This window comes from Leucoraja erinacea, chromosome 1 (genome assembly GCF_028641065.1).
Source record: "Leucoraja erinacea ecotype New England chromosome 1, Leri_hhj_1, whole genome shotgun sequence".
NCBI classification, from domain to species: Eukaryota; Metazoa; Chordata; class Chondrichthyes; order Rajiformes; family Rajidae; genus Leucoraja; species Leucoraja erinaceus.
The window spans coordinates 95,976,930-96,259,122 of NC_073377.1; the positions used below are offsets into that span (position 1 = coordinate 95,976,930).

At 43.1% G+C, this 282,193-nt stretch overlaps 5 protein-coding genes across 16 annotated transcripts in view; 2 read left to right on the top strand and 3 right to left on the bottom strand.

Moving 5' to 3' along the window:
• The window catches only part of shroom3 (shroom family member 3), a 426,943-nt gene extending 381,526 nt beyond the window's left edge, over positions 1–45,417 (bottom strand). For 2 of the 4 annotated variants that reach the window (XM_055639569.1, XM_055639560.1), the window contains exon 1: positions 44,467–45,415. In XM_055639569.1, the coding sequence (XP_055495544.1) occupies positions 44,467–44,616 (150 nt within the window). In that variant the 5' untranslated portion in view covers positions 44,617–45,415. Of the gene's footprint in view, positions 1–44,466 lie in introns of all 4 variants that reach the window. The other 2 variants (XM_055639577.1, XM_055639552.1) reach the window with 2 other exon arrangements.
• A 19,330-nt stretch (positions 45,418–64,747) lies between these two features.
• LOC129699694 (coiled-coil domain-containing protein 158-like) lies at positions 64,748–165,430 on the top strand. Of its 7 annotated transcripts, none has more exons than XM_055639694.1 (27): positions 64,754–65,382; positions 87,506–87,607; positions 90,306–90,410; positions 91,294–91,339; positions 92,465–92,628; positions 94,503–94,696; positions 96,853–96,962; positions 102,124–102,451; positions 109,179–109,255; positions 118,046–118,156; positions 120,675–120,789; positions 121,889–122,008; positions 126,249–126,446; positions 128,552–129,067; positions 130,877–131,066; positions 132,653–132,805; positions 133,397–133,509; positions 140,313–140,471; positions 143,523–143,615; positions 148,101–148,220; positions 149,607–149,690; positions 153,516–153,676; positions 154,501–154,557; positions 155,941–156,005; positions 163,790–164,002; positions 164,840–164,941; positions 165,161–165,427. In XM_055639694.1, the coding sequence occupies exons 1-27, from the start codon at positions 65,259–65,261 to the stop codon at positions 165,235–165,237; spliced, it is 3,897 nt and encodes a 1,298-aa protein (XP_055495669.1). In that variant the 5' UTR covers positions 64,754–65,258; the 3' UTR covers positions 165,238–165,427. The 7 variants fall into 7 exon arrangements, 6 of the variants coding, with proteins under 6 accessions (XP_055495701.1, XP_055495669.1, XP_055495677.1 ...); XM_055639702.1 differs by having other exon boundaries at positions 163,793–164,002; XM_055639712.1 differs by having other exon boundaries at positions 64,755–65,322.
• Positions 165,431–171,049: 5,619 nt separating this feature from the next.
• Positions 171,050–178,339, bottom strand: stbd1 (starch binding domain 1). The gene is made up of 2 exons (XM_055639750.1): positions 178,010–178,339; positions 171,050–172,470 (listed from the first exon to the last, which is right to left on the bottom strand). Exon 2 carries the CDS (start codon positions 172,340–172,342, stop codon positions 171,539–171,541), a length of 804 nt encoding a protein of 267 aa, XP_055495725.1. The 5' UTR covers positions 172,343–172,470; positions 178,010–178,339; the 3' UTR covers positions 171,050–171,538.
• Positions 178,340–190,395: 12,056 nt separating this feature from the next.
• zgc:158260 (uncharacterized protein LOC571389 homolog) lies at positions 190,396–220,586 on the bottom strand. Of its 3 annotated transcripts, none has more exons than XM_055639769.1 (8): positions 213,211–213,274; positions 209,910–210,288; positions 208,919–209,079; positions 200,992–201,151; positions 195,356–195,544; positions 193,241–193,393; positions 192,172–192,249; positions 190,397–190,742 (listed from the first exon to the last, which is right to left on the bottom strand). In XM_055639769.1, exons 1-8 carry the CDS (start codon positions 213,243–213,245, stop codon positions 190,683–190,685), a joined length of 1,215 nt encoding a protein of 404 aa, XP_055495744.1. In that variant the 5' UTR covers positions 213,246–213,274; the 3' UTR covers positions 190,397–190,682. The 3 variants fall into 3 exon arrangements, with proteins under 3 accessions (XP_055495752.1, XP_055495744.1, XP_055495738.1); XM_055639763.1 differs by lacking the exon at positions 213,211–213,274 and adding an exon at positions 220,439–220,586 and having other exon boundaries at positions 190,398–190,742; XM_055639777.1 differs by lacking the exons at positions 195,356–195,544; positions 213,211–213,274 and adding an exon at positions 220,439–220,586 and having other exon boundaries at positions 190,396–190,742.
• Positions 220,587–236,533: 15,947 nt separating this feature from the next.
• Positions 236,534–279,373, top strand: LOC129699746 (lysosome membrane protein 2-like). Its single transcript, XM_055639789.1, has 12 exons — positions 236,534–236,786; positions 245,102–245,259; positions 252,351–252,498; positions 253,980–254,171; positions 255,325–255,416; positions 255,677–255,796; positions 256,511–256,689; positions 262,143–262,261; positions 265,802–265,875; positions 268,283–268,334; positions 275,060–275,206; positions 277,710–279,373. Exons 1-12 carry the CDS (start codon positions 236,664–236,666, stop codon positions 277,749–277,751), a joined length of 1,446 nt encoding a protein of 481 aa, XP_055495764.1. The 5' UTR covers positions 236,534–236,663; the 3' UTR covers positions 277,752–279,373.
• Positions 279,374–282,193: the final 2,820 nt, after the last annotated feature.

The window sequence follows — 282,193 nt, forward strand, 5'->3', positions numbered from 1 at the left end:
CGATGCTGCTGCTGAGTCGGAGGCTGCAACTGCGGGGTCTGTGGACGGTGGCACCGGGAGCCCGCGGATCCCTGGAGGGAGACCGCTTTTCGGGGCTCCTGCAACGGCGAATTCTCCCGCCCATGTTGCGGGGTTGAAGAGCTCCTGGAGCGGGGCCTGACACCACTGCCCCGCGCGGCTGGAATGGCCGCGGGACTTTGCGAGCGCACACCGGGGGCTCCAACACCAAGACCCGGTGTGCGACCTCGCACCACCCAGCGTGGCTTCAATGGCCGCGGGACAATCGCCATCGCCAGCCGGGGGCTTTGACTTTGACTCTGACATCGGGGGGGGGAGAGTGCAGTGGAGAGATAAGTTTTTTTGGCCTTCCATCACAGCTATGTGATGGATGTTTATGTAAAATGTAATTATGTTGTGTCTGGGGTCTATTTGTGTGTAATGTATGGCTGCAGAAACGGCATTTCGTTTGGACCTCCAGGGGTCCAAATGACAATTAAATTGACTCTTGACTCTTAACTTCACTCTCAGCCGATTGGAAGTATTTGTAAATGATCATTCTGCACTGTACGAGGAGGGCAAACATGATCACCGCAAGGCTACACCAGATACAGAGAAACATCCAAAATAAGTGGAAGCTCAGTTCAATCAAACGGATGCCATGTCTATGGCTGGGCCCCGCATACCAAAACAGGCTACAAACTCATTTCTACTGGATGTTTAATGTCTTTTTATGCCCATAATCAACAGGCAAAGTTTCACCAAGGCACGACCTCCTTCCACCCACTGTCTCTGTTCCATATATTCTAGTGGCAGGTCAGATCTGCTTTCATGAGGATAAACTCTCCACAGTCTCCACAGACCACAGTCTTCACCGGCATCTTCAAAATCTCCTTTCAACATCTGCTTCAAGCAAACTTCTAGCATTCCAGTCCTCAAGAAACGTAATGTGAAGTGATGACCTCGATCAATGACTTCCGCCCAATAGCTCTGACATCAACCATAATAAAGTGCTTTGAAAGATTGGTCACGGCAAACATTTGCACCAGTCCTTTGGACAATCTGGACCCAGGAAAAATAGGTCTATGAAAGTTGCCATTTCGCTTGTACTGCATTCAGCTCTAGATCATGTTGACAATAAGAACACCTATGCCAGGATGCTATTCATTGACTACAACTCAGCCTTTAACCTATAAACACTGAATAAGTTCATCCCTGAACTTCTGAACCTTGTCCTTGGGGCTTCCATCTGCAGCTACTTCCTGACTGGCAGGCCCCAATTGGTTAGAATTGGTCATAACATTTGCTCCACCCTGATCCTTAACACTGGTACCCCTCTGGGTTGCATGCTCAGTCTCTTGTTCAACTCCCTGTACACCCATGACTGTACAGCCACATGCAGTGCCAACATGATCTTTAAATGCCCCACTGTGGTCCAATGATGCCACTGTTGTCAGCCAGATCAACAACAATGGGAAGCACAGGGAGGAGGTCGAGAATCTTGTGTCATGGTGACAGAACAAAAACCTAACCCTAAACAAGAAGGGGAGACATTGGATGTTGACCTAAGGAAGCCAGGGGCTGAACATTACCCTGAGCTGAGCTGCTGGAGAGATGGTCAACAGCTCAAATTCCTAGGAATCCTTATCACAAGCAACTGAACCTAGTTCACTTCACACTAATGCAATGTAGCACATCAGTGTATTTGGAGACAGCCCAGTCCCTCATCACAACCTTCAATCCAGCCCATCTTAAATATGTTACATAAGGAGAGCTGGAAGTAATGTCAGGGATGCCCATCATCCTGGCCGTTCTCTATTCTGGGAGAAGATAAAGAAGCTTGAAAGCAAAACATTCAGATTGAAGAACAGCTTCTTCCCTACTATCAGAATAATAAACCCATCATCACCTCTCTCACACCTGCTTCCCAATCATTGGTTCAATGGTACTTCATTGTCACGTGCATCGGAGTACAAGGAAATTCTTTTTTGCATATAGTTCAGTGCATACAATCCTACTATTCATCAAGTATAATCATACTACCACAAGAGTGTAAGATGGTAGATCGCAGTCAGTGCACAAGTGTAGCCATGTTTCAGGCGTACTATTTTAACTTAAGTCCAAAGTTTAAATAAAATGTCAGTCTTAACTTGTCCATGAAGGCCCATTGTCCTCCAGCACTGGATCAGAATTGCATATGTCAGCCTGGTCAGATGACGTGTCGGTGTCCTCTACTGCTGATCCGTGTCTCTGCACGTCGCTTCTGTTCCGCACGGGAGGTACCTTGGAGCAGCGCTCGATCTAATAGAGCCACAGGCTGCAGCCGGGTCTCCAGAGGCCCACTCCGCCAACTCACCCACTCCAGAAGCATCGATACTGGCCCGTAAACGCATCGCCTTCTTGTCTCTGACGGCCATCGCTCAGCCTCCGTGCCCTGGGGCCTCTCCCTCAGCCGACCCAGGGCTCCTCCAAACACGTTCAAGAGCACAGGAGGCAATCTCCCAGCCTGCTCATCAGCATCCATCTTTACCTCCATCCACCACAACCTTGAAGAACACCTTCCCAGAGGGTGCTCTTAATCTTTACTCTTACTTATTCGTACATTCCATTATTCTACTTCAATTAGTATTTTCACTACTCCGATTCAAACTATAATCTACACTATTCAGCTATTTTACACTCCTCTTTATTGTTGCATTTATCATTATTATATCTATACAGTTTACTCCGCAAGCTTCATGTGAAATTGAAATGTCATTGCACTCTGGTGTGGCAATTGACTTATTTGTGTTTGAAACAATTTACAAAACTAACCCTCAATCAAAAATAATAAATACATATAACCTAGCTCAGTTTAATAAAATGTCCTCCAGTGCAGGCTCAGTTGGTAGATTTCCCAGCTTGAGATGTAGGCAGATTGCTGAAGTTTACTCTGCCTGGCAAGAGCAGCCTAGAAGCAGGGGCTGCATAGTGGAGGATACCAGGCCAGTCAGTTACTCCAAATAATTTTATTGAATTGAACAAATAAATTAAAAATTAAAATTTCTGTGAATTGAAAACAAATTTAAAAGAAAATTCATCTGAACTTTAATTTTCAATAAAGATTGCTCGGCCTTGCAACATCATCTCTCGCTGCCCCCCCCCCCCCCCCCCCCCCCCTGTGATTTCTCCTCCTTTCCGACTCTACGACCACGTTTTAACACAGCCACACTAGAGTCCGAAAAAGGGTCTCGACCCGAAATGTCAACTATTCCTTTTCTCCAGAGATGTTGTCTGACCCGCTGAGTTGCTCCAGCATTTTGTGTCTGTCTTTGGTAAAAACAGAGATGGAGTGTGAAGTTCACTCTAGAATCAGTGGTGAAGCCAACAGTGAAATACAAAGGCAGATGTTCTGGCATATACTTCGTCCTTTCAAATGCCACATTATCTTCAGGTTTACTACTGCAGAGGGAATGCTGCTCATGTGCAAATTTGATCTTCCAATAAAACAGGCAAGTCTACAAAACTTTCCTTTTATCGTCTACATTGGAATTTTCCTTTTGAAAATAACCAATTCAACCACTAAATTCTGGCAATCTGCATAATTTATTTAATATTATTAATTATACATCATTCCAAAAAATTTGATTGCTGAGATTAAGAGACTTTTGTCCCAAGGCTGATCTGGGGTAGGTTGCATTTCTAATCTGAAATTCTATCTTGCTAGGCAAGTGAACTAGATACTGCATATTCATCTTTTGACTTCATTCCATATTTCCCACAGTCATTAAATAACATTCTTCATGCTGCACACACTTAGGGCAGTCCAGATTCCACAGGCATGCAACTTACCAGAACCATATGCATATAACCATTTTCACGAGGTTCAATTCATAGGGCCAACAACGAGACTAAAACACAAATTATTTCTAACTATTGTGTAATAAAATGGGAAAGTGAATTGATAGAAGGGGCAGATTCTCTAAATGATTCCGCTCAATCATTCAGTACAAACAGACCCAAGACTTGTTGAGCCAATGTACTAATCCAGTAAAATGAAAATGGTGTCTAAAGAACTAATTTACTTCCTATCTGATGTTACTCTTGAACACGTGGGGAGGTGTTCATCAATTATGGATGATCACCCTGCTAATTACTTAATCATCAACAAGAAATCAAATCATCAACAAGAAATCAAATCAACACTGGCTAAGTAGCATCAATTACAATCTCTCCAATAAAACAAAGAATATTCCTCCTGTGAAAACATGTTCAAGAAGTATTATGTATTCTGTGTTTTTGTCGCCAGATCAATTTCCCGCCGTTGATCAATAAAGTTCTATCGTATCGTTTGGACCGAATAGCCTAATTCTGCTCCTATCACTTATGAACTTATAGTCTAACCATAGTTCTATAGAGCTTCATTGTGACTTCCTGACTTTTATATATTCAATGTCTCTAGCAACGAAGGCAAGTATACATACACCTTCTTCACCACCCTTCCTTCAGGAGATAGACAAAAACAAATCATACCTGCACATGGCTATGGAAGAGAGTTTAAAACTAAAATACAAGGGAGAAACCAGAGCACAACTTAGGAGAGTAAGTTTCAAAAAAAGAGATAAAACATTAAAATAGTTCATAATAAAACAGTTTACACCAAATATTTTTTCCACAGTATACAGACAACCCTCCAATCATGATTTAAGAAGCCCAAGAGTGCTGCAGAGGGTTAAGGAAGGCATGCCAAATTGCCAACCAATTTAAACTAAAATACACAAGTGTGCAAGAAATTAGGGAGGGAAATCCAAACTATTGCTTAAAGAGGAAAGTCAGGAAAATAACTAATTAAAGTACAGCTTTGCCTCCTAACACATTAATGTCAATAATATTGGATATAAAATTTGAAGGCAAATTGAAAGGAAGTAAAGATACACGACTCACTTCCCACTCTACTTTGTCCATTCACATACTTTCTGAAATCAATTTCCCCGTGGAGAGATGGCCTGAAGAATGGAAAAATACAGGAATGGAAAAGACAACCAGGTCCCATCTGAGCTATCTTTTACAACCTCATATATGGATATGAAACACATGCGAGTTTTCACTATAGTCGTAAAGAAACTGCCTAGAGTCAGGGCTATACAGCATCTAAACTGCCCTTCAGCCCACCTTGTCCATGCCGACCAACTTGGCTATTTGCCATTTTGCCTGCATTTATACCACAGCCCTCCTAACTCTTCATATGAATCCTTATAAATGCAATAACCATTTCTCCCCCCACAGGGAAATGAAACCCTCTATTTCTACAGGTAACTAAACACAATTTCTGATGGTTTTATTTGAGAGAGCGAGAGAAGGCTCTACCTTCCCTAAATGTTTGTAAACCTACTGCCCTGAGGCTTCTGTCACACCACCACAGGGTTTTCTCTGAGACGATGGTAGAGTTGACTGATAAGATAACTTACTCTTTGAAGTATTCTTGATGTGGTATCGGATTCATTCAACATAAGAAACTGGTACTGACTACCACATACCTACCAGTTAAGTCAACCCACAAGCCTCTGTGGGTCCGCGGGACAGATGCCACTGGAGGATAGAGCTCCAGTAAATTGTACATTGCCTGCAACGCAATGATTCCTCATGTTCCAGTGCCCAAACAGTGAAAATATGCAAAGATGCGTTTCCTCAGTGATCTCCGCAGTGATATAAAAGGAGATACTAGCAGATGTGCTGGGAATTGGTGTTAAACTTTCAACACTTTTATAATGCATACATTTTAAATCATGAACACACTAACGTTGTGGCAACATACAACAAATGTTGTAATGGAAGGAAGAGATAAAATTTCTCTGGTTTAGTAAATGAAAACATTGAGGTTATTTTTCTCAGAAAATAATATTACATGAAGCAGTTTCTGCACAGCTTCATGTGGCACTAATACATGCAGATCTTTCAGACGAGGATAAATGAGCAATTAAGGAAATAAAACAGTTACATATAAACTCAACTCTTCAACTTGATTGACGAAGTCTATAATGGTATTACTCCTTCCATGAGTAGAAGTTTAGTTTAGTGTCACATATACCAAGGTACAGTGAAAAGAGTGCTATCCAGTCAGTGGAAAGACTGTACACGATTACAATCAAACCATTTACAATGTATGGATACATGATAATAGAATAACATTTAGCGCAAGGTTAATCAAGCAAACTCCGAACAAGGTCCGAGGGTCACCAATGATGCTCTCTGGGTATGGTAGAATGATTCAGTTGCATGTTATTCCATATGTCACTGTTTGCTTACACCTTTAATTCTCATTGCTTCAAATATCAGTGCTACATGTGTAAGAAAGAACTGCAGGTGCTGGTTTAATATTGAAGGTAGACACAAAATGCTGAAGTAACTCAGCGGGACAGGCAGCATCTCTGGAGAGAAGGAACGGGTGACGCTTCGGGTCGAGACCCTTCAGACTGATGAATCAGTCTTACATATTTGATAAAGACTCTATTTAAATTATATCTCAACTTCAACTCAATACAAGTTGTTCAGAGGCAGAGACAACCCATACAAAATAGAGCTGGCTATGGCCAAAATGTTCTACAGCAGTAAGCATAATACTTAGATTGATCCAAGAGTTGACTATTTTGAATGCTCACAATAAATCTCATTGTGTTACAGAATAATATCTTGACAAAAAGGATACATCTACAAAATTAATAAACCATTTAATGTATTATAAAATTGCCCTATTTATTTTGAATGCCCACAAAAAGAATCTCATCATGCATTACAGAATAACTGCAGTACAAGCAGGGTACAGCAACCAAACTAATAAACTATTTCATGTTTCTAAAAATTGCCCAGCTCTCTTTCCAAACATGCAATTGCTCTCACTGAAATCTTTGGCTCTAATTGCAACAATCATCTGTAACATAACTCCAGCTGGCACTGTCTAGACTGGTCCATAATGTCACATGACCCGAGAACTGCAGCCAAAAAACAATTAACAATAGAAATGGAATTCTTCTTTGTGTGATATACAAAATGACCTAACCATACCATAAATGGGAAGGCATTAGAGATACAAAATAACCCAACGATAGTATGAGTAAAAAAATGTGAACATGATTTCCTCCCACACTATGTAAGCAAGTGCAGTTAAATGAACTGCATGTGTGCCCGAGAAGCACTAGGATTGTAGAATTTGTTGGCAGTGAATTGAGATCTTCAATGTACGATACTTTAGTCATTCACATTGAGAATTATTACAAGCCACATTAGTTTTGTCAGGATTTTACTATGTTTTGTCAAAATGATCACATATTTCAAGCAGCATCATACAGCACACTTCTATAATAACAAGGGAATCACTGTTGTGCTATAAATTACACAAATGCTTACACTGCAACCTTACTCCAATCCATCATGGAAACAATTCTAAAATCCTCCGGCACCTATTGATCTTGCATTCCATCTACTGATGTTGCAGAAGAGATCTACCACCATCAGTAGCAACATGTGCGTACATTTATGCAGTTCTTTCAAGCTCGTGGATTTTTTTCCAGTTAGGCAGAATCATAAAGCCTAGAAAATGAAGATAGTAAAATGACTGTATGTATTCTATGAGCATGCAATGTGATCTCTGGGCCATTCTTTGAATTTCTATCTTACTGAAGGATATGCCAACAGTAGACTGGATGGTCACAAAACATCCATCCATAACCAAATGATGAACTGGATCTGTCTGACTAAAAACAGATCTTTTCAGAACTAACATAACTAAAAATATGCCTCAGAGTTAATTTATGTGGTTAATTTTGAATTACAGCATATTGATAACTCATTAGGTACTTACCACCAAATATTACTTTTACCATAAAATAACAGTGGGCTCCATATGCCATTTTCTCTCATAAACCTAAAACACAACCTTACTTCATTCACATCGTATTCAAAACAAAATAGAAAAGACAGGCATATAAACTAACTTCAGATGAGATTGTTGAAAATGTAACTACCCATTGATTCAATAGGCAAGTTTTCCAGATTCTTCCGATTGCAAGTATTAAGTGGAAGGGAGTGAGGGCATTTCCATGTCTTAATTCCATGCAAAGTTGAGAGAATACTCCAGTTGGAATGAAAATACAAGGACTCAAGTAATTTGGTTTCACTTTACTCAACTGAGACCCAGGATGCCAGATCCCTGGGTTCCTCAAGTGAACAGTAAATCACGCTGTAATCTGTTCTCCCCCAGTGAGGGTGTCCTTACCTGGCAGGCGTCAGTCCACCACACCCTATACCTGCCTGCCACCTGCTGGAGTAACTCTTAGTGCAAGGTGTGATTGTGGTGTAACTTGTATCTTTTTCAAATTTTAAAGGAAGATAAACATGAGTGAAAAATATCAAGGGGGACCGACAGTGCTTATTTTCTTAATTAAGGTAAAATAAGCTGTTACAGCTTTGCAATTCCCAGCCAGAAATGTTGGAGTCATAGGGTCAAGTCAAGTCAAGTTTATTTGTCACATACACATACGAGAAGTGCAGTGAAATGAAAGTGGCAATGCTCGTGGACTTTTGTGCAAAAGACAAACAACAAAACAACCAAACAAATTATAAACACAATCATAGAAACATAGAAACATAGAAATTAGGTGCATGAGTAGGCCATTCGGCCCTTCGAGACTGCACCGCCATTCAATATGATCATGGCTGATCATCCAACTCAGTATCCCGTACCTGCCTTCTCTCCATACCCTCTGATCCCCTTAGCCACAAGGGCCACATCTAACTCCCTCTTAAATATAGCCAATGAACTGGCCTCGACTACCCTCTGTGGCAGAGAGTTCCAGAGATTCACCACTCTCTGTGTGAAAAATGTTCTTCTCATCTCAGTTTTAAAGGATTTCCCCCTTATCCTTAAGCTGTGACCCGTTGTCCTGGACTTCCCCAACATCGGGAACAATCTTCCTGCATCTAGCCTGTCCAACCCTTAAGAATTTTGTAAGTTTCTATAAGATCCCCTCTCAATCTCCTAAATTCTAGAGAGTATAAACCAAGTCTATCCAGTCTTTCTTCATAAGACAGTCCTGACATCCCAGGAATCAGTCTGGTGACCTTCTCTGCACTCCCTCTATGGCAAGAATGTCCTTCCTCAGATTTGGAGACCAAAACTGTACGCAATACTCCAGGTGTGGTCTCACCAAGACCCTGTACAACTGCAGTAGAACCTCCCTGCTCCTATACTCAAATCCTTTTGCAATGAAAGCTAACATACCATTCACTTTCTTCACTGCCTGCTGCACCTGCATGCCTACTTTCAATGACTGGTGTACCATGACACCCAGGTCTCGCTACATCTCCCCTTTTCCTAGTCGGCCACCATTTAGATAATAGTCTGCTTTCCTGTTTTTGCCACCAAAATGCATAACCTCACACTTATCCACATTATACTGCATCTGCCATGCATTTGCCCACTCACCCAGCCTATCCAAGTCACCTTGTAGTCTCCTAGCATCCTCCTCACAGCTAACACTGCCCCCCAGCTTAGTGTCATCCGCAAACTTAGAGATATTGCCTTCAATTCCCTCATCCAGATCATTAATATATATTGTAAATAGCTGGGGTCCTAGCACTGAGCCTTGCGGTACCCCACTAGTCACTGCCTGCCATTGTGAAAAGGACCCATTTACTCCCACTCTTTGCTTCCTGTTTGCCAGCCAGTTCTCTATCCACATCAATACTGAACCCCCAATGCCGTGTGCTTTAAGTTCGCGTACTAATCTCTTATGTGGGACCTTGTCGAAAGCCTTCTGGAAGTCAAGATACACCACATCCACTGGTTCTCCCCTATCCACGCTACTAGTTACATCCTCGAAAAATTCTATAAGATTCGTCAGACATGATTTACCTTTTATAAATCCATGCTGACTTTGTCCAATGATTTCACCACTTTCCAAATGTGCTGCTATCCCATCTTTAATAACTGACTCTAGCAGTTTCCCCACTACCGATGTTAGACTAACTGGTCTGTAATTCCCCGTTTTCTCTCTCCCTCCCTTCTTAAAAAGTGGGGTTACGTTTGCTACCCGCCAATCCTCAGGAACTACTCCAGAATCTAAAGAGTTTTGAAAGATTATTACTAATGCATCCACTATTTCTGGAGCTACTTCCTTAAGTACTCTGGGATGCAGCCCATCTGGCCCTGGGAATTTATCGGCCTTTACTCCATTCAATTTACCCAACACCACTTCCCTGCCTTAGCAGCTGCGGCTCACCTGCAGTCTGTCCGTTTTTTGTTTTTGGTTTTTTGTGTTGTTCTTTTGTCCTGTTTAGTTGATTTTTGGTTTATTATGTTTTGTATTTGGGGGGGGGGGGGGGAGAAACACGTTTTTGGTCTCTTCCTTCGAGGGATGCGACTTCTTTTGTTGTATCCCCAGTCTCCGCCTGCGCCGAGGCCTAATGGCGGAGCTGGCAGCCTCGGAGCTGGGGCAGCGGCAGCGGCGGCTGGGGCAGCGGCAGCTGGGACAGTGGCAGCGGCGACCAGAACTCGGAGCGGGGCAGCGGTAGCGGCGGCTTTGACAGCGGCAGCGCGGCATCGGAGCTGGGACGGTGGGGGCAGCGGCCGGGATGGCGGCAGCAGCGGCCTGACCTCGGAGCTGGGGCGACGGCAGCTGCGACCTGGCCTCAGAGCGGGGGCAGCGGCCACACGGCATCGGAGCTGGAGCAGCCGCAGCGGCGACCTGGCCTTGGAGCTGGGACAGCGGCGACCAGAACTCAGAGCTGGGGCACGTTCCGGCGGCAGCGGCCACTCGACCCGACCGCGGGCCCAATGGACGACAGCGGCGGCTGGGACAGCGGCGGCTGGGACAGCGGCCGCGGCCTCGGCGCAGAGATCGCTGGTTGGTTAAAATTGTTGGATACATTTTTAGGGGCGCAAAAAAATTGTTGGATACATTTTTTTATAAAATGGCCAAAAAATTTTATTACAATAATTCAGGGGAAGGCTGCCAAAGAGGTGCAGCGTGCCTTTATAAAATGGCAAAAAAATTTGTTCTAATTTTATTTTATCCAACAATTTTTTTGCGCCCCTAAAAATTTAGCGCCCGGGGCAACCGCCGCTCCCCCCCACACGCTACGCCACTGGAGACAGGCCTTCAGCCCACCAAGTTAGCACCAACCATCAAGCATCTATTGATGGCCATCTATATTTATTTTATTCCCCCCAAATCCACCTCAACTTTATCACCCATCAACACCTAGGTTACATTCACTAACCTGTCAACTCACACATCTTAGGGATGAGGGATGAAATTGGAGCATGTGAAGAACACGCCAACTCCACATACAACATCATGGTCAGTGAGGCAGCAGCATTATAAGCTGTGAAGTGTTTTGTTAATGCATTTCCTTTAAATACAGAGATTATTAAAATAGTGTGAACATTTTTTTTAAAGGAATTGCTGCTCACTTAGTACTGGAATGCCATTTCTATGTTGTATGACTTAGTATTATAAATAAAAAAAACTTATAACCAATAGCAAGCAGTTAATACATGGTAAATAAATTGAAAGCAGGTGTAGTTGAAAAGTAGAAGTAGGTCTGAGTTTAATTTTAAATCAGAGAGAAACTTTTTTTTTTTTTTTTTTTTTTTTTTTTTTTTTTTTTTTAAGTACAGGTAAGCTCAAGATTGAGAAATTCATCCACTCACCAAAAGTGGAACACATCTAGTTGAGTCCAATATCAAAGGACAGTTAATTATCTGTACTCCTATAGCAATAAACCTTTACTCCTCTCAATGAGTTTTTGCTCTTTTGACTTAGTTCACTGTTGCAACGATAGGCAGCTGGTGCTAATGTTTCTCACCCCAATTACAAGACAAGAAACGGAAAAAGTAACTTGCATTCATTTAACACCTTTCATCCACTGAAGGGCTTCACAATCAATATGGTATTACTGAAAGGCTGTCACTGCAGGAAATGCAGCATAAGGTCACAAAAACAGTAATAAAATGGTAGGGTTCTTTATTTGTCGCATGTACCGAGGTACAGTGAAATTCATTTTTGTATTCAATTCAGTACAAGTATCATTACACATAAGCACTTAGATAACTCTTGGATAAGTATCTCACAGAGTCTGAAGAAGTGTCTCAATCCAAAACACCATGCATTCCTTCTCTCCAGAGATGGTGCCTGTCCCGCTGAGTTACTCCAGCTTTGTGTGTCTATCTTCGGTTTAGACCAGCATCTGCAGTTCCTTCTTACACAGTATACAGAGTCGCCAGTTTGGCACCACTTTTAAGCCCCAGTAGGTAAGTGCAGGGTTCTTGGCCTGACCATGAAGGCCCGTTGCCTTGGCAGCATTGTGGGGTCAGCCCAGCCAAGAGACTACAGCCACTCCATGCCCCTTAAAGGGTCATAATAACCTCACTCCTACAGTTTCAATGCAGCCACTAGCTGTGCAATAGCTGTCCCAGATAACAATTCCACCAGGAGATGGATTCAAAATACGTCACCTCCCCACACACCACCACGACAATAACACTTCAGTCAGCCAAAGAGACGAGAATGTAATCTTAATGAGGACAAGCTTCGTCCCAGTTCATGTCCCGTTATCTCTATATAACTAAAGGTCTTCGTATTGTTTGTGCCCACGATGTGTTAATCTGGTTTTCCTATCTTCTTCCAAATGCTAGGCCACAGCCTTCCCATTTTCACACACCCTACTCATATTTTTCCCATTATGGCAATAAACATCTTCTCGCCGCATTCCCACCTAAATTCTGAAGTTATTAATCCTTTAAATTTTAAAAACAGCCTCAAAACCCAACCCATTTCAAAAATAAATAAATCAGAGTGACATCACAATGCACTCGCAAGGGAGGATGTGACACTCTGGGAGTGAGAGGCACTCAGCACTCGCGGTGAACGAGAAGTGGCAGCGGCGGCCACGCCCAACCGGTGTGGGGAGGGTGGTGCCGCAGGCCGAGTACGGGGACTGGGCTTGGGCTGGAGCCGAGCCTGGTGCTGGAGCTGGAGTGAGGGCCGAGCCCGGAGCTTGGGATGGGTCCGTGACCGGGCCGAGAAAGAAGCCGCCGCTGGAACTAAGGACAAGCTCAACTCGGCCTGTCTCGCTGGGTTAACCTACAGCCCTGCCTGGACTGACAGAACACCAGTCCAGAGCCGTGGAGCTAGCGCTGTTTCTCTGTGCTGGCTGTAAACCAGGGCTGTCGTTCCCGTAAGTCCAGGTAGGGCTGGTAGGTCAACAGGGAGATGGGGTGGGGAGTGTGGTGGAGAGGGGAAAGATCCTGGGGGAGGCGAGGAAGGATGGTGGGGGGGGGGGGGGGGGGGAGATTGAGGAGAGGAGGAGGGGGTAGGGAGGGTAGTTGCCACATTTACACTCCCTCTCTACCCTCTCCCCCCCCCCCCCCCCCTTTAGGGATTAGTGCTGGTGAAGAGGAGGAGGAAATGGTGATGAGGAGGAGAAATGCCGCGCCTGCGCAGTTGTGTGCTAAGCTCGAGTGGTGCAATATTACATTGGGGGAACGGCTTGCCTTGGGGGAACGGGTGTGTGGTGGAATCTTGTGTTGGGTGAGCAGTACCAACGGGTCTGCACTTGGTCTAGTAATGTTTCAATCCCTCTTCCTCGTAATTTACGTAAATCCCATTTTGCTGATCCTAACAGTTTGCAGTGTTCCAATTAAAGCAACCTCTCCAAGAATAGGTTTCGAAACTTTGTCCTGAACCTTGCCCCATCGTCCAAGTGCTGACCCTCTCTCCTTCCATCTTCAAAATGAATGACAGATACATGGCCAGGAGAGGTCAATCTGTGGAATTCATTGTCACTGACTGCAGTGGAGGCCAAGACATTGGTATCTTCAAGGCAGAGATTGATAGGTTGTTGATTAGGAAGAGCGTCAAAGGTTACAGGGGAGAGGACAGGAGAATGGGGTTGACAGGGAAAAATAGATCAGCCATGATTGAATGGTGAAATTGACACGATGGGCCAAATGGCCTAATTCTGCTCCTATGTCTTACGGCACTGTGAACTTCTCTGATCTCATTTGAATTCGTCCTTATGTGGAGCTCGGAGAAGCAACAAGCAGAAGCAGAGAGAAGAGACTATTGGCTTGAAAGTCCGTGAGAAAGAAGGTGAGTGACAGGGAAAGACAGTTTAAAAAGAGCCAAGACCCGGTCCTAGTCGGCAGCGGAGCGGCAGGTGAAGGAGTGCGGGGATTGGCTGAGGAATTTAATTTGCAAATTGGCAAATTAGGCAATTAATCAGCCAATATAAGCAAGATTTTTGTCGGGGAGTGGCCTTGTCGAGGGAAGTGCCTTGTGAGAAAAGTGCGAGTCTTTGGCTCGAGTGTCTTGGTGAGTGAAGTGCAAGTCTTTGGCTCAAGAGTCTTCGGCGCTGAGGCAAGAAGGCTACACTTGATAGAAATTTGTGATTTTTGTCCACTGAAGAAATGGCAGGCATGTTGGTGCAGTGTTTCCTGCAGGATGTGGGAAGTCAGGGACACAACTGGAGCTTCTGGAAACTGTGTCCAGGTGCAGCTCCTGAATGAACATGTTGGGGAACTGGAGAAGCAACTGGATGATCTCCGGGCCATCTGGGAGAACGAGAGTTTCGTGGACAGGACCTACAGTGAGGTTGTCATGCCAAGGATACAGGAAGAGTGAAGGTGGGTGACTGGGAGAAAGGGGAGTAACCATGGAGTGCAGGAGACCCCAGTGGCTGTGCCAAATGAAAACAGGTACATCCTTTTGGGAGCAGTCGGGGCAGACGACACTTCCAGTCTAAGCGGCGGACAGGTCGGCGGCTCCAATTCTAGCGATGAGACTTGACTGGCAAGACCGACGTCGGGCAGAGCTATAGTGGTGGGTGACTCCATTGTCTGAGGTACGGACTGGAGATTCTGTGGTGGCAGCAAGACTCGTTGATGGTCTGTTGCCTCCCTGGTGCCAGGGTTCAAGATATCACAAATTTTGTGCCTTCCACCACAGCATTTATCACTGTGGTGGAAGGCACAAAATTTGGCCAGTCCTCCTCCATTTTTCCCCGTGGTCAGGACCTCAACTGTCCGCAGCCACTGCTGCGGGCGTCCAGATTAGACAATGTAAAAAGTCCACGTAAGTCCTGAATTGGTGCTTCCCTACCGGAGACCGCGGCTTCAGGTTGGTGTAGGCCGCAGGCCGGCGGTCGAAGATTTAAAGTTCCCGCCACGCCGCAGCCGGTAGCACCGCAGACCGCAGGGCCGGTGGTCGAAGCTCTCCTCCAGGGATCCCCGGCGAGGGACCCCGCTCCTGATGGTAAGTCCCCGCCACACCCGCGGTAGAAGTAGGCCGCGGGCCGGCAGTCGCGCTCTTCTCCTCCCGGGTCACCAACGAGGGATCCCAGGCCCAGGACGCCACGCCGGCTGGAGCTCTGCAGACCGCGGCTTCAGGCTGTTGCGGGCCAGCGAACGGAGCGCTTCCCTCCGGCCAGCCCCGGCTAGGGCTTGCCCGCTCCACGCCAAGAGTCCACGCTGCGCCCGCCGCTGAAGCCCCAGGTGCGTCTCCGGGAAAGCCCGCACCGATCCTCGATATTAAGGGGAGGCGACATTTTCCCCTCGCCTCTCCCCCCCCCCCCCCCCTTCCCCCCCCCCACACCACCCCCCCACACAAGACAAACAGAGAAACATTAAAAACATACATTTAAACACACAAAAAAAACCAACAAAGTAGCCCCCACCGACCGAATAAGGGGTAAGTTATTTAGAACGGAGATGAGGAAAATCTTTTTCACAGAGAGGGTTGTGAATCTGTGGAAGGCAGTGGGGGCCAATTCACTGGACGCTTTCAAGAGAGGTAGTTAGACTTGGCCCATCAAGTCCACTCTGCCATTCAATCATGGCTGATCTATCTCTCCCTCCTAACACCGTTCTCCTGCCTTCTCCCCATAACCTCAGACACCCATATTAATCAAGAATCTATCTACCTCTGCTTGAAATATATCCACTGACTTTGTCTCAACAGCCTTATGTGGCAAAGAATTCCACAGATTTACCAACTAAAGAACATCCTCCTTATCTCCTTCCTAAAAAAACTTCCAATGGTTCCTCTATGGGAAAGCCAGTGATCCCATTGCACAGAACAATCCTCACCCCAATGGTCATCAATGTTTCTTACTCCTTTAGGAGAAACACAGTTTAATGGCTTGCTGCTGAGCAGCCAGCTTTTCAAAACCAATTAATAGTCTGGACTGCAAATTGACTCCTAATTCATCGCAGAGTAATAGCAATCAAACTGCACAGCAAGTCTGGTGCAATTAATATATTACTAACCCTTAAATGCAGCATCAATCCATATTAGTAGTTATGAGGATTCCTCTTTTGCACCTGGCAAAAAATCGAATTTATGGATTTTCACTCTGCCTCATGGCAATATATCCATCTATTATTTGCCAGGCTTTGTCCTATCCCTCCTCTCTATCCGCTTTCTTCCTCTCTCCCCCAACACAATCAGTCTGAAGAAGAGTCTCAGCCCAAAACATAATGCATTCAGAAAGTATTCAGACCACTTTTTCCACATTTTGTTATGTTACAGCCTTATTCTAAAATGGATTAAAAAAAAAAAATTTTTTTATATCATCAATTTACACACAATCCCCAAAATGAAGAAGCAAAATGAGGTGTTTAGAATTTTTTGCAAAGTAATTGAAAATAAATAACTGAAATATCACATTTACATAAGTATTCAGACCCTTTGCTATGGCATTTAAAATTGTCCGTTGACCTCCGAGACACGATTGTGTCGAAGCACAGAGCTGGGGAGGGTATAAAACAATTTCTGCAGCATTGCAAGGCCCGAAGAGCACAGTGGCCTTCGTCATTCTTAAATGGAAGAACTTTGGAACCACCAGGACTCGTGATAGTGACCAATCGGAGGAGAAGGGCTGTGGTCAGGGAGGTGACCAAGAACCCGATGGTCACTCTGACAGAGCAGAGTTCGTCTGTGGAGATGGGAGAACCCTCCAGAAGGACAACTATATCTGCAAGACTCCTCCAGGCCTTTATGTTAGAGTGGCCAGACGGAAGCCACTCCTCAGTAAAAGGCAGCCCGCTTGGAGTCTTTGCCATGTGGGGATGTTTTTCAGCGGCAGGAACTGGGAGACTAGTCAGGATCAAGGGAAAAATGAATGGAGCAAAGTACAGAGAGATCTTTGATGAAAACCTGCTCCAGAATATTCTGGACCACAGACTGAGGTGGAGGTTCACCTTCCAACAGGACAACGACCTTAAGCACACAGCCAAGACAACGCAGGAGTGGCTTTGTGACAAGTCTGTGAATGTCCTTGAGTGGCCCAGCCAGAGCCCAGACTTGAACCCAATCGAACATCTCTGGAGGGACCTGAAAATAGCTGTGCATTGATGCTCCCCATCCAACCTGACAGAGCTTGAGAGGATCTGCAAAGAAGAATGGGAGAAATTACCCAAGTACTGGTCTCTCAAGCTTGTAGCGTTGTACCCAAGAAGACTTGAGGCTGTCATCGCTACCAAGGGTGCCTCAACAAAGTACTGAGTAAAGGGTCTGAATACTTACGTAAATGTGATATTTCAGTTATTTATTTTTAATTACTTTGCAAACATTTCTAAACACCTGTTTTTACTTTTTTATTATGGGGTATTGTGATAAAAATAAAAAAATAAACTTAATCCATTTTAGAATAAGGCTGTAACGTAACAAAATGTGGAAAAAGTGAAGGCGTCTGAATACTTTCTGAATGCGCTGTAACCTATCCGTAAGATAAACATAAACATCACCTATCCATGTTCGCCAGAGATGTTGCCTGACCCACTGAGTTATTCTGGCACATTGTGTCATTTTTCGTCTCATCCGGTAGTTTCTTGAAAGGCAAGGGGGAGGGAGGAGGCAGAATTCTTGTGAGCTTTTTAAACTAACAAACCTAGGAATTCAAGTGCTTCATTTTTTTAAATTCTCAGGAAAGTAAGTTCTTTAGTAAATAAGACTTCAGTAATACAAGCTTATCTGAGCTTAGCACAGAACCAATGCCAAACTGCTAATCAACAGTCACCAAGAATGATGGACATTCTGGTAATAATATCCATCCAATATGAATAAAATCTGCACATCGGAAACAAACAGATGAGCACTTAGATCTTTAAGCTGCAATTTTTGTACCCTCCCTCGCTCACATCTACACCATTCCTTTGCTTTAAATACAATTGTCAGTTGCTGGAGGCTAATGCACAATTACGTTTGATAATCTTCCTCAATACTCGTTACTGTGTACTGAATGTCTAGCACTAGCCGACATGCCACTCCCAGCTTACGAACGCCTGACGTATGTACACCCCGTGCACACGAGTGAGCATTTGGGAGGTTGGTGGGATGGATATACTGGCTACTGCGGGACTGCAGGCGACTGTTCTTGACACTAGCTGGAATTTTGCCCCATCACACCCAGGAAGAACACATTCCAGTTAACAGGTTGATGCCCATCTGGAGAATCCTGTGCAGACAAGCCAGCAGCAATGCCCTTTCTAAAAGCACCAATAGTATTCAAAACCTCAGCCGCAGCAAAACTTTAAAAAAGAGAATCATTATTTGCCCGAAATAGGATCGGGATGACTTTAATAATATCAGCCTTATTGTTAAGAAAGGGAAAATATTATTTAAAATGCTTCTCCAGACTACTGATCCCTATGGCACATGCCATCTCCACTGGAATCGTATGGGAGGACTGTTTATAACATTTCCGACTTGCAACATGATCACATCCATTTCTAAGGAAGAAACCTCTGGCAGAACCCAGGGAGGGAGGATTGGTATACCCGACAACATCTGCCTGTACAACATCTCCTCCCAAGTTGCAAAATCCATGATAAAATATACTAATTCCAAACCTTGTCTGCAATTATTTTTTTCTTCTTCTCTCTATTGCATAGGAGTCAATAAGCACAGAAAAGCACATTGGCAGCATGGCAATCGACTAGCCAGCCGGCAGTATTCTTAATCTGCCACTGTGGCAGTCAAATGTTTGGATCTCATTAAAGTTAATGGAACCACTTGATGTTGCAGGCAGTTTCACCTTTCTCAACTACAACTGGTTTCACCTGGTTTTACATAATTTCCCACTTTTCACGTTGATAATAGTTGCCAATAATCTAGCCGGTCGGTGGCTGTAACTCCCAAATGTAGCCACAGAATCCAGTCCTGGGATTCTACGTGCAATCCCGGGACTGCATAGAGAAGCTGTGAAATTCTACAACATAGTACATTGAAGTGGTTCACCCAGCACATGAAGGAATGCGTTCAAAGCTCACTTGAAGCAAGATTGAGAGCTCCTGCCCTCATTTTTTTTCCACAAAAGTGACAGATCCTCCTGGATGGCATGGAACCAGGCTCTTCGGCACAACACGCCCATGCTGGCCAAGATTCCCATCTACACTAGACCCACATTTGGCCCTTCCAAACCTTTCCTATCCATGTACTGTCAAAATGTCTTTTAAATGTTGCAGTAGTATCTGAACTACCTCTCCTTGGCAGCTCGTTCCATATACCCACTACCATCCGTGTGAAAATGTTGCCCCTCAGGTTCCTATCACATTTTTTCTTTCACTTTAAACCTATGTTTTCTGTTTCTTGATTCCCCTACTCTGGTTAGAAGACTGTGCATTCTCCCCTACCGATACTCCTCATGATTTTATACTCCTCATCCTCCTGCGCGCCAAGGAATAAAGTCCTGGACTGCCTAATCTCTCCCTGGGGGGGGGGGGGGGGGGGTTGGGGGGAATAAATTAGATCAGCCATGATCGAATGTCAGAGCAGACTCGATGGGCTGAATGGCCTAATTCTGCTCCTGTGTCTTAAGGTCTAAAATAATTGGTCTTTAACTGAAGTTCTCAGTTGGAAACTTAAGAATTTGAGTAAAAAACTAGTCATATATTTTAAATTGAATTTCCTCCTTCCTTTTAACCATTGCTTTGCAGATGGCTTAGATTTACTAATCTTGTTGTTAAAACTTCCACACCATTACTCACAGAATCGTTGACATACGTCATGTTACAAATATTTAATAGCATTGATGAGTTATGATGACAGTAATAACATTGCAATTTGACCTATTCAAAACAGTTGAAGAACATTAGCTACATTTACTTGTTCAATTATGTAATTATCACTCAGCTATTAGAGATCAGCTGCTGTTAATTTAAACTAGATTGGAACAAGTGAGTGCCCAGAGCAGAAAGGGGGTAGATTGGAAGTTGGGGGACAACTTGTGATCTTGAAAAACAGCACAGGAAGCGAGAGGAAAGACCGTGTGTAAACTGTTTAATACAATGCTGGAGGCTTAGCAGGAAGAGCAGACCAACTCTGGCTGTGGGTTGACTCGGAGAACTGGATATTACAGCCATTACATAAGATGGCAGAGAGAAAAGTGCAGGACAGGCAGCTCAGCTTTCCAAGGTGTGGCAGGGGTGTAGGTTGGAGAGGAGGGGGGCAGGGAGGATATTCCTGGTCAGGAAAATGGCAGCATCCATCAAGTTTAGGCATTTGGGATCAAATGAATCCCTCTGAGAGTATAAATGTAGGAGGACACTTAAGAAGGCAATCAGGTGGGACAAAAGGCACAAAATGGAGCTGGCAGGTGAGATAACAGGAAAGCCTAAAGATTCTACAGGTTTAGTAAGAATAGGTCCCCTTAAAGATCAGCATAGCTGGCATGGTACGGAGTCAAGAGATAAGGAATGAAATGAATAGTCAATAATAAATGAGAATTTCTCATCCATTTTTACTGAAGATCAAAAGCGATGTGAATGCAGCATAAGAATAGTGACATATGAATTATCAAAGACGAGGTATTGGTGGTTTTAAAGCACATCGAGGTGATAAATCATTGAAACATGGAACTGCAGATGCTGGTTTAGGAGAGAAAAGAAAGAGGAGGTGCTGGAGGAACTCAGCAGGTCAGGCAGCATCCCCAGATAACATGGAAAGTTGTAAAGAGAACTGCTATGTGAGCGTGAATCCAATGGGGAATGATGCCCAGGGGTGGCACCAGTCTGGAGGGACTGATAAAATGATTGTCTAATTGGATTCCGATCCTGGAAGCACTCCGCGGAGTATTATTTTGATAATAGCAGCAGAATGACGTTCGCTTTCTCGGTTACATCTGTTACCAGGAGGAACAAAGGACAGAGATGAAAGGCAAAGTTACGAGGACAAGGTGAGGTAAAAACAGGGGAAAGGAGAATAAAAGAGAATTAAGACCTTTACCCACTGAAAGTTCTATAAATGGGTTTCCCCAGCAGGTACTGTACATAGATATAGACAATAGGTGCAGGAGTTAGGCCAATCGGCCCTTCCAGCCAGCCTTATGTTTCTATAAGATCCCCTCTCCTTCTAAATTCCATTGAATACAAGCCCAGTCGTAGGACTGTCCCACCATCCCGAGAATTAACCTCGTGAACCAACGCTGCACTCCCTCAATACCAAGAATGTCCGTCCTCAAATTAGGAGACCAAAACTGCACACAACACTACAGGTGTTGTCTCACCAGGGCCCTGTACAACTGCAGAAGGACCTCTTTGCTCCTATACTCAACTCCTCTTGTTATGAAGGTCAATATGCCATTAGCTTTCGTCACTGCCTGTTGTACCTGTATGCTTACTTTCAGTGACTGATGTACTGGGGCACTCAAGTCTCGTTTTACTTCCCCTTTTCCTAATCTGACACAATAGATAATAACCTGCCTTCCTGGTCTTGCCACCAAAGTGGATAACCTCACATTTATCTACATTATACTGCATCTGCCATGCATCTGCCCACTCACCCAACCTATCAAGTCACCCTGCATCCTCATAGCATCCTCTTCACAGTTCACACTGCCACCCAGCTTTGTGTCATCTGCAAATTTACTAATGTTACTTTTAATTCCTTCATCCAAATCATTTATGTATATTGTAAATAGCTGCGGTCCCAGCACCGTGCCTTGCGGCACCCCACTAATCACTGCCTTCCATTCTGAAAGGGACCCGTTAAATCCCTGATCTGTTTCTTGTCTGCCAACCAATTTTCTATCCATGTCAATACCCTACACCCAATACCATGTGCTCTAATTTTGCCCACTAATCCCATTAGCTACCCTCCAATCCACAGGAAGTGATCCAGAATCTATAGTACATTGGAAAATGATCTGGGATTTGGGAAACATGGGTTTTATAAAATACTTTTTTGCAGCAGCAGCAGCAGCACATAATCCAATTGTTAATTATGTGCCAGCAATTACTGTGCAACCAGAGAATGTAATTTAGATACTCTAACAGTGGTCTACTTAGACTTACCCCACGAGAAAATCCCAAGAGCTATGTTGCTGGCCACGACTCAAAATATTTTTAAAGAGGTCATGTTTTAAAAAACTTTTTTAAAAAAACTAAAAAAACTGTAATGAAAGAGAAACTCAAGGTAGAAACAGAAAAACTGGAGTGTTATTAGAAGAAAGGGCTAAGGTAATGGACTGAATGAAAGTTCATTATGTACCCCTTGGGTACATAATTTTCCTTGGTAGTAGAATAAATAATTTTGGAAATTTGCTCAATTTATCATATGGGCAGAGAAAGCCCCCAATCCCCTTGAAGGTGATAAAATAGTCTAACAAACATCGTAATAATATGTTTCAAGAGATTGATTATGGCACAAATCAACCCCTGCCCCAGGAATGACTTGGATCCGCTTCAATTTGCTTATCACCATGACAGGTCAATGCAGATGCTATCTCACTGGCTCTCCGCTCTGGATCATGTGGATAAAAGGAATGGGGCTCAATGTTTGACATTGTCATCCCAGCCAAACATCAACAAACGTCAGGATCTGGCCAGAGGGAGCAGCCTCAGCACTGCAGGATTGCTTCCTGCACACTGACTGGGATGTGTTCAGGACAGCAGCATCCTATGATGACCTCATCAACATCGAGGAGTACGCAGAGACTGTAACCAGCTACATTGCCAAGTGCACCGAGGATGTCACTATCATGAAAACCTTCACTGCACGTGGAAACGAAAAGCCATGGATGACAGCAGAGGTGCGCTCGCTGCTGAGGGCTCGTGATGCAGCCTACAGAGCCGGTAACACAGCCGCGCTTCGATCTACCAGGACTGCACTGGAAAAAGGAATCAGGGCAGCGAAACGTGCCTACGCGGGGAAAATCCAGGGACACCTCTGTGACACCAGTAGGATGTAGAAAGGAATCCAAACACTGACGGGGTACAAGGCAAGGCAGCAGGTAACCGACACGGACACTTCTCTCCCAGATGAACTGAACAACTTCTTTGCACGTTTTGATGCAGCAAACACCACACCCAAGGGGAGAGCCAGCCCCTGCTTACAAACCGACCAGCCAGTCCTGACCATAGACTCAATGGACACACGGTGAATCCTGTCTAAGGTCAACCCGTGGAAAGCAGTCGGACCCGACAACATCCCAGGACGTGTGCTCAAGGAATGTGCTGAGGAGTTAGCAGATGTGCTAACAGACATCTTTAACATCTCCCTTAGTCAAGCCATTGTCCCCACATGCCTCAAAACGTCCACGATAATCCCCATAGCGAAGAAACCAGTGGTTGCCTGCCTAAATGACTACCATCCTGTCGCCCTGACCCCAATAATAATGAAGTGTTTTGAACGCCTGGTGAAACCCCACATTACTGCCAGCCTCCCCTCATCGTTAGACCCCCTCCAGTTTGCCTATCGCCCCAACCGTTCTACAGAGGGTGCCATCTCTACCACGCTGCACACAGTACTCACGCATCTGGAAAACAAAAACACATACACCAGAATCCTGTACATTGACTTCAGCTCAGCGTTTAACACCATCATCCCACAGAGACTTGTGGAGAAACTAACCCTGCTGGGCCTCAACACCACCCTGTGTCACTGGATCTTGGACTCCGTGTTGGCAAGAACACTTCAGGCTCGATCACGCTGAGCACCAGCTCCCCTCAAGGCTGTGTGCTCAGCCCGCTGTTGTTCACATTGCTCACACATGACTGTGCTGCCAGGTTTCAGGGACAGTAAGATCATAAAATTCATGGATGACACAACAGTGGTGGGACTCATCAGCGGAGATGATGAATCAATGTACAGGGAGGAAGTAAAACAACTAGTGGCCTGGTGCGGCAAAAATAATCTAGAATTAAATGTCGACAAAACGAAGGAGATGGTTCTCGACTTCAGGAGGGCGCAGCCAAAGCATACACCCCTCAACATCAGTGGCACTGCAGTGGAGAGTGGAGAGCATAAAGTTCCTCAGTGTGCAGATTACAGACAGCCTCACCTGGTCTAGGAACAACACTGGGATTGTCAAACGGGCCCATCAGCGACTGCACTTCCTGAGGAAACTAAAACAGGCCTCACTCCCCACCAACATCCTCGGGACTTTCTACAGGGGTACGGTGGAGTCTGTACTCACGTACTGCATAAATACGTGGTACTCCACCTGCAACTGCTCGGACAGGAAGGCTCTGCAGAGGGTAGTGAGGGGAGCAGAGAGGATCATTGGCGTCTCCCTACCCTCGGTACAAGAACTGTTCCAGAGCCGCTGTCTGAAAAAAGCTCAGAGAATTGCTAAGGACAAACTGCACCCCCTCCACATACACCTGGATCTCCTGCCATCAGGCAAGAGATATTGAAGCATCAAAGCCCGGACTACAAGACTGTTAAACAGCTTCCTACCACAGGCTGAGGCTGCTAAACTGTACTCAGTCACCTGATACTGCAGCTGGCACGGCCACTTTAATAACTGGCACTGGCCACTCAAATCAGCTGCCCCGGACATTTTTATGATTGGTTTATTGTATTTTAACGTTGTGTTTTACCTGCTTTTAACTATTTATTTATACTGTTCCATCAGGGACTGGATTGTTTTTAGTGTTATGTGTGAAACGTTTTAAATTTCATGTGCGATGCTCCGCTATTCCCTGGGAAACGTCTTTTTATTTTGCACTGTACAACTGTTGCTTGCAAGATGACAATAAAGGTTGATTGATTGATTGATTGACATGGGCTTCTACCTTTTCAAGTGGACCTTCAACATCCTTATTGACAGACCTCAATCTGTGTAGATTGCCCTACTCTCTGAATACCCAATACTTTGTGATTAAGGACAACTCCAAAGCCATCTATACATTCTCTGACAACTCTACTGTTGTTGGACGAGTTGCAAGCAGTGAATTAGCGTAGAGGAGATATAGAACATCCGGTTGAGTCGAGAGACAACCACCTCTCACTCAACATCAACAAAATCAAGGAACTAATAATTAACTTCCAAAAGGAGAAGTCAAAGACCATTTACAGTTTTCATTGGTGCGTGGGTAGTGGTTATCATCATAAGTGATAGGATCAGAATTAGGCCACTCGGTCCATCAAGTCTACTCCGCCATTCAATCATGGTTGATCTATCTTTCCATCAACCCCATTCTCCTGCCTTCTCCCCATAATCCCTGAAACCTGCATTGTTCAAGCCTCAGCATTACATTCCTGGTTTTGTATTGTAGTCCTCTTGAAATAAATACTAGCATTGCGTTTGCTTTCCTTACTACCGATTCAACTTGCAAATAAACTTTTTATGAATCCTGCACCAGCATTCCCAAGTCCATTTGCACCTCCAATTTCTGGATTCTTTCCCCATTTAGAAAACAGTCTAAGCCTTTATTCCTACTTTTCCACACGTTGCTACGCTGTATTCCATCTGCCACTTCCCTGCCCACTCTTCCAACCTGTCAAAGTTCTTCTGCAGAATCCCATCTTCCTCTACACTACCTGCCCCTCAACCTATCTTTGTATCATCTGCAAACTTGGCCACAAAGCCTTCAATCCCCTCATCCAAATTATTAATATACAACGTGAAGAGGAGCGGCCCCAAGCACCGACCCCTGCGGAACTCCGCTGGTCACTGTCAACCAAACAGGACAAGCCCCCTTTATTATCACTCTTTGCCATCCAGCCAACCTGATATCCATGCTAGTATCTTCCCTTTGATACCATGGGCTCATCTTCTTTAGCAGCCTCATGTGCAGGACCTTATCAAAGGCTTTCTGAAAATATAGTTAAACAACATCCACCGAATTCCCTTTGCCTGTACTGCTATTTACTTTCTCAAAGAATTCCAACAAATTTGTCGGGCAACATCACCCATTCACAAAACCATACTGACTTCAGCCCATTTTATCATGAACTTCTAAGTACTATGTAATCTCATCCTTTATAATGGACTAAAATCTTACCAACCACTGAAGTCAGGCTAGCCGGCTTATAGTTTTCACATATTTGCAATTTTTCCAATCGTCTGGATCCACTACCGACTAGTAAATCTTGAAAGATCACGATTAAGTTTGCAGAGCACGGTGGACTTGGCCCAGTCCATCACGGGTATAGCCTTGCCCTCCATTGAACATATCGACATCGAAGGTGGCGCCAGCTATCCGCAAGGATCCCCACCATCCAGGCCACATCCACCTCTGACTGCTCCATCGGGCAGGGTGGACAGAAGCCTCAAGGTCACACATCACCAGGTTTAGGAACAACTGTTTCCTACAACCATCCTGTTCTTGAGCAAACCCACATGACCATAACCCTGCCTAGCCATTGAAACTACATTTTTTTGTAAAACCCACATCAATGACTTCATTTTTCTTTCTTACCAACCTGCGAGTGTATTTGCTAATGTTGGTTGCACTACATTTGCGTTTTTTTTACGTGACAATGACTTGCTTTGCATCAAAAATCAACATCAACTTCATTTTTCTTTCTTACAGGCTAGATGCAGGCATTGTTCCCGATGTTAGGGAAGTCCAGGACAAGGGTATTAAGGATAATGGAAATCCTTTAATGTGAGAAGAACTTTTTTCACACAGAGAGTGGTGAATCTCTGGCCTGTCTGCCACTTGGGTCATTGGCATATTTAAGAGGGAGTTAGATGTGGCCCTTGTGGCTAAAGGGATCAGGGGGTTATGGAGAGAAGGCAGGTACAGGATACTGAGTTGGATGATCAGCCATGATCATACGTGCGAGTCGTGAATGGCCTACTCCTGCACCTAATTTCTATGTTGCTATCATTTACGCGTCACGACGTGCGAGTCGTGACATGTGCATGGTGCGTGGTGGCGTAGGTAGTGACGCGCGGTAGCGAGCAGCGCCCCAGGATTTGGGGATTCTCAAAATCTTAATGCGCCACCTGCGTAACGTGTAATTGATGCCCAAGTGGGACAGGCCCTTTATGCAAGGACATGTGCCTATTATGTTGCTCTCCAAGTATATTTTCATTGTACCTGTATCTCACCGTTCTTGGGGACATGAAAATAAACTTGACTTGATGCACACAATTATAACATTTTTATTTCATTTCTTTCCCATTTTGCTGGGAAGGAAATAAAAATGTTGAAACAAGTGAACATGTTCCCTTTGTTCCAATGTTATTCCATAATGAATTTCAAAAATATATAACCAAGTCCTTCCTCTTAGACAGACCCTTGAGATTGTGGAAACAAGGACTCAAGGTTCTCAACAGCATACCGAATGCTCCTTCTCCACTTTGCGCAGTTACATGCCAGGGGTTCCCACAAATTAATGACAATGTTGCATTTCTTAAAGAAGGCTTTAAATACATTGTTTGAACCTATTCATTGTTTGAATGTTATAGCAACACTACCCGTTTACATCCATAAAACATTTATGAAGGCTAAATTTCTCAATTCCATTTCTGTACATTGCACATAGAAATATTTTTTAAATGCTGCATAGCTCAGGGCAGCAGAAATCTTTTTATCTGTCGTAACATAGAATGCTTGCTGATTAGAGCATTAGATGCACAAAAGTCACAATAGCTTAAATCCAGCCAAGGGATATATTGAACTTTAACACAAACTCAACAAGCCAATTCCACAAATCATTCCCGCATCCTTTGACACAAGGGAAATGAAATACAATTTCTTGCATCTTTCTATTGTTTAAACATGCCTGATTCATTGGCCTGCTGCCTTCCTAATGTACACTTTGCAGCTCACTCAAAGGCAAGCATAGCAAGGGAAAGGAAGATACATTTAGATAAAAATAAAAAACAAAAATACATTGTATTTCAACATAGACTTCGGTGTTCCAAGATCACAATCAGGCTTTTCCTGTAAACGCCAGTTTCTCGCTGTATTTTTCCTGCAGCTCTTTCATTTTCCTGTGTATTTCCTGTACACACCCATAAATGAAAGCGCACCAGAAATTGCTTTGCTCTTTGCTTCAGAGTGAACAGAGTAATAGAAATATAAAACATTAGTCTTGAATTGCAATGAATGTAGTTTGAACTGACTGGAAAGGAGTGGTTTTATAAGGTGTTAAAATCAAAGGAAGGATTGACTCGTACAGAAAATAAAAATCAGGGGATTCCAACGTAACAGCTTAGACAGCATTAAAGGGAAACAGTATAGGAAAAGGCATCAGCCAGGGATATTCCAAAGAAGTCACATTGTTCAATATTTGAATGAACAAGATAAAGAAATAACAGAATAATTAGGGTTTACGTTTGAGTCTGAAGTAGGGTTTCGACTCAAAACGTTGCCCATTTCTTTCGCTCCATGGATGCTGCCTCATCCGCTGAGTTTCTCCAGCATTTTTGTCTACCTAGGGTTTACGCAAATCAGGCAGTTTAAAAACACGACACCTGTTTGGAACTTCCCAGTTTACTCGTAGGATAGGGCAGACTGAAGAGACAATTAATTAGTCCGAATCAGAATTTTTTTTTAATTTTTTTTTTTTAAGAACAGATGAGGTCAATTAGTTGATTCATCCAAAAGAAATAACTCTTTCACATTCTGAGGACAGTCACCGTCAAACGGCATAGTCTGTGTCTTCTCAGATCCTCATGAAATTTTAGCGGGCCTCACCAGAGCCATCCTTTCCAACTGTATCACAGGGTACCACTCCCCAAGCTCTGTCGCCCGACGTCAAAGGGCATTGCAGAGGTTGGTGGTGAAAAATGCCCAAACGCTTATCACCGGTGGCCTCGCTCCCCCTCCATGAGTCTGTCCAAAGCAAAGCGTTGTCTGCTGGGAGGGACCGGCGCGCTCAGCATCGCCAAGGACTGCTCTCACCAACAGCCATGGACTGTTTACCTCCTACCATCCCGGGAGGCGCTACAGGTCAGTCTCGTTGCCGGACCAGCAGGTCCAGGAAACAGCTTCTCCCGGCGGCGGTCACTTACTCAAACAAGTAACTCGATGACTGTCAATCACCCCCCACCCCCCCCCCGGAACACTTCTCCCACAGGAAAAAACATGTTCCTATGTCTGTATATATTGCTAATGTAAAATATTTATTCAAATCATATGCTATGTTCGCTCTTCCAGGGAGATGCTATAAAATGCATTTCGCCTTTTTTGTCTCTGTACTGTACACTGACAATGACAATCCTTAAAGTTGAATCTGAATCTGATTTTTACGAATTTAATTTTATGGTTCCGTAACCAAGGTACACCCCTTTTTTGTGCAAAAAAGCTTTTGTCCTGCGTGCTAACCTACTGTCCAGTCAGCGGCAAGATAAAAACCGACTACAATCGGGCCGACCACACAGGTATTCACATATATATGTTTGAAAGGGAAGTCTTTTTTAATAACATGAATAAAACGTGTTTAGTGCAAGAACATGAATATCAACATTTTAGTACAACGCGGCAGAATAAGGTGAATAATTATAAGGGAAATAATTACAGGACAGTAGATGACAGCAAGAACTGATCATAATCCAAGGCTCATCTTCAATTTAGCCACCATGAAAACATAAATAGGGAAGATAGTTATTTGCTCTTTCAACACTTTCACATTTGTCTCAGAAAAGAGAATATGGTGGTTATGCTCCTAAACTTGGACTGGCTTAAAGACCCCTGAGCAAGTGCTAAAATACGTGCCACATTATCCAAAGATCAGGCACGTACAAGGAGAATTCATTTCATGCAACTCTGCAGCATAGACATTTCTTGTACAAATGTAAAGCTACTGTCAGCCACATCCTGACAGCCATCCTCTCCGTAGATGCAGAGGCTTTTACCAACCTTCCCCTCCAACAGTAAAGATTCACGGTGGGGTGGGAGATTGCAACCTTCACGTGGTCCGCCTGGTTTCAACTAATGCAATCAACCTGGCATGCACAATCGAATAAAATCAAATAGAACAAGTTGTCCTACAACTTTAGGATGTGCACGCCATACGCAAGAAGAAGAAATAAATTATGGACTACTCTCCATATTTTCCAGCCATCTCTTTGAAATCCTCCATTGAGAGCCGACTTTGGTTGGTAGATATTTTTTAAGGATATTTAAAGTTTAAGACTTCAGACCAGTTACAAAACACATGGTCTACTTGACAGCACCGATCCCTGACCAGAACACTTCAGAGACCCGACCAACTGCAGCAGCCACCTCAAAGCTCTAACAAGGTACCATCAATATTGTCTTGACCAAATGTGAGCAGGAGAAGTAAACAAACATTTTCTCCTCCCAGGCCAACATTCCCAATGTTGAGATGCAAACAAATAATCAGTTGGCTCCAGGGGTAGGATACATTTGCATGCCAGGCAGATTCCTGCAAAATACATTCTATTCCTGGTTGCTGTCATGGCGGAAGAGATCACCATGAGGACAAGAGGAAAAAGATAATGTACCCCTCCTGCTTGAAACAAGCAACATTGCTGCTGACTCCCTGGAATCCTTGGCTCTTGATTGTTTCTTAAAAACCAGTACGAGAAGAAGGATTTCAGGATGGGTCTTTGAGCCTTCTCCTCCAGACTTTTTGTTTTTTGTTCATCAGAAACATTAGAGGGGAGCACACCCATTTTTTTTCTTGTGGCCAATCTAGCCATCTGCCCACCCCTGGGGCTCTTGTGGACCGTGGTTTGTTGGGCCCCAACAACGGTCTGTGTGTGAACACCTAAAAATGCTGCATTAACATGTCATCCTTACCCAAAGGAGGGTGCAGGCGTGCCCATGTCCCCCTCCTTTTGTGTCTTCCTGGCTTTGAGCTTGCAGTCTCGTATTTGGGTTTCTTTTACCAGCCCCAATTTTCTTCTGGCTTTCGGTATGCTGCGGGGGCTTTACCAGGACCCTTTTTTCATCCTTGGCTTGGGGTTATAATTATAGAGTCATAGGGGATCTTGCTCAACAATACCCACATGCTGTATTCTAAATACATTTATACGTTAAAGATGATCCAAACAGAGAGTGGCAGCTGCCAGCAACTCTCACAGCAACATAGAAACTGTCAAGTGAATGGTTTGGAATGCTGTAACTACATCTCTGGGGCCCCACACAGTAGTGGGGAAGTCACTGTGGAATATTTGAAATCATTAACAGCAAGATCGTTAAATTATTTGGCATTGAGAGCAAAGCAGAATTATTAACTACAATCTCAAAAGTATCGTTCAGTTACAGCTAACACTAAACTAAACGTTTACACTAAATTTAGACTGTTATCACTAAATTAAAGTGTTGACATTAGAAGAGGAAGGTCGAGGAACCACATACCTGTCTTCATCGACATGTCGGTGGTGGAGAGTCAACAGCATCATTCCATGGCTTAGGTACCTCTGAAGATCTGTCCTGGACCCAGCACATTGATGCAATTACAAAAAAAAACCCCATCAACACCTCCACTTTCGTAGAAGATTGTGGAGATTCGGTTACTGTCGACAAAATTACTCTGCCGGTAGAGCGCAACTTGACTGGTTGCAGCGCGGCCTGCTTCGGGAACATGATCACCCAGGAACAAGGGAGATGGTTACAAAAAGTGGTGCCTCTGGGCCTCCAGTAGTGGGAAACATCAAAGGGATTCTGAAGGAGATGCTGCCTGAGACGCAAGGCAGAATATACTACAATCCAGTATCATCAGCGACACTAAACACAGCCTGCCCATGCACTCGAAATTTCGTTCCGCCATCGAAGGTAGAGGGGAAAAACCCGGGTATAGGAGCCTGGAAACTAAACATCCAGGTTTCAGAAACAGCTCTTCCCCACCAACCATCAGGATATTGAATGCTACACTTTACTCTAACTAAACTTGAAGAATCGATCAAGGGCTGCGCTGGTTGCAACTCGGGGCTGTGTTTTTTTTGCAATCATTGATGGAACATTTTACACAGAATATGAATTTTATGGATGTGGAAACAATTCTGTGTGCTGGCAGAGGGTAACAGAGCATTGTGAATCACTCGCATTATTTCTATTTTTGTACATACAAAAGAGAACTCTAATTTGTGGCCCATGTTTGACAGTGTTTATAACAGCAAAACCAGAAGGCATTATCGAAAGAAACAGTATTTTTGAGATTTCTACACCTACACTGCTCTCATCCATAATCTTACAGTTGCTGCCAGTGAGTCACCTTTTCTCCACAGGTTATCCACAATTATGAATGATATTTACAATTTGTTTTATTGCAAAATACCCTGAAAATGTGCATTGCTGCATGAAATTTGAGTTTGTGAAATGCTGTCTGTCACATGTATTTTTTAACAATCTGTTTGTTTTAAATCTGTTTTGTATCATAATCCTCTCAAATGTTTATTTCAAAATGTAATGGATTTGTCTTTTGTTTGTAGTTTAGTTTCTCCCACAACAATTCCATTCTTTACTTGCCCCTCTGTAAGATGTATAAAACATTTTTTATGCAATTTCTTCCTGGTTTGTTGTGTGGGAATGATTGGATGCTTTGCCAACACAGAACTGAAAAATAATAATTTTTTCTAGAGTATGTAATTGCATCAGGTTACGTTGCACATCAAAATTGTTGATACAATGTCTTCAGATAAGGGCGGCACAGCAGTAGAGTTGCTGCCCGGAGACCAGGGTTCCATTCTGACTACGGGTGCTGCCTGTACAGAGTTTGTACATTCGCCCCGTGGGTTTTCTCAAATAAATTCGGTTTCCTCGGACACTCCAAAGACGTGCAGGTTTGTGGGTTAATTGGCTTGGTGCAAGTGTAAATTGTCCCTAGTGTTTGTGTAGGATAGTGTTAATGTGCAGGGATCCCTGATCAGTGCGGACTCGGCGGGCGAAGGGCCTGTTTCCACGCTGTATCTCTAAACTAAACTAATGCCATTTAGGTGCATGCTCTCATTACTCAAGAATCATTTAAGATGATAGTTCCTAATATGAACCACAGAGCAATTAACACAACCGTAATTCATAGTATGCAGTTTACTCCTTAAAAAGTAATTCTACAGCAAGTGGCCTCAACTCTCCTGGCTCACAAATGGCGCAAGAGGCTGGGCAAGTCCTCCTCCCCACATTCCCCAAGGAAAGTTAAACCCTTCAACTAAGGCCTGCCAACAAAATGAGGTCAGTAAAGGGATCTTTGTGTTATTGAGGTCACTGGATCATTATGGGCACCTTCCCTTAACATGAGCAAATAGAGACAATGCTTTATCATTTACTGCAAATTCTGAGCTAACAATTTGTCTATACTTTGCATTAATTAATGTTCAATATATCCAGTAATAAAAACGTCCCCAAGTTTTCATATGTATTATTTTGCAAATTGCCATATTCAATCGGAGATAAGAAGTAGGCTAAATACAAGTGTCCACAGCAAGCAATAATCCTGCAGTCCAAAATATATAGCTATTTGTTCCTTATTTTTAAATTAGGGCATTTAATAAGCCATCAACTATTTTTAAAACTTGAGGAATTTCTTAGCTTGTATTTTGTAGCAGTGAGAAACCCACCGTGGGGGATTGTCTGCTGATGGAGGAACAGCTGTGAACAATTTATCTTAGTGCTTTTCATTCACTTGCTGGTCCCTTACAGCGAGTTAAATATGAACCTGGAATACATCAAGTTATAAAAAGAATGTGGTCTGCACCCAAAAAACAAGTCTACTGCATGTAACAAATGCAAATACTTAAATAACCATAATTTGCTCTCCAGCATAGTGAAGAATTACAAATAAATACCTTAAAGGTTGATCAACTCATTCAAGTTTCATTCTGGTTTTCCAGTGAAGACCGTTCAAAATAATCTATTAAATGAAGCCGGATATACGTGCAAGAGGAAAGATACGCTGATAAGTTAAAAAAAAGATTTCTTCTAGGTGAAGAATAAATTTGCATCTAATATTACGTATTAACTTAAATCACCCCACGCCAGCTAACGTAATTTGATTAGATGCAAGTTTAGAAAAACCTCTTACATCTATAAAGTGGAGGAGTCCAGTTGGGGCACAAACCCTCACCACATTTAAATACCACCTGAATGAGCACCTGATGCAATGTACAATGTTGCAGACCGAGAGCGGTGAAGTGGCACGAGTCCAACCAGGCTTGTATCAGCTGGCATGAATACAATGGGCCGAATAGCCTCCTTCAGAACATTTTGTTGGCAGGCCTTAGTTCAAGGGTTTAACTTTCCTTGGGGAATGTGGGGAGGAGGACTTGCCCAGCCTCTTGTGCCATTTGTGAGCCAGGAGAGTTGAGGCCACTTGCTGTACACTTTTTAAGGAGCAAACTGCATACTATGAATTACAGTTGTGTTAATTGCTCTGTGGTTCATATTGGGAACTCTCATCTTAAGTGATTCTTGAGTAATGAGAGCATGCACCTAAATGGCATTAGTGATCCAATGACCTCAGTGACTGTGGAATTAGAATTTGTTATAAAATACACCACATGCTAGTTTTTTTTAAACTACGTGTAGTCCAATGATCAAAAGCATTTATGAATTTACAAACAAAATTACACAGAATAGAAAAAGACTGACCGTACACTTTATCCACACCCCTCACGATCTTGACTCAATAAGGTCATCCTTCAGCCTCCTACACTCAAAATAAAAAAGTCCCAGCATATACTACTCCCTATACCCGCGAGTCCAGTAAGAGATCCTGGTGAATCTCTTCCTTACCCTCTCTAACTTAATGATATCTTTCCTATAGCTGGGCGACCTTAGCTGCACACAGTACTTCAAGTGTGGTCTCACCAATGACTTGTACAGTTGCATCATGATATGCCAACCTTCATACTCACTTCCCAATGAAGGCAAACGTGTCGAACACCTTCTTCACCACTGTGTCCGCCTGACCCACCACTTTGTGAGAATCATGTACCTGTGCCCCTTGTGTTGTAACAGTGTATTGCACGACACAAAAAAAAGACTCAAACCACACAACTCAGTCAATGACCAGGATTACACATCTCAGTCCCACAATATTACCTCACCTTAAACTTTTCCATGATCCACACTCATTACTAAACCTTCACTTTGCAAACATCCATCTTGATGCTTTAAATTCAAAGCACTTGCCAACATTTGCTAATTGTTTGAAACTATCACACACATTATGTCATCACCAGCCCTAATGACTCCAATACTTGAATTTCAAAATAATTATCTCCAATTACAATTAACTTCATCATCTTGATCCACCAGCTCTTGAGCAAAAAACAAACTACTGGACAAGCAGCATCTGTGAAAGAAACGGGCAGATGGTATTTTAGATCAGGTTTCTTCCTCAGACTTGCATCTCTTGTGTTTCCTACTCCAGTTTCTAGCCTATGTATTCTCCATTCCTCGAATAACATTGAAATAGTTTGCTGAAGAGATCCTAACAGTTGTTATCAGATCCCTAAGCTTCAGAATACCCTTGCTTTATTACATCTAGGCTGGATTACTGTAACGCGCTCTATTTTGGTGTTGCTCGTTCTTCACTGGCTCGTCTCCAGTTGGTTCAGAATGCTGCTGCTCGCCTTTTAACAGGGACTCGAAAGAGGGAGCACATATCGCCAATTCTGGCCTCCCTACACTGGCTCCTGGTGCACTTGCGAGTTCATTTTAAGATACTATTATTTGTTTTTAAATCTCTTAATGGACTCGCCCCGCCTTACCTCTCTGAGCTGCTCCACCCATACGCTCCTGCCCGGTCCCTCAGGTCAGCTGGTCAGCTCCTCCTGGAGGTACCGAGGTCTAGTCGGAGGCTCAGAGGGGATAGAGCCTTCCCTGTTGCTGCTCCGGCACTCTGGAACACCCTGCCGTTGCACATCAGACAGGCCCCCTCACTGTCCATCTTCAAATCCAGTGTTAAAACACATTTGTACTCCCTGGCTTTTGACCATGCCTGAGGCTTTGCTTCTGTTTGTGGTGTTTTTGATGTTTCTTTATTTTACATGTCTTTTCCTACTATTTATTTTGATTGTTAGTTTTGGTGTGTATTAACTTTTTTGTCAATGATTAGTGATGTACAGCACTTTGTTGCAGCTATGTTTGTTTTTAAAGTGCTCTATAAATAAAATTATTATTATTATTATTATTATAAAATAAATCTAAAAAAGCCATACTTTTGGTTCATTCCCTTGTATCTTTAAATGATAATTTAATCTTTCTGAGATTAATATCCCTGCAATGCTTTATTATGCAGAATGCATCGTACTGAGCAAGGTGGTCTCAGGTCGCAGTAGCAATTTGCACCTAAACGTGCCCTTAGCACAAAATAACATCCCAAGTATAGTACCGTAGCATAATTTGATAAATCACGTGACAAATGAGAATCACGTGACAAATGGTCTTGACTTGAACTTGAAGCTTGAAAAAAAAAAAATGCTGAAACAAAAACCTGATTTGACAAATACTCAATGCCCTGCTGGTTATTTCTTGGTTAAAACCGTGACTATTTTCCCAATCAGCAAATCATATTTGCAAACCCTTTGCACCGGTGAAAAATTCACAGGAATACTCATTTTACAGTATAATTAACAACGTGGATTTAGTTTTCAACATCAATATTTTCTGCACTTGTCTCATGAAATAACATTTTCACCTTTACACAATTCCACCAGAAAATTCAGCTATTAGAGATTATTTTAAAAAGATGTTATGCAACAAAATGTGACAGCAATTATATACCAGGAAGGCTCACCCACCCGACCTCCATCCCTTTGCTTATTTATTCCTGCAAATTTACTTATTATTGTGACTCAGTGGTGACAATTGACCTTGAAGACTGACTGCCAAGGTCATCTTGTGAGGTCATCTTGTGAGGTCCAGCTGGCCATGTGTGATATTTAGGCCTCAACAGGGAATCCCGAGGCCCAATGCCCGGAAACCCTCCAATGGCCTATTGACAGCTTCATGCTCGTAAAAATGCAACTTTTTTTTTTTTTTTTAAATGTCCAAGTCATCTGAAGCATTTAAAAACTCAGGCGTATTTAACTTGACAAATAAAATATTAAATACATCCAAATACGAATTGAACTAAAAAAATAAATGAAAATAACAAGCCACCTACCTTTTTATACGAGAGATACCAAATGGTGCTGTGCTACTTATGGCCCAGCTGGCATAAAGCCGAGGGATTGTAGACAAGATACACCCAATTTGAGTTTAGTTTATTATCACATGCAGAGGTACAGTGGAAAGCTTTTGTTACATGCTAACCAGTCAGCGGTAGGACAATACATTATTACAATCAAGTCATCCATATTGTACAGATGCATGATGAAGGGCATAATGTTTAGTGTAAGATATAGTCCAGTAAAGCTCAATCAATGATAGTCAGAGCGTCTCGAGTGAAGTAGATCATAACTCAGGGTTGCTTTCTAGTTGTAGGTAGAATGGGTCAGTTACCCGATAACAGCTGGGAAGAAACTGTCCCTGGATCTGGAGGTGTGCATTTTCACACTTCTATACCTCGTACCTGCTAGGAGAGGGGAGAAGAGGGAGTGGCCAGGGTGTGACGTTCTTGATTACGTTGGTGGCCTAGTGTAACAATCAGCTAGAGATAAGTCCACGGAACAATCAAACAGTCAACCGTCCCTCTAACTTCCACGTTTCAATGAACAAGTTTAGAGATCAAAGGCAAGCAGACTTCCAGGAAGGATGGCATCAGTGATTCCCCATGGATGTATGTTCCAGCCCAGTGTCAAGCTTCAAACTTGCATTAGGGGGGGATGCAGTACAGGTTCACAAGCAAGTCACAGGGGTGGGAATGGTTATACAACAAGGATAAACTGGGAGGATTAAATAAAGGGGCAATTTGACTGAGCAAGTGGCAATTTGAGGGAGTTAATAAGAGACACAAATTTCTGCTGATAGGGGCGCCTTCAACAAAATGAAATACTTAAAACCACAGAGGAGAAAAATACATTTTTTTCCCCACACTTAAGAATGAACGCGACATGGAATTCATGCAAAGGTGGAGTAAATCATTTCAATATACAGTCAATAGAAATTTGCAAACCAAGGGCACAAATGAATATAGATCAAAGGCAATTGGTAGGTTTTAAGCTGCAGGTCTGATCTTACTGAATTCCGGAACAGATCAATGGCATTGAATGGTTTTCTCCTCATCTTGTTGCCATGACAACAAATTCAGAACACCTATGAAGTAGCAGTGTTAACCTTCCCATGGAAGATGAGCAGTCTTATTCCAGCTCCTCAAGTGCATATTAAAGATCAGAACTGACGTCAATACAATCTTTCAGCGAGCTATTGGAGAATGTTCTAAAAGAATGGAAGTGTTACAGTGTAACAATGTAGATATACGCCTGAAATTGAAAAGCAAAATAACATGTAATCTGCATTTCTGATTCGTTATTTATATTTCATCCACAAACCCACCTGATAACACAAGCAACTTAAAATACCGAATCTTGGAAATCCCACTAAGAATCCACTTAGAACACTAATCCACATCTTCAAAATGTATCTGACTTGTGATGGCAGCATTTTTGTGTTATTTTTTTAATCAGTTTAATGTTATATTTGGCTTAAAATATAATGCCAATACCTCTGAGCTCAATTCCTTTGGCAAAATAGTTTGTTCATGAACATTTCCCTCATCCTTCCTTAGGATGAAGTAACATCTTCATGAAACGAGAAATTAGTCAGTAAATATTTCAGTACTTTATATTGATAAAGTCAATTTCACAGAAATATTCCAATATAAGCAAGCAAGTCGCTAATCACTCTTGAATTTCATTATAATCAAATTATATACGAAGGAATTTATGCCTAAATAATTTATACATATACACATGTATAAATGTATGCATTCAACATAATATACAAGGAGTCACAAGTGAATTCACTCTCTCCACACCCAGGACTAATAGTTTTTCATTATGAAATGGTTTCAATGCAACTCAGAGCATCAATGTGAACAACAGTGACTGTGATTTGGAGACCAAACAATCCAGTTGATTTGAAGGTTCATTCCAATCTTCAGTTTGATTATTATGAGTCCCAAGTGTCAAAAGAGCCAAACTGAGAACGCCTGCACAAAATGGTCAAATTTCATCAATAAAATAAAAGTAAAAGTTCAAATTATATGACTTGCATCTGCTTTGTACTTTATCCCAAAACTTTAAAAGGTTTAATGCATGGGTACTTACCTGGAAAAATACATTTTACTATCTGTGTGATGTGAACACATTAAAAAAAAAAATGCAAACCCATAAATAAGTTTCTCGCATTCATTATTAATAAAAATCTACATCACAAGTCTCTTAACCTTACACACAGTCATTTTCCCAAGGTAGGGGAATCAAGAACTAGAAGGCACAAGTTTAATGAGAGGGGAGAAACATTTCACACGGTGGGAGTGGGAGGAGTACCATGGACAAGCTATCAGAGGAAGTAGTTGAAGCAGATATATATTATTAATTAAAACAAATTTGGGAAAGTACATGCGTAGGACGGTTTAGAGGGATGTGGGCCAGAGACGGTCGAGCTTCGATGGGACACTCTGGTCAGCATGGACAAATTGGGCCAAGGGGCTTGTTTCCATGCTGTACAACTCTAAGAGTCACCATTACTTGAAGCTTTAAACAACATCTCCTCTTATTTCCAGTACTGAATATCTTCCAATTAAATAGTTTGCTTTGAAAACATTTTTCATACAAGCTCTTAAAGTAAAATTGGCTGTGAGGATGTCTGGAATAGTTGTTTAAAAATATTCCCCTTTTACAGTTTAAACAAAGTAGGCTGGCTATGCTTTCTTGGCATTTCTTTGCCCATTCTGGACCACAGCCAGGATTCCAGCTGCATTCCGTATGTTCACTTCCCAGCTTCCATGAGACTGCTTCTTAAACATGGACCTTCATATCATTCTGGATGGAAGCCTCATGCACTCTCTTTTATTCTCCTTTTACAAAACGTTTCTCACTGGGCAAATAAAAAGTGCGTTCTCTGGCATGAATGACCGACTTCAGACAACTTTCACGAATTGTAAATTTGTACGTTATTATGAAAGAGACTGCCATAGGTTCAGACTTTTACAAGTTCACTAAAGGGAGACAGACTCTTTTTGGCTCCAAGTCGTCCATTCCCGAGCATTTCAATTCTAATCTTTGAGTGGAAAATACACCATGTTGCTTGACACAAATGTGACCCACTGTACCCTCAAAAGCAAGGAAGAGAAGGAGAGACTTGCAATTATATTGTGCATTTCATGTCCCTTTCAGATCATGACAAAATGCTTCAGATGCATTGAAGTAGTTCAGCCACTGTTGTTAAATAACGTCTTTGCCATCTTTCAAACGAGACATAAAACCGAGGATCTATCTGCTTTCCCTCATGAATATCAAAGATCCCATTGCATTATTTTGAAGAGAACTGGAGTGTCTCTCTCCCCCCCCCCCCCAATCCCCAATCTCTGGCCAACATTCATCCCACAATCAACATCACAAACAGATTATCTGTTCATTGTTGCGTTGCTGCAAACAAACAGGATGTCATGCTTCCTTCACTACAATAGTGGCCATACTTCAACAATACTGGCCTTAAAACTTTTTGGCACATTTTGAGATCAGAAAATCTCTAGCATAAATATAATGCTGGAATAAGAAGAAAATAATAAATTGCTTGAAGAACTCAGTAGGTCAAGCAGCATCTGTGGAGCCAAATGGTGGTCGATGTTTCAGTTCAGACACCTGCATCAGTGTCTTTAAACGTCCACCATGCCTCTGCCTCCACATCTCCCTCTTGAACCATTGAGTTCTTGCAGCAGTTTGTTTTTGGCTTCTTTCATTGTCGACCACCTTACACTGCTGGAAATGGACAGCAAACAATGATCTTATTATCACAGCAGGAACGCAGGACAAAATAAATTTTGATGGTCGTAGAATTTTCTATCAGTGATAACTAAATGCAAAAAAAATGAAAACCTTTCAATGGTTTTATCTGTGAAGCCAACTGCAAGACCCTGACAAATAAATGTAACACACCCAGAAGCAGTGGGAGGCACAGTGGCCCAGCTGCCTTACAGCACCAGAGACTTGGGTTTGATCTTGACTACACAGTTCAGTTCAGAGTTTGTACATTCTCCATGAGTGTTCTGTAAGTGCTCTGGTTTCCTCCCACACTCCAAAGACATGTAGGTTTGTAGGTTAATTGTCTTCTGTAAATTGTCCCTATTTTGTGTAGGATAGAAAACATAGAAACATAGAAATTAGGTGCAGGAGTAGGCCATTCGGCCCTTCGAGCCTGCACCACCATTCAATATGATCATGGCTGATGTATTGAACTAGTGTACGGGTGATCACTGATTGGCCTGTTTTCACATTGAATCTCAAAATAAAACTGATTTTGAGCTTAAGATTATAATAGATACAAATGTTGGAAAAAAAGTGTATAAAATTTGTATTTGTACAATGAACTAGAAAATAGTGTAGACTGGAGTGAGGGGTTAATAATCATGTTTTTCGAGGAAATATAATTCAACCTCTTAATGTTCTGTAATTCTACCTGGATAGGGTACCCAAAAGTTTATAGATTCTAAAATTACTCTATTCAAAATATAATTGTGAAATTCGAAATTCACAAGGTTCCCTGTACTGAAACACATTTATTGCTCATTGTTTAAAACGTCATTAGTGTATCTGTCAATACGTGGAAACAAGCAAATGCCTCCAAAGACCAGGGTCCGAACAGTAGAAATCTGAAGACAAGTGATTAGCAGATTTACTCATCGCATTAACTGTGCACAGCAATTTGGAAAGAGAATTAGGGAATTGAATAAACACAGGCTTGCATTTTCCCTATCCAAAGCTACGAGTTTGATCTGTGCTTTGGTCACTTGTTCCCTTTTGGGACTTAGAATTAAACTGTTTAGATCCATGATTGACATAAACATTCATGAGTTTTCTTGCACCATTAGGGCAACATTACAAATCATGTATATCAGGGAAGCAGTGGATCTTATGTTAGGTTAGGTTGGAAACCGAGCTTAAGTTTTCCAAAACAGCAAATGTTACTTTATAAAAATCAGAGCTTTATAATAACTATTGTATTATTTGTTTCAGTGTATGTCCATAGACATGCCATACATAGCCCATCTCCTAACGCAAGCTACTATGAAAGAGTTAGCTCTCAACACTGATTATCACAGCCTGATAAATAGTTTAAAGATAGCACAATTGCCTTATGCACCAGTGCTTAGTTCATTTTCTAATGAAAAGTAATATGTAGTTCTATATTTAGAAATAAAATGACACTGCATTGAATCTAAATATTGATGGATACACCAAGTCAAATGCCAAACTTCAGCTTCATTTGAGAAGCTTACTCATTAACACATCCATCCCTCTCTCATTATCAAGGTGCTGCTACAATTCCAACCTATTCCTGGATAAGTCTGTCTGAAGAAAGGTCCTGACCCGAAACATCACCTATTCATGTTCTCCAAGGACTCAGTTCTGCCTGACCTGTTGTGTTGTTACTCCGACATCTTGTGTCTTTCGTTGGTAAACCAGCATCTGCAGTTCCTTGTTTCTCCATTCTATTCTTCCTTTCTCAAGATGCTGACAGTCCATTCTATACTATCCAAGTGGGTATATTTTAGCCAACACCCAGATATAGTCGAGGCATGGTAATGTCATTCTGCTGTTGCTCATTGATGGGAAAATGAACAAAATGACCTCTATTCCATAAGCACGAAACATACCTCTAACATTCACTTGGGCAAAGACGTGCCCTTTAAATAGGAGCATGATTTATCTAGTTTCTAAACCTATTTACACAGGGTTCTTAAAGACAAAGTTGCCTCACAACACATTGTGGCAGTGAAATTATATATTTTTAATTTCCATGCATAAAACAAAACTAAGAGAAAACTAATTGTGCATCATAATACGATTATTGTCTGTCAGACAATCTCCATTAGAAAACTGCTGCAACTATGCAGCAAAGTATCCTCAGGTGAATAATCGGTTGGCACTGAAGATAGGCACAAAATGCTGAAGTAACTCAGTGAGTCAGGCAGTATCGCTGAAGAAAAGGAATAGGTGACGTTTTAAATCGAGACCCGTCTTCAGAATGAGAATCAGGGGAGAGGGAAATTAGAGATGTGGATCTGAGGAAGAGTCTCAACCTAAAACGTCACCTATTCCTTTTCTCTAGAGATGCTGCCTGGCCCGCTGAGTTACTCCAGCATTTTGTGTCTATCTTTGGTGTAAACCAGCATCTGTAGTTCCTTCCTACACACTCTGTTGGCACTATTCTGACAGATGTTGAAGCAGACAGGGATGACAGATAGATTTTCTCCTCTCTACCAAAAACAACTAAAGTCAGGAGAACACAAAGGACTGCAGATGTTAGAAACCGGAGCAAGAACAAAAACTGCTGGAGCAACAGCAGCTTGATTTCTGCTTTTAGGATCAGTTAATTTTGCACCTGTTCTACTCGTCCTGACAAAACTCAAAAAGGTGAAGACAAATGGGGAAATCATGAAAGTAGTGCAACCTCTTAATCCATCGAGCCAGCAATCAACATATTGAAGAAATAACCTGATCTATTCAGACAACTGCTGTTCTAACGAAGTAGTCAGCAAAATGCTGCAATTCGGTATTGCAGGTATTTTCAACACTGCTGCTGTTTCTGCACTTTTGTCAACCGACCTGTTGGGTGACCCTGAGCGGAGGTTCGGGTGCCACAATGTGCTGGTATGCGAGTGCATCCAAGTGATGCAGCTCCCAGTGGCAAGACTCTCACTCACACACACACGGCGTGTTTGCCATTAAAGCAGTGGGTTGTTGTGGAAACCGGATCCATTCTACCCATTAATTCATCACAGAGTTCCATCTCCCTTCCTTGCTCTTTATTCCAAAGGAAAGACGTGCTCCGGTAAGGATAACCCCGCCTCCAATCAATCTCATCTCATTCATTTAGCTCCCTTCCCCAACATGAACACGACAGTCAGGTAACACCCGCCAACAGACATGTCAGTGTACTGAGACTAAACCCCACTCAAAGTCGGCGTTTTAACATTTGTTTTCACCAATTCCAATGCTAAATGGAAATGGAAGTGACAATAAATGGCATATCTATATCTATCTATATCTATATCTAAATGTTTTTCTAAATGCCACGTTCCTGTGTACGAAATCCTGCAAGTGATTGAAAATAAGCGGGACCAGACCAAAGTGGGATGCACGTTTCTCTTTCGGCAAATGTGCGAATGGCCTTACCTTCGATATGATGAGCGGCTCCCCATGTTCAAGGCCACCTTTCAGCGTGAATCCCCACGGCGCGCCGCCCCGCAGGATCACTTCCACGCTCAAACATCCGCGCCTCCCCTTCTGCTTCTCGGCTCTCGCTCTGTAGATAGCCGAGTGCATCCTTCCCTCCACTCTGCAAACCCAGGTGACAATCCGTCGGCAGAGGCAGGCGTCCCAAAACGCAGCTACTGTTCGCAGCCAAATGTGTCCGCGGGCAAAATTAAATCTCGATCAGATGGGTTTACGGGACCCTTGTTGCAGCCGGCGAGCGGGCGGGCTTCAGTCAAAACCATTCCTCTGACCCCATCAGCTGCACCACGCCGGTACATTCCTGGATGCTCGCAGACATTTCCACAATATCTTCTCCCCCTCTCTCAACTTGGGAAAGTTAATGCACCGAATACTGCTTTGAATTATATATTTTTTACACGGTTGGTTTTAACAGCGAAATGTGATAGAGCAGAGAACCAGCAACTAACTGCCCCCGGCCGAGCTATATAAACTTTTCACTCTTGACCGCCTCGCCTCCATTCGGTTCACATCGTTACAGCAATGGGGCTTCTTGAGGAGGTAAAAGGCGCTTTCCTGACACCGCTCCTGATGTTCTCCAGCTACTGTCAAATAAAATGGAGCAGAGGTATTGCAGTCACCTGCGCCTTGTTTGTCCCCTACACCAGATCCCTTCCCCAACAATTGGACTGATTAAAGAGTCGGTGTTGTGGACGGGTGCAGTCTGTGGACAGGGCGCTGCGTGCGAGTTCGCTCTGCGGCTGGGGAGCCGGTGCATCCCTGGACTCGACGCTCCGCTCCTTCGCCGCCTGTCTGCCCTCAGCCGCTGCAGCGCCTCCCCCTTCGGCTGTTCCTGAGCTGCAGCTTGCCAACAGCGCCTCTCTCAGCTCTCTCTCTCTCTCTCTCCTGCTTTCCTCCCTTCTTTCCCGGGCGTCCTTCTGCTCAGCCACAGCGCCCTCTTGCTCTTTCCCACCCAGCGCCCTGGCCGGCTGCAGCAAGCCGCCCACTTCCCCCTCTGCACCGCTGCTGCTCCTGCCGCCGGCCAGGAAGTTTGGACGCGGACCGCCGAATGCGCCCGCCCCTTCTCCCACCTCGGTAAGAACCGCTGGAGACGCTGCCAATCCAAGTCCAACACCTGAGACGAGGTGTGGACCAACCTCACTAAATGAGGTGTCTGTGTTCAAGAAGGAACTGCAGATGCTGGAAAATCGAAGGTACACAAAAATGCTGGAGAAACTCAGCGGGTGCAGCAGCATCTATAGAGCGAAGGAAATAGGTGACGTTTCGGGCCGAAACCCTTCTTCAGACTGATCACTGAATGAGGTGTCTGCCTGCTTTGTTGAAATATCACAACACTGACCAATTAACAGTGGGAATTGTACACGCTGCAGTTGCACTAAATAAAATGCTGGAGGGACCTGCAAAATATAAACACATTGTTCTTAAATATTTTAAGTCTGAAGAAAGGTTCCGACCCGAAAAACGTTGCCTGTTCATTTCCCCCCCATACATTCTTTCTGACCTGAGTTACTCCAACAGTCGGTGTTTTGCTCAAGATTCCAGCATCTGCATTCTCTTGTGTCTCGTTCTGAAATATTCTATCAGAATGCACAATAATGCCTGCATCCCTGAATCTGATGAACAGATGAACGAGTTTGGCATAGATTCTATATTCCATTAATTTTTAGTTTAGTTTAGAAATGCAGCAAGGAAACAAGCCCTCCGAATCCGCTCCGACCATCCATCGCCAAGTACACTTGTTCTATGACATCACACTTTCGCATCCCACACACCAGGGGCAATTTACAAAGGCCAATTAACCTTCAAACCTGCACATCTTTGAAATGTGGTAGGAAACCAGAGAACCCGGAGAAACCCCTTGCGGTCTCAGGGAGAATGTACAAACTCTGCACAGACAGCACCCGTAGACAGGATCAAATCTGGGTCTCCAGCCTCCTGAGGCAGCAGCTCTACCGCTGTGCCACTCTTCTGGCATCAGGTCAAACGTGAGCAAGAAACTTGCTACTGATTGTCAACTACCGTCCCCCCCCACAGGTGGGAATCAGTACTCTTCTATTTTGAGCAACACATGTCAAGAGAATTGCGAGCATTTAATTGTCATATTATACCAACAACGGAGAAATGAAATTGATACTTGCAGCAGCATAACAAGCCTGTAGGCACAGTACTAGTAGATAACATACAATAAACAAAAATCAATGTTAATACCCCTAATACTAGTACATGGAAGAAGTACTGAGAGTTTCAGGGACACAATATATATGTTGTGTGGACATCAAAAACTACCACCTAGAGTGACCAAATAGCAATATGAATAACCAATATGGCTGAGTTCTGACACGAATCACTCCTCCAAAGGCTTCCCAAACCCTTTCCCTTATCTACAAGACACATATCAGAACCACGTAGGAATACTTTCCACTTGTCTGAATGATTGCAGCTCCAAGAAACTCAAGAAATTCACATCATCCACAACAAACCAGTACACTTGAATGACAACCCATCCAATAATTTAAACACTCATTCCATCACTGGTGCAACATGGTTACAGTATGTACTGTAACCGCCCGAGTTGCTGGGTTGAAGAGCTCCTGGAGCGGGGCCTACATCACTGCCCCGCGCGGCTTGGAATGGCCGCGGGACTCTGCGAGCGCACGCCGGGGGCTCTAACACCAAGACCCGGTGTGCGACCTTGCATCACCCGGCGTGGCTTTAATGGCCGCGGGACAATCGCCATCGCCAGCCGGGGGCTTTGACTTTGACTCTGACATGGGGGGGGAGAGTGCAGTGGAGAGATAAGTTTATTTGGCCTTCCATCACAGCGATGTGATGGATGTTTATGTAAATTATGTTGTGTCTTGGGTCTATGTGTTTGTAATGTATGGCTGCAGAAACGGCATTTCGTTTGGACCTCAAAGGGTCCAAATGACAATTAAATGTATCTTGTACCTTGTATCTTGTATGTACCATCAACAGAATTGAACCATCATTGTTCACCAAACTACTTTGAAAACTCTTGCAAAACCCATGAACTGAAGGACAAGGGAAAACTGCTGGGGGGCAGTGTTAGCTGTGAGGAGGATGCTAGGAGACTGCAAGGTGACTTGGATAGGCTGGGTGAGTGGGCAAATGTTTGGCAGATGCAGTATAATGTGGATAAATGTGAGGTTATCCATTTGGTGGCAAAAACAGGAAAGCAGCCTATTATCTAAATGGTGGCCGACTAGGAAAAGGGGAGATGCAGCAAGACCTGGGTGTCATGGTACACCAGTCATTGAAAGTAGGCATGCAGGTGCAGCAGGCAGTGAAGAAAGCGAATGGTATGTTAGCTTTCATAGCAAAAGGATTTGAGTATAGGAGCAGGGAGGTTCTACTGCAGTTGTACAGGGTCTTGGTGAGACCACACCTGGAGTATTACGTACAGTTTTGGTCTCCAAATCTGAGGAAGGACATTATTGCCATAGAGGAAGTGCAGAGAAGGTTCACCAGACTGATTCCTGGGATGTCAGGACTGTCTTATGAAGAAAGACTGGATAGACTTGGTCTATACTCTCTAGAATTTAGGAGATTGAGAGGGGATCTTATAGAAACTTACAAAATTCTTAGGGGGTTGGACAGGCTAGATGCAGGAAGATTGCTCCCGATGTTGGGGAGGTCCAGGACAAGGGGTCACAGCTTGAGGATAAGGGGGAAATCCTTTAAAACTGAGATGAGAGGAACTTTTTTCACACAGAGAGTGGTGAATCCCTGGAACTCTCTGCCACAGAGGGTAGTCGAGGCCAGTTCATTGGCTATATTTAAGAGGGAGTTAGATGTGGCCCTTGTGGCTAAGGGGATCAGGGGGTATGGAGAGAAGGCAGGTACGTCTGTTACGAAACTGAGTTGGATGATCAGCCATGATCATATTAAATGGCGGTGCAGGCTCGAAGGGCCGAATGGCCTACTCCTGCACCTAATTTCTATTTCTATGTTTCTATTCTTCTGCAAGTCACACTCTTTCCTGATTGGAAATAAGTCATCATTCCTTCATGATTGCTTGTCCAAAGCCTGGAATGGCCTATCCATCAGCACTGTGCAATGATGTTCACCATAAAAATCTAACAGTGAGAAAGGAACGCACCATCACTTCTTGAAGGTCAGTTAGAGATTAGCAATAAGTGATAACCTTGCCAATGTTGTCCACGTCTGATAAATAAACAAATTTGCGTAGGAAATTATTAGAACACATTCAGTGTTGATATCAGTTTTGGTCTGTTACGAAATTGATAAAGGAGCATGGAAAAGCTGCATAGAAGATTTATGAGGATGATGCCAGGCTGCCAGTTGTTGGCAAGTGGGGACTCTTTTCTCAAGGAAACAGAAAATAAGGTAGTGAACTGGTAGATATTTTTAATATTCCGCAATAAACTTTTAGGGTGTGTAAAGAAATTATGTTTACTTTTGGGGAGAACATACTTGTGCACATGGTATAAGATGGTCATTAATACATTCAGCAAGAACAGTTTCTTTCCTGGGTTATCAGACTCTTGAAATCTTCTCTCATATACTATGAGATGTATCCCCTATCGTACAATCTATCTCCTTGCGGCACTGAACGTTTTTCTTTATCCGTGGAGAAACTAATTTACCAAAACGTTGGAATATAAAATGCAAAGAATAGCCGAGGCAATTTTCTATTAAAGGCAAATACAGAGAATTGGATAAAGCTGAGGTAGAAAGGAATGGAGTGATGTTTTTGAAAGGATCAATGAGCAATGAGAGGAAATGAGCAACAATCAATCTGCTGGAGGAACTTAGTGGGTTGAGCATCAGGCCTGAGAATGGAGAGAAAGAATAACCAGTACAAAGAGGAGAGATGTAGTGGAGAAACAGGAGCCTGTGGGTGGTTGGTAGATTGAGGAAAATGTAACATTATATGCAGATAGAGTCCAGGGTCGGATTTAAAGATGAAGAGAGGCCCTAAGCTGTTCCATTTGTGAGGCCCCTCCCAATTCCCCAATCCCACGACTAGAGGAAGATGGTCCACCAGATTGACACCGATTTGCAGCCGAGCGTGGCCAATGAGATAAGGGGCTGGAAAGCTGCGCTTTTTTATTTATTTATTTATTGCCAGTGCTAGTGTCGAGTTATTGGCTTAAAACACTATTATTCTGAAATGGAGGGCAAGGAAAATTACTGAAGGGTTGTTTTGAGCCTACAGTGCATTGTGACAGCATATGTAAGAAAGGCCAATGACAGTGTCAAAAATATTATACACCTTGCAGGGCTCTCACTTAATTTTCTTTCTCTGTTGTCAGCCGGGCAACATTGGTAGCTTTTTAAGGTGCCAAATGACAGTTTAGGTGGTCATTTAAGACGGCTTACATGACGCGTGCGATTATGTGCTCGGACGAAATGCGTAATTACCAGTCGGAATTATGTTCAATGAAGCATTCACATATTATTTCTGCTTCAAATAAAGTAACAAACTAAACATATTCACCAATCAAGTCATGATATATACCACAATGCCAAGCAGCAAAATTATTATACAGTATCTCAACTCTTTAAAACATTGCAATTAATGCAATTTCTATTATTTCTTTCCACTTCCAAACAAAAATGTGGTTGGATTATTCAGGGTATGATCAACCTCGGTGAGATCAAGCGCAGGCTTGACGATCGCTTCGCACAACACCTCCACTCAGTTCGCAATAACCAACCTGATCTCCCTGTGGCTCAACACTTCAACTCCCCTTCCCATTCCGAATCCGACCTTTCTGTCCTGGGCCTTCTCCATGGACAGAGTGAGGCCCACCGCATATTGGAGGAGCAGCACCTCATTATTGCTTGGGTGGTTTACACCCCAGCGGTATAAACATTAGCTTCTCTAATTTCAGGTAGTCCTTGCTTTCTCCCTCCTTCCAATCCCATTCCCAGCTCTCCCACAGCCTACTGTCTCCGCCTCTTCCTTTCTTTTTCGAGTCCCCCCCCCCCCCCCCCCCCGACATCAATCTGAAGAAGGGACTCGACCCGAAACGTCGTCTATTCCTTCGCTCCATAGATGCTGCCTTACCCGCTGATTTTCTCCAGCTTTTTTGTCTACCAATGGGATCCCACCACTGGCCACATCATCCCATCTCCTCCCCTGGGCTTTCCACAGAGACCTCTCCCTCCGTAGCTCCCTGGTCAAATAGTCTCTTCCCACCCAAACCACCCCCTCATCTGGCACTTTCCTTTGCAACCGCAGGAAATGCTACACTTGTCACTTTACCTCCCTCCTTGACTCCATTCAAGGACCCAAGCCGTCTTTCCAGGTGCGGCAGAGGTTCACCTGCACCTCCTCCAACCTCATCTATTGCATCCACTGCTCTAGATGTCAGCTGCCCTACATCGGTGAGACCAAGCGTAGACTTGCCGATCGCTTCGCCCAACACCTCCGCTCGGTCTGCAATAACCAACCTGATCTCCCGATGGCTCAGCACTTCAACTCCTCCTCCCATTCCGAATCCGACCTTTCTGTCAGGGGCCTCTTCCATGGCCAGAGTGAGGCCCACCATAAATTGGAGGAGCAGCACCTCATATTTCGCTTGGGCAGTTTACACCCCAGCGGTATGAACATTGACTTCTTCAATTTCAGGTAGTCCCTGCTTTCTCCTCCCCTTCCCAGCTCTCCCTCAGCCCACCGTCTCCGCCTCTTCCTTTCTTCTTCCCGTCTCCCCCACCCTCACATCAGTCCGAAGAAGGGTTTCGACCCGAAACGTCATCTATTTCCTTCGCTCCATAGATGCTGCCTCACCCCTGCTGAGTTCCTCCAGCATTTTTGCCTACCCATTCACACAAGTTCTGTTATCCCACTTTCCTCACCCACTCCCTACACATTAGGGGCAATTTTACAGAGACAAGTTAACCTACAAAGCCAATGCATCTTTGGGATGTGGGTGGAACACACACGCTTGCAGGGAGAATGTGCAAATTCAACACAGACAGATCGAACACAGATCTCTGGCGTGTGAGGCAGCAAGTCTACCAGCTGTGCCACCATATTTTGTTTTCCAACACACAAAAAATTATACGTTGGTAACTTTGGTTACTAAAAAAAATCAAAATATCCATTTTCAGTTTTAAATCTCCAAGTGACGCTATGTCCCCCTTTACAGCTACTGTATGTTTTAATTAAGTTCAAGACTATGGGGCAGTACATTGGCCATAAAGTAGCTGCCTAAAAGTGCAAGAGACCCGGAATTGATCCTGAATATGGGTGCTGTCTGTATGGAGTTTGCTCCTTTTCCCTTTGATCGCATGGGTTTTCTCCGGGTGCTCTTGTTTCCTTCCACATTCCAACTTTAACCATTTTCTGCAATATTTAAACCCTTGCCACACAAGGAGCTGAAGAAGGATTCTGACACAAAATGTCACCCATCCATTTTCTCCAGAGATGCTGCTTGACTTGCTGAATTACTCCAGCACCTTGTATCTATCCACACAAGAATCAGTTGGGTTTCTCCAGTGGACCGCACATTTTGAGATTCTGTGTCAGTGTCTTGGAAGTCAAGTCAAGTTTATTCATCACATACACATACGAGATGTACAGTGAAATGAAAAGTGGCAATGCTCGCGGACTTTGTGCAAAAAAAACAAACAAACAAACAAACAAACTACAAACAGAATGGAACAGAATCACATATTCTTTTACATATTACATATTGTGGGAGGAAGGAAAAAGGAAAAAAAAACAGCAATTTAAAAAAAACAGTAGAATGGTACAGTAAAGTTAGTCCCTGGTGAGTTAGGAGTTTACAGTCCTAATGGCCTCTGGGTAGAAACTCCTTCTCAACCTCTCCGTTCTCAAAGCATGGCAACGGAGGCGTTTGCCTGACTGTAGCTGCACAGGAGTTGCACAGTGAGAGGTGCAGTTTTCTTTATGTACCTGTGAGAGTATAGTATCCTAAATACATTCACTACAAGCTGCACAAGTTGAATCAACGAGAATGTTAACAAAAACAAGTTGAATATCCCCAAATCAACATTCCAATTTCCTATTTTTCAGTAATTTACACAGCTTGATGCAAACAAATATACAATCTTATATTCAGAGATTGGTCAGTGGGATTTTTCCTTTCAGGATTACAAAAAGAATGTTTATCACGGCAATTTGATACTGAGCTTAGTCGATGTGACATGTCAATCAGCCGACTGCAAGCTAAGGTGAATTACTTCCTGTTCCACTTCAACACTCCACAGAGCGAAAATCACCTGTCGCACTAATGACAGTGCTAGATAATGACATTAGAAATATTGCTTCTGAAATATTGCAACACAAAGAAGATTGTCAGCTTATTCCAGAATGGAAGTTGGATGTAATTTTAAAATCAATGTGATGGAAGAAATTGATATGGTTGTTGTCACTGAGATGGAAGGTCTAGTGCTGTTCCATAAATTTGAATGTAAAATCTATGTCCACTCTCCAGTGCTGTCGAGGTGACCCCTATTTTATGACTGTTTCGATAGCAGAAATTCAATCTTATGGAATTCCCAAATCACTACCCAAATATCTGAGATTTGGGATAAAATTAGCTCACAGAATTGTATGCCATGTGGTGGTTGAAAAGGCTTTTGGCACATTGCCCTTCTTCAGTCAGAGTATTTAGAATAAAAGTTGGGAGATCATGTTGCAATTATATAGGACGTTGGTGAGGTCGGGTTTAGAGTATTGTGTTCAGTTCTGGGCACCATGTTAGAGGAAAGCTGTTGTCAAGTTGGAAGAGAAATCTTACAGGGTTGTTGCCAGGGTTCGATGGTCTGAGATATTCCGGCGCTTCTTATTTTAACAAAAACATTGTGAAGAAGGCAGGAGTGAAACATTTTAACATAATTACATTTACCATTAAAGTGTGACCACAGGTTGTTCATACAAGGGATGCGGAGTGTATAATTATTGCCTTGTTATATTATTGAATTATATAATACAATTTCTAAAGCTGAGTGAAGAATGCCTCAGCAGCAATTGAAGCAAATGTCAAAGATTAACCTCAGGCCCGCTATTTTATACCACTGGTCTCCTATTTTTATGCATGCTGCAGTAAAAGATAAGTGACGTCAGCAAATTCAATGTCCATTTCCGATTAAGGAAATGCCGTAATGTAACATTCATTGTTTTTCTTAACTGGCACTTTTAAAAAGAGAATTAGCATTGTTTGAAAATCCCAGAAGCAATAAAATGTATTTTAGAAACATCACAAAGCAGAACAATGTTAATTATAATGCCATTTATTTCTTTGAATACACTGCTTGACTGGAATAAATGTCATTGCAAAAAACAACAAAAGGAATGAATGTATCTGAGTTCTCTTGTACGGTAAAATAACACAAAATTCTTCACATGAGCAGAATCAAGCAGCATGTGACCTTGTGCTGTGATGTGATTAAGGGGCAAAAACCTGTCAAAGGAGCTTGTCAAAGACTTTGGGGGTGGTTTAAGGGAGGAGTGGCAGAGAGATTCCAGAGCCAATTGATTCAGCAGCTGAAGGCGCAAGACACCCAGGGCCGGATTTACGTTTAAGCTTCACAAGCTTAAGCTTAGGGCCTCAAGATGTAGGGGGGCCTCGGCAGGGCCGGATTTACCCATAGTCTTCATAGGCTAAAGCCTAGGGCCTCAAATCTAGGGGGCCTCCGGCCAAGGTGTTTGTTCCCCAGATTTTAAAAAATCCAGACAAAAAAAAAGGTGTGCTATCAGCATTAACGCTTTGACGGAAATTACCTGAAATTCTGGTTCCGGACCGCTGGAAGTTTTGGGGGAAATAATTGCGACCATGCGCAGTTGGGGGGGAGCCAGTGATGCAGTAGCGACGCAAAATGACGCTGTCTCTGCGCGCGTGCGCAGTGGGCCCGGGCGGGTTCAGATTTCCATTTGCACTCCACACAATCACCTTGATGCCTCGTGTCTACTCCAGGTAAGTAGTGGAATATTGCATTGCGGGAGTGCCCGTTTCTCGGGGCCGGGGGGTGCGGTGTGCGCGCGCGGAGTCGGAGCCTCGCTGCGTGGGAGAGGGGGGGATGTGAGAGGGGGAAAGGGGGGATTGAGACAGAGGGGGGAGAGAGACAGAGGGGAGAGGGAGGGGGAGAGAAAGAGTGGAAGGGGGGAGAGAGGTGTAGGAAGGAGAGGGAAGGAGGGGGGAGAGGGAAAGGGGGATTATCTTTAGTGTGATTGCAAAATTAAGGTGGGTTTTAGAGTAATTATATTTTCCCCTCAATATGAATAATATCAAACAATTGGAACTGCTTTCTTTTCCTTGATAACAATACTGAAAAATATGAATTCCATAGTTTGCGACTTTCATTTTGCATCATAATGTAATGTGCACACACTAACACAGTCGAACAGTAACAGGCAAACAAATCAACACACAAAATATTTTCTAAAAAATGGTTTTATTTACTGCAAAAACTTACAGTATTTTATTTGCAGTGTTTGCATGCTCCTTTATAACATTTTACAGTACAACTTGATTATAAAAAAAAGGACAGCTTCAATTCTTGATTGAAAAAAATGTATACAACAAAGACCCCAATCATCCCATTCCAACCACTCTTTACTCTTGACAACCAAATTTTTTTCTGAAATATTGGTCATAAATTTGGTGCAGAATTGCTGCAAAATAAGGCTCAGAATGCACCAAAGAGCATCTAAAACCCCAGAGCTTCCAGGGCCCTTAAGCGGGTCCTGGACCCCGGCTACAAGGGCCTTTCAGCTTCGCGCTTGTGATATGCGCTGCATGCACTTATTTCACATAATTTTTTTGTAATCCTGCCTTGCCAACCCCCTTTTTGAAAAGCTTTGAACAGGCCTGGTGTATAATATTTTTGACACTGTCAAAGGCCTTTCTTACATATGCTGTCACAACGCACTGTAGTCTTTAAAGAACACTTCAGTAATTATCTTTGCCCTCCATTTCAGAATAAGTGTTTTAAGCTGATAACTCAACATTTCTTCTTCTTTCGTATGATGTGCACAGCCTAAAATTGTAGGACAACTTGTTCTATTTGATCTTCCATTTGGGCAAGTCCTGTTGATTGCATTAGTCGAAACAGGGCGGACCATGTGAAGGTTGTAATCTTCCACCCCATAACTCGACACTAGCACTGGCAATAAATAAAAAGTGCAGCTTTCCAGCCCTTATCTCATTGGCCACGCTCGGCTGCACATCGGTGTCAATCTGGTGGACTCTTCCATCTTCCTCTAGTCGTGGGGGTGGGGGATTGGGAGGGGCCTCACAAGTGGAATAACCTAGGGCCTCTCTTCATCTAAATCTGGCCCTGAAGACACCCATTGAAGTGCTTTGAAAATTAAAGTGTCATGCAGGCCAGAAAGGTTAAAAAAAAAAGGCTAAGTAGGAACAGTTGATTTTGGTCACAATTATAAAAGAAAAGCATATTTTACAAGTTTAGTTGGGTACTGTTGTAGAAATACCTGATTGAAGGGATTCAGGCATGAAGGAAAGATAGAGCATAAGATAAAGTGCAGGAGGAACTCACCAGTTTAAGCAGCATCTGTGGAGGGAAATGGTCAAACAACGTATCAGGATGGGACCGTTGCTCAAACCAGAAATGTCATCTGCCCATTCCCTTCCACAGATGCTGCATGACCCACTGAGTTCCTCCAGCATTCTGTTTTTTGCTCAGAATACCTGCATCTGCAGTTTCTTGCGTCTTCAGGAAAGATGGACTTAGATTTAAAAGAAAGATAGCTTGGATATAATGTAACTTAGGATTGAGAGATTGAGAAAAAGGGGAAGATGGTGGATCAGCACCCGAGGAGCTGTAACTTAATAATCTCAGCTAACTTTGAAGCTCGGAGAAGAAGTTGAAAAAAACCCAGAAACAAATCCTTTGGTCCAATTCGGCCATGGCTACCAAGATGCCCCATCTAAACTGGAGCTATTAGCCTGTGTTTGGGCCACATCCCTCAAAACCTTTCTTGTTCATGTACTTGACCAAGTGTCTTGTATTGATGTTGTAGTCTTTGTCTCAAAAAAGTGCTGGAGTAAATCAGCAGGTCATGCAGCATCTTTGGAGAACATGGATGGGTGACATTTCAGGTCAGGACCATTCTTCAGAGTGATGGTGGGGGGGGGGGGGGGGGGGGGGGGGGGGGGGGGGGGGGGGGGGGGGGGGGGGGGGAGAAAGAAAGCTGGAAGAGAGGTGGGGCAGGACTAAGCCTGGCAGGTAATAGCTGGATACAGGTGATTTTGATTAGCAGATGGTTGGAAAAAGGCAAAAATGGAAAGATGGCTTGTAAATGGCTTAGATTAGTGGGGATCTAGAGGATTTGGAAGAATTTTAAACCAACAGAAGGCAACTATAAAAGCAATGAGGAAAGAAAAGATGAAATACAAAGGTAATCTAAAAAAAAAATGGGGATACCAAATGCTTTTTTCAAATATACAGTGAATAAAAGAGGGGCAGGAGTGGGGATCTCACTGAAACCCATTGAATAATGAAACCCTGGATAGAGTGAATGTGGAGAGATGTTTCCAGTAGTGGGAGGACATAGGACCAGAGGGCATAGCATCAGAATAAAAGGACGCACCTTTAGAATGGAGATGAGGAGAAATATCTTTAGCCAGAAGGTTTGCAGAATTCATTGCCACAGACTGTGGTGGAGGCCAAGTCATTGGGTATTTTTAAAATGGAGATTAATATGTTCTAAATTAGTAAGGGGTTCAAAGGGTTTGGAGAGAAGGCATGATAATTGGGTTGAGATGGAAAAATAGATCAGCCATGATCAAATGGCAGAGCAGACGATGGGCCGAGTGGCCTAATTCTGCTTCTGTGTCTTATAGGATAGCGCCTTTGCAAGAGGCAGGGTGGAAGAAAGTGCAGTCAAGATAACTGCGGCAGTTGGTAGGTTTGTAGTTGACGTCAGTCAATAGAATGTCCCCTGTCTTGGAGACAGCAATCTAGAAAGAGTTGTTAGAGATAGTCCAAACGAATTTACAATACAATACAATACAATATTCTTTATTGTCATTCAAACAATTAAAGTTTGAACGAAATTGCGTACCTTGCAGTCATGACAAAAAAAGCAACAATGCACACAATTAACACAGTTTAACAGAAACATCCATCACAGTGAGTCTCCAGTTACCTCCTCGCTGTGTGTTGAGGCCCCGCCGTGTGATGGTAAGTCCCGCGGCCGATTCCAAGCTCCGCGAACGGGCCGATTCAAACTCCGCGACCCAGAGCGGATGAAACTGCCACCCTCCAGTCCAGCGGACAAAGGTGTAGTTGCGGGAGCTCACGAGAATCGGTCACCAACCTGGGACCTGCGAGCTCCCGATGTTACCGTCCACTGGGCCCGCGGCCGAAGCCTCCGAAGCTGCAAAGTCGGGTCGCAGCCACAGCGCCACCACAGCCTGCGAAGTCAGACAGCTCTGCGATGGTAAGTCCACGGGCTCCGCCAACGGAGCCTCAAGGTCGATTGCAGTTGGAGGCCGCCAGCTCCTCGATATTAGGCCTCAGCGCAGACGGAGACGGAGAAGGACAGGGAAAAGGTCGCATCCGCCGTTGAAAAAAGAGGCTTAAAAAAAGTTTCCCCCCACCCCCCACAGATACGCAACTAAACATAAACTAAAACATATTTAACAAGACAAAAGAAAACAAAAAAAAGGAAAAGACATACGGACTGCAGGCAAGCCGCAGCTGCTTAGCAGCGCCGACACTTCTGGAATTTGAGGGCATGGTAGAAATTAGTGGTTGAGTTAATGATATCAACACTTTCGGCACGGGTGTAGGAGGCTGTCATGATGCAGTCGTCTATATGTCGAAGAAAGAGTTGGGGCATGATGCCTGCGTACATTTGGAACTGTTTGACGTAACCGACAAAAAGGCAGGCATAGCTGGGGACCCAGCGAGGGCCCGTGTCTGCCTTTAACTTGGAGATAGTGAGAGAGTCAAAAGAGAAGTTATTGTTGAGTGTGAGACAAGTTCCACCAGGCAGAGGAACTGACAGAAAATAGGGGTTGGAGTGGCTGGAGGAATATGGGTGGAATGAGATCCAAAGTAAAACTCAAAGATGGTTGGTTTTATCTGTGATTTATTGTCTTCAATGTAGATTACATCAAAATGAATTGGTTACCCTCGTGCTCCCAAAGTTTTTCATCCTCAGCTGAAGATGTTGTGAACATCCAAAACCAGAAAACTATAATCACTTTTTTAAAACTTGTGATTGAGATTTACTTGTGATCAACTCTGGCACAGGTGAAACTTATGTCTCTCAGTGAGAAGGGTACAAGTTTCATGCCAGAAACTTGAGCTAAATGATCATTACTTGACCACAATGAGCTGGTACATCTGTAAAGGAGTTCTGCACTCCTGGTGTTGTCCTCTTCGAGAAGAAGTACTAAATTAAAGTCCTGTCTGCACTTTCTCTTTGTAGAGCATAAAAGGTCTCAGGAGGCGGTATCAAACAAAATCAGTAGTACCTGTGGTCTCAAAAATAGATTATTTGTTATTTTGTTGACATTGAGGGAGCTTTCCTCACACAGATTGACTATTTTGTTCAGTCAGTCTATGGCCCCATAGCAGAAGCGTCCACGTCGCGGGGCTGGAAATTGGAAGTATCCCGAGCTAATTCTGGTACCACCATCATCTATTAGGATCTTATAGAAACGTACAAAATTCTTAAGGGGTTGGAGAGGCTAGATGCAAGAAGATTGTTCCCGATGTTGGGGAAGTCCAGAACAGGGGGGTCACAGTTTACGGATAAGGGGGAAATCTTTTAGGACCGAGATGAGAATTTCTTTTTTCACACAGAGAGCGGTGAATCTGTGGAATTCTCTGCCACAGAAAGTAGCTGAGGCCAGTTCCTTGGCTATATTTAAGAGGGAGTTAGATGTGGCCCTTGTGGCTAAAGGGATCAGGGGGTATGGAGAGAAGGCAGATACATGATACTGATTTGGATGATCAGCCATGATCATATTGAATGGCGGTGCAGGCTCGAAGGACCGAATGGCCTACTCCTGCACCTATCTTCTATGTTTCTATTGCAACAAGTGATGGGTCCGACTGATTGTCGCCGGAGCTTGCGTCCTTTTCAGGACGGACGATGACAGCGATGTCAACATTTGCAACATGGAAGATGGACACGAAAGAAGAAGTCAGTCCATATTTTCTTCTATGGACCATAAAGTGTTTAGTGCATGGATAACGTTTCCATCTGTTCTAGATAACGTTCTAGATAACGTTCTAGATAACAGATGGAAAAGTTCTGTTTTTCCAGAGGATTTGGTTTCCTAAAATTAGGTTTTAGAGGATAGGATTTCTTAAAACTATCACAGAATTGAATCTTCAGTTACAACGATTATTGATGCATTATATATATTGAAAATATGTGATTTCCCAAGTTAATGGTATTTATCAAGCTACGGGGTGGGAGATTGCAACCTTCATGTGGTCCGCCCTGTTTCGACGAATGCAATCAACCTGGCATGCACAATCAAATAAGATCAAATGAAACAAGTTGTCCTGCAACTTTAGGCTGTGCATACCATACGCAAGAAGAAGATCAAGCTATTTTGTCAAATAATGTGAAAGATTATATTTTAAAAGATTGGAATGGATGGAATCAGCTATTCTGAAAATAAATATAAAAGCCTGCAAAATAAACAAATAAAGTGGAGAAAAGAGAAATCCTTCCTTAGAAGGCTTAGGAAGTTTGGCATGTCCCCTACAACTCTCCCCGATTTCTACAGATGCACCATAGAGAGCATTTTATCAGGATGTTGGTTGGAAACAGCTCCATCCAGAACCACAAGGAATTGCAGCGAATTGTGGATGCAGCCCAGGCCATCACACAACCAACCTCCTTTCTATTGACTTAATTTATACCTCACGCTGCCTCGGCAAGGCCAGCAGCATAACCAAGGATTAGTTGCACCCTGGCCACATTTTCCTCTCCCCTCTCCCATCAGGCAAAAGGTATGGATGTGTGAAAATGCACACTACCAGATTCAGGGACAGTTTCTTCCTCACTGCTATCAGGCAACTGAATCATCCTACCACATCCTGAGAGCAGTGTTGAACTACTATCTACCTCTTTGATGACTCTTGGATTATCCTTGATCGGACCTTGCTGACTTTACCTTGCACTAAACGTTATTCCCTTACACTGTAAATGGATCAATTGTAATCATGTATTGTCTTGCTGCTGACTGGTTCGCATGCAACAAAAGCTTTTCACTGTACATCGGTATACGTGACAATAAACTAAACTGAAACTGAAAAATAATATGTGGAGATGGGTGTGGTGTGGGATGGGGATGGAGGAATAGAAGATTTTTCAAAATAAATCTTCTCTGTAATTAATATGAGATTATTAATTTTAACTTTGTAGAGAGCCAAATTTTAGATTCCTGTAATTGTATCAGCAGGTTCAGTAATTATGTCTCTTAGTCTTTATAATTAACGACCTACTGACACAACTGCAGGAACTGGAAACATGTGCATCCTGAAAGTGAAAATTAATTACTAGGTCATTCGATAACATATTTTACTCCCAATTTCCTTTCTTGGAAAGGAAGAATTTCAGATCTATGCATTGTATTTTTGTACCAGACAATTTATGTTGCCATTGCACACAGGACATTTTAAAAATGTTTCAAGGTTTCAAGGTCAGTTTATTGTCACATGTACCAATTAAGGTACAGTGAAATTCGACAGAACATGTGACTTATCTCTAACATAGTGAAATGGCAAATTACACAATCGAACCAGTGCACATAGATTTAATTCAATTGTCTTTAAAGTCATCTATAAAACCAAATTTGAAAGTTACTTGGTAATTTGGGAAGATGAGAGATGTAAATCTAAGACAATGAAATATCAGTACTTGCAGGATATAATTAAGTGTAATATTTAAATACGCTCTGCAAAAGGTGAGCATAAAGCGGGGAAGATGGAGCTATTCAATTGAGAAAGGCTCCAACTAAACGAAAATAGAATCAATACTCTGGCGGACGAAATAATTATTACAGCAGATTAAGATGAATAAATAAAGGAAAATTAAATTTGTAGGGCAGTTCAATGATTTTGATAATATAGAATGATCTGCATTAAGGAACCTGCAAAGATATAATAATATGTCTGACCCTCACCCTGAACACCGGCGTTCCACAGGGCTGCGTGCTGAGCCCCCTCCTCTACTCCCTCTTCACCTATGACTGCACACCTGTACATGGTACTAACACCATCATCAAGTATGCAGATGATACAACGGTGATTGGCCTCATCAGCAACAACGATGAGTCGGCCTACAGGGAGGAGGTCCAGCACTTAGCAGCATGGTGCGCTGACAACAACCTGGCCCTTAACTCCAAGAAGACCATGGAGCTCATTGTAGACTTCAGGAAGTCCAGGGGCGGCACGCACACCCCCATCCACATTAACGGGACGGAGGTGGAACGTGTTTCTTGCTTCAGGTTCCTGGGTGTTAACATCTCCGATGACCTCTCTTGGACCCACAATACCTCAACTCTGATCAAGAAGGCTCACCAGCATCTCTTCTTCCTGAGGAGACTGAAGAAGGTCCACCTGTCTCCTCAGATCCTGGTGAACTTCTACCGCTGCACCATCGAGAGCATCCTTACCAACTGTATCACAGTATGGTATGGCAACTGCTCTGTCTCCGACCGGAAGGCCTTGCAGAAGGTGGTGAAAATTGCCCAACGCATCACCGGTTCCTCGCTCCCCTCCATTGAGTCTGTCCAAAGCAAGCGTTGTCTGCGGAGGGCGCTCAGCATCGCCAAGGACTGCTCTAACCCCAACCATGGACTGTTTACCCTCCTACCATCTGGGAGGCGCTACAGGTCTCCCCGATGCCGGACCAGCAGGTCCAGGAACAGCTTCTTCCCGGTGGCTGTCACTCTACTGAACAACATACCTTGGTGACTGCCAATCACCCCCCCCCCCCCTGGACACTCCTCCCACAGGAAAAACACTATGTCTGTATATATGCTAATGTAAATATTTATTCAAATCATATGCTATGTCGCTCTTCCAGGGAGATGCTAAATGCATTTGTTGTCTCTGTACTGTACACTGACAATGACAATTAAAGTTGAATCTGAATCTGAATCTGAATGTTGTGATCAAAGCTACATCAGGTAAACATAATAAAATGTTTTGATTAAAGTTTCTCCATATGAATGCACATGATTTATGCACCATGATTAGTGAGTTGATGCCATGAATTTGTGATAAATAACTTCATCCATGTTTCCAGGTTGACCAGAGTGGGAAGCAAAATCTCTCCTGCATCCTCTCCAAAGCAATCACATCTTTCTTTATGTGTGACATTCAGAAATGATTACAATACTTATGTTATGGTTGAAATAGTGCTTTATAAAGGTCTATCATACTCTTATACTCTAGACCTTTTGTTTAATTGTCCTATCTGGGACACATGACAATAAACTCTCTTGTTTAAGAAGGAACTGCAGATGCTGGAAAATCGAAGGTACACAAAAAAGCTGGAGGTCTGAAGACTGGTCTGAAGAAGGGTTTCGGCCCGAAACGTTGCCTATTTCCTTCGCTCCATAGATGCTGCTGCACCCGCTGAGTTTCAATAAACTCTGACTTGACTTGACTTGACTAATGGACAGGGTTCTGTGTACATTTATTACGTTTCTCACAGTGCACTGCCTCTTTCAATAAACTATGTACATATATCCCAGTTGCACTGATCCTACATCTCTTTTATAATCTTGTTATATTATCATTCCTCATTAGTCTATCTGAATGTAACCATTCTCCTTTCCAGAGAACGGTGGCACAGTGGTAGAGCTACTGCCTTATAGCACCAGAGACCTGGGTTCGATCCTGTACAGGTGTTGTCTGTACGGAGTTTGTATGTTCTCGCCATGACCTATGTGGGTTTTGTCCGAGATCTTCAGTTTCCTCTTACACTCCAAAAATGTAGATTTATAGGTTAATTGGCTTGGTAAAATTGTCCCTAATGTGTTGGGTAGTATTCATATGTGGGGATCACTGGTCGATGTGGACTCGGTGGGCCGAAGGGCCTGTTTCCACGCTATATCTCTAAACTAAACTGAATTATATTACATCTGCCACCATTTCCACCATCCTGTATGTACCTCCTTGAAGATTATTAACACTCTTCTCCTCGTTCGCTGTGCCCCCAAGTTTTGTGTAATCTACACAAAAGCCTAAATTATGTTAATATATTATTATTCATTAAATAATGAATCATTAAAGCCCAAATTATGCTAATATATTAATATATGTATAACGAAACAAAATTGGTTACCAGTGTTATCGAGGATACTCAACGGAGGTGATGCTCATAATATGAAAACAGTTCAAGTTCCATTTAAAAGAGATGTGCTTGTCAAAAACTTGGGTTGAAAATGTAAGAAAATCCAATCACGCTATGAGTGATTAACCAGCTAAGAAATTAGTTTAAAATAGTTTGACGGGGCAAACATTTAAAGCCACAACTTTAATTAATAAATGTACAATCCTTTCAATTGTGGTGATTTTAGATGTCAGACCAATATGAATTTAAAGAGGCTCGTGAATCTGTTGAAATAGTAAGGTGCCGTCCCCATCACCTGCTACAATAGGAAAGTGAAGAGTCATCCCTACTACCTGCTGCTGAAGTTGATTTTTAAACACCAAATTAATTCAGGATACCAAAATTATAGATATCAACTGGTTTACAATGAATTGACCAATTTATTAAATGGTGGTGCACGCTCGAGGTGTGGAAAGGCCTACTCCTGCTCCTGATTCCAAAACAACAACCAAGAATATGGTGCTCTAATAATTACCGCCGCCGCCTGGTTGGGATGGTTTCATACAGTTCCCCCAAAACTATAGCTGACCCAAAACATGCTGCGTTATGCGATGCCGCGTGGAAAAACACTAGTGTCGGAAGGAAGTGCAGATGCTGGGTTTCACCCAAAGATAGACACAAAATGCTGGACTCAGCGGGTCAGGCAGCATCACTGGAGAGAAGGAATATGTGACTTTTCGGGTCGAGACCCTCACCCGTTCCTTCTCTACAAAGATGCTGCTAGTCCCGCTGAGTTACTCCAGCATTCTGTGTGACACATCTTCAGAGTAGCTTGCCTGGGTTGAGACCAAAGATAGTGGAATCTTTGGTTGACACCAGACTACAAGCCCCAGCAACGCTCGCAGTAAACAAGCACCATGGGGACGGCCCTGGTTTGAAAGGGCCGGCGGCGAGTGGCCCGGGAATCGTCACAAGCAGAGAGCGCGGCCGATTGTGAGCTCACAAAGCCGATGCGAAAGGATACAGCGTTGTCCGGGGAGCAGACGGCGACCACCGTGTCTCCACGTTCTCAGCCGCCGCTCCTTCCCCCCTTGCTCCAGCTCAGCTCGTCCCCACGTCCCCCACCTGCAGCGATGAACTGCGGCTCCCCACTCATCGCAGAAAGCCAAAGAAAAGCCTTCGGCAGTAACCAAGGCGACAGGTGTCTTGTTGAAACCAACCGCTCAGGCACCTCGATGTGCGCAGTGGGCAGACAAGAATTCATGAATAGTTATATTTTTCTTTGAGATTTTTGATTTTTTATTTAGGGTAACTTTAAAAATATATATTTAACGTCGTATATTTAATGTAAATATTTATTTTCAAGTAAAAAAATATCGTTGACGAACTACTAAGCCTTTAAAAAAAATAACAACGTCGATCGGGTTTCTAAGCTTTAAAAATGTCCACCGCTTTTGAAACTGACGCCAAGAGAAGGACGGAGATGTGCTGGAGCTTCGCGAAAGGTGAACCACTGACCAGAACATCGTCCTTTGATATTTTGGAAGCCAACCGATCACGAGAGAGTGAGTGTCTCGGTGAACTTCCCTCCAGAGGCAGCGATTTACGTTGTGTAAGGTGTAAAGCAGACAAAGGCGAGGTGATGCGAATAACGTTGTCAGACTAAAGCTGAACAATGCCGAGGCGGCAGGGAAAGGAAGCACTTTGTTCCCAAATCAGGCCCCGTCTCCTCCCGCAAAGAGGAGGGGTGTGGGATGCAACTCAGTGAAAGTGTCGCTATTATGTTGGAATATGTTGATAGTGTGGAGCTCGGGTCTCTGCAAGGTAGCTCTAGACTTACTTTGTGTAGGAAGGAACTGTAGATGGTGGTTTACACCGAAGATAGACACGAAATGCTGGAGTAACTCAGTTGGACAGACAGCAACTCTGGAGAAAAGGAATGGGTGACGTTACAGGTTGAGACCCGTCTTAGTGTCAGGGCAGAGGGAAATTAAAGGTATAGGGAGGTTGCAGGCAGTCGGGTCACGACCCGTGAACCATACTGTTGCCACGCTCCGCCAACTGGAGTACACGCGATGAACTGCAGGTAAGCGCTGACGATTGTTTCCAGCGTAGGTACACAAAAAAGCTGGAGAAACTCAGCGGGTGCAGCAGCATCTATGGAGCGAAGGAAATAGGCAACGTTTCGGGCCGAAACCCTTATTCAGACCCGTTTCGGCCCGAAACGTTGCCTATTTCCTTCGCTCCATAGATGCTGCTGCACCCGCTGAGTTTCTCCAGCTTTTTTGTGTACTTTCGATTTTCCAGCATCTGCAGTTCCTTCTTAAACATTGTTTCCAGCGTAGCGGGCCCGTTAAAACCCGCCGAAATGGTCAGTTTTTTCACTGTAAATAATTATGAAAATCAGGATAAGCGTGAGAGACATTTAGCCTACTTCAGAATTCCAAAAGTGAAGAGAAATGACGGTAGATAGAACCGAGAGCTCAAGGGACAACAACAGCCAAAGTGTTTGGCGAACATTGGCCGTTTGCCCACTGCCTTTCATCAACAGTAAGGCATTATTTGTGTTTTTTCTTGATTCCTTTGGCATCTAAAAAGTTTCAGAAGTGATAAATCTGGCTGTAAAATTTAAAAATCGCCCATGGTTCTCAAGTTCTTTTACATACAAAAAGAAAACGCCTCTGAAGCAAAATTTACAGCCAGATTTATCACTTCTGAGACTTTTTAGATACCAAAGGAATCAAGAAAAAACACAAATAATGCCTTACTGTTGATGAAATGCAGTGAGCAAACGCGATAATTCCCAATATTTTCAATTTTGACATCTGCACGGCCAATCTTCGTCAAGCACTTTAGCTGTTGTTGTCCCTTCAGCTCTCGCTTCTCTTTACCTTAATTTTGCTTCACTTTTGGAATTCTGAAGTTGGGTACATGTCTTTCCACAATTTTTTCAGCGCAAAACTTCAACATTTTGGCGGTTTTTAACAGGTAGGAAAGTATGCGTTTCGTGTATTAACAACATATACCGGAAGCTGCGATGTCCTCCAGATGGATTGAGCGGCTCCGTGCTTCAAGCTCTATGACCCAGTGACCTTACGTGGGTCTGAAGAACGTTCTTGTCCCAAAACATCACCTATTCCTTTTCTGCAGAGATGCTACCTGGCCTGCTGAGTTACTCCAGCATTGTGTGTCTATCTTCTGTCTACTTTTTAGTTTCTTGCTTTGGACCAGTTAATGTATGAAGGGACTCTGGGGACTACAGAGGCAATTCCTGGGCACTGTAACAAGCGATGTGCAATCTTCGTCGAATCTGCTGCACACTCGCATCTGGGGTATCGATTGCACTATGTGCCGAGGTGGACCCCGTGGTCTGAGCTCAGCTATGGTGGCCCAAATCTTATCTTGTTTAGCTTTTCCCGGGTGATTGGTAGGGATCGCGACTTCCTCACTACAACTTGGGCTGTGCGAGGACTTTAAGGTGCTAGGAATCAGATGTGGGCACGCCTGACTTATTCTGGCTGCGGTTCCGTGCCGGTCTGAGTGGGCCAGCTGGGTGGTGGGGGCTAGTATGCTGCTGGATATAGCAGAAACCCATTTGAGTGAGATGGCTGACTCAGAGGTAACTTCAGTTTTTGCTTTGAGGTTTCGGCCCGAAACGTTACCTATCTCCTTCGCTCCATAGATGCTGCTGTACCCGCTGAGTTTCTCCAGCATTTTTGTGTACCTTCAGTTTTTACTTTGTTGTGTGTTTTTAATCATTTACATGAGATACAACCGTTTTAATTTACAAAAGGACGCAAAGTGCTGGAGTAATTCAGCAGGTCAGGCAGCATCTCTGTACAACATGGATGGGTGATGTGTTGTGTCAAGATCCTTCTTCAGGCTGATTATAGGGGTGGGGAGGTTGGGCGGATGGTTGGAACAAATGTCAAAGACAAAAGCTGAAGCTGTGAGACTGGGTTTGAAGGGGGGGGGGGGGTGTTGGTAGATAAATAGGTGGGGAGTCCAGATGTGGCACAGATGGGGGGGGGGGGGGGGGGGGGGAGGAGAGTTTGCAGGCAGTTACCTAAATTTGAACAATTGAAGGTTCATACCATTCGGTTGTAAGCTACCCAAGTGGAATATGAGCTGGTGTTCCTCCATTTTGTATGCAGCCTCACTCTGGCAATGGTGAAGGCCCAGGACAGAAAGGTCAGAGTTGGAATAGGAAGGGGAATAATGATTAGCAAACGGGAGGGAGTTCCAGTAGTGTTCAGAGGAACGGCTGTGAGTCTGTGCTTGGTCTTGCCTATGTTCAGGTGGCCACTTTTGGAACACCAGATGCAGTCGATGAGGTTGGAGGAGGTGCACATGAACCTCTGTCTCACCTGGAAGGACTGCAGGCGTTTCTGATTAAAGGTGAGGGAGGAGGCATATTCCTATACCAGACTAAGGCCACATGCAAACTCGAGGAACAGCACCTCAAAGTTAATTTTGGTTGTGTAATACACAACAGTCACGGTGGCGGAGCGGTAGAGTTGCTGCCTTACAGCAAAATGCAGCGCCGGAGACCCAGGTTCGATCCCGACTACGGGTGCTGTCCGTACGGAGTTTGTATGTTCTCCCCGTGATGTGCGTGGGTTTTCTCCGAGATCTTCGGTTTCCTCCCACATTCCAAAGACGTACAGATTTAGATAATAGACAATAGGTGCAGCAGTAGGTCATTCGGCCCTTCGAGCCAGCACCGCGATTCAATGTGATCATGGCTGATCATCCCCAATCAGTACCCCGTTCCTGCCTTCTCCCCATATCCCCTGACTCCGCTATTTTTAAGAGCCCTATCTAGCTCTCTCTTGAAAGCATCCAGAGAACCCGCCTCCACCGCCCTCTGAGGCAGAGAATTCCGCAGACTAACCACTCTCTGTGAGAAAAAGTGTTTCCTCGTCTCCGTTCTAAATGGCTTACTCCTTATTCTTAAACTGTGGCCACTGGTTCTGGACTCCCCCAACATTGGGAACATGTTTCCTGCCTCTAGTGTGTCCAAACCCTTAACAATCTTATATGTTTCAATGAGATACTGTCTCATCCTTCTAAACTCCAGAGTGTACAAGCCCAGCTGCTCCATTCTCTCAGCATATGACAGTCCCGCCATCCCGGGAATTAACCTTGTAAACCTATGCTGCACTCTCTCAACAGCAAGAATGTCCTTCCTCAAATTAGGGGACCAAAACTGTACACAATACTCCAGGTATGGTCTCACTAGGGCTCTGTACAACTGCAGAAGGACCTCTTTGCTCCTATATTCGATTCCTCTTGTTATAAAGGCCAACATGCATTCGCTTTCTTCACTGCCTGCTGTACCTGCATGCTTACTTTCATAGACTGATGTACAAGGACCCCCAGATCCCGTTGTACTTCCCCTTTTCCCAACTTGACACCATTTAGATAGTAATCTGCCTTATTTTTGCTACCAAAGTGGATAACCTCACATTTATCCACATTAAACTTCATCTGCCATGTATCTGCCTACTCCCCCAACTTGTCCAAGTTACCCTGCACTCTCATAGCATCCTCCTCACAGTTCACACTGCCACCCAGCGTTGTGTCATCTGCAAATTTGCTAATGTTACTTTGAATCCCTTCATCCAAATCATTGATGTATATTGTAAATAGCTGCGGTCCCAGCACCGAGCCTTGCGGTACCCCACTATTCACTGCCTGCCATTCTGAAAGGGACCCGTTAATCCCTACTCTTTGTTTCCTGTCTGCCAACCACTTCTCTGTCAGCACTCTACCCCAATACCATGTGCCCTAATTTTGCCCACTAATCTCCTTTTCAAATGCGGTTAATTTGTAGGTTAATTGGCTCGATTAATTGGCTTGATAAATGTAAAAAATTGTTGAGTATAAAATAATTGTCCACTATAAAAAAATTGTTCATCTTCCAGTCTAGTCCCTGGTGGACTCTTCGGAAGGTGCAAGGTACAGTATGCTCCAATTGAATGCTCCAATTTTAGGTAACCTCCTGCAATATCCCTCCACCTCCCATAACTCTCTTGTTCTCCTCCACACCTCCCCCTTTATCTTCTCTTCCTCTTCTCCCGGTGCCGCACGTAGGCTCCCACCTATTTCTTCCCCCCCCCTCCTCCCCCCACTCTTCTCCCACGAGCTTCGCAATGCGCAACTCCTCAACCCTGTCTCACACCTTCTGCTTTTATTGGGGGCCTTTGCACCAAACACCTGCCCATTAACACCCCCCCCCCCCCCCTCACAAGCATGCACGAATTACTTACCATGTTTTGTCCTGCTTCTTCCTTTTTGTCGATCTCCCTTCCCCCACCACACCCCCGCAATCAGTCTGAAGAAGGGTCTTGAAAAATCACCTATCCATGTTCTCCAGAGATGCTGCCTGACCCGCTGAGTTACCCCAGCACTTTGTGTCCTTTTACCAGCAACTGCAATTTCTTGTTTCTGCATTTTATATTACTTCATTTTTAATTTTTTTCAGTTTTTAAATGATGTAACTCAGTTGGAATATCTCTGATCATCATTTAAAAATGGTGGACACGCTTTACCAATGCTACCTATGAGGGTGAATGGTGGACGGACGGGACCTTGAGTTCCAGCATATGAGACGCACCAGTTGCTTGTGAACAATGTTTGCACAGGCTTTGAGATTATTGAGAGTCATACAGCTGCAAGAGATTAATGCAGGAAAGGAAATTGTGTTCAGTTTTTTGGCACCATGTTATTGGAAAGATATTGTCAAGCTTGAAAGGGCTCAGAAAATATTTTTACGAGGATGTTGTCAGGTAGAGCAAGGGGGTTCCCAGCCTTTTTCATCCTGTTTACCCCTGGCAACTTTAATAGCACATAACAATGTTATTTCATTTATTTATGAACAGCTAATGATGAACAGAACCAAACACATTCAGTCAATGAAAAGAAATATGTACAAATCCAGAATTACCACTGGAGGTAAATTTACCTCAGGTTGGGAACCCTTGAGGTAGAGGGTGTGAGCTATAGGGAGAGGTTGAGTAGGCTGGGTCTCTAATCCATGGAGCGCAGGAGGAGGAGGGGGGATCTTATTGAGATATACAAAATCATGAGAGGAATAGCAGGTAGATGCACACTCTTGCCCATAATAGGGGAATCGAGGACCAGAGGACATAGGTTCAAGGTGAAGGGGAAAAGATTTAATAGGAATCCGTGGGGTATATTTTTCACACAAAGGGTGGTGCGCGTATAGAACAAGCTGCCAAAGGAGGTAGTTGAGGCTGGGACTATCCCATCGTTTAAGAAATAGTTACACAGGTACATGGATAGGAAAGGTTTGGAGGGATATGGACCAAGTGCAGGCAAGTGGGACTAGTGCAGCTGGGACATTGTTGGCCAGTGTGGGCAAGTTTGGCCGAAGGGCCTGTTTCCACACTGTATCACTCTATGACTCCATGCCTCTATGAAATGGTGTAGGGAAGGGGGAGGGACTATAAAACCCAGAAGTGTGGGCGTGGCTCAATCTGTCCGCAAGATGGCGAGGGAGAGGTCACGACTCTCTGTCTGAGCTGGGAAACCACAGAACTGTAAGTATGCAATGTACTTGAATGAATGATTTATTAGCCCTTAATGAAAATGAAATTAGTTGTTTGGCCTGCCCTGTGCTTGAAACTGCAATGGCAATGAAAATGAAGTGAAAATGCAATGAGCTGTTTGGCTTGAGCCTGCCCTGTGCTTAAAAGTGCAATGGCAATGGAAATGAAGTAAAATGCAATCAGCTGTTTGGCTTGAGCCTGCCCTGTGCTTGAAAGTGCAATGGCAATGGAAATTAAGTGAAAATGCAATCAGCTGTTTGGCTTGAGCCTGCCCTGTGCTTGAAAGTGCAATGGCAATGGAAGTGAAGTGAAAATGCAATGAGCTGTTTGTCTTGGCATGGCCTGTGCTTGAAACTGCAATGGCAATGGAAGTGAAATCAAAATGCAACGAGCTATTTGGCCTGCCCACATGAAATGAAATGAGTTGTTTGGCCTGCCTGAAACCATTAATTATGTCCTACAAGGCCCCTATTAGCCTGAAACCAGTCCCTTTTGCCCAAAATGCCCCTATTAGCCCTGGAGGAGCATTTTGGCCCAAAGGGCCCATGCCAGGCCAGAAAAAGTCCAGAAAAAGTGCCTTTCATTGATATCACACTCAGATTTTTTTTTAAAGCCCCTTCGGCCCATCAGGCCTGTGCTAGCCCAGGAGTCCCTTCGGCCCATCAGTAAGTATTCCCTCTGCAAGTATTAAACCTCACTCCAATATTTTTCTCCCTCTCTTCATTTGCTCCCTGTGAGATCCAGGCCAGGATAGACTTTCCTCCTTCATTGCTGTGATCTGCAAAAAAAATATGAACATTTTCTGAAATTGATTCTCCTCCCTCTCCCCCTTCTCTCTCACAGAATCTCTCATTTGTTTTGGGTAGAATTTCTGAGCTGCTAGCCCACCAGGCCTGAATGACTGAGCTGCCAGCCTGCCAGTCCTGAGTGAGTGAGCTGCCAGCCCACCAGGCCTGAGGGTCTGAGCTGCCAGCCCAAGAATCCATTCAGCCCACAATGTCCATACTAGCCCTCTGGAAACCAGTCCCTTTGGCCCACAACATCCATATTAGCGCTCCAGAAAGCCCCCCCCCCCACCCCACTGGCAAGCAGTATTGGAATTGGTGGAGAGGCAGAATATTGCGTTGGTGACTAGCCCTCCCGTGTGATGCTGGGACCCGAAGGGTCCCACTTAGTCTAGTATATATAGTTGGGTCCCATGTTCACACGGGAGGGCTGGTCAACAAAGCAATATTCCACCTCTCCACCAATTCCAATACTGCTCACCAGTTGGGGGGGGGGGGGGGGGGGGGGGGGGTAGGGGGCTGTCTGTTGCGCCAGTATGGGTGTTGCGGGCCGAAGGTACTGGTTTCCAGAGGGCTAGTATAGACATTGTGGGCCGTATGGATGCTTGGGCAGGCATCCAACTGTTGCAATGATTTTAAAAGCCAAGCCAAGGCAAAAATAGAAAACATAGAAAATAGATGCAGGAGTAGGCCATTCGGCCCTTCGAGCCTGCACCGCCATTCAATATGATCATGGTTGATCATCCAACTCAGTATCCTGTACCTGCCTTCTCTCCATACCTCCTGATCCCTTTAGCCACAAGGGCCACATCTAATTCCCTCTTAAATATAGCCAATGAACTGGCCTCAACTACCTTCTGTGGCAGAGAATTCCAGAGATTCATCACTGTGAAAAATGTTTTCCTCATCTCGGTCCTAAAATATTTTCCCCTTGTCCTTAAACTGTGACCAAACAATTGGGCTGCAGACATCAACAACCAAAATTCATTTTGTGATCACAAACTTATTAAAAAAGAAGGCGAGGCAAACAATTGGGCTGCAGACACCTGACAACCAAAATTCATTTTGTGAACACAAACTTGTTAAAAAGGGCTGCAGCCGCTTTACAGCCGCATCGGGGGGACTCACCGTGGAGTAGACGTGCGTTCAGTGTTATTCGCAGCTCAGTCTCTGCCAGACCCTCTCGCTTCCTGGGTCTGGCAGAGACTGAGTGAGGCATGACACTTCCTGGGTCTGGCAGAGACTGAGTGAGGCACGACATTTCCTGGTTTTATAGTCCCTCCCCCTGCCACCAGCGGCTGCAGCAGATAGAATGGGGAATTTTGTAAAAATATTAATATCTCTCTCATTTTTCATTGACGGAAAAAATCCTCCGCACTCATATGGCGGAGGGGGGCTCTGAGCGAGGTGGCCAAAAATGACAGCTGTAGGTGGCGGCGTTCTCTCGGAAGTCGCAGCACAGTCGGCCAAAAGCAGTCAAGATCAGAGATTTAGTAATATAGATATATATATATATATATACATACTGAACTTTTTTTTCTCTTTCGTTTATTATCTTGTTTGCAGTGTACTAAGTTTACATATTCTATTGTGCTGCAGCAAGTAAGAATTTCATTGTTCTATCTGGGATACATGACAATAAAACACTCTTGAGTCTTGACTCTTGAGAAATACTTTTTTTAATTGGAGAGAAGAATCCAATAGTCCTGGTAAATTTGGACCATTGCTTTTTGAGTGATATATGAATATCTTTGATAGGTTTAGAAAGTTAACTTTTGAAATTTTCAGCTAATGAAGATATAGTAGTACAGTGTGAAACAGGCCTTTCAGCCCAATTTGTCCACACCGGCCAACATGTTCCAGCCACAGTAGTCCCACCTGCCAGTATTTGGTCCATACCACTCCAAACCTGTTCCATCCATGTTCCCTTCTAACTGTTTCTTAAATGTTGGAATAGTCCCTGCCTCAACTACCTCTTCTGGCAGCTTGTTCCATACATCCACCCTTTGTGAGAAACAGTTACCTCTCAGATGCCTATTAAATCTTTTTCCCTTCACCTTAAACCTATGTCCTCTGGTCCTCGATCACCTACTCTGGGCAAGATAAGGTGCATCTACCCAATCTGTTCCTCTCATGATTTTGTACACCTCTATAAGATCTCCCCTCATCCTCCTGCGATCCAAGGAATAGAGTCCCAACCAACTCAACCTCTCCCTATAGCCCAGATCCTCTAGTCCTGGCAACATTCTCGTAAATCTTCTCTGTACCCTTTCCAGCTTGACAACATCTATCCTATAACACGGTGCCCAGAACTGAACACAATACTCTAAATGCGGTCTCACCAACGTCTTATACAACTGCAATATGACCTCCCAACTTCTATACTCAACACTCTGGCTGATGACGGTCATGGTGCCAAAAGCCTTTTTGACCACGTAATTTATCTGCGACCCCACCTTCAGTGGAGGTTGCAGAGATCCCTCTACTCTACAACATTACCCAGAGCCCTACCATTCACTGTGTAGGTTCTGCTCATGTTAGACTTCCCAAAATGCAGCACCTCACATTTATCTACATTAAATTCCATCAACCATTCCTCAGCCCACTTGGCCAATTGATCACGATCCTACTGCAATTTTTCACAAACATCTCAAAAATTGTAAATGGTTAGAGAGTGAAGAAGGAATATGCGCAATGGTAACAAGGGCAGATATGTGTCAGATGTGGTTTATGGTGAAAAGGTCTGAAGTGGTCTGGGGAAACAACCAATAAACACAGTATTCTTGTAGATGAAGAATTCACAGTAACTCACAGTAATCACAGTAGACCAAGAATTCACCAAACTCCAGCATTTTGTGTCTATCTTTGGTGTAAACCAGCATCTACAGTTGCTTCCTACACCTCTCTGCTTGTTGATCTTCATTGTTTCTCAATTAAGCAGTGGACCACATCCTTGTTTCTTGGCCACTTCCCAATCTCAATCGCTGTTATGGGATCCAGCCTTATAACCTTCAGTTATCTAAGGTACCTCTGTCATCCCTGAATTCAATGTTCTACCATTGGTTGCCCTGCCTCCAGCTGACAAACCCTAAACTTAGGAATTCCCTCCCTGGCCTTTTCTGTCTCTCTATTTGTATTTAAGACAATCCTCAAGACCACCTTCTTCGGCTAAGCTTTGAACGCTTGCCTTAATATTTCTTAATATTGCAAAGCATGAATATTTGTTTTATCATACACCTGCAAAGTACCTTGAGATGTTTTTTGTTTTATTAGAAGTTGCTTAATGAATGCAAATAATTTTGTTGTTAATCTTTGGGTTCATTTTCATTTATATTTGAAGGTAGCAGAGCCACTTAAGAAGGAGATTGAGAAAGCATAAACTATTGATTTTGTTGAAAACAGCACTAAATACAACTGCAAAAAAAATTGATTCGTCCTCAAGCAGATAATGATGTATATTTTTGGGCAAAACACATTAAGGTTCACATCAGGACCTCAGGAGTCAAGAGTGTTTTATTGTCATTTGTCCCAGATAGAACAATAAAATTCTTACTTGCTGCAGCACAACAGAACAGGTAAACATAGTACACTGTAAACAATATAAATGCGAGGAAAAAAAAAGTTCAGTGTATATATTTATATATACACTCACACGTACATACACACATACTCAAAAAACAAACAAACAGAGGATAAGAGGAGATTTATCAGGATAGCACCTAGGAACAGGGCCAACTGGTTTGCATTTGAAATGCATGATTGTGATTAATATCCCATGACTTTATGTAAAGAGTAGTTTTAACCATAAGTATTACTATGTCATCTATCACCACAAAGTAATGTGGAATGCTGATGGGTCAAAAAAAAGCAGTATTTTCTGAAGAAAAGTCACTGCATTTTGAAGATAAAGTGTGTCGCATGATATCTAGTATAAATGCAGGTATAACTACTAATAATTCACGATGAATTCTACCTAATTTATTTGAGCAGAATTCATCATGTATTCTTTGCAAGGTCACAGTTGTGAAGTGATATAGTAAGAGATGGTCAGGCATCACTTCTCTTCAGATTTGGATTTGATCTTTGTTAACGTTGCTCCTTATTGTTAAAACAATCACAACGTTAAAACTGTACTCCAAATGTCTCCATAAATAGCTGTGCAGGATTTCACCATCTCCCAAATCTGAACAAGTAGAATATCTATTCTACGATTACATTTTATCCTCAATTATATTTTATTTCTGTGTGCTTTGTTGTCACCTTCTCGTTTGATGTCTTGTTTTCACACACTACCCTTCCTTATCTCTGTGTTTCCCTCTCCCCTGACTCTCAGTCTGAAGAAGTGTCTGGAACCGAAACGTCACCCATTCCTTCTCTCCAGAGATGCTGCCTGTCCCGCTGAGTTACTCCAGCATTTTGTGTCTTATCTTCGGTGTAAACCAACGTCTGCAGTTCCTTCCTACACAGTATATTTATCTCAATGGTTTTTCCATCTCTGATCAAATGCTACCTTGCAATGACATTTCCTGAATCAAACAGTTTAAGAATTAACATTCTCTATTGAATATTTGATTTCAGCTTTTGTTCTGCATTTATTCTTTTGGTTCTCTAAAAATGATGATGATCATCAACATGTTTTGAGTGTTTATTCATACATCAGTGAATACTTTGACCAAGAATTTGTTCAATAAATCACAAACAGGGGAACACTTTTTTATTTTGTTCTGGAATGTTCTTATTTAATCCCAACCTCAGCCTCATTTAAACACAGTGGGGTAGAAATTGTATTTTATTGGCATGAGAGCAGTGTTATAGATCGTCCTAATTACTATACCTATTTCAGTCTATACCGGTATATATACCAAAATATTTTTTTAAAAAATTAGACTCTAACATTACAAATTATATTTGGGACTATAAATCACATAGAATCACAAAAAAACACTTATGTAAACCAAAAGAGGTCGGGGGACTTTCACTTCCGAATTTTATGTATTATTACTGGGCAGTGCATATTAAGAATATGATTTATTGGTTGGATAGTTCTACACAACAGACAGAATGGATAAAAATGGAGAAGGAGGATTGTCATCCTTGTAATATAGGAACGATCCTCTTTTCCCCCAAAAAACTGAATAACACAATATATAAGAAGAACCCAATTATATATGGTACAATAAGAATTTGGAAACAAATAAAATTATCTTTAAAATTAAGAAATCTATCACTGTTAATGCCAATTGCGAATAACCCTTTATTTAAACCATCTCTTTTTTATAAGGCATATAACCAATGGGAAAGTCTCGGAATTAGAAGGATCAGGGATATGTACGAAACAGGAAACCTACTATCATTCCAACAACTACAATTAAAATTTAAATTGAAAAAACAACCAATATTTTAAATATCTTCAGATTTGCGACTTTGTGAAAAAATATATACAAGGATATCAAAAAGTAACTCCTGACTTATTGGAAGAAGCAATGAATATTGAAGCTGACTCACAAAAATTAATATCCTATTTATATAATAGTATTCTAAATATAGACCTACCATCGACAGAGGTACTTAGAGAAGAGTGGGAACGGGAATTAATGATAAAAATTACGAAGGTTAAATGGGAAAAATACCTGATATATATTCACAAATGTTCAATTAATGTAAGACATAATCTAATACAATTTAAAATTGTACATAGATTATATTATTCAAAAACAAGATTGAACAAATTTTATCCAAATATATCCGCCACTTGTGATAAATGTCTAGCCCAAAAGGCAACTATAACACACTCCTTAGTTTCCTGCATAAAACTTTATAGATTTTGGAATGATATTTTTGAAATACTTACAAAATTATTCAAGACAAGAATGGAACCTAATACTGAAATGATTATATTTGGTGTAATGGAAGATGGGAATAAATTGAACCCGTCTCAAAATCTATTCCTTAATTATGGTTTAATAATAGCAAAAAAATTAATACTTAAATTTTGGAAGGGTACATCAATACCAACGCTTAAAATGTGGATTGCAAGTATGTTGGACACCGCTCATCTTGAGGAAATGCGATTCCTCCTAATGGATAAATCAGACCAATTCATAACGAGTTGGTCTCCATTCGTCGTTTTTTTGGAATCATATGGTGCAACACAATTGTAAAAAATAACTGTTTCAGGACTGGACGAGGGTTGGTCAAGACTATAAATAATGATCTCCTTTTCTTTTCACTATTTTCTCTCTCAACTTTCTTCATTTACTCGTTTTCTTTCTTCACACACTATATATTTCACATTTTTCTATCCTTTACTATCTAACCTCTTTTTCTTATTCTCATCTTTTTTCAATGTAACAAAAAATAAAGAAGTTGTACATAAAATGTATTATGAAAATATATATTAGGCACTTTGGTGCCATATGACTGTGCTTACTTCTAATAAAATAAAATTAAAAAAAAAAAAAAAAAAAAAAAAAAAAAAAAAAAAAAAAAAAAAAAAAAAAAAAAAAAAAAAAAAAAGCAGTATTTTCTGAAGAAAAGTCACTGCATTTTGAAGATAAAGTGTGTCGCATGATATCTAGTATAAATGCAGGTATAACTACTAATAATTCACGATGAATTCTACCTAATTTATTTGAGCAGAATTCATCATGTATTCTTTGCAAGGTCACAGTTGTGAAGTGATATAGTAAGAGATGGTCAGGCATCACTTCTCTTCAGATTTGGATTTGATCTTTGTTAACGTTGCTCCTTATTGTTAAAACAATCACAACGTTAAAACTGTACTCCAAATGTCTCCATGAATAGCTGTGCAGGATTTCACCATCTCCCAAATCTGAACCAGTAGAATATCTATTCTACGATTACATTTTATCCTCGATTATATTTTATTTCTGTGTGCTTTGTTGTCACCTTCTCGTTTGATGTCTTGTTTTCACACACTACCCTTCCTTATCTCTGTGTTTCCCTCTCCCCTGACTCTCAGTCTGAAGAAGGGTCTGGAACCGAAACATCACCCATTCCGTCTCTCCAGAGATGCTGCCTGTCCCGCTGAGTTACTCCAGCATTTTGTGTCTTATCTTCGGTGCAAACCAACATCTGCAGTTCCTTCCTACACAATATATTTATCTCAATGGTTTTTCCATCTCTGATCAAATGCTACCTTGCAATGACATTTCCTGAATCAAACAGTTTAAGAATTAACATTCTCTATTGAATATTTGATTTCAGCTTTTTGTTCTGCATTTTTTCCTCTGGTTCTCTAAAAATGATGATGATCATCAACATGTTTTGAGTGTTTATTGATACATCAGTGAATACTTTGACCAAGAATTTGTTCAATAAATCACAAACAGGGGAACACTTTTTTATTTTGTTCTGGAATGTTCTTATTTAATCCCAACCTCAGCCTCATTTAAACACAGTGGGGTAGAAATTGTATTACTTGCTTTTATTGGCATGAGAGCAGTGTTATAGATCGTCCTAATTCTAGAAAAAATCACATATTGATCAAGAACTTTAACTGTGATATTCACAGAAAACTGTATTGGTTCCCCCTGTCGGCACTGTGTTCCCTTTTAATGTACCAAAAGTTTTTGCTGCTGTCAACATTCAGCCCAGCAATCTTTGAAGCTAGGTCTGAAAAAGCCTTACCACCTCTAGCTGCTATGGAGTGTTGCTCCTAAATGAATACAAGCTGCAGTGATGAGGGTGTGGGAAAATTCTCTCGGGATCAGAGGGACCCGGACAAGCTGATGAATAACATTGCTTGCAGGAAGTATTACTTTGCACAAGAGAGCTCTGTAGTCATTCTAGAGCTAAGTACAACTACAACTTCTTGGACAGAAGTTGTAAGCATGGAGGTCTTTGCGAGCACACGTGTCCTATATGAGTAGCTGGACTTTGGGGATGCCTGCAATGCAGGCAAATACTCTGCCTGCTCTGTGGACTTAAGGTAAAGTAGATAAAGTCTCTGGTTGAGTATGGAGTTTGCATGATGAGGAAAAACTTCATCACCCAGAGAGTTTGAATTCTGTGGAATTCTCTGCCACAGAAGGCAGTGGAGGCCAATTCACTGGATATTTTCAGGAGACAGTTAATTTAGCTCTTAGGGCTAAAGGAATCGAGGGATATGGGGAAAAAGAAGGAACGGGATACTGAATTTAGATCATCAGCCATAGATGGCGGTGCTGACTCGAAATGCCGAACGGCCTACTCCTGCACCTATTTTTCTATGTTTCTATGATCTCTCTTGAACAGGATGGAGCAGAAAACCATGAGCCGTGGCAGCGATCAGCAGCCTGAAATGATCTCGAGGATAGGAAGCTGAGAGTGAACATGGCATTCATTGACTTCCATGGGCACGAGTCAGTGGATTTTGCGTGTTGTACTATGGTTGACCATTTGGGGGAGTCTTACACCAGAGAAAAGGCTATTACCTGTACTGCAAATGAAAGATTGGGAGTCAAATGTCTTGATAAATGTTATGATACCCAGAAATATGCACAATGTGACTCTTCTCCAGTTAAGTAGCTTTTTCAACTGCTCAGCATTTTTTTGAGGAATTGTGAATGAACGTCTTGTCCAGTGTTTGTGAGGAATCATGATCTTCTATAAGACTTCGACAATGATGCACTCTATTCTCTGGACATTCCCTCTGTGGCTCATCTGAAGCCTCCAATTAGTTTCACATAGGGGCTGTTAATTTCCTGTTTCTTCTTGTTCTGGAGTATCTTGAATAAACCAAAGTAGCCTTTTCCTTCTTCTTTTCCTGACATTTGAGATTTACTTACAGTCATAACCAGTGAATTGCAAGAAGCCAATTAGTTTTCTTTCCCTACCAATTCTCCTTTAAGATTTTCCTTCAATTGTTGCCATTGTGTTGTGTTAACTGCCTGTTAACATTTGCATGTTAAATTTCTCCAGTTTAGTATAGTGTTTTAATTGGGAATTACATGAGCTTCCTTGATTGGGCTGCACTTCAATTTCACAAATTGATAAGTTATAGGAGCAGAATTAGGCCATTCGGCCCATCATGTCTACTTTGCCATTCAATCATGGCTGATCTATCTTTCCCTCTCAACACCATTCTCATGCCTTCTCCCCATAATCCCTTACATCCATACTAATTATAAATCTGTCAATCTCTGCTTTAGAAATATCCATCGACTTGCCCCCACATCCTTCTGTGGCAATGAATTCAATAGATAACAGGTGCAGGAGTAGGTCATTCGCCCCTTCGAGCCAGCACCGCCATTCAATGTGATAATGGCTGATCATCCATAATCAGTACCCCATTCCTGCCTTCTCCCCATGTCCCATGACTTCACTATCTTTAAGAGCTCTATCTAGCTCTCTCTTGAACGTTTCCAGAGAACCGACCTCCACTGCCCTCTGTGGCAGAGAATTCCACAGACACAAAACTCTCTGTGTGAAAAAATGTTTCCTCATCTCCGTTCTAAATGGCTTACCCCTTATTCATAAACTGTGGCCCCTGGTTCTGGACTCCCCCAAAATCGGGAACATGCTTCCTGCCTCTAGCATGTCCAAACCCTTAATAATCTTATATGTTTCAATAAGATATCCTCTCATCCTTCTAAATTCCAGAGTACACAAGCCCAGCCGTTCCATTCTCTCAGCATATGACAGTCCCGCCATCCTGGGAATTAACCTTGTGAACCTACGCTGCACTCCCTCAATAGCAAGAATGTACTTCCTCAAATTTGGAGACCAAAACCGCACACAATACTCCAGGTGCGATCTCACTAGGGCCCTGTACAACTGCAGGAGGATCTCTTTGCTCCTATACTCAACTCAAATTCTACAGATTCATCACCATGGCAAAATAAATTCCTCCTCATCTCCATTCTAAAGGTTTTTTAATTTTATTCTGAGGCTGTGGCCTCTGGTCCTAGACTCTCCCACTAGTGGAAATATCCTCTCCACATCCATTTGGCCCAAACAGTTGTAGGATTGAAACACCATGCAGAAATAAGAACATAAGAAATAGCAGGAGCATGTAATTCAGTTTGTCGTGCCTGCTCTATCAGGCAGTAAGGTCATTGCTCATTATCATTTCCCCATATCCCATGATTTATTTTGTATCCAAAAATTGATCTATCTGTCTTGAATACACTGAGTGATTGAACCTTAACCCCTTTGTGTGGAAAACACTGGAAGAAATGTATTTTCAAACTCAGTCTTGAATGGGTGACCACTGATTCCAGACAGCTCAGTTACTGGGAAGCATAATTCCTGCACCTGCCCCGTCAAGCTGATGGGAATTTTGTATATTTCAATGATTTTTGCACGTGACAATAAAAGCAACATTAAACCACTAAGATTCCCCCTCATTCCTGCAACATTAAACAGACTGTATTAAAATGCTCTAATCTCTGCTCATGGTTTAATTGCCCCCTGCAATCCATCTATCATAAGCATATTCTTCCATTAAGAGAACAGACCTCCAGACACTATTTCAGTACAGGCTAATTATGACCCTGTATAAATGCACCAATACTTTTTTGGACTTGACCCCAGTCCTGCTGTGATGAAGGACAACAAGTATTTTACCTCTCAACTCCTTACTGTATCAATAGTTTAGCTTTCAGTGATTTGTGTAAAAGGACACAAGACTCATGGCATACTGGGAGTGGAAAAAGTTGCCTCTGAGGTCCCTATTAAATCTCTCCCCTTTCACGTGAAGTTTCTGCTATCTCAACGTAGAATTCTTCCACCCTGAGAAAATATCTGTAAGCATTCAGTTTATCCATGCCTCTCATGATCTTGCAAATCCTCAATAGGTTACTTCTCAGCCACCTATGGTCCAAAGTAAACAGTCCCAGCCCACCCAACTCGCTCTATAACTCAAGCCCAGGTAATATCATGGTGAATCTCTTCTGTACCCTTTCAAGCTTAATGGCAACCTTCCTATAGCTAGCTGGGTGACTAGAACTGCACATAATACTCCAAATGTGGTCTGACCCACAACTTGGACGGTGGCATCATGATGGGCCAATTTTTTAATTCAAATTTTGAAAAACACTTGAATTGCCAAAGCCTAGTAGGTTATGGACAAAGTGCTGGTAAATGAGATTAGTATAGATAGATACATAACTGATGATCAGCCTAGACACGGAGGCCGAAGGGCCTATTTCTGTGCTGTATTCTGTGCTGACTTGGATAAATCCAAAACTGTTAGATTATTTGAAAAACGGAGCCTGAAATCAGTGTGGAGATTAAAAAGACATGCCAATGAATAATGTTTTCAGCCTACACAACCTCACCTTATAACTCAGACCCTATGTCTGGCAACATCCTTGTAAATATTTTCTGCACTTTTTCCCACTTCTTGGCATCTTGTAGCAGGAGATTCCTCCAGGAACTGAACGCAATACTCCAAGTGCGACCTGCACAATGTCTTGTACAACTGCAACACATCGCCCCAACCTCTCCACTCAGCATCCTTACCGATGAAGGCCAGCATGCAAAAGGCCTTCTTCAACACTTTATCCACATGTGACACCACTTTCAGGGAATTACGTACTTCTATTCCAAGGTCCCTCTGTTCGAACCAGGAAGGTTTAACGTTCTGAAAGTTTCTTTCCTACTTTTTTATGGTTTACATTCCATAATCTATTCCCTGCAAATTCTCATGATGATTTGGTTCCAAATCACTTGTCATTCTTTAGCTGTCCATGGGATGTTCATGATTAGGCAAGGAATGTGGATGGAGTGGAGGGGTGGTTTGCAGTCGGATTTACATTCACATTCCATGTCCTCTTTCTCTGGTTGTGGTCGTGACAGCCGGGTTTGTGGGGAGGTGGCTGGGCATTTTGGATTTCAGGGTGCTTTTATTTTATGCTGCAGCAGAGATCAGTACCTCAAGATATGGGGAAACAGAAACCCAAACCCACATTCTTCCACTGCCACTGCTGATTGGAGATGTGACGAGTGATATTTAGAGGCTATGAATAGAGATGAAGGCAAGAAATGAATGTTATACATAGGGGAAGAACAGTGAAAGATAAGATAAGAATAAGAATAAGATAAGAATAAAGGGGAGGTCATTTAAGACTGAGGTGAGAAAAAAACTTTTCACCCAGAGAGTTGTGAATTTATGGAATTCCCTGCCACAGAGGGCAGTGGAGGCCAAGTCACTGGATGGATTTAAGAGAGAGTTAGATAGCGCTTTAGGGGCTAGTGGAGTCAAGGGATATGGGGAGAAGGCAGGCACAGGTTATTGATCGGGGATGATCAGCCATGATCACAATGAATGGCGGTGCTGGCTCGAAGGGCCGAATGGCCTCCCCCTGCACCTATTTTCTATGTTTCTATCTTTCTAAGATCAATCAGCAGTATAATTTAAAATAATTTCTTTAATTTGGTAGTAAATCATGAATTCCCAAGTTAATAATTTAATGTCATATGTTGCTGTGATCACAGACTGATTATTCTTTGTTAACTATGTCACAATACCCCATTACAACACAGTCGTTGCACCATTTTCTTCGGCTTTTGCCACTGTCGTCCGGCAGTGACGGTAAGAATGTCTTCACTCGTTTCTTAATCTTATTACTATCAACATGTCCACAAAGAAGTAAAATTACTAGTTAGCAATTGCCAACAAATGTCAATTGAAGTTATTGATTTTTAAAATTACACATTTTCTGTTCTCTGCTCATGTACATATGTGTTTTGTAATTTAAATACTTTTTACTTAAAGTTTAAATTGGGACGTTTGTGTAGACTTATCTATTAAAGTCTATCTAGCTTAACTGGGTTCACTGATAATGCACTATGTGTTATGGAATCACACTAGAAGTCAGCTAACAAAAGAGCATATTGTTTTGTAGCTTATTTATTAAAAAAAATAATGTGGAAGGGGTTTAATACTTAATAGAAAATGATTGTTCATGAGGTGATCACTTGCAGATTTTTGTCATGTAAAAACATTATATGTAGACTGCAGAAAAAAAATTGTCTTTATTGGAAAAATGATTTGTACTGCTTGACAATTGGTGAGGATGCATTTCTGATTAAAAAAAACAAACCCAATTGCATTAGGTTCATCAAGAATTATTGTGGATAGAAAATAACAGCACATCACACACCTGTGTTTTTTCCTGTAAACACCCAGTCAGCACCATTCAAAATCTCCAAATTATGTTCCATGCTGTCTGAAATCACGGAATAATTGAAACCTAATTTACCAATTATGCGAATGACTCCAGTTTATTTTGTCCCTCCAGTTAGATGCAGAGCTTGTATCTACTGCTTCTCATTTTTCCTAAATGCAACCAAGGCCCTCTCTCCTCACCACTTTCTTTTGCTTTCACCCACCCACCTTCTTTGCCTTCTCCCCGGCTTTCTTTGCCTCCCCTCGCTCCTTTTCTCTCACTATTTATTTCTCGCCACTTTTTCTCCTTGTCCCTCCCTTTTTCTTTTCTCTCTTCCTTTTTTCAGCCCTCCACTCTCACTCCCCCTCCTCTCTATTTTCTCCTCCCTACTCTCTCTTTGTCTCTCTTTTTGCTACTTGCAACCTCTCCCTACCTCCTTTCTCCCACTCTTCCCACCTATTTTCTCTCTCCCATCTCTCTCCCTCTCCCTTCCCACTTTCTTCCTCAATTTTCTCTCTCTGCTTCTCCCCTCTCTCCTCCCCCTCCCATCTCCTCTCCACTCTCCTCTCTCTTCCTCCCCTCTCTCCTCCTCCCCACTCTCTCCTCTCTCTCCTCCTCTCCCCCCCTCTCTCTCCCCCCCCCTCTCTCTCTCCTCCTCCCCTCTCTCTCTCCTCCCCCCTCTCTCTCCTCCCCTCTCTCCTCCTCCCCTATGTCTTCCCCTCCCCTCTCTCCCTCCCTCCCCTCTATCTCCCCTCACCTCTGTGCTTCCTCTCTCCTCTCCCCTGCTATCTCGCCCCACTCCACAAGGAGCTGTGGGTATTCTGCATCTGCCAACTGTATTCCAGATTGCTGCAGGTACAAGACAAGCTGAGTGACTGATGTCAATCCAGGCATTGGATCAGAATTCCCATTTGTTTGAATGAAAGTTCCTGACCCCTGGGAAAGAGAAAGAAAAGGACAAGTTCAGACAAAATGTGTCGGAAGGTAATGCAGGTGCTGGTTTATGCCGAAGATAGACACAAAATGCTGGAGTAATTCAGCGGGTCAGGCAGCATCTTTGGAGAAACGGAATAGATGACGTTTTGGGTCAGAACTCTTCTTCAGACTCTGTTCAGACTCACTGAATGAAGAAGGGTCCCGACCTGAAACGTTACCTAATCCCTTTCTATAGAATTGTTGCCTGACCAGCTGAATTACTCCAGCATTTTATGTCTATCTTCAGGATCAACAGGTCCATTAAAAAATTGTACTTTATTTAAATTTGTGTTACATAGAAAATAGGTGCAGGAGTAGGCCATTCGGCCCTTCGAGCCTGCACCGCCATTCAATATGATCATGGCTGATCATCCAACTCAGTATCCCATACCTGCCTTCTCTCCATACCCCCTGATCCCTTTAGCCACAAGGGCCACATCTAACTCCCTCTTAAATATAGCCAATGAACTGGCCTCAACTACCCTCTGTGGCAGAGAGTTTCAGAGATTCACCACTCTCTGTGTGAAAAATGTTACAATCCATTTGTGTTAATATATTTTTAAAGTATTTTTTAAAGTAATTTTAATAGCTTATCAATGCCTCGGTACATTGGAGATGTTTAACATAACATCTCTGACCAAGAGATGATCAGCTGACAATTTTGATAGGTGTAAAGATTGTCAGTGTGTCCTGGGCTGAGCCTCAGTGCATATTGGCTGAAGCCCGGTTGAGGAGCGGGGTGAGGGGAATGTGAGCCCAGGCTGAAGCAAGCACGATGTAGCCCAACATGATTATGGATGAATACCAGTTGCAAGGTTGCTGCTTTTGGATGAATACATTTTGTGTAGGACAGATTTCCAACTTACGAATTTTCAGTGTAATGTTACCGACTTTTTCAGGATTATGTGTCTTTGATTACTGAAGCTATCATTTTTGCTGTAACTGATAAATGTTACCGCTCTCTGCACAATGAAATACAGCATATCACAATGCACTTCACGAAAACTTGCCCAAGGAGAAATTTTCCAGAAATGTATTGAGAAATATCTGGTATTTTGCTGCTTTGCACATTTCCATTCGTGTTTAATCATTGTAACTTTCTTTTGCAATGGGGCAATTAATATAATGTCAGATAAAGCTATGTGCAAGGAGCAATGGCATCCACACAGGCTACAAGTGGGAGGGAGTACCAGTGTGAGTTATTTTCCATGCTGTGATTATAATGTTGATTGATTCCAGGGGCTCGTGGACATTTGTCATCTGCTGACTGTCGGTCTTGTCAGTCAAGTCTGCTTGCCTCAGAAGCTGGAAACAAAGCATTTACATCATATCAAAATAAAAGTAAGTGCAAGGATTATTCATGTCCTTAGGATATTTTAACTGCTATTTGAGTATTTTATCACAACACCAATTGAATCTTTGCAAAAAAAGACAGTAATGCAGGATGTAGAAAAAGGATAAGGCACAGTGAGTTAGTATTTATTCAATGTCGCTAACATTATTCAATGTCTAACCCATAGCTGACTTTTTTAGATGAAGAACTAGAAGTATGCCCAATCATTTTATAATTGGATTTCTTTTTTGCACCAGAATTATTAAGTTTTGGTTAGCTGTCATGGAATATTACCATACTTTCAGCATACATTTTTGTGAGAGTGTTATTATTTGATAAAAAGTTACAGCATGGAAATAGGTTCTTCAGCCCACTGAGTCCATGCCAACCATCGATCACCCATTGTTCACACTAATTCGATGTTTTCAAACCTTTGCATTCACTCCTTACACACTTGGGGTAATTTACAGAGGCCAATTAGCCTACAAGCCCGCATGTCTTTGGGATGTGGCACTTGGAGGAAACCCACATGGTCCCAGGGAGAACGGGCGAACTCCACACTGACAGCACCTGAGGTCAGGAACGAACTTGAGTCTGTAGCGCTGTGAGGCAGCAGCTTTATCAGTGGCACCGCTGTGAAGCTCGTGTCTCCTATTTTGCCACAGTTTCCCAACAATAACAGAAGAAATGTAAGGTAGAAGAAACACAAGGTAGTGTGCCTGAATGACTACTGTCCAGAGGCTCTGACATTCTATACTTCTATAATTCTCTGACACAATATAATACAGTATATTCAGTGGAATTTAGAAGGATGAGGGGATCTTATAGAAATATAAAAATCTTAAGGGATTAGATAGGCTAGATGCAGGACAAATGTTCCTGATGTCGGGGGAGTCCAGAACTAGGGGGGTCACAGTTTAAGAATAAGGGGAAGGCCATTTAGGACTGAGATGAGGAAAAACCTTTTGACCCAGAGAGTTGTGAATCTGTGGAATTCTCTGCCACAGAAGGCAGTGGAGGCCAATTCACTGGATGTATTCAAGAGAGAGTTAAATATAGCTCTTGGGGCTAACGGAATCAAGGGATATGGAGAAAAAGCAGGAACGGGGTACTGATTCTGGATGATCAGCCATGATCATTTTGAATGGCGGTGCTGGCTTGAATGCCGAATGGCCTACTCCTGCACCTATTTTCTATGTTTCTATGAGAGACTGGTAATGGTGCACATTAACTCCAGCCTCACAGCCGGCCTTGATCCATTACAGTTTGCTTATTGTCGTAATACGTCCATGGCAGAAGCTATCTCTGGGCCTAAACTCATCTCCGGAACACCTGGACAACAAAGACTCCCACATTTGACTCCTATTTATCGCCGTTATCTCTGCCTCCAACACCATCCAAACTCATCTCCAAACTCCAGTATCTATGAATCAGCTCCTCCTTCTGCCCCTGGATCCTTGCCATGGACCAATCACACTGATGCGCCAGCCAACAAGACACACCAACGCCTCTGGTTCCAGAGAAGACTGAGGAAATTCAGCATGGCTCCAGTGACTCTTACAAACTAATGCACCATAGAAAGCATAATGTTGGTTTGGGAATAGCTCAGGCCTAGACTATAAGAAAGTGCAGAGAGTTGTTGATATAGCCCGGTTCATCACACAGACCAGATTTCCCACCATTCTACACCATTCCATCTACACCATGTTGCCTCTGAAAAACAGACAAAATAGTCAAGGACTTCTCCTACCCAGCCATTCCTCCTTCTCCCTGCTCCCGTTCGGCAGAAGGTACAGTGGAAGCGGGCTCTGCCAGACTCAGGAACAGCTTCCTTCCCTCCTTTATCAGACTTCTGAACAGTCTGTCCATAGGCTAGGGTACTGACCGAATCACCCCTACCCCATTGAGGACGTTGGATGTTCTCTAATGAACTGATGAGCTTCAATGCTGAGTATTATATTCTGCACTCTGCACCTTCCCCTTTGTACTCTCTATTGTACTTGAGTTTGAACTGATTGTGTGTATATATGGTATATTTCATCTGTTTGGATAGCATGCAAAAAAAAGCTTTTCACTGTACCTTGGTACATGTGGCAATAATAAGCCTAAACATAGAACACAAACTAACAACAAAATGGTGCACTTTAGCAGGCACCTGAATAGTATCCAAGACCATCTTCTCCAAGAGGGCTCTATGAAGGGCAAGGATAGGTAGCTGGGATGAACCTGCTTTCCTGCCATCTTCCCCTCTCTCCCACTCCGCAATAATTATTAAGTATATTAAAGGAACAGCTTTATAAAATATCCCTGTGAAAGCAGTCAAAATTAAATGACTGTACGTGGCCTGTGCTCAAGTGTCATCAAGTTTGCATGACAAGAGATTATAAATGTTCTCTTAAAAGTCTGCTTGCGCCTGCAGAAAGTATACACACTTCATGTTTCTGTTTGCTTTAGCTCCTTCTCTGGGGTTCTTCTCTGATCAGTCGAGTTGCTACACTCCATCCATACTTAACTGATGACAGGCAAGTCAGGAAGCGATTCTGTGAATGTAACGCCTTTGAAAACTTCTTCCATATGAACCTAACTTATTATTGGATCGAGTTAAGTTGTGCCAAGTTGTCCCTGGTTGCTGACAAAATTGTGTGTCATGCCATGGTATGATAATGCTACATGTAAAATATAATGTGTACTTCTTTTGGGTGGCAGGAGCAGGGATTGGGCATAGGGTGAACGATGGTTCCATGAGTGAAGTAGGTTGGACGATATTGGAGAGCTCAGTGCCACATTTGGAAAATGCCTATGGAATTAATGGTAAGTAAGGGACGACCTATCGAGGTCCAGAAGACCCCCTGTTGTACCCAGAAGTGGTTGTGTGCAGGACAACTTCATCTAATTTCCCTGCAATGCTCTAAGGGGAATGTTGCTGGGGAAATTACATTGTCATATCTGCAACTGATACAGAAATCACTGCAGATGTGCAACGTTGAGACACATTGGGAAGTGGCTGCCAGATTTTCTGATTGGCTTGATTCAACTCCGAAATAGTCACAATCAAATTCGGCTCGAGAATTAAATTAATTTTCAATGGGTATAGTACATAAAAACAATGCTGTCTGAACATCTAAATCCATATGAGATAGATTCTGTAGCAGCACAGATATCCACAATTGAGTCTCAGAAGTGGGCTGACCTGTGCTTTCATACCTCTGGAACACCACCACTTTAAATCCTTTTCCTTTATGTATTTCTTTGCACAGAAGGAAAGCACTGATGAAAGTCTGGTTATGCCCATATGGTGGGAAACTGTAGATATGGTCAGATGGGATAGAAGATAGATCTGATGTCAAAGATTTGGGTTGCAGTGCAACATCAGGCCTGCAAGTCCTAGTTTCTTCTGTTTTGTTGCCTTGAGGTTTCTGATGTTGAGCATTTCTTGTGACAAAATTAATGGCTTTTAAGTTCATTGGAACTTTAATACTGTACCAATAGTGGATTTTATAATATTCAAGTTACAAACTATGAACATTATGCAAATGATTTTTCAGTGTAGTTCCATTAAGCTCTATGATCTGCTCCGTGTATATTCAGAGACGTAGGAAGCATTAGTATTTTCAAATTCTTGGTTAAATTAATTTCAATTATAATTCCGTTGATGTTAAGCAACAAATGTGTAAGTGTTAGATTTTCCTTTCAGGTAATTCTGCAAGTAAAAGACCGAGCAAGAACTTGGAGGAATTAAGGTTAGTTTACTAAATGTTAATAAGATTGAACCTACTCTGTAATATGATAAATTGTATGAACTGTATACAATGCATTATTTTTTTTCATCCACACATGGAAAAGTTAAGCTTTGATTTTTGCATTAGTTTAGAGATACAGCGTGGAAACAGGCCATGTGACCCTCCGAACCCACACCATCCATCGATCATCCATTCACAGAAGTTCTATGCCATCCCACTTTCGCATCCATTCCCCTTACACTTTGGACAATTAACCTACAAACCCGCACATTGTCGAAAGCAGATGTGGCAATGGTGTTTACAAGGCTTTTAGATAGGCACAGGAATGTGTATGAATGAAGGGATATGGATCATGTTTGTGTCAGAAGGGATTAGTTTAATTTGCCATCATGTTCAGCACAGACATTGTGGAACAAAGGGCCTATTCCTGTGCTGTACGATTCTGTGTAGGAAGGAACAGCAGATGCTGGTTTAAACTGAAGGTAGACACAAAAAGCTGGAGTAACTCAGCAGGACAGGCAGCATCTCTGGAGGGAATGAATGGGTGACGTTTCAGGTCAAGACCTTTCTTCAAGTCTGAGCACTGTCAGAGCAGTGTCAGACCGCCAGAGATGCTGCCTGTCCCGCTGAGTTACTCCAGCTTTATGTGTCTATCGTCTGTACTATTCTGTGTTCTATTCTTCATTGTGGACAGCTGACAAACACGCTTGAATAATGGCATTCATCATGCTTTGTTCAGACTTTTTGGGTGGGAGGTTAATATGGGGTGGATTTCAGCAGTCTTATAGTTATACCTTTTGTGTCCTTTGGAGTTTGTTAGCATGATCTCAAAAACTTTTTTGGAACTTTTTTTGAAACAATGAAAACATATTTTGGATACATATATGGAAGTATGATATTTTCACAATTGCAATTGCAATTCACAAATGAAATTACAATTCCATTGTAGATGAAATATTTAAAAGATCCCATTATTCATAATTATCAATGGGATAAGAAGAAGAAGAATTTTACAAGTTTTACTTCTTTAAATAGTTATTTACATCGTGCATTAGTGGACAACTACATTATGATGATTTTTTAAATGAAGAAAGAAATATAATTCAATTTGTTACTTATCTGCAGGAAAGAACTGGAAAGACAAACAAAAGAAACAAGGAAACTTCAGGAAGAGGTGGAGCTTGCGACCAAGTTAACAATGGACAAATTTAGTTGGACATTTAATGATGGTAAAAGTTGCAACCAGGATCAAACGTCAACTAGTCACAGTGACAAGCCAAAAACCGACCGTAAGTAAAGGCCCATGCAAACCTTTGTCAAAAGGTCGTCCTGATGATGAAACTGCTTTTATACATTGGTCATACAAGTGTCACTTTTGTGCAAGGGCCTCACCTGACAGATTACATGAACTTTAAAAAAGACATTGGTGGAGTTCACGGTTTGCATATACATGTTTCATCTTCCATAAACTTGAGGTTCAGAATATGCAAACTATTCCTTCTTTGGTTTTCTCTCTATTGAAATGGATCTTGACTTTAAATGGATTGCTTGTGTAAACTTTATCCTGTCATCTTTCCACAAGAGTTATACCATAAAACCAACACATATTAGCACTGACCTCAATAACATTACATAACTAACATTTTCAAGCTTTTGCAAGGAGGTTGTAGATACTCCACAGCAACTTCATTCAACAGTATACCATCAGTTTCTGTGTGTTTACTGAAACAATAAACAAATCTGAATCTGTGTGTGAGCAGGGATAAGACAGGACTAATGTTTTCACTTTTCTATAGTACCCGGACGTGGCGCTGATGGACGAGAAGCCGAAGCAACGAAATGGAAGCCAAATAACCGAATGGAAACAAAGCCTAAATGCCAACTAACGAAAGGGTGGGACGCCTAAATGCAAAGTAATCGGAAGGCTGCGTCGCCTAAAAGCCAACTCACCGAATGGCCGCTCTGCCGAAATGCCACCTACCCGAAAGGCCTACAAGCCAATGGACCGAATGCCGTTCAACGGACATGACGTTGCCGGGGGGGGCGGGACATGTCAGCGATTGGTCCAGACCCCCGCATCCATCACATCACTGTGGAGGGATGAACATTGTCTCAAACCTATGATCCACCAGACCCACAGCCCGCGAAGGGTGGCCGTGGGAGAGTGGGGGCTGTCCCGAGGGATGCACACTTTCAGCCGCTTACAACTTGGTGCTTGGGTTCAGATTGCCCAGTCACCTTTGGCTTGTGTGGGAAAATGGCCCCCAACCTCCCGCTGGTGGAGATGGGAATGTGGGGGTCATTTTCCCACACAAGCCATTAGTGACTGGGCAATCTGAATCCGAGCACCAAGTTGTAAGCGGCCGAAGGAGCGCAACCCTCAGGACAGCCCCCACTCTCCCACGGCCACGGTCGCCCTCTGCCTCATCTCTCCTGTGCGGTCGCACTGTGACGGGCTGTGGGTCGGGTGGAGCCGAGGTGTGGGACAGGCTGGTCCCTCCGCCTACCCAGAGTCACAGACCGTGATGCCATGCCATTGGACCCCAACCCCCACACCATGGCGATTTCGCCCTGGGTTCAGATTGCTAAGTCCCCATGTTTTAAAAGCCTCGCCCCACCCCGGCAACGTCATGTGCGATATTTGACTTTTCTGTTGAGCGGCATTCTGTTCATTGGCTTGTAGGCGACGCCGCCTTTCGGGTAGGTGGCGTTTCGGCAGAGCGGCCATTCAGTGAGTTTGCTTTTAGGCGATGCAGCCTTTCGGTTAGTTTCCACTTAGGCATCCCACCCTTTCAGTTAGTAGGCATTTCGGCTTCGTTTCCATTTGGTTATTTGGCGTTTTGGCTTCGTTTCCATTCAGTTATTTGGCTTCCATTACTTTGCTTCGGCTTCTCGTCCGTCGGCGCCATGTCCGTACACGTTTCTGTACAACTTATTCATCGATGGCACACATGCACAGTGCTTACACCAGTATTGGATGCAGTAGACCTGTGGAGATGACACATTCTAGACATCACTTCAATGTCTGCATCCTCACGGTGCGAGCAAACATAGTGTTGTGTTTGTGATATTAGCACTGTGATATAATTTTGGATTCTGTGTTCTGATAATAAGTAAAGTAAATTTTTTTTTTTGTTAAAATGCTTTAAAATCATTGTTTCAGGATCTCTTACTACAAACTTCCCAAATGTACGATCGCCTATTCGTAGCTCAGTTCTTCAGGCTTCCATCTCAAAATCCCCTCGTCACAGATCTCCACAGACTACTAAATATGATGTGGATTTAGTGGTATCCAGGAAGACCAGTGCTTTTGGAACGCTTGGTGGCGAGAGGTCACTGGACGACTGTGTAAATGAGGTAAACAGTTCTGCATTAGTGATGGATTGACACAATGTTGAAGAGCCATGAACTGACTGAATGTTGAAGAGCCAAATAGCCTTATATTTTTATGTAAAATGAAGTGAAAAATGCAAATTGTAGATACCTAGTGTCACCTACGCCTAGCGCAATTCCCTATTCCATGGTTGAATATATGGATAGATTATAGTTTAAGACCATTCCTACCTATGAGCTGACCACATGTAGTCATCGTTCGATAGTACCCTGGGATTTATAGGAAAACATTTTCCCTTCTGCCTTCTGGTCAGGTCTGTGGATATGCGTTTGGAATAGCTGTTCATGTGATCCCGATGTTTTCCCTTTCTATATGATTTAGTTTAGTTTAGAGATACAGTGCGGAAACTGGCCCTTAGGCCCACCGAGTCTGCACCGACCAGCGATCCCACACATTAACACTATCCTACAAACAATTTACACATATGACAAGCCAATTAACCTACAAACCCGTACATCTTTGGAGTGTGGGAGGAAACTAAAGATCTCGGAGAAAACCCACGCTGTCACAGGGAGAACGTACAAACTCCGTACGGACAGCACCCGTAGACAGGCTCGAACCCGGGGCTCTGGCACTGCAAGCGCTGTAAGGCAGTAACTCTACTGCTGCGCAACAGTGCCACCCCAAGAAAGAATTAGAAACATAGAAAACAGGTGCAGGAGGAGGCCATTCGGCCCTTCGAGCCAGCACCGCCATTCATTGTGAGCATGTCTGATCGTTCCCAATCAATAACCCGTGCCTGCCTTCTCCCCATATCCCTTGACTCCACTAGCCCCTAGAGCTCTATCTAACTCTCTCTTAAATCCATCCAGTGATTTGGCCTCCTCTGCCCTCTGTGGATTTTCTCACCTCAATCTTAAATTACCTCCCCTTTATTCTAACACTGTGGCCCCTGGTTCTGGACTCACCCAACATTGGGAACATTTTTCCTGCATCTAGCTTGTCCAGTCCTTTTATAATTTTATATGTTTCTATAAGAACCCCCTCATCCTTCTAAACTCCAGTGAATACAAGCCTAGTCTTTTCAATCTCTCCTCATATGACAGTCCCGCCATCCCAGGGATCAATCTTGTCAACCTCCGCTGCACTGCCTCAATCACAAGGCTGTCCTTCCTCAAACTAGTTGTATTGTATACAGTTTTAGGAGACCAAAACTGTATACAATACTCCAGATGTGGTCTCACCAGAGCCCTATACAACTGCAGAAGAACCTCTTTACTCCTATACTGAAATCCTCTTGTTATGAAGGCCAACATTCCATTAGCTTTCTTCACTACCTGCTGTACCTGCACGCCAACTTTCAGTGACTGGTGTACAAGGACACCCCAGGTCTCGCTGTACCTCCCCCTTATCTAACCTAACTCCATTGAGATAATAATCTGCCCCCTTGTTTTTGCCGCCAAAGTGGATAACCTCACATTTATTTATATTATACTGCATCTGCCACGCATCTGCCCACTCACTCAACCTGTCCAGGTCACCCTGCAAACTCCAAACATCCTCTTCACAGTTCACACTGCCAGTTCTACAAAGAATTATTATTGGTGGGTCAATATTGTGGAATTATCTATTTTTGCCATTTGTGGGAGCAAATTACGGTGTACACTGGGATCATGAAGGATCATTCCCACCACAAACCCCCGGAAAAAGCAATAAAATGTGACCTCTGGAGAAGGGTCTGGAGAAGGGTCTCGACCCGAAACGTTGTCTATTTCCTTCGCTCCATAGATGCTGCCTCACCCGCTGAGTTTCTCCAGCATTTTTGTCTACCTTCCATTTTCCAGCATCTGCAGTTCCTTCTTAAACAAAATGTGACCTCAGTGCATTCTCCAAATTTGTCTTCATAGTTCTATATACCGGTAGATAATTTTAATTAAACGGACATGAATTCAAAGCACATAAAACTTAATGCCTCGTATCCACTATTCATATGCAAGAATTTAATACTGGGTAAATCCAGGAATAGAATTAATGACGTTTTGAATTGTATGGCTTCATATATACTTCAATTACAGTATTTTTCATTTAACATTGCTATTTTTTTATACTGGAGCATACTGAAATTTACGGAAAATGTGAAATAATGTAAAGACAAAAATCATTTTCTTTCTCAATGCAGGGAGAACAAAGCCATGAGCAATCAAAGTTTAATGTTCGGCGGTCTATGATGGATCTGCAATCTAAATTACAAGAATTACAGGAAGAAAGAGATAGCTTGATGGATCTCAGGTAAGTACTGGCACAAATTAAATGTAATTTGCCATTTCCAGGTTTTATATAATTACATTTATTTTTTAATGCTAATCTGTTCATTGTGGCCAATGCTTAATGGCCTCTTCCATTCAAGAGCAATCATTGTAGGTTAATTACCAGTGTCATCCGCATTCGATGAATGGATTTATTAAAAATAAAATATATCAGTGTGACATATCTGTGTGAATAAACAAATCAAAATATGTCTGTGTGTAAATCTGCACTATATTGGGTGCTTTGACCATTGTAACTGCTCAGGCAAATTAACCTATATAACCGTGTAGGAAAAAAAATTTGAAGAGAAAGTCCAAATTATTCTGGTGTCAACCATCAATAATTAAATGAAAATTTACTGCTGCGTTTTATCCGTCCCTTTGTACATGTATCCATGTGGGTGTTACTGACAGGCCAGCATTTCTTGTCATTGGGTAGGTGATCAGGATAGTGTTTAACAGAGTAAAACACGCAGATAGTGGTGTACCCAAGTACCTGAAGCCCATGTCTTATCGTGAGAAAGGCTACAGGCTGTCTGCATCACTCTACAGAGTAATTGAGGTGTATTTTGTAGATGGCACCCATTGCAATCACCGGCATAAGTCGTGGAGGGAATGAACATTTAGTGTGATGCTAGGTCAAGCAGGCTGGCATTTTTCAAGTTTAGTTTAGTTTAGAGATACAGCACAGAACGAGGCCCTTCGGCCCACCGACTCCGCACCGAACTGCGATCCCTGCGCATTAACACTATCCTACACACTCTACGGACAATTTACACTTATACCAAGCCAATTTACCTACATAGCTGTACGTCTTTGTAGTGTGGGAGGAAACCGAAGATCTCAGAGGAAACCCACGCAGGTCAGGGGCAGAATGAACAAACTCCGTACAGCCAACATTCATAGTTGGGATCAAACTCGGGTCGATCCCAACTTTTTGTTGGGACCCAGCTGGCATTTTTTAAGTTTAGTTTAGAGAAACAGGCCCTTTGGCCCACCGAGTCCGCGGTGACCAGCAATTCCCGCACATTAACATTACCTTACACATGCTTAGGACAATTTTAATTTTTTTTTAAATACCAAGCCAATTAACTGACAAACCTGTAGGTCTTTGGAGTGTGGGAGGAAACCGTAGATCTCGGAGAAAACCCCCGCAGGTCATGGGCAGCATGTACAAACTCTGTATAGACCAGCAACCGTGGTCTCTGACGCTGTAAGGCAGTAGCTCTACCGCTACGCCACCGTGCCACCCCCAGTTTGTTCCTAACATCTGGTTGCCTTGATGACTGTGTACATAAGGATTCACGATCTTGATACAGTGGTGCACATGATGTCATGGAAGCTGCTTTAAAATTATGATGATGCTCGTGTCAGGACCCGCAAGGATCATAATTTAGTGCACCTTTTGCAGTGGAAAATATTCCAATGTTGTTACAAAGCTTGTTTGTGGAAAATTCTTGTAATCTTTCAGAGGACCTTATTTCGCACTAGGTCATGTTTTAATGCACCAAGAAAAAAATCTGTAATTCAATATATTGACTTTTCTATTCAAGATCTGAAAACAGGTAAAATCATAAACTGTTCAAACAAAGATATAATAATTTGAAGATATTTTTTGTCATTTGGACATGATTTGGTTTGTGGCAGTATTTGACTGCATCTGAACATATGAATTGTTACCTTCAGGAATCCAGTATTTCCCCTCAAAAATCCAATGATTGTAATACCATATCTGTAGATTTATGTAAGATATTCTTATGTAAAGGAGGACGGGACTAGCCGAGTTAGAGTTAATGCAAAGAATCCTTCACCTAAAACCTTCAACTTAGGTATAGGGACACTCAACAATTTTCTCCCCATTTCTTCTGAAGGTACCAGCCTCGTGTTGGTGGTCACTAGTCCATTGTCCATTCAGCCATCCATTCTGCCAGGCCATTTAACAAGAGTGATGATCTGGAAAAGTATCCTTTATCCTCCCCTGAGGTTTGTGCATTCTAGTGTATTGCAACCCATTGAATGTACAAAATCCAGTGGATATTTGTATTATTTTCCCTTATTCTTTTCTTACCCAAATCAGTATATAGAACACTCAGAATTGGTTGATTGGATTGACCAGGGATTGTAACTGAAGAATTTATTAACCTTGTGGCTTGGGTAGTGTATCAAGTTCTGTATGTTTCTGGTGAGGATAAAAGGTGGAAAAAATTATCCTTTGTTACACCCTTTAATATGCAGTAGAGCCTGTGCCTTTTACTCCTGAAATGTAGTTTCATAAGACTTTATAAACTTAGTTTCAATACATTACAAAATTCATCTAGATAGGTCTGTTGCCAAAACACAGACAAATCCACTTTATCAATTCCCACCCAATCTGCTTAGTCTCACTCATCAACAAAATCATGGAAAGCGTTACTGACAGATCTTCCAATTCCCACTTACTCTCAATGTACTTGTTCGGCAATGCTTAGTTTTGAATTCACTTGACTCAAGGATCAAGTGTGGCATTGCATCAACAAGCCTAATAAAACTAGTTATTCACGTCAGAGAGAAAAAAGATTCAATGGATATGGTCTGAAGTAGGGCCTCGACCCAAAACGTCACCTATTCCTTCGCTCCATAGATGCTGCATCACACGCTGAGTTTCTCCAGCATTTTTGTCTACCTTCGATTCTTCCAGCATCTGCAGTTCCTTCTTAAACAATGGATATGGTGATATCTCACACAGAGGAACATGATTATGGTTGTTGTATTCACTCTGAACATCACTACAGACGGCTGTCAGTGTCCATGGTCCTGAGTCCAACCCTCTTCAGCTGCTTCATCCATTATCTTCTTTTCCTTCATCATGTTATTAATTGGGAACGAACAATGCGGATAATGGCCAAATTAGGCCGAAGTGCCTGTTTCCGTACTTATGACTCTATAACTGCATAATGTTCACTTCCATTTATAACTAACAAATTGAGCAATCCTAACCTGCTTGCACAAAATTTTGATTTGGTAATTAATCTGGTGAGTAATGTTCATGCCACGACATGCCAGGCAATGCCAATATCCAATACAAGAGAGTTTAGTTTGTCAATGCAGTCTTGATACTCAATGGTATCACCATAAATCTGCACATATGACTGACCAGAAACTCAACTAAACGAGCCACATATGAAATGGTACCACAAAATCAGATCAAAGGCTGAGTATCCTGTGGTGAGTGACTCACCTTCTCACCTTCTAGCATCCAAATCCTTCACACTGTGGCGGCTCCCAAGGGTTGTGCCATCATACTGTCGAACCCCTCGGCACGGGAGTGGTTCAGTCCGGAGGCGGCCCTTAGCCAGAGGGTTTAAAGGCAGGGGTTTGGGTGCCATCTTTCTCTTGTTTGGTCTTCCCTACAACCGGGAGGAACATAATAAAAGGTGCCTCTCAAAACACTGGACTTTGTGCTTCCTTTTGAGACCCACGCACTACATTGGTGACCCCCGACGCTCCATTGGCGTCATGATGGAGAGAAGAGAAAGCCCTACCTCCTCACAGGCCGGCCCGGCCCTGTCTCGGGACGCGGTCTCGGTGAAACTGCCCAACTTCTGGACCACCCGGCCGCTCATCTGGCTCCAGCAGGCGGAGGCCCAGTTCAACCTGCGGGCCCCCACGGCTTACCACCCGCAAGCTAACGGTCTGGTGGAGAGGTTCCACCGGCAGCTAAAGGCAGCACTGAAGGCACGACTCTCCGGCCCGGACTGGATGGACGAGTTGCCGTGGGTCATGCTGGGCATTCGGACTGCTCCCAAAGAGGACTTGGCCTCATCATCGGCGGAGCTCGCGTACGGGTTGCCACTCACGGTGCCCGAGAAGTTCGTGCCGTCGGCGCCGGGGCAGCAGGGAACGCCCTCATCCACCTTAAAGCGCCTTCGCGAGCGAGTTGGCAGGCTCGCACCCGTCCCGACGTCCCGCCATGGGACATTTCGCCCACACGTGCCAATGGCCCTCACGGACTGCCCATACGTCTTCCTGCGCCGTGATGCCCACCGGACGCCACTCCAGAGGCCGTACGAGGGCCCGTTCCGGGTGCTGGAACACGGGCAGTCGACTTTTGTCCTGGACATGGGGGGCCGGCCGGAGGCCGTGTCGATTGACCGTTTAAAGCCGGCGCACCTGGACATTGACCAGCCGGTGCTAGTTGCACAACCTCAGCCTCGAGGGCGCCCCCCTTCACGGCTCCCTCCGCCTGTCACTCCACCTGTCCTCCCGCCGGTCCCTCGACCTGTCCCTCCACCTGTGCCTCCGCCAGCCCCACGATCGGCTGACTTCCACACGCGGGCTGGCCGGGTCGCGCGCCCACCGGTGCATTTCGTGCCTCGGCTTCTGGGGGGGGTCCTGTGGCGGCTCCCAAGGGTCATGCCATCATACTGTTGAACCCCTCGGCACGGGAGTGGTTCAGTCCGGAGGCGGCCCTTAGCCGGAGGGTTTAAAGGCAGGGGTTTGGGTGCCATCTTTCTCTTGTTTGGTCTTCCCTACAACCGGGAGGAACATAATAAAAGGTGCCTCTCAAAACACTGGACTTCGTGCTTCATTTTGAGACCCATGCACTACAACACTGTCTAAAATACATAATTCAAAGGTGTAATGGAATACTCCCCATTTGTCTGAATAATTATAACTCCACATCTCCCAGGGCAAAGCAGCCTTTTTAATTGGTGCTCCATCCAGGACCACAATAATTAATCTTCTCCACCACAATATATCCACCTTGTTCTTTATCTGTGAACATCACAATTATTCATCTGCACTACTCAAACTGGTGACTGAACCACCAAGAGACAAGAGCTTCAGACACATGGGAACACCACTGCCTGCAGGTTCTCCTTTAAGGTGCACATCATCTTGTCTTGAAAATATATTGCTGTTCCATCATCATCATTGGTTCTAAAGCCTGCAACTTCATCCCAATCAAATTGTAGGAATATCTTCACCAGAAGGACGGCAGTGGTTCAAGGGGACAAAACAGCTCCTCATCTTATCAAGGGCAGCTAATAAATGCAGGCCTGCCAACAGGCTCAGATACTGAAAAATGAATTAAAAATAGTCTGAGAAAGAATGTAGCCTTGCAAAGCTATTGTTTAAATCAATCAATATATCTTATGTTTCAGATTAAAGGAGAGCCAAGACCAAGGAGCATTGATAACCAAGCTGCATAGCACAGTGCAACAGCTGGAAACAGTCAACCGCATGCAAGATGAGACTGTTCGAGATGCTAATACTCAGATCGAGCAACTCAGGAAAAAGACACAGGTTTATGATTCCGTGCTAAATGAAATCCATCAAGCATTGATACATTATGAGGACCGTACTGGCAATAAAATATATGAACATGAAACTGCCTCCAGCTCTCACATCCAGAATATGGGCACAGCTGTGGATAAAGTTCTGAAGGACATGGATGCTGAAATTGCTTATCTCAAAGAAAGACTTGGTCCAGTAAGTTATTGCCTTTTTATCATTGTTTCACAGAGAACTGACAGAACCGTAAGGCCATAAGACATAGGAGCAGAATTAGGCCATTCGATCCATTGAGTCTGCTCTGCCATTCGATCATGGCTGATCTATTTTTCTCCTTCCCCCCATCCTCCTTTCTCCCTGTAACCTTTAACACCCTTACTAATCAAGAACCTATCAATCTCCGTTTTAAAAATACTCAGTGTAATGGCCTCCACAGTCATCTGTGACAATGAATTCCACATATTTACCACCTTCTGACTAAAGAAATTCCTACTCATCTCCATTCTAAAGCTAAGTCCTTTTACTGTGAATGTACCCGCTGGTCCTAGACTGTTGTACTGCTGGTATCATTACCAATTCTAGTTGGAACACAATGAAAGTGGGGTCCTGACTTTCACCACGTCCCATTGTTTACCTTAATTAATGCATTGACTGCATTAATGGTTCAACTCTTACTATTTCCTTCACAGCTGAAACATTTCCAGCAGTGGATTGTTTTCCTGCCCCTGCAACATAACTCTAGTCTCTCCCCCAAGAACATATGCCAAAACAACACAAATGTTCATAGCTGCTGCCCCTTGATAATGAAACATGGAGATCAGGTTCCACACTTCCACTGATACTTCACTTCCACTCATCTGTTCTGTGTCATGGTTTTGCGCTCCACAAAGCCACCTTCACTCCCCGGTGCCCCATGTATACACTGGAGGATGGATGATGGGACTGTTGGATGCCAGTGCCCAGAGACATGATGTCAAATGTCTGAACTCCTGCTGCACCAACTACGTGTTGGGTGGCTTCCGCTGTGTTGCTGTGGAACCAATGGCAACAATTGCTTTATGAGGTACTCTAGTGTATACTTTGTCCCTTCCTCTTCCATGCTTGATTGGATGTTCAGAGCTCTGTAATTTTGGTGCCAAATTATTTTGCATGCATGGATGTGAATGGGCATGGTAAATGCTTTAGGTGCCCATGTACATAAATCTTCTTCTTGCGTATGGCGTACACAGCCTAAAGTTGTAGGTCAACTTGATCTTTCATCTATTTGTTTGTGCACGTCGGGTTGATTGCATAAGTCGAAACAGGGTGGAACACGTGAAGGTTGCAAGCTCCCACCCCTGTACATAAATGATAGGATCTTTGTAGAAAGGCATTTATTGCATGAATGTTTTAGTATAAAAGTATGAAAGTCTTGCTTAATTCATCCAGGGGTTTGGTAAGAGCAAACCTTTCACTGAACTTGCCTCGTTGAAGTTCTCAACGCGTTCTTAGTGCTGGAGTTTGTGTTGGACTTCACTAACTCATGGGCCCGACTCGAAGCAGCAGATTACTATCTAAATGGCGTCAAGTTGGGAAAAGGGCAAGTACAATGGGATCTGAAGGTCCTTGTTCATCAGTCAATGAAAGTAAGCATGTAAGTACAGCAGGCAGTGATGAAAGAGAATGGCATGTTTGTTGGCTTTTATAACACGAGTGGTTGAGTATAGGAGCAAAGAGGTCCTTCTGCAGTTGTACAGGGCTCTAGTGAGACCATACCTGGAGTATTGTGTGCCGTTTGGGTCCCCTAATTTGAGGAAGGGCATTCTTGCTGTTCAGGAAGTGCAGCGTAGGTTTACAAGGTTAATTCCCGGGATGGCGGGACTGTCATATGCTGAGAGAATGGGGAGCGGCTGCGCTTGTATACTCTGCAGTTTAGAAGGATGAGAGGGGATCTTATTGAAACATATAAGATTATTAAGGGTCTGGACACGCTGAGGCAGGAAACATGTTCTCGATGTTGGGGGAGTCCAGAACCAGGGGCCACAGTTTCAGAATAATGGGTAAGCCATTTAGAACGGAGACGAGGAAACACTTTTTCTTACAGAGAGTTGTGAGTCTGTGGAATTCTCTGCCTCAGAGGGCGGTAGAGGCCAGTTCTCTGGATACTTTCAAGAGAGCTAGATAGTGGAGTCTGGGGATATGGGGTGAAGGCAGGAACGGGGTACTGATTGGGGAAGATCAGCCATGATCACATTAAATGGCGATGCTGGCTCGAGGGGCCAAATGACCTACTCCTGCACCTATTGTCTATTGTCTATTGTCAAACATACCTAGAAAATGGGAGACAAGCTGGACTGCGTGGTTTCAAGTCCCCCCTCCCCAGCATACTGCTAGCAAACATCCAAGCTATAGAAAACTAGCTGAATGAGCGTAAAGCTACTTTTATTGGGGAACTGAGAAACTGCGATGTGCTCTAATTTATGGAGACATGGCTCACCCCACATTCACCCGACTCTACCAAACAACCTGAGGGCTTCTGCCTTCACTCAGGCTAGGTCAGAGGTGGAGGGGTCTGCAACCTAATCAACTCTGTGTGGTTCTTGGACATGGCAGTCCTGGCAAACTCCTGCTCCATTAGCCTGGAACATCTAATGGTGAAGTGCTGTTCCCACTACCTGCCGCTATCCCACCCCATGCTAATGCCAACCTTGGACTTCTATCAGGCCAGCCTCAAGAGTGTGCTATCAAAATACTATCAGTACATCTTCTGTCCAACCAGAGGCTCAAACACTCCTGAGCACTGCTACACGACCACCAAAGACGCCTACCGCTCCATCCCGAATGCACTTTGGAGAATCTGACCCCACATTGCTGTACTTCTACTCTTTGCTTACAAGCAAACTGGAGCATCTGGTACAATCCTGGTGTGAGGAAACAGATGAGATCCTTTGCGACTGCTTTGAGTCGGTGGACTGGTCTACATTCAAGGACTCTGCGGCCAACCTCAATGAGTATGCCACTGCTATGTCAGACTGTCATCAGTAAGTGCGTAGAGGAATATGTGCCAAAGAAAACAATACAAGTGTTCCCCAACTGGAAGCCATGGATGAGGTCCACTCCAGGTGAGGTCCAAGTCTGCAGCATTCATGTCAAATGATACCGAGGAGTACAGAAGTCAAAGTCAACCTCGGCAAAGTCTCAAGGATGCTAAGAGGGAATTCCAGGTCAAATTAAAGTGTAGATTGTAGTAAAGCTTGCATGTTATAACAGGTTACAAAGTGAAGTTGGGCTGTATCACCAGCAACAACTGGACTCTTCACAACAAGAATGCATCTGAGTGGCATCTCAAGGGCACAATCCATTTTACGCTCGCTTTGAATAGAGGATGAGTGAAATTACATCATCTACCCCGACAGCCTCTGGTGTGCCAGTACCCACGGTCACAGTTGCATATGTCATATCAGCCTTCCTGAAAGTAAACTGTGGGGGAAAGCAACTGGCTGACGTTGAGTCCCCCGCCGTGTCCTCAGGATCCTTGAGGACCTGCTGGCGGACCTCCTGCGGACCAGATGTTCACAGGTATCTTTAACCTCTCGCTTCTCCATTCTGAGATCCCCCAACTGCTTCAAGAAGACCCCTATCATCCCGATGCCAAAGAAAAGCAGGGTGGTGTGCTTTAATCCAGTGGTTCTGACATCCATCATCATCAAGTGTTTCATGAAGCTGGTCATGGTGCACATTAACTCCAGCCTCACAGGCACCCTTTATCCTCTGCCTACTGTCTCAACAAGTCAATGGCAGATGACATCTCTCTGGCCCTACAACCATCTCTGGAACAGATAGATACTGTACATCGGACTCTTATTTATTGGCTACGGACCTGCCTTCAACATCATAATCCCAACCAAATTCAATCTCCAAACTCCTGGAACTAGGAACCAGCCAAAAGATCTATGAATTTATGACACATAGACCACAACTAGTGAGGATAGTTGACAACACCCTCTCCACAATAATTCCCAACACCAGTGCCCTATAAGAATGCATTCTCAGCCCCTTATTATATTAATCATAATCATAATCGTAATTTATTAGCCAAGTATATTTTGAAACATACACGAGGATTTTGGTTTGCCATAGTCATACCAAAAAAGCAACAAGACACACAACTACATAAAAATTGACATAAACACCCACTGCAGCAGCTCCTCCACTTCCCCACTGTGATGGAAAGCAATAGAGTCTTATTTTCTTTCCTCCTTTCCTACCGCGGTCGGGGGAGTCGAACCACCCGCAGCCGGCGATCAAGCTCCCTCGTCGGGGCAGTCTAAGCTTCCACATTGGGGCGGTAGAAACTCCTGCGGCTTGGAGTACCCAAAATCGGTCTCTAACCAGGGACAGCGAGCTTCACGATGTTAAAGTCTACAGCTCCAGCAGGTTGGAGCACCAAAGGCTGACCCCTGGCAAAGGGATTGCCTGCTCCGAGATGTTAAAGTCCGCAGGCTCCACCGTTTTGGCGGACTCTTGTTTGGCACTTCTGGAGCTCTAGAAGTCACAAACTAGAGGCCGCCAACACGATTTTAGGCCACAGTGTGGTCGGAGATACGATACGGAAAAAGTCACATCTCCGTCGAAGAAAGAGATAAGAAAAGTTTCCCCCCCCCCTACATAATACAAAACAGCATATAATCCTCCAACATTATCGCCACCTCCAACGGGATCCCACTACTGGCCACATCTTCCCATCTCCACCCCTTTCTGCTTTCCGCTGAGACCCTCTGAAACTCCCTTGTCAACTCGTCCTTCCCATCAAAGCCACCCCCTCCCCAGATACTTTCCCCTGCAACCGCAGGAGATGCAACACCTGTCCCTTTACCTCCACCCTCAACTCCATCCAAGGACCCAAACAGATTTTCCAGGTGAGGCAGAGGTTCACTTGTGCCTCCTCCAACGTCAACTATTCAAGGTGCCAACTTCTTTACATTGGTGAGACCAAGTGCAGGTTCGGCGATCGTTTTGCTGAACACCTCCGCTCAGTCCGTCTTAACCTACCTGATCTCCCTGTTGCCCTGCACTTTACCCCCTCCTTCCATTCCCAATCTGACCTTTCTGTCCTGGGCCTTCTCCATTGTCAGATTGAGGCCCAACTTAAATTGGAGGAACAGCACCTCATATTTCACTTGGATAGCTTACACCACAGCGGTATGAACATTGACTTCCCTAACTTCAGATAGCTCTTGCTTTCCCTCTCCATCCCCTCCCCCTTCCCAGTTCTCCCACTGGTCTTACTGTCTCCGACTACATTCTATCTTTGTCCCGCCACCTCTCCTGACATGAGTCTGAAGAAGGGTCTCGACCCGAAACGTCACCTATCCCTTCTCTCCAGAGATGCTGCCGTTCCTGCTGAGTTACTCCAGCATTTTGTGTCTACCTTCGATTTAAACCAGCATCTGCAGTTCTTTCCTACATAAAACTAAAGATAAACTAAAAGATACATTTTACAACATACTAAAACAACAAGGAAGGAAAAGACAGACCGTTGGCAAGGCAGCCATCATGAGGCACCCTATGGTGGTATTTCCTGCACACTCACAACCTAGCGACCAAATTCTACTCTAAATTCATTTACGAGTTTGCAGATGACACCACTGTAGTGGGCCACTTTACAAGCAATGACGAGATGGATTATAGGAAACGGATAGAGCTAAGTAACATGGTGTCAAGACAACAGTCTCTCCCTCAATGTCTGGAAGATGATAGAAACGTGGTGGAGTATATGCGCTAATCAGCACTAATGGTGTTGAAGTGGAAATGGTTGAGAAGTTTATTTTCCTACATCTACAGTAAATATCATCAACAATTTGTCCTGGACTGACTACATTGAAGCTAGGGCCAAGAAAGCACCTCAACACCTCTACTTCCTCAAAGTTAGATATGTCTCCAACAACTCTTATGAAAAGCATACTCTCGAGGTGCAGTCCAGCTTGGTTTGGGAACAGCTCTGTTCAAGACCGCAAGAAATTGCAGAGAATTGTGAATATTTTTCAGTCCATCACACAGCTTCCTCATCGCCACACTCCACGCAGCTTCGGAAATGCAGCGAATATTCTTAAGGACAATGTGGTCTGACCTGCTATTATAGGGTTCCAGCATTTCCTGCTTTATTTCAGTTGATTTAACTGGCATTTCACCTTTGGAGTCCGGAATGTCAATGCAGCCCCTATGGGTGGGATGTTGGTTTCCTTAGTATGCTGAGAAAGTATAAAGGTGTTGGGTGAAATGAGTTTGCTTCACAGTTGGTCTGAGCTTGTCATCCCGACTGTTTGGCCAATTGTTTGAGAGAGGCAATCGTGGCAGGTGTGGACGTTGAGATATGTCACTGCTACCATCGGAAGCAGGCGTGGTTGGGAGACAGACTCTTGGTGATTGGACTCCATATTGTCTGTGGAATTCCTGATGCCAAAAGTGGAGAAGGCAGCAGCGTCCCATCTCTCAGCGTATGTGCTTTTTTTGGTTAAAAAAAATGAAATTATATGCATATATTGAAAAAAATTATTGAAGATTGACGATACATACAAGCAGGCAAAGTTGACAGACTGATTTATAAAAAGGAGAATATAATAAAGAGAAGTAGACAAACTGGCAGAGAGAAAACAGTGAAAGTAAGTAACAGGCGGAGGGACAATGAGTGGAAGATGAACAAAACCGATAAGAGGCTGGGTGATAGAGAAACAAGCACCATCACACACAGGAGTGACTGTTTTTTCACATTTTGGTGAGGAGTGTAGTTCCAGGAATATTACTGGAATATTTCAACTTTAAGTAAAAAAATTAATCATATCCTGCCATAGAGGCTGTATAATATTTTTTAGAAACAATTCTGAATTGATATCTGGTTAAATTAAATAATTATAATAACATATTGATCCATGCTCTTTGGGTTTAGATTGAAGAAGAACTGAGCTGCCTGAGAACTGAATCGCAGAGCAAAACTGAGCAATTACTTAAACAACAAGAAGACCGGTAATTCACTTTGTCTTTTAGTAGCTATTGGTATCTTTCTGTTCTTCCATCCTCCTCTATCTTCCTCTTTCTGGGTGAGTGATCTCAGCTCGACTCTGAGTTTCCCTGCAACACGTGGACAGTTTTCAGGTACATTGTAGACTGCACTGGAATAAAGAAAGTACTGGGAAATTGCACCTAATTTAACATACATATTTCTGTTGAACGTATCTGAAGTATTGGTGTCTACAGCTAGAGATTCAGTTTCTGACTTTTACTCTCATTGCTAAAAATCCATGTTTAACCTAATTTATATCTTCTATCCCTGATCTATTGGATATTTTCATTTTTACCGTAATTTTACTTTTCATATTGCATCATTATTTGTGTTTTGAAGTCAGGATCCACAGAAGCATATTTTGTGGATGCCTTTTGTTTCCTCTTGCCTCTGAATTGTGGAAATTCTTACCCATCCAAAGATTTTCATGTACTTGTATATTATGCACATTTCACATGATGTAGAAGGACTATGTGGACTTTTTCAACATTTTCAGCAATTTCATTTCCTGGCATATTTCTTTGTAATTTATTCTCTCAAATATCAGTCAGCGCTCTGTGATTTTCCTACTACCCACCTATATTTAGTGGTAATTTACAGCACGCAACTCGCATCCAACTTCACGTCTTTGGAATATTGGAGGAAACCAGAGCACCCAAGAGATACTAACACCATCTCAGGAGAAATGGGTAAACTCTACATTGGCAACACCTGAGTTCAATTAAAAGAGATCCTTGGAGTTTAGAAGCATGAAGGTGACCTTAATGAAACGTGAGATTCACAAGGTGCTTGACAGGGTTGAAATGTTTTCACACGTGGGAGATTCACGAACAAGAGGAAATAAGTGGCCAGTCATTTATAATCGATGTGCGTGAGTGGAGATTTCTTCTTTCAGAGGATAGGGAATTCCTGGAATTCACTCCAGAGGATGGTGGAGGCCAATTCAATAAATATAGTTCAGTTGGAGATAGATAAATAAATATTTGATAGATCATGGAATTGGGGGCATTGGAGAAGTAGTACAGAAGAGTTATTGAGTCCAGCATAGATCATCCATGATTAAATTGAATGGCAGGTCAGGCTAGAGTGGCCTAGTGACCTACTCTTACTCCTGTTATCTTATGTTCTTGTATCTCCTGTGTTGGAGCAATGTTAACTTCACTTCTGAAATATGCAATTGAATTTTGGAACGGTGCTTGGCTTGGCTTTGATTCTGTTTATGCCCAAGGTTCATGGGCTAGAGAATGTATTTAGTATTTTTCTTTTTCACTTTCTGCAGGCTGAATTACTGAAAATCAGCGCAAGAAACTTTTGTCTAGAAGTTCCAGCCCATCCAAACGGATTTGCTGGATGTGGTGGAATAATAACTGTTTTGATTGCTGTTCACGGATTCCAAATTAATCTGCAGCCTAGTTCAGTGTCTGGGGTTCTGATTACGGCACTGGGTGTGGAAAGGAATGAGTTACAGTCAGAGTTATAAATCATACAGCACGGAGACAGGTCCTTCAGCCCACCTCACCCATGCCAACCAAGAGCCCCCATCTAAGTGCCACTTGTCTGCATTCACTCCATATCCCTCCGACCTTTCTTACCCATGTACCTGTCCAAATATCTTTTAAACACCCACAATCAGTCTGAAGAAGGGTTTCGGCCCAAAACGTCGCCTATTTCCTTCACTCCATAGATGCTGCTGCACCCGCTGAGTTTCTCCAGCATTTTTGTGTACCTTCCAAATATCTTTTAAATCCTGTCACCTGCTTCAACTCCCTCCTCTGCAGCTAGTTCTGTATACCCACTATCTTCCAAGTGAAAATGTGTCTTGTGTTTAATCTTGACCCTCCCAGCTTAAACATCTGCCCTCTTGTTTTTGATTCCCCTACCCTGGATATGGACCCACTTAAGGACAATGCAGGATGGGGGAAATAAATCCTTCTCTGTGGAAGAAACTGGCACTCTGCTTGTGCATTGAGGTGGGCGAAGGTGGGATTCAAGTTGGAATTCAGATGGGGGGGTTGAGGAGAAGGAATCTCAGTGCAATGCTGGAGTAGAATCTAAGGATGGAGTTCTTACCCAGCAGGCTTCCAGTTGAGCATAACAGACTTAAGACCAGATTGTTGTCCTGGGAGTGTCTGATAATGGGTCACCATGGACAAAATAATCCAACCATATTGATCCGTGAAGAGCATTGTAGGAGAATCAATGTCATCTCATGTGGCCCTGAGATAGAAATCGCATCAATACTGTGCAAGGGTGAATTGTGTCGCAAAGTGACCAGTCCAATTTCACCAATGTCATGCTCTAACTGGGAATGGCTGCAAATGTTCGATTAACTCAGTGTTCAGTTTTCGATTTTCAAAGACAACTCTGCTGTAGGATCTGATTTCCAGATGGGTGTGGAAGAAGAAGAAAATGGGAGGGTCAGTAAACAAATATTTTGCACCTATCTTCACAGTGGAGGACACCGAAATAATGGAAATTTGTGAGTGGATTGGATTGAATAAGAGTGAATGCTTTAAAGTGATTAATATTAAAAGTATTAAATAAATTAATGAGACAGTGAGCTGACAAATCCCCTCAACATATTGTCTACCTCCTCATGTTTTACAAGTGGAGGCTGAAGTATAGGAGGTGTTTTGGATTTGCCACATCTATATTTTGGAATGATTTCCCTAGATTGAATGGTTGTGATTTTGTTCCGTATAATTCACTTAATCAGTTACTTGAAGGGTCTGGGGACAATTCAAGTTTTCATACTTACTGCAAAGCAAGATGCGAAAGTAGACAGCAAACAAATGTGAGATTAGTCACACGAAAAAGAAAAAATATATATTTTAAGGTAAGAGCTAACAAGTGTCAATACTCAGTGAGATCTTATGTGCCACGGTGGTGCAGCATAGAGTTGCTGCCTTCCAGCGCTTGCAGTGCCGGAGACCCTGGTTCAATCCCCATTACGGGTGCTGTCTGTACGGAGTTTGTACCAGGCACGTGCCGTCAGGATAGGCAAGGTAGGCAGTGCCTACGCTGAATAAAATTATAAAATGGTAATTATTAAATATAAATAGTAACGGCACGGGAGAATTATGCTTACCTAAGACATCGATCTCTTAGGTATGCATAATTCTCCCGTGCCTATCATCCGGAGTACATGTAACACGTGGAAGTATGTGGTACTCATGTGCCTTCAACGGTGCTTCAAGCCATCAGTGGCAAACATGTATAAAGGCAGCTGAAATTCTGCCTTTACACCGTGGACTGCGTGCATATGCTGCGCAGCGCACTGCGTATGCACAGCAGCCTACTGCGCCTGCGCAGCGCATGTCTCTTGGCGGGTTTTTCAAAGATGGATAGTGATTATCTTAAGAGTCTCTCTAAGCAATCTTATGAGGAAAATACCAAAATAATTTAAAATGGCAGACCAATTCCGGAACTTAAAGAACTTCAACAGCACAAAGGAACAAAAATAATTAGAACATTTAAAACAGGTTTGTACAACAGGAAAGAGTGGCTATGCGGTTGTATTTGAACAAATAGAATGTGGCAAGTACATTTCTTTGAGCTATATGTTTTTAAATACTTTAGAAGACAAATTACATTATAAAAGTCGAGAGAACAATCTGCGCATGCGCGGTTTTCAAGATTTTTTTTAAACGCCGGCTGGCCAAAGATACTGACTGCCTACCCTGACTAATTATTCATGGCACGTGCCTGGTTTGTACGTTCTCCCCGTGACCGCATGGGTTTTCTCCGAGATCTTCGGTTTCCTCCCACACTCCAAAGACGTACAGGTATGTAGGTTAATTGGCTTGGTGTACTTGTAAAAATTGTCCCTAGTGGGTGTAGGATAGTGTTAATGTGGGGGATCTCTGGTCGGTGCAGACTCGGTGGGCCGAGGGGCCTGTTTCCACGCTGTATCTCTAAAATAACTTAACTAAACATAAATTACATGCAGAACCACAAAAATAATTGGGAAAGTGATATTTTTAGGTTTATTGCAGGAATTTAGGACCAAAACAATAAAAACCTGCTGAAATGATCATCTCAGCTCTTGGTGAGTTTTGAAATAAAACATACATTTTTGGTCCCTTTGATATACTTACCTGGGAAGATGCGCAAAAAAGATTCACTTTTATTATTTGTGAAATGGGAGAATTGTCTTATGGTGGAAGACTAAATAAACTAAGTAAATATTCCCCAAAGTTTGGAGAATAAAAATTGGCATTTTTGAAATTTATAACGTTTATGACAGTGGATGCAGAGAGATTATTTCCCCCGATAGTTTGGAGGGAACGTAATTGCTCATTTAGAACTCAGATGATGAGGAAACGACTTCACTCAGAGGATTGGGAATCGATTGAATTCTTTGTAAAGCACTGGATGCTCAGCTGTTGGGGCATTTCAGATAAAGATCTGTTGATTTTTGGACACTGAGGAAATCAATTGATTTGGTCTAATGGTGGGAAATGGTGGAACGGATGTAGAATCTTGGCCACAATCTCAGTAATTGGCAAAGTAGACTTGATTACGCCTGCTCCTATTCTTGCGTTCTTATGACCTACCTCTGATATTCAATGTTTGGCATCGAGGTTACTCAATAGTCAGCATGATGAAGCGTTGACAATATATTTACACTTTCCCTGCGGTAAACCTCGTAATTTTGGGCAAACCAATTACATGTAAAGCCACTAATAACGTATCAATGCTAGCTGGCAAATCTTCTTGCTTGCTTTGTGTAGTGGTGTCGACTGAGCAACTGGTACCTTCCTTGTATCAAGAGTTTGTCTGTTTTGCTTAGATAGAAGATGGCTGTTGAGTTCCACGCATAGTCGGTGAAGCAGAACATGGGATGACATTTCATGAAAACCTTCCTGTAGGAGAAGTACTCCCATAATGACAACTTGAAAGTTTCACCTGCTTTGGGAGAGACTTGACATTTGTAAGCATGCAAATCTGTGGAGCAAGATAATTGAACTGCATCACTACCAGCATGAGTGAGGTCATCAATTGTGGATTGTTGCAGTAGCAGAGCAGTTTTGTGCACTGACCTGGTAAATCAGCCATCCCTGACAATGATTTGAGGTTAGTTAACTTTGTCATAATTTTGAGTCACTTGTTGGTAAATAAAGTTACCATGTGAGTGTCATGGGCACTTGCATTCATAATCCAGGAAATCAAATCTTCAAATTTTTTTTTTTCCCCCCATATTCTTCAGAAGAAACCTTCAACATTTTGAGGGTTCGATTCTTGGGACACTCAACCTATTGAGGTTTTGGCTGCAGAGGTAAAGAATGAGTGGTTATTCTTCTGAGTGAAGGGAAACTCCAGTGGTATCACACATAGATCGGGGCTAGGACAGGAGTTAAACGGTTACTTATTTGGATTTGGGCCATACATGACATCATGAAACTCAAAACTGTGGTAAATATTGTCAAGGAACGTTTCAAACAAAAGGCACAAAATCTGGCATCTGAAATTTGACACAGTGCTGCAATGTGATTAATGTTGGTGGCAAGAACACGTAGAGGCAGGCGATACAAAATAAGCTTCCATAAGCGGCAGGAACATTTGAGTAAATGGTTTGATTCGTTAAAATGGGGCTTCTTGCATATTTGGATTAATTGGAACAAAAATAATCCTTTTGTACTAGTTTGTACTAATATGGTAGATATCACCCAGCTGGATTATTATGGTTGATTAATAAAGATGGTGACGGCTGCAGAGGACGCGGTGGAGATTTGTTTTGTGTGGTACCAGGAGTAAGTATTTTAATGTGTGTGGGGGATGAGAGAAGCTGGGCTGTTAAGCAAGAGCAGAGAAGGTTATGAGGATATGTTCCGAATCTCGAAGGTTTTGACAGTATATCAGCATAAATTGTTTACAATGACAGAAGGGTCAGTAACTAGAGTATTGCCCTTTAATTAAGGTAATTAAGGACAAAGGTAGTAAAATAGCCTTGTGTGCTTAGCACTTGTTTTGCTATTTTATAATGCAATGTCCAAACAAAGTCTAATGAAGAAGGAAACTGAACTAGACATGGATGGACATTTTCAGGAAGGAATTCAAAATTTTGGACGTTGTGAACTGAAGATATGTTTGCACGTGGAGGTCTAAAATTGGGAATGGTCAAATGGCAGAATTGGGAGCATGTATCTTTGAGAGTCGTAAGGTTGGAGGAGTTAGGAAGTATGGTGTTAGTGCAGGGATTTGAAGCGGGGCTGAGAATTCTAAAATAACATGCTGTAGGTTAGCAAGAGCAGAGAGAATGTCAGAAACATGACATGGCTTATTTGCAATACTGGAATGAAGCTGGCAGATTCATTGGTAAATTTCATATGAACTCGGGGATGTGTAGAATTCTTGTAAAGCGAAGATTTAAAGGACTCTGTGACTTACATGGTACTATTTCATTGAGCAGATGTACAGTAGTTACAATGGTCCAAATGCCATCACTCTGTGCCACGTTGAATTTAGTTGTAACACTATATTAGCACAAATAGGGAACATCTTCTGGTCTGCGAAATTGAAGTATATGCTCTTGTTACAGTCTAATAATTTTTTTTAAATCAGAGGTTTTTGAAGGCTAATTTCTTAATGCACAGTGTAAGGACAGGAACTGCTCTTTCAAACAGAGCCTGGGTACTCTTTTGAATGGCCATTTCTTTTACGACTTTCAGAAATAATTTTCATTCAGAAAACTGTTTCTCTCATGTGTCAATTATTTAACAACCAGAAAAAATCCATAAAAAATTGAAAAGTAATTTGACCCCATAAATCCCAATATCCAGCGATCTCAGTTATGTTTGGACCATTTGCTAGATGTTGGTATTTACATTTACAGGGTCATGTGAAACTGGTGAAACTTTAGTTTTTGTTTTGTCTCGATACATTTATCTTGGCCCATAAGCCTTGTCCTGTGCAAGTTCTTGCCCGATCTGCTTCAATTTTTGCTTCTATAATATTTTTCACTTTAGAATTGGTGAGTTTTGTGAGTTAGCCTTCATTCTGTTTAGTTAGGACATTCCTACTGTTGTCTCTGAAATATTGCCAGCAATCACATCTTTCCTCTAAAGTTAGAAAGATAATTTTGTTTGGGGTTTTGCATTCTTCAAGAAACAAATGAGCATATCCAGTACCAGCAATAGCAAAACATTTAAGAAAGGAATTCCTAATTCATAACGTATGATAAATAAGAATCCCATAAAATAAGTGATCCAGCTATACCAAACTGAAACGTTGTGTTAGATGATAGCAAGTGGATTTTGATGTTGACAAGAGCATTAAACCTGCAGAAGTTAGAAGTCAACAAAAGGCAATCAAGAAAATGATAAAGACGGAGAAGATAGAATGTGTCTATCTGCAAATGTTTTTACAGATATATAAAAAGTAATCGACTACTGATAGGAAGAGGAGACATTTTAAAGAAGTTAACTAAATAGACAATATTATACTTTATCTTCACAGCAGAAGTCAGAGAAAACATTCTGGAAGTTGTTTTTAAGCAGGTGTACAGTTAGAATGAGAAACCTGAATTAGAAATGGAGAGAGTTATATTCCTGGTCTCAACAAATTACAACCTCGTATTTTAACAGAGATAGTGAAAGCATTGTTTTGGACTGGACTGGACTGGACTGGACTGGACCAGCTAGATGCAGAAAAAGATGCAGATGCAAAAAGGACTGGACCAGCTAGATGCAGGAAAAAATTCCCAATGATGGAGGAGTCCAGAAGCAGGGACCACAGTCTAAGAATAAAGGGGAGGCCATTTAAAACTATGATGAGAAAATACTTTTTCACCCAGAGAATTGTGAATTTGTGGAATTCTCTGCCACAGAAGGCAGCAGAGGCCAATTCACTGGATTAATTTAAAATAGAGTTAGAGAGAACTCTAGGAGCTAGCGGAATCAAGGGATATGAGGAGAAGGCAGGCACGGGTTACTGATTGTGGATGATCAACCATGATCACAATGAATGGCGGTGCAGGCTCGAAGGGCCAAATGGCCTCCTCCTGCACCTATTTTCTATGTTTCTATGATCTTCCAGGAATCCCTGTTTTAGAATGGCCTTCATGGAAAGGAAGTTGCATCCACTCGTGCTCCTCTATCTTGACATAATATGGAGCTTAGACCGACACTGAAGTCTGTTAGAAAGCACAATTCGACATGATAGGTGATAGATTATGTCTGTTTGCTTACACTTAACCTTGAACTGCAAGATTTTATTCTACTTTACCTCCTGCAATATCATGAACTAGAATGCATGTACTTCATTGTTTATCTTCCTGAGGTTTGCTTAAAAATAGTCCTGAAAATTCACTTCTCCATTTCCTTGCTTGCGTTGGCTCAATAATAAAGTTATTAAATTACTTCTGCAAAGAATAAATGATGTGGAGGAATTAATTGTAATCATTAACTTTATTGACTAATGGGTGGTAACAACTAATTATAATAGTAAGTTATTCTTTAACTTTGAATATTATTGATTCTAACGTGGTTATTAACTGTGCAATTAATGAAAATTAAGTTATTAAATCAGTTTAATTGGAATTTATGGACAGCTTAGATGTGATCACAGCATAAGCACTAAATGCAATACACTAGATTGGAGGAAATGCCTAAACATTAATGAGAAAAAAGTTTTTAAAATGATGTTGAGATTCACAAAAAATATACATATTATTGTCAAGTACAGAAAAGTACTGTGGTTGACTACTGTCAACAAGCTGACTGCAGGTTAACCACTAACCATTTATTTTACAGAATAGTGCAGCTGAAACATGAACATAAACAAGAACTGTCATTACTAACAGGAAAAGTAAACCGTTCTCGCAGCTTTGCCTCAAGTTTCCAAAACCAAGTGGAGACCGTACAGTAAGTATGGATTTCCACCGAGCAACATTGGAAGACCTAAGGTTGTACAAAATAGTTTGTACTAAGTATTCTTTCAATTGATCTGTGGAATCCATGATATGTTATTGAAAACCATACAAGACACGCACAACCTATGTTTGGATTATATCATTATGTGCTTAACTTTGGATGTGTTTATTAACAAAAAAAGTATAATTAAGTGATTAGCAAGGTGTTAGTTGAGGCAATGCATATGTTTACAGAATGCTGCCATGTGTCCTTATGGCACACATTTACCGAACAGTGAAAGGCCTGGATAGAGTGGATGTGGAGAGGATGTCTCCACCAGTGGAAGAGTCTAGGATCAGAGACCATAGCCTCAGAATAAAAGGTGGTGCGGAGGAATTTCTTTAGTCAGAGTGGGTGGTGAATCTGTGGAATTAATTGCCACAAAAGGCTGTGGAAGCCAAGTTAATGGATATTTTTAAGGAGGAAATTGAAAGATTCTTGACTAGAAAGGGTGTCGGGGGTAATGGGGAGAAGGAAGGAGAATGGGGTTGAGAGGGAAAGATAGATCAGCCATGATTGAATGGTGGAGTAGACTTGATGGGCCAAATGACCTAATTCTGCTCCTATAACTTATGAAGCTTTGGTCACAGGCCTTCAGCCTGAAAAACATCCTCCACTTCCTTGTCTGACTCCATGCACAAGGCCCAATTTTGTATCCAATTGGCTAGTTATACGACATACCATGTGGTCTAACCTTATCAACCAGTCTACAAGGTGGGACCTTGTCAATGGCCTTGCGAGAATCCACATAGATAACATCCACATCCTAACCTCAGTAATCCTCTTTGTAACTTTTTCAAAAATATATAGTCAATCATGCATACCATCCCTAATCAGTTCTTGCTTTTCCAAATGCTGGTAGATCATGCAGTTCCCTGACTTGTCCTGCACGCCTTCCTAAACTAACGTACAACATTACCCTCCCTCCACTCCTCTGGTCCTTCACCTGTAGCTTAAAATGATGCAAATACCTCTGCCAGGTCCCCTGAGATTTCATCACTAGCTTCCTTCAGTGTCCTAGGATAGACTTGATCAGGTCCTAGGATATGCTTAATGTGATTTAAGCCCACGGTGGAGCAGCGGTAGAGCCTTGCATCACCAGAGACCCAGGTTCGATGCTTGGCTGTACGGAGTTTGTACATCCTCCCTGTGACCTGCATAGGTTTTCTCCAGGATCTCAGGTTTCCTACCACACTCCAAAGACATGCAGGTTTGTAGGTTAATTGACTTGGTGCAATTGAAAATTGTCCCTAGTGTTCATGATACTGTTAGTGTGCGGGGATTGCTGGTTGGCGTGGACTTGGTGGGCTGAAGTGCCTGTTTCTCCGCTGTATCACTAAACTAAACTAAATTAAACTAAACCCATGAAAGTCTTCTGTTCATTTATATCTGTTTATTTAGCTTTCTCAACTATGCCTATGCATATTGCCTTAACTCCTTGTGGTAATGAGCTCAACTTTCTCATCATTCTGGGAAAACATTGATTTATTCATTATTGTATTGGCTAATTCTTGTCATCTCCTGCAATCCAATACGTTTTTTTGTCTGTCCTATCAAAACTTCTGAACATTTTGTAACCCCCTCACCATGCAGTCACCCCTCAGCTCAATCTTCTCTTTTCTCATCAATCTCTCCTTCAGCAATAACTTTCCAATTCTGGTTTAACATTGCACCCTGTCCAGTTCCTCTATTTCTTTTTTACAATACAAGCAACAATTGTAACTGCAGGGTGACAAGACATCGTGTTAAAAGAAAGTTTGAAAGGTTTGTTTCGTTACGGTGCAGGTTTTTGAGGTTTTCAACTGAAATAATCAACTTGGTTGGAAGCTCAAATCCCAATTGACAGCAAATAAATATTACTAAACTAAGGAAAAGTAAAGGCCTTAATAAGGTGTAATAGAAAGGAAATGGAAAATAAAGTCAAGAAACTGAATTAATTGATTGAAAAGATTTACGATGCATTTCCAGATTGAGAAAGAACAGGAGAAAATTCTGAAAAGCTCAGTAGGTGCTGTTTGTTTGTTTGTTTGGCTTGGCTTAGCATTTTATGTTGGTAACTTGTATGTAAAACAATGGAGAGAGTTCATCTTAAAACAGGGTATTCATCCTCCAGACAGCAGCCTCTTCCAATGTTCAATAACAAGATACAATTCTAGGAACCTTGCTTGTTATTTTATTGCTTCACTTCAAGTGAAAGTTAATCAAATTGTCTCAGAGCTGACAATTAAAAAGGGAAGTGTTTCATTGGTTCTCTAATGACTTGGGGAATGTGGTATTAATGATAACATTCCACAAAGCAGGAGACCTTGGCCAGATACGTCATGGGCAACTACAGCACATTCTGCCCCATTGAAATTGTCACTAGGTGGTTAATTGTATTCACAATGTGAGAAGATATTTTAAATTCTCACAACATTTATTGCTGATATATAGAAGAAACAAATTAAACGAGAATGTTTCATGTATCTAGAGAACAAGCAAGGAATCAAAGCATAATGTACTCAAGACAGCTTACAGACCTAGAGTCCACCGTCTGCCACCTACGGACTGAATTACGGGAAGCTAGAAGGATGTACGAAGACAAGGTCAGTTGCACATTTGCCTGAAAACAATTCCTTTTATTTGCTTCGGACCAGAAAAAAATTTGTGAATTGAAACAGAAGAAGTTGAACTCTTGTTTGACAAACTATACTCCATTTTCCTGTCATGTCATTTAAAATTCAAAAGAGTAATGTAACAAAGGTGTAAGAGCACTTTGTCAATGTTGCATTTTGTTCTTCAAGCACCATCTGAAGTTGGCCTATTTCCTTCCAAGTAAATAAACTTGGGTAAGGTTCATAGAGCTTCCCAGCTGTCAATGTCTTCTATAGATATAATATTTATCATATAATTTGTGTAAAATAATGTAACATACACAGTATAGTGTGTGGCATAACAGTAGCTGCACTGTGCTTGCAACTAATGTTGATAAGGCTGCATTTATAGTATTGTGTTCAGTTCTGGGCACCATGTTATGGGAAAAATGTTGTCAAGAGTGAAAGGATGGTACAGAGAAGATTTACAATGATGTTGCCAGGACTAGAGGATCTGAGCTATAGGGAGTTGTTGAGTAGGCTGGGGCTCTATTCCTTGAAGTGCAGGACCTTATAGTGGTGTATAAAATCATGAGAGGAATAGATCAGGTAGATGCACAGTCTCTTTGTCCAGAGTAGGTGAATCGAGGACCAGATGGCATAAGTTTAATGTGAAGGGGAAAAGATGTAATAGGAATTTAAGGGGTAACCTTTTCACACAAAGGGTGATGGGTGAATGGAACAAGCTGTTAGAGGAGGTAATTGAGGCAGGGACTATCCCAACGTTTAAGAAACAGTTAGATAGGTACATGGATAGGACAGGTTTGGATGGATATGGGCCAAACACGGGCAGGTGGGACTAGTGTAGCTGGGGCATGTTGGGCGGTGTGGCCAAGTATCACGGTATCACTCTATGCCTCTATAACTCTATGAACTGACACAAATTAAAATGACTAGTTTAGGTGTATCACGGCAAATGTGGTTATATGCATATAGCTGCACACAATGGGAGACTAGAATACGACTTCAACAATGTACAACAATGTCTGTGTTTCAGACGTTTTGTTTAAACTTATGTCTAGTTTCTTTGCACTTTGTGCTGTTTCATCAGATAGAGAAGTTGGAAAATATATTAGAACAATCTCAGTCTGAAGTTTGTATCACCAAGAAAGAAAGAGATGAATTCAGGCAAGAGGTCGAAACCTTGAGTGGTCGAATCCAACAATTAATGGTAAGTCCAGCAGAGGTTTCACTTCCAAACTTATGTTTAATACATTAAAGAGGAGAGGCCTTTCATCTTTAATTAAAAATTGTAAAGATGGAAGAGACCACTGATAATTACATTTACATACGTCTTCCCCTTTTAAGGTCATAAGGAATAGGAGTAGAATTAGGCCATTCAGCCCATGAAGTCTACTCCGTCATTCAATCATGGCTGGTCTATCTCTCCCTCCTAACCCCATTCTCCTGCCCTTCTCCCCATAACCTCTGACACCAGAGATTTGTCAGTTTGTGAACAAAATTAAGAATTGCTGTCATCCCACAGGAGGAAATTGACCCAAAGAGATTGTTATAATTCAAACCATGTATAATTCTACTTTAGCTACCGTTTGATAATGTCTTAAGCAAGGTATGCTCCTGCTTCTTTCATTACTCACAGCTGGGTTTTACGATGTTCTACTTATATTTAAGTGTGTGTCCTGCATTTGATTTTATTAAGTCATGAAGATTTTGCAGTAAATTGCTTTTGTGAAATTTCATGAAGTCTTTGCAAGGTAAAGTGCTGTTACTCTTAATGGTATTGAAAATGTAGGCATATCAAAATTCCCACTTCAATCCTAGTTTCTGTCAGCACCTTGTTTGAGAATTGTAGCTAAAGTTGTGTGAAATCCAACTCACAAACATCTAAAGTTAAACACAAAATGCTGGAGTAACTCAGTAGGTCAAGCAGCATCTCTGGAGAAACGGTGTAGCCATTGGCACTTGCAGGTGCCCCAGCAATGCTTGTCTTTTTGTTGGTTATGTCGAACAGTTCTTGGTTATGTCGAATAGTTCTTGAATCAGGAATACACTAGTCCAATCCCCAACCTCTTTCTCCACTCCGTCGATGGCAGCGTGGGCTCATGGACTTTATTAACTTCACCACTGACTTCCACCCAGCCCTCACATTTACCTGGTCTATCTCTGACATCTCTCTCCCCTTTCTTGTCTGTCTGTCTCCAGTACAGGAGACAGACTATCACCTCATTGTAACCTACCGAATAATGAAAGGCCTGGATAGAGTGAATGTGGAGAGGATGTTTCCACTGGTGGGTGAGTCTAGGACCAGAGGCTTTTGCCTCAGAATAAAAGGGCGCACCTTTAGAAAGGAGATGAGAAGGAATTTCTTTAGTCAGAGATTGGTTATTCCGTGCTATTCAGACAGCTGTGGAGGCCAAGTCAATGGATATTTTTAAGGCAGTGATTGACAGATTCTTGATTTACTAAGTGTGTCAGGGGTTACGGGGCAAAAGCATGAGAATGGGGTTAGGAGGGAGCGAAATATCAGCCATGATCGAATGGCGGAGTGCACTTGATGGTCCGAATGGAATAAATCTGCTCCTAGAACGTATGAACTTATGACCTTTCTGGCCTGGGCCTTCCCCATTGTCAGAGTGAGGCCACACACAAACTGGAGAAACAGCACTTCATGTTTTGCTTGGGCAGCTGACAACCCAATGGTATGAACACTGAATTCTCCAATTTTAGGTAACTTCTACAAACACCTCCTCCCCCCACCCCACTCTCCTCAGAAAAGTTTATTAACCAGCTCCAGAGTTCAGAACTAAGTATCCCCCTTGAGCTCATACCTGTCTTTATCCAACACTCAGCCTATCAGGAAAACCCCTTGCCTGAGTTATCAATTACCGGCCTTATTTATCCTGTTACTTTTGTTTTCATTTTTTTCTGCGCTCTTCCTACTACAGGTGCACAACCTTTTATCCGAAAGCCTTGGGACCAGACACTTTTCGTAATTCAGAATTTGTCGGTCTTCGGAATGGAAATTTTTTAGCGTAGATTTTAATGGCTGGCTAAATGGTAGAGTGCTCGGCTCATATCCGCAAGGTCGCGAGTTTGCGCCTTGATCCCGGCAGTTACTCGGTCGCGAGTTTGAGTCTTCAATGTAGTTTTTTTCTTGCAGAATAAATGTTTGTATGAAATGCAGTGTAGGAGAGGTGTACTGACTGTGTGGGCAGAACTTTGGAAGTGATTGCCCACCAGTCTAAAACGCCGCTGTGTCTCCCTGTCCCTGGGATAGTAGGGGGCGATCAAACAGCACAATACCCCCCTCCCCCTCTAACTCCAGAGGAATCCTCTCCGCGATGGGCCGCTACGGCGACAAGTGGCAGTTTGCCCACAGCCCGAGCTGCGCCACCCCAAGAAGAAGACGTACCTTGCACACCATCAGCTTCTGCCCCTACGTGTTCCCCTGGAGTTGGAGCGGGGCTGGGCTGGAGTTGCTGCTGGCTGTGGGTCTCTGGGATCTCCGTGCTTGCAGTGGGCCTGGGGGTCGCTGTCCCGTTGGTCCTGACGTCTCTGGCCACCCCCCTGGACTGGAGCTGAGACTGGGAACTGTACCGCCCTTGCCCCCTCCCTCTGCAACTGCAAACAACCCCACTCTCCTGCAAGGGCGGTACAGTTCCCGGAGGGTAGCAGGTGGCCAGAGACGTCAGGACCAACAGGAACCCGCTCCCCGATGGGCCCCTACGACGCCCCGAGCTGCGCCCCGTCATCCGCAACCCAGGTTCCTCTGTAGTTGGAGCGGGGCTGGGCTGGGCTGCTGTTGGCTGTGGGTCTCTGGGTTCTCTGTGCTTGCGGTGGGCCTGGTGGTCGACGTCCAATTGGTCCCGACGTCTCCGGTGACTGCACTGTATGCTACCATCGCCGACATGAAGACAGTGCAAAGCCCCCGCGCCGGTGCAATGAGCGGGGAGCTGGAGAGGGGAGGGATGGGGTCACACACATGGCCAGGAAGCAGAGGGGTGTAGGTGGGGTGAAATTGAAGGGAGCGACAATCTGCTGCTGCCTGCACGCTGAGTTGAGAAGTTCCCACGCAAGACTCATGATACACTGTGTATCGTGAGTCTACCGTGGGAACGTTTTAACTCAGCGGGCAGGTAGCAGCAGATTGTCAATTATTAACCCTCCCGCGCAATATACCCTCACCTTCTCTTTTATGAATGGGGATTTAGTTCCCTTTTCTTTGAGGACCGACCGGAGGTTGCGCTGTCACCTCTGCGGGCCGCCCTCGGTGAACGTTTTCAAGGACCTTTCTTCAAGGACCGAAAAAATGTCGCTATTCGGAGGTTTTCGTTATTTGGATCTTCGGATAAAAGGTTGTGCACCTGTATAATCAGTCCGAATAAGGGTCCTGAACCAAATCATCAGCTATTCATTCTCTCCAGAGATGCTGCCTGACTCGCTGATTTACTCCAGCATTTTGTGTGTATCTTTGGTCTAAACCAGCATTACATTTTATTATTATATCAAGTTAGCTTGCTGCCAAAGGCAGGAGACAAATTGAATCTCTTGCATTACCTGCATGTTGTCTATAATCAAAAAGGATAAGTCTATCATCTCCATTATTTATTATGAGTGTCATTTACTACAGTGTTTTACAGAAATATCAAGCATAGTTTGACACAGCCAAAAGATACTAGGACATGTTTAAATACTTGATCAAAAAGTATATTTGAAAGGTTAACTTGTAGAAAGGAATGTGGCATGGCGGTGGAGGGAGATAACCAGAGTCTGCATCCTATGCAGCTGATTGCACTTGTGCCGATTGTGGAGAAATGGAAGTTGTCAATGTGCAGGAATCCAAACTCAAAGTAGCAGACTGTCTTTGAAGATAATAGGGCTGGAGGAGGTTATGGAGATAGGGAGAGGCAAGACAGGAAATACAGGATTGATAAGTGAATGGTACCACTGACATTTTTAGGAGATGGTTAACATTTTTAGAAAATGTACAATTCAGCAAGAAAATATTGCCATAGTCTCTACCCATAGGGAATCTTGTTCTTTTTCTCTTTTTATTTGTTTGCCAAATGAAAAATTATAATGGTTCTTCAGTTACCTTTGCCTGCAGAATGTAAATGAGGCAGGAAAGTCTGGGCTGACCATGGAAGGAGCACTAATGGGAGAGAGTTTTGCTGGTAGAATGCTAGATAGGGCTCTTAAAGAGAGTGGAGTCAGGGGATATGGGTAGAAGGCAGGAACGGGGTACTGATTGGGGATGATCAGCCATGATCACACTGAAGGTTGGTGCTGGCTCGAAGGGTCGAATGGCCTACTCCTGCACCTATTGTCTATTGTCTATAATGCCTTGCCACCGGAATGTTTTTGTGTGTGGGACCAGAATGCCCCATCTCCTTCTGTTCCTGTGGCTAGTTTCTTTAAATTCTGGTCTGCTTTATTTGTTTGACTTTTAGGCTGACAATTGTAAAGTTGAAGAAGACCTCAAAGTGGCAAATGAACAAAACCAGAAGCTGTGGGATCGGGGCACAACTAACAGCATTTCAGTTGAAAACATGCAGCATGAACTCGATTGCAAAAATCTGGAAATTCAACGACTAGATGGCGTGATAAACAGCCTTAAAGAACAATACCAGCATCACTTGCAATATCAGGTTAGTTAATGCTAAGCAAATAATGATGAATTATATCCCAGTTTAGCAGATGAATTAGTCTAACTTAAACAAAGTCACTTTGGTAGAGTAAAATACGTTGTTCTGTTTATGAAGGAAAAATAACATTTGGGTTCTCTGTCTGTCTGAGTTGTTGGTACTGTGCAAATGGAAACAAATTAATATTCCTCTAAATCACAATTTAAATTTATGTAATACATTTTGGGGAGAATTTCACATCTTTACCAAGGTGATCATTTGATCGCACCTTTCTCTCAGTGGCAGAGGATCAAGCTAGGAACTCTGGCTGTGTCAAAGAAGTAAATTATATATGTACTTCAATGTCTTTGCATGAAGCACTCATTGAACACGAGCCTTCAGTGCTACAAATTATGAAATGATCACATGCAATATAAAAGCTGAAAACTGTTCTTAATCAATAGTTTATCGAGATAAGATTTTGTGCGAGTATTATTTTATTGCTGAGGCCCTCATATGGTTTGATGCTGATGGTCAGGAGCTGCTACAATTGTTAACAGCAGATGGATCTTGTTGGATCCTGGAGAACCAATACAAATGACTGATTAAATGCACCATCGAATGCTATGCAATAAATTAGATTGTCAACTAATTTAACAGCCTAGTTTTTGTAATTTGCCTTACTATACCCAGTCGGCATGATTTGTGATTTATTCACTAGATCAATAGTTTCACTCCCATTCTGCTAACCAAATAGTTTCCAGTTATTCCTGTTCATTAGCTCCTTCTTGAAAGGCAGTCAATTCTGTCCCTCTCAAGACGGGACGGCAGATAATTCTGCCTTTTGTGGCCAGAGATACATTTATGACAAGATATCTGTACTGGTAAGAAATGTAAGCTACTTACGCCTCTTGTTGCAATGTTCTCGAAAATTGGGCCCAGTGGGTTTGTCAATTGATTGACAAGTTGTTTTAGCTAATTATTTTATTAGTATATATTTTTTCCCATCTAAACCTTGTTCCAAGTTCTTGATGTTGTGACCCCACTTTCTACCTCAGATATATCTTATGAATATAAGTTGCTGTAATCTTCGCAGCAGTCATTTTTATATGGCTTTCTGTGTTCATTTAAGATTATGATTCTTAGAATAAGATTCTTACAATAAAGGGGAGGTCATTTAAGACTGAGGTGAGAAAAAAACTTTTTCACCCAGAGAGTTGTGAATTTATGGAATTCCCTGCCACAGAGGGCAGTGGAGGCCAAGTCACTGGATGGATTTAAGAGAGAGTTAGATTGAGCTGTAGGGGCTAGTGGAGTCGAGGGATATGGGGAGAAGGCAGGCACGGGTTATTGATAGGGGAACGATCAGCCATGATCACAATGAATGGCGGTGCTGGCTCGAAGGGCCGAATGGTACCTCCTGCACCTATTTTCTATGTTTCTATTATTAAGGGTTTGGACACGCTAGGTGCAGGAAACATGTTCCCGATATTGGGGGAGTCCAGAACCAGGGTCCACAGTTTAAGAATAAGGGGTAAGCCATTTGGAACGGAGATGAGGAAAAGCTTTTTCACACAGAGGGTTGTGAATCTGTGGAATTATCTGCCTCAGAAGGCAGTGGAAGCCAATTATCTGTATGCTTTAAGAATTGGATAGAGCTCTTAAAGATAGGGGATACGGGGAGAAGGCAGGAACGGGGTACTGATTGTGGATGATCAGCCATGATCACAGAGAATGGCGGTGCTGACTCGAAGGGCCAAATGGCCTACTCCTTGATTATTGTCTATTTTAAAGTAAGAAATCTTGTAACATGGGTGTCTGGGGCACATTCCTCCATTTTCCATTGAGACCTAAACGAGGACTTTAGTTTCTTCCAAATGTTAGATATTGACCCAATTGTTCAGAGAGAACATATCAGTCTCTTGTACACATTGGTAGTTTTTTTCTACGTTTGCTGCTTATAGTTGGCAATGCTAAGAATGGTTTATTTATGGATGTTGCCAGAGTATTTGCTTAAATTTATATTTTTTAATGAATTGAGAACGACCATGATCTATACGTTGTCATTGAACTTAGCGGAGAAAAATGTTTAAGAAGTGGTCTTGATATGTTTCCGTGCTCTGTGCTAGGCATCTGCAGACGAGCAAAGGAATGAAGACCAAGAAAAAATAACAAGTTTAGTCAATCAATACGAGAACTGCAGAGAACAGCTTTGTAAAACTGGAGAGGAGCTTAATAAGAGGAAACAGCAACTCGACAAAACTGAGGGAAATACATGTCAGTTGAGAGAATGGCTAAAAGAAAAGGAAAGATGTCTGGAAAGTGAAGCAACGGAAAAAACCAAATTGCAACTTGAAATTGAAGATAAAAATCAGAAAATCCATAGAATGAAAATAGCAGAAGAGAGCATCTGTGATCAGTTTGAAGAAGCTGTTGCACACTTAAAGAAAATGCAGAATGAGAATGATTCACTGAAAATGGAGCTGAGTGAAAAAGCCAACATGCTGACCGTTTTGCGACAAGAAATGGAGAACATTGCGGATATGACATCCCAACAGAGTTCTGCATCTGAGGCGCTGCAAGCGGAGAGAAAACAACTGCAGAAGGACGTTGATTGCCAGAAGCAGAAGATTCAAGAGTTAAAGGTCAGATAACATTTATGTAGGGCCAACAATGACACCCTTTTATTCCCTTGTTCAACTCGCCCCATAAACTCGTTCTTTGTTTACTTAACATTTATTTACAATTCACCTGAATATTCCAGATGCCGCAAGTTTCATTTTCTAACCATTCACTGAAGTTCCTCAAATTATTTATTTAAATACTTTATATTTATCAACCCTGAGGTTTGAACTTTTAGTGAAATGTTTTGCCAGTACATTCCTCAACTAACCATTTCACAATCTTCAACTCCTCTTTGCAGTCTTCTTTTTCTTAGACAAATGCATGCCCGTCAATTCAGTATTGCCTAAACAGTACAACCTCTTCATTCTGGGTCTGGCTGTAGAATGGTCCTCAATCTACCAAATGTTTGATACATCTTTGATATAACTTCTCTTCAGTTCTATCCCAAGAGAAACAAATTCCTATTGGTTTGTTTTATTCATAGCCCAAAACCTGCATCACCACATTCAGTGATTTACAAATCTGGAGCCTTTGTTACCCATGCTCATTTAGTGTGTAGAGGTAAATGGGAAGTGATCAAAAGCCTCCTGTTGCTTTTTTGTGAGGCTTAAGACCAAGTTTAGAGTTAAAGTTTAGAGTTTAGAGTGAGCAATATTTGTCTTTATGAAGAATCAGTTCAGTAATTTTCAGGAATATATCAGTCATTTATTTTGTACATTTAGATTTCTGAGAGGATGTTGTATAGAAGATCGAGTAAAAGGATGTGATGCAAAGTCAGGGAAAGTTAGTGTTGGACCGAGGGTCATAGTCGACGAGGGCCTTGAATAATTGAAACACGTGGTAAATAGGAACTGGTAGTTAAGAGCAACTGCTGTCTGGTTGTCTGATAGTGGGCATTTCGAGGGAGAGTGGGTGGTTGGGAACTGGACAGTCAGGAGATGGAGTGGAGGGATATGGACCTAAATGTCGGTAAATGGGATGAGTGTAGACAGGCATCATGATTGGCATGGACGAGGTAGACTATACGTGCCTGACTCCACTGTTCATTTCTATGGTTCTATACAACTAAAGAAGAATGAATGGGGTCGAGGAGAAACAAAAAAAAATTGAGAGGACTGAATGGAACTGGAATAAATATTCACAATTAGAAGGTAGTGGGGTTGGGTGAACAAGGAGGCAATTTATTCAACTTAATATAGTCGGTATTTAAAGAGAGAAATTGGGAGAAACCAATCCAAGGTTTGACTTGCATGGATGTAATCGTTTTCTTCTGGCCAGGTGATGATGGGGTGGGAGGTGAGGTATATAGACTGGGTCCAGTGCAATATACTGTAGAAGGGAAGCTATCTTCACATGTTAGATCTGGTCAATGTCTGGAACAAATGTGTTATATGTTATATGGTTAAATGTACACTTGTGAGCGGTTTGAAGAAATGCTAAAAAGATGTCGAGAAAAGCATAGAGAAAAAAATCACAGAATCATTGGTAAGTAAGAGAGTGTGAACTAATAGTATATATGTTATCACTAATACGTGTGCTATTCTATCAATTAAACATATCAATATTTGTTGTTGCTTTTATGTTTGAATTTAAACAACTGAGTGGAAAAATGTACATCTGTGTTGGATGCTCGTAAATTGCTTGCTTTGCAATAAATGTGGCCTTGGGCATATCTTCTAAAAGCAGTTGCTGGAAATGTGATGACTTTATCTCATTTACTGTTCGCATGTTAAAATATAGATGGAAGTGTGCACACACCTCCACGGTCGTTTGATAATGCATGTCACTTTGCATGAATCTAATTTATCAGTGGCTGCCGTTTGTACTAGACTGAATTGGAGCACAAAGATATAAAAATGCAAGAGCTGCAGGCACATCTCAGTGAGTTGGAACGGGAGAAAATCAAGATGGTAAATTCTGCAACTGACCAAATGTCAGAGCTGGGAGAATTGTTGCAGGAAAAGGAAGAGCTTGCAACTGACCTAAAACACATCCAGGACCAGATGAGTTGTCTGAAAGGTATGAGAACACTCTTCTAACAAGACAGGTTCAAGGCTCATTTTCATTTTTAGGCTTCCTTTGTTTTCCAGTTAACACTGTAAATCAACGTTATTCTATCTCGTTTGCAAATGCATGTTTACAAATTTTGATAGCTTTATATCTGTGAGACGACCAATGAGCTCCAAAATGCCATCATTGAAATGCAGTTCCTGAGTATCTCACTTGAAGTTGTTAACCAATAAATACTCACAGCCCAAACAACATCTATTCAGAAGATAGAGACAAAATGCTGGAGTAACTAAGCGGGACAGGCAGCATCTCTGGAGGGAAGGAAGGGGTGACTGATTAGCATCTATTCAAATTGAGTTAAGGAATGGCAAGGTATTGGTCAAATTACTTGAGATGATTTTATAAATTGACAGACAGTGAAAAATTAATTAAGAATGAATTTCTCAGCTGTATTAGGAGTTTTTGCAGATGCTCACTCAAACTGATCCTCTTTCCCTACCCCCATAAGAAAACCTGGAACAGGGCACAAGAGACAATATTTTTGGAGTGCAGATGTTTTTATATCCAATGCGCTGCAAAAAAAGCTGGTTGCTTTTACTGGATCTGTGAAATAAAGCAGAACGTGAAGGCTCCCTAAAAACAGGAATTATCTCATACAATGACTGCAGCAAAGCCAGAGTCGGTTGTGGGTGCCATGTTTTGTGGGTTAACAAGGGTTTTTTTTTTAATCGCATAGAGGGGGATATTGGTAAATAGATCAACAATCACAATGGAACACAATTAAACAAGAGCATGGAATGACACAAATCAACTATATTCCAGCATAAGAAATGGGTCCAAAAAAAATTAATGACTAAATTAGATATCTGGAGAAAATTTGAAGATAAAACACTTGAAGTCAGTAAAAAGTTAGTAAAAACAAAGAACATGTAAAGATTTGAACTGATAATTAAAAAGACTGAGTGGAAGGGTGAGAGAAATAAAAATCAAAACCAAGACTTAAAATATATTGAAAAAGCCTGTAATACAAAACAAAATTGCAACAGTTGCAATAACAGGAAAAAGGCTAAAACAGATCAATGAAGGTGGTAGATTATAAAAGGGGGAAAAAGTTATTATTGAATTTCTATTATTGAATTATAGAAGAGTATTTGGAATATCCTAGTGTTAAAGAAATAATAATAATAGTATGGGTACACAAAAATGCTGGAGAAACTCAGCGGGTGCAGCAGCATCTATTGAGGGAAGGAAATAGGCGACGTTTCGGGCCGAAACCCTTCTTCAGACTGATGGGGGGTATAATAGTATGTTACAGTAGAGTTGGTAAATTTGAGAAGCTGGTACGTGTGATAGATAAGATATTTATGAAGAGATGTGCTGGAGTTAAGGATCAATCATTTCTTCTATTAGCCGATATAATTGTGCAAAAGAATGTCCTTGTAAAAGATGTGCAATTATGTGGAGAGTAGTTGGGCAATGGTCGATGATGGTGTTGCAACAGTTAGATTCAATGCTTTGTTATATAAATGTAGGTTGTACAATAACTGTCATTAAATGAATTTTTTTATTCAGTTCCCTTTTTTTGTTGATTATAGAGGAGTATAATAATTTGCAGAGGACCTATGCTTCTAAAACCAAAGAATATGAATGGTCTACAAACAAACTTAGAGCTCAGCTGAAATCAGCCCAAAATGACCTGGATCAAAACAGAGAGGCAATGAAAGTTCTCGAAGGAGCTGACTCCCACGGTACCAATTTTCAGTCCATTTTTACTAGACTATTGGCATTGGAAGTTACTTTGTTACTTTAGCTTTCTCCATCAAAATCTTGTTTATTTTTAACATGTTGTTGATTTTTTGAAAAAGTAGATTGGTGTGTATCTGCAAGATTTCATTTTAGGGAGTCACTATTCTAACATGCCCCTTCAGTTATCATTATGCTTTGCATTTCCTGGGAATTCTTTCCAATTTTCTTCTATAATAATTTTGGTTCCTTAATTTGTAGAGAAGTGATGGGTTGGGATTTTTTTGGCATGCTCAGTTATTACTTCAGTGAGAGATTGCTGGCGGACATGGAGAAATGAATGGAAAATTTCTACCATTTCCAACAATCTTCCACAGCATTTATGGCCATGAAATGTGAAAAACCCTTGGTTTTAACAAAAAACATGTTATTCGCCTTTAGAAAGGGCTGCAAAAGACCTTGTAGGACACTAATGAAAATATTCCTTTTTTAGATCGGGGTAGGGATTCAACTTTGAATTTTCCTATCCTACCTGCTTTGCAATCAATGTATGACCACATTTGTTTTATTAAAATATAAAATGTTATTCTTTACAGCAATGAAAGTTGCCATGGGAATGCAAAAGCAAATCACAGCTAAGCGGGGGCAGATTGATGCATTACAGAGCAAAATTCAGTTCCTGGAAGAAGCTTTAGAAAACTCTGAGAGGGTATGTTAGATAGCATTAATATTCGAGTTATATTCAAAAACTAGTTATTGATTTTCACAACATTGTTCTATAATAATGATAATTCATTATTTGTTTGGTTGTTAGAAAAGGAAACACATCATGCATGATTCCTTTTAATACCTTTACATCATCTCAGAGACCATTCTTTAACCTCTTGGGTTTAATGCCACATTTGGAAATTCCTACCAGTTATATTTTTGATGGTTTTGCCCTTTCACACCTTGCATGTCACAACAAATTAGTTGTAAATTGAACTAATTGAACTTTAAAAGTTTTTTCCATTGTTACTTTGAACATAGAACAATACAGCACAAGAACAGGCCCTTCAGCCAACAATTTAGTTTAGTTTGGTATGGAGATACAGCGGGGAAATAGACCCTTCGGCCCACTGAGCCTGCGCCGAAGAGCGATCCTCGCACATTAACACTATCCTACACGTACTAGGGACAATTTACACTTATACTGTGGCGCCACCTGGTGGTCAAGCCATTTACTGATCGAACCCTCGTCACCAGAACTGGAACAGTCACGTGACTGTGTTTGGCGGGAATAGAACGTCATCAGTCAACGGGTGTGTCGTACAGCAACAGCAGGGACCTTGCTTGAGATCTCACTTAGCGCGCGTGGGTTTAAGAGTTGTATTTGCCAATAGAGATCGTTTAATTGGTGACCTGATGTTCCCAAACAATATTTTGGATTTCTCGCTATGTCTGCAGCCGACAACCCAGCTCTACAGTGATTTCGTGCTATGGATACAGCGTCAACTCCGTGCTGCAACAAGATGCCGCCGACGACAGCCTCAATGCGCTCCTCTAACTTACCTTTGCGGCTCTGCCGCCGTGATCGGGCCGCTTGACTCCTGCCTATGACTGGTCTCGGTGGCCGCAGGACATCCGGGTCGACGGGCACGATCCAGGCCTTGATTGATGGCCGCCGGCCCTGCCTCCCGATCGAGCAGGTTTACCTGGGGCGGAAGCCCGATGACGTCCGCCTGCTCCTCGCTGGTGTGGATTTCGATAATCCCTGGCCACTGGCTGCACATACAGTCGAGCTGTTGCTGGCCCAGCTACAGGGTGGAGCCTCGGTCAGTCATGAGTCGGCGGTACCGCGATGGATTCCACGGCCCACGGCCGGGACGGCCCACAACCGAGTGCGCCCGCAGCCGCCAGGGTCCCGACCCACGGTTCCTGTTTTCACTGAGGGCGCGGCAGTGCATCTGGTGGGGTTTCCGAGGCCCGTCGAGCCGACCGACCTGCAAGCATCCAGGAAATGCCTCGGCCTGCCACCAGTAATGGCTTCTGCGGCCAGCCAGCAACATCGCCTCTACGTTGGTGACCGGCATTACGAGAGGCGTTCCTTTGTCGACATGGCAGCAGCTGTGAGCATGTTGCCCTGTCTGGGGGTGTCAACACTCGTTCCGGGCCACCGGGCCTTGCTCTGACCGCCGTCAATGGCAGCCCCTTCCAGACATCCGGTGTCTGCACTGTTTTTATTCGTTTTTGACTGCTGTTGTTTTTCCTTCTTCTTTCGTTATTGCTGCCATCTCCCAGCCGCTGCTGGGCGCTGATTTTTTAATTTTTTATTTCCTGGCACACCACCTGCTGGCGATGAGAAGGAACAGCGTCTCGCCCCTTCTGCGGCTTTTGCCTGGGTCTCCTTGCACCCCACGGCCCACAGCCGGAGCGCTGACTGCGCCCACGGGTCCCACAGTGTCGACCCAGGGCCGGGGTGCCCACGGACACACAGCAGGAGCCACCCTCTAACATGCTGGCGCACCTTCCGGATGAAACTCTCTTCTCTTTCGCCGTCCCGCCCGCTTCCGCCCTCAAGGACTGCCTGTGTGTCTACCTAACGTGACTTTTGTGCTCGACATGGGTGGCCCATCTTCAGCCCGCTCATTTGGGACATTGGTCAGCCCGTACAGGTGGCCCAGCCTCGTGGCTTTCATCCACAAACATGGTTGTGTTTCCGGGCGCGGGTGTTGTATTTATGAGTTCAGGCCGCCGCGTTTCGTCTGTCTGCTCGTTTTCAATCCTCCAGTTCTGGGGGTTCATGTGGCACCACCTGGTGGTCAAGCCACTTACTGATCAAACCCTCGTCACCAGAACTGGAACAGTAACGTGACTGCGTTTGGCGGGAAGAGAACGTCATCAGTCAACGGGTGTGTCCTACAGCAACAGCAGGGAACTTGCTTGAGATCTCACTTAACGCACATGTGTTTAAGAGTTGTATTTGTCAATAAAGATCGTTTTATTCACAACGCGTGAATTACTATAATACCAAGTATACAAACCCAGGCCAAATAACCTACAAACCTGTACGTCTTTGGAGTGTGGGAGGAAACCGAAGATATCGGAGAAAGCCCACGCAGTTACGAAGAGAACGTACAAACTCCATACAGACAGCATCCATAGTCGGGATCGAACCCTCATCTCTGGCACTGTAAGTGCTGTAAGGCAGCATCTCGACCACTGCGCCATCGTGCCACAATACCTATGCTGAACATGATGCCAAGACCATCTCTTATCTCCTTGTACATAATTAATATCCCTCCATTCTCTGCATATCCATAGGCCTGTCCAAAAGTCTCTTAAATGCCACTATCGTATCTCCCTCAACCACAAACCCTGGCAGTGCATTCTTGGCATTCATCACCCTCTGCGTAAAAAAAAAAAGTTGCCCCACACATCTTTAAACGGGACCACATTAACCTCCATTGTTACCTCTTATGAGGTGCGTAATGACTAGGGCAGAAATATATATTACTTGATATTACCTTTCCTAATATTTGTGGAGTTTGCTAGCGATGTATGACTTGAAGGAGATAGAAACAAATCTTGAAATTTGTGGTGGAAAAGCCCTGGCCCACAACATGAGTTTATGCTAACAGCTAAAATATTCGACAAGTTAGCAGGCAAGAAATCCCTGTGTGGTATTGGACCTCCTGAGAATTTGTTGAACATTTGACATTGTTCCTCACTCCCCTTTCTGCTACCACCCCCTTTCATATATCACATTCCCCTATTTGACGTGACCACTGTACATGTTTGTGCAAAGTAGTAATGGTATCTTTCTGTGCACTTCTTCACAATTTGTGCCGAGAATAAATATTTGGGAGTTTCTGCAATCAGCTGCCTACAGGGAGTCCTCTTGTTTTATATAACCTTCTGCAGTGCAGAAATGTTTGCTGTGGGCTAGCATCACACAAAAATGACCCAACACTCATTATCAAATTGAAGTGATTGATGAATTGCTTTGCTCTTCCCCTATAAATGTTTAAAGCATACATGCCGTGGCAAGGGTTTTTACATTTCCAGGCAGCTGCTTTTGGCAGGAGTTCGAACAGTTAAATTTAGCCGATTTCCATTGGAGCCATAGAAGGAATGGTTCAGATTGAATTGCCTCACTTGTTGTAATTTCCCAGTGCTAAATCAAAGACACCATTGCTGTTTTTAATTGGACATTAATATCTTACCCTTCCATAATGTAAGCTCACAATCCTTTATGAAAATATTCAAGTATTTTTCAATGGGTGGTTGTTGTTAGATTTTGTCCTTTAAGAGCAATAATTATTCTGTGTACAATGTGAGAAATATGGAAAGTCATTAATAATTTAAGTATTGAACAGGCACTAGCTTTTTTGATTATGTAAAACATTTTTATTATTTGTGTGATTATTCACACGCACATTCATCAGTTCATATTATTTATTATTTTGTGAATATTCGCACACACACATTCATCAGTTCATATTTTTGGATAAAGGAATACAATTTCCTAATATTTTAGTTCACATAAAGTCAGCTTTTATGAATGTTGTTATTTCATATTTTGAATGTATTAAAATTGCATTGTAAAGAATTGTCTTGGGATGAAATGATGAATGTAATTTAATTTTCCAATGAGAAAAGGGCAGAGACTTTCTTCTAGGTGTCACTGAGAGTCACCAAGTTAGCAGGAAGGTTAGGAACGACAATAAGAACAGGGATGGATGAGATGAGAAGGTCCAATTGTCATGAGGCAATACATGCAATGTCATGCAATTGGCATGATGCAATACCCTTGTATTGCAACACTACTTTACCGAATCAAGAGTGTTTAATTGCCATATGTACTGACAATGGAACAATGAAATACTTGGTTGTTGCTGTATAACAGCCCCATAAACACAATAAAACCCAGATAATATATATTAAACAAAAACCGAACAAAGTTATAATATGATAACCACAATAGTGTAAAAACCAAAGCCCCTGTAGGGAAACAGAAGCCCAATCCATGGAAGATCATGGTGTCTGTGATTAGTGTTGTGTAGTGTTCAGGAGTATGATGGTTGCTGGAAGAAGCTATTCTTGAACATGCAGGACATTGTTTTCAAGCTCCTGTACCTTCCTCCTGATGGTAGTGGTGAAATAAGACTGTGGCCAGGGTGGTGCAGGTCTTTGAGATTGGCTGACATTTTGAGGCAGGGATTACTAAAGATCCCTTCAATGGTGGAACGGTCTTTACCTGTGATGGACCAGGTAGTGTCTACCACTCTCTGCAATCTCCTTTATTCCTGAGCATTTGAGTTGCCGGACCAGGTTATGGTGCAACCATATGCTCTCCATTGTACACCTGCATAAGTTCAACTGAGTATTTATTGACATACACCTCAATCTGTGAGGAAATGGAGGCACTGATGAGCTTTCTTTGTGATTGCATCGATGTGCTGAGTACATGACAAATTTTCAAAGATATGCACACCCAGTAACTTGAACTGCTTATGGTGGCGTGTGATGATGACGTGTAATAGTGACGTGCAAATGCATGTCACTGCAGAGTTTGGGCTCAATGCCTTTAATTATATCAATAAGGGAATTATTGCTGGTTCGTTCTTTTTGCTCAGTTTGTCTTGTTAATCGTCAATGAAATTGAGTAGCTCTGTGCAATTTCTTACTTTGTAGACACCATAAGGCACCAAAGAATCACTATTTGTTCAAAATTGGGGAATCATGGCACTTATCCATTTTAGTGTTGCAGCTGTTAAGAGCAGGCCTGGGAATCTTCCCATCTCCCCAGTTTGACAAGGCCAAGGGGAAGGAGAGGCGCAGGCTGGTCCAGGAGGAAATGAGGGCAGTGGTGGAGGAGGAGAGGTGTACCAGAGCAGTTGGATTGAGGCAGCAGGGAGCCTGGACAAGGTGGGAGCAGGCCATGGACCGAAAATTCACATGGACTGAGCTCTGGCAGGCTGAAGCACAGTGCATCAAGTTCCTGGTCCAGGCAATGTATGATGTCCTGCCCAGCCCATCGAACCTCTGCATCTGGGGCAAAGCGGAATCTCCAGATTGCCCGCAATGCTCAGGCAAGGGGACGTTGGAACACATCCTGAGCTGTTTCCCAAAGTCTCTTGGGCAGGGCCAGTACACATGGCGTCACGACCAGGTTCTCAAACCCATTGCAGAAGCCATCAGCATGGGAATCAGCAGCTGCAGACGAGAACGCCCCACCACCCAGATGATCACCTTCGTGAAGGCCGGAGTGCAGCTGCCAAGAACCACAGTGGCCAGGAATCAGTCAGGAATCCTGGCGACTGCGCAGGACTGGCAGCTTTCCGTAGACCTGGTGAAACAGCTGAAGTTCCCACAGCACATTGCCACGACCACCCTGAGGCCAGATATCCTCCTGGTCTCAGAGGCGACAAAAAACACCGTCTTGTTGGAACTAACAGTGCCGTGGGAGGACCATCTGGAGGAGGACCACGAGAGGAAGATGGCCAAGTACGAAGAGCTGGTCATAGACTGCCGTAAGCAGGGCTGGAAGGCAAGGTGTATGCCCATCGAGGTTGGCTGCAGAGGTTTTGCAGGGCAATCGCTCTACAAAGCCTTGAATGCACTGGGCATCAACGGAGTGGCGAGGGGAAGGGCCATCAAGAACACCCCAGAGGCAGCAGAGAAGGCATCAAGATGGCTCTGGATCAGGAGAGGAGGTCCATGGGGAGGAGCGAATGCCACCTGTACACAAGTCGTGGTCTGATCAACCATGGCTGGGTCACCTGGGTGAGGGTGTCTGATGTTGAAAGACCCAAAACACCCAATGACCCCAGATTACATCACTGATGATGTGTTCAGGAGCATCTATCGATGTATTTGTATCAATGGATTTTCCATTCACCAAATGGCCAGTGCTCTAAATCGCATGATTTTTTCCTAGTCATGCGACAGCACTGCTGGCCCAAGAAATATTGTTTATTGCAGTGTTGCACAATTAGACTCTTCCTTCTTGTATCAAACTTCCAGTCAATGTACTTTATGTATTCTTTCATATTGAATATTCTATTTAAAATTATATATTATTGCTGTTGAAACAATGGAGCTGAAATTTCAAGTTTCATTGAATCGTTGATTTATTTCAGCACCAAAGGTGGCCAATGGTGTCAGAGCAACCTGGTTATTCCCATTCTCCATCTCCCTCACTGCACCCTTTTACAGCCTCCATGGTTTATCCAGCTTCCTTTTGAAAGTAGTAATTGAACGTGCTAGCACAACCTCGTCAAGGCAATGAATTCTGGATCATGACTACTTGCTAACTGAAAAGCCTTTTTCTCTATGTCACCCCTACTTTTCCCTGGTTCTGGACCTTCTGCCAATGGGTATAAATTATCTTACTTTCAATCTTACTTCCCCTTCTCCTGTCCCCTGCACTCACACACACACACACACACACACACACACATGCATCTGCATGCACTCATTCACTCATTCACACACTCACACTTTTTAACCTGTTTTTACATTTGATAGGAGAAATGCTACCTAAAAGAGGAGAAAGTACGTCTGACTAAGGAACTTGCTTGCATCGTATCGGAGAGAAATAAAATTGCTGGAGAGCTCGACAGTGTGAAGTCTCAGGAAAAATCTTTGAGGGACAAACTGATGAGGTTGGAGTCAGCATTGGAAAAGGTAATTGATCTTACTTTATTTTTTTCCCCTTCATTATTTGGGGTAAACCTCGTATTTGTTTTAATCCACCATGTCAGTGCTAGGGATAGTAATTCTTAAACTAATTTTGCCGCCTAATGTCTGTAGTTGAGTTATGAGTTCCCAAACATTCACAGGCTGACAGGTAGAGCAGGCATTTGTACCATCGGGATTGTCCTCGATCTGAGTTAACTCAATGAACCACGCATCTCTACTCCACATTTTACTGAAGACAGCAAATATGCATCAACAGAAATTGTAAAAGCTTTTACTGTCAGTTTTAATAGTACATAGTAAGAAACAAACGTTATAAGTAGGAGAAAAGGAAATAAGAGGTACCAGATATATCAAGCAACCTTTCTGCTGACCTTCCTCTTGGCTTCTGTTTGTTTATTCCTTTATTGTTATGATTAATCAGATTAGTGAACCCTTTCTGAAGACTCCTGTATGCTGGCGTTTTGCCTTTCTTTATTTTGGAAATATTACTTTTGATATTTTTATTGACAGCGCTTCATTCAGTTAATACTACACATTAGTTCAGTTTTAACCTTTTATTATCATTTCTAATTTTTATTATTGCTGCTTATGGGTAGGGGAAATTATATATAGTGACATTTACAAATTAGGAACACAAGAAACCTGCAGGTGTGCTTTATTCTTCTGTGTCATAGAGTGATACAGTGTGGAAACAGACCCTTCGGCCCAACTTGCCCACACCGGTCAACATGTCCCAGCTACACTAGTCCCACCTGCCCACGTTTGGTCAATATCCCTCCAAACCTGTCCTATCCATGTATCTCTCTAACTGTTTTTTAAATGTTAGGATAGTCCCAGCCTCAACTTCGTCCTCTGGCAGCTTGTTCCATACACCCACCTGTGTGAAAAAGTTACCCTTCAGATTCCTATTAAATCTTTTCCCCTTCACCTTAAACCTATGTCCTCTGATCCTTGATTCACCTACTCTGGGTAAGAGACTCTGTGCAGGAAAGTGCAGCAGATGCTGGTTTAAATTGAAGGTAGGCACAAAATGCTGGAGTAAGTCAGCGGGACAGGCAGCATCTCTGGAGAGACGGTATGGGTGACGTTTCGGGTCGAGACCCCTCTTTTCTCTGTGAATCTACCCGATCTATTTCTCTCATGATTTTATACACCTTAATGTCCTTAATGTCGCAATGTTTATTCTGTGTATATTAAAACACAAATTGTTGGAGTAACTCAGGAGTCAGGCAGCATCTGTGGAGGAAATGGACAGGCAACGTTTTGGGTTGCGATCCATCATTGAGTCTGACCCAAAACGTTGTCTGTCTAATCTCTCCATAGAGGCTGCCTGACCCGCTGAGTTACTCTAACACTGTGTTTTACTCAAGATTCCAGCATCTGCAGTTTCATGTGTCTCCATTTTGTGTAGAGCCATAGAGACATACAGCATAGAAATAGGCACCATCGGCCCAACCTGACCATGCCAACCAAGATGCCTCCTGACTATGTTTGGTCCATGTCCATCTAAACCATTCCTATCCATGTACCTGTCCAAATGTATTTTAAATGTTATTATAGTATCTACTTCAACTACATCCGCCAGCAGCTGATTCCATATCCCCACCATCTTCTGCGTCAAAAGTTTGCCTCTTGGCTTCCTATTAAACGTTTCCCCTCACTCATTCAACCTTTTTCCTCTGGTTCCTGATTCCAAACTTTGTGTAAATAACTCGGTTGCATTCACCTGTTTTAGTCTCTTCCTGATTTTATACACCTCTTTAATATCACCCTTCATCCTCCTGTGCTCCAAGGAATATAGTCCTAGCCTGTCCAACCTCTCCCTAGATCTCAGGCCCTCAAGTACTGGCAACATCCTCGTAAATCTTCTCTGTACCCTTTCCACAACATCCTTTCTAGGCCAGGTTGATTAAAACTGACCACAGTATTCCAAATGCAGCCTCACCGATGTCTTGTACAACTGTAACTATAACATCCCAACTTCAATACTCAGTACTCTGACTGATGAAGGTAAATGTACTGAAAGCCTCCTTGACCACACTATCTGCCTGTGACGCCACTTTCAAGGAACTATGTGTCTGCACTCATAGATCCCTCTGCTCTATCACACTCCCCAGGGCCCTACCATTCACTGTGAATGTCCTGCCCTGGTTTGTGTTCCCAAAATGCAACACCACCTCACACTTATCTGCATTAAACGCCATTCACCATTACTTAGGCCATTTGCCCAACGGATCAAGATTCTGTTGTAATTTTTGATAACCAGTCATATGTTGCAGTATTGGCTGTTGCTCCACTAGCATTCTTTTGTTTAACCTTTGGGTCTGTACCCAATTATGGAATCCTGTCACGCGACTGTGATTTAAAGCTGATTTTGTTTTTTGTCTTTCTAGTTAATTTAATTCTTGTCTTCTTGCCATCCTGATCCATAGATTTTGCTGAGGGTCATAGGTTGCTTCATGGTCAGGGTAACTGACAGATCCTTGCCAAGTTGGGGGAATTTATGGAATAAGATGGGAAATCATGCAAGATATAATTAGTTTAGTTTAGTTTATGGTCACATGTTCCAAGGTACAGTGAAAAGCTTTTGTTGCATGCTAACCAGTCAGCAGAAAGACAAAACATGATTACAATCAAGCCATCCACAGTGTACAGATAGATACATGATAGAGGAAATAACGTGAATAATGTGGGAAATGCCCCCTGTGTTGTATGTAGTTTAATGCTGAGGGAGGGAGGTAAATATAAACGTTAATGGGAGTGAGTTGCTGAGGACTTGATTAGCAAGATGTATATAATGCATCTTTCTGGAATTGCAGGTTAGACATCCCTGCTATAACAAAATGTTTTTTAGTAATTGAAAAATGTAGAGAAACATATTTTTGATTTATTAAGCATCTAAACTATGCAATAGTCCAGTTTATAATTGCTGTTAAATTGGGGGAAATATTGATAATTTGTACAAAAAAACATATCAAGAGCAATGATAAATTTGGCTGATAAATTTAGTATGCTTGTGGTTTCCATGTAAAACAGGCCTGCCTTCGGTTTTCTGATTGTCAATCGGTTATTCAGCGTCAGGAACAAGACTTCATGCGTTTAAAACTACAACATGCTTTGGAAGTAAAGGTATGGCTCGTTTACCCAATATTTGAATTTTCTTGGAGACTTTACTTCCAACATATCATTCTGCAACTGATCTGTTGAACCTGATAATCTGAATGATTTTACATCTATCATAGGTGGTATACTTTGAGACTGTTATTCAGTAGAAGATGAAGGTGGTTTACATAAGTGAGGTGAAGGAGGAGGGCTGAGAGCAAGAGGCAATGGGCATGGGGCTTGTATGAATAATCCCACCCATACACCTGTGCGTGCATGTGCAAAAGAGAAGAGGCATCCATGTACATGTCTAAGAATGTAAATATCCATATAGCAGATTCTAGTCCCTAGGTGTTTCATACCCCTTGACATCTAGCAAGACTCTGCCATATTCTTGTGGTCGCTGGTGTGCAACCAACATCCCACCTGAAAATATAATTATGCATAGGTTATCTTCCACTCCTCAGAATGAAGTTCAGGATCTTCATGGACAAGCCCAACATGTCGTTCTGCTGTCACAGATATTAACATCCCTGCCTTGAGAGAGACACAACAGGCAAGAGAACCCCGAGTCTTTTCATCCGGAGCTTGAGGAATCTCGATGAGAGCGGAGAAGGGTGCACACCATGTCCCGCTCTCTCTTTTCCCATGAAAACTCAACCGTTTGCTTACTCGTATTTTACAGTTCTGTCCAATATCTTGGCCACTAACCACGTTTCCCATTGTGGTTTGTTGCACTTTTGATCAGTAAATTAAAATTAATTAATAGATGTTGTCACTAGTAGATGCCTGTTTGGGGTTATAATATTGTAATTTCCTGATATAGTATGAATATATCCAGAAGGGATCTATCATTCAATTCAATGATTCAGACTAACTAATACAGATGGGGCAGCACATTGGCTCAGAGGTAAAGTTGCTCCCTCACAGAGACCTGGGTTCATTCCTGAACTCTGGTGCTGTTTGTACAGAGTTTGTATGATTGCGTAGGTTTTCTCTGGATGCTCTGGTTTGCTCCCACATTCCAAAGACATGCAGGTTTTTAGGTTTTGGTAGTGTGTAGGATAGAACTACAATACAGGTGTTGATTGTTGGTCGACGTGGACTTGGTGGGCCGAAAGGCCTGTTTCCACACAGTATCTAAACTACGCCTGAACTAAACCAAACTAGCAGATGGAAATAAACGTAACAATGAGGAACTATTCTAACAGGGGCAGCGTCCAATCATCTTGTGTCTGGGGTCAGCAGGGATGGCAGATTTGGTGTGAGTCAACCATCTCAGCGATCTGCTTACTATCATGGTGTGGTTCAGAACTGGTGTGGAAGCAAGCTTAGAGGTTACATTCAGTGTTGTGTCTGGTAATTTCATGGTGGAATTTAAAATATTCATGAAGGAAAAACAGGTTGTAGATTCCAGTGAAAGGCGGAGTTTTTTAAGAGAATGTACACATTTTACATACTACATGTAAGGGATTTTCTAATAAAAATAAGCATTAAGATTTGCTTTTGAACATTTGTGCGGCTTATTCATGACACTGACACAGTGCCAGACAGAATGTTTACTGTCAGCCAATATTTCCGCTGTGTCCACTGTCAACTAAATTCTCCATAATCCCTTCCAGAAAATATCAGTCACAAAATTTGAGGCCTTGAAACTTTAACTGTCCATTTCTCTCCACAGAACTGTCCATTTGCCTCCTGACCTGTTGAATTCTACCAGCAAGTTTATTTTTTTGCTTGAGGTTCCTGTATCTGCAGTCCCTTGTGTCTCGATTTTTAAAAGATTGCTATTAATAAACGTAGTTTCTGAATTTGCAAGATAGGACAAGACAGGATATAAAATGTTTACCAATGGTTTACTCGGGCTGTGAGGAAATCGTCTTCTATCAAAAGCAAGTAATGCTGTATTGATGGACTACTTTTGGAAAGGTTAAGAATGGAATGGAAAGCGATGAGTCAAAAATAGACATAGACAGCATACTGCATGCTCATTCCAGTCCTGCTGAGACTTTGAGATTGCACTCGAAAAAAATGTAAAATGTAGACTGCTCTGTTAGAATGTGGCTTTGCATGATTGCTATGTAGAGCAATTTTACTTCTCAACGCCGACCTTCCTCAGGTGACCTTTTTAACTGAATGAAGTTAAATAATTGTTCACTGGGACGTGATAGCTGGGGTTATGTTGGCTTCTAATTAGTAAAGGACTACTGTAACCTTTTAATTGAGAATGAATGTTTGCTGCAATTTGTTAGAAATTTGAACAGCATGCTGGGATTGAGAATGCTTCATGTTCATTGTGCCATTCATGAAGGAATCCAATGAGTGGGCTAGTTAAAGGTTTTCTGACAAACCAGCAGAGTAGTGTTGGATGAAGAGAATGAAAGGGAGGCTTGGTGGTGCAGTGGTAAAGTTGCTGCCAGAGACCTGGGTTCGATCCTGACTATAGGTGCTGTCTGTGTGGAGTTTGTAGGTTCTACCCGTAACCTGCGTGGGTTTTCTCCGGGGGTTCCGGTATCATCCCACAATCCAAAGACGTACAGGTTTGTAGGTTACTTGGCTTGCTATAATTGTATATTGACTCTAGTGTGTGTAGGATAGTGTTAGTGTATGGGGATCGCTGGTCGGCGCGGACTCGGTGGGCGGAAGGCCCTGTCTCCATCCGCATTGTGTCTAAACTAAAAACGGTTTGGGGATGTCTGTGAAGGGAGATTAACTTTGAAAGCGTAATGATTAAACTGCAATCAGGTTGGAGAACCTTTCCTTCTCATCCAAGATGTAACCCTAAACAGAACGAGCCTGAGTGTAATTTGTTATGTTGTGACATGAACTGGGATGGACTTGCATTGCAAAACATGTGCTGCAATCCTTCAAACTGAACATTATCAAGCTAACCTAAGCTGAACCTTGCTATGGCTGTCACACAAATTCTAAATTAAATTGAGATCATATTATCATGATTTAATAAGACACCAGAATTTCACTTACACTTAAGTTTGCAATTTACATTACTTTGGATAATTTAGCTCATTAAATAATAAATGACACATCAAGCTTCTCTCCTTGATACATTTCAGTTATGAGCCATGTGTTAAATATATTTAATCTAAGCAATGTTTGGTTGCTGCTGGTGATCTAGCTGTGTCTGAACATTTTTATTTGAGTTGGTTTATATGGGACATGTTGAGCCACGCAGAAACTGTTAATACAGATGTGAATAACAACATAGAATCATAGAGTGATACAATGTGGAAACAGGCCCTTCGGCCCAACTCACCAACTCCGGCCAACAATGTCCCAGCTACCCTAGTCCGACTTGCCTCCGCTTGGTCCATAACCCTCCAAACCTGTCCCATCCATGAACCCGTCCAACTGTTTCTTAAACAATGGGATAGTCCCAGCCTCAACTACCTCCTCTGGCAGCTTGTTCCATACACACACCACCCTCTATGTGGAAAAGATTCCCATTAAATCTTTTCCCCTTCACCTTGAACCTATGTCCTCTGCTCCTCAATTCCCCTACTCTGGGTAAAAGACTCTGTGCATCTACCCGATCTATTCCTCATGATTTTGTATACCTCTATAAGATCTCCCCTCATCCTCCTACTCTCCATGGAATAGAGACCCAGCCTACTCAGCCTCTCCCTTTAGCTCACACCCTCTAGTCCTGGCAACATCCTCGTAAATCTTTTCTGAACCCTTTCAAGCTTGACAACATCTATCCTATAACATGGTGCCCAAAACTGAACACAATATTCTAAATGCGATCTCAGTAATGTCTTATACAACTGCAACATGACCTCCCATCTTCTATACTCAATACGCTGACTGATGAAGGCCAAAGTGCCAAAAGCCTTTTTGACCACCTTATCTACCTGCGACTCGACCTTCAAGGAACCATGCACTTGTACTCCTAGATCCCTCTGCTCTACAATACTACCCAGAGGCCTACCATTTACAGTGTAGGTCCTGCCCTTGTCCGACACCTCACACTTCTCTGTATTAAATTCCACCAACCATTCCTCAGTGGTGAGTTTTTGAAGTAGCTATGCTACTGGAGAAATTATTGACCAAAGATAAGTCAATTTGTCATTTTGCAATTCAGAAGGTAAATTGCCTTAAAATGTTGTGTGCAGCTTCCAATGGAGAAGCTGTTCTATGTTACTCTTTGCTGTTTAGTTTTTAATTATTCATAAACTGAATAAGGGGGGTGGGGTGTCAAATGGGATAGTTGTGTATTTGTGGAATTCCCTGCCACAGAGGGCAGTGGAGGCCAAATCACTGGATGGATTGAAAAGAGAGTTAGATAGAGCTCTAGTAGATTCAAGGGATATGGGGAGAAGGCAGGCATGGGTTATTGATTGGGGATGATCAGCCATGATCACAATGAATGGTGGTGCTGGCTCAAAGGGCCGAATGGCCTCCTCCTGCACCTATATTTTACAATATATTAGTAATTTTTTTTTTTTAATGGGTATGCCATCTACAATTCTGTCTAATATATTTGTTTTCAAGGAGCTCCAAGGTCCAAATTTTGGTTCTACTACCTGTCCATATCCAAATCCTAGAGGCTATTCCCCTCCCACCTGTGTTAATCCATCACCTTCCCGGACTTCACCAGGATACCTTTCCAATGTAAGTGCTCATCCTTGCTAATACAAGTAATCAATACAACTTTATTTTTCAGTATTCAATTGTGCTTCATATTGTTTCATTTGTTTTTGGGGGTGCCCTGTGTTATTTTGTCTGTTCATGATGGACCAGTCAAATGAAGGCAACCATTTAAAGGCTCAAGTGTTTAAAAATCTCAGGATGGCAGCAGTGACAATTTTTTACAATATTTTTACAATAGGGAGCTCACAATTATTTTGGTGCTGGCACAAAGCTCCTTTGACTGAAAAAAGAGTAATGCCCCTGTCCCACTTAGGAAACCTGAACGGAAACCTCTGGAGACTTTGCGCCCCACCCAAGGTTTCCGTATGGTTCATGGAGGTTTTAGTCAGTCTCCTTAATGGTCGAAAGTGGTTTCCGCTTCTTCTATGTTCCGGCAATTATTTCAAAAAATTCAAAACCGGCCGCGACTGAAAATAGGTTGCCGTTTTAAAAATCGGTAATTTTTTAGTCGTAGCCGTTTGCGATGCTGGTTGAAGGCGGTTGCCGGAGGTTGCAGTTAGTGGAAGGTAAGACCTCCCTGGTGGAATAAAACTGGGTGAAATAAAGGTCTTCCACTACCTGCAACCTCCGGCAACCGCCTTCAACTAGCATCGCAACCGGCTTCGACTAAAAAATTACCGATTTTTAAAACGGCAACCTATTTTCAGTCGCGGCCAGTTTTGAATTTTTTGAAATAATCGCCGGAACATAGAAGAAGCGGAAACCACTTTCGATCATTAGGGAGACTGACAAAAACCTCCAGGAACCGCACGGAAACCTTGGGGGGGGGCGCAAAGTCTCCAGAGGTTTCCGCTCAGGTTTCCTAAGTGGGACAGGGGCATAAGACACAAAAAGCTGGAGTAACTCAGCGGGTCAGGCACCATCTCTGGAGAAAAGGAATAGGTGACGTTTCGGATCGAGACTCTTCTTCAGACCCAAAACGTCACCTATTCCTTTTCTCTAGAGATGCTGCCTGACGTACTGAGTTACTCCAGCTTTTTGTGTCTACTTTTGGTTTAAACCTGCAGTTCCTTCCTCCATGAAAAAAGGAGTAATCTCTTTTGAATGAATCTAACAAAAAATGCTGGAAATAAGTTCAGCAGGTCGAAGGGAGGGAATCCATGATAGTCTTTCAGATTGCTGAACTTGCATCATATATTGTTTTATATTGCATCAGACACTTTTTTTGTCATGTTTATCACAGAAAAGAACAGCACTGCAAACCTAGAAATAAGGTTAGAGGGGAATCAAAACAAAATGAACACACAGATTCCTTGTTTCAATGAGCATTGTGTGAATTAATCTCTGTTCTATTAAAGATTGATCATTAACTCCTGAAGTACTTTTACAACATGGGTTTCCTTCCAGGATCACACCTGCCCGAGGATCGACACCAAGCTTAACAATACTTGTGAGGAACTTGGAGCTTTCCCAGCTGGTTGTTCTTCAAAAGTATGAATACTTTTTATTTTAATTGTTAAAAAGATTGTATTAGTAAAAAAGGACACCAAATCAAAAAAAATAGTCAGAGACGTTCCAAAATTGGTCTTGGTACATTTTAACTAAAAATTGATAATCAAAAGTGGTGTTGTCTAAAAAGACCACTATAGTGATTGTCAGCGGGTGAGGCAGCATTTATGGAGCGAAGGAAATAGGCAACATTTTCGGGCCGAAACCCTTCTTCAGACTGAAGAAGGGTTTCGGCCCGAAATGTTGCCTATTTCCTTCGCTCCATAGATGCTGCCTCACCCGCTGAGCTTACTACCTGTCAATGGACTTCACTCGACTGACTTACCTGACTTCTCAAGAAGTACTGCTCAATGCGATTTCCCTGCACTTCCTCTAACAAGCACTTTTTCTTTCCCTGATGTATTTTGAGGCCCTTTGCTGTTGTTAGTTTCTGCCAACCCCAAGAACAGACCTGGTGATTTTTTCCCTCTACCACTGAACCGCTGTTTCCTTCATTGATGCACTAATCCTACTCGTAGTCTTTTCTCAAGTCAAAGTCAAGTCAAGAGAGTTTATTGTCATGTGTCCCAGATAGGACAATTAAATTCTTGCTTGCTGCAACACAACAGAATATTGTAAGCAAAAATACAGAACAGTTCAGTTCAATATACACATAAATAAACAGATAAAGTGCAATAGGCTGTTACAGTTCAGAGTCTGTTTGTTGGCGAGTTTAATAGCCTGATGGCTGTGGGGAAGCAGCTGTTCCTGAACCTGGATGTAACAGATCTCAGGCTCCTGTACCTTCTGCCCGATAGTAGCGGAGCGATGAGAGTGTGGCCAGGATGGTGTGGGTCCTTGATGATGTTGGCTGCCTTTTTGAGGCAGCAACTGCGATAGATCCCTTCGATGGTGGGTAGGTCAGAGCCGATGATGGACTGGGCAGTGTTTACAACTTTCTGCATCCTTTTCTGCTCCTGGATGCTCAGGTTGCCGAACCAAGCCATGATGCAACCAGTCAGCATGCTCTCTACTGTGCACCTGTAGAAGTTTGAGAGAGTCCTCTTTGACATACCGACTCTCCGTAGTCTTCTCAGGAAGTAGAGGCGCTGATGTGCTTTCTTTATGATTGCATCAGTGTGCTGGGGCCAGGAAAGATCTTCGGAAATGTGCATGCCCAGGAATTTGAAGTTCTTGTAAACGGGATTGAGGGTCCCCATCCTGCCCCATTTAAAAAAAAAAAAAAATCCTGTAGATGCAAGTATATCATTGGGATTATCAAGTGGGCACCTGGAATATTCGTAGAAAACCACAGTTCACAGGATATCATTACCCCTGTCACTGATGAGGAGGGAACAAGTGCTGTAGAGGGGGATGTAGGTGGTGGTGAGGTTAATCTGCCAGTCAGGAAGATGAACGGTGGGCTGAAACCTAGTTAAATGGCCGAGGGCAAGCGAAAGGAAGGAATGGGAAACTGTTAATATAGATTTGGTAAAGGTGTTGGAGAGTCTGAAAGGGACAAGTTAGATAAGATGAGAGAGTTTATTCACCAATATTGTGCAGACAGGTTTCGTGTTATTGAGAAAAAGAAAGTGCAGCTCTACAGGTGGTTAGATCTGGACAAGAGAGAGAAATCAAAAGATTTGTGAAGGAGAGGAGAAAGCAGTGGAGAAAGGCTACAGTTGATGAGAAGAGTTAAGAAATTGGTTAGAATATTAAGGAGGGCAGAACACCTTAGGAAGAAGAGAAAGAAGATGGAGCAAGATGGGTCTGCATTTTATAGGGATCCATTTAAATTTGTTAAAAGAATGTTTAGTCAGGAAAAATGTGGAAAACTCAAAGCTTCTAAGGAAGAGTTAAAGGAATCTTTAAAAAGGACATACTCGGATTCAGAAAAGAAATGGGGAATGGGTTTCCCACCAGATATACCACCCTTAAGAGAGACAGAGTATGTTAGATGTTTTGCCACCAAAGTGGAAGGAAGTGGAAGCAGTAGTAAGGCGTGCAAAGGCTTCTTCGGCCTCAGGGCCAAATGGAGTCCCTTACCGGGTATATAAAAATGCACCTGATGTGCTTAGATTCTTGTGGAGACTCTTGCGTATAGTTTGAGAGAAACATGCCATACCAATGGTTTGGCGTAGAGCAGGGGGAATTTTTGTTTCCAAGGAGAGAGAGTCTTCAGAGTTAAGTCAGTTTAGACCTATATGTTTCCTAAATGTAGAAGGCAAGATTTTCGTCAGCATAATGGCACAGAGGGTGCGTTATATAGAAAGGAACAGATTAATAGATAACGCAGTTTAGAAAGCAGGAATCCCAGGTTTCGCAGGTTGCTGACAACATATTAGTGTAATGTGGCATTTGACAGCCAAGCTCGAGAGTTGCATGTAGTGTTTTGGACCTGCCAAATGCATTTGGATCTGTGCCACATAGTCTTATTTAGAGTGCTTTTGATTTCTTTAAAGTTACAGGATCAATAGTAAATTTAGTGAAAGCATATTTCCAAGATGTCCGCATATGTTTTAGACCACAGACTTTAGGACAGCGTGGCAGGAACTAGATATGGGCATTATGGCAGGAAGTAGAGGTGCTGATGTGCATTCTTTATGATTGCATTAGTGTGCTGAGACCAGGAAATATCTTCGGAAATGTGCACGCCCAGGAATTTGAAGTTCTTGACCCTTTCCACCATTGACCCGTTGATATAAACGGGTTTGTGGGTCCCCATCCTACCCCTTCCAAAGTCCACAATCAGTTCCTTGGTTTTGCTGGTGTTGTGGGCCAGGTTATTGTGTTGGCACCATTTGGTCAATCGGTCGATCTCACTTCTATACTCTGACCCGGCCCCATCAGTGATTCGTCCCACAACAACAGTGGTGTCGTCGGCAAACTTGATGATGGAGTTCACACTATGTCCGGCTACGCAGTCATGAGTATAGAGTGAGTTTTCTGTTCCGTGGTCTGTAGCCGGGTAACCCACCTGTGAGTCATTTTACGCCCCAGCTCTCACAGACTCAAGGAGTATTGTTCTTTTATTTGTCGTAGCTTTTTAGGGGTGCAGTGAGACTGTTTACAATCTACTTCTCTGCTGCAAAGAGGTGCTAACCCAAAGCAGCTCCAGTGGGGTCTATTCCCCCCTGTCAGTTGTCTTTCCAAGCTGTTACATGGACTTTCCCTAGTTGTCAGCTGCTCTGTTCACAAGTCACTAGCTGGGCTGGATGTAAAATTCCAATTAAAACACAAAGAATTTGTTCTATAACTCCAGGATAAGTACTCAACTAAGAAAACCAAGCCCAAAACCAAAGTATTATCTAACCAAATATGCCAACTTACAATAAATGACTCCATATTAAAAAAACAAAACATTCACCGCCATATTAATTAGCTCTTTATAAAAATCAAAAAAAATCCTGTAGATTCAAGTATATCATTGGGGTCATCAAGAGTAATCAATCAAACAACAAGTTGAATGCCCAGTTGTTTTTGAAGGAGAATGTAAACACAAAAAACATCACTTGATAAAATTGGATCCCACTTTCATCTTCACCACAGGGATGGTAAATAATTGAGTAAATTCTTGATGTAAAACGCAATCCACTTCCATTACCTTCTATGTAAATGGTCATCAGGTGGCTCCTGTAGCTAGCTAATGTTCCAACTCAGGGGTTTATTGTCCAAACCATGAAGATAAAGGTTATTTCTATTTCCTCTCCCTAATTCAAAGTTTAAAACAAATTCAGGTTGCATATTATCATTCACTTTAGACTTTTTTTATTCGCCTCACAAAATCAGCCCCGTTTTGACTTGTTTCATTTTGTGTGTGAATTTCAGGCACCTTCAAGAACCTGTTGTCTCCAAGAGGATTTGAACCCTCACCTGACCAATATTTTAATGGACCTTAAGAATACTGTCTGTGATGGGTGCAACAGATCAACCAACATAAATTACAATGAATGTGAGGGAGAACAAAGATCAAGGAACATGCATGCAGTGTAAGATATGAACACTGGGTACATTTTCATTTATTCTTGCGGTTATTAAACCTCTTGTTTCCTGTAGTTGTTAAAATGTAATTGCTGACCTTATACCCTACTCCAACCGTGATTCAATGACATACCCAAATGAACATTTGTTCCCTTCATGTGCATCTTGGGCCTCATCATTTATAGTTAAGCTGCAAAAAAGCTCAGTTCCAGTGTAACATTGCAATGTTTTCTATTAATGAACAATGACTGTTTCTAGAATCGTCCTGGGTTTTCTAATGTCTTAAGTAATGAATATTCACAAGTTATAGGGTTAGAAGTAGGCCATTCAGCTCGGATCTACTCCGCCATTCAATCATGGCTGATAATCCCATTTTCCTGCCTTCTCCCCATAGCCCTTGACATCCGTTCGAATCATGAATTTGTCTATCCCTGCCTTAAAAATATCCACTGACAACCTCCACCAATAAATTCCACAAATTAACTACCCTCTGACTAAAGAGGTTCCTCCTAAGCTCCTTTCTAAAAGAGCGCCCTTTAATTCTGAGGCTATGACTTCTGGTCCTAGACTCTCCCACCAGTGAAAACATCCTTTCCACATCCACTCTATCTGTGCCTTTCATTATTCTATAAGTTTCAATGAGGTCCCCCCTCAACCTTCTAAACTCCAGCGAGTACAGGCTCAGTGCTGTCAAAAGCTCACCATATGCTAACCCACTCATTCCTGGAATCATTCTTGTAGACCTCCTCTGGGCCCTCTCCATATTGATAGATATTAAATTACAATGGTATGTATTTTGTCAGATTACTTTTATTCTTGTTTTCATTTTTAGTGACGACTTGGATACAGATGTCTGTAGGGAACGAGGAAACCAAGACTCTCTCTTTAGGTTTGAAAATATTACTGTTTTAATTATAAGGTAGACAAAAATGCTGGAGAAACTCGGGGTGAGGCAGCATCTATGGAGCAAAGGAACAGGCTGAAGAAGGATCTCGACCCGAAATGTCACCTGTTCCTTCGCCCCATATCTGCTGCCTCACCCGCTGAGTTTCTCCAACATTTTTGTTTACCTTCGATTTTTCCAGCATCTGCAGTTCTTTCTTAAACTGTTGATTTTTAAATATATTTTTCTCCGTTTTTGTTCATAAGCACACTGTTAGGAAAACAAATGAAAATTTATTTTCTGCCTTAAGTAATAGTAAAAAGATTCAATGCAGATCAAACGTTCCAAATTACTAAAATGAATTGCTTTTTGAAAAAACAAATTTCATTGAAGTTTGAATTATTTAATACAACCTTCGGGTTCACATATATAGTAACATTGAGTTCTCTCTAACATGATTCATTGGGAGAAAGAATTAACTTGTCGGTTAATATTCTTAATTTGTATGAAAATCTAGCACACAATTGTGTAAAACATTATTGTTTAGTTTATTGTCACATGTACCAAGGTACAGTGAAAAGCTTTTGTTGCATGCTAACCAGCCAGCAGAAAGATAATACGTGGTTACAATCGATCCATTTACATTGTATAGATACATAATAAGGGAATAACATTTAGCGCAAGGTAAAGCCAGCAAAGTCCAATCAAGGGTAGCGCGAGGGGCACCAAAGAAGTAGATAGTAGTTCAGCACTGCTCTCTGATTATGGTAGGATGATTCATTTTCCTGATAACACCTGGGAAGATACTGGGATCAGAAAAGTAATATACTTTTATGCTAAATCTTTACTGCCCACAAACCTTTCATAATAACCAGCGCATAGATAAATTTAGGCTTTACGCAAACTGCTCCCATTCCCTTTCTCTTTTAAAGAGGCTTCATTTCCTACTTCCTCACACAGTGCAAGGCACATGTGTTAGATCAAACAGGAGAAAGTTTTAGATTGCATGATGCCATAGTTGTGTAGAATGACAATTGAAAAGGAAACGTTCTCAGTTTACATCAACAATAAATGTCAATGCTGCTCCATGGCTTCAGCGACATGATTATCACTCAGTATCTTACACATAGTTCGATCAAGGATCATGAGAGGCATAGAAAAGTTTTAAAATCCTTATCAATGTCTTTCATTCCCAAATAAAAATAGTTCATCATTTCCATTAATCTAAAACTTTGAAATGTAGTAGATGCATGTGCGTAAATGTGCTTTGTGTTCTGATAAAATATGAGGACAGGTGTGAATAGCTGCTATAATTAACTGTCATGCAATTGCTACTAAATCTGTGTATGTTGCTTGCTACGTGGAATGCTCTGTGCATTTCTTCTGCAGGGAACAACTAACGTGTACTTCAGATGTGAAAGATCCTTTCAATATTGACCATTTAACTTGCAGTGGTGAGTTTAACATTATAACTGTCATCTCCATCTCTGTTGGCATTTCACTAATAGCTTGTGTTTTGCTATTGTTAGCATGCTTAATTTATGTGGGACTCCATTATACACTTCCATAGCAAATTGATGCAAATCTCGTTAATTGTTAATCAGCAAAATATTTTAGTATTAAGTATGTACAGTCCACAATTCATCATACTGAGTATTAATTTATGGGAAAAAATGGTTAAAATTCTCAACAATCCTATGACTTCTTTTGAACTAAGATTATGAATAACAGCAATTCAGAGTTGCTGCTATGTTAGAATCATATTCTGACTTGAAACTGAACTGAGAAGCATTCAACATATTATTTTTACAGAAGCAGATGGTAGATGGTCACCCTGTCACTTTGGGCTACAATAACCCAGGTCGTCAGTAAAAGGGCATTATCTAATAATCCATTGGAAATTCTGCCATTAACATAAACAGTGAGGAATTTGTGCCCGAATTTCCAACATGTGTTCACTTTGCAAGTGTTTTCCTGACAGGTGCAAGTACTTTAAAATAAATTCTATCATTAAATTGTAAGGTGGTTTCACATGACAATGGAGGTGCTTTGGTTTCAGTGTATTGGCAATGTGCAAAACTTTCTTTCCTCCTGTCGTACTTTAAATAACTGAACCAAGTTAAGGTAGCAACAGTATTTTTCAATTGAGTTTAACCTCAACAAAACCACACCATTCAAAAAGTCCCCCAACCTCTTCATTTAACTCAAACCTAGTAGGTGTGTTGCTTATTATGAATTGTAATTATTCTGTTGAGGTGATTTCAGTAGTTGGAACCCTTCTGCTTATTCTGAGGATGGGGCCCGACCCACACAATTATGCTGAACTATACCAAAATGAACCAATTATGCTGAACAAGCCCTGGAACAATACCATCAAAGATCCTTATGAAAGATTCTGAGGATCAGCAGGGAGGCCAAACGCACCAACATCAGCGTTTTGGAGGAAGCCAACATGACCAGCATCACCACCACAGTAATACAGCACCGACTTCGATGGACTGGCCATGTCATCCGCATGTCCAACACGCTGGTTGACATTTCCCAATTATTTCCATTCCATTTTGTGCATCTTTGACCCCTCCTCTCCAAAGCTTTACTTTGTCCTTGTCTTCTCATATCACGGCTGAACACCTGAGCAAAAGCCCAGTCTGACCTGACAACGTGTGTTGGAGTTGGGTGTCGTAAAATTAAAAGACTGGTTTTGGATTGGACCATGACAGGTTAGATCGCTGTTAAAAACATTGCATAGAAACGGTGCAGAGAAGAGTCACAGCCTACCAACTCATACGGAGTACTGACTGACTTTTTACAGTAGCTCTTTTGCTTAACCCACTGACTAACCACCATACTCTTGTAGGCAGCCCGAATGGTAATAGTTGCATACCTCAGTGACTGATATTGCACAAACTGGGAATGCCCTATTTTGCATGCTTTGTACCATCTCTGGATCGAAATGACTGCTTGTCTCATAGCTCTGTAGCATACCCTTGATCGGTAACCACGGTATGCAGCTTGCAGACTGACTACAGCCACCTTTTGTTTTCTTATAATGCACATCATTAAGAATTACTTAATATGGCGTGCTGCCTTGATTTTCTCAACCAATTCTCTGGCTTTGATCCCGCAGTAGAAGGCCTGAATACACGCCACTGCTTTTCTCAAACTATTATAATGTCTCACTTGGACATCTCTTATCTGGCAAGCTCGGTATTGTTGCTGTACCGCAATGGCAGACTAGCATAGTTTCTTGAAATACTGACGCTGTTTATGCATCTGATAATAAGTCTGTATGACCTTGGCATATTTGTGCATGCACCACAATTGTTTTCCTCGGCAGGCAGCCTGAAGCAGCACAACGCTTCTGCGTACCTTCATGTACGTTTTGCGATCACTTTCCATTTGAAGGTTTGCTCTATAATGGGTCTGTACTATTATAGCTTCCAATCTCATTGCCCTGTTTGGACGGTATACCCCGTGCATTCTAAATGCTGCTTGTATTACCGTTGCTGCCTTCTGTTTGTTCCGGATCTCTCTCCGTACCTTCATACCCTTGAATGCAGCTTGCATAGTTAGGGTTGCCCTCTGGATGGCAATGTCCCTTTTCATTTGACTTTTGTCCCTTTGCCTTTGATCTCTTGCACTTGGCACTTGACTTGTGTCACTTTGCCCTTGACTTTTGTCCTTTGAGGGTCTCCCTGCCCTCTTTAGTTCAGGCTCCTTGCCTCTGGATGCCTTTGGAGGTTTTGGCGAGAAATGAGCCATTAATGCCTCCTTACACTCCTCGTACGTTTTATCCGTGGGCTTTGCTGGCCACAGTAACGTACATAAGGTGTGATAATCCTCTCTTCCTTAGCCTAATATGAACCATGCTCTCTTCATCTCCTCCGCAGTGATAATATTGGAAATGAACGGCCTCCAAGACTTCAGTCCATTTCTCAAAATTACACCCAAAATCTAACTGGGGCAACTTTCCTACCATTTGAATAGCCATGTTACCTGTTCAGATTCAGATTCAGATTCAGATTCAATTTTAATTGTCATTGTCAGTGTACAGTACAGAGACAACGAAATGCATTTAGCATCTCCCTTGAAGAGCGACATAGCAAACGATTTGAATTAAAAAAATAATAAGTGTCCGGAGGGGGGGGGGGGGGGGGGGGGTGGTGATTGGCAGTCACCGAGGTACGTTGTTGAGTAGAGTGACAGCCGCCGGAAAGAAGCTGTTCCTCGACCTGCTGGTTCGGCAACGGAGAGACCTGTAGCGCCTCCCGGATGGTAGGAGGGTAAACAGTCCATGGTTGGGGTGAGAGCAGTCCTTGGCGATGCTGAGCGCCCTCCGCAGACAGCGCTTGCTTTGGACAGACTCAATGGAGGGGAGCGTGGAACCGGTGATGCGTTGGGCAATTTTCACCACCCTCTGCAATGCCTTCCAGTCGGAGACAGAGCAGTTGCCATACCATACTGTGATGCAGTTGGTAAGGATGCTCTCGATGGTGCAGCGGTAGAAGTTCACCAGGATCTGAGGAGACAGATGGACCTTCTTCAGTCTCCTCAGGAAGAAGAGACGCTGATGAGCCTTCTTGATCAGAGTAGAGGTATTGTGGGTCCAAGAGAGGTCATTGGAGATGTTGACTCCCAGGAACCTGAAGCTAGAAACACGTTCCACCTCCGTCCCGTTAATGTGGATGGGGGTGTGCGTGCCGCCTCTGGACTTCCTGAAGTCTACAATGAGCTCCTTGGTCTTCTTGGAGTTAAGGGCCAGGTTGTTGTCAGCGCACCATGCAGCTAAGTGCTGGACCTCCTCCCTGTAGGCCAGCTCATCGTTGTTGCTGATGAGGCCAATCACCGTTGTATCATTTGCATACTTGATGATGGTGTTAGTACCATGTACAGGTGTGCAGTCATAGGTTAAGAGGGAATAGAAGAGGGGGCTCAGCACACAGCCCTGTGGAACGCCGGTGTTCAGGGTGAGGGTTGAAGAGGTGTGCTTGTCTAACCTCACAGACTGGGGTCTGTTGGTTAGAAAGTCCAGTATCCAGTTGCAGAAGGAGGGGTCGATGCCCAGGTTACCGAGTTTGGTGATCAGTTTTGATGGAATAATGGTGTTGAATGCTGAGCTGTAATCGATGAACAGCATTCTTACATAAGTGTCTCTGTTGTCGAGGTGGGAGAGGGCGGAGTGAAGTGCCGTTGAGATGGCATCCTCCGTACTCCTGTTCTTGCGGTAGGCAAACTGATAGGGATCCAGTGTGGGGGGTAGGCAGCTTTTGAGGTGTGCCAGGACCAGCCTCTCGAAGCACTTGGTGATGATGGGGGTAAGTGCAACTGGGCGGAAGTCGTTGAGGCTTGCCGCAGTGGAGTGTTTTGGCACTGGCACGATGGAGGTGGCTTTAAGGCAAGTGGGAACAACTGCTTGGGCAAGTGACAGGTTGAAGATGTCAGTCCAGACGTCTGTCAGCTGCGCAGCACAGGCACTGAGCACGCGCCCGGGGATGCCGTCATGTTGCTATTCAGGTGCCCTATATTCTGTTCTCTCATTGTGTTTTCTGCCCTGGACTTAATCATTTTACATTCTAAGAGATTATCCAGCCCACAGACTATTACTTAATCTTATAATAATAGATTTATACCAATAACCAACATTTCAGGTTAATAGTCAACTAGAACATTTTAAACCATATTCCTGCTATGCACACAGATTTACTATTAATAACAGTGACCAATGCATTACATCCAAACCGTCCTGCTTTTACTGTGAAGGAATAGTGACCAATGCATTACATTCAACCAGTGCTTTTATTGTGAAGGATTTCACTGGTCCAGCTTGTCGGCCTATGGACTCTGGTGCATCCTCGACCTCTCGGATTCTCCAGAGGTTCTCCCAAGGACACTGTTGCTGCTGGCCACTCCGGATCTCCGCTGCTGCTTTCGCTGGCTTCACCGGGCCTCACCTTTACCTTTCAATAGTGCTGGCCACCCGTTGCTGCTGCCTCCGCTGTCTCAATGACTTGCCTGCCAAGTCGACTCCCGCTGTTCCGCTCACTTGCCTGCTGTTTCCCGTGGACGCCCTGCGGAAGGTATTTTTCTGGCTCCCCGCCGCTCCGCCCGTCGAGGCTCCAAAGCGCGGCCTTAATCTGCTGGGCACCGCTGCTCAGCTCGTCGCTGGCTCCACGGCCCGCCTGGCTGCTTGGCTCATCGGGACTGTGCCCCGCCGTCGGGGGCTGAGCAAGCACTGTGCGCCGCTTCTTTCACGGGGCCGGGTCCGCTTCCCTCTCGCGGTCGGCTTTCCCACTCGGCCGGTCTGCTTCTCTTGTGCGGCCGGACCCTCTTTTCTGCTCACGGTCGTGCTGACTCTGCTCCCGACCGGGCTTTCTCTGCTTCCCCCCCCCACTGGGCTGACTCTGCTCCCGGCTGGGCTGAAGACTCGGCTTTCGTCGGTGGCTTCTCCAGACCTGTCTGTGGCCTACACGGTACCATCGCTCCTAGCTTGCAGCTGCGCTCGGTGACCCTTACTGCTCCGCTTGTCTTCCCTGCGCTCTTGCTTCCCGTTCCGACCTTTTTTCTCTTTGGTGCCAATTCAAAACCATTTGGTGCCAAATCTTTTTGCTTGGTGCTGTTCCACTTTGTTTCCAAATACAAATCTCTATTTTAACTTGTTTTCTTTTTTTCTTGGCTTTTGTTCTTTTCTTCTTTGTTTTTTTATCCTCGTCGTAAATCGTTGCGTATTTGGGTGCTTGGAACAGACTTATAATAACACGTGGACACGGGAGTACACTAACAAACTTCTTTATTCCAGGACGCCACCTTGAGTCTCCCTCGAGTCTCCCCCGCGCATGCGGACTTGCACAAGAAATTCTAATTATATCACATACCAAACACTCCTCCCCCTTTAAATTGGAGGCAGGTAACACCATTTCTATTACATACCTAACATACTTCTTTGTATCTGTCTTGCTATCCTCAGAAGTCATCAAGCCACAGTTTATAACATTACACCTGTTTATGCTGCTATAGATTCTTCCATACTGGACATGGTCTTTTGTTATTTAAGAGTAAAGTGGTTTATAAAAACAAGATAAGCATATGAAATCTCCCCCAATCTCACATCGGCTTCATGAATGGAATTGTAACATGGCATTTAGTATTTGTACAACATACCTTATCGACATTTCATATGGAATTTTACAGGAAACAAACCAGGTATTTACACCTCGGTTGAATGGCAGACAGTGTATCCCGTGTTTAAATTTGATAACAAATTGTAATATTTTACTTTTGGAAATTGTTTGATTTGAATAAATGTAAAATTATTTAAGATGAACCAGTAAATAAACCAGGTTTTACCGGTCTCTTCAATTTTACAAGTCCTAATTTGCAATGATTTTTGCTCAGTATTTAGAAAGGTCATGAAGCTGCCAGCTTGAATATTAGATTGTGACGGTGGCAAGCAATGTACTGTATGGTCAAGCCCAAGCAATTCGATTGGCCTCCAAAAAATAAAGGTATAAGGAGCAGACAAGATGTCACGGTGACTTTTTGAATGATGGGGCAGGTTTTAGAGCATTTGGCCTGCTATTCCATATATCAGTCTCGGCATATTCAAAGAAAATATTCTGGCATTGAGGTTGTATAATATCAAAAATAAACTGGCTAATTGATCAGAAATAATTGTGTACTCACTAAATTAGATTTGCAATATAGGTTCTTGAGATCGTGAAGAACAACATCTGTGCAAATTCTGAGTCTCTTTAGTTTCGAAATTTAGATTAATTTATCTTCATATATACCAGGATGCAATAAAATTCCTTGTATCAAATAAAGAGTATACTTAAATATGTATAGAAATACTCCGACCAATATAACAGAATCCAAGTAGTGCAGAAGAATACTAAAGTACCATAATGGAATAACCAAATAAGGCAGAGTTAAAAGCAAACGTAAGGGCTGCCCATCCAACCACGAAATGGAAATAATCCCAGTATTTCACTTAACTGAATAGAAGTAAATTGTGCCATTGAGTTGGAGTAAAATGAGATTTATTTTTGCCATTTATAAGTCTCATACAGTTCAAATAACACATTATATAATTAAGTGCAAAGCACAAGATCAGTGTTCATGGTTAAATTAAGAGGAAATAAATTCTCAGTATACAAAAAATATTCAGGACTGGGATCTAAATGTAGATGGGTCGGTTCGTAAGTTTGCAGACGACACCTGAATTGGTTGGTGGACTGTGAGGAAGATGCAATATATATATATATATTTATAGTGTTATTGGTTGAGGGAAAACCTAATTTAAAAAAAAATGAAATTAAGAGGCATAGATAGGATAGACAGTCAGAACCTTTTTCCACCAGGGTGGAAATATCAAAGATTAGAGGGTGTGGATTTATGATGAGAGGGGAAAAGTTTAAAGGATATGTGTGCAGCAATTTTGTTTTAATTAGAGAGTGGTAGGTGCCTGGAATGGGATGTCAGTAGTGGTGGTCAAGGCAGATCTGATAGTGGCATTTCAGAGGCTTTTAGATAGGCACATGAACATGCTGCAAATGGAGGGATATAGATCATGTGCAGGCGGATGAGATTAGCTTACCTTTGCCTCATGTTTGGCACAACAGGCCCTTTGGCCCAATTTCCAGGCTAACCAAGTTGCATTCTGAATTAGTCCCATTTATCATTTGGCCCATGTCCCTCTAAACCTTTCATTTCTATATACTTCTCTTAATATCTTTCAAACATTATTATTGTACCTACCTCTACAGCTTGACTGGCAGCTCATTCTATATACCATACTTGACAGTTTGATTACAAGCACTTACCACATCACTGTTGATATAAACCATCAGAGAGCCAGTTTTGTAGAACACTTTCAAAAAATGCATTTCTATACTCAAAATAGCTGCAGGAAAATTGCCGAAGATGCATGTTACAAATTATTTTCTGCCTCACTGCCAGTGGCCCAGATTTGGTCCAGACCCAAGGTACTTTGTGTGGAGTTTGCACATTCTCCCTGTGACCACGTAGGTTTCTTTTGGGTTCTCCATTTTCTTCATATATGTCCCAACAATGTGTGGGTACTTCAATATTTAATCTTGGATGAAGAGTCATTTTGTAACAAGGGTCACAGAGTACTGATGTGTTATGTATTCAATTATAGAAATGCCAAACATTGATCTAATTTCATTCAATTAATTTTAATAATCAGAAAACTAATGTTTAATTTAATAACACTCTCCAGCAGATCACTCATCACAGATAGGTGGTCCATGTTACACCACCTGCAAGTGGGAACCATTGCCAGAGAGATCTCCAGTATCTTCCTTGCTAACTGGCTCTATATCTCAGGGTGAGCATGGAAGAGAAACCTCAGCCTTTAGCGAGTTGTGCGATTCAAGGATCAGCTACATTCCTGCACAATACGTGGAAAATGAACCTCGCTTCCAAAATAATGGTAAGAGCATTGGTGTTAAATAGCATTGCAGTCCAAGTTGGCTGAGCTCTGTCCTATTTCGTAACTTACTTGCATTAACATTCTCATCATGGAGCTCACCTCTTCATACCTTACCCTCAAACAGTAAAACGCCACCCATTATAAATGTATACCTTTAACCGCCTGGACATATAATTCCTTCCTTTAACTTTTAAATCCTCTATATTGAAAAGCTAATAGATGTTTCTAATATTCTCAAATGAATATTTAGGTGTGCTCATTTTTGATTTGCTTCAAAACAAGAATTTGTCCAGTTAATCTAATGGGGAAATGAATCAAAGATAGCCACAAAATAGGCATGGTGGACCATGGGTGGGATGGGGCGGAGGGAGGAAAATGACTGTGTGTGAGAAAAGGCCAGAACAAATCAGGACTGGCAATAGATTACCTCAGGAAGGGTGGATTGGTGGCTGGGGAAGGGGTGATAATGAGAGGGTTGTTGTCTAATTTAAAGTTTAGAGCTAAGTGGATTTGTTCTAAAACATTGCATCTCGAAATGTCAGGGGGGAGGGGGATAAAACGCTTTGACCTATTATCTTAAGTGGAAATTTAAAAACAATCAAATCCCACATGTGCAGATATCCTGCAATAGTGTCATCTGAAAATGAAAAATACATAAGTTACTGGTTCAAGAGATCAGTGAGTCATGGATGAGATGAATGATCTTAATTTTGGAAAATCATTTTAGAATTAATCTACAATTGATCACAATTCCAATGTACTGAAAAACAATATTAGAGAACCCTTCACATTCGGGAACAATGAGGTGATAATTGTATTTTGGATTTCTCCCATCAGGCGGTGAACAGACTGATGTCGCGGGGCAGGCTTGCAAAAAACTGCAGAACAAACTGGATGGTCTGCAAAACCTGGTGGAAGATCTTCAGCTGAAGAATCATGGTATAAATACTTGCCACTTGCTCACATTTCAAAATATTGAAATTATTATTTTGTATATTTCTCCATTCAGGAGAGCACATGATCTGTTAAATGTTATTAATGTATGCTTCCAATGCAGAAAATAGATTTGAAATATGTTTTTTTTTCAGCATTTCATTCATTAGTACAACCAATATAATGAATACAAGCTATTACAAATGTAAACCATTTGATTTGCAGAAATGTCCTCTATGATCAGAAGCCAAGAGAAGAGGATAAAGAGAGTAAAAGACAGAGAGAAAATGTTAAAGAAGTGACGTCCAGTTTCTGCATTTTATTGCTACGATGTATGGCTTTTGGCTCGGTGCAGTACAAAAATAAAATCTGCTGCTATTTAAGATCTTGTGAGATAAATTATGTCTATTCACTTGAAAATAGTTAAATGTTAGCACTAGAGATTAAAAGCCAAATGCCTATGTTTTGTATTAAATTGTTAGTTTCCATGCTCAATTTATTGTGTACAGGATAAAGTCTCCCATTGGAGAACCAAGACGGATTGGAGTGGGTAAAAATGACAAATATTTAATATACAAATTATTCCTACACGCACTACAGATAGTTATAGACATACAATTAACAAATCGGTATAAAAGCAAGACAAGTGAATAATTTGTTTCATTGTACAGTATTAACCAACCAAGGAGCTAATATAATTGAAGTAAATGTAATAATTTTTGCACTGAAAGCTTGTTTACCTTTTACAGCAGCTAGTTCACTGCTTAACACTTCTTTAATTGTAGCCCTTCACTATTACAGTGCGTAAGCAGGCTGGCATGTTATTCCACCACTGCTGCACCAAAGTCATAGAACAATAGGTTATCGGTCTTTATGCAGGGATATGGGAAAAGAGCTGAACATAGCTTACTGTAAAGGTGTCGGCTTCTGTCGTTATAGATGACAGAATAATATTGGTATCAGGTACTAAAGGACCATTTTAAATAGCTCTCAGGTCTTAGACGAAACATCATTCATTACGTCTTCCCACTTTCGGGATCTATTGCACAGACTTTGCACTTTCACTAATAGTGCTTGTTGCAATAAAGACAATCATGTCGACCATAAAGACTATATCTATCCCTTCAGCCTCCGGGGCCAGTCAATATTGTTTTAATTATTGGCAAGGCAGCTCCCCTATTTTATAGTCAGTTTATGTTCAGGAGCTGAATACACTCATCCCACACGATTCTTATGCTTTGCCCATAGTTCATAGGGTACTTGGACCAGAGCCACAGCAGGTAGATCCTCAGTAGACAGCTATTGCTTTTCATAGTGTCCCATTCCTTTCTGACCCATGTGATCTTTCCTTGTGTCATTGGCAACTTAAAACATGAATTGTGTGTTTGTCCTTCAGCCATTTATCATTTTTCTTATTTCTTTCGCTGTTGCTGGAGGTCTAGTCGTTACAATTAAGTGCGACTCAGAGGTGTCTCCCATCTCAAATCGATCCCTTTGGTTTTATCCTAATCCCGGGACCCCAAAAAACAAATAAGGGGTCACTGTTAATTGTTCAAGTTTATTCAACCAGGGTAAGTATCCAGGATTAGGGATGCATGTATATAATTCAGTGCAGTGCGTTCGCTTATGTTCATGGCTGGTTTTAACAAGATACTGTAAATACTGCCCTTTTTTATTTTTGTGTACAGCTTCCTTTTACCTCCAGTCTTGGTCATTGTTTTGTGGGACTTTAACAAAGCTAAACTCAGCCGTGACCTTCCAAAATACAGACTTCATGTTACTTGCCCCACCAGAGGGGAGAGAACACACGATCACTGCTACATGTCAATCAAGAACGCATATCGCTCTGTTCCCCGGGCGGGTCTGGGTCTCTCTGATCATTGGATGATCCGAGATGAGGAAAACATTTTTCACACAGAGTGGTGAATCTGTGGAATTCTCTGCCACAGAAGGTAGTTGAGGCCAGTTCATTGGCTATATTTAAGAGGGAGTTAGATGTGGCCCTTGTGGCTAAAGGGATCAGTGGGTATGGAGAGAAGGCAGGTACAGGATACTGAGTTGGGTGATCAGCCACGATCATATTGAATGGCGGTGCAGGCTCGAAGGGCCGAAAGGCCTACTCCTGCACCTATTTTCTATGTTTCTATTGTCTAGTTCACCTGATTCTGACCTACAGGCAGAAACTAAAAGCTGCTAAGCCTGTGGTCAGAACAACGAAAAGGTGGACAAGCGAGGGCCTTGAGAGCCTACAATCCTGCTTTGACTGCACGGATTGGAATGTGTTCAAGGAAGCAACAACAAGCCTCGATGAGTATACAGACACTGTTGCATTCCAACTAAGACCCGGACATGATTCAACAACAACAACAAGCCTGGTTTACTGCAGAACTCACAGACAGCTCCGACGGTCTAAAGAGGAGGCCTACAGGAGCGGGGGGTGCAGAACTCTACAGGCAGGCCAAGTACAAGCTGAGAAGAGGAATCAGAGCTGCCAAGAAAAGGCACTCTGAGAAGTTGAGGAGCAGGTTCTCAGCTAGTGACTCTTCTTCAGTTTGGAAGGGCTTGCAAGAAATTACCAGCTACAAGAGGAAAGTCCTCCGTTCTTTGGACAATCGTCAGCTGACCAACGACCTGAATGAGTTTTACTGCAGGTTTGAAAATCAGAAACATAACCCTGGTACCACCTCCCCAACCAACACCGCCAGACCCCAGTCTACAAAGAATGGACCCTGCACCATCTCCTTCCCATTCACCATTTCACACCTACTTAAGTCAAGACTACTTAAGAAAAGACTGGACCACTTCATACCCACTCACAGCCTGACGTCCGTCTGCAAACTCTCGTCAGCAGCGGCCTCTGCAGCCCGTCCGCGTTTTTATTATTTTTTTGTCTATGTTTCTGTGTAGTTTTTGTTATTTTTTGTTGGGGTGTGTGTGTGGGAGGGAGGGGGTAACTGTTAAATCTCTCCCTGCACGGGAGACCCGACCTTTTCTTGTCGAGTCTCCGTTATCGTTGGGGCTGCAACGAGGAGCGGCCTCCAACAGGAAGACCGGGGACTCTGGTGCCGACGACTCACCTCATCATCGCGGAGCTGGCTGAGTCCACAGCGGGTGGAGTGGTGGTGGAGCGCTGCTGCTGCTGCGGCCCGACCTCCGGAGATTCGGAGGCTGCAACTGCGGGTCTGGTGGACGGAGGCACCGGGAGCCCGCGGGTCTCTGGAGGGAGACCGCTTTTCAGGGCTCTCGCAACGGCGACTTCTCCCGCCCGAGTTGCGGGGTCGAAGAGCTCCTGGAGCGGGACCTGACATCACTGCCCCGCGCGGCTTGGAATGGCCGCGGGACTCTGCGAGCGCACACCGGGGGCTCTAACATCAAGACCCGGTGTGCGACCTCGCACCACCCGGCGTGGCTTTAATGACCGCGGGACAATCGCCATCGCCAGCCGGGGGCTTTGACTTTGACATCGGGGGGGGGGGGGAAAGAGTGCAGTGGAGAGATAGTTTTTTTTGGCCTTCCATCACTGCGATGTGATGGATGTTTATGTAAATTATGTTGTGTCTTGGGTCTATTTGTAATGTATGGCTGCAGAAACGGCATTTCGTTTGGACCTCAAGGGGTCCAAATGACAATTAAATTGAACCTTGAATCTTGAATCAAAGACTGGGCCTATCTACACCCACCCACCTCCAATCACCACTTCACACACAATCACCCACACCCTCTGTGCTGCACAACATCACTTATCCAATATCAACAATAAAAATAGAGGTGGAGAGGCTTTTCAAAAAACAAAAAGATCGGAAATCTCCAAGACCTGACAATGTTTCCCCCTCTACTCTTAAGCTCTGTGCTAAACAGCTGGCACCAGTCTATGCAGACATTTTTAACCAGTCCCTGCAAACAAGTACTGACCCTGCCTGCTTACACTATTGCGATCAGTCTCCACTATTGTCCCTGTACCCAAAAAGGCAAGGATTACTTGTCTTAATGACTACAGGCCTGTCGCACTGACCTCTGTAGTCATGAAGACACTCGAAAGGCTTGCGCTGGCCAAGCTGAAAAATATCACAAACTCCCTGCTGGATCCTATGCAGTTTGCATATCGGGCCAATAGATCTGAGGATGATGCTGTCAACCTGGGCCTGCACTTCATCCTGCAGCACATAGACCGGCAGAGGACCTATGCGAGGATCCTGCTTGTTGATTTTAGCTCTGCATTCAACACCATTGTGCCAGAGCCACTACACTCCAAACTTTCCGAGTTGACTGTGCCTGAATCCCTCTGCCGGTGGATCACCAACTTCCTGACAGGAAGCAGCATGTGAGGCTGGGAAAACACATCTCGGACCCGCAAATGCTCAGCATAGGAGCACCGCAAGGCTGCGTACTCTCTCCTCTCCTCTACACCAACGACTGCACCTCCAGCCACCATTGTCAAGCTTCTCAAGTTTGCGGACGACACAACCCTGATTGGACTGATCCAGGATGGGGAGGAATCTGCCTACAGACAGGAAGTGTCACAGCTGGCATCTTGGTGCCGTTGAAACAACCTAGATCTCAATGCTCTTAAGACAGTGGAATTGATTGTAGACTTTAGGAGAGCTCCCCCTCCCCTCACCTTCAATAACACCACAGTTACATCTGTGGAGTCTTAAGTTCCTGGGAACCATATCCAAGGACCTTAAGTGGGGGGCTACCATCGACCATATAGAAAAAGGCACAACAAAGGATTTACTTCCTACTGCAGCTGAGGAAGCACAATCTGCCACAGGCAATGATGGTCCAATTCTACACGGCCATCATAGTCTGTTCTCACCTTCTCCATCATGGTCTGGTTTGGCTCAGCCACCAAGCACGACACCTGGAGGCTGCAGCGAATCGTCCGATCAGCAGCGAAAGTTATTGGCTGCAACCTTCCATCCATTGATGAACTGTACACTGCAAGGACCAGGAAGCGAGCGGGCAAGATCATCTCTGACCCCTCTCACCCTTAAGAGAGCTCCCCCTCCCCCACTCACCATCAACACCACAGTCACATCTTGGAGTATTTTAAATTCCTTGGGACCATCATCTCCAAGGACCTGAAATTGGGGCCACCATCGACTCCAGTCAAAAAGGCCCAACGGGCCCAACAGAGGATGTACTTCCTGCGGCAGCTGATAAAACACATTCTGCCACAGGCAGTGATGGTCCAATTCTATACTGCCATCATAGAGTCTGTCCTCACCTTCTCCATCATGGTCTGGTTTAGCTCAGCCACCAAGCACGATGTCCGGAGGCTGCAGCGAATCGTCCAATCAGCTGAGAAGTCTGTTGGCTGCACCCTTCCCCCCCCCCACCACAACCCATCCAATCGACGAACTGTACACTGCAAGGGCCAGGAAGCGAGCAGGTAAGATCATCTCTGACCCCTCTCACCCTGGCCACAAACTCTTTGAAGCACCTCCCTCTGGGAGGCGACTCGGGACTGTCAAAGCCGCCACAGCCAGACATAAACAGCTTTTTTCCCCACGATTAGTAGCTCTACTCACTAACCAAAAGTCTGTAGCATCATTTTGCTCTGGTATTTATTTTATTCACATGTTTAAACTGTAATGTTTTATTTTTAATGTTTTATGTGTCATTTAATGGTACTGTATGTCATGTTGTTACTTGCGAGCAGAGCACCAAGGCAAATTCCTTGTACGTGTACATACTTAGCCAATAAACTTATTCATTCAAAACTATCGTAGCACCCATGTAAAGCACTGCCATGTGAAATAAATTCTAATCAAGCTCAAGACAGATTTCAACTTCAACCAGTTCCATTGAGCTTTGGTAGGAACATTGTATTTAGGAATAGAATCAAAATATCACAAAATTCCGCAATATAGTCAAATGACCCATGTCACTATTCACAAGTTGCAAGTCTTAATAATTGTTCAAGCATTTCTTCAGGTAGAGATGGAAATGAGCCAACTTCAATTGATCTTTCTCTTTAAATCTACAAGACTATTGCTTCATTTATGCTCAAACTGATTGCATACAAATTGTATTCAGTTAGTTCCACCTTTCATTGCATACCAACGCATTTTATGCACGAGATTGTCGAAGTTTAATAAATATTCAATAACACTTCATCCAAAAATATTTATTGAAATTCATCTTTAATTGAAATCATTTCTGACAATACAGATTTAAAAATTAGGCTTGTGGTCTTGTACATATTAATCATTAACAAATAACTGCCTGGATATTTTATGCTTATTGCCCTAGCTAAGTTACTACAGTAACTGTCCTCTGGTAAAGAAAGGAGATGACAGTTAAGAACATTGCAGGAAGCAGTAAATGGTTACAATAAAGCAGCCTGGACTTCAAGCAGTGAAAATGCCGACAAGTTATTAATCTGAAAATTGAAGTACAGAAATAAACGGGGAAGATACAGCAGACTCCTGTTAAACCAGTTGAGCCTGTGACAAGAGTTGAGTAACAGCAATAATTAGTCTTCCTTATTTGAGGAAGGGAAAAGTTCAATGAACAAAGCTCAACTTCAGCTCTGTCCTGCAATATCAATCAGTGCATCACAGCTGCCTTCTGCTGTAACTGTAACTTCTGTTGAGGGATTCAGGGGTAACCCCAACATTGATACATTTCCATATCTTCATGGCTGGTCTCCAGCCATCTATTCGGGCATTCCTCCCATCGCCACATCTTACCATTTTCCACCACCACATATTTCCATTCAAATTTTAAATTCACTGGGAGCAGGATAGAATTAGACCAGAATCCATCCTTGTCCGGTTTCAATGGGACATAATTCTCCCACTGTCCCAGGCACTCATGGCTGCCGGTCACTGCAAGGATCTGAGAATTTGAGCAGGTAACATAGTGAACATTAAAATTCACTGAAACATTATTAACAGGCAAAGGGGAGACTGCAGCAACTTTCTTGGGTGTATTTTCAGACTCCAAGCTTGCAGCTGTTCTTTCCGATTCATCTTTAAAAACCAACTTAATGCTTTTTCTTTTGTCTTTTTCCATTTTAGTTTCAATGATATTCAAGTTACTAAGCATATCAACATTAGTCTCACTGATGTCTTCATTAGTCTGAATAAGGAGAAGACTCTCAGTACCACCAAATTTCTGTTCAACCGCTGAAGCAAGATCCAAAGCTTTATCTTCATGGTCATATTGGTTGAACACCTCTTCAGTACTCAGAGTTGGCTTCAGTTTTTCACAAACACGTTTCTTTTCCTGACCCAAGCTATACTCAGTGAAGTGTACATTATGGACAGGACTTTCCCCACCACTAGTTGGTTGAGCTATGGGCTCAATTTGCATCTTGTCACTTATCTGTTCAGCAACAGACCAATCTTGCTTCTTTGATAGTTCAGGAGCAAAGTCATTTTCTCTCTGATCGCTGACCATAGTGTCCAAAATGTCTTTAGACTCCGAATCAACAGATTTCTGTTTAACTGAAGATGATTGCACACCAACTTTTAACTCTGTTCTTTCTTTGAACTCGAGTAAATTGTTCCTTTCAATATCAGCTCTAACTGTGAAGAGAAGAGAGATCAAATGTTAAATCCATTAATATTTCAACCACATGATCACTAGCAAACAGCTGGAGGTTTTCAAAATCCTTAGTTTCCCCCATCCAAAAAAAAGTCAAGACAATAGTTCTAATTTAATCAAGGCATTTAAACAAATAAGTCCTGGTCAATAATCTATATTACTAAAACTCTGATCTTGACCGCTTTTGGCCCACTGTGCTGCGATTTCCGACAGAACGCCGCCACCTACGGCCGTCATTTTTGGCCACCTCGCTCAGAGCCCCACTCCGCCTTACGGGTGCTGAGGATTTTTCCCATCGATGACAAATCAGAGAGATATTAATGTTTTTTTTTTAATTCACCATTCTCTCTGCTGCCCCTGCTGGAGGGAGGGGGAGGAACTATCAAACCAGGAAGTGGTGTGCCTCATTCAGTCTCTGCAAGATGGATGAAGCCAAGGGTCATGTCTCTCTGAGCTCTGAATAACACTGAACAAATGTCTACACAACTGTGAGTCCCCTTAATGTGGTTTGAAAATGAAAATATGGTTTGTTTGAAATAAAAAGGCACTGCCTGCAAATGGTTGTTTGGGTGTTTTGGCGTGAAGTTGAAAGGCACTACTTACTGCAAATGGTGGCTTGGGTGCCTTGGCTTGAAGTTAAATAGCACTACTGCAAATGCACTTACTTCCTGTTTGCACTGTATATTGATTTTAGATCAAACTCTACCACTTACGGCTGTGATTTTTGGCCATCTTACTCAGTCCCCCTCCGCTGAGCAGGTGCAGAGAATTCTTCCCATCAATGAAAAATAAAAGTGTTATTAGTGTTTAAAAAATGTTGAGAATCTCACTCCTGTCAATCACGCCATGAAAGCCACTCCTTTTCTGGTGGGAGGGGTTATAAAACCTGGAAGTGTGGGTGTGGCTCAGTCTCTGCATGATGGGGGAGGGAGAGGTCACGACTCTGTCTGAGCTATGAATCAACAGAACACACTGAATGTCTTGTGAACTGTGTGTTTGGTGTTTTGTGTGGTTTTATGGTGGTTTCACCCTGCATGAAATGATATGAAGCTGCATTTGAATTCGGTGGCCTTGCACCCTGCTTGAAATGGTAAGAACATGGATTTGAATTTGGTGGCCTTGCACCCTGCTTGAAATGGAATTTCAAGGAATAGTCACGAGTCAACTGCCAGCCCACCAGCCGTGATTGAGCTGCCAGCAGATCAGGCTTGAGGGACTGAGCTGCCACCCCAAGAACCCATACCAGCACTCCAGAAAGCCCCCCCCCCCACTGGCCACCAATATTGGAATTGGTGGAGAGGTGGAATATTGTGTCAGGGGACCAGCCCTCCCATATGAACATGGGACCCAACGGGTCCCACTTAGTCTAGTATCTAATGAAAGCAAATGCTACGGTAAATTGTTTAAGAATAATGGACTGCTTGCCTTAGTATCAAAAATTAGTTTCCCAGACAGTACCCGTTAAAGAGGGCTGTGTCTAATCGTGAAAGACTTGAGGAAAGTGCTCTGTAATAGTGGAATGTTAGAACATTATGAATAACCTCTTGACAACTGGCAACAGTTCAAACCTGTCCAGACAGCCACCGTTTCATCTGAAGCTCGAATCTTTGTGGGGCTTGCCCGGATACTATATTGGGTTCAGATTCTAATTTCAGCAATGTGCACAGTTTAATATTTAAACTCTTCAACAATTAGCCAGTGGATTCTTTCAATTTGCAAACATTTCCTTGTCAGGGAGTGTTGGTTCAGTATTAGTTGGCCCTGGAGCAGTATATGGACAGTCTTTATGAGGATTTTGCCAGGACTAGAGGGTGTGAGCTATAGGGAGAGGTTGAGTTGGCTGGGTCTCTATTCCATGGAGCATAGGAGGATGAAAGGAGATCTTATGGAGGTATACAAAATCATGAGAGGAATAGATCGGGTAGATGCACAAGCTTTTGCCCATAGTAGGGGATTCAAGGACCAGAGGACACAGGTTCAAGGTGAAACTGTGAAGGGGTCACAGCTTAAGGATAAGGGGGAAATCCTTTAAAACCGAGATGAGAAGAACATTTTTCACACAGATAGTGGTGAATCTCTGGAACTCTCTGCCACAGAGGGTAGTTGAGGCCAGTTCATTGGCTATATTTAAGAGGGAGTTAGATGTGGCCCTTGTGGCCAAGGGGATCAGAGGGTATGGAGAGAAGGCAGGTACGGGATACTGAGTTGGATGATCAGCCATGATCATATTGAATGGCGGTGCAGGCTCGAAGGGCCGAATGGCCTACTCCTGCACCTAATTTCTATGTTTCTATGAAAGGGTAAAGATTTAACAGGAATCCGCAAAGTAACGTTTTTCACACAGAGGGTGGGGGGTGAATGGAACAAGCTGCCAGAGGAGGTAGTTGTGGCTGGGACTATCCCATCGTTTAAGAAACAGTTTGACAGGTACATGTATAGGACAGGTTTGGAGGGTTATGGACAAAGCGCAGGCAAGTGGGACTCTGGTAGCTGGGAACATTGTTGGCTGGTGTGGGCGAGTTGGGCCTGTTTCCACACTGTATTAATCTAATCCATGACTCAAGACTAGCGTTGTTCTGGCACAGACAGACACGGACACAGATAGACATGCTTCCTCGAAGGAAGCGGCTGGACTCGCCGACCTGATCTGTTGCTAAACCTTATTCGCTCCTCCAACACTAAATAATCTGGTGTTTGAACAGATTCATAAATGTGGAGTTCAAACTGTTGCAGTTCATGATCAAAATCGCTCCCATGAACTGTTGCCAATTATCATTAGAGCAAGGCGGCAGTGTGAGCTGCGAGGAGGACTTGGATAGGTTGGGTGAGTGGGCAGAAGCATGGCAGATGCAGTATAACGAGGATAAATTAAGTTATCCACTTTGGTGGCAAGAACAGGAAGGCAGATTATTATTTGAATGGTGTCAGATTAGGAGAAGGGGAGGTGCAACAAGACCTGCTGTGCTTGTACATCAGTCACTGAAGGTAAGCATGCAGGTACAGCAGGCAGTGAAGAAAGCTAATAGTATGTTGGCCTTCATTGCAAGAGGATTTGAGTTTAGGAGCAAGGAAGTCCTACTGCAGTTGTACAGGGCCCTGGTGAGACCACACCTGGAGTATGGTGTGCAATTTTGGTCTCCTAATTTGGGGAAGGACATTATTGCTATTGAGGGAGTGCAGCAATGGTTCACCAGGTTAATTCCCAGGATGGCAGGACTTCCAGAAGGCTTTTGACAAGGTCCCACATAAGAGATTAGTATACAAACTTAAAGCACACGGCATTGGGGGTTCAGTACTGATGTGGATAGAGAACTGGCTGGCAAACAGGAAGCAAAGAGTAGGAGTAAACGGGTCCTTTTCACAATGGCAGGCAGTGACTAGTGGGGTACCGCAAGGCTCAGTGCTGGGACCCCAGCTATTTACAATATATATATTAATGATCTGGATGAGGGAATTGAAGGCAATATCTCCAAGTTTGCAGATGACACTAAGCTGGGGGGCAGTGTTAGCTGTGAGGAGGATGCTAGGAGACTGCAGGGTGACTTGGATAGGCTGGGTGAGTGGGCAAATGTTTGGCAGATGCAGTATAATGTGGATAAATGTGAGGTTATCCATTTTGGTCGAAAAAACAGGAAAGCAGACTATTATCTAATGGTGGCCGATTGGGAAAGGGGGAGATGCAGCGAGACCTGGGTGTCATGGTACACCAGTCATTGAAGGTAGGCATGCAGGTGCAGCAGGCAGTAAAGAAAGCGAATGGTATGTTAGCTTTCATTGCAAAAGGATTTGAGTATAGGAGCAGGGAGGTTCTACTGCAGTTGTACAGGGTCTTGGTGAGACCACACCTGGAGTATTGCGTACAGTTTTGGTCTCCAAATCTGAGGGAAGGACATTATTGCCATAGAGGGAGTGCAGAGAAGGTTCACCAGACTGATTCCTGGGATGTCAGGACTGTCTTATGAAGAAAGACGGGATAGACTTGGTTTATACTCTCTAGAATTTAGGAGATTGAGAGGGGATCTTATAGAAACTTACAAAATTCTAAAGGGGTTGGACAGGCTAGATGCAGGAAGATTGTTCCCGATATTGGGGAAGTCCAGGACAAGGGGTCACAGCTTAAGGATAAGGGGGAAATCCTTTAAAACCGAGATGAGAAGAACTTTTTTCACACAGAGAGTGGTGAATCTCTGGAACTCTCTGCCACAGAGGGTAGTTGAGGCCAGTTCATTGGCTATATTTAAGAGGGAGTTAGATGTGGCCCTTGTGGCTAAGGGGATCAGGGGGTATGGAGAGAAGGCAGGTAAGGGATACGGAGTTGGATGATCAGCCATGATCATATTGAATGGCGGTGCAGGCTCGAAGGGCCGAATGGCCTACTCCTGCACCTAATTTCTATGTTTCTATGAATGGGTCATCATTCTTGTATTCATTGGAATTTAGAAGGGTGAGAGGGGACCTCCAGGGGTCCAAATGACAATTAAATTGACTCTTGACTCTTATAGAAACAAATAAAATTCTTAGAGGATTGGACAGGGTGGATGCAGGAAAAAAATTCCGATGTTACAGGAGTCCAGAACAAGGGGTCCGAGGTAGGCTATTTATGACCGAGATGAGGAAGGAGAAGAAAAAAAAATCACCCAGAGAGTTTTGAATCTGTGGAATTATCTACAACAGAAGGCAGTGGAGGCAATTCACTTAATGGTTTCAAGAGAGTTAGATTTAGCTCTTCGGACTAAGAGAATCAAGGGATATGGAGGAAAAAGCCAGAGCGGAGTACTGATTTTGGATGATCAGCCATGATCATATTGAATGGCGGTGCTGGCTCGAAAGGCCGAATGGACCTATTTTCTATGTATGTTTCTCCGGGTTGTATTCCAGAGTGGGTTGAATTTCACGCCACTGGTCTGTAGGTTCTGGGTTGTTTCCACAACTGAGTAACCGTTCAGACACCGAAATCCAATAAATATAAACCAGTGGAAGTAAGCAATGCAAATGAGCACCAAATAGTCAAAAGCTGCGTGTGTTTGTTTCTTAAATTAGCGCAGTATCCGCACTTGTTGCGCATTAATGGCGAAGTTCCTTCAGCAAAACCAACTGTAACCGCTCCGAGCAGGGACAGAGAGGAAGAGGGGGAGGTAAAATAGCAAAGACAGAGACACACACACGTGTGGGTGGGGGAAGGGAGTCTGTTCAGTCACTGAAATGGGGAGAAATATGGAGCTTGTGAAAGCTCAACCACGTTTGGTGCAGCTCTCTGGCGGGGCAGTCTGGAGAAGTCCAGGGGTCTGGGCTGGAAACAGCCATCGGCAGTGAACCCGCCGGACACGCTGGGATACAGAGACATTTATTAATTGAGTTGGTCCGGCAGTTCCTCTAGAAAACGACATGAGGTCAACGTTTGAAATGTCACCGTTCCTCCCCGCGGGTGTTGCCAAACCTGTTGAACGTTCCCAGTATTTCCAGTTTTGGCTTCATACTCGTAGTTTTTTTTTAACGCGTTGTATTTGAGTCGCGGTTTACCTGCAGCGCCGATCCCAGGGTGGCCGCCCTTGTCCTTGGCTGCACTGCCGGCGGCAGCAACAGCAAGCAGCACCAGCAACGCCCGGGGTCTCCCGCTCCCGCTCCTCCCGGCTCCTGCCTCTGTTCCACCACATCCAAGTGGCCAGGGCCACGACGAGAGCCGCGGGCAGCACTGTCCAGGAGCTGCTCACCATTGTCACCAGCTCCAACACTACACTCATCAAACCCAATACCATGGCCGCACCTTTCTTCCCTCCCTCTGGGACTCCAATTCACCTCTGATCCTTTTCAGCTGCTGCTGCTGTCGACAACTCCTCAGCCCAGGCTCCACCTCCTGCCCAGTCTCTCTCTGCAGTGCGGTAGCGGTAGCGCTGCGCTTAAAGCTGCACTTTTTCGCCAAAGTTCGAGCATCTCAGCTTATGATTGTCACAGGTGGTTCTAGTTTGACTCGTTCACCAGTATCGGTGGAGCTACAGGTTGGCTCCTGACATCCAAGATACCTATTTGATTGCATGTTGTGTCTCTAGCGTTTAGTGTCTATCCCCAAAGATTCTTCTAACCTTACCTGTTGTAACCAAAAACAATTGATGAGGGCAAAGCTGTAGGCATTGTCTACATGGATTTCAGCAAAGCATTTGATAAGGTTCCACATGGTAGACTGCTCTGGAAGGTTAGATTGCATGGGATCCATGGAGAGCTAGCTGACTGGATAGAAAATTGGCTTCATAGTCATAGAGTGATACAGTGTGAAAGCAGGCCCTTCGACCCAACTTGGCCACACCTGCCAACATGTCCCAGCTACACTAGTCCCACCTGCCCACATTTGGTCTATATCCCTCCAAACCTGTCCAATCTATGTACCTGTCTAACTGTTTCTTAAATTCTGGGATGTGATTAGTGCAATGAGAATCTCATTAGTGTGGGTGTTGTCTTGCAAGAAGATTTTCTCATGGGTCCACTTCTTCCAGTGCATTTGGCGAATTCTGCAGATACCAGTGGTGAAATATTTTTCTGGTGCATATGTCTTCTGAACGTGGGTCCAGATTTTAGAAGCACATGGGAGGACAGGGATCACTTCTTCATGAATCCGAGATCATGATCTTCAATTATAATTCTCCCCATATCCCTTGACTCCACCAGCCCCTAGAACTCTATCTAACTCAAAACGTTGCTAAGGTGCGGTTCCCTAATCTTGCTATGGTGTGGTTCCCAAACTATGAAAATGTCCTGTTTTCCAGGGTTTTGTTGTATACCTTTTTGGGAGAACAGCCTGATGCAGGAGGGGCAAGTTAGCAGAGCACTATAGTGTTGCGAACATTGAGTGCAAAGCTCATCCTCTTGCATATGTTTCGGCCCAAAACATATGTTCACTGTTCGTGCACATTCACACAGTTCCTGGCTTCTATTCTACTTTTTGTTCATAATTAAACTTGCATAGAGCAGTACCTTGAAAGGCAAACTTTTCATATTGTTGTTTCTGTGCATGTTCATTACTGGTCTTTCAATTTTCACAGGTTACCATTTAAGCCTCTGAGATACATGTACATACATACACACGTTGTCCATATTTGGGTCCATTATCAGGGCTACCAACAGATCTGTGCATTCATTCTGTGCAAGAGATGTGTGCATCGGTGCATACCACTGCTCCAGTTTAGCAGTGCTAACTCGTAAAGTAAGGGGCACCTGTGTCAAAGAGGAAACATTTGTATAATTTATTGGCTTACTTTTTGTGTAATGGAATGTATAAATTGTAGACCCTACCTTGCCTAGCAATAGCAAGGTGCCCTTACTTTCTGCTTCTTTACACACGAAACCTGCAAGGACCTTCAGTGAATCTTCCAGCAGCAAGTCTCTCATGTAGTCAGTAGACCCTGCACAATGCAGGCCTTCCAGTTGTAAATGACATCCCCTGGTGGGGCTGGAGAAAGGGAGTTGGCCTTGCAGTTTACCTGGAGCAGATTCAGCAGGCAGATTTTGCAACAAACCATAGTCCTTAACATTAATAGATCTATAAAAGTAAATGTTTCAGTTTAACGGTCTTCAGCTCTCCACTGCCCACATCCCATCAATGTGGACAATGTCGCAGTCACCACAAATTCATATATAAAATAATTTCTATAAATGACAGATACAATATGACATTATTTTCTTTCATACATATTTCCTCTAAAATACAAATACATACAAATTAGGTAATTTCAAATGGTTAATAATTTCATACAAAATTGCCCATTGTGGAATTTATCTGTGTATGTAAGACAAAGTGGGCTATATATTTTTTTTTTAAATGTATTGCTTCACAAATTAAACACACACCAGTACTTTGGGGCAATTCCATTTCCAAATATTGCTTGGGAAATTATTAACCTAGCCTATCTTCTGCAACCATCTTTGGAATTTTGGGATGAAAGCCATCACTGCCTGTTTATATTTTCTCTATTCTGGTACTACAAATGTTTTGAAGATTCCTTTTGAATGTTTATCTTTGAGAGCAGCTCGTTTATGTTCTCCTCAGCTACTCCTGCAGCCATGCACATCTGTATGGATTGAGACTAAATCTTCATTGACATCTCTATCTCATTGATCGCAATCGCATGACATTGACAGCATCTTTAACTCTTAGGCAGACTGATCTTTTCAATTTCACTCCTGTTTCTTCTCAGTAATGAGAAGTCTGTATATGAATAGGTGGCACCTCACTACATTGCTCATATCTCCTTCCGTCATTCCGCTGATAATGGAGAACAAGCTCCATTAACCAGGGTTAGACTGGTCCACTTTTTGCAGATGCCACAAACTCTGGCAATTTCACACATTGTCTGGTGATTTGCAGCAATGGAACAAGTTAGCTGAAGGTCAGTTAGTTAGTTAGGTTTTTCACAAATACCTTTATTATTGTCAAATTCCCTCCATCAAATCAAAATTGGACCATTCAGACTTTGAACTGAGTGAAAGGTGAACCATGGCACAAGAATGCTGCAGTTAAAAGCAAATGAGAAATGATTTGAAATATTTGTCTATTTCACTAATAAGAGGAAAGAAACTAACCGAGATCTCCAGGAAATATATAAGACATTAGTGCAAGAACTGTAAATTCACATTACTTTAGACTAAACTTTGATAGCAGAAAATCAGATTCAAACTGCAAGTCGAATCGGTAGTAAGGAAGATAAACGTAATGCTTGCATTTGTTTCAAGACGGCTAGAATACAAAAACAGGGATGTAATGCTGAGGCTTTATAAGGCGCTGGTCAGGGTGCGTTTGCAGTATTGTGAGCAATTTTGGGCACCATATCTGAGGAAGGATGTGCTGCCTCTGGAGAGGGTCCAGAGGAGGTTTACAAGAATCATCCCAGGAATAAGTGGGTTAACATATGGTGAGTGTTTGCTGGCACTGGGCCTGTACTCGCTGGAGTTTAGAAGGATGGGGGGGCGGGGGGGTTAGGGTTAGGGTTAGGGGGGTGTCCCTCATTGAACCTTACTGAATAGTGAAAGGCTTGGATGGAGTGGATGTGGAGAGGATGTTTCCACTTATGGGAGAGTCTAGTGCCAGAGGTTATAGCTTCAGAATTAAAGGACCTTCTTTTAGGAAGGAGATGAGGAGGAATTTATTTAGTCAGAGGGTGGTGAATCTGTGGAATTATTTGCCACAGAGGGCTGTGGGGGCCATGTCAATGGATATTTTTAAGGCAGAGATAGATACATTCTTGATTAGTATGGGTGATTCTTGATTGGTACGGGAGATGGCTGGAGAATGGGGTTAGGAGGGAGAGTAGGCTTGATGGGCCGTATGGTCTAATTCTGCTCCTATCACTTATGAAAAATAAATTTCAGGACTAAAGTCAACATTATTTTTGGAATGGCATTCTGGGCAGGAGCGTTGAGTCAGGAACCTGGAGAGCACGTGAGGAGCAGCTGGCTGTGTGGGGGCAGGAATAGATTATTACTAGATTACTGCTTTAGCTGGGCTGAATGCTGACCCTCATGTATATCAATCACACTGGCAAGCTGACAACTTGACAGTAACAAACTAAAAACAAAGCATTGCCCTCAGTGAGATTGTTCATTATTGGACTCATGTCAGATCAATCAACAATTTAAACAGTTGCAACAAATTATTTTATGTTTCTGCCCCCACACACTTTTTCCCTGGAACTGCAGATACCGGTTTACAAAAAAGGACACAAATTGCTGGACTAACTAAGCGGGTCAGGCAGCATCTCTGGAGAACATGGACAGGTGAGTTAGAGTCTGAACGGTCCCGACCCGAAACATGGCCGACTCGGAGCGGAGACGGCGTTCCGGCTTTCGGCAGCGGCGACATCACCACGGAGGTCCGCTGGACTGGAGGGCGGCATCTCCGGCCTGGATCGATCGCCTCAGCGCAGAGGGAGAACAAGGAGGGAAGAGACAGAGACTAAGACTTTTGCCTCCATCACAGTGAGGATGTGCTTGGTGAACTCACTGTGGTGGATGTTAATTTGTGTTTATTGTATGTTTTGTTATTTATTGTTACTGTGTATGACTGCAGGCAACGTAATTTCATTCAGACCGAAAGGTCTGAATGACAATAAAGGAATCAAATTCAAATTCAAATTCAAATGTTCTCCCGAGATGCTGCATGACCTGCTGAGTTACTCCAGCACTTTGAACCTTTTCCCTTTATTTGCACTAATTAAGCATTAAATAGGTGCAGTCTGTTCCAAATAACTCTTTGCCGCAGAACTTGTTCCGTCACCTAATGGCCAAACTGCACAATATCCCATTAGAAGTAACAGCTTACTCATAAATATATAAAATAAGAAAAATGGTACAATTTGTCTCAGACGTTGAATAACAGTAAATATATTTTTGCAGTCAGGCTATGGAAATCTTACCCTGGCTCAGCATTAAAGAGTTAACAGGAACTTCTTCAGATCCACCAAGCACAATAATGGATTTGCCTGCAGAGGTCACTTAATAATTTACAGATATTGTTAAATTGAGTAATAATTGTTTAAATAATGGTCACTCACCTTTGCCCACCCATTGGATCCGGGATATGCTTTTGATAGGTTTGTGTGGTGAGAGTTGGAAACCAGATAATGTCACTGAATATCAACGTGGCTAAAGTGCTTGGTATACTTTGTCAATACCTAGCAACCATGCTCTAGTAAGTGCCATTGTTTTCTCTTATCATTGTGTCCTCTTGCTTGAAATGTTGAAATCTTAACAAATAACTTTGTTATCTTTGCCGGACTGACAGACTTTATAGGTTGCACATGGATGGAAACACATTCATGCCACCTCATGAATTTGTTATCTGCTATTTATCGTTCACCCGGCACTTGCGATCTCATCCTCTCATTCTTCAAAAAGTATAACTCAGCTGGTCCATACAAAACTGCCATAGCTGCCCTGTAAAAAATCAAGTTATTATCGAAGTGCGATTCATGCACATATTTTAAAATGAATACAGAAGACAATTTGAAAATTCCACTTTATCGAATCACTCAATGACCTCAAAGCAACAGATGAGGCACAATCTCAGGATAAAGCGTTTACCAGTTAAGATTTAGAAGAATTTTTAAAAGGGTTAAAAATCTAACCTCAGGATGTTGAGATAAAGGCGAGACTGATGTATTTTCAGTCAGGAAAGGAAGGAATGAAGGGCAATGGCTATTGGGTGGGGAAAATAGACGATGTACAGAGCTGGTCAGTATTTAATGATTGGCCAAGATGTTTGAGAGATGGAATGCCCTCTTAATTTTTATATTTCTTATGTTCTTAAATGGTTTCAGTAACATTGGGATACATTTTGGCCAAAACAGTGTAAATGATGTGTGACAAAAAATGTTGTCAAAAATTATGTTCAATACAATGTATTCATAGTTAATTACAGCCGACTTAAAAATCCACATACAGGCTCCCCCAAACCACACAGATACTTATTTTCTGTTCCCTCAATATGTAGATCAATTGAATTTCCTAGTGGTGAATACTATGTTCAAGATGATTCCTTTACTGTAAGGAAGACTGTACTATCCAACACTTCATGTCACTGGCATTGCCTAGAAAGATGTTTCCGAAGAAACAAAGGGTGGATTTGGCTACTTACTCTCAACAACAGTAGCTAAACACATGTTCAAGGTGAACCATCAGAGCACAAGGATTGTAACTGAAAGTATCATGTCTTCTGAAGATGAGACCTTGTTACCAGCTTTAGTTCGAGGCATCCTGGAGTGACTTCATGATTTGACTTTATCTGCTGCTTGATGCACAACATTGCCAGCTGAAGACAACGGCAGCTACCAGAAGAAGAGAATGGACCCTCAGATTCTAAAAGCCATAAGGCAGAGTCGGGAATATGGTGGAGTAAGAGTAGCAGGAGCAAGTATGTGACATCTGGGGATAGATGCCATGCTCAGCTTCCATAGTCTTATCTCAAGAGACAGGAGTGTTTTATTGTCAAATGTATTAAACCAGGACAATGAAATTCTTACTTGCAGCAGCAACACAACCAGTTTGTAAGCACAGTACTCCATAGATAATATAATCAAACTAATGAACAAAACAAAATTAAAGATCAATACATTTTTAAAAATCAATATAATGCAAAAACAAAACAAAGCTTGATGTCCCTAGTCCAACCAACACAGTTTGCAGTTTAGTTGGAGTTTTTCGTGTTCAATAGCCTGATGGGAAACAGCTGCTCTTGAACCTGGAGATGAAATATTTCAGATTCCTCTACTTTCTTCCCCATAGAAGAACTGAAATGAGTGTTGCCAGGGTAGTGTGGGTCCTTGATAATACTGGCTGCCTTTTTGAGACCCTTATAGATCCCTTCAATGGTGTGGAGGTCAGTATGTGTGATGGGCCGAGCAGTGTTCACCACTTTGTGACTGGTCAATATGCTCTCTGCCATACACCTGTAGAGTTCTAGAGAGTGTGTAAGAAAGAACTGCAGATGCTGGTTTAAATCGAAGGTAGACACAAAATGCTGGAGTAACTCAGTGGGTGAGGCAGCATCTCTGGAGAAAAGGAATGGGTGACGTTTTGGGTCGAGACCCTTCTTCAGACTGATGTCAGGGGATGTTCATGCCGCTGGGGTGTAAACTACACAAGCGAAATATGAGGTGCTGTTCTTCCAATTTGCGCTGGGCCTCACTCTGACAATGGAGGAGGCCCAAGTCAGAAAGGTCAGATTGAGAAAGGTAGGGGGAGTTGAAGTGCTGAGCCACCGGGAGATCAGGTAGGTTAAGACGGACTGAGCAGAGTAGTTCAGCAAAATGATCGCTGAGCCTGCACATGGTCTCGCCGATGTAGAGAAGTTGACACCTGGAACAGCGGATACAGTAGATGAGGTTGGAGGAGGTGCAAGTGAATCTCTGTCTCACCTGGAAAGACTGTTTGGGTCCTTGGATGGAGTCGAGGAAGGAGGTAAAGGGACAGGTGTAGCATTTCCTGCATTGTAGGGGAAAGTACCTGGGGAGGGGGTGGTATGGGTGGAAAGGGACGAGTTGACATGGGAGTTTTGAAGGGAATGGTCTCTGCGAAAAGCAGAAAGAGGTGGTGATGGGAAGATGTGGAGGATTATATGCTGTATGCGACGGCTGATGGGGTGGAAGGTGAGGACAAGGGGAACTCTGTTCTTATTACGAATGGGGGGAGGGGGAGTAAGAGCGGAGCTGTGGGATACCGATGAGACCCTAGTGAGAGCTTCATCTATAATGGAAGAGGGGAACCCCCGTTTCCTAAAGAATTAGGACATCTCCGATGCCCTGGTATGGAACACCATAACCCTGGGCGCAGATGTGGTGTAGACGGAGGAATTGGGAGTAGGGGATAGAGTTTTTACAGGAAGCAGGGTGGGAAGAAGTGTAGTTACGATTGCTGTGGGCATCTGTGGGCTTGTTGTAGATGTCTATCAATAGTCTGTTTCCTGTGATGGAGAGTATTCGTCAACATGCCGAATCTCCTCAATCTTTGAGAGGCATTGAGAGACATTGTGAGCTTTCTTTATGATTGCATCAATGTGCTGGGTCCAGGACAGATCTTCGGTCATATACATGCTCAGGTACTTGAAGTTGTTGCCTCTCTCCACCACTGACTCATTGATGAAGATAGGTTTGTGGATCCTCATCCTTCCTCTTCTAAAGTCGACTATCAGTTCCTTGGTTTTACTGACATTGAGAACAACGTGGTTGCTCTGGCACCATTCAATCAAATGCTCAATCTCCCTGACATACTCTGACTCATCATTACCTGCAAATCATCCAATAACAGGGGTGACGTAGCAAATTTAAAGATGGAGTAAACTGTATTCAGCTACACAGTCACGGGTATAGAGTGAGTTGTTGAGGAAGCATTGCTGCCAATTTGTACTGATTGTGTTCTGTTGATCAAGAAGTTGAGGATCAAGTTGCAAAGGGATGTGCCCAGATTTACCCAGTTTGGCGAGCCAGCGAAATCACATCCCTCGTTGATTTATTGTGGCAGTAGGCCAATTGTAGTGAGTCCATGTTCATGCTGAGGTTGGAATCGATACGTGCGTAACCAATGTTTCAAAGCACTTCATCACCACGGACATTAGTGCCACCAATCGGTAGTCATTGAGGCGCGTCATCTTACCCTTCTTGGGCACCGTTGTTTTTATTAAAGTTCTGTCAAAGCAAGTGGGGATCTCAGACCTCAGTAATAAAGAGGTTAAAGGACACCTGAGTGAACCAAGGAAGCAGGCATTTACTGCACGGAATGCAAGGGACTCTTTAACAGAGAGACATTTTCATAGAGCCTGCAAAATAAAATTCCTCAGTGCAAACCAAGCAATGCTCTCTGTGCTGGACCACTTTCTGTTTACAGGTATTAATGCCACCTGCTGGATGTTCAGGTTCCTACAGCTTTGGGTTACCTTTCCTGTTAGGCAGGAAGTTGTCATAAACCAGGAAGCCCAGCTCAGGGACAGTACCGCATGGTGCAGACTGTAATTCTAGTGTGTAATTTGCTGCCATCCCACTGCACCAGTTTGTTAGATGCATTGTCTGTGAGTAATCATGTTTGTGTAACAGCAGCTTTAGTTACGTTATTGTGCAGGATTGCTATTATTAACAGTTAAGAATGTTTCATGTGCCCTGGCTGGTTTCTTACATAACAGCATTGTATTTAGTGGTGGCATCATAGTTTATGTTTCTATACCAAGTGTATAACGTTACTAAATATGCGGTTTCTCTTTCTGCTTGTATGTTACAGTTTTACAGTTGAATACAGTAAAGAATCAACGACATCTCGTGTCTACGGGTCTTTATTGGATTAATTGTTTAACTTGCTAGATAGCTGGATAGGGACATCCAGCGAGTCCAGTATACTCTCCATACTACAATCTAGCCCTTCTGCTTAGATTATACACAATAATCAGTCATGAGAACCCAGATGACACATAAAATATTTTCACATCTGCTATGACTGTTAATAGGTCAATTCTAAGTGGTCAATTCTACACTGAATTGACCACTTCACTGAATAAATATCTGTCCCGATAACATCTATTGCTTGGTGCACATTTCTAATAAGTGGCACCTTGGTTAAACAAGAATGTATTAAACACTTTCATTGGATCAGCTTCACTCTGCAGGCAAACATTAGAAGAGTTCTTAATCCCAGTGGATTACTGCTCAAAATTGATTAAGGATAGTCAGTAATGTAGCTGGGAGTAATGCACGTAAAATATTGATTTTTCGTCGATTTTTTATCCATTATGTAGTGGATAAACAGGCCCTTCAGCCAACTCATCCATGTCTACCAAGGTGCCTAATTATGCTAATCCCACTTTCCTGCGTTTGGTCCCATATCACACTAAATCTTTCCATTCCACATTCCTGTCTTATTGTCTTATAAACATTGTTTAAAAAAGAACTGCAGATGCTGGAAAAATCGAAGGTAGACCAAAATGCTGGAGAAACTCAGCGGGTGAGGCAGCATCTATGGAGCTAAGGAATAAGTGACGTTTCAGTACAAGACCCTTCTTCAGACTCATTAACTTCTTCAGACTCACTTATAAACATTGCAATTTTACCTGCCTCATTAACTTATTTTGGCTGCGTGTCCCTTATACCTACCCTGTGCGCAAAAGTTACTCCTCAGATCCCATTTAAATCTTTCCCCTCTTACCTTAAATCTGTCTTTTAGATTCCCCAACCCTGGAAAATTCACTGCTTTGACTGTGCCTCATAATTGTTTTAACGTTTACAAAGTCACCCCTTAGCTTCCTTTGTTCCAGGTGAACAAATTATCCAACCTCTCCTTACAATTCAAGCTCTCCAGTCCAAGCACCATTCCTGTGAATCTTCTCTACACCCTCTCTAGCTTAATCACATCCTTCCCATAACATGGCGATGAGAACTGCGCATAATTCTCCAAGTTTCTGGTCTAACCAACTCCCTGTACAACTGCAGTGTGATGTACTAACTCCTGTACTCAATATCTCATAAGATAAAGGCAAACATGCCATACTCTTCTTCATCAATCTATCCACCTGTGTCACCATTTTCAGGAAACGACGTAGTTTGTCCATCCTTTCACCCTTTTTGTTATGTTTACTCTGTCAGAAAGTGTTTTTGGAGGTTTCTTAGTATTTCTTATGTGGCGGGTGTAGATTAGTGTCACTCATACCATGACTCATACACTGTGGCTCTGCCCACAGGCTTATTAGAAAGCTCTTTCTCTCTCTCTTTTAGTCTAGTAGCGCATGCTGAGATGAAGTAACCACTGTAGAGTTGCTAATAAAATACTTCTAATCATTTTATGTGAGCCTGATCAATTCAACAGTGGCAGAAGTGGGATGCGAACCCACGCCTCCCATGCGTACAGTGGAAGAGACTGCTGCGCAGCTGGCCGAAGCGACTGTATTCACAATACTAGATGCCAAAAGTTCATTCTGGCAGATTCCTCTGGAACCCAACTCCTCCAAGTTAACTACCTCAGCACACCATTCGGGCGGTACAAATTTCTTCGTATGCCGTTTGGCATAAGCTCTGCTAGTGAAGTATTTCAACGGGCTATGGAACGATTGTTTATGGGTTGCCAGTGCTCCATTATGGTTGACGATACCCTCGTTGCTGGACGAACTATTCAAGAACACAACGCACATTTGAAAATGGTCCTGGACTGCGCTAATGCAATCAATCTCAAGTTAAACCCTCAAAAGTGCAAATTCAGAGTAAGTGAGGTGAAATACGTATGCCATGTGTTCACTAAAGTAGAGTTGCTAATAAAAGAGTTTGGATTCTAATCACTTTGTGTGAACCTGATCAATTCAACAGAGGGTGGGGAGGGGGGAGGGGGGAGGAGGGAAACTGTTTCCTAGTCACTTCCTGGTCGAGGATGCGTCTTTTCTCCGAGTTGAATCTTCATTCCCCCCTCGCAGCCTACCAACTGGATTGGTGCGGCCTTTCCTGCCGGAGACTGGCCAGAGCTTCAGCAGCAGTACAGCACTGAATTACCATTGCGGAGTGGCCGATGACCTACCAGGGAGGCTCCGGAGTGTTGGGCCTGCTGCTTTAACATCGTGAAGCTGTGGTTTGCGGAGCTTCTAGACGCGGGCGGCGCTGACTCTAACATCGCGGAGTCCTGGAACCCCCTTGCCGGGGATTGCCAGTATTGGAGCTCCGCCCAGCTTGCCCTGTGGGAGCCGAGGTCTCCGGTAGGAAGCAGCCAATTCGGAAACTCCAAGCCGCTGAGAGTGTTCTTCCATTCCGACGTCGGAATTCCAATCATCCTGGCGAGAGGGCCTGAACATCGGGCTGCCGTAGCAGCGACTGCAGAGGGCACAAAGGCCCCGACCACGGGTGATCAATGAGGAAGATGATTGAACTTTATTGCCTTCCCTCACAGTGGGAAACGTTGATTCCACTGTGTGGGGATATTTATGTTCAACTCTATCGTGTATTGTGTTCTTTTTTATTCGTATGGCTGTACAGTAACTCAAATCTCACTGTACCAACTGGTGCATGTGACAATAAATGTAACTTGAACTTGAACTTAATTATTTTTAAATGAGATATAAAGGAAAATGAACAAAAACAGCTGAACATACTTTTCTCATAGTGGTGGGCAATCCCATTGAAATTAGTTGAGTTGTATGAAGTGAAGGCCAGATATGAAGTGTAGGCATCCTCTTGGCTCAGTCGGTCAGGGAAGATCCCTCCACTCAGGAATGAGTGTAAGAGTGAAGTGAGATTGTAGTTGGCCTCCAGCATGTACAGCACTGGGACAGACAGCTACTAGAATCTGGGGACCACTGTCGCATGCACTGCAACTCCCGGGCATTCTTTGTGAGCTGCAGTTGGGCCAACGGTGCAACCTGATCATTGTGTTCCTGATAATATCTAGTATTTGTAAAATAAGACACCACAACAATTGGAGCAACAGATTTGAAAATTCACATTTATTACCTTCACTTAGGTCCATTCTATAAACTTAACTGATGTTAGTACTTGGCAATTCTTGAAGTGAAGTAATTTTCTTTATTTCAATTTAAATGTTCCATGAGTATAAACTAGTGGGTAAGTTTAAAATGAAATCATAATATTACAGGGAGTGTGTCAAGTTAAAATAATGAAATCACATTTTAATTAACAATGACCCCATGTACAGTAAAGAATAGAATCCTTGCTCCTGGGTTTCCAGCTTTCAGTCAGGCCCAGGGAATGAACGTTCCATGATTGTCAACTGTGTCAAATAGTTTCTTCATAAACTGAAATATTTAAATCAATAATAAATTAATTATCGGGATTATTTTACTGCACAAATTTTAACAGTGTACCAAATCCCATAGACAATGTATTTTTTCAATCTGGTTATCTTGTCTGGTCCTACATGGTCCTCCAGTCAAGGCTAATACCGTTAATTATGTTTTTACTTCCAAATAGTTACCATGTCACAACAATAATGTCAGATCTTTTAAATGCCACCCACTGTGTCTACCAATTGTCTCAATTTACTTAAAAAACATTTTTTGTTGCGTTCATACTAATACGTAACTTTTAAGAACGTATGTGGGCCTGAAGACTTAAGGGCATGAGGTACAGGGAGAGGTTGAGCAGGCTGGGGACCTTATTCCTTTGAGCGCAGGAGGATGAGGGGTGATCTTGTAGAGGTGTATAAGATAGGGTAAATGCGCAGAATCTTTTACTCTGAGTAGGGGAATCAAGAACCAGAGAACATAGGTTTAAGGTGAGGGGGGAAAAATGTAATAGGGTTCAGTGGACAACTTTTATTTTTACACAAAAGGTGGTAGGTATATGGAATGAACTACAAGATGAGGTACAGTAGTTGAGGCAGGTACTATCACAACATTTAAAAAACATTTGGAGAGGTGCACAGATAGGATAGGGGCCAAATGGAGACAGGTGGAACGAGTGTTCACAGGACATTTTGTTTGGCGTGGGCAAGTTGGGCCGAAGGGCCTGTTTCCATGCTGTATGACTCTATGGCATGTAAATTGCAATCCAACAACATTGTGTCTATTTGTTGGCGTAGGTCATCAGTGCCAAATCTTTTCCTCATTCATTGACCTTCTCTATATTTCACACACACTCTCTTATTTGGTAATATTGTTGACCGAGGCTATAATAATGCTGCAATGAACTATAGATAATAACTACTGTACTGGTACAGTACAGGCACAGCTGCTATGCGTGTGTTGACATTTTTGGGTTTCCTCTTCATGGGAGTTAATAATACTGACAAAATATACTTTAGCCAACTTTGATAACCTTCACAAAATGTCACCAGAATAAAACTTAGCAAATGCTGCAAACCCAAATCCTTGATGTTTTATACTGATAATAAAATGACTACACAAATTTATGATAATCTATCAGAAACTAACTAAATTTCTATCACAATATAGTCACATTAAGCAGCACAGCAATAAAACACGTTTTAGAAAGACATACACTTAAGACAAGAAAATAAATGAATCGGCATCTCTGCAATCAACGTAAGCATTGAAGTGGATCTTGGAAAGCAAATAACTAATAATCAGTCTTATTTTATGCAATATCAAGGCTGGGATTTGATAGTGACTCAGTTTCATAAATCACCAAATGTATCTGAATTTACAATCTTATTCTGTTTAGTAACTTCTTCAGAATCAGGTACTTAGTTTGATTTCTCTTTACCTCTGGTTTTCGAAGTCCCTTGGTTTCAATGAATTTCTTGAAAGATAATATTGCATGAAGCCTTCTCAACTCTTTTTTCTTCAATGAAAAGAAAACAATGTTACAGTGGAGAATAGATCATGAATTCCTTTCCCAATTCCTAACCCAGTTCAAACCCAGATCCTTGTCACAATCTTTAAGTACCACCATTATCCAACTGTGATGTATGATTAACCTAACTACATAAAGTACTGTTAACATGGTGCCCAGCATTTGAAATGCTCCTTATCAAAAGACTGGTGCTCTAATTAGATATAGGGACTAACATTAACATTTTCAATGATATACAAATATAAATCCTTCTCATTTTACATTCCATACACAAAACCATACCAACCACAGTAAATCATGCGATTATTTGCAGTAGTTTTGCATTAGCATACTCAGTTTTAAGATCTATCTGAGTAATGGATTATTACCTGTTTATTTGATATCCAGTAAAACTGCTGGTTGAAATTTAATATAAACAAAATATTAGGGAGACATGAACTCAGTACACACCGCAAACCATCTACGAGACAGAGTCCAATCCTCGGCTTGAGAAAACTTTGAAAATGAACCAAACTTCATCCAAATGTTGCATTATGTTTGATCCAGAACACACACCCGCATTACCATTATCACTCCTCATTTCTATCTTTGAAAAATGCCTGATGCCTCAACACATCCACTACTGAAACAACAATGGTTCTGATAGTCCAGGCTCTGATGCTTCACACATGGACAATTCAGAACATATGTCTAGAAGTTCACAACTCATGTTCAAAAGACCCATTCACATTTAGATTAAATTCATGCATTGAGCATACATCCCATGAACACAAAGAATTCCTGGTCTCGGGCTATTAATTGGAGAAGAGCAGGATTGCTAAACCAATGCCACCTGGTGGATACATTATATTTATTTATATCAAAATGTTCTGCCTTAAAACAGAAAACGAAATTATTACAGTATCTCAGTTTTGCAATACACATATTAAATAAACAAACCAGCCATCAAATTGCAAAAATTAGTAGGGTAAATTGTTACCTTTTCCTTTTCTGCTTCAGATAATAACTTATCTGTGCTGGCCACAGAATTAGGATCCACCAGAGGTTCATCAGCTCTTCGTTTTGCCCATATCTTTGGGTCCAAATACCATGCTCCATATTTAAATTTAAACCCAGCTTGGTGGATGAATTCCTGTAAAATCACAAAGATAATGATGGAATTCTTTTAAATATTAAGATAGCTTTAAATTGGAAAATGTTTTTATAGTTCATTTTTTTATTTAATTTTCAGAGCTATGCAAAAACTTTTCACAAAATGGAACAATTTTGACCATATAAACAATCTTGTAGATCTCATACAGAATTTTGAGTCCACTTTTGGTCTCATCACATTTGGAATATTGTTTTTTTGCTAAAGGTACAAAGTGGGGCAAAAAGCAAAAATTATGTTTGGAACATCTTTTTTACTGAGATGGGAATAAAGAGCAAGCTGCAAACTTCAGAAAAATGTAGGCAATTCTATTAACATTAATAAATTATGGTATTACAAGGTGTTTGTGTTGACAAAATAATCTCAATTGGATATGTTTGTGTGGACAAGAGATCAGATTCAGATTAGTTTATTATCATGTGCACCAGGTTGCAATTAAATTCCTTGTTTCCACAAAGCTTACAGTATCCATACATAATCATAGATACAACAATATGACTATTGAAGTACAATAACGGAGTTACAAGAAAGAGTATCTGACAGTGCTTCTGGCAAGGGGCTGTGGAGAGGTGATGGTTCATGATTCTGACAGCATTGGGGGGAAAAAGCTGAATGTCCGAGCTTTCAAATTCCTGTATCTTCTAACAGAATAGCTAGAATGGCTGGCAACCTTGATAACACTTCCAGTCTTTCAGGTGGAATACAGCATGACTATGGATTGGAAGGAAGTAACAAGTCTGTGATGGACTGAGCTGTGCTCAGCACACTCTGTAGGTGTAAGTGGTCAAGAACAAAGCAGTGCCATACCAGGCCGAGATGTATTGTGTCAAAATACTCTCTAAAGTGCATCTGTAGAAGATCAAGAGAATCCTCGTAGACATGCCAAATAATCACAGATATCCAAAGAAAATAAATATGCTGACATGCTCTCTTAATGACTCCATCAGTGTGAAGAGATCCTAATCACCAGCAACGTAACCTAGGCAAGATCGAGAAAATAATACGATCAATTCTAACCGACTGAAGTCTGCTGGTTGGACGGAGAACTGGAAAGATATCGGGAGCCTAGTTCCATGTCGCGGAAATGACGGCCAAAGTGGGACAGGCCCAAGACCCTGGCGTGACGCAACATCTCACCTCAAACAGCAGCAGAAGCAGGCAAACGATCACCGAACTCGGCCTGGGGCTCACGGCCGTTGCGGTCCGGATCCGCCCCCACTTCTACTCCCAGAGCAGGGCCAAGAAAATTGAAGATGGACACAAAACGCAGGAGTAACTCAGTGGGACCGGCAGCATCTCTGGAGAGAAGGAATGGGTGACGTTTCGGGTCAAGACTCTACTTTTCAGACTGAAGAAGAGTCAAGACACGAAACGTCACCATTCCTTCTCTCCAGAGATGCTGCCGGTCCCACTGAGTTACTCCTGCTTTGTGTCCATCTTAGAATGACGTCGCGCACTCCAGACGGCTGTGCATACGCGTGAAAGCGCGCGCGACCTTCGCGGACCATCGCGGCCCCACGAGGTCGCGTAATTTGCATGCCAAGGACACGTAAGTGTGACAGGCCCTTTATTGAAGTCCCTAGCCATGATGAGAAGGGTGTCGGGGTACGCCATCTGGTGGCTTTTCATCAAGCACGCACAACTTTATGTGGAATTCAGAATAGTTGACCTGCAAACATAATGTCAATTACTTCTGCATAAGTTCTGGTTAAAGAAATTATTTTTTGTATGCTGTCACTCATATTACCTGCTGCGTTACTTATAAGAATAGTGGAAATCCAAAATTAGCAATGGAAGCTATGGTATATCAGGAGAACACTAGGGAAATTTTCTCCCAAAATATTCTACATGGATTTCAATCTCACTTATAGAATAAATTGGTGAAAAATTTCACGAAATTAATATAAATTTGCATTTATATTAATCGCAAATAAGCATGCTTACCTTGCCAATAGTTTTCCTGATTTTAATTAAAGGTGGTGGAGGAGGTGTTCCAACAGTTTTCCTCAACTCTGGAGGTATATCGACCAGCGCCAAGACCTGGATTGGTATTGCAAGTGCCGAATGGGACTCATAGTTGCTGGCAAACAGACTCATGACTGTTGCTTCTTCTATGTTGTTGTCTTCGCCACCCTTCATAGTACAAAAGAATGATAAAATAAGACAAGTTTTTAATCATTGCATATATCCTTTAGTTTAGTTTAGTTTATTATCACGTGCACCAAGGTACAGTGAAAAGCTTTTGTTGCGTGCTAACTAGCCGGTGGAAAGACAATACATGATTACAATTGAGCCATCCACAGTGTACAGGTACATGATCAAGGGAATAACATGAATAGTCAAGTCAAGTCAAGACAAATCAAGTTTATTTGTCACATACACATACAAGATGTGCAATGAAATGAAAGTGGCAATGCCTGCGGATTGTGCAAAAAATTACAGAACAGAATAGAACAGAATCAGTATTTACATATTAGAAAAAAAAACAGCAATTAAAAAAAAACACAACAGTAAATTGGTACAGTAAATTAGTCCCTGGTGAGATAAGAGTTTACAGTCCTAATGGCCTGTGGCAAGAAACTCCGTCTCATCCTCTCTGTTTTCACAGCATGACAGCGGAGGCATTTGCCTGACCGTAGCAGCTGGAACAATCCGTTGCTGGGGTGGTAGGGGTCCCCCATAATGTTGCTGGCTCTGGATCTGCACCTCCTGGGGTATAGGTCCTGCAGGGGGGCGAGTATAGTTCCCATAGTGCGTTCGGCCGAACGCACTACTCTCTGCAGTGCCTTCTTGTCCTGGGCAGAGCAGTTCCAAAACCAGATTGTGATGTTGCCGGACAAGATGCTTTCTACAGCCCCTGAGTCGAAGCACTGAAGGATCCTCAGAGGGACTGAATTTCCTCAGCTGCCTGAGGTGGTAAAGGCACTGCCTTGCCTTACTCACCAGTGTGGCAGCGTGTGATGCCCATGTCAGATCCTCTGTGATGTGGACTCCCAGGTATTTAAAGCAGCTCACCCTGTCCACAGTAGCCCCATTTATCTCCAGTGACATATACATCCTCGGATGTTTTGCCCTAAAGTCCACAATCAGCTCCTTAGTTTTTATGACATTCAAGAGGAGGCTGTTGTCCTGACACCAGTGCCAGATCAGCCACCTCCTCCCGGTAGGCCTTCTCATCGTTATTGGAGATCAGGCCCACCACCACAGTGTCATCTGCAAACTTGATGATGGAGTTGGAGCTGAACCTGAACCTGTACATGGAGTGCAGTAAGGGGTTGAAGATGCAACCCTGGGGGGACCTGTGTACAGGGTGAGGGTGTTCGATGTATTTCCTACCATCTTGACTACCTGGGGCCTGGCGGTGAGAAAGTCCAGGATCCAGGCACACAGGAAGTGTTGAGCCCCAGTTCCAGCAGCTTCTCAGCCAGTCTGGTGGGTACTATCGTGTTGAAGGCTGAACTGAAGTCTATGAACAGCATCTTCACATAGCCCCCCCCCCCCCCCCCTTCTGGCTGTCAAGGTGAGAGAGAGCGGTGTGCAGAACCTGGGAGACCGCATCGTCCATGGATCTGTTTGGACGGTATGCGAACTGTAGCAGGTCCATGTTGCAAGGGAGGAAGGCGCAGATGTGGTTCTTGACCAGCCTCTCGAAGCATTTCATGACTACCGAGGTGAGGGCTACTGGACGGTCATCATTCATGCAGTCTGGAGAGGCATTCTTTGGTACAGGTACAATGATACAATGATGGATCTTTTGAAGCAGGCATGGACCACGGACTTGGCTAGGGAGAGGTTGAATCTTGTGGTGAGCACTGAAGCTAGCTGAGTAGCACAAGACTTAAATACTCGCGCAGATATGCCATCTGGGCCTACAGCTTATCTCGTTTTCACACGTGTCAGAGACCTCCTCATGTTGTGCTTGGACAACAAGAATGTGTGTACATTCCCAGCGGTGGACCTCCCTCCAGCCTCGCTAGCTAGCGCGCTTGTGGTGTTGTTGTTAGCCGGTGAGCTAGGGGTGATGTAGCCCATCTCGAATCGTGCGTAGAAAGAGATCAGGTCATCAGCTAGGGTTGTGCCGGCACTTCCGGTTGAGGGGGGGCTGCTCCGGTAGTTAGTTATAGTCGTAGCCCCTGCCAAAGGCGTCTGGTGTCCTGCTGCTCCATCTGCGACTCCATCCTGTCCCTGTACCTCCTTTTTCCGTCCTTCACCGCCCTTTGCAGTCGGTAGGACTCGGCCTTGTAGTCATCCATATTGTCGGATGCCAGGCCGGAGTTGTAAGCAGTGGTGCGAACATTCAAGGCCACGAGAATGGATCTGTCCACCCAGGGTTTTTGATTAGGAAAGATGCTAACCCTTACCGTGGGGACGATGTTATCGGCTATTGTTGCAATGAAGTCCGTGACCGCTTCCGTGAACTCACTGACATCACTGTAACTTGCTTGGAATCTGACTGGTCGGACCACCGCTTTACATCCCTCGTCACTGCCGCTTCCTGTACTATCCATTGTTTATACTCCGGCAGCAGGAAAATGTCAGCGTGGTCAGATTTTCCAAAAGGAGGCAGTGAAACGGCCTTGTAGCCTTTCCTGAACGGCGTATAGCTGTGGTCCAAAGTTCTTTCCCCCCTGGTGGTACACGTGATGTGTTGGCAGAAGTTAGGCATGACCTTTTTGAGATTTGATTTATTGAAATCTCCAGCCACCGCCATAGCCGCATCAGGGTTCTTGTTTTGGTGTCGACATAGCACATCGTGTAGGGCCGATAGTGTTTAGCACAATATAAAGCCAGTAAAGTCCGATCCAAGTTAGTCCGAGGATCTCCAATGAGGTAGATAGTAGCTCAGGACTACTCTCTAGCTATTAGTAGGATGGTTCAGTTGCCTGATAACAGCTGGGAAGAAACTGTCCTGAATCTGGAGTGTGCGTTTTCTTATTTCTGTAAGAATTTCAGTGTTCTATCTGGGACAAATTATAATAAAACACTCTTGACTCTTGACGTTTGCCCGATGAGAGAGGGGAGAACAGGGAATGGCCAGGATACGGTTCTGTCTTTGTTGAACTACCAACAAAGTAATTTACAACCAATTGAGTTGGAGGTGGGAACAAAGGAGCACCAGACTAGTTAAGTAAATGCATTGCATGGTGTGCTGAAGTGTTACATAGAGCAAAATGATCCTTGAATGAACCGTGTGTAGGAAGGAACTGCAGATGCTGCTTCAGAGCAAAGATAGACACAAAGTGCTGGTCAGGCAGCATCGCTGGAGAAAAAGGATGGGTGACGTTTCTGAAGAAGGGTTCCGACCCAAAACCTCACCCATCCTTTTTCTCCAGCGATGCTGCTTAACCCACTGAGTTACTCCAGCACTCTGTATCTATCTTTGAATGAAACCCTTGTCTTTCCCAAGATCCACTAACATAGAATTAATGGTCAAAGGATATTGGGATGGTGGGACTGTCATATGCTGAGAGAATGGAGCAGCTGGGCTTGTACACTCTGGAGTTTAGAAGGATGAGAGGGTATCTCATTAAAACATATAAGATTGTTAAGGGTTTGGACACGCTAGAGGCAGGAAATATGTTCCTGATGTTGGGTCCAGAACCAGGGGCCACAGTTTAAGAGTAAGCCATTTAGAATGGAGACGAGGAAACAATTTTTCTCACAGAGAGTGGTGAGTCTGTGGAATACTCTGCCTCAGAGGGCAGTGGAGGCAGGTTCTCTGGATGCTTTCAAGATAGGGCTAGATAGGGCTCTTAAAAATAGCGGAGCCAGGGGATATGGGAAGAAGGCAGGAACGGGGTACTGATTGGGGATGTTCAGCCATGATCTCATTGAATGGGGGTGCTGGCTCGAAGGGCCGAATGGCCTACTCCTGCACCTATTGTCTATTGTCTATTGTGGTACATTCTTGAGACAATGCGGGTGGTAAATGAACTATCTTCCACAGCTTCTAATCCAGTCTAGTTTAGATGGATGTTCTCCGCTGGCAGGGAAACAAATCCCATACTTGTTAAGTTTATAATGATAATGATTGTCATCAACTCAACAGCCTGACGAAAATCAATTCTGCGTTCCACATCGCTCCAACAGCTCACCACTTTGCCAGCCACAAACCTGAATTTTGTTCATTTCTTGTTATATTGCTTTTAATAAAGAGATGACCCAAGCGTCCAATAATAGTAAACAATAAAACCATAAAGAAGAAATTCCAGAATTCCAAAGTTTAAGCATAAAGGGCCTATCCCACGAGCATGCGACTCCATGCGGCAAGCGCGACCTAAAGCCCGCAGCCGCCTCAACGCCGTACGCATGCTCGTGGGACAGGCCCTTTACTGTTGGGCTTACTGAATGGCCAGCATTTTTACAGTTTGGACCAATTCAGGCTGCCGGAGGATCAGACAAAAAGGGCATTAATTGGGCAGTTCTCACAGCCACGGGAAGCTTGAGAGCTATTCATGTCCAACAATGTGTCTTTGAACTGCAATCACTGTTTTAATATGAGCCGCAGAACCTTTATTATTGAGGAACTACTGGGCAGAGCATTCAGTTCATCCAGAAGTGATGCACTCAGAAGTGCAAGATTAAGAGGATTAATTTCCTTTAGGTTTTTCATCCTCCAGACATTGAAGATGGTGGTTTGTTGACAAGAACTTCTGTTCCAAAACATGTTACAACATGGTTTCCATCAATGTTCCACAGTGGAGTCCAAGGGAAATCAGTTCAAAAGCTAATTATTTCATTTTGCTATATTTATATTCCTCATTTACACTTAATTACTAGTTTATAGTTTGAAATGCATGGCTTAGTAATTTAATATTTTTCACAAACTTTGGAGTGACCAGCTTTTACTCAGTTCTATGAAACTATAGTTGTTATCACATGCGTGCACTGCCTGCCTGAAGAGTATTCAATCTTTGCTCTACACAGGTCCACAAACTTCCAAAGTTCACAAACGCCTTACAAAATATTTTGCCAAGCAAGGTGATTCAGAAAAGCTGTCCTTTTGAATAAAGGTTGAAGCGTTTGACAGACAAGTTCAGTGAAATAGACAGTAAACACCTCTAGGGAACTGTAAACAATTATATTGCTGGTTATCTAATTCTTTACTTTAAAAACCACGATTGCAGGTGAATGCTAGTTTCTCAGACATTGCTGCAATAATGGCAATGAAAAATTCATGGCACATGTGATGGACTCTTAACTGCATTCTCAGTTCAGGAATAATTTGGGATGGCCAATAAAATGACAGCATTGTCAGCAAAATTCACATTCCACGAACAAAATACAAAATATACTGTGCAATTTGGTTCTTGTTACTTTTTACAGCTTTTTAGAACTCACTCTTATGTTGTAATTGTCCTTTAAATAAACTGTTTTCTAGGTATAACAAATAGCTCAAATGAAAAGAAAAGCATCAACAAATGCATAAACATGTTCCAGCAACCTGCACTTCACTAAAATGGCCTTTGGAGCCGTTGGATTTTTGTAGAGCTCATCTAATCCATGAGCAACAACAGCATGATCAACAATTATTTTTTAAACTCTATTAGCTAACTTGCTCATTTATTTATTCTACATACCAGAGAAGCAACCCAGTCACAAAATGCCTTTGTAACTTGTTCTATTTCTTTATCTTGCTGTGAAGGCATGTCCCTTATTAGTTTGACTTTCTTGTCTTCTTTTTGTACCCCTTTGGTTAGAATCCATTTGTACGGGTTTCTTTGCACCGTTTCTTCACTGCTGCGTAATCCAAGCACAAGTAATTAGCCCAAAAGAAACAAATACAAAAAGCAACATCTGTGGGAAAGGGAGAACTCTTTCTCTTTGTTTGATTTACAAGAATTTCCAGCATTTTTGTACCAATTTTTATGATTCTTATTAATTAGCTCAATTGATTGTTTTAATATCATCATAATCTTAAATCTGAATAACTGAATGCAAGGTATTTTCCATCAAAATATAATTTGAAATATTTTTAATGGAGTTTTGGCATTGGAAAAAGCTTTTATATTTTATTTGATCACTTGTTCACCATTCACCATTGTTTGGGATAGTAAACAATCTAATTTTGTAGTACACCAGCCACTGAAGAGGTATATATTTTTCCTGACTGTCAAGAAATAGTTTCTTCCTGTTCTGCTCTAACCTCTTCATCCATCCTTTGTGGTGTAATCCAGCCAGAACCCCACTGCACAATACTAAAGCTAAAACATAAATCAAATGTATGTATGTATGTACACAAGGATAACTTTTTATATCTCCCACACTGATTTCCTAAATGGTTTTTAACAGCAGATTTGTGGCAAAGGACGAGCATGAACTTCACCCGGAGAGTATATCTTTCAAGGATATGATAGGGTAGGCATCAGAGACCACTCATCTCTATCGGCTTTTCTTTTTGGAATATATTAATTAAGAGAAAATCAAGCTGCAAAATTTGTGGGCCTTTACTCTGAGCTGGCGGAGTTAACAGGACTGGATACAACTCAATTACCAGCCTGCTTTGACCCTGACCCTGCTTCTAAAGATCTAGTCCAGATCCATTTCAATACGGAACCATGCTTTTCTGAACCATGTTTGCAACTATCTGCTAGCAGAGCACAATCATTTTTCATAATTTAAACGCTATAGCCATTTGATCTAGGCAGATTCCTCAACAAACAATCTCCACCATAGGTGAACACATTGCAGGAGCCATTCATGCTAAGGCTAGTTACTGTTAGCATATTATTATTTTGTCTAGATATTTCTAGCGGTATTATTTTGAACGCTTGGGGGTGGGCTTTAGATATGTACAGTAGATGAACGTTACATATATCATACCATGGGAGTGAGTGGCCAGATCAGACCAGCCACAGGATTTGGACAGAATACAGTTCTTACCAGATAGTAAGAATGGAAAGTTATAAGAATAAAGGCGATCGCGTATGTTCACTTTTTTACCTGTACAGCTACTTCAATAAAGAACTGGGAGATCCGTTTTTGCTTGACTGCATACGATCACTCCCACCTACCCATGGAGAAAAGTTGGACATTGGAAAAGTTTGAAATTGTCATTACATTTAAGTAAGAACTTGTCTTTATGAGTGAAACTGGAGCTTGGAAACCTGGAACAAAGGATCTGCCTGATGCCATCAACTTGACACGGTCGACTCCTGCGCTATCTGAAGAACGACGATTGCAAACTTCGGAAGCCTACGTGCAGGGAATTAGTGAGTAGTACAGCATTACGCTTTATTGAACGGCTGCATTAAGCTGTATTGGAAAACGGCTGTTATTATGGAGATTTGAGGAGTGACCTTGAGAATGTCAACGCTATCTGCTGTTTTGAATTCCCGCTCGGTTGTTTTGAATTCCAGTCTGGAACAATACAGCATTACGTCAACACGTCTTAAAGGGATAGTGAGCCTGTATGTCTATAGCTCAGCCACAAGAGGGCGAAGTGGAACAGGATTCTGGAAAAGAAAGAAGAACCATTAAACTCACCGACAAAGGCCAGGTATTGTTCGTGCAAAGATGTCAGAAGTCAAGTAACACGGTATGCAAACAAGCTGACAAGTTAATTGAACAGCTCAAGAAGTTCATAAAATCAGATGAAAAGGCGAATGAAGTACAATCTAACCTGTTTCAATTAACTGAGCTCTGCTATGAAGACAGAAAATAACACGTCATTGCTGGAAATACCAATGCCTGAAAAGGAGCTTGAAAGGCAAGAACAGTGGTTTCAAAAAAGAATGGAATCTTTTAATGGTTTTATACAAGATGTAGATAGGTGGTTATCTGAAATTGGACAACAAACTACACATTCTATAGTTGGAAGTGCCATACAACAAAGTGTCGTAGCCACAGAAGAAATTGGACCTGAAGTCAGTGTTTCAAATGTCTCAAAAAGATCAAGCCTCAGAACGGGAAGCCAGAGGATTGGGTAACATTTAAAGAGCAACAAAAGATAACTAAAAAGGCAATACGGGGAGAAAAGATGAGGTAAAGGTAAACTTTCAGAAAGCATTTGATAAGGTCCCACATAGGAGATTAGTGGGCAAAATTAGGGCACATGGTATTGGGGGTAGAGTGCTGACATGGATAGAAAATTGGTTGGCAGACAGGAAACAAAGAGTAGGGATTAACGGGTCCCTTTCAGAATGGCAGGCAGTGACTAGTGGGGTGCCGCAAGGCTCGGTGCTGGGACCGCAGCTATTTACAATATATATATTAATGATTTAGATGAAGGGATTACAAGTAACATTAGCGAATTTGCAGATGACACAAAGCTAGGTGGCAGTGTGAACTGTAAGGAGGATGCTATGAGAATGCAGGGTGACTTGGACAGGTTGGAAGAGTGGGCAGATGCATGGCAGATACAATTTAAAGTGGATAAATGAGAGATTATCCACTTTGGTAGCAAAAACAGGAAGAAAGATTATTATCTAAATGGTGTCAAGTTGGGAAAAGTGGAAGTACAACGGGATCTGGGGGCCGTTGTTCATCAGTCAATGAAAGTAAGCATGCAGGTACAGCAAGCAGTGAAGAAAGTGAATGGCATGTTGGCCTTCATAACAAGTGGAGTTAAGTATAGGAGCAAAGAGGTCCTTCTGCAGTTGTACATGGCCCTAGTGAGACCTCACCTGGAGTATTGTGTGCAGTTTTGGTCTCCAAATTTGAGAAAGGACATTTTTGCTATTGAGGGAGTGCAGCGTAGGTTCACGGTTAATTCCCGGGATGGCGGGACAGTCATATGCTGAGAGAATATGCTGAGCGGCTGAGCTTGTATGCTCTGGAATTTAGAAGGATGAGAGGATATCCTATTGAAACATATAAGATTGTTAAGGGTTTGGACACACTAGGGGCAGGAAACATGTTCCTGATGTTGGGGGAGTCCAGAACCAGGTGCCACAGTTTAAGAAGGTAAGCCGTTTAGAACGGAGATGAGGAAACATTTTTTAACACAGAGAGTTGTGAGTCTGTGGAATTCTCTGCTTCAGAGGGCAGTAGAGGCTGGTTCTCTGGAAACTTTCAAGAGAGAGCTAGATAGGGCTCTTGAAGATAGCAGATTCAGGGGATATGGAGAGAAGGAAGGAACGGAGTACTGATTGGGGATGATCAGCCATGATCACATTGAATGGCAGTGCTGGCTTGATGGGCCACATGGCCTACTCCTGCACCTATTATCTATTGCCTAAATTCTTCATTATGTGCATCTTCAACAGTCTCTGCTCGTATTGAAGCTCAGGCAGATAGGGCTGCTCTCTTGAAACGAGCTGCTGCTATGAGAAAATAGCACAAGCTTGAAGCAAAAAAGGAGCAATGGAAAAGAGAGCGTGCTGGCAGCAACCTATGCCAAGCTTGAGCTTGAGGCACAAGAGAAATATTTAAAAAAAGAGTTGGAACAGTTGGAACTAGAGACGGAGCTGGTGACAACTGATGTAAGGTTTAGTGTACTTGATGACAAGGGGTCAAAAAGCAGCTCTTGAGTATCTCACGGGAGGAGCTCTTATGTGAGAAAAGGAGCTGCTCAAAGGGAAGCAACAGCTAAATTAATTCTACAGGCAGATGAATACTGGTCTGATCAAGTGAAACAAAGACAGAATGTATTGATGGGAATCGAGGCTTCCTCTCAGCAACAGGTTGTTAGACCAAAACAAACAACTCATGAAACACCTGCTCGGATTCATCTTACGACACGACTAACTCAACACTCTTTTCAGAGGCAAAATGGACACACTCATATGATTAAGTGTGTGCAGAGGCATGAGAGCACTACTCCCCCTGTACGGAATGATGGAAACCAATGTGAAATCTGGAAATTAATGGAAAAGCAGAATGAGATTACTACTCTTCTGGCTCAACAAAGTCTCTCTGCTACCTTATCTCCAAGAGACATTCCTGTTTATGATGGTGGCCCTTTGCAGTATGAAGTTTTCATTACGGCATTTGAGAAAGAAGTGCAAAGGAAAGCTACTGATAAGAGTGATTGCTTGCATTTTCTAGAACAATACACAAGAGGGTATCCTAAGGAGCTAGTCCACAGTTGCCGACATTTGCCTCCAGCCGAGGGCTATCAAAAGGCAAAAACTGTGCCCAAAGAATTTTTTGGTAATGAACATAAGATTGCCAATGCATGCATGAGCAAGATCTTTGCTTGGTCAGTGATCAAGCCTGAGGATGTGAAGGCATTGCATGTGTTTTTGCTGTTTCTTAAAGGTTGTTGCAATACTATGGAACATCTCACCTATATGGAGGAAATGAATGTTACTGCCAATATGAAGACTATCCTAAAATTGCCTTACAGGCTTAGAGGCAAGTGGAGGGATAGTGCATGTTGGATACAGAAAATGCATGGATGTCGAGCTAAGTTTCCTGATCTGGTGCATTCCATGGAGTGGCAAGTGGAGGTAGTGTCAGATCCACTTTTTGGAAGCATTCAGGATCCGACCAATTGCAACTGTCAAAGATTCTACTTTTGCTAAAACAAGAGAAAGGTCCGGACCGAAAGGAAACAGTTTTGCAACAACTATAATACCTGTAGAAACAGCAGTGCAAAGAAATCCGACAACAGGTGGAACGAGAAGAAATGCGTCTACCATTAATACTCAAGGTTTTTGTTTGTTCTGTAATAAAAGTGGTCACACATTAGGGCGGTGTCTACTGATCAAGAAAAAGGGGCATAAAGAAAAGATGGACTTCTTAAGGGAGAAGGAGTCTGCTTTGGATGTTTGAAGAAAGGACACATGAGTAGAGACTGCAAGAGTCGTAAGACATGTGATGTGTGGAAACAAGATCTTCCTGAAATACTTCACACTGAACAGAAGAACACAGAGAAGAAGTCGGAGCATACAGAACAGAATGAGAAGCCAACTGTAAGTGATGCTGTTCCCTCATCTAAGATGTGTGCGCATATTGGGACCGGTGATGAAGTCTGCATCTTCTCCATCTTACCAGTACAGGTAAAGAGCCGCAAGGGGGAGACGGTGTTGCAAACATATGCATTTTTAGATCATGGAAGTTCAACTACCTTTTGCACAGAAAGCTTGATGAGAAGGCTGAGCATTACAGGATAAAGGACTAAGATTCTCTTGTGTACCATGAATGAAAAGAAGCCTGTGATCAGTCATCATATCTCATGTTTGGAAATATCCAGAATGGACAAAGACAATTATATACAACTGTCTGATGTGTTCACACATAAGGCCATGCCTGTTTCTTATCTAAACATTCCCAGCCAGGAAGAGCTGAAACAATGACCTTACTTCAACTCTTCTCAGGAGAGCATAGATGACCCATCCCATGCCAAAGTCTGTTTTAGGAATCTTGATATCCTTCATGTAAGAAATGAAAAAAAATGAAATGATTCAATAAATTGAATCATTTCATTTTTTTCATTTCTTACATGAAGGATATCAAGATTCCTAAAACAGACTTTGGCATGGGATGGGTCATCTATGCTCTCCTGAGAAGAGACAATAAAATCAGGGATGAAAATGACTGCCCTGCTGCTGCTGTCAATCGAATATCCACTGTAAACGTAGAGGAGCTACTGGTCAAGCAATACAATCACGAGTGCAGCAAAAGAACCAGCAAGGAAGCAGAAGAAACGTCCAGAGAAGAGTTGAAGTTCTTGGATATTATGAATCACTCAGTAAAGATGATAGATGGACACTATTGTATAGATTTACCTTTTAAACAAGAAAGTGTCAGTTTGCTGAATAACCATTGCAGTGCAGCACATCTAGAGCACGAAATGCAGGTTTGGCAAGAATAAGAAATGTCATGATGAATATACATCTTTCCTCATAGAAATGATTGATAATGGTTATGCTGAAATGGTACCAGTGGACCAGCTGAATCGAAGTGAAGGAGTATATCCCACACCATGGGGTGTATCACTCAAGGAAAGGAACCTTGAGGATGGTCTTTGACTGTGGGGCAGCCTTCAAAGGAACATCACTTAACTGCCAACTGCTGCAGGGTCCAGACCTTACCAACTCACTCGTTGGAGTTCTCATCAGATTCAGACAAGTACTGGTTGCTTTGATGGCTGAAATCAAAGCAATGTTTCATCAGGTCAAGGTATCAGAAACGCATATTGACTATTTGTGGTTCCTGGAGTGCCCTGAGGGTGATGCACAGCAAGATCTTGTTGAATACCGGATGAAGGTACATTTGTTTGGAGCAGTGTCATCACCAAGTTGTGCAAACTTTGCATTAAGGAAGATTGCTGAAGACAACAAAGCTCATTTCCCAGCAGAGGTGACTAACACAGTAAAGAACAGCTTCTACGTAGATGATTGTTTAAAGTCCATGCCTTCGGAACAGGAAGCAATTCAAATGGCAACACACCTGACTTCCCTCTGTCAAATGGGAGGATTCATGCGGTCGAAGTGGATCAGCAACAGCCGTGCTGTATTGGCATCCATTCCACAAGAAAACAGAACCAAGGAGACCAGGGAGTTGGACTTGGACAAAGACAATCTACCTATGGAAAGGGCACTGGGATTGCACTGGTGCATTGAAGCAGATGTGTTCAAGTTCAGAACTTCAATAGCTCCTTTTAATGTTTATTGGTAATTGTTTTGTTATATATGTAGAACTATTTGGGGGCGGTGTGTCAGAGCCATTCATGCTAAGGCTAGTTACTGTTAGCATATTATTATTTTGTCTAGCTATTTCTAGCAGTATTATTTTGAACACTTGGCGGTGGGCTTTTGATACGTAGATGAACTTTACATATATCATACCAGGGGAGGGAGTGGCCAGATCAGACCAGCCACGGGATTTGTAGAGAATACAGTTCTTACCAGATAGTAAGAACGGAAAGCTACAATTTGTATAAGAATAAAGACGATCGCATATGTTCACTTTTTTGTCTGTACAACTACTTCAATAAAGAACTAATTAAGCTGGAAACACGACTGGGATATCCGTTTTTGCTTGTCTGCGTACGATCACTGCGTACGTACCTCCCAGTGGAGTAATGGCAACGGAAAGTTGGACATTGGAAAAGTTTGAAATTGCCATTACACACAGCAGGGGGTTATTTGTTAGATAGATTGTTGGAGAAAGGCCAGAGATGAAGAGACAGGTGCGAGCCTGAGATTCCAGGTCTGCATGATATAGATCCCGACCTCAAAGAATTCAAGGCCTGCCATAATGTAGAACATTTCGCAACTCTTTATCCCCTTGAGCTCATACTTGTCTCTTCATCTCTGGCCTTTATATACAACAATATGCCTTTCAAATAACCACTCGCCCTGTTCACCTATTACTGGATACACTCTGTCCTGCACCTACACTCTCCCAGTTTTCTTTCCCGCTCCCCTACGATCAGTCTGAAGAAGTGTTCCGACCTGAAACGTCACCAATCCGTGTTCCCCAGAGATGCTGCCTGGCCCACTGGGCTACTCCAGCATTTTGTGTCTATCTTTAGTGAATGACATGAACTTTTTCTGCTTCCTATCATTTGCTTTTTCTTTAAATGTAGGCTTCATGAAAAAAAGTTTCATTAGTTACCTTTCTGAACATTTTGCTTCTTCCATCTTCTTCTTCTTCATCTTCTTCTTCTGTGGTTTAGGAGGCTTCTCCATTTCAGCAAGTTCCATGGGAACTACCCGATCCTCCTCACTGGGCAGGAGCATCTCAGGGTCCAGGATATCTATAATTGTCTCAAAGAGCTGTCGAAGGAATATTGTGGTTATTACTTCTAAATGTGTGCAATTCATAGTTAAATAAACAATGGGACTGACTGGTGGTAACACTATTTTTGAATTCGAAAATTATAGGTTCAAACTTCATGTTCCATAGCTCAGTCTGTGCTGACAATCCATTCCAAAACAAAACAAAGATTGTAATTGCAGCAGTGCCACATTTTGTATGGAATCCTGCCTGCCTGTTTCAGTATTTAGAGATTGTATTCAAAACTCTCAATCCATAGCTCTTTCCGTCACCCACCTCCCAAATATTCACTATGGAGCTTGAGACTATGTACCTAATTAACTTGAACAAAATTTCATATTTGGTATGCAAATGAAGCAAAAAGCAGGATTTTGTTGAAAGGACTTTTTGATCTCAGAGGACAGTATTAAAAAGTCGCTAGTTGGAAATTGTCAATTCACCATTGGAATTGGAATTAGGAGCACTTTGTGAATGGAATAAATGTAGTCCTGTGCACATTTGGAAGGGAGCTTCAATAATGCAGAACGAGACTCAAAGCTACAAAAATTATCGTAAACGTCCTTTCGTACATTACAGAATGCTAAGACACTTCAATCTTGTTCCCAGGTGTTTAAACTTCAGCATAAACTTCAGTGTAACAAGAAGATCACCAGTCTACCTATCATACATTACATTGTAAAATCAAATAATCTAAATTGCAGTAGAACTGATTTGTAGAGGATAATTACTTGAGAAGATAACATGTCCTTCATGTGAAAAACAGTACATTTACTTTTCAGTGAAGATTTAATGTGGAAAGTGCAGAATTTTGTTCCAAGTTATTTCCTACCTCTGGAGGCACTCCTTCTTCCAGGTGTGGATAAAGAGCCAATGGATGCTGACTCAAGCCATATTCAATCTCTTCAATCTGCTCCCTCCTAATCTGTTGTGATGGTAAAGCCTTGGAATAACATATTTGTGATTTAGTGAGCCTTTTTGATACACGTTGGGCAGGCTTGAAAGTTTCTGCCACATTCACCAGTGAGGGACTAAGGCCGGCACCTTTCTGATACTGTATTATGGCTAAATCCTCTTGTGACGATGGTGGTAATCCATCACGAAAATCATCCAGCCCATTTTTCAAGAAGCGCCATCTATGTCCATTCAAAGCATCAGACTGCAGTTTCGGATTCTTCTTTAGATACTTGGTCTTTAATCTCTCCTTGTACCTACAAATTGAAATAACTTTTCAATGTTATTACTGCCTGGAGCAATGCCTCATCACATCTTCTCTCTTCCTCAAAACCATATTCTGCGTTTACGAGTGTAGTACATGTAATTCTGGTTATGAATCAGAATTGTTTCTTTAATGATTGTGTCATATAGTCATGTATGTTGAAAATTCCAGCAGCAGTCTGTGAAATGTCCTTACATAAACACAAGCATTGTTTTTATTATGTCCTGAACTCAAAGATTTTGAATTGGCCTTATGCAAATGTAGGAAGGAAATCCTATTAATATAAATAAGGCAATATAAGGATACATATAAATCTGAATGATGGCCGATTAGGAAAAGGGAAGATGCAACGAGACCTGGGTGTCATGGTACACCAGTCATTGAAAGTAGGAATGCAGGTGCAGCAGGCAGTGAAGAAAGCAAATGGTATGTTAGCATTCATAGCAAAAGGATTTGAGTATAAGAGCAGGGAGGTTCTACTGTAGTTGTACAGGGTCTTGGTGAGACCACACCTGGAGTATTGCGTACAGTTTTGGTCTCCTAATCTGAGGAAATACATTCTTGCCATAGAGGGAGTACAGAGAAGGTTCACCAGACCGATTCCTGGGATGGCAGGACTTTCATATGAAGAAAGACAGGATAGACTCGGCTTGTACACGCTAGAATTTAGAAGATTGAGGGGGGATCTTATAGAAACTTACAAAATTCTTAAGGGGTTGGACAGGCTAGAGCCCTTGTCAATTCTTCCCTTCCCTCCCGCACCACCCCCTCCCCGGGTACTTTCCGTTGCAACCGCAAGAAATGCAACACCTGTCCCTTCACCTCCCCCCTCGACTCCATTCAAGGACCTAAGCAATCGTTCCAGGTGCGACAAAGGTTCACCTGCATCTCCTCCAACCTCATCTACTGCATCCTCTGCTCTAGGTGTCAGCTGATTTACATCGGGGAGGGTAAGCGTAGGTTGGGCGATCGTTTTGCCGAACATCTCCGCTCAGTCCGCAATAACCAACCTGACCTCCCGGTGGCTCAGCACTTCAACTCCCCCTCCCATTCCCAATACGACCTCTCTGTCCTGGGTCTCCTCCATTGCCAGAGTGAGCAGCAGCGGAAATTGGAGGAACAGCACCTCATATTTCGCCTGGGGACCTTGAGTCCGGATGGCATTAACATTGAATTCTCCCAATTTTGCTAGCCCTTGCTGTCTCCTCCCCTTCCTTAACCCTCTAGCTGTCTCCTCCCACCCTCCTATCCGCCCGCCCTCGGGCTCCTCCTCCTCCCCTTTAACCTTCCTTCTCCCCCCCACCCCCCATCAGTCTGAAGAAGGGTTTTGGCCCGAAACGTCGCCTATTTCCTTCGCTCCATAGATGCTGCTGCACCCGCTGAGTTTCTCCAGCAATTTTGTGTACCTTTAACCTACAAACCTGTACTTCTTTGGGATGTGGGAGGAAACTGTAGCACCTGGGGAAAATCCACGGAGGTCACGGGGAAAATATATAAACTCCATTCGACAAGCACCCATAGCCAAGATCAAACCCGGGTCACTGGCACTAAAAGGCAGCAACTCCACTACTGTGCCACCGTGCCACCCAATGTCCTTAGATCATACACTGGGAGATAATCTTACGTGGGACTAGTTCTTCCCTTGAGTGAGCAATAAGCAAGGTGACCAAGGTGCTGGTATACACCGTAGATAAACGCAAAATGCTGAAGTAAATCAGCAGGTCAGGCAGCATCTCTGGAGACAAGGAATAGGTGACGTTTCTGTTTGAGACCCTTCTTCAGACTGGAAAATGGTCTGGACCCGAAACATCACCTATTCCTTTTCTTCAGATATGCTGTCTGACCCGCTGAGTTACTCCAGCATTTTGTGTCTACATCAGAAGAGCATCAAGGACATTTCAGGAACAATATAAGATCTGTATATGTATTTATTTAGGTATTAAAGGCAATCAACCAAATATCTATTGCATTAAAAGTCAGCTCATCTCTTCTAATGCAAAACTGATATTACATGCATTGCAAGTTGAGTCTGAAGAAAAGTCAAACAAATAAAACCAACACTGGGTATTGATGAGTGCCATGGAGTAATTGGATAACCTAAGACAGACCAATGGATCTTGTGAGATTTAATAATGAATCAGACATTATTTGGCATAATATCCACAAGGGATTGTACTCTTATACCATATGTACTTAAACTATCACCAAAAGTATTCCAGATAATAGTGGTTAAGATATTACAGGAGATCCAGCACTATCCGTGTATCCGGCAGATGTTCTGGGAACAACCTCAAGCGAGGTGAAGAATCTTTGGATATGTGAGGAAGTGTTTAGAATAATTTATCAACATAATATCAAGCATATGTACATTAGTGCAGAAGTAATTAACTACTTAAGTCCCTGTCCCACTTAGGACATCTGAACGGAAATCTCCGGTGACCTTGCGCCCCAACCAAGGTTTCCGTGAGGTTCCCGGAAGTTTTGGTCTCTCTCCCTAATTGTCGAAAGTGGTTTCTGGTAGTTGAGGCTTCTTCTATGTTCCTGCGATTATTTCAACAAATTCAAAACCGGCCTCCACTAAAAATAGGTTGCCGTTTGGTCGAAGCCAGTGGAGTGGGGTTGCTATTTATTTACAGGTGGTTGAAGGCAATCTCTTTCGCTGACCGGCCATTTTGATTGGCTCATTGGAGTGTTCAGCAAAGATCCTATAGGATCTTTGGTTTTCAGAACCTAGAAGATCCGCTGGAAGGTAAAATGCCCGCTAACTTTATTAAACTTCTTAAAACTGTCTCCACTCCTTCTCTCCCCCCCCCCCCTCTCTCCCCTCCCCCCCCCCCCCCCCCCTTCTCTCCCCCCTTTCTCCTCTTCTCTCCCCCTTCTCTGTCCTTCTTCCCGCGCTCTCTAAAGGACTTACCGTGCTCTGTGGCAGCCGTTTCCCTTCCTCTTCATCGCGCAAACAGCGCTCCTCTGCTGTCCCTGGCCCCCGTGCTCTGTCGATGATGTGTGTGTGTGTGTGTGTGTGTGTGTGTGTGTGTGTGTGTGTGTGTGTGTGTGTGTGTGTGTGTGTGTGTGTGTGTGTGTGTGTGTGTGTGTGTGTGTGCGCGGTCGGCAGCAAAGATCCTGTAGGACCTTTGGACTATAGATGCAGCTCATGCTTCGGTCGAGGCTTTCCAGGCGAGTGACCAAAACCTCTGGCGACTCATGGAAACCTTGGGTGGGGCGCAAGGTCACCAGAGGTTTCTGTCCAGGTTTCCTAAGGGTAGATTAAAACAAGCTGCAGCAAGTCTAAGATAGAGTTAAGAGCGTCAGAGGCAGTAAACCTAAAAATGTTACTGAGTCTCCATCAATCAAAGCAACATCCAATTCTTGGCTCCAAAATGATCAGTGGCAAAAAAATCGAAGGTAGACAAAAAAGCTGGAGAAACTCAGCGGGTGTGGCAGCATCTATGGAACGTAGGAATAGGCGATATTTCTGGGTCAAGGCCCTTCTTCAGATTGATGTGGGAGGGGGGGGCATGAAAAAGAAAGGAAGAGGCGGAGACAGTAGGCTGCGGGAGAGCTGGGGAGGGGAGGGGAAGGAAGGTGAAAGCAAGGACTACCTGAAATTGGAGAAGTCAATGTTCATACTGCTGGGGTATAAACTACCCAAGTGAAATGTGAGATGTTGTTCCTCCAATTTGCGGTGGGATTCACTCTGGCCATGGTGGAGACCCAGGACAGAAAGGTCGGATTCGGAATGGGATGGGGAGTTGAAGTACTGAGCCACCGGGAAATGGCTTTCTCCCTCCTTCCCCTCCCCTTCCCAGCTCTCCCACAGCCCACTGTCTCCGCCTCTTCCTTTCCCCCCCCCAACGTCAGTCTGAAGGGTCTCGATCGGAAAGGTTGCCTATTCCTTCATTCCATAGATGCTGCCTCACCCGTTGAGTTTCTCCAGCTTTTTTGTCTACCTTCGATTTTTCCAGCTTCTGCAGTTCTTTCTTAAACAGTGGCAAAAAAATGATCAGCACAATGTATTTGATCTGTGCAAAGAAAAGCCTCAGCAGCAAATTATTATTGGTCAATTATAATGCTAACAGGGCTGCCTACTCTCACGCATATCGACAAATTCTCATGCTCTCACGCTGATCACAAATTTCTCATGCTCTGTCGTGAGAAATTCTGTGATCAACGAGAATTTCAAAACTGCATGGGCTGCGGGTGTTGGAGAGCCGGGGCGGAGGGACGGATGGAAGCAGAAGCAGCGGTGGGGGAAGGTGTGGACTGGGAACCGGAGCTGGTGAGTGTTTGCCGGGCTGGCGAGTGTTTGCCGGGCTGGCCAGTCGCTCGCTGCAGCTCTAGCCATGGAGCAGCCTCAGTGCAAGTCCCGGGACGTCGGAGGCATCGGAAGCGTTGCTCCCCCGCCGAATTCGCCCTGGTGACCGGCATGGATCGGGCAGCATCTCTGGAGAGAAGGAATGGGTTACGTTTCTGGTCGTGACCCTTCTAAAGCCCCTGTCCCACTTTCACGACCTAATTCGCGACCTCTGCCGAGTTTGCCCTTGAATCATACTCGCAGCATGGTCGCCAGAAGGTCGTAGGTAGGTCGTAGCAAGCTGTGATGCTAGTCATAGGTACTCGTGGCATCCAGTAGGTCGGGCGTTTTTTCTAGCATGATGAAAAATGTCCACAAGTAAAAAAGGTCATGAATTAGGTCGTGAAAGTGGGACAAGCCCTTAAGGGTCTCGACCCAAAACCTTTAGAAGTGTCTCGACCTGAAACGTCACCCATTCCTTCTCTTCAGAGATGCTGCCTGTCCCGCTGAGTTGCTCCAGCATGTTGTGTCTCTCTTTGGTTTAAACAGGCATCTGCAGTTCCTTTTCACACAATGAGACCCAACAAGACGACTTTGAAGCTAATACCACTCGGAGGCAGGAGGGATGGAGAGAGAGGGGATGTTAAAGAAATCGATATTCATACTCAATTGGGGAAATTAGTTGATATCTGTCTTTAAATTGATATTTTGTTCATCTTTAAATGTAAGTCTTGGATTCATGTATCACGGGAACAAATAAGCAAAGGCAAGATGGTAAATATAAACTACAAATTAATTTCAGAAAATGAAACTTGTAGAGATTAACTTTGCCCTTACTTTACAAAGAATAACCTCAGGGATTATGCAGTAAATGCCATTCAAATACTTTGCCACCTTGGGATAATATTGTTCATGTTCAAATCCGATAGATAAGTCTTGATTTGTTCAATATTATAATTAGTTCAAAGATACAGCGTGGAAACAGGCCCTTCGGCCCCTCGAGTCCGTGCTGACAATCGATCACCCATTCACACTGGTTCTAAGTTATCCCACTTTCTCATCCACTGCCTACACACCAGGGGGCAATTTACAGAGGGCCAATTAACCTACAAACCCACACGTCTTTGGGATGTGGGAGGAAACCGGAGCACCCGGAGGCAACCCACGCGGTCACAGGGAGAACGTGCAAACTCCACGCAGCCAGCACTCGAGACCAGGATCGAACCCGGGTCTCTGGCACTGTGGGGCATTAATTGTAATGCTAATATTTGGGCCTCCGCTGATATGCCGGGAGGGTTTCCCAATATTACTGATTATTAATCCATTGTATTATTGATTATATATGTTGCGCCCATTCTCCTTTATCTGTACATTGTGAGCGGCTTGCTTGCATTTACCGGATAGCCGCAACAAAAGCTTTTCCCTGTACCTTGCTACAGATGGCAATAATGAACTAAATCAATCTATTTACATGTATCTGTGTGTTGTTGCTTTAACCAACCTGTTAAGGTGCAGCAACTGAGAGTGGGCGGCGCGACTCACGTCTCTGGCTCTGTTCTCCACAAGCGGCCTCTGCAGGCCGTCTGTCTATTTTTTTTTGTTGGCGCGTTTAAATGTAGTTATAGTGGGTTTTTTTTAACTGAGTATGTGTGTGGGGGGCAGGGGGGGGGGGTGGTGGGGGCAACGTGTAAATCTTTTCCCTGTACGGAGAACCCGACCTTTTCTTTGTCTGGTCTCCGTTGTCGTTGGGGCCTAGCACTGTGGGCGGCCTCCAACTGGAACGATCTGGGGCTCCAGTCGCGGAGCCTGCGGACTTACCCACCATCGCGGAGCTGGCCAAGTTCGGAGCGGGAGGAGCTGAGGTGGCGAGCTGCTGCGGCCTGACCCCGGAGATTCGGAGGCTCCAACCGCAGGTCTGGTGGACAATGACACCGGGAGCCCGCGGGTCCCTGGTGGGAGATCGCTTTTCGGGGCTTCCACAATGGCGACCTTTCCCGCCCGAGTTGCGGGGTTGAAAAGTACCTGGAGTAGGGCCTTACATCACCCGGCGCGGCTTTAACGGCCGCGGGACTTGCAGCGCCTGCCGGGGGCTCCAACACCAAGACCCGGAGCGCGGCCTTGCATCGCCCGGCGCGGCTTTAATGGCCGCGGGACACTTACCATCGCCCGCCGGGGGCTTTGACTCTGACATCGGGAGGAGTGCAGGGGAGAGATAAGACTTTGCCTTCCATCACAATGAGGAGGAGATTCACTGTGATGGAAGTTTGTGTAAATTGTGTTGTGTCTTGGTTCTTTTTCTTGTGTGTATGACTGCAGAAACCAAATTTCGTTTGAACCTCAAGAGGTTCAAATGATAACAAATAAATGGTATTGTATTGTATTGTATTGTATTGTTCTGATGTTGCTGCTCGCGACAATTAAACACTCTTGTCTTCATTCTACACTTGAAATGACCACAATGACATTTAAACGGCATTTGGACAGGTACACGTGTTGGAACGAACTGCAGATGCTGGTTTAAACCAATAGAAACAAAGTGCTGGAGTAACTCATAGGGACAGACAGCATCTCTGGAGGGAAGGAATGGGTGACGTTTCGGGTTGAGTCCCGTCTTCAGACTGAAGGTCTGGTTAATTGGCTTGGTATAAGTGTAAATTGTCCCTAGTGGGTGTAGGATAGTGTTAATGTGTGGGGATCGCTGGTCAGTGTGGACTCAGTTGGCCGAAGGGCCTATTTCCGCGCTGTATCTCTAAGCTGAACCCTGTCCGGCTAGCAGGGCTGTGTAGGGCCGAGTGCTGGGACACGGTGACATCTGGCTCTGTTCTCCACAAAGCCAATCACATATCGAGCAGCGCACTGCAGAACAATGGCCCTCTGGTGCTTGGAGTAGTTCCACAGACACAGAGAGGATATTGGATGTTACTCCGGCTTTTAGTGTCTATCAGTGATGGAGAGTGGGCTGGACAACGAGTGACACAGCTGGTCGTGGCCCCCCTGATCTACGCTATTCCCATGCACTTACGGGCCTGTCCCACTGAGGCGACTCTTTAGGTGACTGTCAGGGACTAGTTTTACTAGCATTCACCTTCAACACCTCACGACAACCTATGACAACCTCTGACAGCAAAAATTGTTGCCACTGTCGTTTGTAGTCGCCCAAAAGGATCAGTTCCTGTGGATTGAGTGGTAGCTAATGTTATCCCACATGTTAAGAAAGGCGGGAGAGTGAAAACAGGGAATTATAGACCAGTTTGCGGTGGGATTCACTCTGACATCAGTGGTGGGAAAGATGCTGGAGTCAATTATAAAAGATGAGATAGCCGAACATTGGGATAGCAGTAACAGGATCAGTCCAAGTCAGTGTGGATTTACAAATAGGAAAATCATGCTTGACTAATCTTCTGGAATTTTTTGAAGATGTAACTAGGAAAATGGACAAGGGAGAGCCAGTGGATGTAGTGTACCTGGACTTTCAGAAAGCATTTGATATGGTCCCACATAAGAGGTTAGTTGGCAAAATTAGGGCACATGTTATTGGGGGTAGAGTGCTGACATGGATAGAGAAGTGGTTGGCAGACAGGAAACAAAGAGTAGGGATTAACGGGTCCTTTTCAGAATGGCAGGCAGTGACTAGTGGGGTACCACAAGGCTCGGTGCTGGGACCACAGCTATTTACAATATACATGAATGATTTGGATGAGGGATTCAAAGTAACATTAGCAAATTTGCAGATGACACAAAGCTGGGTGGCAGTGTGAACTGTGAGGAGGATCCTATGAGAGTGCAGGGTGACTTGGACAGGTTGGGGGAGTGGGCAGATGCATGGTGGATGATGTTTAATGCGGATAGATGTGAGGTTATCCACTTTGGTAGCAAAAACAGGATGGCAGATTACTATCTAAATGCCGTCAAGTTGGGAAAAGGGGAAGTACAACGGGATCTGGGGGTCCTTGTACATCAGTCTATGAAAGTAAGCATGCAGGTACAGTGGGCAGTGAAGAAAGCAAATGGCATGTTGGCCTTTATAACAAGAGGAATCAAATATAGGAGCAAAGAGGTCCTTCTGCATTTGTACAGAGCCCTAGTGAGACCACACCTGGAGAATTGTGTGCAGTTTTGGTCCCCTAATTTGAGGAAGGACATTGTTGCTATTGATTGCAGCATAGGTTTACAAGGTTAATTCCCGGGATGGCGGGACTGTCATTGGCTGAGAGAATGGAGCAGCTGGGTTTGTACACTCTGGAGTTTAGAAGGATGAGAGGATATCTCATTGAAACGTATTAGATTGTTAAGGGCTTGGACACGTTAGAGGCAGGAAACATGTTCCCGGTGTTGGGGGAGTCCCGAACCAGGGGTCAAAGTTTAAGAATAAGGAGTAAGCCATTTAGAACGGAGACGAGGAAACACTTTTTCTCACAGAGAGTGGTGAGTCTGTGGAATCCTCTGCGGTGGAAAGCGAGTTCTCTGGATGTTTTCAAGAGACAGCTAGATAGGGCTCTTAAAAGTAGCGTAGTCAGGGGATATGGGGAGAAGGCAGGATCGGGGTACTGATTGGGGATGATCGGCCATGAACACATTGAATAGCTCGAAGGGCCGAATGGCCTACTGCACTTATTGTCTATTGTCTATTGTCTATAAAAGATCGCCTAAGTGGGACAGGCCCTTCAGGCCTGCGTCTCGGTGCATCCTGGAGGACAACCAGTGGCTGCTGGAAGTAGGTACCAAGCGCTGGATAAAAACGGTGGAAGATAGTGGCATTCAAATGGGGGTGGTTGGAGAAAGCATCCTGCTTGCCTGTTAGATTTTCACTTACTTTAACAGCAGGAAAAATGTTCCTGATGTTGGGGGAGTTCAGAACCAGGGGTCACAGTTTAAGAATAAAGGGGGGGCCAGTTAGGACTGAGATGAGGACAAACTTTCTTCACCCAGAGAGTTGTGAATCTGTGGAATTTTCTGCCACAGGCAGTGGAAGCCAATTCACTGGATGTTTTCAAGAGAGCTACATTTAGCTCCTGGGGCTAGTGAAATCAAGGGATATGGGGGAAAAACAGGAAAGAGGTACTGATTTTAGATGAACAGCCATGATCATATTGAATGGCAGTGCTGGTTCGAATGGCCGAATGGCCTATTCCTGCACCTATTTCCTATGTTTCTATGCTTGAGTATATGGCAATAAAACTCGACCACTTGATTTTGAAGCATTCATACATGGTGGAGGTATAATATAGTCATAGAGTGATACAGTGTGAAAACAGGCCCTTCGGCGCAACTTGCCCACACCCGCCAACATGTCCCAGCTACACTACCTGCTTTTGGTCCATATCCCTTCAAACCTGTCCTATCCATGTATTAGTCTAACTGTTTCTTAAATGTTGGGATACCCTGCCTCAACCACCTCCTCTGGCAGCTTGTTCCATACACCCACCACCCTTTGTGTGGAAAAAGTTATCCCTTAAAAAGTTACCTCTTAAAAATACTTCAAATAAAAATCATTGAAATCATACTTCATCAATGCACTAAAACATGATTTTAATACATCAAATGTTTAAAAGTCCCTGCCATGGAACTAGGATAAGTCTAATAAGGATTTAAAGCATTATAATCAGCTGAGTTTTAACAACAATCCTGTAGTTTCCGGATTACAATTGCCATTTAAAACAATCTTAGTTACGTTTTAATTAGTTAGCGTGGAAGAAGAATCGCTTCGCCTTAATTTCAGAGGTATATCTGTCTAACGCTGGATCTTAACCCCGTCACCACAGCATTTCACAAGCAAAAATCCGAGTTAAATCTGCGCCCCACAAACCAAGAGCAGGGCGCTGACCGGGTGGTGGGTCCTCTCCTCACTCACCAGGGCTGAAGAAGCGGATTCTTGTCAGGAAGCATTATGCTCAAAGGGGATTTCTCGGCGAGGAGCGTGTCGTACTTGTGCGCCATGCTGGCGGCCGGCGTTAGCTGTTGCCAGGGGTTACCGCCGGGAGCACCGGCCTGTGTTAGCCGTTGCCAGTTACCGCCGTTGCCAGGGGTTACCGCGGCGTTGGGTTTCTAGGGGGACGCGGGGGGGGGGGGGGGCTGCGGCCGACGTTGCCGGGGGAGTGACGCGACGCGGGGGGGGCGCTGCGGCGGCGTTGGACGTTGCCAGGGGAGTGACGACGGGGGGGGGGGGGGGGGGCTGCTGCGGCGTTGGCGTTGCCAGGGGAGTGACGGGGGGGGGGGGGGGGGGGGGGGGGGCCAGGGGAGTGACGCGGGGGGGGCGCTGCGGCGGCGTTGCCGGGAGTGACGAGCGGGGGGGGGCAGGGGTTGGGGCAGCAGCCTGTGTTAGCCGTTATCACTCAAAGCAACTGATCTCCTGGGCCCATGACTACTAGAGATAGGAAATTTGCATTCTGGAAGGTATTGACCATCTCAGCACCATGTCTTAGGAGCACATAAAGACTCCATGAAAGCTAAAAGAGAGAGCATACCACTTCATAAGCTACACACAAAAAGTGCAGGAAATATTTGTGAGGATATTGCCAGGACTCCAGGAAATGTATTATAGGGTGATTTCAAAGGTCAAAAGCGCTAGATCCCCCCTCACACCAAAAAGTGCAGGACATCTCTCAGTTTGTGAGTGATATTGCCAGGACTCCACGGCCGAAGCTGATATTTCTGTATACCGTGAAGCACAGCGACCTAAATTTTCAGGCAAAAAAAAAGATAGAAAGTACAGCGGCGGAAGTGCTAAGATCCAAAATATCGGAATTATCGCGTTTGCTCGCTGAATTTCATCAAAAGTAAGTTAATAATGCCTTACTTTTGAGAACCTCAGCGAGGTGCGATAGCAGCATCTATGGACTTCCGCCGCGAAGGTAAAATAGGCTGAAAATTTAGGTCGCTGTGCTTTCGGGCCGAAACCCTTCTTCAGACTTATATTATAGGGAGGTTTCACGGCAGTTGGGTCACGACCCATGACCCGTACTGTTGCTACACTACTCCAAATGAAGTACACGCGATGAACTGCAGGTAGGCACTTACCATTATTTCCAGCGTAGCGGGCCCGTTAAAACCCGCTGAAATGGTCAATTTTTGCGCTGTAAATAATTATGGAAATCGGGATAACCGTGAGAGACATTTAGCCTACTTCAGAATTCCAAAAGTGAGGAGAAATGACGGTAGATCGAAGCGAGAGCTGAAGGGACAACAACAGACAGAATGCGTGGCGAACATTGGCCGTTTGCTCACGGCATTTCATCAACTAAGGTGTTTTTTCTTGATTCCTTTGGCATCTAAAAAGTTTCAGAAGTGATAAATCTGGCTGTCATTTTTTAAAATCGCCCATGGTTCCCAAGTGGGTTTTTACATACAAAATGAAAACGCATCTGAAGAAAAATTTACAGCCAGATTTATCACCTGAGAATTTTTAGATACCAAAGGAATCAAGAAAAAACACAAATAATGCCTTACTGTTGATGAAATGCAGTGAGCAAACGCGATAATTCCCAATATTTTCAATTCCGATATCTGCACAGCCAATGTTTACCATGCACTTTAGCTGTTGTTGTCCCTTCAGTTCTCGCTTCTCTTTACCTTCATTTCGCTTCACTTTTGGAATTCTGAAGTTGGGTACATGTCTCTCACGCTTACCCCGACTCCCACAATTTTTTTCAGCGCAAAACTTAAACATTTTGGCGGTTTTTAACAGGTAGGAAAGTACGCGTTTTTAGCATTTTAGCATTAATAACATATACCGGAAGTGACGGGCGTCCTCCAGATGGATTTACCGGCTCCGTGCGTCAAGCCCTATGACCCAGTGACCTTACGTGCAACCCCCCTATAGGGAGAGGTTGGGCAGACTAGGAGTTATCTTATACTATAGAGGTGTATAAAGTCATGAGGGGCGTAATGAAGGCATACGATATTTTCCCCAGGTTAGGGCAATCAAGAACCAGAGGGCATAGGTTTCCATAGACCCCCCCCCCCCCCCCTGTCAAGCTTCTCAAGTTTTCGGATGACACAATTGGACTGATCCAGAATGGGGAGGAATCTGCCTACGGACAGGAAGTGACACAGCTGGCGTCCTGTGCCATCGCAACAACCTGGACCTCAATGCTCTCAACACGGTGGAATTGATTGTAGACTTTTGGAGAGCTCCCCCTCCCCTCCCCCCACTCACCATCAACAACGCCACAGTCACATCTGTAGAGTTATTTAAGTTCCTTGGAACCATCATCTCCAGGGAATCCACAATCAAAAAGACCCAGCAGAGGATGTACTTCCTGCGGCAGGTAAGAAAACACAATCTGCCACAGGCAATGATGGTCCAGTTTTATACGGCCATCATAGAGTCTGTCCTCACCTTCTCCATCATGGTCTGGTTTGCCTCGGCCATCAAGCATGACATCCGGAAGCTGCAGCGCATCGTTCGATCCGCCGAGAAGGTTGTTAACTGCAACCCCCCCCCCCCCCCCCCCCCCCCCCCCCCCCCCCCCCCCATCGACGAACTGTACACTGCAAGGGCCAGGAAGCAAACGGGTAAGATCATCTCTGACCACTCTCATCCTAGCCATAAACTATGAAGGACTTCCCTCTGGAAGGCAACTCGGGGCTGTCAAAGCCGCCCCAGCCAGACATAAAAACAGCTTTTTTTCCACGAGCAGTAGCTCTACTCAACAGCCAAAAGTCTGTAGCCTCCTTGTGCTCTGGCATTTTACTTCATTCTTCATATGTTTAAATCATAATGTTTTATTTTTAATTGTCTACTGTATATCGTGTTGTTACTTGCGAGCAAAGCACCAAGGCAAATTCCTTGTATGTACACATACTTGGCTAATAAAATGTATTCAATTCAATTCAATTCAATTCAATTTTCACACAGAGGATAGTGAGTTTATGGAACAAGCTGCCAGTGGAGGTACTATAAGAAGATTTAAAAAAACATTTGGTCAGGCAGATGGATAGGAAAGGTTTTGAGGTTTATGGGTCAAACATGGGTAGATGTGACTAGCATAGATGGGGCATCTTGCTCAGCATAGATTTTATTTATTTAGCGAATGCAAAGTCCTTTAGCCAAGCAGTTGCCTCTTGATTTGCTGTAGGTGCTCTTGAGGCTGGTCGTTGTTGCTGCTTTCGGCTTTGGGATAATGACTAGGATTCTTTGACTTGGCTCTCAGGCGTCGTCTTGTAGAATTTAGTCTGCTGGAAGGATCATTGGCTTCCCCAGGCGAGCCTGGGTACTGACGGGGGGCGCGACGAGAATGCTGATCCATTGTCCCCCTCAGCATAGATGAGTTGGGACAAAGGGCTTATTTCCATGCTCTAAGACCCACGTTCCTGTTCAGCCACTCCCTGTTCCATCTCTGGAAGAGACTGTTTTTTTACTTTAGCATTGAATCCACAAAACCAGAGTGAAAGCAGATCATTGTTGATCCCAGGCTGTTTAAGAAGCAAAATGTTGCCATTGGATCATAACCTCGTGTAAGGTGTAACTCCCCAACCATAGTTGTCACATCACTCAAGTTAGTGCATGTGCATTTCAAAATTCATCCTAATCTGTTTATATTTATCTCCTGACGGCTCTCTATCTGGACTATTCTTTATTCTAATTCTGTTTGTTTCGCCTTGTTTATATTGTTCATTTTATTCTGGTGCTTCATCGAGTTCCTCATTTTGCTGCTGTGTGTGGATCCCCACAAATACACAATGTTAACTAACTTAACCTCTCATCAAAGGCATTGCTCTCAGACAAGCAGCCCAATTCTTTGTACAGACCTCCCTCGCACCTGAAAAAAAATTCAAATTTCCCTGAATCTCAAATCCTCCTTTCCACACCATTCCTGCTGAATGCATTAAACTGATTTATCTTGTTGCACCTGTACCCTGATCCTTCTGCATTCTATAAATGGCACTTCTCCTCTGACGGTTTCAAGACTTTTGTATTTCCAATGATTAAATCATTCTTTTATTGAGTGAAGAATATTATTTCGGGGAAACTTCCTCCTTCTCTTTGAAATTGTAGAAAAATTAAAATCTACATTTACTTAATTATGGTTGGAATTAAATAAGGTTACAAAAGGGTGTGCGGATGTGGCAATTGGCATCTCTTGTTGACTAGCTGCAGAGAAGATCATGTGAATCGTGCAAAATAAGTTTCAGACACGTTATCTCCTAGAATTGACTCCTTCCTGTGTTTTCTGTCCGGGAATGCATAGCGTTGATAAACAAAATACAACAGCAATAGTTGGGTGGACCACCCATGCCCCCTGCCACTGGTACTACAGAAATGTTGCAGACAATGGGAACTTATGATTGTCTCGGGGAGGAGGCAGTAGCGCCGTCTGCTTGAAAAATGAGATAGAATAATGTCCACATGCCCAGGTATTATGTTTGACATATTACCATCCGTTGTTGAATAAGATTAATATAAACAAAAAGTATATTATAACTAATGAAATAATTAATACTCATGTTGTAGATAGTAATAACAGGAAAACATATAGCCAAGGATGAAGTATATTTTCTATAATTGTATCTAACAGAAAAAAAAAGTTATTTACTGCCCTGTATAACTTCTGCTGCAAAGCTAATTTGGGTAATTCTGCTGCAAAGGCAAAGAACTGGTGAGCAGTAAACTCCCGGCATCTCATGCAATAAAGCCTCTTGAACCGAAACTCAGTCGCCGTTTTTCCTTTAATTTTCCTCTGTCAATTTCCTCAACAGAAACGTACCATGTAATGTCATGTTAAGCAACATCCTTTTTCCAGATAATTTTATTACTAGCTGTGTGTTAGTTTAGCTTCGAGATACAGTATGGAAACAATACAAATGTGTACAATCTCTTTTAGCTAATGTCTTCTAATCCAGCCTAATGGTAAACCTGTTCTGCACCTTCCCCAAAGCCACAATATCCTTCCCATGATGGGAGTCATTTAAAGACCAGTTGATCGATGTTCAGAACTCGCATGCTCCAGTAAGGAAGAGGGTTACAGATGGCAAAGTAATGGAAATTGGATGAAAGATTGTTCATTAGGTCAAAAAGAAAGAGGAAGTGCATCATGGTTTAAGATGTTAGAATCAGACATGGGTTTTGAAGAATATAAAGAAAGGAAGAAATAATTCAAACGGGCTATTAAAAGGGTCAAAAGTAGTCACCAAATGGCTTTCATAGGTCAGATTAAAGAAAATCCTAAAGGTTTTTGTACCTGCATTAAAACCAAGAGGGTAACCAGGGAGAAGGCAGGACTGCTCACGGATAAAGGAGGAGTGCTTGAAGTCTGAAAACATTGACGAGGTACTAAACGAGTATCAGTTTCCACGAAGCAGAATGCTTTGTCAGGAAGCTTTTGGAGAAGATTCTTTGGGATAGGATTAATTCCCATTTAGAAGAGAATGGGTTAATTAGCGACAGTCAGCATGGCTTTGTACTTGACAGATCATGTCTTACTAACTTGATCGAGTTGTTTGAGGGAGTGACATAGGTGATCAATGAGGGTAGGGCGGTGGGTATTGTCTACATGGATTTTAGTAAGGCATTTGATAAAGTCCCCCATGGTAGGCTGTTCCAGAAGATTACAATGCACAAGATTAACAGTGACTTGGTCATATGGATTCAGAACTGGCTTACTGATAGAAGACAGAGGGTTGGGATGAATGGACAATTTTCTGGCTGGAGGTCTGTGACCAGAGGAGTTCTGCAGTGATCTGCGCTGGCACCTCTGCTGTTTGTGATGTGCATAATGGACCCAAACATAGATGGGTTGGTTAGTAAACTTACAGATGACACAAACATTGCTGGGGTTGCGGTCTGTGAGAGAATCTGTCAAAATATACAGCGGGTTATAGATCAGCGGGTGGAGAAATGGCAGATGGAGTTTGATCCAAGCAAGTGTGAAGTGCTGCACTTTGGGAGGTCAAATGTATGGTGAAATTAATGACATGACCCATAACAGCATTGATGCGCTGCGAGGTCTATAATTCCCTAAAACTGGCAACTCAAGTAGATAGAGTGGTTAACATAGCATATTTTCCAGGACAAGGGGTCACAGCTTAAGGATAAGGGGGAAATCCTTTAAAACCGAGATGAGAAGAACTTTTTTCACACAGAGAGTGGTGAATCTCTGGAACTCTCTGCCACAGAGGGTAGTTGAGGCCTGTTCATTGGCTATATTTAAGAGGGAGTTAGATGTGGCCCTTGTGGCTAAGGGGATCAGGGGGTATGGAGAGAAGGCAGATACGGGATACTGAGTTGGATGATCAGCCATGATCATATTGAATGGCGGTGCAGGCTCGAAGGGCTGAATGGCCTACTCCTGCACCTAATTTCTATGTTTCTATGTTTCTATATGGTGGTGTTGTTTTCACAGGTCAGGGTATTGAGTATAAGAGTGTAAGCATTTGCAGTATTGTGTGCAGTTCTGGTTGCTTAATTACAGAAAGGATGTAGAGGCTTAGGAAAGGGTGCAGAGGAGGTTTACTAAAATGATGCCTGGATTATGGGGTATTAGCTGTAGGGAGAGGCTGGGCAGATTTGGATGGTTTTCTCTGGAACGCCAGAGGTTGCAGGGAGACCTGATAGAAAGTTATGAGAGGCATAAATTGAGTAGCCAGTCAGACCCTTTTTCCCAGGATGGAAACATAAATACTAGAAGGCATAGCTTTAAGGAAAAAAGCTAAAGTTCAAAGAATATATGCTGAGCAAGTTTTTTACACAGAGGGTGGTGAGTGTCTGGATTGTGCTGCCTGTGGTTGAAGCAGATAGGTTTGTGGCATTTAAGAGACTTTAGTCACAAGGGCCACATCTAACTCCCTCTTAAATATAGCCAATGAACTGGTCTCAACTACCTTCTGTGGCAGAGAAGTCCACAGATTCACCATTCTCTGTGTAAAAAATGATTTTCTCATCTCGGTCCTAAAAGACTTCTCTCTTATCCTTAAACTGTAACCCCTAGTTCTGGACTTCCCCAACATCGGGAATAATCTTCCTGCATCTAGCCTGTCCAACCCCTTAAGAATTTTGTAAGTTTCTATCAGATCCCCCTCAATCTTCTGAATTCTAGCGTGTACAAGCCGAGTCTATCCAGTCTTTCTTCATATGAAAGTCCTGCCATCCCAGGAATCAGTCTGGTGAACCTTCTCTGTACTCCCTCTATGGCAAGAATGTCTTTCCTCAGATTGGGAGGCCAAAACTGTACGCAATACTCCAGGTGTGATCTCACCAAGACCCTGTCCAACTGCAGTAGAACCTCCCTGCTCTTATACTCAAATCCCTTATACATCTCTTATACATCACATGACCCCCCCCCCCCTTTTTTTCCCTTAAGAAAAAAGTCACAAAAAAAAAAAAAAAAAATCGGGGAAAAAATAAATAAACGTTTCCACTTTGGAAACGGCCAGTTCTCTGTTCTCTCGTCCCCGGGCGGGAGTGGCTGAATCTGAACCCAACGGCTGTAACCCCAACACAAGTCGCCACTACGGTGGAGCCCGCTCCCCTCGCCTCCCCCCGCCGCCGGGGCCCAAGCCATCTTCACCCACACCACCCCCGCTGGGCTCACGCCACCCCCGCTGGGCCCACGCCACCCCCGCTGGGTTCACGCCACCCCTGCTGAGGTGGCCTAATCGATAAAGCGCTGAGAAGAGGAATCTGAGCTGCCAAGGAAAGATACTCTGAGAAGTTGAGGAGCAAGTTCTCAGCTAATGATTCTTCTTCAGTTTGGAAGGACATGCAAGAAATCACCAGCTATAAGAGGAAAGCCCCCCGCTCTTTGGGCAATTGTCAGCTGACAAACAACCTGAATGAGTTTTACTGCAGGCTTGAAAATCAGAAATATAACCCTGAAGCCCCCTCCCCAACAAACACAGCCAGACCCCAGTCTGCAAAGAATGGACCCTGCACCCTCTTCTTCCCATTCACCACTTCACACCTACTTAAGGCAAGACTCCAGTATGAAAAGAGTGGAACCTTTCTAATCCCACCCAACCACTTCACACCCACTCACAGCCTGACCTCAGTCTGCAAAGACTGGGCTCTTCTACACCCACCCCACTCCAATCACCACTCCACTCCAATCACCACCTCCACAGACACCTCTGTCAAGCTTCTCAAGTTTGCGGATGACAAAACCCTGATTGGACTGATCCAGGATGGGGATCCCTGTACTCTTTTCAGTTTGACAGCTTTCCTATAACATGGTGCCCAGAACTGAAGACAATATTCTAAATGCGGTCTCACCAACGTCTTATACAACTGCAACATGACCTCCCAACTTGTATACTCAATAATCTGACTGATGAGGGCCAAAGTGCCAAAATACTTTTTGACCACCTGATATACCTGCGACACGACCTTCAAGGAACCATGCAACCATCAACCATTCCTCTGCCCACCTGGCTAATTGATCCAGATCCTGCTGCAATCTTTCACAACCATCTTCACTATCTGTAAAACCACTCACTTCTGTATCATCAGCAAACTTGCTAATCTTGCCGTGTTCTGTGATGTTTCAGAATGCTGGAGTAACTCAGCGGGTCAGGCTGAGTATAGAAGTTGGGAGGTCATGTTGCAATTGCATAAGAAGTTGGTGAGGCCGCATTCAGAGTATTGTGTTCAGTTCTGGGCACCATGTTATAGGAAAGATGTCATCAAACTGGAAAGGGTACAGTGAAGATTTATGAGGATGTTGCCAGGACTAGAGGGCCAGAGCTAGAGGTTGAGTAGGCTGGGACTCTATTTCATGGAGCACAGGAGGATGAGGGATAATCTAATAGAGGTGTATAAAATCATGATTTGAATAGATATGGTTGAGTCTTTTGCCCAGAGTAAGTAAATCGAGGAGCAGAGGACATAAGTTTATGGTGAAGGGCAAAAGATTTAATATGAATCTGAGGGGTATGTTTTTCACACAAAGGGTGGTAGGTGTATGGAACAAGCTGCCAGAGGAGGTAGTTGTGGCAGGGACTATCACAACATTTAAGAAACAGTTAGACAGGTACATGGATAGGACAGGTTCGAAGGGATATGGATCAAACGTGGGCAGGTGGGACTAGTGCAGATGGGACATGCTGGGCTGAAGGGCCTGTTTCCACACTGTATCACCCTATGACTATCTTTCCCTCTCAAACCCATTTCCTGCTTTCTCCCCATTACCCCTATCAATCAAGAATCTATCAATCTCCTCCTGAAAAATGTCCATTGACTTGACCTCCACAGCTGTCTGTGGCAATGAATTCCACAGTTCACCACCCTCTGACTTAAGAAATTCCTGCTCATCTCCTTCCTAAAGGAATGCCTTTTAATTCTGAGGCTGTGGCCACTGGTCCTAGACTCTCCAACTAGTAGAAACATCCTCTCCAAATCCACTCCATCCAGGTTTTTACCAGGCTGGGACAGACGGCAACAGCTTCACACCATGTCCCTAATCTTTAGTCTTGTCCTGCATCACCCAAGGCAGCAGAGATGTTATAGGAGAGGACAAGCAAAGTAGCTCACGATGGTTTGGGTAACATTCAGGAATGACTATGCATGGCACATCATGAATATTACTGAAGAACGGTCTTGACCCGAACTATAATCTATACCTTTTCTCCAGAGATACTGCCTGACTCACTGAGTTACTCCAGCACTCTGTGATATGTCACCTATCCATGTTCTCCACAGATGCTGCCTGACTCGCTGAGTTACTCCAGCATTCTGTGAAACGTCGTCTATTCATATTCTCCGCAGATGCTGCCTGACCCGCTGAGTTACTCCAGCACTTTATGACTATTTTCCCTTCACCCATCTGCCCAAGCCCACTCTCCCCCCTCCTTTCCTATGTTCATTTCCACCCATAAACCTCTCTCTGCCTTTACATTTCACTCCTCTTTCAAATCTGCTCTGCTTATCTACATGCATTTTTCTTCTTCACTTTTTAGTCACAGAATGATGCAGTGTGGAAACAGGCCATTCAGCCCAACTTGCCCACACCGACCGACATGTCCCATCTACACTAGTCCCACTCACACGCGTTTGGCCCATATCCATCTAAATCTGTCCTATCCGTGTACGTGTCCAAATGTCTCTTAGGTACAGGATACTGAGTTGGATGATCAGCCATGATCATATTGAATGGCAGTGCAGGCTCGAAGGGCCGAATGGCCTACTCCTGCACCTAATTTCTATGTTTCTATGTTAAACATTAGGATAGTCCCAGTCTTAACTACCTCCTCTGGCAGCTCGTTACATACACCCAGCACCTTTAGTATGAAAAAGATTCCTGTTAATTTCTGAAATATTGGTCATAAATTTGGTGCAAAAATGCTCCAAAACAAGGCTCTGAATGGATCAGAGAGCATCTAAAACCCCTGAGCTTCCAGGGCCCTTATGCGGGCCCTGGACCCCGGCATCGAGGGACTTCACGCTTCGCGCTCGTGATGTGTTCAGCGCACATATTATTTCACATTAAGTTTTTTGTAATCCTGTCATGCCACCCCCCTTTTTGAAAAGCTTTGTACGGGCCTGCATCAATCACCTTCGTCACCTCCTCAAAAAACGCGATCAAGTTCGTAAGAAATGGCCTACCACATGCAGAGCCATGCTGACTGTCTCTAATTATCCTACCCTCTTTCATACGCAAGTAAATCTTATCCCGAAGAATCCTCTCTAATAGATTCCCTAACACTGTTGGCTCACCAGTTTATGACTTACTGGATAATTTCTACTTCCCTTCTTAAACAAAGGAACAACATTGACTGCTCTCCAGTCGTCCAAGACCTTACCTGTGGACAGAGGAGATGCAAAGCTCTTCATCAAAGCCCCTTCCACTCCTAAAAATATAATTCCTGACAACCTATTTAAAAATATATATTTCTTGTTTATAAACATGATGTTTAAACGATTTGTGCATATGACCTTTGAACCTCTTTATTTCTACGTTTCTACCATTTGGGAAGTATTAGGTAAATTGGGTTGGAACTTGCTTTTTGCCTAGACTCGTTAAGCACAACAAGTCTGTACCTACCTTGGCTGCTTGAGAGGACCAGCTCTCCACGCCCAAGAATCACCTGATGAGGCATAGTGAGGCCTAAGTCATGAGTAACCGTTTGGCACAAGGTCCTATGACAGGAAGCAAAGCTCAAGGTGCAGCTTTGTCAATGCAAATTGTTTTTTTTAAATAATTTTGTTTTTATAAGTCTTTGACATTGAAATGTGTGAAAAACCCTTTACTTTCTAATCTCCAGGTAGACAATGCCCATTAAAATAAATGAGGGCTACGATCCAATTTTGCTGTCACCTAATATATCCCGGACTGAAACAGGTTCCAACAGATCCAAGACTCATTAGTGGGTAATGCTGGTAAGGTTGGAAGGGTTTCAGCCCAAAACGTTGCCTATTTCCTTCGCTCCATAGATGCTGCTGCACCCGCTGAGTTTCTCCAGCATTTTTGTGTACCTGCTGGTAAGGCTGTTCCCTACAGGATTTTTGGCCATTTCCAGCCCTTGATATTTTTATTTTTGATCCTTTATTTTTCATCTAAATTACATTTGCCAATGATGTAATTCACAATTTTGCCCATTCACAATCTATCGCATATAAATGTTTTTTTCCCCCATCCATACTGTTTACAATGCTATCTATAATTCTATCATTGACAACCTTGGATACATGACTTTACATCTGATCACATAAATCATTTATAAATATGGTGAATGGATATTCTTCCGAAAGATCTTTCCAACATATCATGTTATATTCAGCAATTTGAATGATCCACCCTGATTCTGAAGAAGGGTTCCCACTCAAAATATCACATATCCATGTTCTCTGCAGATGCAGTCAAATCCACTGAGTTACTCCAGCACTTTGAATCATTCTTGCTGTTGAGCTCTGCAACAAAGGCCAACACACCTTTTGCACCCCTATCATTTGCAGCAACATTCTGAGACTAGTGTGTAAAAGTAGCTGAGTCTCTTTGCAGACCAGTGTTACCCAATAACTCACCTTTCATAAAACTGCAAGGTGACTAACACCACTTTTTTTTTGTGAGTCAGTGTTGCTTTCTAAATGAAGTGAGATGAAAGAGGTTGGGCAACTGTTATAGAAACATAGAAAATAGGTGCAGGAGGAGGCCATTCAGCCCTTCGAGCAAGCACTGCCATTCATTGTGATCATGGCTGATCGTCCCCTATCAATAACCCGTGCCTGCCTTCTCCCCGTATCCCTTGACTCCACTAGCCCCTAGAGCTCTATCTAACTCTCTCTTAAATCCATCCAGTGATTTGGCCCCCACTGCCCTCTGTGGCAGGGAATTCCATAAATTCACAACTCTCTGGGTGAAAACGGTTTTTCTCACCTCAGTCATAAATGACCTCCCCTTTATTCTAAGACTGTGGCCCCTGGTTCTGGACTCGCCCAACATTGGGAACATTTTTCCTGCATCTAGCTTGTCCAGTCCTTTTATAATTTTATATGTTTTTATAAGATCCTCCCTCATCCTTCTAAACTCCAGTGAATACAAGCCTAGTCTTTTCAATCTTTCCTCATAATACAGTCCCGCCATCCCAGGGATCAATCTCCTGAACCTACGCTGCACTGCCTCTATCACAAGGATGTCCTTCCTCAAATTAGGACAAAACTGTACACAATACTCCAGATGTGGTCTCACCAGAGCCCTATACAACTGCAGAAGAACCTCTTTACTCCTATACTGAAATCCTCTTGTTATGAAGGCCAACATTCAATTAGCTTTATTCACTGCCTGCTGTACCTGTAAGCCAGCTTTCAGAGACCGGTGTACAAGGACGCCCAGGTCTCGCTGCACCTCCCCCTTACCTAACCTAACCCCATTGAGATAATAATCTGCCCCCTTGTTTTTGCCGCCAAAGTGGTTTATCTATATTATACTGCATCTGCCACGCATCTGCCCACTCACTCAACCTGTCCAGGTCACACTGCAACCTCCTAACATCCTCTTCACAGTTCACACTGCCACCCAGCTTTGTGTCATCCTAATTCCCTCTTCCAAATCATTAATATATATGGTAAACAGTTGCAGCCCCAACACCGAGCCTTGCAGCACTCCACTCGCCACTGCCAGCCATTCTGAAAAGGACCCGTTCACTCCTACTCTTTGCTTCCGGTCTGCCAACCAATTTTCTATCCATGTCAACACCCTACCCCCAATACCATGTGCTCTAATTTTAGTTACCAGTCTCCCGTGCGGGACCTTATCAAAGGATTTCTGAAAGTCCAGATACACTACATCTACTGGCACCCCTTCATCCATTTTACTTGTCACTTCCTTGTTGTAAAGTTGTAGGAGGAAAATGCTAAAGAGATGGGGTGAGGGTGAGGATGATCATTGTACAATCTACATCCTTATCTCTCTCATTCATTCTAAATGCACATAATTTGTCCTTTACTTTCTGTTAAGAACATGTTAGAATCATTCAGTAACTGCATTCAACTCCTTGTCTTCCATTTCCATATTTTTTATGTGCCAGTTTAGGCAAATGGAATCAAGCAAGACCCTCACATTTATCTAAATTATACTACATTTTCCACCCACTCAACCTCTCCAAGTTACCCTGCAACCTCCTAGCATCCTCTTCTCAGTTCACACTGTCACCCAGCTTTGTGTCATCTGCAAATTTGCTAGGTACTTTTAATTCCATCATCTAAATCATTAATATATAATGTAAATTGTTGCAGCCCCGGCACAGAGTCATGCGGCACTCCACTCGCCACTGCCTGCCTGCCATTCTGTTTAGAAATATTTCAGGCTTATGTTTTGTGATATCTATTTAAGAAAGAACTGCAGATGCTGGAATAATCGAAAGAAGATATCTATGGTCATTTGTAAATTACACCATTAGGCCCACAGACAAGGGAAACCAGCCACTGATCTGGCTGTGAACTCCGCTCAATGCTGAGATCAATATAAAAGATCATTTACTACCTCACCCAAAGAGTGAAATGTACTTCACAAATGCCTTTTACACTCATGAAGTACATGCTAGAAGTGTTTGTGTCCCATTTTAGCATGTAGGAACACTGTGATGTGAAAATCCAGGATTTATGCAGCGACTTTAAACTGACCAGACCTAGTTTGCTAAGAGGTATTACAGACGCTACCTGAAGAGCAACCTATTTAATCATTACACTAAAACACAAGATAAAAAATGCTGAAAATGCTCAGTTTGTGAGGTAGCATCCGTCAAAAAGACAAACAGAGTTAATATTTTATATCAAAGGGCCTTTACTTGCATTTACAGTATTTTGATTTTCATATTTAGTCACTTCCTCTTACATGCACTCGATTCCTCTTTTCCGTATCTATTTTACGTATACCAATGCACAATGTACTTGTATTTCATTTAGTAATAACTGAAAAACAGCACGGGGTTTTCTTGGGTTTTCTGCTGATGATTCTCCCGGCGTATCCAGAAATGAAACAATAATCCCCATGACATTGCTGCAAACAGTCTGGATGGAACAGGACCAGAGACATTGTAAAATGTATTTTTATTCTTTTTTGTTTGAATACTTAAAAGGCTTTGATTTGGCAAAAAGTTATGCAGCGATGAAATCATGAGCATATCCCACCAGAACAGGTAATCTGGACCACTTCTCAAATCAGCTGTTCTCTAAACCTACAACAAATATAAGTAAGGCTGGATAGAGAAGTGGGAGCATTTTTAGGACCTTAATCTGATTTTTTTCAATAAACGACGGGTGAGTGGTGTTACTGGAGAACGCAGTAAACCTATAGGGAGGTTGCACGGCAGTCGAGGTCACGACCTGTGACCCATAATGTTGCCACGCAACGTCTTCTGGAGTACAAGCGGTGAACGTCAGGTAAACACTTACTATGGCTGCCAGTACAGCGGGCCCGTCTTCTGTCCCAGCATCCGGACTCCACGCTGACTGGTTCCACATTCGCGGACCCCGGGCCATCTGTCCCCGCGGTCGGTGTTCGGCAGCTGAATCGCCCGACAACCGGGGGGGAATCACCCCGTGTGGTGGTCGGGGGGTGAATCACCTCATGTGGTGGTGGGGGACCGGGGGTCGGGGTGAATTGGGGGGATGAATCACCCCGGTGTGCGGGTCAGGGTCCGGGTCTGGTGCTGGTCAGTGACTCTGGGTGGGAGGAGGGACCAGACTTTTCCGAACTCCGCTGTAGCTGACGGGGACGTTGCCAGGGTTATGGCCCCATTTGTCCGCAGCCCGTCACAGTGCGGCCGCACATAGGGAGACGGGGCAGAGGGCAGCCGTGGCTGGATATCTCTGACCCCGGGGGGGGAGAGTGGGGGCTATCCCGAGGGATCCGCTCCTTCGGCCGCTTGCACCTTGGTGCTCAGGTTCAGACTGGAGGGTGACTCCAGCCCCGGGGCGGTCGTGGCCTGGGACCTGCCCTCAATCCGCCGGCACGCTGCTTTTTCGCAAGGCAGTGAGCAGCAGTGATTTTGGCAGTTTTCTCTCACGGTTACCCCTATTTCCACAATATTTTACAGCCCAAAAATGACCATTTTGGCGTTTCTAACAGGTAAGAATGTAAGTGTTTTGTGTGTTACTAGTGTATGCAGGAAGCTGCCTTGTACTCCAGAATGATTGAGCTACTCTGTACGTCACGCTCTTTGACCTGATGACCTTACGTGCAACCCCCCTATACTTGAAAATGCAAAAGCCTGCACATGCATGACTGATCAAACAATTCATGCATTTCTGGCGAAGCTGCCTCTGTGACTTTAACTGAGATATGTTTGTTTGGATGCTGGAGTAACTCAGCGTGACAGGCAGCATTTCTGGAGAGAAGGAATGGGTGACGTTTCGGGTCGAGACCCTTCTCACTCAGTGCCACCTCCTCCCTGGACCCAGTCAGGGTGCATCAAACACCATAGAGCGGAGCGCACACCCCAGATGTCCAAATGCGGATGTGTCAGTCTCTGCTTGCTGTGCGCAGGCGCAGTGAAGCGGTCTGGTCCCCGCTGACAACAATTGCAGCGTCGCGCGTGCGCCGGGTTCCTCCGGGCTCTGGATCTGGATCTGGATCTCCTGTCAATCTGGACCCGGGACCGGGAAAGCGAAACCGAAAGCTGCAACTGTGTCCGACCCGCTCCTCACGATGGGTACCCGGCCCGCGGTTACCTACACACTCGGTATCCTTTGTATTATCCTATTGATTGTCAGCATCGCACTGCTTGTCACCAAAGTATTTCCGCACACCGTCGATAATTACATTAAGAAGGTAAGGGTTAGAATATCCGGGGGAGATTCGTGTGGTATTGAACTGCGTTTTACTAATCCCATTTTGCACCTGTTTCCAACTTTTCGATATTCAAATGGTTTGCAAAATGTGGTGATTTGAAGTGGTACCGAGTAACACGCCCAGATTGTTTTGCCATGATGCTGACATCGAGAAATGAATAATAGGGCCCGAGGCATTCGTAATTACGTTCTAGACAACGAATACGTTTGTTTTTGTTGGGCTCTATTCCAAACTTTTGAAATCATTACCCGCACACACTTATACAACACAATATCCCACCCAATTAATTGTGCGCAGAAATCCTGAAATGGAAATTGCACAATGCAGAACTGATTTAAAATGTAATAATGTAAAAAAAAGTATTGCATTTGAGTGTTTTGTTCGATCTTTCAGTTCGAGGGTTTAGTTTTAATTTTGATGCTCTTCTACTAATAATGTGCACGCAAATAGGTAAGGGGTAATGTGATAAAATAGGTTTTGGTCAATTGGAACATATAGGACTGCTAAGTCATTGTGGTAGGCTGATATGTCCACCATATAACAATTTGCATTGATAAACATTTACGTTTAAAGGCCCAAGCTGCTTCATCAGAAATTAAGTGAAATTAGATAAGTACATGAATGGTGGTCTTATTTTTGAATTGCTCCACCATTTCTGTTCATATTTATTTCCCGACCAACATCACTACAGCAGAATATTGGGTTATAATTTGTTGACAATGGGAGCTTATTGTGTTTATAGTGCATAGAATATTTATAGTGCTTATAATGACTACACGTTTTATTATACGAACTTTCATTTGACTGTAAAGTACCTGGATGCATTTTAATGTTTTGTATTAGTTAATAGTCATGCACATCACTTTTTGTATCATTTGATTGCCTTGGTTTTGAAATTCCTCCCGCTATCTCTCTCCCTCCTTTCCTCTTGAACCTACTTCCTATCCACTTTGATCAAGCTTCTGTTTTGGGACCTCGTTGCCAAATTTTAGCTGGATAATACTCCTACTTTGTTATATTAAAGATGCCATATCATATTGGAACTACTTGAGAAAATAATGTTATTTTGTATGAATATGATGGTGACATGTTTAATGCATTAGGTTAGTGGTAGACTAGTGAGGACCCAAAGAACATGAGTGTGAATGGGCTCAACGCTAAACTTAAAAAAAAAAAAAAAAAAAAAATAATAATTGCATGCAAAATATATTGGTTTTGTTGCACCTTTCAAACAACACAGACTTGCATTCAGATGGCATCACATTGAGCAGGTTGCCACCCTAGTGGTAAGCCTATATATTGTATGAGAGAAGATAAATTAGACCAAAGTTAAATCTGTACTGTAAAATCATATGCACTCTAACAGAAGAACGTTTTTGGAACATTTAGGATATATTGCATACAATTTTATAATGCCTTCACTGATATTTAGTACATGTACACTTGCTTGTTTGCAAAAGTGACTCAATTATTGTTCATCCTTCTCCAAAGACTACTTGAAATGGTTGCCCATGTGAAGCTATCTACTGCTTTTGTTCAGTATTCGTGTTCAGCTGTTTCGCTTTAATGTTTTGGATTGATTATCTCTATAATGTTATGGAAACATTTAAAAAAAAATCTCACTAATGGATAAGACAGTATTATTAATTAAGCTGAGATCCTATCAATGCTGCAAGTTTTACTAATTAGTAGCAGGGCTATATCGGTCAACAATCCCAATGTTTGGGTTCATCACCATGGCCCAAATGACCTGGGCTCAGTAATCCCACCTCTCTTTAATGGCCTGTCGGTACTTGTTGTCTAAGGTTGTACAACATTAATGTTTCCTCAAACGACACACTTTCCTATAGTCTATGTAATGCTACCACACATCAGAAATTTGAAGTCTGTTTATAAAGAGAAGAAACTTTGTAATGGTGGGGATGTGGGAGAAAGAGCTTTTATTTCCTTGAACCGCATGTGAAGTTGAATGATTTTTAATTGGTGGTATGAAAGATTTTGTGTATATGGGACTTTATCCTGGAGTTTGTGCTTCTTTCGAGGATGAGAAAATTGTACAACTAGATCTCTTGACCTGACGCTGTTGTTGTGAATACTATCTTTAACTTGCTGTAGAAATGCTGTTATCAGGAGATACCAATATTGAATTGAAGAAAACTGCCTTCCTTGTACGAAAAGCTCTTATTATTTTATATGCAATTGTATGGGGAATAATGGATAAGTGCTACCTTAAACTTACCATATAATTGTATAGAAACTATAAGGAACCTACTTCATCCCGATTTCTGTGCGACCTGAAAGTCTTGAGAGCACTTTAAAGATTTATTCAAAGGAAGTACCAAAATCTTTTTTTTGAGTTAGTAAGATTTTTTTAAATCCTGAGGAAAAGAAAGCTTGTTCTTCTGTTAACACTTGTGATTTGTACAACAGCGAGTGAGATCTGAGGGACATAGGAAAACCATGAGAACTTTTTCCTGACCACTTACTTTTGTAAAATTGAAATTAGTGACATGTCAATGAAACAGTGCCCTTGCTGGAGATTGCATACTCTACCTGTGGTAGATAAAAGCAGTTTCTCAAATCTACAGTTGTTTCCCTTGCTCTTGGTCCCTTGATAACTTTTTTGGACGTGTAATGCAGAAGAAAAATGAATTTATTAAGGGAGAGTCGGTAATTTTTGTTTTTGTAAATGTTAAATTTAAAACTTGAAATGCAAATGATCAACTAAGCAAACCTATTGATCAATTTCTCTTTATTGTGAAAATCCATAGCAATCATATGGATGCTGATTGACATCTAGACATTCATTGAGAATGAAGAGAAATCAGTAGGCATCCATATCACTCACAAACTAACCTATTCCCTTCACACTGATGTGACCAAAAGCACATTATCAAATGTACTTTCTTTTGTGTCTGAGAAGAATCAGCATGACCACATGGATTCTCCTGAACTTCTACAGATTCATTATAGAAAGCATTCTAATGGGATGAATCACAGCCTGGTATGACAGCTGCTCTGTTCTTGACCGCCTGAACCTGCAGAGATTTGCAAACAGTCCATTCCATCATAGGCTCATTACTTTCTTACTTCAAGTCCATCATCAGAGCGTGTAACTTCAGGAAGCCTGGACGTATTGTGAAGGATGCCTGTCTCCCAGCCATTTCCTTTCTCTTTTCTACCTTTTGGGAGAAGATACAGCTTTGAAAGCCCAGACATTCAGGCTTGAACAACTTCTTCCCAAATCCCAAATCAATCGCCTCTTTTAGTATTCCATCCTGGAGGTGCGCCCACGTGCTGTTGCTCTTAACTCTACTTCGTTCTATTATTTCATGAATATTCTTTTGCACTTTCATCATTCACCATCTCTGCTTTGCACTCATTGTGAGACAAGTTTAACATGAGCAAACAATTTACACCCTGGTTTAGATGACAATAAACTAATCTAAAATGAATAGAAATCAAGAGTGGCTTTGAGAATTTTGTCACAAGTGTTGTGGAAAAAAAATCTTAAGGTGGGATTTTAATTTTGCTAACAGTGAATAGCTGTGAACAACTTAGTCTGAAAATGAAGAAAAACTGCATTTGCTGGAAATCTGAAATAGAAAATGCAGGAAACATTCAGCAAATTGGGCCTCTTCTTTGTGGAGAGGAACATTTTGATCTGAAGTATTAATTCAGCTTCACTTTCTGATTTATTCAACATGTACTCAAGATACACTCTGATGTATTCAAGATACAAGATACATTTATTTGTCACATGTGCCAGTTGGCACAGTGAAATGTAATCACCATACAGCCATACAGTAAAAATAAAGAATTGAGTAAAGTATTCAAGAGAGAGTTAGATATAGCTCTTAGGACTAACGGAATCAAGGGATATGGGGAAAAAGCAGGAATGGGGTACTGATTATGGATTATCAGCCATTATCATATAGAATGACGGTGCTGGCTCGAAGGGCCAAATGTTCTACTTCTGCACCTATTGTCTGTGTTTCATACATGCTGCTTTTGAATTATTTTTGAATTATGCTTTGTATTTAATGGCTTGTAACCAAAATCAATTTAAATGAGCTATAATATATCAAATATTAAGTACATTTCAATGTATTAATTCAAGCTGGGTCACATTTTTAATTTGATATGAAGCATACTAGTACAGCGATTGGATCTGTCTCAGGATTCTTCTCATTTGCTTTCAAGGGGGTGCAATGACAATTCACTGGACTGGTTCCTGAAATGTAGGATCTGTAGACTAGTTCTCACTGGAGTTTAGAAGAATAAAAATTGACCCTATTGATATGTACAGTAACATTTTGATAATCCAGCACTTTGTTGCTGAAGTGTAATCTTACTGTGACTTTTGGAATTACTTTCATAACATACTTTTAACTCGCATTTAAATGTTGTGAGTGGCTTCAAAAAAGTTTCTAGTGAAAGTGGTAAGATTTGACGGAAGACAAGAGACAATAGGAGTAGGCCATTCAGCCCTTCAAGCCAGCACCGCCATTCAATGTGATCTGGACTGATCATCCACAATCAAACAAGTACTGGAAAAAGGGTGTAGGTACTAAATCACCAGGATTTCTGAATAATGGGATAGTGATTATCGAGTCATTATACAAACTTCTAAGAAGAATAAATGTGAGCAGTGTATTTTCCTGGTCTGAGGAGTCTGGAGCTAGGTGACACAGCCGCAAGGAGGTTGTTATTTAGGACACGTGGATAATTTGTTTTACCACTGGATTGTTGTAAAGGTTCATTTGTTGATTGCATTCAACAACAGTCAATATTTTTTTTTGGGTGGGAGGGGGGGGCTGTGTGAACTTGGAGAGAAAGGCAGACCAGAGCCCGAAGTGCTCTCCACCAGTATTCTGCATTTGATGGTGTAGGTATCTCTCTGTTGAGGAACAATTACAAACTCTGCAGTTGCTCTTAGTGCAAATGCATCTTTGAACTTCCATTTGCATGCCTATCAGTCTTTTGCCCCACTCCTACTTTACCCTTTGATGCTCTGTGCTCTTTCATCTAATGCAAAAAGAGGAAATGCAGCCACTTGATCATTTTGGTACCTGTACTTAGCAATGTTAGGCCTTCAATATAAGCGTGTTCGGTATTACAACTGCGCATGCCCAGGTCATAGGTCATTCGGGATAAACATTCTCGCCAGCTGAGCTACTGTGTGTGTACGGACCTACGTGTTCATTTCAATGAGATATATAAATAAATGTATCCGTCAAATATGTCAGCAGTAGGGCACAGCGTCCTGCAGGCTGCACAAATCCACAATTGCATCTATTCATAATTATTGACTAAATACAGCACCAGCCTTGAAAATGCAAGAATGCCTGGAACGAATCTTTCAATTAACAAATTAGCATTAGCCTGAGTCACAACCATTCAAATTCAATGTTGATATACATGAATTACGTTGTTTGTTCAACCAATTTGAGACACATGCCTATCTAAACAACCTTCCTGGATTGAAGGAAACAAGGAGAATGTGCTGTGTGGGGGTAGGTTGGAAAGCACAGATTGGATTCGACCAGGCTAGTTAAACCTTCGAGGTGGGTTGGCTAAAATAAAGATGCTGTCGGTTATGCTGCCTCTGAGGTTGGTTCCAGCCTGTCAGGGCACACAGTTGGGAGCCGGGTCCGGGTGACCGGGCGGTGATAATTATGAGAATTTGCAGCCATTTGAACTGCAGCCAAACTAGAGGCTTCACTAAGGAGTGGGTTGCCGCTCCCCAGCTGACGGGACCCGTTCTCGCTCTCTTTGAAGGAGGCGCCGCCCACCCCAGCGAGTGGGCAAACGCGGAGCCAACCCGTAATATGAGTGGGAGCATTTTCTCGGTCAGACTTTGTCGACAGTTGGGGTTAGGGATCTGTGAGAGAGAGAGAGAGAGAGAGTGAGCTGGCAATGCCACACATACGGAACTTGAAGATATGAGATTCGTCCTATCAGGCAAATCAGACCAATTCTTAAAGATTTGGTCTCCATTTATCGATCTATTACAAGCATGTGGTGCAACACAACCGTAGAAATTAAGTCTTTCAGAACCGGGTGAGAGGTGGGTAAAGATATGAAGGAGGCATATCCCTTTCTATTTCTTTTTCTTTCTTTTTCTCTTCTCTCTTTTCTCTTTTCCACTCCTTTTTGCTTAGTTCACATCACAGCGGTTTTTCTTTTTCGAGCTATACAATACTTTCTCTATTTCTTGCTTTTCTTACCTTTATTTCTACTATTAAATTTAAAATAAGAAGTTGTACATGAAATGTAATATGTTATTCATGTCATTATTATTGTACATCACTTCTAATAAAAATATATTTTTTTTTAAAAAGACTGAACAGTTTAATAACGACCCATTAAAATCTGCTCTTCGGCCACTCGGCAACTTGGGCTGATCTGATCTGATGGCCCTCTAGTTAGCTCGCTGCATGCCCGCTCGCTGCATGCCTGATCCTAACGCAAAACCTCCACAAAACCATTGGGCTTCGGGTAACACCTGCACAAAGAGCCTCTGCTAACAAGGGCTGGCGAACTGTGCTGGTCAACATGCACTGGGCGAGATGGCTGGGGAAAGCACATCGCAACCACTGCAAACTTGGAGCAGCACAGACCCTCCACTCAATCTATCCAATACTAAAGGACATTTCGCAGTTAAACGTCTTATATCGGATTGGCAACTCCTTCACAGGGCCAACCCTGTACTCAATTTTCCTCGGAGATTAATCTTTACTTTAACAGTACATTCACACTTTTTTGTAAAATAATTGACCTTTCAAATTCACCTCTGATCTTGCAGAGGTGTACAAAATCATGAGAGAAATAGATTGGTTAGAAGTACAGAGTCTCTTGCCCAGAGTGAATCGAAGACCAGAGGACATAGGTTTAAGGTGAAGGGGAAAATATTGAATAGGAATCTGAGGGGTAACCTTTTCACGCAAAGGGTGGTGGGTGTATGGAACAAGCTGCCAAAGGAGGTAGTTGAGGCAGGGACGATCCCAAAATTTAAGAAACAGTTAGACAAGTACATGGATAGGACAAGTTTGGAGGGATATGGGGCAAGTGCGGGCAGGTGGATCATGTTGGCTGGTGTGGGCAAGTTGGGCCGAAGGACCTGTTTCCACACTGTTTCACTCTGAGACTCTACGTGAGGTTAGTGTGACTATAGATATCATTGTAGCATTTGGCTAAATAAAACAAGTAACTTTTGTAAACTGTAAGCTCGAGGGGTCAAAACTACATTCAGTCACGCCTTGCACAAACAGTGATGGGGTGGTTGGAAGTTGGCCTCCTGAGCCTTGAGCTATGGCCATAACAGATCCACTGGGTTGTTTTCTCGACTTTACCATCTTCACCGCTTTATTAATGACTTTCTTGCCATTATCTGATCTGCAGCAAGGATCTTTACTGTTGACAATGCAATATTCAGTTCTATTCAGGAATCTTCAGATAATGGAGCAGTTCGTGTCTTTTTGCACTATGGGCTGAATGTCGTTTCAGCAGGTCAGGCAGCATCTCTGGAGAACATGGATAACCTATAGCATGCTCTCCAGAGATGCTGCCTGACCTGCTGAGTTAGTCCAGCACTTTGTCTTTTTTTGTAAATCAGTATCTGCAGTTTTTGAATCGAAGTTCTTTGAACTTGTAGCGAAGACAGACACAAGAAGCTGGAGTAACTCAGTGGTTCAGGCAGCATCTCTGGAGAAAAGGAATAGGTGATGTTTTGGGTCGAAATCGTTCATACCTTGTACTTCTAGTAGAACCACTGTAGTACTTGTTAAGTGTAACAGTCGGTGACGGTTCCTAAGAGGCTCAACAATCGATCTTGACATTTAACAACATTCCATTCATAAAGTCGGCTGCATTGGCAGAGAAGGGGGATGAGGGGTGGAATCTTCTATTTTTAGGACGATTTGGAACACATTCTTAGCTCTCTGCCCCCATTCTCTCTCTGTGCTTGAATGGCTAGCTGTGCAATTTAACCAAGATTATTCTGTTTCCAAATGTTTAATTTCATTTGAGACATTGCCCCTGCTTGTTATCTTACCCCAGTGCACAGTAATAATTCTTCATATCAGGGTTTCAGCCTGAGGAATGAAACATAGTTATATTTCTTTCATTTGGAACATCTTGTTTGTAGGATTTACTGCAAATGCTATTTTAAATCTTTTTTTTTACGTTGAACAGTCCCATTAAATAATATTGTTATCCAGAGTTTGGATAGAGTTATCGTTTGAAAAATAACACTCAAGTTGCTAACTTTTATCTGCTTGTTCCTGTTGCAGGATGTACAATTGAAGAATGGGACAGCTGCCTTTGAGACTTGGGAAAATCCTCCTCCCCCAATTTACATGCAATTTTACTTCTTCAACGTCACAAACCCTGATGAGGTGTTAAAAGGACAAAAGCCTTTCCTTGAAGAGAGAGGTCCTTACACTTACAGGTAGGATAGGTGGAATTCTAGAGAGAGACAGACTGTAGTAGCTGGAATCTGGCACAAAATACAAGGAGTTGGAGGAATCCAGCAGGCCAGGCAACATCTGAGGTGGGATGGTTGAGGCACAATTGCACAGCTGGCAGAGCTCCACCCAGATCAAACCCGGGTTTGATCCTGACCTTGTGTGGAGTTTGTACGCTCTCCGGGTGCTCCATTTCCCCCCACATCCCACAGATGTGTGGGTTCATAATTTAACTGGCCTTTTTTAATTGCTGTATGTGTATGGGTAGTGGATGAAAAAGTGGGATAACATAGAACTAGGGTAAATGGGTGATCGACGGTTGGCATGGACTCTGTGGGTAGAAGGGTCTGATTCCATGCTTTATATTTAAACTAAACCCACAGGTTTTTTTTCCCCAACTGAAGCCACTTCATTGTGTTGATTAAACCTTGGGTAGTTTTGGAGAGATTCTGATGGTTTTTGTTTTACTATTGTATTGAATCTCACAAAAAAAAAACAAGGAATGGAAAGCTGTTTGATTGATGAACCAAGTTCCTTTCTATGAGCTTTCAATCGTGTGTGTTGGGGGATACAAAGAGACAAATTTGTATTTGCACCAGAAAAGTGCCAGACAATTTCCAGCAAGATTACTCTTGATTTTACAAACCTGTAAAATGCGAAGAGTTCCTGTAATTTGTAATTAAGATGTGGGTTTGCACAAAATTGTTTAATTAGTAACTGGGCTCGGTTTGAATGAGTGTCCTCTAGTTGTTGGTGGTGTGGCCTGTTTCAGTGCATTGTTGGTGCAAGGGAAACAGTTTGACACAGAACAAATGGGGGATTACAGGGGAGAGGGGTGGGAGGGGATCTTGGGGTTGGGACTTGGACTTGTAAAATGTAAGCTTTTAATTTTAAATTTATGTTTTTGTGTTATAATAAGCATCCTGGTTAAATCTGAAATGCTACTTTTTCCCCCCTCAATGGGAACAACGTGTGTAAACTAAAAAAAATGCCAAGTATATTTTGGAAATGTCTGTAGTCACTTTGAACTTCTCCCCATCTGTCCCATTTAACAACATTCCATTCATAAAGTCAGCTGCATTGGCAGAGATGGGGGGGTGAGGGGATTTCCGTCCACCCCCTCCCCACAACTCTATAACTCTAATGCCCACCCAACCTTCCCTGGTGTCCTGCAGATCTTTTTACAACAAATTGGACCTAATCTTATTTACCCCCTTGACTCCATCCAAGGATTTCAGCTTTCCGCAGAGACCGTTCCCTCTGTAACTCCCTGATCAATTTGTCCCTTCCAACCCAAACCACCCCCTCCCCTGGTACTTTCCCTTGCAACTGCAGGAAATGCTACACTTGTCGTTTTACCACCCCCCCCTTGACTCCATCCAAAGATCCAAGTAGTCTTTCCGGGTGAGGCAGAGGTTTACCTGCACCTCCTCCAACCTCATCTATTGCATCCGCTGCTCTAGATGTCAGTTGCTATACATTGGTGAGACCAAGCGTAGGCTTGGCGATCGCTTCGCCCAACACCTCCGCTCGGTTCGTACTAACCAACCTGATCTCCCGGTGGCCAAGCACTTCAAGTCCCCCTCCTATTCCAAATCTGACCTTTCTGTCCTGAGCCTCCTCCATGGCCAGAGTGAGGCCCACCGCAAATTGGAGGAGCAGCACCTCATATTCCACTTGGGCAGTTTACACGCCAAAGGTATGAACATTGACTTCTCCAATTTCAGGTAGTCCTTGCTTTCTCCCTCCTTTCCCTCCCCTTCCTAGCTCTCCCACAGCCCACTGTCTCCGTTCCTCTTCCTGCCCCCCACCCACACCTCCACATCAGTCTGAAGAAGGGTCTCGACCTGAAACGTCAACTATTCCTTCGCTACATAGATACTGCTTCACCCGCTGAGTTTCTCTTTCTTCCCAATAATCCTTTCTGGCTTAAGCCCTCCCTTCACCGCCTCCAGTTTAAATTCCATTTGGAATATTTTGGAGGACCAAGAACCAAGCTTAAATTGCTTTAGTTAGCTTCAGTGTAGAATTCTTCATTTTACTTTTCCTGGAGCTGTATATATGTTGGACCACGTTGCTCATTGTGATTTATTTTCAACGTGTCAACTGTTTAGAATCTTCAGTTCTTGCAAAAAGTCATATTAATATATAATCATAGCACATGTAAATTCAGTTAAAAGACATTAAATAAATTGTGTATTTTGTAGCCTGTGGTACTGTGACCCACCTAAACCACAAATAACCATTGGGGAAGGAAATCCTCCCACCTGTTCTGGTGTCTCCAGCCCTACAGGAAAGTGGCCTCTAAAATGGAAATGTGGGCTTTGTCACTATGGGGGGGAAGAAGCAGGTGGTCAGTTAGTAATCACAGGGCCAATGATACCTAATTCCTGTGAATTCCTGTGAATTTAAAAATACCTTGCTGAATACTGCAACTTTTAAATAAATTCTGTACCTATTCAACACGGCATGCCCAAGAATAAGTTCAAGATTCAATAGCAGATAGAATTTGGGTTCTGCAATAATCTGCGGTATTCTAGAAAACGCAAGGAATCATGTAATTTGTCAAAGGTCACACGCGATAAAAACTCTCGGCAGCCTTGCCATGGACACAGACATGCGCCTCATCTGCAGCCAGGATCGATCCCGGGTCTCCGGCGCTGCAATCGCTGCCGATCCGCCATTGGATCATCCCCGTCCCCTCCCGAATGCCCCCCCTCCCCCCAAGTCCGGGGGTGGCCAGAGACATCGGGAGTCAGACGGGACCAGCGCCCCCAGGCCCACAGCCAGCGCAGACAAGCAGTGCTAAACCCAGCTCAACTCTGCCTGTCTCACGGGTTAACCTACCAGCCCTACCTGGACTTCTGGGAACGACTGCTCAGACTAACAGCCAGCACTGAGAAGCAAGGCTAAATCCAGCTCAACTCCCTGTTAACCTGCCAGCCCTGCCTGGACGGACGGGAACAACGACCCAGGTTTACAGCACGGAGAAGCAGCGCTAAATCCAGCTCAACTCTGCCTGCCTCGCCGGGTTAACCTACAGCCTCGCCTGGACTGACTGGACACCAGCCCGGAGCCGTGGAGTTAGCCCTGCTTCTCCGAGCTGGCTGTAAGCCTGGGGCGTCGTTCCCGTAAGTCCAGGCAGGGCTGGTAGGTTAACAGGCAGAGTTGAGCTGGACTTAGCTTTGCTTCTCAGTGCTGGCTGTATCTGATTCTTAAGACTGTCTTAAGAGTTTGCAGCAGTGAAATGGGTTCCCGAGCCCACCACGACCATGGTGACCTTTATTGGCCCATTCACACTGATCCTATTTGCCTGCATTAGGTCCGTTTCCTTTCCTTTATGATCCTGTGATACGGGTAGAATTAGGCCATTCGGTCCATCAAATCTACCCCGGCATACAATCATGGCTGATCTATCTATCTCTCCTTCCTATTCCCATTCTCCTGCCTTCTCCCCATAACCTCTGACACCTGTACTAATCAAGAATCTATCTATCTCTGCCTTAAATATATACGCTGACTTTGCCTCCACAGCCGTATGTGGCAAATAATTCCACAGATTCACCACCCTCCTCATCTTCTTAAAAGAACATCCTTTAATTCTGAGGCTATGACCTCTAGTCCTAGGCTTTCCCACTAGTGAAACATTTGCTCTACATCCACGCAATCCAAGCCTTTCACTATTCATCACAGATCCCACAGTGAAACCACTGGATTTTGACCTCCATCGCAAGCAATGGCTAACCCTGAACAGAATCTGCAACCTCCGTGCAAGAACAGCCCATCACCTGCATAAGTGGGCGATGACAAACAGCTCTGCTTACAATTGCGGACATCCAGACCAGCCCATCCCACACATCGTGAATGACTGCCCATTGAGGCTTTTCCCTGGGGGCACCAAAGCCATCCACCCAGTAACTGATGCTGTCCTGGCCTGGATGTCTACCCTTGATCTACAACTTTAGGCTGTGCACCCCATACGCAAGTAGAAGACTATTCTGTACATTTCAATGAGGTCCCCCCTTATTCTTCTAAACTCCAGCGAATACAGGGCCAGTGTCGTCAAACGCTCATCACATGTTAACCTACTAATTCCTGGAATCATTCTTGTAAACCTTCTCTGGACCCTCTCCAGAGCCAGCACATCCTTCCTCAGATATGATGTCAGGGCTTAACTTTTTTCCCCTGTTGCCAGCCGGGCAACCTTGGCAGCTTTTTATGTTGCCAAATGACAGTTTAGGTGGTCATTTAAGACTGCGCGATAATGTGCTCGGACGAAGTGCATAGTTACCAGTCGGAATTATACTCAATGAAGCATTCACATATTATTTCTGCTTCAAATAAAGTCACAAACTAAACATATTCACCAATCAAGACATGATATATCCCACAATGACATGCAGCAAAATTATAAGACAGTATCTCAACTCTTTTTACACGTTGCGATTAATGCAATTTCTATTAGTTCTTTCCACTTCCAAACAAAAATGTGGTTGGATTATTCAGCATATGATCAACCTGTGTCAATAAACCCTGGACCATGGTAACATATATGCATACGTATAGTTGTGAATGTTGCTCATTAAATAACTACAGGACTGATACTCCATAATGATTTGCCGTTAAAATGAATTCTGTAATAACGTGTCAACGGCAGCAGTGACAATCGAACACTGCGGTTTTAATGTTTCACGTGTTCACAATATAATTAATCTACCTTTATGGATTAAAACAAATAATAACATTGGGAATTAAAACATATTTGGTTGCATTCCGTTATCAAACATAGTCAATGTTTGCTCTGAAATTTCCAGGACAATTGGGTCAGGGAATTAGTGCGTGTTGGTTGGAGTAGGTAAAATTGTGAGGGGAGAGCACGGGGGATGTCAGTGGTGTTGAATGGGGGGGTTCAGTACGGGATGGATGGGGGTAGACAAAAGTGCTGGAGAAACTCAGCGGGTGAGGCAGCATCTATGGAGCGAAGGAAATTGGCAACGTTTCGGGTCGAGACCCTTCTTCACACTGTTCCCCTCCTTCTTCTTGAATGGGAGGATCAGTACAGGATGGATGGGGGGGGGGGGGGGGGGAGAGATCAGCGCAGGATGAATGGTGTGGGGGGGGGGTCAGTACAGTGTGGATTGGAGGGTCTATGCAGGATGAATGGGGGATCGCTGCAGGATGAATGAGGGGAAGGTGCAGGGTAAATGGAGGGTGGGTCAGTACGGGATGAATGTGTGGATTAATACAGGATGGATGGGGAATCAGTACAGGATGGATGGAGGAGAAGTGCAGGATGGATGGGAAAGGGGTAAGTACAGGGTGAATTGAGGAACCAGTGTAGGATGGATGGGGGGGGGGGGGTGGCAGGAGAATCAATGCAAGGTGGATAGGGTGATCAGTGCAGGATGAATAGATTTGGGCGGGGGGGGGGGGAGATGGGGAGGGGAGCACAGGGGAAATCAGTGAGGACTGAATAGAGGTGGGAATGGGGATCAGTGGGGGATGTAGCGGAGGGGTCCCAGGATAAGGGGGGGGGGGGGTGGCGGGGGCGTACAAGAGGGAGAAGGGGGGCGAAGTGGGGAGGAAGAAAGGTCAGCGCTCCTTGGACAACATCGCCCCGCTGCCTTGGCCGTTGGGAACTCCTCGCCACCGCCTCCCTCCTCCGCCAGCCAACAGCAAGGTGCGGGGCCGAGCTGTGCAGCTCAAAGATCCTATAGCTATAGGATCTATGGTGCAGCTGCTTCAGAAGTGTCGAAGCGAATGACGGGTCCCGCACAGCGGCCCCATCTCCTCCCCATCCCTGATAGCGGCCGCTGCTTGTAAACCCGCTAACGGCGATAACCGCTTTTTTAAAAAAAAACCCTCCCGCACGCCGAGACCTCCCCCTCCCTCCTCCCGGCCTCGGCGTGCGGGAGGATTTTTTTAAAAGTGCTGTTAGCGGGTTTGCAAGCAACGGCCCTTATCAGGGCGGGCGTGTGGGGGAGGAGGAGGAGATGGAGCCGCTGTCGTGGCCGCTGCTGCCGCTGTTCGGTGCCCGTCATTTGCTCCGACCCTTCGTCACCACGCACCTAGTATCTTTCCCACGCAATACAACCGTCACCGCCGACACAAAACGTTGCGTTCTTTTTCTCCAGAGATGCTGCCTGACCCGCGGAGTTAATCCAGTTTTTTGTGTCTACGGTACAAACCAGTATCTGGTTGCCAAGCCGAGCAAAATGACTCGGTATTTAGGTTGCCCGGCGGCGCTTTGAGTGGTCAGTGGCACCCGGGCAACCATTGATTTCGAGCCCTGGGTATCCAAAATTGCTCACAATATTCCAAATGTGGCCTGACCAGTGCCTTATAGAGCCTTAACATTACATCCCTGTTTTTCTATACAAGCCCTCTCAAAATAAACACCTTGTCAGTCTAAATGCCCCTGAGACAGAGTAATTGTATCTGATTCTACCACCCTCTCTCGTAGCATGTTCCAGACACCAATCTCTTTGAGGATAAACAAACTTATCCCTCCTGCCTTTTTAAATCTGCTATTCTCACCTTGCAGCCTATTGCCTCGTATGTTTGACACTACTACCAGGGGGAAATAATTTTGACTAATTTTGCTCTCATGATTGTATCATAAATTTTGCAATAAAAAGTATGTGCATCGTGCTATGTGCACAAATTTGTTTCTGGTCACCTGAACAAACATACAAGATGTTGACGTAGTGCTTCATGTAATGAGAAACAGACCACTTCAGTGCCCGGCACCCCTCTCTCATCGCAAAGGATTAACTAACCAAGGATCTACTTAACAAATCCAATTTTTTTTCCAAGACAGTAACTAAAATTCTAAATGAATTTATAGGTGAATTCGTCATTTGTCATATCCAGAAATTGTAAGAGGCAGCAAATGAATTTTCCTTTTTCCCCTCTCCTCTTCCTGGGATTTGTTGGCTGCAGGTGTGATTACCCATCAGGTACCTCCGTGGTATTGACGAGATCTAGTTTTTATGCACTCTGGTAGTTGTCCATTGAGTGTACTTTGAATCAATTTGTTCCCTAGTTAATAATCAACATTGGTATAATCTTTCAGGGAGTATAAACCTAGAGAAAATGTGTCGTTTATGGATGATGGGAAGATTGTGTCTGCTGTGACCCCAAAGACTTATGTGTTTGTTCCTGAGCTATCAACAGGAGATCCTGAAATAGACTTGATTCGGACAGTGAATATTCCAGTTGTGGTGAGTTACCAACTCAAACTTTAAAAAAAATGATCAAACTGCATTGTAAGGTCAGATTTATGAATTGTTTTAAAGAAAATACTTTATAGATGGACTTTGGAAACAAGCTGCAGGTTCGGTACCTTTGTGTCAGACCTACATCACTACTGGACTTGGCACAATGTCTTTAACAGAGGGTGCTACTGGCCCTTGGTTTTGTACCAGTAGAGGCTGGAGTGTATGGTATTTAAATGTGGATTTCAACCTTTATTGATAAGGTGTTTTGAGGCTCTAAAGGGTTTTAGAAATAACCTAGATATAGCTGCCAAATTTTGTATATTGTATGGGTTTTGCCAACACAATAGTGCCGTGTATCTGAAGTGCATTCCAGCTATGCCCACTGACTCAAAAAAATCCAGATTAGGTCTGATCTTAAAAGAAACAAACGAAGGTTAGGACTATGCCCTGAGCATAGGGTGGCCTTCCTTTCTGAATACAATTACTTTTTCACGTTTTATTTCACCTGGAATGCTTGTGTTCAGCCTAAAATGAGAGTGGGTATGGTGAGATTAGGCTTTGGCAAAGCCCATGTTAATACTGCTGCATTGTGATGCCAAATGCATAAATATTGAACATTGGACTATGAGATATTCCTTTTGGCTCTGCTAAAATAGCCAGGTTGGGTCTGTGCTACAAATGGGAACGGTGTGCAATTGAACGGCACGTCTGGAGAACGCTTGGTAGAGCAAAAGGAAGAAACCTAATGGGTCTTAGCTTTTATTCTCCTTTGTTCCCTTGAAGCTGTGAAATGCAATCTTCTGCCTGAGTCCTTATCAGCACAAGATGCTGGACATTAGGGAAGATGTTTCCTATGGGTCAAATTGTACAGTTCTTCGGCTGGTTGTTCCTTTGGAGAACTGTTAGTAAAGCAGTATTCAGTGAGTTGATCCTGACATTGAGTGCCTGCCCATTGCAATGTAGAAACCAGCTGCAAGTTTGGTACCGCACATTGAACCTGCTGCACCACTACTGAACGTGACACCAACGTCTTGAATGGAGGTGGTTATGGTCTCTTGGCTTCAATGGCTGAACTGTGTGGCATTTAAATGGGGATTCAAACCTTGATTGAAAACTAGTTGGTGTTTTCACCTTAAAATTAACTTGGAGTAGTTGTTTTAAGTACGATTGTTGCATTTAAATTCTTGGTAAATTCTGAATAGTTTTTAAATACATGTGCCAATTAATACGGAACATCGGGGGGGGGATCTCTCTGGAGGTGAAGGCATATTTGCACTTTTGCTGGATGGCTGTGGCAGCCCAGAGCTCTTTGCAGCCAAGTGTCACTGAAAACATGGGCAGGTGTGGAGTGGATCAAGCTGAGTTAGAACGATGTACTTTTCCAGTATATACATGAAGTATTATTTCTAGATCTACAGCTGAATGTTGGAAACTTTCACCATGATTAGAGCTTGCGTTAATCGAGATGTTTTTGTTACAAATAGACTGTCATCAATATGGCCAAATATTCCAGTAGCTATATCTTGCTGGCAGAAGCTCTGCTGACATTTGAATCAGAGGGTCTATTTACAACACGAACGGTACACGAGTTGCTTTGGGGCTACAAGGATCCAGTACTCGCAACCGTTCACAAGTTCATGAGTGATGTTGATGAATACTTTGGACTCTACTATAAGGTAAGTTATTCTAGCCCTTGGCTTTGTTGAGGGGTGGTAGCCGACACGTTAAAAAAACAAAACTGAAAATGCAGGTGTTAAGGCAACATTTTGGAAAGGAAATATTGGGAATTATTCAAATTCAGTTCTACAGAAAGATTCAAGTCAACATTAGCCACCTTTCCTTTTGGGTGCCATTAATGGTCAGTTTGTTTTGGCCCCTGTTTGTTTTGCCCATTAGTCCCTGAAAATCCATACCGGCACCAAGTCTGGTATTCCCTGCATTTTTGTTTGAAGTCTCCAATCTCATTTTGAATAGGTTCCAGAATTATTGATCCCCCAAATGCTAATAGAGAGGCTGCAGTGAGACTTGTAGGATTGTTCTGGATTAATGAGAAATAGGAATATAGAACGGAAACAACTATGGTGGAATACTTAACCCTCGAGCTGTCTCCTCCCATCCCCCCGCCCTCGGGCTCCTCCTCCTCCCTTTTTCCTTCCTTCTCCCCCCCCCACCCACCATCAGTCTGAAGAAGGGTTTCGGCCCGAAACGTCACCTATTTCTTTCGCTCCATAGATGCTGCTGCACCCGCTGAGTTTCTTCAGCATTTTTGTGTACCTATGGTGGAATACTAACAGGTTAACCATATAACCATATAACAATTACAGCACGGAAACAGGCCATCTCGACCCTTTTAGTCCGTGCCGAACACATAATCTCCCCTAGTCCCATATACCTGCGCTCAGACCATAACCCTCCATTCCCTTCCCATCCCATCCAGGTTTACAAAGCAAATTAATTACTTTTGCTGACAATTAATGTGGTGCAGTGAGGAGGGTGGGGGGAGGGAGAGTGCTGTGGTGGCAGGTGCATTCATGTTTTCCTTCTTGAACATGGATGTGAATTCAAGGGGTGCCAGTAAGTATGGTTAACCGCAGACTTTTTAAAGAAATAAAAATTGATTTGCGCCAGTTTTTCCATGGCTAGTGCATGTTCCAAACCAAGATCCTTTGTGGTCTGTAACTTCCTTCACTCCACATACCCATTATTGGTATTTCAGCAAGGGAGTTTTCATATAGGAATAAATTAAATGACCAGAGCAACACTCGGAGGGTCTGACAGGGAGGTCAGAATATTTATGTATTTAAATAATTTCTGATGCATTGCCTTTAGATGAATGGAACAGATGATGGCGATTATCTTTTTCTCACGGGAAAAATGAACTATAAAGATTTTACGCAAATCATAGAATGGAAGGGTAACAAGTAAGTTTTTATTTCAAAATTTAATTGGAAACTAGGTGTTTCCCAAAAAAACTAATTTGCATTTCTGAAACTTTTAACTGCAAAATTAATTAACCAGTTTCATCTTCAGCATCACCATTTGATGGAATGACGCATACATTTGTTGCTTTTCAATTATGTAGAGACTGTGGTTTTTGTTCCTTTTGTGCGCTCTTTTGTTGCTGCTGTAATTCTGATCTTTTTCTCCTCTTGTCTCCTTGTCATGATTTGACCAAAACTAGGTCATTAGATTGGTGGACAACTGATGCGTGTAATATGATAAATGGTACTGATGGTACTTCCTTCCACCCATTAATATCCAAAAATGAAACGGTCCATTTCTTTTCTTCAGACCTTTGCCGGTAAGAATGAATTTTGTTTATTGCGCTCTTATCAAATGTTGATTGCTACACATCGGTTGCTTTGGGTTGATAGTTAATTTTAAAGCAGCAATCACTTCACAGAATGTTTTTTAATCTAGGAAAATGTCCTGGAGTACATAAGAGTGTAGAACAGTACAACACAGGAGCAGGCACTTCAGCCCGCAATGTGAAAACCATGGTGTCAAAATAAAATAATCCCATCTGCCTGCAAATGGGTTGTATGAATGAGCCTGTTCTCTGCATGTTTAAGTATCTCTATAACTACCTCTTAAATGATGGAATCCTATCTGCTTCTAATACCTAACCTGACAGAAGGTTCCAGGCACCACATTCTGCATGGGGGGGAAAGCCTTCCTCTCAAATCCTCCTTTTCAATTTTCTCCCTCTCACCTTAAAGCTATTCCGTTTAGAGTGATATATACAGTGTGGAAACAAGCCCTTCGGCCCAACTTGCCCACAACAGCCAATAATATCCCAGCTACAATCGAATTATTCAATTGATCGACTGGTCAATCAGTTTGACATCACTGTTCACTGAGGCTCCCAAGAATGACCACTGTTGGGAGGTCCACGCTGCAGCCAGTTGAAGCTTTGTCAGTAGGTTTAAGGTTAGCAATGACTGCTACCTCTTTGCTATTAACTGGAATACTGGGCTAGTGTCTGCTTTTAATGGTTTTTTCATTTTGGACTCAGATCTCTCTATGGTACTTTTGAGCAGGAGCTCGCTGTCAAAAGGATACCAGCCTATCGGTTCGTGCTCCCAAGTGAAGTTTTTGCCAATGCGTCTGAGAACCCTGCAAATTCTGGATTCTGTGTTCCAGCTGATGACTGCCTGGGAACAGGTTTACTGAATGTGAGCGTATGCAGGCAAGGTAAGTGGCTCACGCACCATTCAGCTAATTTAGACCTTCAACGAGCTTTAAGATTTTACTGGTTTTGTAGAATTTTAGACTTTTTCGGTGCTAATCTCGTCACAATACAAGATTTCAATCATTGCCCATTGTCTTCAGGGCAAAAGTGATCCCCTAGCCTGCTTTATAGCTGGACTGCCTGCAGCTGGAGGCTCAAGATTCCAGACTGTGAAAAATTCCTTTAAATCTTCTAGCTGGCTGTACAAGCAAACATTCTCTCCCGGGTCAAGTTCCACGGAATTAACGTCCTAATTATAGGACGTGGCTAAGTCAGACTGACAATGTCATGCTCATTGCAGGGCTCCCAAAACGGGCAGGAAAGGCATTTATCAGGTAGGCCAATTTTTTAAAAGATTTGAAAGGGATGCTTTCAAAGCTTTGGGAAAAAGTGAAATCTTCCCACCAAATCCTGTGAAATTCTGGCCCATGACCATTCAAAATGGGAAGGGTCACTTGGAAGGCAGACTTTACTCAGAATTGCTGTAGATTTGGGAGCAACAGCAGGAGGAGATTAGCAAGAGATAAGACTGATTGGCTCTAGCCCGAGTGGGAGAGAAGTGAGTCAGTGCCGGGAAAACAGTTGAAAACTGAGGAATTTGGTTTGTAAATTGGTAAATCAGGCAATTTATCAGAATTTAAGCAAGACTGCTCTTAGAGAGCGGCAGTGAGTGAGCGGCCTTGTGAGGGAAGTGCGAGTCTTTGGCTCGAGAGTCTTAGGAGAGGAGACCACGCAATACGCTTGAGAGGTAGAGACGAAAGAAGGAGATGTCAGGCAAGCTGATTCAGTGCGATGCTTGCAGTATGTGGGAGGTCAAGGACACCGCTGGTGCCTCTGGCTGCTACAAACGCGAGAAGTGCATCCAGGTAGAGCTCCTGAAGGACCGTGTTGGGGAACTGGAGAAGCAAGTGGATGACCTCCGGTTCGTCCGAGAAACGGAGTCGTTCCTCGACAAGTCCTACAGTAAGATTGTTACACCTAAGGTACTGGAAGAGAGAAGGTGGGAGACAGTGAGAAAGGGAGGGAAGCATGGAATGCCAACGTCCCCGGGTGGTGTACCTCTTGTAAACAGGTTCACCCACTTAGAAGCTGTTGGGACCAAAGACGTGTTTACACTGAGCGGCGGACTGGCTTGCGATGCGAATAGGGCTGTTGAGCCAAAACTAAAAAGGCCTAAGGCAGGCAACGCCATTGTAGTGGGAGACTCCATTGTCAGAGGTACGGACAGGGGTTTCTGCGGCAACAGACGGGATGCGAGGATGGTGTGCTGCCTTCCTGGTGCCAGGATCCAGGATGTCATGGACAGAGTACAGAAAATCCTCAAGGGCGAAGGTGAACATCCGGTAGTGCATGTCGGCACAAACGATGTCGGAAAGAAGGGGATGCAGCGTGACTTTAGAGAGCTCGGAAAAATGCTGAAAGCAGGACCTCTAGGGTGGTTATCTCCGGCTTGCTTCCAGTTCCTCGTGCTGGCGAGAGCAGGAACAGGGAGATACGGGACCTGAACGTGTGGCTGAGGAACTGGTGCACGGGGTAGGGATTTAGATTCTTAGATCACTGGGATCTGTTTTGGGGTAAGGGGGAACTGTACAAAAGGGACGGATTGCATCTTAACAGGTGTGGGACCAGCATTCTGGCAGGCAGGTTTGCCACTGCTACACGGGTGGTTTTAAACTGAATAAGGGGGGTGGGGTGTCGAATGGGATAGTGGAGGATGGAGTTAAAGGGAAAGGGTTTCTTAAATGTGTGAGCGTAGAGACCGAGGGGTGTAAAATGAGGGTAGAAGCAATAGGTAGCAAGGTGAAAAGTAAAAGTGGCAGGCTGGCAAATCCAGGGCAAAAATCAAAAAGGGCCACTTTTCAGCTTAATAGTATAAAGGGTAAGAGTGTTGTAAAAACAAGCCTGAAAGCTTTGTGTCTCAATGCAAGGAGCAGTCGTAATAAGGTGGATGAGTTAAATGTGCAGATAGCTATTAATGACTATGATGTAGTTGGGATCACGGAGACATGGCTCCAGGGTGACCAAGGCTGGGAGCCGACCATCCAGGGATATTCAATATTCAGGAGGGATAGACAGAAAGGGAAAGGAGGTGGGGTAGCGTTGCTGGTTAGAGAGCAGATTAACGCAATAGAAAGGAAGGACATTAGCTTTGAGGATGTGGAATCGATATGGGTAGAGCTGCGAAACACTAAGGGGCAGAAAACGCTAGTGGGAGTTGTGTACAGGCCACCTAACAGTAGTAGTGGAGTTGGGGATGGCATAAAACAGGAAATTAGAAATGCGTGCAACAAAGGTAAAACAGTATTAATGGGTGACTTCAATCTACATATAGATTGGGTTAATCAAATTGGTAAGGGTGCTGAGGAAGAGGATTTCTTGGAATGTATGCGGGATAGTTTTCTAAACCAACATGTAGAGGAACCAACGAGAGAGCAGGCTATTCTAGACTGGGTATTGAGTAATGAGGAAGGGTTAGTTAGCAGTCTTGTTGTGCGTGGCCCCTTGGGCAAGAGTGACCATAATATGGTTGAGTTCTTCATTAGGATGGAGAGTGACATCGTTAATTCAGAAACAAGGGTCCTGAACTTAAAGAAAGGTAACTTTGAGGGTATGAGACGTGAATTGGCCAAGATAGACTGGCGATTGATTCTTAATGGGTTGACGGTGAATATGCAATGGAAGGCATTTAAAGACTGCATGGATGAACTACAACAATTGTTCATCCCAGTTTGGCACAAAAAAAAAATCAGGGAAGGTAGTGCATCCGTGGATAACAAGGGAAATCAGGGATAGTATCAAAACAAAAGATGAAGCGTACAAATTAGCCAGAAAAAGCAGCCTACCAGAGGACTGGGAGAAATTCAGAGACCAGCAGAGGAGGACAAAGGGCTTAATTAGGAAAGGGAAAATAGATTATGAAAGAAAACTGTCAGGGAACATAAAAACTGACTGCAAAAGCTTTTATGGATATGTGAAGAGAAAAAGATTAGTTAAAACAAATGTAGGTCCCTCGCAGTCAGAAACGGGTGAATTGATCATGGGGAACAAGGACATGGCAGACCAATTGAATAACTACTTTGGTTCTGTCTTCACTAAGGAAGACATAAATAATCTGCCGGAAATAGCAGGGGACAATGAGATGGAGGAACTGAGTGAAATCCAGGTTAGCGGGAAGTGGTGTTAGGTAAATTGAATGGATTAAAGGCCGATAAATCCACAGGGCCAGATAGGCTGTATCCCAGAGTACTTAAGGAAGTAGCCCCAGAAATAGTGAATGCATTAGTGATAATTTTTCAAAACTCTTTAGATTCTGTAGTAGTTCCTGAGGATTGGAGGGTAGCTAATGTAACTCCACTTTTTAAAAAGGGAGGGAGAGAGAAAACGGGAAATTACAGACCAGTTAGTCTAACGTCGGTAGTGGGGAAACTGCTAGAATCAGTTATTAAAGATGGGATAGCAGCACGTTTGGAAAGTGGTGAAATCATTGGACAAAGTCAGCATGGATTTATGAAAGGTAAATCATGTCTGACGAATCTTATAGAATTTTTCGAGGATGTAACTAGTAGAGTGAATAAGGGAGAACCAGTGGATGTGTTATATCTGGACTTTCAGAAGGCTTTCGACAAGGTCCCACATAAGAGATTAGTATACAGACTTAAAGCACAAGGTATTGGGGGTTCAGTATTGATGTGGATAGAGAACTGGCTGGCAGACAGGAAGCAAAGAGTAGGAGTAAATGGGTCCTTTTCACAATGGCAGGCAGTGACTAGTGGGGTACCGCAAGGCTCAGTTCTGGGACCCCAGCTATTTACGATATATATTAATGATTTGGACGAGGGAATTGAATGCAACATCTCCAAGTTTGCGGATGACACTAAGCTGGGGCACAGTGTTAGCTGTGAGGAGGATGCTAGGAGGCTGCAAGGTGACTTGGATAGGCTGGGTGAGTGGGCAAATGCATGGCAGATGCAGTATAATGTGGATAAATGTGAGGTTATCCACATTCGTGGCAAAAACAGGAAAGTAGATTATTATCTGAATGGTGGCCGATTAGGAAAGGGGGAGATGCAACGAGACCTGGGTGTCATGGTACACCAGTCATTAAAAGTAGGCATGCAGGTGCAGCAGGCAGTGAAGAAGGCGAATGGTATGTTAGCATTCATAGCAAAAGGATTTGAGTATATGAGCAGGGAGGTTCTACTGCAGTTGTACAGGGTCTTGGTGAGACCACACCTGGAGTATTGCGTACAGTTTTGGTCTCCTAATCTGAGGACAGACATTCTTGCCATAGAGGGAGTACAGAGAAGGTTCACCAAACTGATTCCTGGGATGTCAGGACTTTCATATGAAGAAAGACTGGATAGACTTGGTTTATACTCGCTAGAATTTAGAAGATTGAGGGGGGATCTTATAGAAACTTACAAAATTCTTAAGGGGTTGGACAGGCTAGATGCAGGAAGATTTTTCCCGATGTTGGGGAAGTCGAGAACAAGGGGTCACAGTTTAAGGATAAGGGGGAAATCTTTTAGGACCGAGATGAGGAAAACATTTTTCACACAGAGAGTGGTGAATATCTGGAATTCTCTCCCGCAGAAGGTAGTTGTGGCCAGTTCATTGGCTATATTTAAGAGGGAGTTAGATGTGGCCCTTGTGGCTAAAGAGATCAGGGAGCATGGAGAGAAGGCAGGTACAGGATACTGAGTTGGATGATCAGCCATGATCATATTGAATGGCGGTGCAGGCTCGAAGGGCCGAATGGCCTACTCCTGCACCTATTTTCTATGTTTCTGTGTTTCTTACATTCCCTTGGGAGCATAGAAAAGCTCAGTATACCAGCCAAATGATTTCCCAAGCTGCCTACCATCCTCATGTTAAAATAATTCTGCCAATTCCATATTGGCCTCACCAACCTTCTGAGAACCCACAGAACTGGAGTGGAAACAATTTGTCCTCAACAGCTAAAGAAGGCCAGGCAGAAGTAGTTGTTCCTGGGTAACTGTTTTTGTATCCATGCCATATAAATATATGCAAACAGTTGTTTCATGTCATCTTTGTATGGTACAACAATCTCCTTCCTTTATTTGAAGGTAAAGTGTCCTTCCACTAGTAAAGCAACAGAAATGTTATACTTGAACGTATATGTGCACAGTATTTTATCCTGTTTACAAAATACACTCCCCTGACATCAGTCTGAAGAAGGGTCTCGACCCGAAACATCCACTCGCCTGGCATCAGTCTGAAGAAGAGTCTCGACCCGAAATGTCACCCATTCCTTCTCTCCAGAGATGCTACCAGTCCCGCTGAGTTACTTCAGCATTTTGTGTCTACCTTCGATTTAAACAGCATCTGCAGTTCTTTCCTGCACAAATACACTTCCTTGTCAGGACTCAATTGTTATTTTTTCTCCTTTGCACAGGTGCTCCTATTATTCTTTCTTCTCCACATTTTTACCAGGCAGATCCAAAATATATTGATGATATTGAAGGAATGCATCCAAATAAAATCGACCATGAAACTTATTTGGACATAAATCCTGTAAGTATAGTCTTGAATCAAAAAAACTAAAGCTTGGCTCTGCGTAGTATCTGGTGAAGTTAGAAAGATGGCATTGTACAAAGCAAATTGTGTATAATTAATAAAGTGTTTGAAAGAAACAGTTTGGAAACAGGCCCTTCAGCCCACTGAATCCATGCTGGCCATTGATCACCCATTCACTCTAGTTCTATGTTATCACACTTTCACATGCACACACTACACTCTCGGGGCAATTGACGGGCTAATTAACCTACAAATCCACATGTCTTTAGCATATGGGAGGGAACCAGAGCATCCTGAGGAAACCCACATGGTCATGAAGAATGTGCAAACCACACAGACAGAATCTGAGGATGAGGCCTTAATCAAACCTGGCTCTGGCAGTGAGACAGCAGCTCTGCCACTTTTTATTCTATAAACTACAATCTGTAATTAGAAGAGAAAAATAGTTGAGTAATTTCTTTAGTTATGCTATATCAATAGATTTGCAATCACATTTGAAGTATAATTATTCTTGAAACTATAGATTCATGTACTTGGTTTGCGTTTAAGACGTCTTATTTTTATGGTGGCTGCCTGATGCCACCACCTGGTAACAGTTGGGACTGCAATACAACATATTTTAAACATTCTGGATAGTTGCAATTTTAGTATTCAGTTTGAGTCGATTCAATTATGTTGTGATATGTACCAGTGATCTGAGGTACAGTTACAATAAAAGTCTTGCTCATAGCATCATCACAGGCATGTAGACTCAGACAACACACAATTATAAACGACACATAATTATACAAGAGTTGGGCAGCATGGTGGGGCAGAGTTGCAACCTTACAACGCCAGAGACCCGGGTTCTATCCTGACTACGGGTGCTGCCTTTACGGGGTTTGTATGTTCTTCCAGTGACCTGCGTGGATTTTCTCCGGGATTTCCAGTTTCCTCCCACACTCCAAAGATGTAGAGGCTTGTAGGTTAATTGGTGTGGTATAATTGTAAATTGTCCCTCCTACGTGTGTGTAGGATGGTGTAAGTGTGCAGGGATCGTTTATTGGCGCAAACTCGGTAGGCCGAAGGGCCTGTTTCCACACTGTATCTCTAAATTAAACTAGTGAGTTTGTGAGACTGAACTCTGAGTACTGTATGCAGTTCTGATCACTCGGCTTATAGGAAGGACATCTTTAAGTTGGAATGGCTGCAGAAGAGATTCACCAGGATGTTACCTGCGTTTGTGGGCGTGTATTATAGGGAAAAGTTGGACAGGCTGGGATTTTTTTTCTTTGAAGTGCTGAAGGCTGAGAGGTGTCTGTTGAGGTATACAGTATCATGAGGGGCATGGATAAAGTGAATGTTTTTTCCCCAGGGAAGAAGAATCTAAAACTAGCGGGCATTGGCTTAAGGTTGGAGGAGAGAGATTTACAAGGGAATCTCAGGAGCATTCTCATCCCTCGGTAGTTTGTAGCTGTTATGAGTTGCCAGAGAAAACTATAGAACTGGATACAACTATGATTTCAAAAGGCATTTGGACAGAGATGGATAGCAATGGATTTGAGAGCTATGGTCCACGTGCAGGCAAACGGGCTTAGTCTAGTCTGCCCACTTGGTTGGCATGGTCAGAATAGGCCGAAGAGCCTGTTGCCATGCTGTATAACTCCTTGACTTTAAGACCGGGTAAAAAGAAAAAGATGAGTTCAAAAACACAATTGGAAAAACTAGTCCATGGCAAGAGCTAGCCCATAGTGTTCCTTTAGTGAAGTATTAGGATTGTGCAGGACAATTCAAGAATCGAGTGGTTGTAGGAAAGTAGCTGTCGCTGAATGCTCTGGTGATGGAGTTCAGGCTTCTGTTCCTTCTTCTCGATGGTGGAAGTAAGAAGAGGGCATGGCCTGGATTATGGGGATCCTTGATAATGGATATGCTGCTTTGAGGCAGTGCATCATGTAGATGCTTACAATGTGGGGAGGGCTTTATGTGCGGTGCCCTGTCTGCACCCACTTGTGTTCCTCCGCATTGAATCTGCCCTACCTGGCCATGATGCAACTTGTCAGCATACTTTATATGGTATATCTAGTGGCGACTGGCCAGGGTGTCAGCTTGCCCGATGGCAAGTGGGCCCCTGATGAAGTGATGGCAAGTGGGCCCCTGTTAAATGATAGCATTGTAGTTGTGGGTGGGCTCCCTTTGTCTCCTGGCAACCAATATTTTTAGACCCAGTCCGCCACTGGGTATATCTGTAGAAGTTTGTTAACGTATTTAGTGACATGCAGTATCTCTTTCTGCTTCTAAGAAAGTGGAATTCATTTTGTGTAATTCATGATTACATCTATGAACAGGGTCCATGACTGGTCATCTCAGATGTTAACATCAAGGAATTTGAAGCTGCTAACGTTCTCCATCACCCCACCAATTAAAACTGGCATGTGGTCTCTGGCCTTCACCTTTCTGAAGTCATTGAGCAAAAGGTTGCAACACCCTCAACCAGATGTTCTATATCTTTCCTGTATGCTGAGTTATCAACACCAATGATCCTGCCAAGAACAGTGGCCTCGTCGATGAATCTGTAGATGCCATTAGAGCTGTGCTTGGTCACAGTCGTGGGTGTAAATAGTCGAGGATGGAGCTTAGCAAGAAACTCGGGTGCACCTGTGTGTGGTGCTGGTCACTGAGCAGGAGATGTCATTGATCCGCATTGATTGAAGAAGCCGGGGATCCTGTTGCAAAGGGAAGTAGAGAGATCCAGGTCATGGAGCTTGTTGATTAGTTTAGAGTGGATGATGATGTTGAACACTGAGCTGTTGTTGATAGGCCTGATGCTTGCGTTCCTATCGTTCCGATAGTCCAGAACAAAATGGAGAGCCAGTGAGATAACATCTGCTATTGACCTGCTTTGGCGATAGGCAAATTGAAGTGGATTCAGGTTTAATTTAGAAATACGATGTGGAAACAGGCCCTTCGTCCCACCGAGTCCATGGTGAGCATCGATCACCCGTTCGCACTAGTTCTATCTTATCCCAGTGTCGCATCCATTAGAAACAAAACGTTGGTTTGGAGGTGAAAGTTTTATGGAACACTAGACCAAGTGCAGACCCGTTGGGTCTGTTCCCGCAACGCGAGGTTGCGAGGGGAGGGGGCAGCTCTCATCATTTTATATCCTTCTATCAAGCCTCCCCTCAACCTCTGAAGTTCCAGAGCAAACAATCCAAGTCTAACCAACGTCTCACAGTAGCCATACCCCCCGAAAGCAGGCAGCATTCGGGAAAACCACCTGCACCCTCTCCAAAGCCACCACTTCTTCCCTGTAATGGGATGACCAGAACTGTTTTATTAAACTGAAAATATAAAATTGCTGATGGAAAGAGGTGAGGGGGATTAACCATGGTATTATTGATTATGGAATATTGAAAGTAAAGCAAATGGTGAGGAAATGTCCTTGCACAAAGTTACACATAGTAAAGATATGTAATTTATAATTTGAACAGTGCTGGTCAAGACTTAAACTGTACATCTGAGTAAATGCATGTTTTGATTATTACTTTTACTATTTAGCTCACAGGACTTCTCGTAAGGGCTGCAAAACGAGTTCAGGTCAATATTTATGTTGAACAAGTGATTGGATTTCGGTAAGTAAAATGAAATGTTGTGTTTGGTTTGGAGGTGAAAGTTTTATGGAACACTAGACCAAGTGCAGACCCGTTGGGTCTGTTCCCGCAACGCGAGGTTGCGAGGGGAGGGGGCAGCCTGAGGCCACACACACACACTAACCATCCTCACACACACACGCGCGTACACTAACCACCCCTCACACACTAATTACCCCCATTGATATTATATTAAGCAGGGAGGGAGGAGAGGGGGGAGAGGGGTAGGGCCGCCCAGCAGCCGTCGGCCTCAGAGTGAGCGTCAGCTCCATGGCCTCGCATCCTCGGCGCTTCAGACCCCGAGTACGGGGAGGTGGGGAGGATGGAGTGGGTGGGCGGGCGTGATGCCGAGTGAGCCTGCGGGCCGCCAGCGAGGATGGCGAAAAGCAGCGTGGGACCAGCCGATCTTTGGCTTCAACCAGCGTGACAGAGCCGGGGGGATGTGGTGGGAGAAGTGGAGAAGAGCCAGGCGGCAGCAGCCGTTATGGTCGCGCGGGAGACGCGATGGGAAGGTGGCCAGCAGGAAGTGGCAAAATGAGTGAGTGGGGGGGTGAGGATTTTATTAAAAATGTGTACAGAAAAATGACTAACTTTAATTAGTGGATCAGCGAATGTAAAAGTAAAATCGCTAGCGAAATGGTAAAAATCTCGGCGTTTTTGCGTCTGGTTTTGGCGGAGTAACATATCAAAGGCAAAAATAATGACACACACACACACACACACACAGTTTTAAAAGTATAGATAACTCAAAATATTTCCCTTTTGTTTCTGCAAAAATAGAATTGATGAAAGATTTGTACACTAAGGTTCAATGCAATTTGATTCCTAACAATTAGAGATGAGTTTATTGCTTTCTGTTTACTTCCATAAACCTGCAAGAGGAATTCAAAAAGGGAAAGTTAGTGCTTGCATCAGTATTATTGTGAATCAGGTTTTGAAGGTTTTCTCCGTTATAGTTTTCATCAGAGCTTTAGAAGCTTATTTTGAAACCTCTTCTTTGATTGTAATGGCCTCTTCAGTAGATTGTAATGGCCTCACCATCCTGCTTTGCTTACAATAAGCGAGTTTGGTATTCCGACTGCGCATGCCCATAGGTCACAAGCGAAAAACAATTGGTAGCGAATTGAGGAATGCAGTTGAACAGAGGGATCTGGGAATAACTGTGCATAGTTCCTTGAAGGTGGAATCTCGTGTAGATAGGGTGGTAAAGAAAGCTTTTGGTGTGCTGGCCTTTATAAATCAGAGCATTGAGCATAGAAGTTGGGATGTAATGTTAAAATTGTACAAGGCATTGGTGAGCCAATTCTGGAGTATGGTGTACAATTTTGGTTGCCAAATTATAGGAAAGATGTCAACAAAATAGAGAAAGTACAGAGGAGATTTACTAGAATGTTGCCTGGGTTTCAGCACCCAAGTTACAGAGAAAGGTTGAACAAGATAGGTCTTTATTCTTTGGAGCGCAGAAGGTTAAGGGGAGACTTGATAGAGGTCTTTAAAATTATGAGAGGGAGACAGAGTTGACGTAGATAAGCTTTTTCCATTGAGAGTAGGGAAAATTCAAACAAGAGGACATGATTTGAAAATTAAGGGACAAGAGTTTAGGGGCAACATGAGGGGGAACTTCTTTACTCAGAGAGTGGTAGCTGTGTGGAATGAGCTTCTAGTGGAAGTGGTGAAGGCAGGTTTGTTTTTAACATTTAAAAATAAATTGGATCGTTATATGGACGGGAAAGGAATGGAGGGTTATGGCTTGAGTGCAGGTAGATGGGACTAGGTGAGAGTAAGTGTTCGGCACGGACTAGAAGGGCCGAGATGGCCTGTTTCCGTGCTGTAATTGTTATATCGTTATATATGATTCTTGTTAGGTGAGTAGGTAAGTAGCAGATGAAATTATTTGAGGAGTTGAGATGAAGCATTTGAGGAAGGTAAAAAGCAAGACACTGCAATAAATAACTGATGTAGGAAGGGCAAACTGGACCATTGCTCAAAATATGTGGAAGGCAAGTTCGATAAAGTGGTTAGAATGTTTACAATTTTTCAAGCTTTCTTTATTGGCTGAGCAATGATAATGAGGCCAGGATTAGTTAGGATGGATACGATTGTTTTGGTCACTTTTATAGTGGGAAGGATGTGAGACACGCCAGAGAAGGCCTGCCAGGATTTTTAAAACTTTATTTGAGGAGTGATTAGATGAGGTGAGTGGAGAGGGAAAATTGAAGGAGGGAAAAAAGTAGTATTTATTGCAAGAAAAAGGTGTCAATGGGTTTCAATCATAAACACAATAGGTGTTTGCTATCCCACAATAGGCAAACAGAGGGTTTCTGAAACTTGGAGTGGATGTTTAGAGAAATATCTACAACTTCATAACTATTCTACTTTATTTCCACAGTCAGACTGGGAATATTCAATCGCTGGTCTTTCCTATAATGTATCTGAATGAGGTAAGGCCATTTCAAAATATTGATCTGAAATTGCTTATCATAGATGCAAATATTATTGCAATGGTACCATCTGAGGCTGCATTGCTTTCCAGAAAAAATTCCTTCACCATTGCCTCTGATCCCAGAATTCCTCTGTGGAGAATCCTCTTTCTCAATGTAAGGGGTGCAGTTTGCTTTGATGGCTCTACTGCTCAATTTGCTCATGTTGTCACTGTTTACCAACTGCCCTCTAATATACTACCCCGTAACTAATTTTACTTCGGAGTCACGTGAGTGACTTCGTGAAGAAGCCCGCTCAGGGCGCAGGTGCGGCATTACGCCAGCAAGTGCAACAGCGGCGGCAGCTGGAGTCAGGCTCTCCAGCTGCACTTTAAAAGCGCACTTTCAGGTAAGTGAAGGGTGCGTTGGGAACGGAGCGAGTAGGAGTTGGGGTTTTTGTTTCAGGAAAACATGTCCCAACGCAAGAGACTCGCGACCAGAGCTGCCCGAGCTTTAACTCCGCCAGAGGAGTCTATTCCAGCGGGGCAGCAGCCAGCGGCACTACCGCTGGAACAGCGGTTTGAGATTCCTCAGACCGAGCCGGGCCCAGTCACGCCAGAGCCTACACGGCGGGCTGGGAAAGCCACCTGTAAAACTAACCGGCCGGTCGATTCCGATTCGTCGGAGGAGGACATGTCCACCCCCAAGCTGGGGAGAGACAGCCGCTTAAGCAGCATCATGCAGCTGCTGGAGGGGATGGTCTACCGGGAGCAGCAGCGCTCTCGGTCAGACAGGACAGGCGCCCCCTCCATGGTGCTGAGTCCGGCACCCCCCTTTGCGACCTTGGACCAGGACTGGGAGGTCAGCATCGGTGACCAGGAGCAGGCTGGTCTGAATATGGGGCAGGCGGAAGGTACCGACAAAGAGCAGGGTGTGCAGGAAGAGCTGCTAGGGGTAGTAACACGATTCGTTGCTACCCCACGGGTTGGAGCACCACTGCAACCTAGAATGGCTGCAAGTATCAATCATCTATCAAATAAGCCATTGCAGGAAAAGGTGCTCGCCCAAGTGCTGGACGAGCACATCGCCCCGGATAACTGTGAAGCCCTGAAGGTCAAGAGCCTCAACCCTCAGATATGGGGTAACGTGGGTGGACCTATCCGCACTCAGGAGGTCAAACTCCAGCGGGTACTTCGCCTCCTGACGGCGGCGATAACAGCATACGCACGGGGAGTCGAGACCACAGAAATGACAGCTCATCAACAGGATGTCTTGGCGCTCATGTGCACCACGCAATACGAGCTGAACAATCTCAGGAGAGATAACATTAGGCCGGCACTGAATCCTAAATTTGCAGGATTGTGTAAGGCTCCCACTGTAGAGACCGACTCATTTCTTTTTGGAAAAGATTTAAATAAACAACTGAAAGAAATGGAGGAGGCTTCGAAAACCTTTAGCCTCATGAGGGCAACACCGCCAGCACCTGTACCGAAGCTTTTTATAACACCAAGGCGGCAGCACACCGCTGCATCCACCAGTCGGCATCATCCATATGCGACTGGTCAAAGCTTGGGGCCGCACTATCCCCAGAAACCTTTTTTAGGTCAGGGCCTGCAGCGGACCCCCTGGAAAATGCGCCTCCCCCCAACATCGCCAGCTCGTCAACAGAAAACATCCAAAAAGAGAAAACCTCAACCCCGCCAATAACCATGGAGGTAGGTGGATCTGGTTCCTACCCGCATATTGTGAATAAGGGTGAATTACTAACAGGGGGAAGGTTACGCTTATTTACAAAAGCATGGGGGAGGATCACAGATGATAAATATATACTTAATAGTATTCAAGGTTATAAAATAGAGTTTATTTCGAGTATACCGCCAGTTCAACACATGCCTAAGAGGACATTTGTACTCTCCAACAAACAACAACTGGAGGGACAAGCTGAACTGGTAAGGCTTATAAACAAAGGGGTCATAGGAAAAACTATTCATGAGCCCTTGGAATTTGTTTCCAATATATTTACTAAATGTAAAAAGGATGGTGGATGTCGCATCATCATTGACTTAACATCCTTGAATGTGTTTGTTAAGTATATACATTTCAAAATGGAAACATTTGCGACTGCTAGACAATTGATTTTCAAAGGATACTATATGGCCAGCATCGATCTCAAAGATGCTTACTATCTAGTACCGATACATAAAGATTATAGCAGATATCTTAAATTTATCTGGATGGGGGAGCTTTGGCAGTATAAAGCACTGCCTAATGGGCTTACTTCAGCTCCAAGACTATTCACTAAAATATTGAAGCCAGCCATGGCAATGTTAAGGAAACAAAACCATATAGTCATGGCATATTTGGACGACATCCTCATAGTTGGGAAAACTATGGAATTGGCAGTAGCAGCAGTATCAGCTACAAAACAGCTCCTAGAAACTCTAGGGTTTGTCTTACATCCAGATAAATCCAAGTTAAATCCATCCACAATTATGGACTACTTGGGGTTCACAATTAACTCAGTCCAAATGACGATTACCATGCCAAGGGAAAAAATGATTGCATTAACACAATCATGTGAAAACTTAAAAGTAAAGAGAAAGCCAACTATTCGACAAGTGGCTGCAGTAATTGGGAAAATGGTAGCAGCTTTTCCAGCTATCCAATTTGGACCTTTGCACTATCAAAATTTGCAAAGAGCAAAGATAATAGCATTAAAATGGCACAGAGGTCATTATGATCGGATTATGACTATACCCCCTGAAGCAATAGCAGAGCTACAGTGGTGGATTCAATATATTTGGCATGGTTATAGTCCTATAGTTATCACTAATCCTACGTTAGTAATCCAGACCGATGCTAGTGCTCAAGGCTGGGGAGCAACTAACTCCATATCCAGCACAGGTGGTAGATGGACTAACTCAGAATCCTCATTACTATCTACACTGGGCATTAACACTTTGGAAATGTTGGGCGCTTTTTATGGTTTGAAAGCATATGCGTCTGATATGCGTCACTTGCATGTTAGATTAGAAATAGATAATACAACGGTGGTGGCTTATATTAACCATATGGGCGGCATCAAATCTTTATCATGCGACAAATTGGTTAATATGATTTGGCAATGGTGTGTCGAAAGACATATTTGGCTTTCAGCTACCTATCTACCAGGTAAGCTAAACATAGTGGCGGACACCAGGTCACGGAAATTCAATGATAACATCGAATGGATGTTAAATCCTAAAACATTTGCTAAAATTGTAAAGCAATATGGGAAGCCAGATATAGATTTATTTGCATCAAGACTGAATCACCAACTACCAGTCTATGTCGCGTGGGAACCAGATCCGGAGGCAGCAGCGGTAGACGCTTTTACGTTAGATTGGGGAAAGTTTGTGTTTTATGCTTTTCCCCCCTTCTGCCTCATTAGTCGGGTGCTTCGAAAAATCCAGACGGATTCAGCGTCTGGAGTTTTGGTGGTGCCCGACTGGCCTACACAGCCATGGTTCCCAATTCTCCAGGACATGGTGGTGGAAACACCTATGGTATTCCCCAGTCATCCAGGGTTACTGACTCACCCAGTATCAGGCATCAGCCACCCATGCCACAAAGATATGAATCTCCTGGGTTGCAGATTTTAAACCGACCTTACCTGGATCTGGGGCTATCGGAACAAACCATCGCCACCATGTCAGCATCCCTACGGATATCCACGAAGAGGCAGTACCTAACCTGCATCAAAAAATGGGAAACGTACTGCCAGAAAACCGGGATTGCTTATAAAACGGCCACAGTAGCGGATGTTCTGGAATTCCTGGCAGACTTACATCATCGTGAAGATTTGAGCTACAGTGCCATCAACACGGCACGTAGTGCTCTTTCAAATTACCTCAAACCTGCGGGACATCAGGCCATGGGAGCCCATCCGCTGGTGGTAAAACTGATGAGGGGCATATTTAACAGCAAGCCCCCCACCCCGAGATATACAAAAATCTGGGATGTCAGTGTTGTACTAACATACCTTCGGGACAGACCACCAGCCAGATCTCTCAGCTTAGAGCAGTTGACTTTAAAAACACTCATGCTCATGGCACTAGTATCTGCACAGAGGGTCCAGTCCTTACATAAACTTCGACTGGACAACATGGACACTACATCGGATCAGATCACATTCACTATTCAAGGTCTGATAAAACAGTCCAGGCCAGGAACATCAAACACGCTAGTGGCATTCCGGGCATACCCACTAGAGCCACGATTGTGTGTGGTGACCCACATAAATATTTACATAGACACTACCCATAACATCAGAGGAAGTGAGAGAGCCTTATGGGTCAGCCACAGGAAACCACATGGCAGGGTAACAAGTCAAACCATTTCAAGGTGGTTGAAACAGGTTTTGGAAGCTGCTGGAATTAACATTAATCTGTTTAAATCTCATTCCACCAGGGCAGCATCCACATCATCGGCGGCCAGAATGGATGTGCCTGTGGACTTAATCCTCAAGAAAGCAGGATGGTCACGGGAAGCCACATTCCGCACATTTTATAATAAACCGTTGGTGGAACCTGATATATTTGCAGTCAGCATTTTAGAAACTGCAAATGTTTAATTTAAAGCCCGGGGGAGCTATTTTTTCTTTTGTTATTGTTAATAAATACCGTTTTGTTTTCAAAACAGATTCATTGGTTGATTACAATAACACTTCCTTCCTCAAGAGCTTTCGGTAGTGAGTGTATAAACTGTTACACGGTTTGAAATCACAGAGCTTTGAAATCTTCACGAAGTCACTCACGTGACTCCGAAGTAAAATAGTAAGATTAAACGAGAACTTACCAGTTTGAAGTTTGATCTGTATTTTATGAGGAGTTACGATGAGGGATTACGTGCCCTCCGCTCCCACCCTCATTACATGGATCAAACCGATAAATTGATGTCTCTTTGTTCTTTACTATGTTACTTCAAATACGTGTCTGTCTGTGATTCCACACCGCTGCTTGGAAGCATGCCGCACCTGCGCCCTGAGCGGGCTTCTTCACGTAATCCCTCATCGTAACTCCTCATAAAATACAGATCAAACTTCAAACTGGTAAGTTCTCGTTTAATCTTACTATTATAGAGTTACAGACTTGAGGTTTTCCCATCAGTTATCACCTTGGTAAAAATTAGCAAGTGCTATTTGCTTTGTACTATTTATAAGTTTAACACTTTAATAATTGCATGTCCAGTCCTTGAGGGGCTGTGAATAGCCATTGGAATGTGTCTTACGACATGCAATATCCTCCAATTGTTAGGTAGATTGAAACTAATATGTTCTTTCCCATTATAAAACATTTAACTGTGTCAGTGATTTCACTGCAGACCACCCACTCCCTAACTCCAACCTAAACATCTGAAGAAGGGTCTCGACCTGAGAAGTCGCCCATTCCTTCTCTCCAGAGATGCTGCCTCACCCACCGAGTTACTCCAGCATTTTGTCTACCTTCGAATTTACCAGCATTTGCAGTTCTTTCTTACATCAAACATGCTGGTGTTCATTGTGCCCTACCTATTCTAAGAGAGATTCCAAACACTTTTTTATCACTGTGTCTTTTGGGTCCATAGCATTACTTATATATGTGCCCCTGCTTCATGACTTAATGCTCAGACTCTGTCTCTTGCTGCCACAACGCACCCAATAAGCCTTCTATTAGCTACTCGCCCATTGCTGTCCTGCTGTGTTGGTATCCCTTACCCAAAAGCTTCAGCCATAGGGATCTCACTTGTACATCATATTTTTCTTCATGGTTATAATGCTATTTTTAACCAATTATTACCTTTGCAACATTTTTCATGTAAGTCAGTGTTTAGTTGAGTGTAGTGAATTCTGCTCAAAGGCAATGACGTGCTAGCAATTAATTACAAAAACTTAGCAAAATCATTGCAAAGCATTCCAGAAATTCAGTTTACCGTTTTTCTGCTGTATTGATACATTTAAATGTTTTGTTTTTGATCAAAACATCTTTTTAGCTCAAATTTATTGTGGATCATATAGGCCATCATTCTAATCTGCCTATATTAGAAATAGTAAAAGAACACATGCACTGGAGTAACTCGGCGGGTCGGGCAACATCTCTGGAGAACATGGATAGATGACGTTTTGGGTCAAGGTCCTTCTTTAGACTGATTAAACTTAGAAATGGTAATGGTCAACGTTCAAATTTCCCACATGGGAATTTTATTTGGGTTGTTTGTTTCTATTGATTAATCTTAAAACAATGATTTAAAACTAGAAGGGAAAGTTCTAGCAAAACCAATCCTAAGCACCGCTGCACACCAACACTTAGCTCCCCATCCCTGTCTGTCCCTGGATAATCGTGTAGAAGTCTTGAAATTTGTAAGCTTTAACAACCAATTGTGATTCGATTTGGGCCAAAATGCTGTCTGGGATGGTTTTGAGTATCTAACAGGAACTAATACTATTTGAAAACCTGACAAATGAGCAAAACTGGATTATTTTTTAAGTAGTTAAGACTGTGATATGATCCTAAGGCAAATTTAAAATGACTGAACTGACTTTCTTTACTGCAAATGTGACTATATTATGAATAAATAATGCATTACACTCGATAGGATGAAGTTCAAATGAATGACTGCTTCACATAATAGGGTGAAATGTTTTGATCTGTTGAGAACATGGTATTATGTCCGTGTTACCAGATGTGGTTACTGGTTAAACCTTCCCCTTTGAACCTTTCTTGTTGCAGAGCGTTTTGATTGATGACTCATCGGCGGCGAAGTTGAATTCCATTATCCTGCAGACGGATGTGGTGACTGCAATCCCATTTATGATGATGGGTTTAGGGATACTCTTTGGGTTGATCTTCATCATACTTGCATGCACGAATCGCGAGGTGGGTATTGCATGGTGTATGAAATGGGAACGTGAGGCCTTGTGGCTCTTTGAGCTTGCTCTCACATTCATTAAGTTCATTGTTCATCTGATCATGCCCTCATTTCTAATCCTATCCTGAGTTATCTCCATAACCCTCTACTGCCCTGTAGTACAGTCTCAGCCTTGAATTTGTTCAATGACTGCTCGGTGTTAGAGAATTTCATAGATTCCCAATGCATTGAGCAAACATATTCTCCCCGTACTCTGCCTTGCATCTAAAAACCATGCTTCCTAGTTCAAGACTACCATGGGGGAAAGCATCCTCTCAGAATCAGTCCTGTTAAGCCCCTCCATAATCTTCGATGTCCCAGAAAGATCGGATTTAATCTCCATAGATCCAACCTTTCCAACATTTCTTCAGAAGAACTTTTACGTGGGTAATACAACCAATGCATATCAAGCAGCATTTGTGGAGAAAGAAATGGTCAACATTTGATGATCAGCCATTAACCTGAAAACATTTCTCTTGGGAATCAACATTGGAAGTTTTTTCCTGAACTAACTCCAGTCCAAATATATTATTTCTTGAGGAAGGAGACCAAAAGTGTGTTCATAACTCAAACATTGATGCCCATAATTTTCCTACTGTGTAGCGGGGAATCGCAGGAGTCCAGCCAAAAACTAAGTGGACACAAGTTGTGTGCACTAGACGTGTTTATTCTCAACGATACAGCTCCCTACTCCTCAATGGTCATGGGCGTTTCCCGGCCTTAAATACCAACTCGGGTACCAACCCCGTGACTAGCGCCTCCCACACCGAGACGCCGCCCTCCAGAGCCGAGGGTTCGTTGTGCCCGTGGCTTACCACCAGGTGCCACCACAACTGCACCATGTCCTTTGCAACAAAAACTGATGTTCCTTTTACCCTGATTATTGCTTTTCTTGCAAGTTAACCTGTGTTTCTTATGATATACATGTCTCTCTGCAGCAGTGTTTGCTTCGTTTAAACATTACTTTGATTTTCTTTGTTATTAATAGAAAGATAATAATCTTTCTATAATCAGGAAAATTTGCCAGTTTCGTCCCTATATAAGTTGTAAATAGTGGAGTGGTCCCAATGTTGATGCTGGTGGCATCCCACAAAGTGTGGCTTGCTGACTTGAAAATGACTGATTTATCCCACCTCTGTTTTCTATTGGTTCACAAATGTTATCTGTGGTAATGCATGTAAACTTCTATGTAGTGGATTATCTTTTTAATCTTTGTTTTGGATTGGAACGCATCTTTGAGCATAAATCTGGCAGGGGATAGGTGCTCGTGTTAAGACATCGACAGGCCATGTGATTTGTCATTGTCACAGGGTTGGTCATGGAAACAATGTATATGGAGGGATAGATTGAAGGAGGAGCAAGAAGAGAAGGGCATCTGTATCATGGTGATGAAGTAATTGGGTGACTTTAGCTGATTCCGAGGGTTTGAGAAGAGAGGGAGGCTCCAGCAGCATGAAATCAAGGGAAAATTAGGATTTGAGAGGCAAGTGTTTCAGTGGAGGATTAAATAGTTGAAGAATGTGGTCTGGGCAAGTTTTGGTTGGGCTGGTGAACTAAATAATCCCATGTTTAGGATATTGGCACTTCCTCGTAGAATAGGTTGGATAAACAGTGGATTGTATCACCAAGATTCGGGGCCTCAGTTAGGGAATGGTGAATTCATGAGCCAAGCTTCCATGATATCCTTATGATCTAAAAAACATAAGGCAGGAGTCTTGTTTGTGGCTCAAGGCATTGTGTAGACTTGAGGGTCTTCAAAGTGATGGTGACAGATGGTGTAGGAGTTGGGATTAGGGAAGCAAAAGCGACTGAGAGAAATGGAATAAAAGATTGCCAGGTAGGTGACAAGAAAGACTGGCAGGTGGTGAAAAGAGAGACAGACAGAAAGAATCAAGAGAAGAGTGTTGTGGTTTAATCTGGAATACTGCCCACATTATAACATGAAGTGACTGTCTTATAATTGATCCCAGCGTAGCTCGTAAATTTTACCTCCGGTTATTGCTAATCTATTAATGAAAATAACTTTAATGTATCCTTATTGCTAAATGAGATTTGAATCATACTATTATTTGGATGGCAATTTTGGCCATCTTAAGCCTATCTTAGGTAAAACTAGGCCAACAGAATCAGAGTAACTCAAGAATACGATTTTAAAAACTATCGTGTTAGATACCATGTTCTTTTATTTCCAGTATGTAACATTAAATTATGATCAAGTTGAAAATTGTTTACTTTGACCCTAATCAACAGAAGGTGGTCAAGTGGGTGAATAGTATTCTTTGGCATCCAGGAATGGGAAGAAGAAATACAAGTGCCCTTCCAGTTTAAAATGTATCCCTAAATCCTTTTGTTCAGGAAGTAATAACCATATTTAAACATGAAACTAAGTGATTATCTTGCTCATCCGAGATATTTATAATGCGGCCCTTTTATGTGCTTTAATGATGAAGTGTTGCACTTGTTTTTGAACAGGGAACAGAAGCGGAAAGAGCACCACTTTTGAACTCATCATAAGTATCCATGCCGCAACTCTTCAGCTGTGACAGCAAAGCAACATACATGTTTGTTTTGGGTTTCCTTCTACATCTTCTATGACTTAGGAACAAACTGGTCCCTGAAATTTGATGTAACTGATGTTAATTATTCAAAGTATGAAAAGTAGTCACAATTTTGCAAGTTTGGTTATCAAATGGAGTATTTAACGCTTCAATGATTATGTGATTACCATGAATCCAAAGGAGACAGGGCACCATATCTCTCCATTATTGACTACCAAGCCTAAATTATATAGGGACAGAAGCCTTTCGTAACTTAGCCTTATAATCTCGATCACTTATGATAGTGAAGTTGCTCTAGTATAAATATTGTGCATGGTACACTGTGGAATTTCCCAATAACTTGCATTCTGTATATAATGGACTGTGTAATTTAGCGTTTTTAACTTCTTAATAGATAACTCCCTGCTCTTGGGTAACTCCTATTCTGAGTGAGTTGGTTTGAGTCATTTTTTTAATTTGCACAATCCTGCTTCTTCAACCCACTACACATTGCAACTACACATGCAGCCCTGTTTGCACTTTATTTATTCTCCACTGCCGAGACATTTTTTAGAGGAAAAAAATCAACTTGTGATATTGGGTATTGGTTAATTAGTACCACAATTCTAGTTTGTACATGGGTGCAAATACAAAACTAACTTTTGCACTCGCATTGGTTGAATGTGATTTAAACAAATATTTCCCTTTCTAATCAATTGTGCATAGATCCTGTAGACATGATTCCTTTAAATGTATTCCAGCCACCTCGCATTGCCATATCATTTTTTTTTTTTTTTTTTAAACTTGATGGAATGGGTTTTAGGAAGATTATGTTAATTATGCAGCCACCTTTAATGACTGGTGTTCTTGTTTGGGTAATGGATCTGATACTGCTGAATAAGATAAGGCAGAAAATGCAGTTATTGAAAGGTGGTGGACCAGAAATGTCATGGTTCAGGGTCATCTAATAAACTAGTTAAATAACCTTTGCAATCAGTGGGCGATCTACCAGGCTAATTTATAATGAAGACTAATTTTGCAATCTTGAATTATCATCAGAATCCATCCATTCGTGTCTGGCTTCTGGCTAAAGATACGGAACAAAGCAATGTCAAAATTATGAATGAGTTCTGGGAAAGCAGCCGCTAGTGTCATTGATTTGAAGACCCCATGCTTTCTTACACCTGTATACTATGCATTTGAACTCATTACCAAATATGAAACTCCTGTATAGTTTTATAATGAAAATGTAAAAAAATAAACAATGCACACCATGCCATTTTAGCATTGTATGTAACTGCTGACAAATGTGTAAGAAGGAACTGCAGATGCTGGTTTAAACTGGTTTAAACACAAAAAGCTGTAGTAACTCAGCGGGACAGACAGCATCTCTGGAGAGAAGGAATGGTTGATGTTTCGGGTCGAGACCCTTCTTCAGTCTGAAGAGGTTCCTTCTCTCCAGAGATGCTGCCTATCCCGCTGAGTTACTACAGCTTTTTGTGTCTAACTGCTGACCAATGTTTGGCACAACAGAATGTCCATCTTGTTCAATGTTACTGACAAAATATTAATAAATCTGTTGTTCAATTTGTTTTGTAACCATTTGTAAAATGATGAAGTGCGAAAGAAAGCCGGTGACTTAAGACCACATGGTGGGTGAGTGTTGGGAGGTCCCTCATCATGATGATCGAATGCTTCAACTCTAACAAAGTGGTCCATGGCCCAAACACCTAAAGACTTGCCCAACAAGACAAGAAAAGTGATCAGCATATCTAGTGTAGAGAGGAACCGTGTGCTTGCTGAAAGGAGCACTTCAAAAACTCAGCAACCATTCATATGCCTGGGGAGGTGAGCCCCGAGGAGCACTTGCTTTGGTGGCAAACCACTGCAGAACCGGTGGCAGGTGAAGAGTTCAACTGGGGTACACCTGTCGCATTAAGGTAGGTGTCCCAAGGCAAGCTCAGTGAGGATAAACCCATGAAGCAAAAGCCCACTTGATCTTCAATATGATTATGGACTATGAAAGTGGGGCATCACAACCTCCCTGACCTTCTGGGAGTTGAGCAAGAGGTGTCAGAAAAGTAACCACAGGGATAAATGGCTTGTGGCAGCCAAGTGTTCATAGTGAAATCGCTCTATGATCTTTACATGTCTGTTCTTCCTATCATTGAGGCCAAATTCACCAAGCTTTGGATTGTTCACCTGTTAATGGGGAATGTGAGCTGGGGTTATTCCATCATGAAGATACAAGAGGCTGCAGATGCAGGAATCCAGAGTAAAAAGCAAATTTTGATCAGAAGCTGCATTCAAATCGTAAGCAAATTTGAATTCAATTTGCTATGCCATTGTAATGACAGTTTAGATAGTATATAAACAAAAAATAGATGCAGGAATAGGCCATTCGGCCCTTCGAGCCAGCAACGCCATTCTATACGATCATGATCACAGATCAACCAAAATCAGTACCCCGTTCCTGCTTTTTCCCCATATCCCTTAATTCCGTTAGCCCTAAGAGCTATATCTTACCCTCTCTTGAAAACATCCAGTGAAAACATCACATCGTTCTCGCTGTCCGAGCACGACGTGAGGAGGGCTCTGACACGGGTGAACACGAGGAAAGCTGTAGACCCAGATGGCATTTCGGGGCGAGTACTCGAGTCCTGTGCTACGCAGCTAGCTCCGGTGCTCACTACAATATTCAACCTCTCCCTGGACAAGTTCGTGGTCCCTGCCTGCTTCAAAATATACATCATTGTACCGGTACCAAAAAATGCTTCCCCTGCCTGTCTGAATGACTACCGTCCGGTGGCTCTCACCTCGGTAGTCATGAAATGCTTTGAGAGGCTGGTGAAGAAACACATCTGCGCCTTCCTCCCTCGCAACATGGACCCGTTGCATTCGCATATCGTCTGAACAGATCCACGGACGATGCGGTCTCCCAGGTTTTGCACACCGCTCTCTCTCATCTTGACAGCCAGAAGGGGGGCTACATGAGGATGCTGTTCATAGACTTCAGTTCAGCCTTCAATACGATAGTCCCCACCAGACTGGCCGAGAAGCTACTGGAATTGGGGCTCAACACCTCCCTGTGTGCCTGGGCCCTGGACTTTCTCACCACCAGGCCCCAGGTAGTCAAGATGGGAGGGAATACATTGAGGTCCCTCACCCCGAGCACAGGATCGCCCCAGGGTTGCGTCCTCAGCCCCCTATTGTACTCCCTGTACACACATGACTGTGTGGCTAGGTTCGGCTCCAACTCAATAATCAAGTTTGCTGATGACACTGTGGTGGTGGGCCTGATCTCAGACAACGACGAGAAGGCCTACCGGGAGGAGGTGGCTGGTCTAGCACTCTGGTGTCAGGACAACAGCCTCCTCTTGAACATCAAAAAAACGAAGGAGCTGATCATGGACTTTAGGAGGCCACATCATCCGAGGACGTACACTCCATTGAGGATAAATGGGGATACTGTGGATAGGGTGAGCTGTTTTAAATATCTGGGAGTCCACATCTCTGAGGATATGACATGGACATCACACGCCGCAGCACTCGTGAGTAAGGCAAGGCAGCGCCTTTACCACCTCAGGCAATTGAGGAAATTCAGAGTGTCTCCAAGGATCCTCCAGTGCTTCTACGCAGCGGCTGTGGAAAGCATCTTGTCCGGAAACATTACCATCTGGTTTGGAAATTGCTCTGCCCAGGACAAGAAGGCCCTGCAGAGAGTAGTGCGTTCAGCCAAACGCACTATGGGAACTTCACTTGCCCCCCTGCAGGAACTATACATCAGGAGGTGCAACTTCAGAGCCAATAAAATCATGGGAGTGTAACGGGTATAGCTTGGACCCAATAGCAGCAGAGTAGTAACACATGAATGGGTACACCGTACTCACACAGAGGCTCAGGATTGAGCGAGGGTTCTGAAGAGTGGCAGGCAGGAGACGTAGTCAGGGTAGTGGAAGGTCCGGTAACCAGGAGATCCAACACATGATGCAAACAAACCAGCGAGGGACAGACGAAAGCAGGGAATGGTCAGGGGCCGGCAGGTTCGAATCCGTGTAGGCAGTCAGGAAATCGCTGGAGAGTCTTGCATGAATGCTGAGAACAATCTGGCACTGTGTGAATGGTGAGGCTAGTCTATATACCGGGTTAATTGGTGATCAGAGGCAACTGAGTGCAACAGGTGAGGAGAATTGGGCTGATGAGAGGGGAGTGGCAGGCGAGGAGAAGGAGGGACCGGTGGAAAAGTACTGGGAGGTGAAGTGGATGAGAATGAGGAGAGGACAGACTGTGACAGGGAGACCCCTTCCACCCCTGCAACGGGCTGTTCTAGCTGCTACGGTCAGGCAAACGCCTCCGTTGCCATGCTGTGAGAGGTTGAGAAGGAGTTTCTTCCCAGAGACCATTAGGACTGGAAACTCC

Coding starts and splice junctions, on each gene's coding strand:
- LOC129699694 (XM_055639694.1), top strand. CDS start 65,259: ATGTCCACCGCTTTTGAAACTGACGCCAAGAGAAGGACGGAGATGTGC. Junction 87,608..90,305: donor TACATCATATCAAAATAAAA/GTAAGTGCAAGG, acceptor TTTGGGTGGCAG/GAGCAGGGATTGGGCATAGG. Junction 148,221..149,606: donor CACCAGGATACCTTTCCAAT/GTAAGTGCTCAT, acceptor GTTTCCTTCCAG/GATCACACCTGCCCGAGGAT.
- stbd1 (XM_055639750.1), bottom strand. CDS start 172,342: ATGGTCAGCGATCAGAGAGAAAATGACTTTGCTCCTGAACTATCAAAG.
- zgc:158260 (XM_055639763.1), bottom strand. CDS start 220,524: ATGGCGCACAAGTACGACACGCTCCTCGCCGAGAAATCCCCTTTGAGC. Junction 210,289..220,438: donor AATCCGCTTCTTCAGCCCTG/GTGAGTGAGGAG, acceptor TTCAATTTGTAG/GTACAAGGAGAGATTAAAGA. Junction 190,743..192,171: donor AGGGACTTCGAAAACCAGAG/GTAAAGAGAAAT, acceptor TAAATATTTCAG/TTTATGAAGAAACTATTTGA.
- LOC129699746 (XM_055639789.1), top strand. CDS start 236,664: ATGGGTACCCGGCCCGCGGTTACCTACACACTCGGTATCCTTTGTATT. Junction 255,417..255,676: donor ATAGAATGGAAGGGTAACAA/GTAAGTTTTTAT, acceptor GACCAAAACTAG/GTCATTAGATTGGTGGACAA. Junction 255,797..256,510: donor TTTTCTTCAGACCTTTGCCG/GTAAGAATGAAT, acceptor TTTTGGACTCAG/ATCTCTCTATGGTACTTTTG.